This window comes from Euleptes europaea, chromosome 5 (assembly GCF_029931775.1).
Source record: "Euleptes europaea isolate rEulEur1 chromosome 5, rEulEur1.hap1, whole genome shotgun sequence".
In the NCBI taxonomy this organism is placed as follows: domain Eukaryota; kingdom Metazoa; phylum Chordata; class Lepidosauria; order Squamata; family Sphaerodactylidae; genus Euleptes; species Euleptes europaea.
This window is the reverse complement of record NC_079316.1, coordinates 70,478,499-70,692,445: the sequence shown is the minus strand read 5'-3', so window position 1 is coordinate 70,692,445 and position 213,947 is coordinate 70,478,499. Positions and strand designations below refer to the sequence as shown.

The 213,947-nt window shown below is 42.9% G+C and overlaps 2 protein-coding genes across 2 annotated transcripts; one reads left to right on the top strand and one right to left on the bottom strand.

Annotated features, from left to right (window-relative positions):
- Window positions 1-17,274: 17,274 nt before the first annotated feature.
- Window positions 17,275-180,465, bottom strand: LHPP (phospholysine phosphohistidine inorganic pyrophosphate phosphatase). The gene is made up of 7 exons (XM_056849907.1): window positions 180,332-180,465; window positions 158,718-158,905; window positions 155,535-155,688; window positions 147,485-147,548; window positions 146,534-146,626; window positions 129,295-129,386; window positions 17,275-17,411 (listed from the first exon to the last, which is right to left on the bottom strand). Exons 1-7 carry the CDS (start codon window positions 180,457-180,459, stop codon window positions 17,315-17,317), a joined length of 816 nt encoding a protein of 271 aa, XP_056705885.1. The 5' UTR covers window positions 180,460-180,465; the 3' UTR covers window positions 17,275-17,314.
- Window positions 180,466-190,956: 10,491 nt separating this feature from the next.
- On the top strand, window positions 190,957-195,162 carry NKX1-2 (NK1 homeobox 2). Its single transcript, XM_056850476.1, has 2 exons — window positions 190,957-191,308; window positions 194,438-195,162. The coding sequence occupies exons 1-2, from the start codon at window positions 190,957-190,959 to the stop codon at window positions 195,160-195,162; spliced, it is 1,077 nt and encodes a 358-aa protein (XP_056706454.1).
- Window positions 195,163-213,947: the final 18,785 nt, after the last annotated feature.

Sequence of the window (213,947 nt, the reverse complement as noted above, 5' to 3'; positions counted from 1 at the left end):
CCACAAATGGTTGTATTGGGCAGGAACATCACTGCATTCACTTTCAGGTCTCTTCAGCAGCAGAGAAACAAAATGGCAGTGTATATGCAACAGTGTTGGATGCCTGTAATGTGTAAGGCCTGGATACCTTGTGCATTACTACATAAACGACCCTTTCTTCCACCCCCATCCCCACCCCATGGAAGATATAGTGGAATGCTTTCCTGAGAACAAGACAGGTTTCTATTATCTGATTTCCTGTTGGAGTACTTATATATCCCTGTTCATTCTCTCAAAACTTGCCGAGCTCCTAGTTTCCAAACAATGGGGCTATATATGCTTTGCATGGACAAAACCCTTAGATTTTGCATCTGGTATAAATTAAGCATGTTTGCATATATTTTCTTTCTGGGATAATTTATTCCGCTTTCGATAATCATAGGGGGTAGAACATTACTGAAGTTCTACCCCTTAAATGATGGGAATTGTGTCCAGTCCATGTACTCCTAGGTTCTAATAAGTCACCTGGATTCTCAGGAGACTGCCCGTTACCAGTCTCAGAATGCGCATGGCCCTTTTGGCACAGAGCCTCTTCTATACACATGCTAGATGGTCCTGCTGTTGAACATTGTCCTGGCACCATTAAAAAAACTGTGGTCTCAGGTGATTATGGAAGATCTATAGTTATCATAAACAGATTCACATGTAAATGGTGACATATTCCACATAAGTAGAGAGAAGGCTGCTGATGAAATTTGAAAACGAATGCTCCAAATGCTGCATTTGGAGGAGTGGGAACCTTTGTGTGGAGACCCTGAACAGAGACGTGAGAAGACATCCCAGATACTAAGTCTGATACAAAATGCAGTTTGAGATAATGGTGATCAGGTAACAACACTCCAGAGTCTCACTGAAGGTGAAGAACAATAATTGTATACTTTTAGCACATATAAAGCAGTCAAATAAGCTGTTCACTTATCTACATGGAAACAAATGTTTTGTTTACCTGCAGAAGAAAAAAGAAAACAAGATGGTAGAAATGTAATGTTAACAGCATCCTATTATTTTTACTGCACTTTTTTTCCTGCAGTGGTATAGATGTTTTTGTCATCTAATACCACAGTAGATTCCATCCAAGCTGTAGCTTTACAAATGTCCAAACTGCACAATTTTTTTTATTTGTTTGTTGACTTCTGCTATTTCCTTCCTATCCAATGCTCGCATACCGTGCAAAGCCAAAAAATAATAATAACAGCAGCAACAAGTAGAGAGGAAAGGAAATGTTTAGTACTGAATTCCCTAGAGTGTACACATTTTGGTGCCAGAAACCAATCGATAGGTTTGACACTTTCTAAGAGGACATCTCTTCACATGCTCACCCAATTTGTTGAGACCATGCCAAGTTATATTTACTACTGGTTTTGAGGACAGGCAGAGCTGTCATTTTCCTAATATTGCCTGTTAAAGGTTACCAGGTCCTGATCTGGCTTCTTAGCCTTACGTGGAAGGGAACATGTTTGGCATGTTCAGCACATCAGAACAGGATGCTCTGCCTTCCTAATTAGTCTATGGAAGTGTTAAGGCAGTCTTAGAGCACAGGTGTTTTGCCATCCCAAGGAAACAGAGTCCCCTTTTAGAGAGAAGGGAAAGGTGTAGTACCGTGATGAACGACAGAGCAGTTGGAGGATATCATAAAATTGCCTCAGGATTGTGAGGAAAGGCGATGTGTGTGACATCCAAGCCCCTCATTGCCTTTACAGCATGACTGCGGCTGATACCGATGGGCTAATTCATACCACCCTCTTGAGGGTTTTGTTTTGACGCCGTCTGTGTTATACTTTTGCTCGTGAGGACGTGGTAACAACAAGGTAAAAATAACCGACACGTTCACGTTGAGCAGAAAGGCGCAACCTCATTCATGCTGGTGATCTGAGCTTAAAAGCCAGGTTAAAATAATTGCAGTGGGAAATCAAATGAGCCCATATCTAAATGGGCTGTGTGAATGGGCCCCAAATAACTAGTCTGAACACAGCATAGTCTTTAGGGTACATGGGTATGATTTAACATGTCAGGCTGGGTGGTTCAAGAATGTACAGTGGAATACACATGGTCTTACTATTTAAATTTAAGTATTGGTTGGATGCACAACATCTGTGCCACCTTGCATGGCTAATAACTTCTAAACGGCATAGCAAAAATTACCTGTTCAACAGAAGTTACATGCTTGAAATAATGGTAGATCAACCTATTCGGATAGGAGACCTTTTTGTCAGGTCCAGGAGAGGCAATGTACAGCATGGTGTTGGAGCAAGATTCTGATGGAATATTGCTTTAAAAAGACTCTCTACAGCAGTTTTGTTGGTCATCGCACGCGGAGTGTTAGAACCACATTTCTAGTCTTTTCTTAAAATCTTCCTGCACTATGGAGGTGATCATTGACTGTCTTCTTCCAGTTGCTTTCTTTTAGCCTCTGTGTACCTCTAAATCATCATTGCTGCCACTGAAACAGATGCAAACACTCCCTGTTTCTTTTCCATGTGTTGATTGTTCCAGAAGTGACGAGTCTTTCCCCCAACTTGGACTGAGAAGGACCTGTTCCTAAATCTCATCTCTGATCAAAGGAATAAACAGCCTTCTGGTGCGCATAAAAGTGACGCATGCGCCTTTTTCACTCTCTAACATAACCCCCTTACAGACAAAGTAACTATTCCTAATCATAGCATCTGAGTGTGGGCTTGCCAGTGTACAGTACATCTTGTCCCTTAGCATTGTGCTTCAGAAGAAAGCATATCAGTTCTTCAGACCAGCTTGATTTAGGGAAGTTCGGTTTTCCTTTAGTGGCATCAAGAAGGCATTTTCATATCGTGAACTTTAAACTCAAAGGGGCTTTTAAAAACAAGAAAAGGGAAACAAAGGGCTGCTACCTACAACAAGCTAAATACACATAGAGTAGGAAGGTGCCCCCAAAGGACCACTACCCAACTCTCCTAGCTGTAGCGTAGCGATTACATGGCAGCAAACCCTCTTTGCCTTAGTAAAGACGCTTCAGTGAATAATGGCCTTACATTTGGGCACATCACACTATACAGCCAAGGGAGCGTTTTGTTGGATTTGATTTTGTTTGGTTTTGTATGATTTGTGTACCGAAACTGAGTTTTAAAAGCCTTACTTTTTATTTTATTTTTAAATAGAAAATAAAACTTTGTGGATTTATGAATGAATATATCTATATATATATGTTTGAGTGTGTGTGTGTGTGTGTATGCACACATACCCGCGCAACCTGAAATATAGTACGTGCCTCATATTCAGGGGACATTCTGTTGATTGTAACATAGAAGGCGTATGCGTGTTCTCTATAAAACAACAGAAACTCAACAGGGTCACTGGTTGCCCACACCAGCTGAAGTCACCGGAGTCCTCTAGTAGGGATTTCTGGACTCCTACTGGATTTATCCAATACTATACAGATAACATTTGGACTCACTCAAACGGCAGACCCATGTGGATACAGCAACCTTTCACTGAAGTTCTCTGTGGACAATTTTTTTCCCCTTTGCTACACAGCAAAGTCAAAGCAGCAGGGAGACAGGCAATGGGTTCATTTGGAGCACGGATCTGTTTGGACTGTGGATGCTTCTTTGGCAACAGCAATAAATGTCAGCTTTCAAATCCCCCTTTTTCAATGTTCTAAATGCAACATTTTTTTTAATGCCTATTAGCACTGGTGAATATGCTTACAGGGAATTTGCCATGCATCTGTAGTCACTGCGTGTTGGTTTCATGAAATATTAAGATACATCTTCACACAGTGGAGAAAAAACAACATGTTCCTGGAGTTGATTGTAATTTTTCACAGAATAGCCAAGCCTCTGGCCAATAACATTGTGGTTCAAGTACACCGTCAGATAGTCTTTATTGAACAGGACAAGGGGACATTTGTAGGGTTTGTAGCAGTGTTTTGCAGCGTTTTATGTTTTTTAATGTTAAAGAATCAAAACATGATGATGGCCAAAAAGCCTTTGGGAAACCATGAACTCTGGTAGTGTTTGTGTGTGCGTGCATCTCTCTCTCTCTCTCTCTCTCTCTCTCTCTCTCTCTCTCTCTCTCTCTTTCTCCATGGTAATTGCACAGGCGCAAATATATTGATATGTATACGAAGTCAGCTCTGTAGTTGGTGTTACATTTGTTCTAACTCGGCTATTACTGAGGACTGTTCCTTGACCTGAAAATTAAGAAGACTGCTGATTTGTACTCTGTCAAAATGACTTTATTGCACTATAGAGCAGCTCAGTCTCAGGAATTTACTTGTTACTTTGACTGTGTAAATAAAGCTTTCTGATTCTGTAACCTGCTCCCCGGGTTCTTGCTGTTTGTTTATGCTTCTGTGTGTGTTTCCCTGACAGCCTGGTTGTTAAAAAAAGAAGGGGGAAAAAGCCTTGCTCAAAAAGCTGGAAGGTTTCCTTCCTGACTAACGAGATGAATGGGCCTTTTCATTTACTTGGCCTTGGGGGATAAGGCAACAGGTATTATTGAAACTCATCTATGCAATGGATATTACCTCAGAAGATTGCTACATCACACCACCCTTGGACATTTCGTACATGTGGGTGACTCCTGATCCTGATATATGATTTGAGCGCTAGAACAGGATTGTCAAAACGACCAGACAAAGCCTTATTCAAAATTGCCTTAGCAAACCTGTAGTATTCGCTAAGAGAGCCATCGTAGTGGTGTGGTTAAGAGCGGTGGTTAGGAGCGGTGGACTCTAATCTGGAGAAATGGGTTTGATTCCCCACTCCTCTGCATGAGTGGCGGACTCTAACCAGGTGAACCAGGTTGGTTTCCCCACTCCTACACATGAAGCCAGCCGGGTGACCTATGGCTAGTCACAGTTCTCTCGGAACTCTCTCAGCCCCACCTACCTCACGGGGTGTCTGTTGGGAGGGGAAGAGAAGGTGATTGTAAGCTGGTTTGATGCTGCCTTAAGTGGTAGAGAAAGTTGGCATATAAAAACCAACTTCCTCTTCCTCTTCTTCACTGAAAGTGTTCAAGTCTATATTTAATTACTTGAATACCTGCCATTGCTCTGAAGGATGGGACCAGGAGAATCCATGCAATCATGTAGTCAGCGCAAGACCTATTTAATTCACAATACACTTACCACCTGCAGGCAAGATGTCCAGCCTATGCTCATCATCAGGTAGTGAGGAGTGGGGCCAATATGGAGTCAACTTTAACTCCTACCTTATTAGTTACATTAGTTGCAGTAGCAACAGAGTCAGTGATGGGGCACAGGTGATCAAGATAGCAAAGAAGAGGTGGGAAAAGACTAGAAAACTGGCAGTAAAACCTGAATCTCAGAGTTATGCCCTTCTAAGTGTAACTCTTGCCTAGGAGGGCATAGTGGGCCAGTTCTGCCTGTTCCTTTTGCATTATCCTACCATGTCTATGGAAAACAGTGAACCAAGCAGTGATGTAACAAGGTTTTCACCTCATTTCACCTGGCCCCACAAATGGCCTTGTGTGCATGCACACTCTCAGCAATGCATCTCCTCTCAGATGCAGTAGCTAGTGGATGAGCCTCTCTGGGCAGGAATGACTGACCAGACCACTTCATCTGCCTCCAGAAAAAAAAAATACAAGGAACTCCAGGGAAAAAAGGGGGGATTTTTAAAACAACCAAAGAACACTTGATGTCAAAGAGATTGCCTGCACACTTTTTGTGGATTCTACTGCACAGGCCATGCTAGCAGGAGACAGATTCACAGGAAATTGGAAACTTAAATACCATGAATAACTAGGTGAATACTTTAAGAGGACAACTGATCCAAATAAAGATCATAATAGATGCAACATAGTATCTGGAACCGGATACTGAAAATCCTCCTCAGCAATAAAATAGCAGGCTCAAGCTTGTGTTTCCTGGCAGATTAAATCTGCTTGCTTAAATTGAAGTTATGTGTAAAAACTCAGAGACACTTGACTACTGCCCTTCCCATGACATTCGCGGTATCCCTAATCAAACTCCCATTGGGCAATGCATTTATAGAGCTTAGCATACCTTCTGAGGTTAGGGTGTGGTGTATGTCTGTCAGTTGTATCCAAGAAAACAAAAAGGAGACTAGAGGCATACAAACATTTGGAGAGGATCTCCAGGGTGTTAAAAGTGTATTTATACAGCAGCTGCCACAACCATGGAAAAATGGGCAGTTTATGCCTTCATCTGCAAAACGAATCTTCAAACACTGTTCTGAAACAGTACGCCCAATAAAGTCTGCTCAGGGAACACTTCCCTGTATGTGGCAATCTAGCAGTGCCTCTTAACCTCACTTTTCAGTCCTCATTCCCATTACAAAAGAAGAAGAGTTGGTTTTTATATGCCGACTTTCTCTACCAATTAAGGAAGAATCAAACCAGTTTACAATAGCCTTCCCTTCCCCTCCCCACAACAGACACCCTGTGAGGTTGGTGGGGCTGAGAGAGCTCTAAGAGAACTATGACTAGCCCAAGGTCACCGAGCTGGCTTCATGTGGAGGAGTGGGGAAACCAACCCAGTTCACCAGATTAGAGTCCGCTGCTCGTGTGGAGGAGTGGGGAATCAAACCTGGCTCTCCAGATCAGAGTCCATCGCTCCTAACCACTGCTCTTAACCACTACACCACTCTGGCTCTCCTATGAAACCTATGCACGTGTAACTTTAGTTGCTTACATACTTTTGCTCTCCCATTCCTATCCCTCTATGGCTCAGTTCTAACATGCTTAAGTGGTGGTAAATCTATTGCTGGACTGCACCATTTGAGATTGTAGGTGGGATTCACATGTCTGACTGATTATCTGTACAGTTAAAAAAAACACCTCACTCACAGAAAAACATTAAGTGAGAGGAAAGGGTTATAGCCCAAAGATTATGTGAGTCTTAAAACTCTCCTCGAAATGGATATATGATGGACCTCATTAGACTTTTCTATGTAACCACTGTGTGAAGTACCTAGATCTGAGTTTCTGAAACTGAGTTACCAGTTACCCTAATAGATACCCAAATCAGACTTTGAGAGAATAATTAATACAGGAGGGAGACCAAATAGCATCAGATCAACTCAAGTGAGGTATTCGTTTAGGATGTAGAACAGAAATAAATCTTCAGCAATCAAAATATGTGGAGGATATCAAGAAGAAAGGGGTGTGGGTGTTACGGTACAGAAAAACTCTAGCACAACTTATCCCAAGCAATTCCCCCTGCCTCACATCCTCCCCATAATGCAGCACTGTATGGACAGTTGAAAAGTTTGAATGTACCCTATATATACTAAGACCCAACTGTCAGTCTACAGCAAACATTGCAACCTCTAGAGCCCAGGGCTGTCATAACTCCAGTTTAAAATATGCATTTTTGAGAGCAGAGGTATGAGGTGTGATGGCGCCCAAGGCACAGCTGGTATTTTCTAGTGGGATTAAGAAATGTATCACCCTTGGCATCCGCATTTGTTGGCTTGAAGCTCACTCATCATGACTTGATTCTGCTTCCGTCCCCCCAATGCTCTGGCCTTTCTGGTGCCCTTAAATAATAGTGTGTCTTACTGTCTCCTATAATGCACCATGTGAGTGGTCACAGCCCTCTTGAGAGACCTGCAGGGCAGAAATTGTAATAATCTCCCTCAGATAGTGACAGATTTGGTGGGGCTGTAGTTTTTCAACCTTCTTCATGACTTTTATAAAGTGTTTATAAAGGGACTTTTAAACATATGCAGAGGCCCATGTCTCCATCTGATAAACACCAGCTATTCTATATATCTAGTACGTTTTTACCCCACCTTTTCTCCAGGTGGCTTAAGATGACATACATGGTTTTCCCCATTATTCTCTACACACTCAAGGACAGGAATAGCTTCCTAATGGGACATGAACCTCCAGATAAAGTTAAACCCCAGTATCTCAATTGTTGATAGGTAGTGATGTTAGTTTATTGGATCAGGCCATCTTAACTTGTAGCAGAGCTTTTTACAGGTTCATTTTGTGCTATGTAGAGCAAACACAAAATTGTTGAGGCAGAGATTTTCTTTCTGTATTGTGTAGCAGGATACCCTTTTCTTAAAAAACAACAACCAAATTATGAACCCACTGCTTTCCAACTTCACCTCTTTCTGTCTTCACTATCTCTAGATGAGAACTAACTGACAAAGAATCTATCATCACCACACACCCACTAGCCCAGTGATGGCGAACCTTTTAGAGACCGAGTGCCCAAACTGCAACCCAAAACCCACTTATTTATCGCAAAGTGCCAACACAGCAATTTAACCTGAATACAGTTGCTAACTCCAGGCAGGGAAATTCCTGGAGATCTGGGGGACAGTGGAGTTTGGGGAGGGATTTCAGCGGGGTATAATGCCATAGAGTCCACCCTCCAAAGCTGCCATTTTCTCCAGGGAAACTGATCTGTGTAGAGCGGCGGTCGGTTGTAATCCCGGGAGATTCCCAGGCCCCAACTTGAGGTTGGCAATCGTGTGTGTGTGTGTGTGTTAAGTGCCTATGAATCAAAGTCCTTCAAAAAGTCCTATCTTTGGCAATCGTACCAGTGGAGGAATCCCTGCAACGGAGGGAAAGCAAGGCGACGTCGCCGTGTTACCTCAGGATCGTCCACTTACTGCAGCCTCGGGGAAGTTGGCCAGGTCGCGCTAGCAGCAGCAGTTCTGGGTGAGAAGCGAGGGCGGAGGTTGCCCCCGCGGGACTCCTCCTCCGATGGCAGGGCCGGGGCCAGTGCAGGCAGCCGGAGCCATCTCCAGTCTCGCCGCTGTTTGCGCTGTGCGGGACAGACGCTGGAGGTGCAAAGCAGGAGCGGTGCGGCGGCTTCTGCTTGAGGAGAGTCCCGGTGCCTGGGGGGCAGCCGCAGCAAGGTCGCCCTGCACCGCAGAGGGGGAGAGAGAGGGAAGCTCACAGGTGCCCCGGCGATGGCGAGAGGACCTGGGGAGCTTAACTTTCTCCCCCCCACCCCTCCCCTCGTGGCTCCCAAAAGAAGGAGAGGAGAGAGGCTGCCCAGTGCAAGAGCCGGGGCTGCGGGCAGGGGTCGCCACCATGAGGCGGCTCGGGGGATCCCTCTCACCGTCTCTCATGCTGCTGGGGCTGCTTTTCTGTGCTGGGGCGACGGCGTGCGTGGCCACAGAGAAGGCTCTGAGTACCCCCTCTGGCACACGCGTGCCATAGGTTCGCCACCACTGAACTAGCCCATAAAAAAGCTATTGCAAGAATAAATCCTTGCTCCCACAAGTCCAACTTTGTTCCATGAAGGAGAAGTGCTTTGAAGGAAAGAAGAAAAATATCCTTGGCAAACAGAAAGATGGAAACCACATTTAAGAAAACTTAAAGCATTAAACATGCTTGTGTGCAAATAGCTCAAGGAACAGAAGAAAATGAGCAGATGTCTGAATGACCTTTCACACTGGGTAGAGGGTATGCCAAAAAAAAGGACCTGATAATGAGTGAAATAATCAGATCATCTTCTTTTCATTACTGGCTGTTAATACTGCGCTCAGATAAATCCTATTATTTACTCTCTCTCTCTGTGTGTGTGTGTGTGTGTGTGTGTGTGTGTGTAAAGTGCCGTCAAGTCGCAGCCGACTTATGGCGACCCCTTTTTGGGGGGGTTTCAAGGCAAGAGACTAACAGAGGTGGTTTGCCAGTGCCTTCCTCTGCACAACAACCCTGGTATTCCTTGGTGGTCTCTCATCCAAATACTAACCAGGACCGACCCTGCTTAGCTTCTGAGATCTGAGGAGATCAGGCTAGCCTGGGCCATCCAGGTCAGGGCATTTACTGTGTACCGTACTGGAAATAGAGGGCAATTTCATACAGAGGATCTTTCCATGAGCCTAGGCTGGCATCCTTTCTGATGGTACCAATCTACCTAGCAGAACACTGCCCTCAAGTTAAAAGTATCTTGCAAACTATTCCAAAGAAGTATGACTGGGAGAGGAAGCGATCGTAAGAGAAAAGTCTAGGCCCCATGCTTAACACAAAGCAGAGGCATGCCCAGCTGGTAAACTGGGGATTGATTTGCCTCAGTCCCTCTCTGAATAATACATGAAGCCAGATTGGCAGTAATTTGAATGCTGCCATTCGATAGGAATGCAGGAGGGAGAGACTATATTTTGCTGGCTTACCCTCATGGTGCAGCTTTTTTGCCGCCTGCTGCCAAGGTACTCAGGATCAAGGATTTTCAATGGAGATCGAGTCTCCTCATCTGCGGTTGAGATTGGTAGTAGATGTGGTGTGAGTAGGGTTGCTGGCTCCGGGTTGGGAAATACCTGGAGATTTTGGGGGCGGAGCCTGAGGAGGGTGGGGTTTGGGGGAGGGGAGGGACTTCAATGCCATAGAGTCCAATTGCCAAAGTGGCCATTTTCTCCAGGGGAACCGACCTCTATCGGCTGGAGATCAGTAGCAGGAGATCTCCAGCTAATACCTGGAGGTTGAACTCAAAAGTTGCACTGGTATTAAATAGACTAGCTGCAGAAAAAATAATACCAAGCTCAAAATTTTTAGTAAGAAATTTATATTCTATGTGAAAAGTGGATATAAATACAAATACAAATCAAAGGAAACTTAACCAACTAATGGAGATAACATACATGGAATGAATTTATACAAAGTAGCTGAATACAACCGCTACAACGTTTTGCAAGGCAACAAAGTCACAAGATAGTATGGTAAGTATAAATAGCAATGGCATAAAGTCAATGTCTCAATTTCTTTCTTTTAGATCAATGATTCCATACGTTCCATTGATCTAAAAGAAAGAAATTGAGACATTGACTTTATGCCATTGCTATTTATACTTACCACTTTTCACGTACACACTATAGAATATAAGTTTCTTACTAAAAGTTTTGATCTTGGTATTATTTTTTCTGCAAATGCCTGGAGGTTGGCAACCCTAGGCGTGAGGGGGAGAGTGAGCCTGTGTTAGGTGATTTCATTAGTGGCCGTTGGGTTTTATTTTCCTTTTTGTGAGCTTATTAGGAAAGACTGAGGAGAGGTTGAGTGATCGCATGTTTTCCCATCCCCTTTTCTTTTTTTCATTTGGGCACCTTTTCCTCCTTCTTTATTCGCTATCCCTCTCCCCCATCCTTAATGGTCCTACTTTAGATGTCTGTGCGGTCTGTATCAGAGAGGCCGCACTGGGGTATTCATTGGGCATTGGTGTTTTTTTTTAAATAACCAGAGAAAAGAGAAACCCGGTGCTGTTGAAGGGCGACCACACCTTCGTTAGGGGGGATTGAAGCTTGTTGCAGGGCTGGTGACTGGTGGCCATTATAGTTTTTGGCGGGAAACTTGAGGCAGCCATTCTGTTGAAAGTTGGTGGCAGCCATTTTGGGACAGCATTTGGTTGCAGGTTGCTTCTTGGTTGGGGGTGCATCGGGCTGTAAGGCTCAGTCACTCAGGGGCGATTGCATCCATTTACAACTGCCTGGGGTGTGTGGAAGCGCAAGCAATTATATTTAAAAAACCTGAAACAGAATAGAATAATAATAATAACAATTGAATAAATAACATTATCGATTGTAGTTACTTTGTTAGCAAACTAATTAATCTATAGTTACTTAGTACATTAGGGAGTAGGAGCCAGGATAACAGCTTGGCGAAGCCTGGTTAGTTGGATCAATTTGGTTCCTATTACGGCATTGCTGTTCACAGGTTCTCTTTGTGAGAAAGACAGAAGGGGCCTGACTAAGTGGCCGCCACCTCAGAGGCTGACTGAACAGGTCTCCTCGGATGAGGACATTCTTAGCATTTCAGAGTTATTAGCTAGGCTTGATGTCCCTTAATGCGCTGTGTGCCAGCCTCGAGTGTCTGTGGGCTGTGCACTTGGCGTGGCACCCTGCCCAGCAAAGGTTGTGAAGTGTGCTTCTAAACAACCCTCTTCTTCTTTGGCAGAAAGGGTTTGGCAGCCTGGGACACGGTTTTGTTGAGTGGCACGGTGGGGAGTGACAAGCCAGCTGCTGCAGAGGCCGAAGGAGCTGTCCATCAGGCATCTGGCAGAGGAGATGGGGCAATTACTGCAGGGCAGCTGAGCGGAAGACCTGCTGGAACCACAGCTCAAGAACAGAGCAGTTTGGCCACCGTGTATTCCCAACCAGACCAAGGTGCTGGAGGAGCTGGAATGAGGAATGCCAGTTGGAGCTCAACAGGAGCCGAATGGGTAGCAGGGCCGTGGGGCGGCACTGAGCTTGTTCCCCCTTGGGCACAGTCGGCCTGGCCTTTACAGCAGGGTCTGGCCCAGGACCTGCCGGAGGGTTTGGGGCCAAAGAGTGGAGCGCAAGATGCTTGGAGTAGAATGTTTCATGGGTTAGTTCCAGGGGCCTCGCAGCCAGGTCTGACAAGAAGTTGGTTTTTATATGCCAACTTTCTCTACCTTTTAAGGAGAATCAAACCAGCTTATAATCTCCTTCCCTTCCTCTCCCCACAACAGACACCTTGTGAGGTACGTGGGGCTGAGAGAGTTCAGAGAGAACTGTTGACTCAGCTGGCTTCGTGTGTAGGAGTGGGGAAACCATCCCTTCTCCAGATTAGAGGCCATCACTCACGTGGAGGAGTGGGGAATCAAACCCGGTTCTCCAGATTAGAGTCCACCTCTCCTAACCACTACACCACGCTGGCTCTCTTGAAGGGTTTGTTAGCTAATGTGGGTCAGCAATCAGTGACTCTCAAGCATTTTCCCTGTGGGGAAAGGTCATTGCCTTTGGGAGATCACAGGCTGCCAGAAACTGTTTTCAAGGACAGTTTTGCTTTGATAAAGCCCTTCCCATAGGGTGTTCTATTTCTTGTCCCAATTTTTTAGAGCTTTAGTACCATGCTACAGTGAGCTTTCTCGCTGAAAGCCACCTCTGACAAAGTTATCCACTATTTGGATTATTTTCTTTTTGTGAGTCCGGTAGGTACAGGTCCGTGTGATAGGCTATTGTTGATTTCCCAGGAATGAGCAGTGGAGTTAGGGGTGCCTTTAGTGGAAGAAAAACAGAGGGCCCAACCCAATGCCTGTCTTTTTTAGGCAGAGACATAGACATGATTAAGGAGGTTTGCAGGTTGCCTCTGGAGAAGTTGGTAAAGTGTAGGGAGCTACTATAGGGTTGTGTACTGCAAAGAAGGTGACTTTGAAGCAGATGCAAGGTATAGTAGGTAATTTGAATTTTGCATACTGTAACATTCTTGGCTAGGGCGGTTGGTTTGAAGGACAATACTGGGGGTTTTAGGATTTGGCAGATGTTGGAGGGATGGTCATGAGAGGAGCCAGGCACCGAGGATGCTCAGCGGCCTTTTACTCCACAAGTCATGTGAATTATGCTGGCGGAGAACAAGGCCAATTGGGTAGGTTTGCATGAGGCAAATATTTTTCAGGCAGTGGCATTGACAGCCTTTCCTCCATCAGGCCACAAGAGATGGCAGTAGTCCTGAGATCCTGGTGTTGCATTTGGGTGAGAATGACTTTAGTACAAATCTAAGAGTTTGTGCTTAGACACAAAATAATCAAGGATTTAAATAGGATAAAGGTTCTGTTTCCTGGCGGCATGATTGTTTGAACAGAGCTCTTGCAATAAAGTATTTGGAGGGGAGCTGTGTAGCCCTCCAAAATTGGCAGCGCTAGCTGCAAGGTGGACTTGACTACGCATAAGGCAGTTCTGGCAGGTGGTGGGGCCTACATCCCACACCAGGTAATTCAGTTTGATAGCTAGCCCCCTTGTTTGGCTGGGATAGGGTGGGTTGCTCATTGATAAGCAGGAATCAACCGCGAGCACCCTGAGCTATTGGGCGTGATGGAGGGCATGTTATGAACAGACCATCACTTGCTTTACAGTGGGGTGGGGCTTGTGAAGGAGCACCTTTGGTGTTGAGCAACATCTTCCCAAACTTGGTAGTGGCTTCACGGAGTATCAGGGAAGGGGGCTGGGGCTGAGCATCTCTCCACACGTTATGTGTGGGCAATGAGAAGCAAGGCTGGTGGTAGCTACTGGTCGAGTTAGGAGCCAGGGTGGATTTCCCAGAAATGGTAGCTATGGACAGGTTGATTTTAATAAACCGGTTAAACCCATGCTCTGGTCTCGTGTCTCTGTTGGGGCAAACATGGCCAACACTGGCTCTAAGATTGTCCTCAACCATCTATATTTACAATGGATTGCAAATATACCTCAAATCCACCATGAACATGTGTGCTTCTTAGTGGGCTGCCCACAGTTCACACTTGTGAAAACAAGGCATTGCCCTTGGTATGTCTCCATTGCTTTTTAAATTCTAGGGCTATTAATATTTGCTCCCGTCCCTAGGTTTTCCAGTGCTTTGTATGTGGATAACATAACAAATAATCTATGCGAAGCAATGGGACCTAATATGGAAATATACTCAAGAAAAGCTCCTGGTTACTTTAAGCTCATGCAGCTAGCACAGGTCAAGCATTAGTTCAGCAAGGGCAGGCATGAAGGGCAAAAGCGGGGACTGCAGAGACAACATTGGCCGGGAAAGTGGCAGGCCCTGCAAAGGAGCAGAGCCTGAGAGACACAGGGCATCAGCTCACTACAGGCTTAACAACAACAATGAACTGAAGTTTCCAAGTCCAGACAGACGATATCAGAGCCACGCACTCACTTTGTGACTGAAAACAGGGACCTGAACTTGGATAAATGTGGGGTTTGTATCACACATTCAGATGTACATGAATTGAGTATAGCACAATAATTACTCACTGCACATGTAAAAGAAGAGTTGGTTTTTATATGCCGACTTTCTCTACCACTTAATGGAGACTCAACCCGGCTTACAATCACCTTCCCCTCCCCACAACAGACACCCTGTGAGTAGGTGGGGCTGAGAGAGTGTGACTAGGCCAAGGTCACCCAGCTGGCTTCATGTGTAGGAGTGGCGAAACAAATCCAGTTCACCAGATTAGCCTCCGCCGCTCATGCGTAGGAGTGGGGAATCAAACCCGGTTCTCCAGATCATACTTTTTCGCTCCAAACCACAGCTCTTAACCACTACATCATGCTGGCTCTCGAATAAATAAATGATGATGATGATGATGATGAATAAAACATACACGGTACATGGGTTGTATATGCATTCACTGTAACTTGTGAACAGGGCTACAGGTGTACCACCTCAGGGCCAAACTATACCAGATGTTGGTGCTTCCGTGTATTTTTTCCCTTTTTTAAATAACAGATATGTGGGTCCCAATTTGAACTAGGACTGTTCAGTGTGTGTGTGTGTGAAGGAGCTGTTAGTCCTTTCTCCCTGTGTCATTTTCCTGACCTGAAATGGCCCACAGGGCTGCTATTTGCCTCATGAAACAAATATACAAGCAACATATACAGGGTGCCTGCATAGTTTCCACTATGACACAAACAGTATTTCCTCAAGACCATTTCAGGTCAGGAAAACAGAGGCTGGGAGAAAAATAAATTTCCCCCTTTCCCACATGACCCCCTAATCCGAATCAGGGCCCTGTTTGCCTTTTTTTTTTTTAAATGCATGGGAGCTCCAGGCCCAACCCTAACACCATGTGTAGTCTGGCTGATTCCTTGGATACTGTGTGCATGCGTCTAGAGCAGAATTCATACATCAGACTGTGATTTTTAGTAACGCGTTGATGGAGCTGATGCATGAGAGACAACAGGCAATGTTTAAATTTCTTGTAATGAGTTTCTGAATCACTTGGTGACTGTGCAGGAAGCTTGTTTCACAACTGCATTTCAATCTTTACCATGTCTGTAAGTGTGGTAGGACTACTTCAGAATTTCTGTTGATTTTTGCTTTAGATGCCATAATGCCAAGAACAGGGTGACATGGCAAAAATGACTGATTAAAATTGCAATACATTGTTAAGGTTTGCCAAACCATTTTATTAATTATTTATTGTTAATTAGAATCTTCCTAATACAGAACAACTTTGGAGCTGTGAGTACATAGTAGGGCACAGTTGTTTAATTCTGACATTGGGAAACCCAATGCCACCACTTTCAGGTTGGCTTCCAGCCACTATAAGATGGTTCTCAACATGCAAGGCTATTCTTAGAAAAGCAAAACAATGTGATTAGACAGCAGCAGCCCAGTCATGGAAGCCTGAATCTCCTCCCAGACAAAAAAAGGAAACACAAAGGTCTGCATTTCTCAAAATGAAGGTGAACAGAATTCATATCATTGACAGAATGGCATCTGTGCAAAAATATAGGGTTCCCTTCTTCAAACGTTTTCGGTGCTGACCTAAGCCTGGTTCCCTCATAGGGTAATGCCAGAGGCACGCCAAACGAAAATAGTCCCAGACTATTACCTGGACCAGCTCCAAAACCACCCATCCTGTTATCTGAGAACAAGTGTTACTTTTAGAATGAAGACTGACATGATAAAGAAGTGAATCTCTGGGATGTAAGGTGAGCCCAGCTTCTCAACGGAAAGGACAGATGTGCATACCAGTGACTACAGGTCTAGCTCAGCTGTCCATCTCATCCTGCGTCATACATCAGGCAGAATGTCATTTTTTAATTTTCAAAAGCTGTACATATATGTGTCCATTTATTTAATGCCTTTTTTAAAAACTAAAAACTAAACAAAAACAATTTCTGGGTTTGAGAGAGAGGGGATTTCTTGTGGAAGTTACAGAATGATCACTGCCAGTCATTCAGTACCAGACTTCTATAAACTTGCAAGCGCTTTTTTCCCTTCCTCAACCCTGGAGAAGGAAGGTACATTTGCAGTTAGGACAACGAGGCCATTTCGAAAGAGGCCCTGCTGCTTTACGAATGTTACATCTATCTTCACGCTTAGGATGCTGCTTTTCCTATCACAGGAAATCATAACAACAAAGGGCATAGTAAAATACAATCTCGCTATTCACATGCAAGGATCTAAGGACTGGCCTTGTTCTGCATTAATTCCTTTAACACAGTGACAACACCTCTCTGTTAACTTTCTTCCACGAAACGGGGGGTGGGGGGGAATCCAGCTCAGGAACTAGATCTCAGCTCAGTAACTGGTTCATGGCACGGATGTTTATGCACTGATAAGGGATGGTTTTATAAACCTCAAACAGACAATTAAGATTCAAAAGAGTCATAACTATGCACTAGACGTCATCTTTTTGTTTTGTTCCAGTTAATATTTCAATTCAGTTACTTGCAATTACAAGGGAAAAAAAGAATTCTGAGGCACATTGGCAGTTCCACTGGTTACTACATATGAATTGATACTGCATAAAACTGGGTAAAGATATTGAGGGGAACTGAATGGAGGCGGACACAGAAATGCCAAAGATGAGCCATCTCTCTGACTTCACTCATCTCCTGAGGTCCAGTTACTTGCACAGTTGCTTTAGAATAACATCCACAGCTTCCGCCAGGTTATCCACATAACCATCTGCCTTTACTTGGGAGTGTTGCTCATCACAAGGCCTACAAAGGAGACAAAAGGACAAAATCACTGGAAAGTGTCAGGAATGTCCTCCAACCAGGTGAACGGTGAGCAACAGCATCTCAGATCAAATTGAATCAAACTTATTAATATGGTCATTGACCAGCAAGAAAGATACAGAACATATAGTCTATACCTAAAATTACAAATATATAAATGGAATTTATATAGACATCATACAACTTGATATAACCCCATTAACATTTCAAAAGGGTGTGACATATTTTAATAGCTGCAGCACACAATTTGGCGGTCAGAAGTGTAAACTGTGGTTTTTCATCTGCCAGGAGCGTCTTGGCCAAAAACGCATCAGATTGGCAAGGGAAATTGTTAAACAGAGGCGAAATAAACTTTATGCAGACTTCCTGGAAGAACGAACAATGGAGCAGAACGCGTTCTGAAGTTACGATATCCCCTGACCCACAAGGGCAGAGCCTTTCTGCTATAGGGACCTTCTTATACCTTCCTTCTAATACTGCCAATGGTAAGACCTGGCACCTGGTGAAGGTGAAAGCTTTCCTGTGGTTAATAAGTTCCAAGTGGGAAAGGTAAGCTGCGGGGGAGACTATATATCTGGATTTGTCAGATGACAAGAAGGATGGTGATCTCCCAAGATCTACCTGACTTTCAGTGTCATTCACCCTTTGCTTCAAAAGGCATATTGCCTGGTCTTAACCCTGATCAAACAAGGAGAGTGGAGAGACATTTCCCAGCTATTCCATTTTATTGTAAGCCGCCTTAAGCCATAGAGACTGAAAGTTATCCTGCAAAATCAAAGGCCTTGAGGGTTAAGATTTAATTTGAGCCACAAGGTGATGGAAAGAAGGCAGACCCTTGCCTCCGCCTTCACCATTCCTGTCTCCAGTAGCGCAATTGCGTTGGACATGCAGCGGGGTAAGTGAAGGGCCGCTCCCAGAAATTTTGATTGGACCCGCTCAAGTGAAGCAAAACGTTATTTGCATGAGGTAACCAGAGTTTTTAGAGCTGATTCACACCATTTGGTTTCTGTTCCAACTTTCAGGCGTAGGCTTTCATAGACAACTTTATGATATGAACTGTGTAATCATAAATGCAACTAGCAGCAATTCCTATAATTATATCAATGATTTCACTTTCTAACTATTGGGATTTCATGTGTGGACAATGTATTCTATGAACCAGTCCCCAGTGCTCTCCGTTCATTGGATTGCATCTTATAAATGATGTACAGGGCAGATCTTCTCCATCCTTCAGTAGGTCCCTGTGATGCGCAAAAAGGTGATGTTGGGAATCAGAGAACCCTTATGGACAAACTGCCCCAAGGCAGACAGAACTGCAGCAGGGAAGAGGAACTGAACAAAATAGCCCACTGTTCCCTTTCCATCTGTGGAGGAAATCAGAAGAGAAAGCTCTCCACTTGTGGAAGACAGTGAGGTGATTTTGCCTCTTGGGTTCTTGGTCAATCAGGCCCCTCTGAACCTCGTTTGTCCCAGAAGATCAGAAGTACATTTTGGCTGGCAGCAAGAATATGTCAGCAGTCAAAGAGTTTTGAGGTTCTCAAAATGGGGATCTTCCCATAGAAAACCAGGGATCCCAGAATAGATGTGAAAACTGAGCTACTGTCGGTCTTCATTTCTTTTCCGACAGAGTAAAGGGCAAAACTATACTTACTGATGGGTATTTCCTTAACCTGTGAAGATACATTTCTCAGGATATATATGCTGTCTATAGTTGTCACTTGCAGGATCTAGTAAACACTTGTCTGAACAAGTCATCTGTTTCACTTCCTGAGGCTGGCTCCCAGTGGCTCCGTTTATTCTGATCATATTTCCAAAATCTTTTTTCTTAAGTGAATTAAAATCTTTACAAAGCCCCTGAGGAGGATCTGGGTAGTCCATATATTTTAAACAAAAATATTGACTACCAGAAGCTGAGATCTAGCTTTTGAAAGAGGCGAAGGAACACTATGCTGAGTTTTGTTTTGGGTGTGTGCCGATATCTTGTAACCATTGTAGTATAACACTCGAGCTAAAAAAAGCAGAACATTCTAGCATCTCTTCCTCTCTTGGCCTCAGGACTGATTAGCAGCCCACATGAGTGGTCTATTCACATAAGCAGTGCAACCACAGCAAAAACATCTGTGAGCAAAGATGTCATTCCCTATTCGCTGAAGTTATTGTTGCAATAGTGTCTGGTTCCTTCCTCACAAGTTACACAAGAAAATCACTTCTAAACTCATAGCTAAGCAACCGATCGAAAACATACATTGGCTCTAGGTCTCCTTACCTTCCTATTTTAAGGCGCTGTGATAATTACAGTAGTGCACAAGAAATTAAAGTACCCAGTGAGGCTACCACGCTGCAATTTACTTGGGAACAAAAAAAAAGTTGTAAGCCTAAACGTATCAACTAAGTAGTTAAACCCCACAGGTTCTGTCACCAAGTGAATTTCAAGCCTAAAGAGACATTGTTTTCCAAGAGATTATGGTAGTTTGAAAGAGAGGTCACAGCTTTTGAACACTCCACAACTTCTCCTCTTATAGAAAGATTTTTTCAGGGAGACTATGTAACACTATGTGAAAACAGCCTAGTGTTTACATGTAGTAAAATTCATATCAATATACAAGTACAAGCGGGGAATTTGCAAGATTTGTGAGTGCAGAGCTACCATCCCTTTTTAGACACCTGCTGTCACACTTGCTGGTAGGGTTGCCAACCTCCAGGTACTAGCTGGAGATCTCCTGCTATTACAACTGATTTCCAGCGGATAGAGATCAGTGCATCTGAAGAAGATGGCATTGAAGTCCCTCTTCTCCCCAAACCCCAACCATCCCCAGGCTCCGCCCCACAAACCTCCTGCCAGTGGCGAAGAGGGACCCGGCAACCCTACTTGCCGGCCACCCAGCAGCACTATTAACACCCCTGCTTTCTTGGCTCATGCTGGGAGAAAGCCGCTCCTGGCTCCCCTGCCTGCCTGCAGTGCCGCTGCCCCTACTGGCCTGGCTCATGAGGCAGCAGGGGGAGGCAGTTCTTCCACCCTCTCTTCCACTATCCCTCCCCTCCTCCACTATCTCCCACAGGTATTCATCCTGTCCAGGTGAGGCATGGCCCTGCATCAGCTGCTTCTGCCATGAGAACAGTAAAGGGATCAGTGCTGAGCCTTTGCCCCAGCAGGAGGCCTCAGTTCAGGGTCACCCCAGGGCTACCCAGTGTGGGGAGAGTCAGCCCCACACCTGTATGTTCATGATTGGGGAAAAATACTTTATTAATTTTATTAAACTTATATCTTGCCTTCCCCAGCAAAAAAGGCAGGCTCGGGGCGGCTCCCACAGCTAGTACAATGAAACACAGTGAAATCAGTAATGTGTGTGTGTAAAGTGCCTTCAAGTCGCAGCAGACTTATGGCGACCCCTTTTGGGGGGCTTTCATGGCAAGAGACTAACAGAGGTGGTTTGCCAGTGCCTACATGATTAAAAACCTGCCCCATAAATCAATAAATAAAGAAGTATATTATATAACAGATGGTGCATTTAATTTGTGATATATCCACCCCAGTAGGGCCTGCCATATTCCAACCCCCATAAGAACAATTTCGAGAAAGGGGGGTAGAGCAGGGTAGGGAGGCCAGCATGTGATAGAAAAGGAACTGTAGCTGGCCTCAACTGTAGGCCTGGTGGAATAGCTCTGTCTTGCAGGCCCTGCAGAAACCCGTAAGGTCCCGTAGGGCCCTGGTCTCATTAGAGAGACTATTCCACCAGGCATGGGCCAGGGCAGAGAAAGCCCTGGCCCTGCTTGAAGCCAGCTGGACACTCTTTAGGCTGGGGACCACCAACAAATTAGCATTTGACAATCTTAATGTTCTCTGGGAGCATACCAGGAGAGGCAGTCCTGCAGATACAAAGGTCCCAAATGGTGTAAGGCTTCATCACCAGCACCTTAAATCTGATCCTGTACTCCAGATGGAGTCAGTGCAGGTAGTAGAGCAGTTGGCTTATTATGCGCCAGCAGCGGGGTCTCTGTAAGGAGCCTCACCATGGTGTTCTACACTAGCTGGAGTTTCCGGATCAGTCTCAAGTGAAACCCTACACAAAAGGTAAACTACATTACCTGCATTTGCACAGACAACTCTTCTCCATTGTGTGTGTGTGTGTAAACCCTCCATTTTTTTTTTTAGAGGTTTGGGATATTTCTGCAAACCTGGGTTATTCCCCCAAGTTTGTAGAAAGATCTCCTTTCTCCATTGACCTCATTTGTGGGTTTAACGTTCTGTAACTACGGCCATGTTCAGAATTAGATATAGGATATGTCAGAGACATAGGGTTGCCAGGGAGGAAGAAGAAAAAGAAGAGGAGGAGGAGAAGGAGGAGGAGGAGGAAGAGTTGGTTTTTATATGCTGACTTTCTCTAACACTTAAGGAAGAATCAAACCGGCTTACAATTCCCTTCCCTTCCCCTCCCCACAACAGACACCCTGTGAAGTAGGTGAGGCTGAGAGAGTTCTAAGAGCTGTGACTAGCCCAAGGTCACTCAGCTGGCTTTGTGTGTAAGAGTGGGGAAACAAATCCAGTTCACCAGATTAGCGTCTGCCGCTCATGTGGAGGAGTGGGGAATCAAACCTGGTTCTCCAGATCAGAATCCACTGCTCCAAACCACCGCTCTTAACCACTGCACCGGCGGGAGGTTTTTGGGGCGGAGCCTGAGGAGGGCGGGGTTTGGGGAGGGGAGGGACTTAAATGCATAGAGTCCAACTGCCAAAACGGCCATTTTCTCCGGGTGAACTGATCAGTTGTAATAGCAGGAGATCTCCAGCTAGTACCTGGAGGTTGGCAACTACAGAGATAACCCTACAGAGACAACATAATACATAAAGAAAATTACAGAAACTGTCTGAAGGTTTCTAGTAATTGAATGCCTTGAGGTTTCAGGCACTCCAGTGCCCACATGGTGCTCCATGCACAGAAATGCACACATCCTCTCCACTAAAAGGAATGCCGAAGGGCATGCACAGAAGCTATGTGTTCTAGACTGGATGCACAGAGTTTAAGTTCAGGTGTGTCTCACAGTGTGGCTTCGGAGAAAGAAGACTAGCAAATACTCATATACTAACATCTTTTAACCTTGAGCTCAGACTGTTTCATTATTGTTGATATACAGGCCCATCTGGCAATCTGTTGTTTGTTCTGCAGTTTCCTTTGTAGAGCTCAAAAATAAAATCCAGCGTTCAAAGGAATGTGTTTTCTTTCCTTTTTACCCATCAGAGTTCAGTGATCTCCAGGAACCCCACAAGCTAATGGCAAGAATAATGGTTCCCATACCAGTAGTATTTTATTTTTTAATTCAGTGGGAAGTACACTTCTGTTGCCATATCAAAACATTTATGCTGTCTCACAGCAGGAAACAACATCCAAGACTTTAACAGTTCCCCCCCTCCCCAATTTCATACTCCATCAATAACATTTCTACCAAAGCAAATGTTTACACCATACACAAGCTACTCTCCTTGAGTCAGCTGGATGTGGCAAACTTTTTGAACAGCAGATTCACACAAAGTAAGGAAAGAAAATACATCACTCTCAAGTGGGATACTGACAAAATGGGGAGGGGCCTTGGCTCAGTGCTAGAACATCTACTTGGCATGCAGAAGGTCCCAGGTTCAATCCCTGGCATCTCCGGTTAAAGGGACTACGCAGGTAGGTGATGTGAAAGACCTCTGGCTGAGACCCTGGAGAGCCACTGCCAGTCAAAGTAAACAATACTGACTTTGATGGACCAAGGGTCTGATTCAGTATAAGGCAGCTTCATGTGTTAAAATAATCATCTTGGCCATTACCCTGCTATAAGAATAAACAACAAACCTTTTACAAGTTAATAAGGAAGAAGGGGTTTGGGGGAAATGATGAAACCCAGCATTCCCCATCCATAATAATGGCCCATTCTGAGAATGACAGTAAAGGCAATGCGTGACTGGGGCCTTGGGTGGGGCATGGGGCTTGCAAAGGCCGGCTGGCATGGCCCGGGGTTTCATCCTTCTCACTCAAAGATATCACTGGAGGCCTCACTTTGAAAAGGATGTGGACAGGATGGAGCGAGTGCAGAGGAGAGCGACGAGGATGATCAGGGGCCTGGAGACCAAGCCCTATGAGGAAAGGCTGGGGGAGCTGGGAATGTTCATTCTGGAGGAGGTTGAGGGGGGACATGATTGCTCTCTTTAAGCACCTGAAGGGCTGTCACTTGGAGGAGGGCAGGGAGTTGTTCCTGTTGGCAGCAGAAGATAGGACTCGCAATAAGGGGTTGAAATTGCAGGGGGAAAGGTACCAGCTGGATATTGGGGGGGAATTAGAGTTGTTGGACAGTGGAATCAGCTACCTTGGGAGGTGGTGAGCTCCCCCTCACTGGCAGTCTTTAAGCAGAGGCTGGACAAACACTTGTCAGGGATGCTCTAAGCTGATCCTGCATTGAGCAGGGGGTTGGACTAGCTGGCCTGTTTGGCCCCTTCCAACTCTGTGATTTCATGATTCTATCACTTACAGATGGCAGTGCAATCCAAGGTTTTCTTGCTAGCAGTCACAGATAATCTCTGTAATGGGTAATCTTCCAGGGTAGTTAGTGTCATTCTCTGTTACACGCTCCCTCGGTGCTCTCTGATGACCACGTCCGTGTCTCCTGCTCAGTTCAGAGATGCCGAGCTCTGAAGAACCTTTCCTTTAAGATCCCAGCATAATGACCGAGCCCATCACCTGAGCTTGTGGCTGGTGGCCCCACTACCACCTTATCCATAAAGGCATCCCCTCTCCATGTACTGCGGCCACGTACACCAGACACCCCTGCTCCATCTGCCTCCTCCCCTGGCCATTGTGTCCCATCACCTTCGCTCCACTCCTCGTCAGTGCTTCCTGCTCTCCCAGCAGTCCCAGGGCCCTCCATGCACCACAAAATATGTAGGGTTGCTTCACTACAGGCCCAAAAGCAGAATTTATACACCCTGGCTTTCTATCAGTAGGGGTGCCAGCTCCAGGTGGGCAAACAACTGGAGATTTTTGGGGCGGAGCCTGAGGAGGGCGGGGTTTGGGGGGGACTTCAATGCCATAGAGTCCAATTGCCAAAGTGGCCATTTTCTCCAGGTGAACTCATCTCTATCAGCTGGAGATCAGTTGTAATAGCAGGGGATCTCCAGCTACCACCTGGAAGTTGGCAACCCTATCTGTCAGTATCATCAGTAGGCACACGTATGGAGTCACCAAGGAGCCTCAACTATTTTGAGACATACAATTTAAATGGTGTTTGGAATACATTTATTAACAGGAGTCTGTCATCATGTGAACGCCATCTATGCTCACACATCACGTTAAGGAGCAAATCCCTCCCATTGACTTTTCGCTCCCTGTCCCTGCCTAAGTGAAAGAAAAATCCTCGCTACTAAATGAAAACATTTTCACAGGGTCTCATTTCTCACCAAGCAGGACCAATAATTTAATTCCATTTACAAGCACTGCATTCTTTCTGAAGCAACATAATTTAAACTGCAGGAAGGTGTGCCTCAGTGTTTTGGACAACAGCCAAAACCCATCTAACAAACAAGTCTGCAGAAAATATCTCTATATTTGCAATCCTATATAAGAAAAAGACAATCACATTCTTCATTCTTTGAGATAATTTACTGCACTTCGGATTTGCTCATAGTGTCATCATAATTAAATCCTAAGGCCAGTTTGGGTACTATTTTTTTCTGAATAATTTACACCTTAAATTCCAAACGCCCAGTTGCAGTGTCACTTTTGAATAATTAGTATGTTTTCTTAGGGGGAGAAAACATAGACGGTGAGTCTGTGGAACAGCAATTTCAGGAATTAAATGGTGGCTTTGGATGTGAATTATATGCAAAGATAAAAGCAGTCCATCTTCCCTGTGGGGAGAGCTGTGTGTTCTGTGCCCTCAAAGGGCACACATGCATCTCCCTGCTGTGGATATGTTCAGCCCCCCACTTTGGATGTTAATGATATGCGGGAATACAATGCTTCCTGTATTCACACAAACCATCAATGCTTAAAAGTGCTCTTGGAATTCAGAAATGACTGACATGACTATTAAGATTTGTATGCCAACACGGCCATAGTGATCCCCTGCCCACAAGGGCTTACCCTTTCATTTATTTTGTCTTTTGAGCCTTAATATTTTTTTTTGCAATAGATAACAATCTCATTATCTCAGGCAACTGTGCCTTTTGAGGATAAGGTATCGATGAAAAAGAAAAACAGCATATAATAATCTGAATTGATCAAAGTGGAACAAAAAAGTATTAATACACGCACGCTGCCTAATGTGTTCAAAGTTTGCTGTTGTATACACACTTTTCTTCTGGGTAGTGTGAAAAAAAAAATCATCGGGTAGGAATAACAACATATTCTATGCTATGGGAGGAAGACAAGATGTATACTGTATTAACATTAGGGTTGCCAACCTCCAGGTACTAGCTGGAGATCTCCCGCTATTATAACTGATCTCCAGCTGATAGAGATCAGTTCACCTAGAGAAAATGGCTGCTTTGGCAATTGGACTCTATGACATTGAAGTCCCTCCCCTCCCCAAACCCCGCCCTCCTCAGGCTCCGCTCCAAAAACCTCCCGCCGGTTGCAAAGAGGGACCTTGAAACCCCAATTAACAGCATTCAGCTACTGCTAATGATTGCTGACTTCTTTGCTTGTTTTGTTAATGAAGCCTAAAAGTATTGTCACTGAAGGCTTAAAATACAGATACCTCTCTGAGAGAAACAATACAAACTGGAGTTGGTTATGTAAAAAGGACCTGGACTTAGGTGTTCCTGTATGTGCTTTAAGTAGTATCTGTCCTGTTGCGGTAAAGCTATATTTGCTAGATTAAGATCACTTCTACTAGCCTACCATATATGTCCACACATCACATAAATGCGTTTTACAGTAGATGGACCAAGCAGCCGACAAGCAGGCTTCTTCCAGAGACAAACAAGCCATCAGAAAGCAAAATAATGGTTTCCTTCATAAAGAAATTGATAAATACAGTAAATGTCAGGAAATGCTAGTCTAGAGCTCACTTTTCCTGTTGCTGTTTTATCCCTGTACCAGTCAGTGTGCTATTCATATATACTCTACGTATGTAAACAAGAGAAGAGCTCATCAAAAAGCAGCAGGCTTTAAAGTATTTACAAATATTTGCATCCCACTTTCTAACAAAAACTACCAAGGTGCCCAACAACAATAAAAAACCCAGCTAAACTAAAAATTACCTACTGCGAAGTTATAGCAAACATCAAACTAAGCTACAACAGGCAGCTGTCTGTAACAGATATCTGAAGAGAAGAAGCATCAATTCAGATTGGACTTCTTAAAAAGTTATGCTTTTACTGTCCATTAAAAAAAACACCATGAAAGAGACAAGCGGATTTCCCTAGACAGGGAGTTTTGTAATTGTGGTGCTACCACTAAGAAGGCACTCTCACATGTTCCACTTGGTTGAACCACAAACGCAAGAAGCACAGATAGAGTTGTCAGTTCTGGGTTGGGAAATACCTGGAGATTTTGGGGGTGGGGCCTGAAGAGGGCAGGGTTTGAGAAGGGGAGGGACTTAAATGGGGTATAATGCCATAGAGTCCACCTTCCAAAGCGGCCATTTTCTCCAGGGGTACTGATTTCTATTGCCTGCAGAGCTGTTGTAATAGCAGGAGATCTTCAGCCACCGCCTGGAGGTTGGCAACCCTAAGCACAGAAGGCCCCCAGTAGTTCATCTGAGAGGCCAAGCAAGCACAAACTAGAAAGCCATGAATATGTTCTTTGGCCTATAAACTCTTAAGAGAGCTCATGCTTGTTTTTTCATTCTGGATATTGTGGCAGGAAACATTGGGAAATGTATGGGAATCCTTCGTGATGTACCAGAAGAGGTAGAGGATTCATTGCTAGTGCTTTGGACCATGGCGCTTGCAGCTGTGAACTAAGAACTCTGGAAAAGATTGGAATGAAGCTTAGTAGAAAATATATTGACTTACAACCATGCTTCAGTTCCTTTGTTGTGGCTTCTGGTTGACAGATGATGTTTAACCATACTGCTAGATCATTAGGCCACAGTTTTTACAAACATAAAAAGTTAATGCTGGTATAAAGATCATCAAGGGAAGATTTTTGCTCAACTACTTTCAACAAAAAATGTAAGTTCAGCCTGATTCCCCCCCCCCCCCAAAAGCCATTTTGTCATTCAGGAGCATGGCCAGTTTCCCGCAGCAACTGGGAACCTTCGTAACTCTCGAGCTATCCCATGTGTTCTAGAGTAAATACAAAAGATTTATTAGGAGGAGAGCAAGGTAAACAGTGAGCAATTTGGCCCTTATTCTGATGTCATATATTAGTGTCTTTATTACTACTGTTACAATCCTATGCATTCTTACTTGGGATGTATATTTGAGTATATTTGTGGATGTATATTTGAGTAAGTGTTCATGGGAGAGAGCTTTTTAACTTTTTTACTATATTATTTTTTACTATAATAGGCCTTTAATTTTTTTTTCCAATAATAAGTTTCTAATTTTCCTGTCTCTGCTATTACAACACACACCCAATAGTAAGACATAATATAAAGATTAACTTTATGTCTTTAAAACAGAGCAAGAGTGATGTAGTGTTTAGAGAGTTGGATTGTGACAAGAAAGACTTAGGGAACACCTAGACATTATGGTGTCTCTGGGCACAACCTGGGGACACCACCATCATTTTAAGAGCTAAATGTGGGCCATTTAAAAATGCCACAAGAGCCTGATCCTGATCGGGCCAGCACCAAAGTGAGACCAGCCCTCCTGTGGCTGTTCTGTAGGGTTTCCAGGTCCCTCTTCACTACCGGTGGGAGGTTTTTAGGGTGGAGGCTGAGGAGGGTGGGGCTTGGGGAGGGGAGGGACTTCAATGCCATAGAGTCCAATTGCCAAAGCGGCCATTTTCTCCAGGCGAACTGATCTCTATTGGCTGGAGATCAGTTGGAATAGAAGGAGACCTCCAGCTAGTACCTGGAGGCTGGCAACCCTACCGTTCTGGCACTTGATGAGGTGGGAGGGGAAGGTGCCGGTCCCACTGTCCGGCAGTCCCAGTCAAGATTGGGCCCTTGGGCATTTTTAAATGGTCTGCATTTGGCTCTCAAATGGCAGCAGAGTCCATGGGTCCACTGTAGCATCAAGTTGGTCCCCCAGGTTTTTCTGTGATGCTCCCTGTTATTCTGTCTGAGCCTAACCTACCTCCCAGGGTTTCAGTGACGAATAAATGGGGGAAGGGGGACTGTGTGTCATGTCCTGAGCTCCTTGTGGAAAGGGTGGAATAAAAATCTCACAAACAAATAAAAAATGTACGACCAGCAGAAATTTAGCTGGTAAAACTCTCTTCATTGCCTAATCAGTACCAGCTGAATTTGTGACTGCCATGCAGCCTTTTAAAAGCACAAGAACCCTACTAGGAAGGTATGTCAGCCCATGGCTAAGAAAACGTTAGCCCCACTTCACAAAAGAAATCAAAAAACGAATTATTTTACTTCATTATTATTCAAGCACTTACAGTATGTATCTCTGCCGAGTCATTCCAGTTGAAGTCCACTGATATCAATGGGCTTAGACTGGAGTTTCGTTGCACTGTCAGTCCCTGATCTGCCATACAAATATCTTTAGACATTAGAGTTACCAACTTCCAGGCAGTGGCTGGAGATCTCCCGCTATTACAACTGATCCCCAGGCAACAGAGATCAGTTCACCTGGAGAAAAGGGCTGGTTTGGAGGGTAGACTGTATGGTATCATACCCCATTGAAGTCCCTCCCCTCCCCAAATCCCACCCTCCTCAGGCTCCACCCCCAAAATCTCCAGGTATTTTCCAACCTGGAGCTGGCAACCCTATTCGACATGCTGTCTTGGAGGGCAGGTGCTTGATTGGCTGACATGTAACACATACTAATGAGGGAAGACTGAACAAATATTCATACTGCAGCATATCAGTGTGCAGAAGTGTAACCAATAGCAGGGGTTCATAAGAACCAAAAAGATGAGGAGAGGAGAACCAAAGAACCTGAAAAAGAAATGCCAAAGGCAGTAAGGCGATCAAAAAATCAAGATACCCTTATGCCCACACTGTAAGTCTAAAAAAATACAAAGCATAAGTATGACAATTGCAGTGTATAATATAATGTCACAGTTACACTAGTAAGCAATACAATTATACATTTATATATATATATATATATATACACACATATCAACTAAAGGAACTCTAGTAACTATATAATACATAAACTTAGCAGGAGATACTAAAGCAGAGAGTCAGAAAACGGGAAAGGAAGAAGTCCTAGTATAGAAACCTGAGAAACTCCTAATGAGGATATAAATCCTTTCTTCTTTCCTTTCGTGTAGGAGACTTCCAGAAGATAACATGAGTTCCAACTGGAGGCGCTGGTAAGTATAAACACAGTCTTGGTAGTAGGATTAATCTTTCCTTGTTTTCTTAACAGGAAAACTTCATGTGAGAAGGAAAAGACGGAGACGACCTGGCAGCCTCATTAAGTCGTTTTGCATCGCTCCACAGAGCTATCCTCTTTATGAAATGAGATAAAATAAAAATAACCAACCAGAATACCAGAGTCTTCCTAAATATTATTGATGATAAAATATGTGAATTATACCTACCAAAAATTATGCTTACCAAAAATTACAGTCTCATTCTTAATATATTCTTAAGGTGTCATGATTATTTGCTACTTCCTGATGTGTTTCACTGATCCTCATCAAAGCCATTTGCTCCACAGACATGTTACGTCTCCTCCTGCTAAAGGGCTGAGGCTCAGTGACAGAGCATCTGCTTGATATGCGGAAGGTCCCAGGTTCAATCCCCGGCATCTCCAGTTAAAGGAGCAAGGCAAGTAGGTGATGTGAAAGACCTCAGCCTGAGACCCTGGATAGGAGTACACTGTAATTGCTGAACTCCCTGGATGAAGAACAGCAGAAGAGCTGCCACTGCCTTCTTCCTTTGCCTTTGTTTTTATTTTTTTGCAAGAGCCAGAATGTCGTGTCAAATCTATTGTAACTGAAGATACGATAGCCGTTGTTTTCCTCCTAGGTTTCGTTTCCAGCTTTGCCACTACCAAATTACAGCCTGGTTCCAAATGAAACCATTGGTTATTATGTAATTCAGTCCACCACCATCTTAAGCAAACCAAAGTCTTCCCAGAAAGATGGTAACAATAACAATATATTTTTAGTAGATATTTTCAACATCGTCAGAGCATTTTAAATAAGTTCCCAAGGACCGTAAAAAAATGTATTAGGACAAAAAACGAAGATAAGTCCCTTGTTTAAAACAGGATAATAAATCCAATATGTATCATAGCTGAAATAAACATTGGTTAATGTTTTTTTGGGGGGCAAAGTAATTTGACAACCATTAGGAAACATATGTTTCTTACAGCAAAACTAAACTAGATGGGATTTTACAAAGAATATCTTTGTAAAAGACACACTAAGTATAGATAACATGGAGAAAAGCAGCAGTTATTATGTCCACAGAACTTTTTTAATATGAGGAAACCACATATTGTCATTTTGGGGGCCATGGTGTTGTGAATGTTCTGATGAACTATTTATTTATTTTATATTTAAATTCATTTATAAATTCTGACTCAGTTGAGTGTGGTCCAACTGGCTATTTGCAAAGTAGGCTTCCCACACTGCCTGCCATGGCAAACAATCTCCTGTTGCTGCTGTTTGCCCCAGCGGGAGCAAAAATGGGAGGCAGAAGCAATGTCCCAGCATCACTTCTGCTTGTACCTGGAAATGATGTCACAATACTCTAGGAATTCCCCACATCCCTATGGTTTTTACCACAGAGATCAGGGAATTCTAAGAGCATCATTTGTCATTTCCAGGTACAACTGGAACTGGCATGGCAATGTTGTGTGCAGTCTGTCCCTCCCCTCCCTGCATCTTATTCCCTCAGAAGTGAAGCCAGCTGGCAATCCTATTGCACAGTGATTTTAGGAACTGATAAGTTGCAAATCTAACATGTGCCACCGCACCCACGAGGTTTTATTTATTTATTTCCTGTATTTATACCCACCTTTCTCCCCAATGGGAACCTACACTGCTTACAACATTCTTCCCTGTTCCATTTTATCGTCACAACAACCCAGTGAGGTAGGCTAGGCTGACCGTGTGTGGCTGGCCTAAGGTTGCCCAGCAAGCTTTCATGGCAGAGTAGGGATCTGAGCCGAGGGCTCCCAGATCCTAGTCTGATACTCGAACCAGTGCATCACGCTGGCTCTCTCTTTTGTCTCCATGTCTAAAAGAATGGCAACTCACAACCACTTCACAACCACAAAGAGCTGATCTGTCACCACAAGCATTAAAAATTGTGTCATCTTCTTAACTACAACCCATCAGAAGTCTCCTCCTTCAGTCAGCCAGCTCTGGGTTGGGCAATACCTGGAGATTTTTTTTGTGGGGCAGGGGAGCCTGAGGAGAGCGAGGTTTGGGGAGTATAATGACACAGTCCACCTTCCAAAATGGCCATTTCCTCCAGGGGAATTGATTTCAGTTGCCTGGAGATCAGTTATAATCCCAGAAGACCTCCAGCCACCACCTGGAGGTTGGCAACCCTAGGCATGCCTCACAATTCTTAGAACCCACCATTTCTACAGACGCTAATAATTTTATTGCAATAATATTAAAAAAAACTGAATCCTATTTCTCTCAGAACTCAACATAAAAATTAGTAGCTATTTTACAGCAAAACTATTCCACTGTATATTAATATAAATTGTCATCAGTATGGTAAAATATTTTTATGAAGGTAAAACAACCTTTATACATATTCCACAATAATCCACACAGTACACATACAAAGATTGTCACTTCCATACAAGGCCATTAGCAGCTTCTCTGAAAGGGCATGAGTTGCTTTCCTAACATAGGGGTCATGCACTACAGGCTTCTAAAAGAAAATCTCATAGAATACAGGGACTACAATAAAGGCCTTTCCTTATGGTAGAGAAAAAACGAGCGACTGTATGTCTCCTTTGAAACTGGGCTTCATGTCCATGGGCAGGCCAACTCCTACACTGTCTCTAAGTAGGGTTGTCAACCTCCAGATGGTGGCTGGAGATCTCCTGCTATTATAACTGATCTCCAGCCAATAGAGATCAGTTTACCTGGAGAAAATGGCAATTGGACTCTATGGCATTGAAGACACTCCTCTCCCCAAACCCCACCCACCTCAGGCTCCACCCAAAAAACCTCTTGCTAATGGTGAAGAGGGACCTGGCAACCCTATCTCTAAGACATGCAGAACCAGACATGTAATGGCTTTATGAATAAAATGTAGCGCCACCATTCAAGAACAAACCAACATAATTTCTGGCAAAGCACGTGGTAACACTCCTAAGCAGAATGACACCCTTCTAAGTCCCCTGACTTCAAGGAACACAGGAGGGTGTACCTCTGCTTAGGACGGCACTGTGGCTCACACATGGTCGAAGCCTTATGACCATGCAGAGATCTGAAAAGACACGCTGCCCCCTTTGACCCCCAAATCCTGATGGTTGCATGGAGTGCATTTAGCGGTACGGCCTCAGTAACTGGAGACCTCGTGAACTGAATGGCTATTTGTGGGGAGTTTTTGCTCGGTTTCATGAGCAGCAGTCCTGGGCCTTCCGTGCTGGCACGCACATGTTATATATTGCTTATGACAGAACGAACCTGGCAGCATCCAAATTGCAGAGAAAAGCTGTTTTGTCTGCTCATCAGCGCTGACAGGAGAAGCGGCCGCCAGCTGCTTAGGCCAATGCTCTGAATGTGTGCTTCGGGGGGGGGGGGGGCTACCAGAAAGGCTGCTTGGCTGGAATGGAAAGTGAAAGCAGTATAGCCACCTAATGGTCTTTGTCCAGCCTTTGAGATGATCCTCGAAACTCGCCACGTCTTCTTTCTCGCGCTAAGGAGAACAACGCCGCACTTATTTGGGGGTTCTTTCCAACGCTCGCCTGCGGATTCACTTTAACTTTAAAGCCTTTCTTGTCATATTTCAGCAGCTCTGAATTTGGGGTGCAAATCTTTAAATCGTGGGTTCTCAACAAGGGGGGAATCTCCCCTGGGGGGTAATTGTAGGGTTCCGGGGGGGGGGGAATTGGGACCACTATTCAGCAGAGTGTGATGCCCTATAGATTATGCACAATCTATAAAATTGTAGTTTGTTTTTAATCTGCGACATTCAATAAAGTTTATGACTATCTTTGGAAGGGTGGATTTTATTCTGAACAATGGTGAAAGGGGGGGCTTGGAGCAAAAAAGGCTTTAAATCGATATATCATTAAATTGATAAATTATGATCTTGACACTAAGGGCAAAGAGGTGCTATAGATGTCAGTGGAAATAAAATTCCCACGCAGAACAGGCTGGGAGGACCGTGATCAGAGGACTCAATATGGATGCGCCGAGCATTGCTGTTCTTTGTGCGCAACACAGCTGTTTTCAATCAAACTGCATCTCCTCTCCTCTCCCCTCCCCACCCTCCAACAGCAAATGTTCGAGTGCTTTTCATCCTCTCCGCCAGTTTGCGGGGGGGGGGGGGAGAAATCAAGGAAAGAGCTTGGCACAATATTGTTAAAATCCAAGGTTATTATGCCACAGTCTGCTCCACTTAATTACTAACAAATTAGGTTATTTCTTTCCCCACGTGACCCTATTCATTGCTGTTAGAAACAATGCAAGATTACAACAGAGTACATTTTGCAGGAGCTAGACATTTATAGGTACTTTAAAGCTTCCAGGCATAAGTACAAACAAGCATCCACTTTAAATACACCTAGTGAATTAACAGGTAACAGATGGTGTACTTCTTAACTCATGACATTTTGAAAAGGTTAACATGCTGGCCTTTACCAAACTGCCTGGGGGACTGCAGTACTCAGTTCTTACTGTTGATTCCAACTATCACAGGCTACTCAAGCAAGGGGCTGAATCAGGGTTGCCAACCTCCCAGTGGGGCCTGCAAATCTCCCGGAATAAGAACTGTTCTCCAGGCGACTATCAGTTCCCCTAGAGAAAATGGCTGCTTTGGAGGGTGGACTCTATGGCATTATGCCACACTGAAGTCCCTCCCCTCCACAAACTTCTCCCTCCCCAGTATTTCCCAATTCAGAATTGGCAACCCTAGGCTGAAGGCATTTAAAACGTTTGGCGGGGGATCAATGGGATGGTTATGATGACTGTTTGTTGTAGGGGGTATCAGTGGTTTCTCTACAAGTCATGCCATCACTACAGAGAACGCAACACTCAACCCTGTTAAAATGTCAGTTGTCAAACCAGTGGGTTGTGTGTAGGGTTGCCAGGTCCCTCTTCGCCACCGGTGGGAGGCTTTGGGGATGGAGCCTAAGGAGGGCAGGGTTTGGGGAGGGTCTTCAATGCCATACACTCCAATTGCCAAAGCGGCCATTTTCTCCAGGAGAACTGATCTCTATCTGCTAGAGATTAGTTGAAATAGCAGGAGATCTCCAGCTAGTACTTGGAGGTTGGCAACCCTAGTTGTGTGACTTTTATTGGCATATAAAGGATGCCACTACCAACCTGACTGAATTTTAGAAATGTTTTAAGAGGGCTTTCCCCCCAAAATAATTTAAAGTTATTTCCTGTGCATTAGTCCCCCACTGTACAGCATGAGAACATCATTCAAACAACAACAAATTATGAAAAAAGACAAATCCAGGCCTCTGCCTACCGCCAAGATAGGGTTGCCACCTCCATGTTGTCAAATTCCCGGAGCTTTTGGGAGATGGAGCTTGGGGAGAGAGTAGGGTTGCCAGGTCCCTCTTCACCACTGGTGGGAGATTTTGGGGGCAGAGCCTGAGGAGGGCGGGGTTTGGGGAGGGGAGGGACTTCAATGCCATAGAGTTCAATTGCCAAAGCGGCCATTTTTCTCCAGGTGAACTGATCTCTATCGGCTGGAGATCAGTTGAATTAGCAGGAGATCTCCTGCTACTACCTGGCAGTTGGCAACCCTAAGAGGTAGGGATTTGAGGAGGGGAGGGACCTCAGCAGGGTATAATGCCAGATAGTCCATCCTTTAAAGCAGCCATTTCCTGCAGGAGAACTGACCTCTGTACCCTGGAGATCAATTGTAAATCCAGGAGGTTGTGTGCTTAACTGCAACTTCACCCAGTTTTTACAAGACAAATAAGAAGATGAAAAGGGAGCAAGAATCTTTTTGGGGCGGAGCCTGAGGGTGGGGTTTGGGGAGGGGAGGGACTTCAATGCCATAGACTCCAATGGCCAAAGCAGCCATTTTCTCCAGGTGAACTGATCTCGTCGGCTGGAGAACAGTTGTAATAGCAGGAGATCTCCAGCTAGTACATGGAGGTAGGCAACCCTAGGGAAAGGACAGAAAATTTAGGCAAGCAATAAGTATCACTCCACCCTTCTGGACATTCCCCAGCCAAGATATCCAGGGAGACATTCAGTTAGTGGATCTTGTTGGATACCAGAGTGCCAAAACCAGTCCTTTCCAGATGAAAAAATACTTCCTATCATTCTGTTCAGTAAAGCATGCGGCCTTACATTTTAAACAGAGGAAAGACTTTGAACATGCTGAAAAGTGCACAAGCCCACGGAACACACACACACACACACACACACACACACACACACACACACGCGCAACCTAAACATTCCACATGCATTGGAGAAAGATTAAAAAAAAAACAGGTCTTGGGCACATGGGCACATGGCATAGTGACAGCAATCATACAACTGCTTTAGTAGGGGTCAACTGAAATATCAGTGCATTCAAAGGATACAAACTTGCCCAAGTACTCCTGGAAGTTAAAACCACACCAGTGATCAGTGGAAGGCATGGAAGAGGGGCCGTGGCTCAGTGGTAGAGCATTTGCTTGGCATGCAGAAGGTCCCTGGTTCAGTCCCTGACATCTCCAGTTAAAAGGTCTAGGCAAGTAGGCGATGTGAAAGACCTCTGCCTGAGACCCTGGAGAGCTGCTGCCGGTCTGAGTAGACAATACTGACTTTGATGGACCAAGTAGAAGGCAGATTCAGTAGAAGGCAGCTTCTGAACTTTTGCCTACCCTCTGAGGATTGGAAGATATGCAGCTTTCCCTCCTCTTACGTGAATGGGGCAGTCTTTAAGATAATGGGGGGTTTCTGCACGTGTCCCTTTGTCCACAGGATGCTGATGTATCCCTCTAGTGAACTGAACAGAACAGTTTGCACTGATTCCACTGCTCTAGAGAAACCAAAATCAAAGGTGCGAGGCAACTTCTGGATTTATTATCCAACCTTTTGTTGCTTTAACCCTTTTTAGAATTGAGAGGTTTAAAGGAGTGCCATGTAAAATTAAATCTGATTCTGATACTGTGGCGGGTGGATCACACATTTCTGGCCAGCTAATTATGCAGCCACGTCAACACAGAGAAACTTTCCACTGGTAATGAGCAGAGATGACCGGGTAGCAAAATCCTCCCCGTTCCCCTCCTCTGCTGAATCTGTCTGACCTTTCCCCTTCCCCTTCCGGTCTTTCTAATTACAGGGCTGCATACCCAGGCTGTACGCAGCACTTATTTGAACTGACCCTGTTTTACACACTTACAATGTTACCGTAAAATTTTACTACCGAAGGTTTGCGGTTGCTGAGGAGAAGGAAACATGACGTCATTGCCCACCAGACAGGAAAACAGGTAGTCAAAAGGAAGGTCAAAAGGAAGAAAATTTCAAAGGCATCCAAGACGGAATGAAGAATCCAGCAGCCAATCAAATTAGTAGATCTCTAAAATCCCTTTTCCTGGGGTTCTAACACTTCAGGCCAAAGACCCTGGCTTGCAGGGGTTTCAGGTAAAAAATAGTAACAGAAAAAGTAATGCAAAAAAGATCCCTTAGTAGTAGCATTAAACATTCATGAAAGCAAACTGGTCTTTCTTTCTTTCTTTCTTTCTTTCTTTCTTTCTTTCTTTCTTTCTTTCTTTCTTTCTTTCTTTCTTTCTTTCTTTCTTTCTTTCTTTCTTTCTTTCTTTCTTTCTTTCTTTCCAATCCTTTCTGATGACTTGCAGGATAGGCTCAGTTAAGACAATGTTCAATATCCTAAGCATAAAAATGGGCAGTGTATTGGAGGCCCAACAGGCCAGCCCTCCATTTTACATGCACAGCAGCAGCTGTGAATTGCATTGAGAAATGCACGTGCCTGAATTTGATATATGGGCCGGATACTTTGGATTCCTCTGGTGTAAAGTGAGAGTATAGCCCTGGGCAAAGTCTACAAACTTGAGCTGACATTTCTACTACTGGTGTGTATACATGCACACATGAGTACACAGATGAGGACTGCCAGCTCCAGCTTGGGAAATTTCTGGAGGTTTGGGGGTGTTGCCTGTGGGAGAGGGGATTTGGAGAGGAATTTCACTTAAAATCTATGGCATACCATAGACTGTTCTCTGAAGTTCCCATTTTCTGCAGAGGAACTGATTGATGTAGTCTAGAGCAGGGCTTCTTAAACTTTTTCCACTTGCGACCACTTTTGGCCCGTTAAGTTTTTACGCGACCCCGGATATATAGGTATATAAAAGAGGTGTACAAATCAAACGCTTACTGAAACTAAATCATAAAGACATATATTTTAAAACAATTTAAAACAGAAACCTTTTACTGTTGCCAGATTTTTCACGATCCCCACATTCAGTTACGTGACCCCATATGGGGCCGCGACCCATACTTTAAGAATCTTTGATCAGTTGTAATTCCAGAAAAACTCCAGGCTGAGCATTGCCAGCTTTGGGTTGAGAAATTCCTGGTGATCTGGGGAGTGGAGCCTGAGGAAGACAGGTTTGGGGAGGAGACAGATCTCAGTGGGGTATAATGCAGCCATTTTCTCCAGGGGAACTGATCTCTAACCTGGTGACCTGTTGTGATTCCAGGAGATCTCAAGCCACCACCTGGAGACTGGCAACCCTATCCAGGTCCCACCCCACCCCTAACAAAGACAAGGGCACACATACAACAAGACTGCTTGGCGAGAGTCAGTAAAAAGGTCACATATTGTTCATGGTTCATTACTGAAATGCATTAATTCAGTATGGGAAAAAAACCCTTTAGGGAAATTATGGATTGAACAAGCAAGCTTAACATGCCACAGCAGAAGGTCTTGATTTTGATATTCATATATATCTAGGGGCATCCAAACAAATATAACATAGTTTTAGTTTACCAGCTCCAGTTCTATAGTTTAACATTTATTTTACTAAGGAGGAAAATCCTCATACTTTAGTACATAAGCTTAAATCAGGAAAATTTCATTGTTCCTTCCAACACTGGCCTTTTATGCATGGCTGTTTTCCTCGCGGTCACCCCTTTGATGACTTCGGGTCTTTATGTGGATTATGCATGCCATTTCCTACCATCAGAGGTTGCCTCACTCTCCCCCTAAGTTTTCATGCATTTTGCCCGCATTCTCAAATTTGAGATAAAACAGGCTACTTGAATGGTTATCTCCCGAGAGGATTCTGCTAAGAGAAGGGAAACTTTAGCTTCTTCCAATCTCCCAGGAAAGGATGACAATATGGGGAGAATGTACTGTAATCTTATGTTGTTGTAGAAGGGACATTGCAGCAGAACATGTTCTATTGTTTCCACTTTCTCTGTTTTGCACGGGCATAGTCGTTGATGAAAGGGAGTACGGAGATACCTGCCTTCCAGGAGAGCTGAAGGTAAAGCATTGAAATGGCTAACTGAAAACCTTTCCCCATAGATCTTTCCTCCTCTTCTTCAAATCACCCCTCCCAGAATCATCAGCTTTTATTATTTTATTTTATTATTTTAACTTAACTTTGATTTTTATTCAGAGCTGATATTGTATCGAAATAAAACTTGATTTGATTTGATTTGATACACAGGCCTCTGAAAACACGGGCAAAACATGGGGAAGTGCAGGGGGAGAGCGATGCGACCTCTGACGGTCGGAAACAGCATGCATAATCAAAACAAAGACCCAAAGTCGTTGGAGGGGTGACTGCAAGGGAAACAGCCAAGCATAAAAGGCCATAAGGAGCAGGATTTGCTTCTTCAAATGAATATCTAACCTGCTACTGAAATCATGTAAACTTTCCCTAACTGCACAGGCAGCTGCTCTTAGAGGAGACGGTGCGCAAGTTATGAACGTGAGACAACCCCTCTACTTTGACCCTGCAAAATGTCACATGGAGGCCCAAAGCCAGTGTGACTGCAATGTGCCCAGCTCGCCTTGAACTATTCTGGACTTTCCTTTTTCACTGGGGTGAGGAGCCATAGGGACACATAAGCAACCAAGAGAATGGACCGAGCCTATGCCCACCCAGAACTCCAAGCAAAGCAGAACTGATGACTTTTTAACCCTGCCTGATACGCCTGAGTTCAGTGTTCTGACCACTAAAAGGTTTTCTTCTGTGGACGTAGCCCCTGAAACAGATACACCTTTGGCTGATACTCCTCCTGATATCACTGCATCAGGACCAGTGAGTAGGCCAATCCCGGGGGGCTTTCCTCAGGCTTTCATGAGATGGAGAATGAAGGGACTGACATGGCTGCTGAACTTTCTTGTTTGAAAGCCAGGACAGTAGGGTTGTCAACCTCCAGGTGGTGCTTGGAGATCTCTTGCTATTACAACTGATCGCCAGCTGATAGAGATCAGTTCACCTCAAGAAAATGGCCACTTTGGCAATTGGACTCTATGGCATTGAAGTAGGCTTACCAGGTCCCTCTTCTTCTTCGGCGGGAGGTTTTTGGAGTGGAGGTGGGGGGGGGGGTCACGCGCTCCGGAAGTGCTGCATTGCAAAGGGCCGGATTCTGGGAGTTTGAGTGGTAAAGGCCTGTTGCGATACGGCACTTCCTGGTGTAAAACGCATCACAAGGGGCCATTTGAGTGGAAACCGGCCCTTGTGGTGCGTTTTACACCTGGAAGTGCCATATCACAACAGGCCTTTACCACTCAAACTGGGAGTTTGAGTGGAAACCGGCCCTTTGCAATGCAGCACTTCCAGATGTGAACCGGAAGTGACCTGTCCCTCCCTGCACAGATTGCCCACCGACCCTCAGCTGGTCAGCGGGCAGCCAGGTGGATTGGCGGGGGTTTGCCCGCTACCACCTGGCACTTGGCAACCCTACATTGAAGTCCCTCCCCTCCCTAAACCCTGCCCTCCTTAGGCTCCGCCCCCAATATCTCCATGTGTTTCCCAGCCCGGAGCTGGCAACCCTCCAGAACAGTGAGAATTATTTTTAGCCAGTTGTACTCCATCCTCACTAAGTTGGACCATCTTATTGATGTAGTGACTCAATTAGGAAAAACAATACAATAAAGAAAAACAGTAAAAAATGTACCACAATGCAACAACTGGATTATAAACATTACAAACAATGTGATACAAGCAAGATAATACGTAAACAAACAATGCAATCGTTACAATCATATTCTCTTTATGGAAGCGCCCACCTGAGCAATTCCACTTACCAAGACCCTTTTCCGTATATAAAATTGCCCTCTTGAGCAACTCTGTGCATTCCGCAAAATGACATATATCTAGAGCTTCAAGGCAACTGCTTCTTTAAATATTGGAGTGTTATAATCATAGCATGCACGTAATTGTTGTGATGATGACAAATGTCAAACTACAATCTGTGGACATCTAGCATTTAATTTTTATTTTTTTTACTACGAAATTAAAATGTGCACAGAAACATGTTAAAAAGGTAAAGGTCCCCTGTGCAAGCACCGGGTCATTCCTGGCCCATGGGGTGACGTCACATCCTGACGTTTCCTAGGCAGACTTTGTTTTACGGGGTGGTTTGCCAGTGCCTTCCCCAGCCATCTTCCCTTTACCCCCAGCAAGCTCGGTACTCATTTGACCGACCTCGGAAGGATGGAAGGCTGAGTCAACCTTGAGCCAGCTCCCTGAAACCAACTTCCGTCGGGATCGAACTCAGGTCGTGAGCAGAGCTTTTGACTGCAGTACTGCTGCTTACCACTCTGCGCCACGGGGCTCTGTCTTTATTGTGCTGTTTTAGGGCACAATAATCTCTGCATCCTACAGAAACATGTTAGCCTTTCAGAAATCTTCATCTGTGTCCACTGTCTACAGTAAGGCTCTAAAGATCCTGATTCAAAAGAGTTTAAAAAACACATTTCCAACTCCACTTTATTTTTCCAAATCTGCTCAGGGACTCCATGTTACAACTGGGATTAGAGGCTCGGCCATTCCTGGCTCTCCGTCTTGCATCCAGAACACTGAAAGGCTTCTGGAAGGAAATTAAGTGCCTGCCTTCCCTGGCCTGACTTGCAGCTTTCATCATGGTGATTAGTAACACACATGCCCGAATTATGGTCTGAACTGCGTATGCACAGCATGATGCAAAATAAACCAAACTAAATTACAGAGCGACATATAATGAGATTAGAGAGATGAGAAACTCCAAGCATACTGGGGATAATTAAAATGATAATCATTGCAACATAGACTAATCTTTAAGCAGTCTCTGTATACTATGTATCCACCACCCCTGAAGCAATGACACAGGAAAGAAAATGGTTGGGGGTGAGGAATCTTCCTTCTGAATTTTCCGAACACCTTTTCCAAATATTTTAATTGCCATTATCAACCATCTTGCTATGGGCTCTCTGTTCTGTCTGACAAAATGGTCTGTTCCATGCATTTCCAGAAATACACGTTTCTCAGCCGTAGTTACAACTCCTGCTCCTGAACTTTGCATTTTCTTTTCCTGCTTGGGTATTCTGCTCATTACTCTTGAAAGCAAGCAACAGAAGCAGAAGTAGTCCATGCAGAAGGGGTAGGGTTGCCAGCTCCAGGTTGGGAAATGCCCGGAGATTTTGGGGGCGGAACCTGAGGAGGGCGAGGATTGGGGAAGGAAGGAATTCAATCCCATAGAGTCCAATTGCCAAAGCGGCCATTTTCTCCAGGTGAACTGATCTCTATCGGCTGGATGTCAGTTGTAAGAGCCGGAGATCTCCAGCTAGTACCTGGAGGTTGGTAACCCTAAGAAGGTGAGGTACCTGTGCAAATAAATGCTTAATCCATTGGATAGTCCACGATGCCTGGGTGTGATGCTGGCTGTCCTGCTCTTTATTGCAATATAAATGAGAAAAACTCTTAAATCTAATACTTTTGAATCTAAGGATGTCACATTATGGCTGCAATCTGAAGCAGTGTTAATCCCAGAGGGCCCATTGAAGTCAATGGGACTCATGTATGTATAACCAATGAGAAGATGGTGCTAAAATTATTAGAAAGGATGTTACAAAGAGTAATATTACATATCCCACGGGATCCATACATTACTTATACAAACTGCCCACCTGTGTGAGCAGTTCCAGCATTAATCTGGTGGCAAGATGTCTTATAAGTGGGACACGCCTGTGGGATTTAGTCCCTGCTAGCTGACATGCTCCAAAGAACTCCAGATGCACAAGCTGAGAGACATGGAAACATCTAAAAAGGCAAAAGGAAGAGGACGAGAACAAAAGAGAACGTCAGGCACAGCATAACCAACTGCAGAGTAAATTGAAACACCCTGTCAGTTCAGTTGTAGGTCACATTGAACTGGTTTGGTTCAAAGGGAAGAATGTTCATAACAACCAACAAAGACATCTATAAGTTCTGCAGCTCCAGGAGTAACAGAAGGATGAACAGTTTAAAAACGTTGGATGCAAAAAGATTTGGCCTAAGACAACAGGCAGCCATTTTGAAAGGCGCTATTTAGGTATCACATAGACCCTACCTACGCAGCAGTTAAATGAATGAAATAATATGTTTCTTATATAGATTCTAAAGACTTTCTCATTCTAAATGACTCCTGGAGTCTTTCACATCCTCCGCTAAAGCATTTGTAAAGAATCTTTCATTCCCCAGCCCAAGAACTCTGAAGCATTTCAGCTCTCGGATTCCTTAGAAATTAGCATGTCAGAATGCCCTGCCTCATTTGTATGCATTCAACCCTGAAAGCTCTGCCGAGGACATAATCACGGGCACCTCCTAAGGAAGCCTGTGTCAAATCTAGTGAAGTTAGATGAAGCCTTATGTAAAGAGAAATACTGATCTCTTGGGACCAGTCTTGCTGTAAAACCTAACTCAATATTGTTTCAGCTTTTAAAAATACAGATGCTAAAACCAACACAACGCACAAACCTTTTTCCCTACACGTTCTGCAGCAGCAGCTACATGAGCTTCAACAATATCTCAGCTTATAGAAGCCCTTTGGAATCTGAAATGTTCCTGTAGCCAAAACTTCACATTACACAGAGCTGCAAGTAACTTTCCCCTCAGCCTTAAAAAAAAAGAAGTAAAAATAAAAATTGAACAGCAGCTGCAAAAGGCTGTAATCTTAAGTGAAGGACTGGCAAAACCCTTCCCAGTTTGTCACTGAGGACATGAGGGAATGGCAGATCCCTTCTCCCCACTACCTGCTTTTCTATGTGGTCACAATTCTTTATTTTTTTCTTAATGGTGTGAGGCCCCATTTTCAGCCTGAAGTGGAATTGCCTTCACTCAGTTTTACCACCTCAGCGAGAACTAAGCCAATAACTCACCGCTGTTGGAAACGGTAAAAAGAAGAAACCTCTAGTTTCACAACAGAGAACTTACATGAGTAAACAAGCCATAAATCGGGAGTAGTTGCCATTCAACCTTTACAATTAAGCAATGAGGTTGAAGTACGTGAAGAATATACTAGACTATGGAGAACCGTTTGACTTCCTGTGAAGCACTGAAAATGTTTCAGCTATTCAGCTTAAGAAAAAAGAGGTTCCAGCTTTCCATTTCAAGCACCACAGGATAGAAAGGATGGAAGTCATTGCCAACATTATCACCTCTGCAGATGCCATACCTATGTTCTCTTCCACATAACTTTGGGCAACTAAGATTGGTCTTTAGATGGCCAGTTGGGTTTGTAGTTGACTTACCTCATTGTTAGGGTTGCCAACCTCCAGGTACTAGCTGGAGATCTCCTGCTATTACAACTGATCTCCAGCCAATAGAGATCAGGTCACCTGGAGAAAATGGCTGCTTTGGCATCAAAGTCCCTCCCCTCCCCAAACCCCACCCTCCTCAGGCTCTGCCCCAAAAACCTCCATGGGGAAGGGCCGTGGCTCATTGGTAGAGCATCCGCTTGGCATGCAGAAGGTCCCAGGTTCAATCCCTGGCATCTCCAGTTAAAGGGTCTAGGCAAGTAGGTGATGAGAAAGGCCTCAGCCTGAGACCCTGGAGAGCTGCTGCCCGTCAGAGTAGACAGTACTGACTTTGATGGACCGAGGGTCTGATTCAGTATAAGGCAGCTTTGTGTGTTCATGTGTCCCACCGATGGGGAAGAGGGACCTGGCAACCCTACTCATTGTACTGACCTTCTGTTCTTCCATGGGCTGTGAGGGTTTATAGGTTAACCTGCTTTGGTAACAGCACAGCTGTCGTGAGGGCCAGGAATCCCTGCAGGGCACAGATCTGCCTAAGGCAAAACGCTTCTGAGATCTGAGTGGCTTTGACGGTATGGAATTTTTTTCCCCTCAGGAAACTCAGTACGCAAGGCCACCGACAAGCCTTCCTGCGTGAGGTGCCAAAATATCTCATGCCAACCTTGCACCAGTGGACGGAAATTCCAGGTGGACTAACCATCTAGCACTCTTTGCCTTTGACACAGCTGTCACAAAAGCCAGAGTGTTCATGGTTTTTATGGGTTATGTCAGCTAGCAAATAGAAAATGTGAATCACTGAGTAAAATCCAGTAAGTTAGCTGGAATAATAGTATCATGTAAACAGAAAGCAAGAGTAAGCTTGATAAGACTGGCTCCGGTTTCCTGAAACCATCGGTGCGAATCTGAATTAACACGCGGCATTCTGTTCCTCCAGTTCCTCTGCATTCTGCCAATGGATATAGATCTCAGAACTGTAATGTATATTGATGGGGTGTTTAGTGATAGATGCACTCTTCCTAAAATCTAATAGTTTATGGAGTACCTACCTCATAACTATGGGGGATGTGGTGGTGATTATACTGATTATACTGTAATACTCTTGCCATGTTTTAGCATCATAATTAGGAAGATATGTCTACAACATGAGGACAAAATGGAAGGGGGGATTAACTGTGTTCTCCACCCTGAGGAAGGATTTAAAAAATGGATGGATAGACAGAGATAAATGGACAAACAAATTAAGTGCTTAACTTTTGACTATAACTGTTTGGATTTATTCATGGAACATGGGGAAAAAATCCCAGGATTAAATCTACTTTTCCCCTGTCTTGGTTTGTGGGTGTTTCTCATATAGATAGGCAGCAAGTGCCATTTGTTTTCAATAAAAGGTGTCAGTTTTGGGGTGCATGCAGCCAAACTTGTGAAAAGCAAGACACCCTATAGGTGTAGGGTTGGAAAGCTCCACTGGAAAACCTAGGCAGATCCTAAGCAAGTCTGCAACAAGGTTAGGGTTGCCAACCTCCAGGTGGTGGCTGGAGATCTCCCGCTATTACAGCAGATCTCCAGGCGGCAAAAAACAGTTCCCCTGGAGAAAATGGCCACTTTGGCAATTGGATTCTATGGCAATGAAGTCCCTCCCCTCCCCAAATCCCACCCTCCCCAGGCTCCACCTCCAAAATCTCCAGGTATTTCCCAACCCCGAGCTGGTAACCCTAAACAAGGTAGCATACAGAATTAGCCTTGAGGCAAAAAGATTGTTGTGGGCCAGGTTCTAATCTGAGGAGTCTGATTCAATGGCGGCTGGAAGAGGGAAGTAGGGATGCAGCAGGCAAAAGGACAGGCAAGACAGAGAAGAAGGTGGGGAGACTCAAGGATAGACAGGCAGAGGTACTTAGAATAGGGATAAGGCCACAGTCTGATTTCTGACCACGCAAAGACATAGGCTTGACCCAGATACATTTACCTAGGGAAGGAGTGTTGCCATGCTCATGTCTAGGAGGACAACACTATCTTCCCCCCTGATATTTATTATAAATAACTCTACAGCATAGAGTTGGAGATTCCTGGCTTGCATCCTGACTGATCCTGAGAGTACTCCCCATTGCTTGTAACAAACAGCTCTGAATTTGTTAAATTAATTTCCACCAGCTAAGTGTCACTTGACAGCCAAGAGTACATGAGCAATTTTTATATTATTTCCTTTGACAAAAGCTACTTTCCAGACATAACAGTCCAGTCCTAATGTCACTCCTTCTTTGCTCTTAGCTGCCCCAACTCATTGTGACATCAGAGCAGTTAAGCCAATGGCCATCAGAGGCATCTCAGAACACAGCATGCAGGATCTGAAACAGCTGATAGATTCAACGATGAGTAGAAGTGTGCGGGACTAGTCAAAGGTATCTTGAAGGAGTTCAAAAACAATCTTTTTTGTGATTTGTGACTGTGCAAAAGTCACCTGAAACCTGCACAAATGGAACGGATAGGTCTTGGGCTGGGAAGCCGCAATTATGTTAATGATAATACTGGGATTTAGAACTTCTGCTGCACAGCCAAGGACACTTTCCCGCACTCCATAACTCAGCATAGGGCCAGGGAAGGCCTATCTCTGTAGAGGTAGCCTAGGGAGTTATTGAGCAAGGAAGCTATTCCTGCTATAAGGGACTTTTATAGAAAGTAGGGCAGAGCGAGATACTTGTGACCCACTTGCTAAGTATAGGATGCTATTATAGCTGCTGTGAAACAAATGTTTGCACAATAGCCACCAAAGCTGATCCACTGGTCAGGCTGCCAGATGGTAGATGTCCAGAAGGAGGTACATTGTACAAAGGACAAGTCCACACATCCAATTACCTCTCTAATGCCCTGGTCATTTTCATCAGTTATGTATAAATTAACCTTAGAGACAATGTTACTGATAAGGAATATGATCAAATGAGAAAGAACAGGTTTTTTTCCATAACTTCTTGCTCTACAAGAAGACAGTTATTAAATTTTAATTAATTTTATTTCTTTTGGATTCTTTACTCCATAAGCTCTTTAACTACTTAACTTACTTGTGAGCCTTTCAGGGAACAGAAGTATGTATTTTCTTGGGAAAACGGCATTTAACCTCCCATTAGCCTATACAATTGAATAGGCTATAAATGAAAATGATTACTGCTATGGTAAGATAGCCACAGTTTGCTTTTTAATTATTTCCATGAGACTTGGAGGAAAGAGTCCTTCAGATCCAGAGAACTGGGCCTCATAAAAAGCATCATAATCTCAGACCTGGGAGAAACATGGACTCTGCCTTACTCCCACTTGTTACTTAAAGTATAGGGGATGGGACATAAGAACCCAACTTCACTTCCCAGATTATGCCACTAACAAATTCCTAGAAAATATGTTTGAAAGAAAACTTGTGCACATGTCCAGTACCTCTTGAGATGTTTCAATAGCTCACTGATCAAGTCCTCCAAGGCCCAGATCACCCCCAGATTTCTTCACACAATGCATAGTTAAATTGTGGAACACCCTGCCCTAGGATGTGGTGATGGCTGCCAACTTGGAAGGCTTTAAGAGAGGAGTGGACATGTTCATGGAGGATAGGGGTATCCATGGCTACATGGAGGATAGGGCTATCCATGGTCAAAATGGATACTAGTCATGATGCATATCTATTCTCTACAGGGGAGTATGTCTATTATATTAGGTGCTCTGGAACACAGGCAGGACAATGCTGCTGCAGTCGTCTTGCTTGTGGGCTTCCTAGAGTCACCTGGTTGATCAATGGGTGAACAGACTGCTGGACTTGATGTGCCTTGGTCTGAGCCAGCATGGCTTTTTTTATGTTCTTATCCAAAAATGGGGAGCCACAAAGCCAAGAGCACAGATTGTGCAAAAAAGACCCAATATGATGGCATATTTCAGACACTGAAACAAATCACAGTTTGCCACTATCCATGAGCTTGCATGCGCCAAATTCTTTTTCCAACTCCTGTAATTTTGAAGCCACCTTGAGCCATAAGGGAAAGGCAGGGTATAATATTTTAATAACCAAATACAAATAAGCCCAAAGCTGACCAGTTGACATTGACTCACTTCTGATCTCTGGACTTAAACATTCTCAGTCCTGGCCACAGTGGTGTGCTGCCCAGAAGAAAGTTCTTAAGGACCTACAGCTCTGCTGCATCTCACATGCAAAGTCAGGGCAGGGTTGTTGGTTTTTGAAAGTAGATACCACTTTCCCCTTATTAACACTGAATTTTGTTTCCTTCTGTCTAAGAGCTGCGAGATCCTTTTGTAATTTTCCATTGCTTGCTTTGAAACTACCTTCTGTAATTTGCTATCTCTTGGCAAATGTTCATATGTCACTATTCTCTCTAATTTCTAGGTCAGTGGTGAATATTTCAAAAGCAGAATATCCCAGCATGGATCCTTAGAGAACCCCCTTATTTACTTCTTACCACTGTACAAACTGTCTGTTTATGCCTACCATCTGTTGCCTAATCTTTTAACCAGCTGCTAATCCACTAAATGGCATTCCCTTTGATGCCAGGGCTATTTTTCATTTGTTTTCCCAGTGAGTCTTTGATGAGAAGCTTTGTCAAAGACAAGGACAGTTCCATCCCTATTATCACATATTTGTGACACCCTTACAAAATTCTATGAGATCTGAACAGCTTGGTTTCCCCTTACAAGGTCTATGCTGACTCTGCTGCAACATATCATGTTTATCATGGGTCTTAAAATACAGTTTCCGCTTATTGACCAATACTGACTACTTTTAGAAAATAAACAGAAAACAGCATATCCCAAGTTAGATTTAAGTTTGTTGTCTATTTTTTCTTAACATCTTTTTTTTTTGCAAATTACTTTGAATAAAAGTAAGCTAATTATATTAACATCAGCAGCACTGCTCCCCAAGAGACAGAAATTAAGGCTCCCTAAACCTGGAAATTCAATAGAGGTAAAGCTGTACCTGTTGAGTTCCCGCCTGCTATGCAGCTGCTAAAGGTACAGAACATCTGTCAAGGGAAAAAGGGCTAAGCTTTCATTTGATTGTTTTACAAACCTTGACATTGTTGTGTGGAGTTATTGGTGATCTCATAAGGCATGCAGATGTATGCCTGGATTATTCTTAATTCGCAGTCACAGAGCCAGATATGTACATTCAGATGTTCAAAGCACCAATATTGTATTGTAATTGTGGCAGTGAAGTCTCTGACATTGACAGGCAATGCTGATGTGATGCTCACAAGGATGCTGTCAGAACGTTTTCAGTCCAGATTCTTGTGAGGCAAGAGCAAGATGTATATTTGGCTGGGACTAAAATCTCATATCCACTTTAAGAGCAAGATAATCTTTGTGGAAATAAGAAAAGGTTAGGAACTTAGAGCTGAAGGGGCAAGCAATCCAAATGCAAGATGGCCAAAGGAACATGCAAAGGAAGCAGCAGACTGAGAGAAGGCAACCTGGCAAAACAATTGTTGTCGGTGGAGTAAAAACTTGAGAGAAATGGCAGAGGAAACACAGAAAGGGGCTAATGAGAGAGGGAACTCTGAAGAAACCCCAAAATGTCACGAGTGATTGTTTTCTAAGGGGATGGAAGAGAGGTATACAAGGAAGATAAATCATGAATCACATCTGCTAAAGAAAATGAGACAATATAGATAGTGGGCAGGAAAGCAGAGACTGGATGGAATGGAGACCAGGAACTGAAGAACAAAGGAGCCAAGGAAAAGTCTCCAAGGGCAAATTATTATCAAAATGCCGAGATCATATGTACACATACCACATGTGACTTGTAGAACTTTTGCTCAACTCCATGCCAAGAGGGAACCACACTATATTCATTCTGATGGACAAAAATTTACATAATGATTCTCTAGATTTTCTAGAATTATCAAAAGGAAACATTCAAAGATACATTTGAATGGGAGGTTTTCTATATTTTTCCTCATTTGGAGCAGTTCCTTTTTAAGTGCAGGGATTTTATTAACATTGTAATTAAAAATAGTGTAAACAATTGTGAGATGTGAAGTTTTAATATGAACCCATACAAATATGGAATGGTTTTTGCAGGGTTGCCTTTTGTTGCGGAGACAACTTCCCATAAATCATGGCAGTGCTGTTTTTTTCTGAAGGCTCACGTATCTACAAATTCCTGGTATCTAAAAGCAAAACTCTGCACATGCCTTCTCATAAGAATGATGATACATGTACGTCGAGCAGCTCCTGGATTTTTAGCATACCAGTTTCAAAGTTGGTGTATCGACAAGCTCTTTCCAGAAGTTCTTTTGTAACTTAATAGTACCCCAGGAACCTCTTTTTTTACACTTGTGCACATGAGATTCTGATTGCCAGACAGGGCATGCTCTAGAGCAGAGGTTCCCAAACCGTTCTCCAAGGAGCACTTGACACTCCGCGAAACATCTCCTAATGCTCCATGAAGAGATTGGAAAGTAAGATACTACTGTCATTTGGTTTAGTATAGAGGTGCTAGGTGAAAATTAGTGCTCTGTGACAAATTTCTCTCCTGAAAAGTGCTCCACGACTCAAAAGGTTTGGGAACTGCTGCCCTAGAGGATGGTCAGTTGGCTGTTTAATATGTCCTGAAGATCACTGCAGTGCCTACTACCCATATTATTTCACAGTTTTCACTTTACCTCTAAGAAGTTCAGAAGCAATGAGAGGAATCATTGTTTTGCTTATACTGCTCTGATTATGGAGGACCATTTCAGGGTGCCTTGTTTGAGACCAGACAAAATCTGTTGTTTAGGGATAAAGCAGCAATGATCTAGAGACATGGAGGTAGGGGAATGGGTTGAACTAAAGTTGAGAAACTACTGTAAGAACAAAGACTGAAGAAATAATAGTAGCTATACAACCTCAGGCCCAGGTTCATAGGACCAAACCATTCTTGATAATGTTGTTTTTGTGCCCTGCAAGATAAAGCTCTAGGAGTCTGTTTTATATGTTTGTTTCTTGTAGTTTCTCTCATAAAACTCCCATTCATTTTAATTAGGTCTGACCAGGACATATTCCTTCTACGGTGTCACATCCCATGTGTTGGTTTGGAGAAAATACTGGTCTCCAGGTCGGTCATTTAGCTTTTTGAAAAGAGCTGAAGATGTCATTTTTAATTAAAATAATAATGAAGAAAAGACTGGTTGAATATATTGATTGCAATAAAAAGGAATTGTGTGGAATCTGCACTTGCCCTTCTGTTGTTTGGATTTCGGCTCAGACCACAGGTTGGTTAACTCACAAACATGAAAATTAGGGAATTTCAATGGAAATATTGACAAAACTCATACTTTTATGGCACAGTTAACACTCAAGGTCATTTTAAACTAAGGTCAATTTAGAAGAAAATAAAACTTTCAGGAGGCTAAACCCACACCAAAAGATTTTTGTCTGTTTGTTTAGGTCTTTGGTTTTTCATGAATACACTGCAGTTATCAGTAAGGGCTGTAAATAGATTTGGAGTTTGTATGGAAAATTCTTGGCAGTCACTTCCTTTTTTGAAACAGCAAATGACAGCACAATGCTCTAGAAATACCAAAATCATATCACAGAGAATTGTGAAATCTCTAGGGTGTCATTACTTCCCTTTCTGTTTCAAAACAGGGAATGCCACCATGACATTCTGGGAATTTCAATAGGCTCTGTGGTTTTACCATAGAGGTTTTGAGATGTATAGAGTGTCATTACATCACTTACTGTTTCAGGAATTGTTCTGAAACAGGAAGTGACTTCCATGTCACCTCTACCACTCCATTCAGCATGGGTGGGGGATAGGGAGCATCACTGGGAGTTCCCACAGCATTTCCAGGTAAGTGGCAACCCTAGATTTGGCGGACTTCTAAACATAATTTTAAGGGAAGGTATTTCATGGCTTCTCGTGAATTTCCAAATTATTCCCAAAACCTGTAAGAATGCAGATAACATTGCCATCATTCGGAGCATTGAGATATCTAGAGACACCTTATTAAGCCTCTTGCAAAGAGAACCCCAGTTTTATCTGGGCTAATCCAGATAACTAGCAGGACAGGATAGGAAGAGTCTGAAAGCTCTTACAAGACACAATACTATAATTGAAATAACTCCAGGAAATCAGAACTGATGTGACATTAAACAACAAAAAGGAGACTAGCAAAATATATATTTCCTACACTATCAGGAGGCTCCTCTCCTTTGACTGGTAGAAAAGAAACTTGTTCAAGAAGAACAGAACTCAAACTAAACAATATCAGAGTAGCCACGTTTTGAAACTTCTATGTATATGATGATAGTCTGACAATAGGGTTGCCAACCTCCAGGCACTAGCTGGAGATCCCCCGCTATTACAACTGATCTCCAGCTGATAGAGATCAGTTCACCTGGAGAAAAGGGCCATTTTCGCAATTGGACTCTATGGCATTGCCAGGTCCCTCCCCTCCCCAAACCCCGCCCTCCTCAGGCTCCAACCCAAAAACCTCCTGTCGGTGGTGAAGAGGGGCCTACCAACCCTATCTGACAATACTATTCCATGAGCCCTCTTGCTCCTGATAGGTGTCTCTCAAGCATCTGCTATTTATGCTGCAGGTTGATCATCTGTTGTGTGGAAAGGGAAGCCCTGCCCTCAAGCAACTCTACAACTAATTGCCAGCTTCCTTTTTGAATAGGTAAATCAAATTACCTACTCAGCCAAGGTGAGGCCTGTACAACTTGTGGCTCATCAGCCATGAACTGAGGCTCGCCAGTGGCCTTTCTGCCCTTGTAGACCCAAGGAGGCCGACAAGACTGGTTTATTGAACCCCAAGTGGGTAATTGTATGCGGCAGGCGGGCTACATTCAGTGTGGCAAAATCGTGTAGCCAGAGGAAGACTGACAACCACACTAATCAAACAGATGGAAAAACCTTTCAAGGGGACAGGAAACAGAAAGCTTTGTAGCTAAATACCCAAGAAGGGAGAGATCAAGAATTCACTGAAGTGTCTTTCTCCAAAGGCTTTAATCACATCATTGCTCTTCAATGGGTTAAAAGCTTTCGCAGGGTTCCTCATGCTACTTTCAAAGATGAAACCACTGACTGTTGCCCCTATTTTCCACGATTAAAATTAAAAAAAAATCTTTATTGAAAACACTTGGCCTTGGAACATGAAATCAAACAATTTGAGCTGGCTCCCAGACAACCTCAAACTGCTGATATTGTAAAGTAACCGTTGGCAAAGTACAGAATTGAAAGGCTGAGAATAATGAACTCATTCAGAATAGCTGAGTAGGTCAAGAAGAGTTAGAATGTGCAAGGGAACTACGGATCTCAGAGAGCAGAAGGAACACAAGATTCTGTAGGGCGTAAAGACGTAGTAACCCTGGGGAGGTATATGCGGTGGAACATTAGTACAACTGAGGAAAAAGAAACCAGAATCTAACCAAAGTATGAATTATAGGATTTGGAAAAAACACACTCTGGAGTAGAGCGAAGTAGTGGACATGGTTCCTATAATTAAAAGGGATTAATGGGAAAACAACTGCTTTTTATAGATGCAGGACAAACAAATAATTCCGTTATTAAAATGCTGGTGGAGATAGAAGATGCTGGGTAGCTAAAACTGCTGAATCCTGTCTCTCTGATCAGCAATTAAGCAGTTACAGAAAAGGCCACCCTCTGGGCAAAAATGACTTCACCGCTGATTCTTTTAAATCTTTCCCACATAAATTAACTGGCCCCCAGATTTCAATGCCTCAATGTGTACTTGACAAAGGGGTATTACTTGCAGGGATCTGAGTAGCAATTGACTGTAACTTTTTTTTTTATTTGAACATCAGGCACAGCGCCAAATGACTGTGAACTCACTAAAGCTACTCCATTACTAAACTATTCTCGATCATTGCTGTATAGAACGTACAGACTGGACAAGCCATTACATTTTTCATTTGGGAATGGGCTGTTCTCCTGAATACATGGACAAACTCCAAATGGCTTATGTAGCTTGAGGAACATATGCCAGGTAGATTCCTGTCTCACTGGTACACACAGCAGTGTGTATTCTGCACTTCTAAGTGTGGAATGTAGCATATGTGTGCACACTAATACAGAATATAATGTTTGGTACATAATTCTGTAGCCTGAAAATTTCAACTCTCATTTTAGGGGGAAATAGGTTTGCCAGCCTCCAGGTACTAAGTGAAAACCAGCACACAGCTCAATTCAAACAGTTAGCTCCGCCACCTCGTCTTTTAAATTTAAATATTTCTCCAATTGTGCGACTAGCAATGTCATTTACGTGATCACGTGTGGATGCTCTAAACTTTATGTGGGAAGCACAACTAGACCCGTAAGATTGAGGATAGGCAAACACCGGTCCCACATCAGGAATAAGGTCCTGGAAGCTCCACTTGTTTCTCACTTCCTCGAGAAAAAACATAGTGAGAACGACTTACATTTTTTTGTTATTTGGGTTTACAAAAATCATTGTTTCAATGCTTCCAATATCCCACAAGTTCTTCTAAGGCAGGAATGTAAATTTATACAATTGCTGAACACCTTAGCCCCCCACGGCTTAAACACCGAATTAGACCTTTCATGCTTTATTTAGATTACTTACCTTACAGGACCTTTGCATTAGAATTCGTGCTGACATTACAGCTAGCATAGCAAGAACACCTGTTACTATTACAAATAAATTATACTCTGTGCCTAGGGAGTCTTTAGTATAGTCAATGCACTTTTTGAGAGAAGATGAAGCATTATGAGTGCATAGAGAGATAATAGGCTCATATTCTCATGAACTCCTAAATTAATATAGTTAAAATGTATTATATTTTATGTATATTGAGAAATTTTGTATCCTTGCATGCTTATTGCTTTTTTAAAATGCTTAAAATGTTTATAATAATGTTCATAATAATTATATTATTAAAAGCTATTATACATAAAAATGTTAAAAAACTATAAAACCTTTAGGAAATAATGAACAAACATTATAGAGAATTATTTATGCATTTTTATTAGGCTGAAGAAGCAAATTAATTGCAAAAAACGTTGTAATTCCAGAAGGCGTTTTCCATCTTGTTATTCCTGCTGAACAGAGGGTGGTTCTCCCCTCTGCTTACAACTCTACCATCATTTCGCAATCGTATGAACTCTGGGGTTTGTACAGTCTTCCCCTCCAGCGAGTAACCCAGTGGAAGTCTATTTAGACTTGGCTCAAATTTGAAAAAAATTTGAGCTCTTGTTCTTTCCACTTCTTGTTGTTTTTCTCTGTGTCTGTTGTATTGTTATTGCACTTGCTTGTTTCGTTTCTGTACATTGATTACAATTTTGAAACTGTTTGAATTGAGCTGTGTGCTGGTTTTCACTATGTAACTACTTTACAGCGCTGGTGATTTTGTGAATTTGTTGTATCAACCTCCAGGTACTAGCTGGAGATCTCCTACTATTACAACTGATCCCCAGCCGATAGAGATCAGTTCACCTGGAGAAAATGGCCACTTTGGCAATTGGACTCTATGGCATTGAAGTCCCCCCCAAACCCCGCCCTCCTCAGGCTCCACCCCAAAAACCTCCTGCCAGTGGTGAAGACGGACCTGGCAACCCTAAGGGGAAAGGTGCCATTCTATAGCTTTATGAATGTGAAGAGATCTTGAGTATAGATAGATTCAACCTAGTAGTGAAACAGATGCCAGAGTAGGTAGACAAGGACTTCCAGAAGTGTACAGGGGAATGCCTTACACGTTTCCTTACTCACCAGCTATGGATTTCAGCCAGTATTCCATGTCGTTCCTACAAACCAAATGTTAATGATACAAGGAGCTGTCTGGTATGGAATCAGCCCATACCAATACCACCTGATATGGAGTCAGTCTATTCTAACAGGCAGAAGCTTCCAGGTTTTCAGGCAAAGGCCTTGCCAAGCCCTGCTACCTGAAAACCTATAACAGTATATCTCAGGGAGTCAACCTAATATGGAAAGGGACATTCTACCACTGAGCTGAGATCTTTTTCAATTGTCTTGATCGTTGTCATCAAAATCCGTTTTTTTAAAAACCCGAAACACAGAAGCAAGATGAAGTATGTAAAGTAATATAGTCATTGATGCATATGTTGCATCTTTAAATCCTGATAAGGGAAATAAGGTTTTTTGGCACAGAGTTCTGGCTGATTTCCGAAATTGTGTTCTTTTTGGCACAGTACACTGAGCCCTGGTTATAATATCCTAGAAGTTTTGAACCGATGTATTTAAGTCACAGTCATATTTATATTTATATCCAATTCTCAGAAGCATATAGATTATTTGCAACCATACTAAAGATAAGAACTACCATTTTAAATATAGATACCACCATGCTGGGTTTGTGGGAATATTCCAGAGTTATATGGATGCCACAGGCATTTCAGCTTATGAGAAATTCTTCATTTAGATTCAGTAAGGTAATTGGGAAAGCTGGTGAAAGGGAGAAAATGTTGGTATCTGTATGATATATATCTGGGTCAATTACATATTTTGTGATTTCCTGCCCCTAGGGTGGTCAGACTCCTGTGCAGTTCAGCTGGCTGGCGGGGGTCTTACCAGGCTTGAAATGAGACCTAGACCACAACATCGCTGGCGTGATAATGTCACTTCTGGAAGTGATGTCAGCTAGGGTTGTCAAGTCCCTCTTTGCCAATGGCGGGAGGTTTTTGGGGCAGAGCCTGAGGAGGGTGGGGTTTAGGAAGGGGAGGGACTTCAATGCCATAGAGTCCGATTGCCAAAGAGGCTATTTTCTGCAGGTGAACTGATCTCTGTCGGCTGGAGGTCAGTTGTAATAGCGGGAGATCTCCAGCTACTACCTGGAGGTTGGTAACCCTAATGTCAGCACATAGGCGACAATAGGGAAGATGCTGTGGTATTTGGGCAAAACTCAATGGTAAAAACAGTTTCTACCATAGAGTTTTTGCCCAAATACCAGAGCATCTCCCTCATCGTAATCAATGTGATGACGTCCCTTCGGGAAATGTCGACATCACGCAGGAGCCATCGATGCCTCGGCCTCGTTTTAAGCCTGGTAAGGTCCCCCACCCCCTCCCCTGATGATGGCCGGGGGGACCTGACAACCCTACCTGCCCCCAAACGACTATTTTTAGAAAACTGCAAGAGACCAAGTTGGTGGGTGGGCCCTCTGGAAGTAAAGTTGATGGATTTCAGTAAAGATCCCCTCTTTTCAAACACTGGAATCAGCACCAGTCTTGCATGACTATGGCATACCTCTCTTTGAATCATGCAGCCAATTGTACAATACTTTTGGGGGCGGCAGCCAGCCATATTAACCAATTTCAATATGGTAGGCCTCAGGAACTCAGGTTGCAACACAGTGGCAGATTGGTACCTATGCTTACAACTAGTTTTATTCCTTGCCCCCTTTCCATCTTTTTTTGCTTTTTAAAAGACATGTTGTGTTTGTTTTTTGCTTTAAAAAAAAACACGTTGTCAAATTGAGCTTAAGAGCTCCCAAACTCCACAATCCAGGGCTAGTTTTATGACAATATGAAGAAAGCAACAAAACATGACTTACAAGCCACTTTTCCTATGACACATCAGGCACTTTCACACATGCTGAAAAATGCACTTTCAATCCACTTTCAAAGTACTTTAATGATCGTTTGCAAGTGGATTTTGCCATTTCACACAGTAAAAACCGGCTGCAAAGCGCATTGAAAGGGGGTTGAAAGTGCATTATTCAGCATCTGTGAAAGCATCCATAGTCTTGCAAAAGATTTGGAAACCTTTGAACATACCTAACCAGTGTTTTCCCCCCTTGTTCCTTTCTAGGAAAAGCTGAGGTAGAAAAACATAGCTCCTAAGGGACTGCTGTTTTATCAGATCGCAATGATGAATACAACATGAAATCATTTAACAGTTCTCATTAAAGGCATTGCTGGAGGAAAAAAGACATGATTTATGAACAGTACACCATGGTTATAAATAAGCTTCACGTTTCTTGTAACACAGCTGGTCAAGAAAATTAATGTTTTGTTTTCCATAACCTTTGCACTCTCCCTCCCTCTGCTACTATGGCAAAGCTCAATGCATATTAAGTTGCTCACTCTCAGAGAGACAACACTGCCTCACCTAGTTTTTCAGATAACAAGAAAGCACTGGCTGGGTGCTTTCTTTTCTCTGAAAAGGTAGGCAAGATCGTGCGGCCTTTTCTGAGAACGATCAGAACTAGGAGCCATTTACTTCTGCCAAACCTAAAAGCCACATTCTCTGTACGCTAATGCACTTCCCCTTTTCAGAGATGAAACTGACTGCACAGATTTCTTTTTTGCTAGCACAGCACCTCCTGCAAAGTATCTCAGGAAAATATATTTAAAATATATTTAGCACTGAAACCACTCTGAAATATGTCCATCAGTAAGTTAAACATAGTAGTGTTGCTTCACCAATGGGGCTGAGACTTATTTTCAGCCTCGTCTTAAACACTTGCCCTACTTCTAGCACAAGGTGTGTACTTAGGGTTGCCAACCCCCAGGTACTAGCTGGAGATCTCCTGCTATTACAACTGATCTCCAGCCGATAAGAGATCCGTTCACCTGGAGAAAATGGCCGCTTTGGCAATTGGACTCTATGGCATCAAAGTCCCTCCCCTCCCCAAACCCCACCCTCCTCAGGCTTTGCCCCCCAAACCTCCCGCCATTGGCGAAGAGAGACCTGGCAACCCTATGTGTACTGTTCATGTGATCTACCAAGGTGAGGGGGGGGGACCTCCCCATGATGCCCTTGCAGCCAGAGGCATATCCATGTTGTCAAATATAAGTCAACATTCAAGAGATGCCGAGGTGGCCCTTTTTATTGATTAGCTCATTTTCAATCAGCAGTTTGTCTCTGATTACCACCACCTGCTTTCAACCAAGTTCTTAGGCCTGCTTCCCCTGCTAAGGTCCTTCACCTGGTCTTGGTAGCTCCTAGCTCTGCCCCCTTATTTTCTGGCAGGATTAATGCTGGCAGAAGTTAGGCCATCCAGTGGTCATTGGGACCTCTTGGCTAGGAATGCCACTTTCCCAGTCCTGGGGAGTCTCTACCCACTATAGAGAGCTCAGGCAAGGCTGGATACTCTCCTTCCCAGCCCTAGCAGGTCCCAGCCAGGTACTTTCCTTCTCCTACCTCCTTCATCCAGGTCCTGTTTACCCTTCTTCTACTGGACTCATCCAGTTGCTGTGGCCCTGTGCTTACTCTTGAGTAGGTCTTTTCTCTCAAGGAGACCTTTTCTCTCAAGCAGATCTTTTCTCCCACAGGAACTGGCCCTGGTTGTCCCTCTTCTGGTCGGCTCCTGCCGGGCCCTCACTGACCTCCAGGGTGCCTCCTTCTGCCCCCTTACAGTGCTGCTGGCATGCTTAGGGCAGTGCCCGTGTTCTACCCTTCTCCCCCACGGCTAGGTTGCCCAGGGACGTGACATGCCCACAACCATCTTTGCAATGTAGAAAGTTACAGTACATGCACTGTGTTTAGGTAACAGCTGGATTAAAAACAAAAAGCAAGGGCTCTTTTTGTTACAACTGGAATTCACTGTGCATTAAGTACTTTGGTCTTAGCGGATTAAACCTCAGTCAATTTTCAAACGGACCATTATTTCTAGAATAATTTTGTCAAACACTTCCTTATTTCAGTAAAACAGGCTAGCTGTACTATAATCCTAAACATATTTATTTGGGGATAGATACCCACTGATTTCCCATGAACATTCTTCCATACATCTTTCCACTTCCTTTCTTAGCATCATTGTTTTATCCACATGTGACAAAATCACATTTAGCCTCAGCAAATTTGTTAGCCTTTAAACTGCCACAAGAATCCATTTTGGTTTTTACTACAACAAGCTAACATGGCTACCCCACTAGAGGTTTACTCAAATAACTAGCAACACATCATCCATCAGGATGGTCAAAATGTGCGTGGAAAGAACTGGCATGGATTCCAGGGCCATATACTCAGACACATCAGTGGGGTGGGAGCTAAACCTGGTTTCTGTCTCTAGAATCCCTAGTGGACACAACAGCTGAGAATCTGCCCTGTTCCTACTTGCACAACGCCTTCTTGGATTCTTATTTTTTGGGGGGTATGCTGAAGTGTGACAGAATGTTGGAAACTGTGTGCGTTTTACAAATATTCATACAAAGATTTTTAATTTTTTTTAAAAATAGCCTCTGCAGGTATTTAACCACACGGCACTGATCCAAATCCACATCACTAGCTAAGCAGCTTGTGTTAAGTGAATCTGCATTGTTGTCATACAAAAGAAAATTGCGGCTGTTCAATAGTGTGGCAGTAGGTTGCAGCATGTTATTTCCATTATTTTGCCACCTGCGGAACTTCTTTTAAAAGAACAGTAAATGGTTTTTCAGGAATGCAGTTAGGGAGAGAACACAAAGGAGCTAAAACAAAAGGCAAGCCTTTGGACAGCGCAGAAAACGCACTTAAGCACAGGTACAGAAAATTGTGTTTGTAAAGTGTGCAGTTGAGAGGAATACTATCCTCACTTATCTGAAGAATAAAAATCTGATGGGTCTGCAGCCAGCTATTGTGTGATTCGTTTGTTGACTGGTTGCTTGATTCAGAGGTCAGCCGGGGGGGGGGGAAAAAGTCTTGCGGCAAAGGCGAAAAGCATGGAACGGCAAGGAAAAGGCAGAGATGAGGCACCATAGCACAAAAGATTCAGTGGCCCAGTGCGTCGGGGGATTGAACAAGAACGGAGATCTTAACAGTACAACAAAGTTTTAGTACAAGACTAATGAAATCTAATATCACTCTCACCATTGACGTTACGTCTCCAACAGAACATTTTAAAACTAACAACTACAGCAACAGAAAGAACAATATCTCAAAACAGAAGGAACCCACATTTTAATTTTGTAAAAAAAACACTAAAGTATTTGAATATTAATTTAAAAGAAGCTCATGTTGTGGTGGGGGGGGGGGGCTGAGAAAAAAAAAAGAACCCGATAAACTTAAAGCAATGGCATTGTTACTATCAGTAGTAATAGGAAAAATAGAAAATATTCTTTATATGGTATTTCAGGGAGGGGGGGAGGGGAGGACTAAAAATAAATCCTGTATCAGGAACTAGGGAAGAGAACAAATTTTGAAAGCTGCCTGGTACATTTGAATACCTTCGTTTCAAATTTGTTTCTCCCTTCTGAGAAATGAACCAGTGAGTCTTTATTTTCATACCGGTTTCTCTTCCCTCAGGCTGACTGTTTACTATTAAAATTAACACATTTTTCCCAATGTTATTTTTTGCATCAACTGCATATAATATTTATATAGCATAAAATGGGGTCCATAAGGCATGTAAGGGGCCTATCGGTGTTCTAAAAATGATGTAAAGGAAACAAACAAAAATACATAAATGATGGCAACAAAAGTGAGCACATTGAAACAGATGCTAACAACAACATATGAAATCAATATGAAAGGCTATGGTGGCTTATCATTTTCTGATACTTGCGTATCCTATGTTGGGGAACATGCCAACTGCCTCCCATCACACATTACATAGGTAGCATAAAAATAAGGGCCAAAAGTCAGTCCTGAATCCTCTGTCGCTGCTTGGTTATGATCTCTGAAACCGTCCAACCAGACTGTTGTGCCAAAAAACAACTGAGGATAAACGCTGTGCCCTTTTAAGATTGTCAGGGTGGATTATATATGGAGTCATGGAAAAGTCCCCAAACCCTTGTTAAGATTCCTTAGTTATCCTTCCATTTTCAACTTCCACTCCCTTCATCCAGAGAAATGAACGACAATTACAGCTTCCCATGATATAAATCAACATTGCAGTGTTGATTTACTAAGCTAGTGTCTGAAAGACGGAGTTTGGGCCAATGTTCAGCCATAACGCTTCGTGAAATGAGTAGTTAGGAAAGCTGCAGTCATAACTTGTTAATGACTAGGCTCAGAGTTTAATTATTTCAGTGGCTTCAAAATGCTTGGGTTCTGTGTTTCCCACAAGGCAACAATACTTACGATATTTATGCTCCATAAAGTAATAATGTTCTCCCTAAAATGAGATGCAGATGGCAGCTTTGCAGTCATACAGTCTTGATTAAAACCTATTAAAGCAGCTGTCAGAAAAGAAAGGCTAACAAATACACTATAATTTGGGGGAAATGTCTTAAATCACCGCTGAAGCACAGGGCCAGATCTATATTTTTGAGGGGGGCAAAATATCAAAATGACGCCCCTATGGTAGAAGCTGGTGAGAGCCAGAAGTGACATGATGCACCACCGATGACATGGGGTTTTAGGCCTCAGTTCTCCACTGGTAAGAGCCCCACTGGCCAGCTGTATAGCACCAGGGGTCCAAAGTGGGGGATTCCCCTGCCTCCAGCAGGGATATGACAACCCTATTCCCAGATCCTAGTCTGAAACCTAGTCTGAAACTACACCACACTGGCTTTTGTGGGGTGGCTGCTATTGAACAGTAGCAAGCAGCTGGGCCTGGATGTGCAAGTCTTATGGTAGCAAGTTGCTCCGGGGCTGGGCCCTGCTGAGTCCTCCTTCAGAGGCCAAAACAGCCCTGGAAAGGGCCTTCCCCCCTCCCCCAGCCTTTTACTGATAAAAGCAAAGGCTGGCAATACTGTTGTGCTGCTTCCATGATTTTGAGGGTTTTAACCATCTGGTGGTTTTTGTTTTTTTTTTTTTTTACATTTCAGGTTTTTCTGCAAGCCTGGGGCTTTTTGCAGGGTTGTGGAAAGATCTTGGTTTATCTGTCCATGGCTCCAATCTCCAGATTTAAGTATCATATATTTCAGCAGGAACACTCTCAACGGGAGTTGCCTTAGTTTAAAAATATTAAAATCAACAAAAAAAGGGAAAGGGCATGAGGAAATTTGTGCCTTTCTTCCTATTTTAGGCAGTAACCAGGTTGTATTGCCATGACAGCAGTATTAATGAGAAAAAACCTGTCCACTCTCTCCTAAAACCTAGTTAAATATTGTCACGATAGTTGGTTTTTTAAAAAAAAATATATATATATATATATATATATATATATATATAATTTGTCTAAGAACTGCTTTGGCATTGGTTTCATTTTTGTAGCAAATACTCCTTCCCTATTTTTGCACAAAATAATATTTGTATAATATTGTGGCCACTACAGATTAACAGGGACCATGAGAGAGTTATTTTGATATCTTACTAGAGAATAGAAGTCCTTCGGGTGTGTAACATATTGATCTAATGAACAAGAATAAATTCATCTTATATTTAGATGGACCAAAATATTATTTCAAGCCATTTGGGACAAACTTGTCTTCTACCACTGGCTCAAGACTCGTACTTCTGAAAGCAGGATTTGGCTGTGTGTGTATTTCATATATAAACAAACTGGAGCAAGGGGAAGGAAAAAACCTCTTAGATAATAATCACAAAACCGGTCTTGACCTTTTCAGCATGATTGCCAAGGAGAAAGCTGAACTAACCCTTTCTTCTAAAGCATTCTGGGTGTTTTGAGGCCGGGACTGGCCTATAAAGCTTTGTCAGGCCACCCAGACAAGGGTGTCAACTGTGAGCCTTCTTGTATGGCAGCTTCTGATGGATAAAAGGGGACCCAGCTAGTGGCTATATTTGTTTTGAGGTTTTAAAGATGTCTTGAGGATTTTTGTTAATAGCAAAAAAAAAAAAAAAACATTACAAGTAAAATACATCACTCAGTGCCTGTTAGGGTCGGACCAGAACCAATGGGTTGAAATTAAATCAGAAGAGTTTCCGTCTAGACATTAGGAAGAATTTTCTAACAGTTAGATCAGCTCCTCAGTGGAACAGGCTTCCTCAGGAGGTGGTGAGCTCTCCTTCCCTGGAGGTTTTTAAGAGGAGGTTAGATGGCCATCTGTCATCAATGCTGATTCTGTGACCTTAGGCAGATGATGAGGAAAAGGCATCTTGGCCATCTTCTGGTCACTGTGTGTGTGGTGGGAGGTAGTTGTGAGTTTCCTGCATTGTGCAGGGGGTTGGATTAGATGACCCTGGTGGTCCCTTCCAACTCTATGATTCTGTGATTCTAAGTAATTGTGAAAATGGTACAGAACGATTCTATACAGAAATTGGGATATGGGTCCTTTTATGATTTCTTTCAGATGTGTAGACAGTGAGTCGACGCTCCGTGGCCAGGAACGTGATCTATTAGAAAAGAAAGCAGCAACCAACCCTATAAAAAGCATTGTTCCCAAGAACAATCAACTAACAACAGACTGAGGATACAAAATATAGGCTTTAGGTCTGCTATCATATAGTGCCATCTTCAAAGAAACATTTAGCGAAAGGAAGGTTAGAGACAAAAAACAGATGCCCTTAAGCAGTTTACTCAAGGACAATGATGATGATACTGAATAATTGGAAACCATACAATGCATATTTCATGAGAGACTCTTTTATGTGCTTTGAAGGAACATCTGTGTAAATAATTTTGTTTGGGTTTGTGGGATTGTGACAAGGAAGCCACTACTCCCAGCAATCAAAGGTTTCCAGGTATCTGGGTTCATATATATAAACAAAAAGGAAGGAAGCAGAAAGTTATATTAAGTATGGCCTCTGGTTCGGCCATTTTGTAAGCACAGTTTCATCAGTTTAATACACTCTGTAACTCCAGTAGTCTACTCAATGAAAACCACTGAAGTCAGGCTACCGAGGAAGGTGATAAATTCTGCCCCTTTCCCACAGCCATTCTCGGGTCATCAAACCAGTCATCCTGGCCTAAGCTAAAATCAACTTTTGTGTATCTTATGCCACAGTATTGGGTAACTCTTACAAGTGAGTTTTTCTGCAGTGTCTAATAGTAACTGAAGTCAGAATAGTGACAGAAAAGTGATTTGTAACTTTTACCAATTGTGTTCAGTTAAGCGTGAAAGCTACAACAAGGTTGGCATGTGTGAGGAACATGTTCTTGGAACGTGGAGGCAAGTTACAATCTACAGTTCATGAAAATGTCATATGTATCATCCCTTATGTAACCTTTAAAAGGAGTAGAAGATTTGGACATAAGCATAAATGGAAGTAACACCATCTTGTATGTTGTGATATCTTATAATGCAACAAACATATGAATGTGGGTCCTAAATATACAACACAGTCCTCATTGGGAACTCTATTACCAGGCATTCAAGGCTACAGTGTACAGGGAGAAGGTGCTTATTCCTTCCTACCACTTCATCTTCCCAACCCAGGTGAGCACAATTTGCCCACTGGGGAAACCTTGAGTACATGGTGAGCTCCCAGCTCACACAGTACTCCCTGGGGCTGTTTCAGTTCATAAAAATGGCACCGGGGGGGGGGGGGCTGAAGCCCATTTTCATTGCACACTGCAGTCCCAAACCAAACTGGGCACCATGTGACAAAGAACTGAGGTTGCACCAGGGACGTGTAGATCATGAGGACCTGGGGAAAAATATTTTTAATTAAGCCCTTACTTTCAGGTGAAATACAATCAGAGGATTAGGAAGTCACACCACATCAGGAGATATTGAAACACAAGTTGGTGCAGCCAATTGCTTCACTGACCCAACAGTAAAATGCTATGTACCACAACAGCATACCTCCAACAACTTTCATGTGCTGTTTTGGGGCACACCGCTATGCATATGGTTACTTTATGATCATTGCCAGGAAAATGGTGGGCTTCTTTCTCCCCCAAAGGAGGAAGTTCCAGCTGACATGATAGCAAACATGTGATGAGACTCCCAGAGGTAAGCGCATGTAGGAAACATGCCCACTGTAGGCAGAGCTTCTTTAATTATAGCCTTCTCAATTTAGTGCAATATGGGCTTGACTGCTTAACTAATCCATGTGGAGTATGTTTGTGACTCTTATTCAGGGGGAATATAGGACTATTTGAGATTCAGCCAATTCAGTCAAACTGCCATGTTTCATTAAGAGCCCAGGATCTCTAACGTAGATCATATGTTCACTTAAAACAACAGAACACCTGAATTAGGAAGGCTGGAAAGGTGTATGACCTTCCTTTTTTCTTGCCTGGAAACTGCTTTGTGGAAGGCTTATTACCTTGAGAGTCAGAATGTGATAAAACAGGTGGGACTGGCACCTTAGTACGCTTGTACCTTTCCTCTGCCTTGTAAATATATGAGTCAAAGGCAGAATGGCGAGAAACATCAGCAACAAATGCCAAACAACCAGTGTTCTTAAACTTTAGCAAGATTGCCTGGCCTGATCCATGGTCTGTTGAAATCTGCAGGAGTGTTCTAGCAACACCAGAAGTACTGGAACGCATTGTGGTTTTTTTGCTCCTATATAAATATATTCCCATTAATATTCAGAGTAAGCACATTTGAAAATGCAAAGACTTTGGAAAACCTTTGCGCCAGTCTGAATGTTTTACGCACAGGATGCTGTAATTTGCATGGCTGAATAACACAACAGAAAGTGCAAAATCTTGCCTTCTAGTACAAAACATAATTTTAGGATTTTTTTTCTTAAAGGAAGCATCTAGTTTTTATAGCTGTAAAAAGAATTCTGAGGATGTAGTCTTCTGTGGGCAATGGTCTGCGAAAGGAAGAAGGAGGAGGAGGAATTGGTTTTTATATGTTGATTTTCTCTACCTTTTAAGGAGAATCAAACCAACTTACAATCTCCTTCCCTTCCTCTCCCCACAACAGACACCTTGTGAGGTAGATGAGGCTGAGATAGTTCAGAGAGAACTGTGACTAGCTCAAGGTCATCCAGCTGGCTTCATGTGGAAGAGTAGGGAATCAAACCCGGTTCTCCAGATTAGAGTCCACCGCTCTTAACCACTACACCACTACTGGCTGCATTTCTGAAGGGGAAAAAAGGGAAATGGGGGAAACGAAGGTATTTGGAATGGAGAGGAGATAGGACGAGTCCTGTCCATGCTAGAAACAGCCAAAGATCATAATTTTCCAAGATCCCAATGGGAGATCAAATTCTCTTACAGGGATAGCAACAAGAAAGGATTTGGGTGAAGTTTCTAGTGAACAGCTGGTAGTGCTCCTGTGCGTGAAATCTCTCAGTTATTCCACATCACCCCAAGTCCCTGATATTGCTCCACTATTAGTTATTCAGTTGGATGTTCTTTATCTAGTACTTTTGTGATGGGAGGGTGACATTCACTCTTATTCTTAAAACTGTGTTAACCAAGTTGATGTAATTGTTTTTTCTTAAAAGATTCAATCTTTTTTAAATAAATAAATAAAAAAGATAAATCAAATCCAAAACCTGAACAGAAAGAGGGCAAGAACTTAAGCAACCACATCTGGATTTTGAAAAACTTTATTTCCATTGCAGAAGTCTTTTGATCATAGAGAATTAGACAGCTGTGCCTTAAGGAGATGCTTCTTCACTTTCATCACTGCCAAACGTGAAAGAAACTTTGTCATTCCCTTGTAATGGTTTTCCACATGAACACGGACCTAAGAGACTACACTTTTACTGACCTGGTAAAGTCATCCATTAAGCCCAGTACGGTCTACTGCAACTGTAAGTCTCTAAGGTCTGAAGCAAAGATCATGGCTATCCTTGCCAACTGAGATCCTTTAACAGAAGATGCCAGTGACTGAATGTGGGACCTTTCCTCCATGCAAAACACATGTTCAGCCACTGAACTAGGGTCATTTCCTTCTGGAAATTGGTTCGGTTCCTGGAAACCGACTAAGGGCGCATTCCTTAGGAGCCGACGTGACCCTGTGCCAGTGTAATTGCCCATTTATCCCGTGATAATGGCCACTAATGCTGGCACAGGAGGCATTTCCGCTGGTGCCTGGGTGCCGTGGAGCTGAACTGGCCTCCTCCGCCTGTGCAGCTTCCTACCAGCATCCACCCAGCGTGTCCCCATGCCAGCATCCTAGGAGCCATTCCCAGGGCGTTCCCAGGGGAGGAGCTGCCTTTAGGTGGCTTCCTAGCCCCCTTTGCCCCAGGAATGCCCCCTCTTGCGGCAGTGTGGCCATGCCACCTTTTTAGGTGGCATAGCTCTGCTTTCCCCTACAGGGACTTTTTGCCATTATTTTGCTTTTTATGCCTCCTACAACATTTCTTTCCCTCCGCGTCAGCCAGGAATCCTATTGACTTCAATCGACTTACAAGGGTGTACCTTCTTAGGTAAGGTAAAGGTAAAGGTCCCCTGTGTACAAGCACCGGGTCATTCCTGACCCATGGGGTGACGTCACATCCCGACGTTTCCAAGGCAGACTTTGTTTGCGGGGTGGTTTGCCAGTGCCTTCCCCAGTCATCTTCCCTTTACCCCCAGCAAGCTGGGTACTCATTTTACCGACCTCGGAAGGATGGCAGGCTGAGTCAATCTTGAGCCGGCTACCTGAAACCAACTTCTGTTGGGATTGAACTCAGGTCTTGAGCAGAGCTTTTGACTGCAGTACTGCAGCTTAACACTCTGCGCCACGGGGCTCCTCACCTTCTTAGGACTGCACTGTAAATTACACGTCTTTGATCACCAGTCCCTAAATCAAGAATTTACCTATTATTTCTTCCATTCATGTATATATAGCAAAATCTTCAATATATGACAATTCTTAGATTAAGGACCACTTTAGTGTAGGTTTTAGTCTGGGAGTAAGTTTGAGTAATAAATAAAAAAAATTCCTACCTATAAATAGTTTTAACCTGTTTGAAATCAAACAGAGATTGGTTGCTTATACAGATGGAAAGGAGACAGCATCATTTCTTAGGTTTGTGGATTCACTTTGGCAGAAAGAGTCCATGAGCAGTTCATTCTGTCTGGAAATATGTATGAAATGACCAAATTTCCTTTTGGCAACAACTAATCTCATCAGAATGTTTGCAGACTGGTATGCATATTTGCTCTGTATATACTTTTAGAAAATAGTAGCTTATGATCCTCATCTTGGAGTATCTGAATTTACTTCAAGTAACTCCATGAACTGCTCAATTAAAATTGCAATCCTATGCACAGTCTCTTGCAAGTAAGTATTCCTGAGCGCAGAAGGCCATTTCTCAGTAAACATGCACAGAACTGGGCTGCACAACAAACTACACTTACCGTAATTGGATGTTAAGGTCCCCTTCCACTAAGTCAGGGATCTGTCAGTCACAGAAGGCTCTTCTCATGGAAAAGATTCCTCACTTTGTAGACGAGGATCTTAGGATCCAACACCCTGGGCACTTTCACACAGCCCAAATAATGCACTTTCAATCCCCTTTCAGTGCACCTTAACGATCGTTTGCAAGTGGATTTTGCCAGTTCACACAGTAAGATCCACCTTCAAAGTGGATTGAAAGTGGATTGAAAGTGCATTATTTGGGCTGTGTGAAAGTGCCCCCTGCCTTTACTGTTTCATTCAGAGACTACAGTAGCCCTTCAGTGCGCAAAAGTCAACCGAACCTCTGAGCCTTGTCATACTTAATGTGCAAATCAGTGATGAGCAGTAAATTGGAAACATAAAAGATCAATACTATGCAGGTGCCAATTTAATCAGGGAGTTAGGTGGTTGTGACATTACAGGAGTCCTTAGCATTTTTGGTTTTGTTTGTTTTGCTGCTATGTATTGCTGTATTTCTTTGATCCTGGTTTTAATCTTGCAGTTTGCATTGCGGCTGTCTAAGTGGTTTGAGACTGTTTTACACTGAGTGAGCTTTTACATGTTGTAATCTGCCTTGAAGCATAGGTGTGGCTGCTAAAGAGTGACACATGTAGAAACAATACTACTAGTGATTAGGGATGTGCACCATGAAAAAACCCCTGTATTTTTCAGATTTGGATATCAGGGAGCTGAAAAGTAGTGGAGTTCCTGGCTATTTGGGTCTCAAATACTGGTTTAGGTATTTAGATGTGGGATTTTGTGTGTGTGTGTAAATTAAAATATTATTCAGCTCCATTATTCTGTATGGGGAATCTTCACAGGGGGCTGGAGGAGCTGTTTTTTAAGCAAACTGCACCAAAATTGCAGTGGAGCTGGTGGTGCCTGTCCACTAAATAACCACCAAGTTTCAAATGAACTGGGTCAAGAGGTCCAATTCTATGGGCCCCTGAATAAGGTGTCACTAGTCATCCTCTATTGTTTTCTGGGAGGAGGAGGAATTCCATGCTTTCTCCAGGGCAAAGAAGAGCCAAACACAGAACATCAAACAAAGCAACCACCGGCCAAAAGCCTCCCAATACAAGCAGAACCAACAAGCCCAAAAAAACCAAGGAATCCCAGCAGAACCATGGGGACAATGTGGCAAGCCTAACACAACAATGTCAAAACTAAAGAATCCAGCCAATGTCAAACCAGAGAACCTATGCAAACCAACTTGAGCAAAAAAAGACAATATTGCAAGACCAACAGAACCAATTTCAAAGCACAGAATCCAAGCCAAACCAACCTGGCAAGCAGATACCAAGCCCTGGCAAGAAAATGACATACACACACAGTAAAAGAAAAACAGTCCTGGGAGCCTTAAAACACTGCCCCTCCCCCATATTACTGGTTACAAACAAAGATTTCTGGTAGTTTTTGGTACCCATTTACTGGTATCTCAGAAAATCCCGCATAACATCTGGAGACCAAATATATCTGGGGGGGAAATTAAGTATTTTTCAGGTATATAGTCAGACTGGAAATATCCAAATGTGCATCTCTACTAGTGATGTTGCTGGGGACATAAAGAGGAACAGGAGGAGTTCATGCCCATTGTACAATAAACAGATCAAGCGAAAGGGATGCTGGAGGCATAATGCTGGATGCCATAATGTTGGAGGCATAATGCTGGTTCTTCAAGGTACAGAGATCAGGTTCATCTAGCCCAACACTCCCTCTGGAAAGTCTATAAACAGTCCTTCCCACTGTATCTGGTACACAGAGATAAACTGCCTATGAACATAAAGGGTTCATGTAGTTAGCAAAGTTTGTACTGACTGATAGGTTTATCCTCCAGGAATTTGTCACATGGCTTTTCAAAGACATACAAACTAGTAGCTTTCACCACAACCTTCCATGAGTTGGACTGTGTTAAATATTGGGTTGGATCCAGCCAGCTTTTCCATTGGGGAAAAAACAAGAAGAAGAAGAGCTGGTTTTTATACCCCAATTTTCTTTACCTTTAAGGAGTCTCAAACCAGCTTACAATCGCCTTCCCTTCCTCTCCCCACAACAGACACCTTGCAAGGTAAATGGGGCTGAGAGAGTTCAGGGAGACTAGCCTAAGGTCACTGAGCTGGCTTCATGTGTAGGAGTGGGGAAACCAACCCGGTTCACCAGATCAGAGTCTGCCACTCATGTGGAGGAGTGGGGAATCAAACCTAGTTCTCCAGATTAGAGTCCACCGCTCTTAACCACTTCTCCATGCTGGCAGAAGTGGTGCCCTTTCAAAATCAAAAAGACTGTGATGGAGATCATGGGACCTGCATGGACAAATGCCATTTGTGATGGGGCCTGCGATAAGGAAGGAAATTGGGTGAGACTGAACACAGAAGTTGACTGGCTCCAACTCATTACTTCTTATTGTCTGCTCTTAACCTACTACTGATCATTATCATTGATGATCCTGAGTTTTATTATAAAGAATATCCTCTTTCTCCATTTGATTTATAATTTTAGAAAGCTCTCTGCCATCTTTTTTCCTAAACTAAGAAATCATGAAATCTTGTGAATGTTAGAATTTCGTTTGCCTCAATAAGCATCTTTTTGCAAGCACTGGCACTGATTTTTTTATTTGCCATGAAGCTGCTTTGTGTTGAATCAGACCATCAGTCCATCAAGGTCAGAATTGTCTACTCAAACTGGCAGCAGCTCTCCAGAGTCTCAGTGGGAGGTCTTTCACATAACCTGCTACTTGATCCTTTTAATTGAAGATGCCAGGGACTGAACCAGAGATCTTCTGCATACCAAGCAGACATTCTGCCACTGAGCCATGGCCCCTCTTCTAAACAAAATCTGGAGTGATCCTTCTGTAATTCTTGATCATTTGCTTTGAACCCAAAAGATGAAAAGTTGGCCATAGTCTGTCTGCCATCTCTGATGCCTAATCTCTTCTGGACTCTGCCAGCATGGTGTAGTGGTTAAGAGTGGTGGACCGGGAGAACCGGGCTTGGTACCCCACTCCTCTGCATGAGTGGCAGACTCTAATCTGGTGAACTGGGTTGGTTTCCCCACTCCTCCACATGAAGCCAGTTGGGTGACCTTGGGCTAGTCACAGTTCTATTTAAAGTCTCTCAGCTCCACCTACCTCACAAGGTGTCTGTTGCAGAGAGAGGACGGGAAGGAGATTGTAAGCCAGTTTGATTCTCCTTAAAAAGGTAAAGAAAGTAAGCATATAAAAACCAGCTCCTCCTTCTCCACCTCCATCTCCCCTTCCTTCCTTGAAATAACCTGTATGGTAACGTGCTAGATATGTTCAGTTAATAAGGACTTTGGCTTCATGTAGGGAGTGTTCCTAGAAGTGAATGTTTTTTTACCTGTCCAGGTGTATAGCTGATAAAGTATGTTCTTTAAGAGCCTGGGTCTGGGTGACTGTACCGAAGCACTGTTAGTTATACAGGCTTTTTATTATTTACAAGTATCCTAAATAAAACTTCATTACAAGAGGCTGAAGGAGCTAGTTGATTATGAGAAGGGCTCCAGAATTTGGCTGCAACAAGAAGATCCCATTTGATAATTGTCTGCTTGTGAACACTTAAGCCAATTTTCTGCTTCATTTATAACTTTCCCTCCCAATACAAAAGCCCCAGAACTTCCCTTGAAGGAAGAAATTAACAAAAGACAGAGCAGAATTTGACATTTCTTCCAGGCCCCTGCTGAAATTATATTTGGCAGGCAAACCCACGTTTGTGGAGAGTGCCTGAGAATGTGGACGGCAGGATCTTTTTCAGGTTTGATCTATTTTTGTTTTTTTAAAACATCTGCTCTCCTAGCTTGAGGGACAAACCCCTAAAAATGCCAAATAAAACCCTCATTTCATAAAGACGAACTCAGCTTTGAATTAATTACCAAAGAGTGGTTAATTAATTTTTTTAAACGTTAGATTGTATGTAAGCATAATCATATACACACTCACATACACGTATGTATTCAGCTCGAGGAGAAAGAAGACTTTAAACTTGCCTGGAACCAATATTTCAAGAGCAAAAGTACAAATACATAGATAAAAACAAATAAGTACAAATACACAAAACACAACTATGTAGGTATCATGTTAAGGATCCTTATGAATATAAGTACATTCCCATCTGAATACAGCACAGATTCTGCTGTGATTCTAGTATACATATGTGCAATGAGGTCACCACCCTCTCTGGAGGTATTTGTTCACAGCATGAAGAACCAAAGGTAGGTAGACAGAACCTCATCACAAAACTCAATCTAATTTTTACACTAGACTATCTTGCTGGGTGATACAAGTCATTATGCATCTGGCTGATCTTCTTTATTGCACCTCATTTCTTGCCTTAACGACAGGATCAGAAAAACAAGGCAGTTCCCATTTGTGTTGGGAAAGGAGGGATCGAGAAGGGCCTCAAAGCTGAAGCAGCTAGCTTCCATGTGACCAAGCACCACGTTTTTATGTGGAAGCCTGACATAATGGATGCCCACGTCTTCTTCAAAGAGCCTCAGGTATAGCCAAGGAAAACACTAACGAAGAGAGCAAAAGATGCAGCTAACATTCGTGAAAGAACTACTTCTAATAATAGCATGACAACAGATGATGGAACTATAGAAAACATGTACATTAACGCTGCCCCATTCAGGTTGAATTGTCCCATGGGTATCCAGAGTCTTTGAGGACTTCAGAAAATCAAATAACATGCCATTCTCATGGAACAGGAATTATTACAAGTTATTGTAAAATGGAAAGGAAGCCAGAGCACCTTTAGAAACAAAATATTCCATCCTGCATGCACTTTTTCATGAAAAAGTCAACATATTTCAGTTATATATGTTTAATTGTTGATTACTAGTGCTTCCACCCTGACCTGGATCTAGCCTGATCTTGTCAAATCTCAGAAGCTAAGCAGGGCAAGTATTTGGATGGGAGACCTCCAGGGAATACCAGAGTCATGGCGTAGAGGCAGGCAATGGCAAACCACCTCTTAAGGTCTCTTGCCTTGAAAACCCTATGCGGTTGCCATAAGTCAGCTGTGATTTGATGGCAAAAAAGTGCTTCCACAGCTGTTTTATGTATCTACATTTTCCCCTAATAAAAACAACATTAGCACTCTGTGAAACACTGCAATATCAAATAGTCTGTAGCCAAATTTACTGGTTATATTTCATACATTTTCCATGTAGCTTCTTGGCCTGGCTTCTGGCACAGGGCTGACAGAGCAACTGTCATACGATGATGCTTTAGCCCAGGTTAAGATCCAAACCCTCCTCTTAGACATGCATCTTAATGTGGTGAGGCTTTTTTTGTATGACAGCAAAGCTGGGAGCAATACTGTAAGGGGCCTAGATGCTGTCAAAAGGCTAAATGTCTAGCAGAGTCACTCAAGGTGGAATGGTCTCAGCTGAGACACCAGACAAAGATGCGCCCACCCCCTTCAGGGATCGAAGGCTACATCAGCAGAAAAGAACAGAGTTCCAGTGGTGACGGGGTTGAGGAATCCTTGAAGATAGCTACTAGGCAGCAGCAGCAATGGATGGTGACACTAGCAGAGGATCTTTTGTAGACCATGGCAGTGTCACTTCTGCTAACCCTGGTTAGTATTGAGCAGAAGAAGGCAGTGGTAAACCACTTCTGACCAACCCTTACCTCAAAAACCCTATGAAAAAAGATATAGTACTGGAAGATGGTACCTCCAGGGCAGATGGCACTCAATCAACTACTGGGGGAGGAGCAGAGGACAAGTAAGTGTAGCGCTATTCTTAACGACGCAACTGGACTAAAGCCAAAAGGACTTCAATTGTTGATGTGAATGCATGCAGGAAAGTCCAAAGCTGTTTGATGCATATAATGGGAACATGGAACGCCAGAAAGATGAATCAAGGTAAGCTCAAAATTGTAAAATAAGAAATGGAACATTCCCAAAGAGTTTAAAGATTATGTAAAGAACAGATTTGCATTACTAAGTTTAAGTGAATGGGAACCAGAACTATGGACTGAAACCAGAGATATTATCAAGGACGAATGTGTAAAGATTATTCCTGAAGCCAAAAGAAATGAAAAGCCTTGATGGATGACTGATGAAACTCTTAAGATTGCTAAAGCAGATAAGAAGCAAAAGTAAATGGTGACAGAAACAGAATCAAAAGTCTAAATGCAGTGTTCCAGTGACTGGCATGTAGAAATAAAGAGAACTATTATAATAACCAGTGTAAAGAAATAGAAGAGAAAAACAATAAAGGAAGAACAAGAGATCTGTTCCACACGATCCAAGAAATCAAAGGGAAATTTAAAGTACAGTTAGGTATGCTGAAAGATGAACCCAGAAATACATTAATTGAACAGGACAAAATAAAGAAAAGAACAATACCCTGAAGAACTATACAAAAGAGATGAAAGGATGACAGATTCCTTCCTGGAAGAACCTTTTGAAGAAGAACCAACAGTTGTCGAAAGTGAAGTGAAAGCTGCACTGAGAGAAATTGGGAGAAACAAATCACCAGGATATCAATAGAGGTATTCCAAGCCACAGGAATAGAGACCATCAAAATCTTGACAAGAATATGCCAACAAATATGGAAAACAAAACAATGGCCCACACACTGGAAATGCTCAGTTTATACCACATTACTGGCAGAAAGTGAAGAACTGAAATGACTACTGTTGAAGGTTAAAGCCAAAGTAGGATTACAGCTGAACATCAAGAAGAAAAGCAATGACTCACTGAGGGGAATTATACAACTTTAAGGTTGACAATGAAGAAATTGAAATTGTTCAAGATTATCTGTTCCTTGACTCCATCATTAACCACAAGGGAGACTGCAACCAAGAAATCAGAAGGAGGGTGAGACTGGGAAGGGCAGCCATGAGGGAGCTAGAAAAGATTCTTAAGTGTAAGGCTGTGTTGCTGGCGACCAAGATCAAGTTAATTCATGCCATAGTATTCCCTATTACTATGTAAGGGTGTGAAAGTTGGACAATGAAGAATGCTGACAGGAAGAAAATTTATTCATTTGAAATGTAGGGTTCGAGGTGAGTTTTATGAATACTGTGGACCTCCAAAAAGTCAAACAAGTAAGTTCTATATCAAATCATGTCTGAACTCTCCCTAGAAGCTAAAATGACTAAACTGAGGCTATCGTACTTTGATCATATTATGGGAAGATAAGAAGTCACTGGAAAAGACAACAATGCTAGGAAAAGTTGAAGGCAGCAGGAAAAGAGGAAGACCCAACATGAGAAAGGAATCCACAGCCCTCAGTTTGCAAGACTGGAGCAAGGCTGTTAACTAAAGTACGTTTTGGAGGACGTTAATTCATAGAGTCACCTTAAGTTAGAAACAACTTGACGGCACTTACACACACACTCAAGATCCAAACTACAATAAGCCATAATTTAGTATACCTTAACTAAGATAAGCCCTGTAAGGACATGCATTGGATGACACTAGCAGAGTCATTCTGAAACGATATGTGCCATCAGACTGTGATTCCCGCAAAGTGGTTCCTATGGATGCCATGGCGCCTGCCAATGATGCCCAATTGCTTTCTTCATTACAGCTCTTCTATAAAGCAAAGACCCAATCCTGGATTTTCTGCATGGTACCCTTGGTGCGGAACCATGTTTTGCAAATCTGCTTCAAATTTAGATTCACATTCAGATTTGTGCCCACTACACCCATAGTTTGGAAAACCAACTGTGGTTTAAGTGTTATGCTGCACAAGACCATTATCACTTTGTAGTTCTTTCTGAGACTAGCAATATTAATTAAAACAAACAAACACCTATTTAAAAAAACCCAGTCCCAAATGCTATCATGTATTAATCATGTCCTGATAAAGGAGGCTATGTGTTGATGTCTACTGATGTCTATTTTAACTACTTCTTCCTAACAACACATCTTAACTGGCTTTGAAATACTGGCATATAGAAACATCACTGGAAAGATAAAAATTATAAACAGGCACAAAAAGTTAAGCAGCACGGCTTCTACCAGTTCCCGATATGCTATGCAGACCACCTTAAAGAATACACAGGCAATAAAAAGTTTTGTGTACAAATGACTTAATTAACAGACTAAACTTTTGATTTCATTAGGTTCATAAGTGCAATTATCTTAACTGAAGTATGGATTACAGTCATTGTCTAATTAAACCAAAAACATGTTTATCTTACATATGAGCAGCAACACACCAATAATTTGTTAAACAATATTGTGCAGTATAAGATCAGCTTTTCATGGGTACTTGAGGAAAGCCTGGAATGGTATTTTGGAATACCTTAATTTACAAGTATTAACTGTGTTGTTTGCTCTAGCTCTGTAAGGAAAGGAAAGCATTTATATTGAAGAATGTTAATATAACCATATGACGAATATGAATGCATTTTCTCATGTCACTGACAACAGGGGATGAAAACTGGTTATCCACAGCTACAGTTTGATTATCTCCAAGTGCAAAGCTCCAACAGAGCTGTGGGAAAGAGGTATGTACTGAACTGCTATGTGTGTATCAAACACTACAGCCCTGATCAGAAGACTGAAGTACTGATGAAAAGGAGACAGACCTTGAATAGTAGGGATACTGCAGGTCAGGGTTAACTAGCATTAGCCAAGCAGAAAGAACAGAATGCAGCTGTGACTTTACACAGCCCGTGATTCAAGCCAGGGCTAACTCTCTTTACTCAGGACTCAAAGGAGATGACCTACTTTCTGCAAACTTTCAAGAAGCCAAACAAAAGAGTTAACTATCGGTGGACTAGAAGCCGGCTATCTGCAATGACAGATATCATTACTAGAAACAAAACATATCACACTCTAAAAAGCTGGTTGTGGAATCTGCACTTCAGTGTATCCTGCACTGATTATAGATTTACAATTGTGTCTGATTATATTTACATTTCTTCTAGTACTAATGGTCATGGGGACATACAGTAAAATGTAAGCCCATCTTTGTAATGCTCAAAAACCCAAGATGAATCCAACTTATTATGTCCCAAGACTTACGATACCCCCATTAGTACAGTCTGTTCATGCTTTCAGACTGTACTATTACATGAAGCCTGAAGCATTGGAAATGTTTTGGGAGAAGGTCTTTTCCCTTATGATACTCAGGTGTGGTAAGCACTATTAGATCAAGTTATTAGACCATTCAGATCCACTGGGCTGGAAGCCAAACTGCCTATACCAACAGATAGATACACCCTGGGCAATTTGGGGACCAGAAACAAAATTAGAGTGATGCGAGATGCTGATGAAGGACCACAAAAGTGGTAAGAGTTACTTCAGACAAAGTAACTCCAGATGTTTTTGTGGTCCTTCATCAACCCTAAACTGGAGGACTGGTGTGGAGGCAAAGTTGTAATTCTCTGTATTTCCCTTCTAAAGATTCCTGGTGAAAACTACTGCGGTTTGAGAACTGATGTTAGATACTCCAAGGCTGATTGTTCTGGGAGACTTCAATGTCCATTCGGTGGTTCCCAGCAGTTTAATCAGAGATACAGCATATACCGTGGCCGGATCATATCTGCTGAAGGCACAGACAGTTGTGACACCTGCTTCTGGCAGGAATGATAGACCAATTCAAATGGTGTCTTCCCCAACCTCAGAGGCTGATGGATCCACTTCAATTCAAACACGGTATGGGAGGGGCTGTGGCTCAATGGTAGAGCATCTGCTTGGCATGCAGAAGGTCTCACGTTCAATCCCCGGCATCTCCAATTAAAGGGACTAGGCAAGTAGGTGATGGGAAAGGCCTCTGCCTGAGACCATGGAGAGCCGCTGTAGACAATACTGACTTTGATGGACCAAGGGTCTGATTCAGTATAAGGCAGCTTCATGTGTTCATGTGGGACATATGGAGAGGCTGAACTGCAACTCGTTTTGGTAGAAACCAAGACTGCTATGCTTCTTAGACTAATAAACAAGGTTATGCCCTGGTACCCTCTTCCATCCTCATGCAGAAACTTGGAGCTGAGTGGACAGAAGGAGGGGGAAGATGTCTAGAGTACCACCAGCGGAAACCTCAGGCCAAATCCAAAGGAACATACTAAAGAGCATACTGAAAAGCCTGTCAGGTGATAGCAAAAAAGCAATATTATACAGGTTGAGTATCCCTTATCCAGACATCCGATATCCAGACTGATCTGAAAACTGGACCTTTTGTGCCGGCATGCAAGCATTACTCACAGGCCCTCAGCAGTGCCATTGATGGTCTGATGTACACAAAATTATTAGAAATATTATTTACAATTACATTCAGGCCATGTGTATAAAGTATCTATAAAACATGTATAAAACATAAATGGATTTCATGTTTAGACTTGGGTCCCATCCCCAAGATATCTCAATATGTATATGCAAAAATTCCAAAATATTCCACAATACGGAAAGATCCGAAATATGGACCACTTCTGGACCCAAGCAGTCCAGATAAGGGATACTCAACCTGTATTGTTAAAATTGTGTCAGCTGACTCACTAAATTATTTAGGGTGGTCAACACTCAATAATTCTTGAGTGCTGGCTCAAAGGCATCCAGTAAGCATCATGGCTGAGTAGAGATTTGAGTCCAAGCTCCCATGACACTCTAACCATTATACTGTCTCTTTTCATTTAAAAAAATAGATCCTCTTTGGACACAGGACAGTGATTATTGTACCCATATGTAAAATATTCATTACTTATTATTATTTATTAACCACCACAAAAGGTCTTCATCTTAATATCATGCAACCTATTTACTAACCATCTCTTTATCCAACGAAATTTGTGAATAAGGTCAGGGGTTCACACTGTCCTCCTCAGGTTGTTACTGTTGTTCCACGTTTCCTTTCATACGCAAGGACCTGCCTTGACAATGTATTTGTAGCAGGAATTCATCTGCAGTTTATTTAGCCTTTGGATAATCTCATTATAAATGCTCTTGGTATACTGGATAAAGATATCCTTTGTAAAGACAATCCCATTAACTGACTCTTTTTTGAAAACAGAACACTTCTTGACACCATTTTGTTATCAATCCTTTTCAGCTGCTGCTGAACTCTACACCACTGCCATGAGTAGAGGATAAAGCATCATTGGCACAACAATGAATTAAAAAAAATCTTGCTCCTGACTTAGAAATCTGTAAAAGAATAGCTGGAGCAGTTATTCAGCTTTAAACGGCAATTGTAAAATGGCTTCTTTCAAGCCTCCACCTAACACAGTGAGTAATACAACTTTCTCAATGTACAAATGATTTTCCAAAGCTTTGTCTGGGATCTGTTTACACTCAGTTTTAATCTGGTGCCGAGGTGGAGGTTATTTCTGACTGTGACAGCAAGCATTTGGGTTCCTAAATTACTCAGAAGGCTGGATCACCAACAATTGGTCTGAAAGCCCTGCTTCAAGGGCTTCTTCTTCTGATGGATTAACAATGTTCAGATAATATTTTGTCCACTGTTGGTATGGTTAGAACACACAATGATTACGTGAAAGGCAAGAAGAGAACATTTTTGAAAGCCAGCAGTTCAGATATAGATGGTGTTAAGATCTCACCGGACATAGGCACTGCTATTTTATTGTGTCCAAACCGTTTTGGGGAGGGGGCAAAACCGTCAGCCCTATGCACTTTCCCCTGTCATCCAAACAGCAAGGCCCCTTTTTCTTCCTAACTGGTATGATGCAACAGACTTTAAGTACCAAACCCCACCCTCCTCAGGCTCCACCCCCAAAATCTCCAGGCAATTCCCAACCCAGAGCTGGCAACCCTAGCCTGGAGGTTCTAGAGCTCTGCCAAGATGCAACTGCTGAACTTAGCTGCTTTTATTCTTTCTTTTTTTTAAAGACGTTGAATAAGCAATAACTTTCATGCTTGCTATTCATTCTCCCTCATGGCTAGGGTTGCCAGGTCCCTCTTCGCAACCTCAATGCCATAGAGTCCAATTGCCAAAGCGGCCATTTTTCTCCAGGTGATCTGATCTCTATCGGCTGGAGATCAGTTGAATTAGCAGGAGAGCTCCTGCTACTACCTGGCAGTTGGCAACCCTACTCATGGCTGCACTGGAAACAGCAGGCAAATTTCTAAGGTCAACCCAGGACCACACTGTAGGAGCCATTTTGGCCTCTTTGAAATGGGTTGAAATAAAAGGACTTTGGAATGTGTACTTCTGGGGCCCCACTTTATACTACCACCCAAGGGAAGCAGTATATAAAGATGCCTAAGTAATCCGTTTTGTTTGGTGTTTTAGGGACTTTTTGTTTTAATAAGAATTTTGTCTAAGGGTAACCCCATTGTATTCATATTTCACAAAAGGCTGCTTAGATTTCTTGGTGATATGCTTTATTGAAAAGGGCTTCATGGCCAGATTTGCAAGGGAAACTAACGAGTCTTGCCTGAAGAAGACAGAACAGTTGGAGGCCTTAAGCCATTCATCTCCATAGTTTGCATTTATTTTAGAGCATACTAGTTCCCTTTAATAACTTGGCGATGGCAGCTATTTCATTGCTAAGTAGGACTGTTTTAGTCCTTTCCAAATTCGCACAGGAATGTAAAGGCATTAAAAAAGTAAGTAAAATCTCCTGACATATCCTCATGTTATATTGGAATAAAAGGAGTTATAAAAATACAAATGAGAGCTAGACATTTGGTCAGTTTTAATTTATTTTAATAGGATCTCAGTTTGACATTGTCAGGGATGACTGCTCCCATAATAGAAAACGGCAGTCATGCTGTGAAAATATTACATATCCCGCCCCCTCCCCCCGTAGTTCCTCTAACATGTTGCATGAAGAAAAAATCATGATATAGGGAATTGCTAGCATGGCACAATAAATAAAGGTTCCTGCCAGCTCAAAGTATGCCCCCAGAGGAGGTTCCCTGTTGCAACTCTGCATGAACCACTGCTCTAGACTTGCCTCCTTCTAATCAAGAGGAAGGTCCAGATCAGTGATTTATGCAAAAACATAAGCAGTAGGTTCCTTGAGAGTATATAATTTTTACTCTCACATATCCTATGAGTAAAGCTTTGGGAGCTTGCAAGAGTGATTTTTTTTTTTTTTTTAGTCCAGAAAAGAAGACACATGCCCATGAGACTGTTTGGATCCACTTCAATTTGCTTTCTGACTTGGTTTGGTGACAGAAATAACTTTAGTCACCCAAGTGAACAGCTTGTACTGGGAAAATGGAAAAGGAAGCGTGACCCTCTCGATTCTCCCGGACCTCTCCCTGAAAACGACCACAGAAGCATGTTGACTTGATATAGTTATAAAAGGGATGTTGCAGATACTAACACCAATGTGCATTCATTTTCCCATGAAGCTGCCAAAAGCCTTGAAGGGCAGAAAATGCTATTTAATTGCATATACATATGCACGGGGGGGAAAACATGACACAGCCAGTTTGCACCGAGGAAGCTGGAACCTGGAGCCAAACGGATCTAGATAAAATGATCACGCCAAGACAAGCAGTCTGAGCAGAGGCATGCTGAAATGAAGGTGAGGTGCGCGTTATGTCTTAATCAGCTGGTTCAGGTATGTTCAGGAGTTAAAGTCTGTTGACTGAGAAAGAGGAGAGATGTAAAGCTAACCCAGGGTTAGCCAGAGGATCAAAGGACATAAAGGGGGGAAAGTTATTAATATTATATCCAAAGGACTAGAAACAGATATATGCATGAAACCAGAAACAATTTTATTAAATTATCTACCGATCATGCATAAGAAATATCTCGATATATTCCTCCACATGTTAACAATAGCAAGAGTAAATTTTGCTAGATGTTGGAAAGGAAAAAACCCCGCACCAGATTTAATTAGTTGGTTTAATAAAGCGAAAGAGACCCATGTCTTGATTAAATTGACTTATTACCAAAATGACAAAAACATAGAGGATTTAGAGGAAATATGGGGCCCTACAATTTCAAGAATGGAAAATATACTTAAAAGTCTAGAATCAGATGGCTGTGGTTCATAAAGCGATTGCTTGTTCGGAAATATTATGTTTTATGTGTTTTATACTTATATAGGTTTTGGTTAATGTTTGGATTGGATTGCTCCTTTTTTAAATTCTGTAATAAATTTTTTAAATAAATTTTTAAAAAGGACATAAGAGGATAGCTCAAGGAAGGACTATAATACTGCTGAGCATAACAGTGCCTTGTATATGGAGTAGCCATAGATGTGGAAGCCATAGATGTGGAAGGGTTGTACAGTATTAAGAGGACAATGTCGAAATCAGCATGGATACAGACTTGCCATGGAGTAGGGAATTGAGTAGCTTTTTCAAAGCTTCTCAGTTTTAATTGTTTTTTATGCTCTGGGGCGTATTTAATGGTTGTCCTGCACTGTTTTAGCCGTGGATTGCCTCAAGCAGTTTTCTGGAGAGGTGGCATCATAATTGTCTCAATGATAAATTAATCGACATTTTTTTAAAAACATAAAGCTTCTAGCCCTTATAGTGGAGTTAAACTAGGGGAAAGACTTGCCAGCAACATCTACTATGATCTCACAAGCCCGAGGTACTTGTATGTGTGGGATCTCAAACAGCCAAAATAAATGGAATGAAAAAGGTTAAGGAGGGGTCTACAAAATATTATTCCAGGATTTTTTTTTAAACCCACACATACTACACTTAGAGATCTGTCAACAGATTTTGCAAAACATTCTGCATTGCTGGCAGTAATGTCAAATAAAGACCCACCCAGAAGAAACGGCCGCAACCCATCTGCTACGTGAAGAAAATATTCTGAGGTATGTGTGTTCTGCAGATACACTTTCTTGACAGGCAGGGCCTGCTGCCAGTAAATTTTGCACCTGGCAGAAAGCAGATGAAAAAGGGAAGGGGGTCCACTCAATGGCAGTACCCGGATTGTAAGTCCTTAGGTTGCTTCTAGATGGCTCAGACTGCAGGGACTGGAGATGGTGTTTTAGAATAGATCTTTTAAGTCTGTAAGATGATCTCACTCCGACAGGTCTCGGCCACTGCTAGGTTCCCATAGTGAACAAGGGAGAAAAAAGGTGCATGCTACTTTCCCCCAGGTATTTTATCTCACTTGGTGAACCCAACGGTCATTGTGCATTGCTAACTTGATGCAAACTATGCAAGACCGTGGATGTTCCGTTTTTTAAATAAAATATGTGTAGTGCTGAGCAAAGAAAGTGGTATGAAGTGTGCACAAAGTACATTCACTATGCCAGGTATAGCAAAGGATAAAAGCTATGAACTGGAAATCTAATCTCAGATCCTTCTTGGGTCTGAGATTTTACCAGGCATTGCCTTTATCTTCCCCAAGACTACCTCCATAGTCTCAGGGAAAAGATCTCTGCCTCCTGTTTCTTGCATCGTGCTACTGTGGAAGCAATGCAGCCAGGTGGTACTCTGAGGTTGCCAGTTTTATATTAGCGGGGCTTCTTATACTGGACTATGCTACATGGAAATGCCTGAGAAGAGAATTTTCACATTTTAATAGTAAGAAATTTATTTCAGTTCTTCCAGGTGCCACATGAACACATGAAGCTGCCTTATACTGAATCAGACCCTTGGTCCATCAAAGTCAGTTCTGTCTACTCAGACCGGCAGCGGCTCTCCAAGGTCTCAGGCTGAGGTCTTTCACATCACCCACTTTCCTAGTCCCTTTAACTGGTAGGGATTGAACCTGGGACCTTCTGCATGCCAAGCAGATGCTCTACCACTGAGCCACAGCCCCTCACCCATCCTTTATATTTTCACATTTCACTTATACCGCCACAAAGCATGTTTTGAGTAGCACACAATGGGTGATGCATGTGGACTTTAACCCCCTGCTCCACTACAGAATTTGTCTGCCCAGTGTAAGGCTCACTGTCTGGCATGGAGTGGTTGAAGTGCTGGATTAGGAGCCAGGAGACCCAGGTCCAAATTCTCCACTGTGACATGGAAGCTTGCTGGGTGACCTTGGGTTTGTCAACCCGTCACACTAACCCACCTCACAGATATAGTTGCCAACTCTGGGTTGAGAAATTCCTGGAGGTTTGGGCGTGGAGCTGAGGGAGGTGGGCTTTGGAGAGGGACAGACCTCCATGAGTCACCTAGAGGCCCCTGGTTGGCCACTGTGTGAACAGACTGCTGGACTTGATGGGCCTTAGTCTGATCCAGCAGGGCCTTTCTTATGTTCTTATGTTTATAATGCCAAAGAATCTACCCTCCAAAGCAGCCGTTCTCTCCAGGGGAACTGATCTATGTAGCATGGAGATCAGTTGTAATGCCCTGAGATCTCCAGGCCCCATCTGGAGGTTGGCAACCTTACTCATGGGGTTGTTGTGAGGATAAAAACAGAACAAGGAGACAATGGTGTTGTAAGCTCGTTTTGGTTCCCACTGGGAAGAAAAGCAGAGTATAAATAAATAAAGATCCAGTTTGAAGAACCATGACCAAGTTAAGTCTTGGATGAAGTTCACGTAAGTTTCTCTTACATGCTGATGGATCTGCCATCCTTCTTTACACTTTTGTCACAGGCCCCTCATACCCAGATCTACTGTGCCACATCTTCAGCATTGTCCCCTTCTTAATTCCTACTACAGTGCTAGGTAGGGTTGCCAGCTCCGGGTTGGGAAATACCCAGAGATTTTTGGAGTGAAGCCTGAGGAGAGTGGGGTTTGGGAAGGGACTTCAATACCATAGAATCCAATTGCCAAAGCAGCCATTTTCTACAGGGGAACTGATCCCTATCGGCTGGAGATCAGCTGTAATAGCAGATCTCCAGCTAGTACCTGGAGCTTAGTAACCCTAGTTCTAAGTATAGCCGTTTTAGTCCATCCCTCACCTCATTTACACCTACTGACTTCTACTCTGTCACCTAAAATTTGGGAAGAATCTCCGAATATACAAGGATCTGTTGACAGCATCTGGCCCTGAAAACAAGAAAGCATATGGCAGATGTCTTAGCAGCAGAGCAGTGTAACTGTCTGAATACAAGTAATGTGGTTTAATGAGAAAATCATCTTAAATTATGTTTCTTTTAAATCCAGATTTTCATCAGGAGGGTTTAGCACAGTTAATCCTATTAGGAATAGGATTTACGCAGCAAGAGGAGGATAGCTTTAAGATAACACACATGGCACTTCATCTCTCCCAGCTAATTTTCATGCGGTTGTATTTTCAGATAAAGAGGCCCAGGTTCCATTTTCCTATGAGAACAATAATAAACGATAATCAGAGGAGCTCCAAACACTTATCTTTGTGGCTTATTTGCCCTGTAAAATATATCCATCTAAGACATAACAGTGAAGAGGAATGTGTATATGTGATGAATCCCCCTCTAAAATATGACTAAAATATGACTCAATTCCTCTGATGTTCCCAAGGTAGAAGGAAAATTATGAAATTAGTACAGGTTGCGTATCACTTATCTGGACTGCTTGGGACCAGAAGTGGTCCATATTTCAAGTCGTTCCGTATTTTGGAATATTTGCATATACATAATGAGATCTCTCAGGGATGGGACCCAAGTATAGACACAGAATTCATTTATGTTTTATATATGTTTTATATACACTTTATACACATAGCCTGAATTTAATTTTAAACAATATGTTTAATAATTTTGAGTACATTGAACCATCAGAAAGCAAATTAGTGTGCAGTTGAGGGCCTGTGAGTGATCCTGGCATGTCGGCTCAACAAGATTGGTTTTCGGGTCAATCCAGATATCGGTTACTCAACCTGTATTAGGGGTATGTGGACAGAGAAGTCTTAAATAAAGAAACGGGGCTACTGGTAATGGTTATGGTATGACTGGCCTTTGTTGCTAATGGACCACACTTAGCTCTGTTTAATTTGTTTCAAGACTTTTTTTAAACAGAGTTTTATATACACATTTATGGAAACACACAGCTGTGGTACATCTACAACATTTAATGTCTATATTGCATATTTAACTCATTACTGGAGCACGCATACCCTAAAACATTCTGTAATGAGTAAGATTCATGCCAACATACTGGTATGAGGATCACAGCCTAGGAGATTATTTACAGTTCGCTTCAACTCGTACAGTCGCACCGAATCTCCTGGGACTACCCCAGTGTAAGCAGCCTGTCAATGGAGCAGCCCATCAGAATGCAGTTATATCTTCTGGGCATATATACAGATCTGATAAGAAAATGAGTCTCTCTGTCACTGTTCTGTGGCAGGATGATTACCATAGAAATATGCGAGAGCTCAACTTGAAATGTATGCAAGTCCATAAAGCTTTAGGAAAAGAATGGCCTCCTTTTAGCATATGAATTGCAATTGCTCAGGGACCAAGTTTCCAATCACAAGTCAATTTAAGAGATTTTTTTTATCTCCCAGATGGCAGCCGCTCTAGGAAAAACTAACTAGAAGGGCTTGCTGCATTACTATAAATGGTGAATTGCACAGGCCAAGAAAGATTATTTATTTATTCATTCTTAAACGCACGAAGAGCCAAACCTAGCCTGTCTTACGAACATTTATTACAGTAGGATGGCTTGTGACAGCAAGGCAAGAAGGTTTTGTCCCAGAGGACACTGGGGGAAAAATATACCGTATATTTCCGCAGGCACTGCAAGAGTCTATGGTGTTACTGTGCAAATAAACATTCCGGAAACTGTTTCTAAATTAGAATGGAGGATTCTTACCAACACAGCAAATCTCATCAACTAACATCAGTTAAACCGACTACGTTTCATCCGTGAAAATAATGGCTTGCAGCAATTTTTTAGAAAATGTTTTGTACAACAATGGCTCAAAATGAAATTGAACAAATCTCGCACCACGGCTGTGCCACATTTCCCCATTCCAGCCTGTTTTCTTCTGTAGGCACACGTTGTTTCCTCTTTTGTTTCTTCCTTTTCTTACCAGTGCTAGAGCCACTATTGTGGGACCAGCTGTAGGAAATACTCACATCCTCATTCTTCAATTGCTACTTCTAGATGTCCTATAGGTTAAGTTCTCTATTCTCCCAAAGGAGAGTACAAGCAATGAAGAACAGGCAGAGGGATGAGGAACTTCACAGGGAGGAACTGGATAGGGAGATGTGTAGGTAAAAGGGAATCGTTAATCTCTAATAGTAAGTTAGAGGTCTGCTAGCCACTAGTTTAGATGATGGCTTCTCAAACAATGTCAGCAAATCTCTGTAAGTCTAGGGTTGCCAGGTCCTTCTCTGCCACCGACAAGAGGATTTTGGGGCAGAGCCTGAGGAGGGCAGGGTTTGGGGAGGGACTTCAATGCCATAGAGTTCAATGGCCAAAGCTGCCATTTTCTCTAGGAGAACTGATCTCCATTGGTTGGAGATCAGTTGTAATAGCAGGAGATCTCTGGCTAGTACCTGGAGGTTGGCAACCCTACTGTAAGTCAAGAATAACATAGGGTTGGATCTAGCCAACATTTCCACTCAATTTCAGGCAGTTCTCTGTCACACATGTCTTTTGTACATTGGAGGGCTCATGATCCCCATCTCTGACCTTTTTGGTGGACAGAGATGACCCCCTTCCTCCCTTTTTTCCACAAGTAGAAAACCTCGCTGGATCCAGCCCCTTCTATATGCCTCAGCATCAGAGCACTCTTCCCTGCTTTCCCCAGGCTGAACTAATCCAATATGAACTAAATACTCTGTAGCCTGAGACTACAACTGTTTACTCCAGTGACACTGAATTTAATGGATTTGCCCCCAAGCAAGCTTGCACAGGATTGTGGCTTTAAACATATTTCCAGCAGCCTTTCCTAGTATATTTCAACGAGTTACCTTATAATTATTAATTACTCAGAACCATTTTTATCTATCATAAACCCAACATTTTCATTTGTAGGAAAAATTGGGCCCTACTATTGTTACTTCTATTTATATGGCACTCGAAATCTGGGAAATTTAAGTAAGTCTCCTATCATAAATGGTACACATTGGTACATATCTTCTAAATTCTGTCTAGCTCTGTTTTCCATCTCTCTCTCCTGTCACAGCCAAACTGCTGTGGATTTCAGCAAAATGAAACTGAGTTATCTGCAACAACCTACCTCTACAAGATGGGTTCTGTTTTGTCCTCTGGATTTATCTTCCTTAAAGTACCCCCCAGCCATATTCGTAGCTCTTCAAATAAGGCTCTCTCAATATAAACTCCATGAACTTTATAGTTAACTAAACTTTTTGCAAACTTGCTTTTCCATCAGCAAGAAGCTGACAGGCAAGAACAGGATCTAGATACTTCTTTTAAAGCATTTCCAAGCACTCCTATCTGGGCCAGGTATCAGACTGACAACCTCCCAGGGTTTTCAAAGCGCCCGCAAGGTAATAAAACAACAACAACCAAGCTATCTGCATCCCCTTTTTATTAAAAAAAAATCAGTGTCACTGGACTCCAGTGACAACCCCCCCCCCAACCCAGCACTTTTTCACACGCATCTTTCTTGGTCTAAGCTTTTTCGTTCTAACATCTCGTCACCTTCATGATTTAATCTGGTTTTCAAATCTAAACTCTTAAACAAACTAATATCCTCATTAATTGCTTTTCATTTTAACTTTATCAATTCCACATCTTTAGTATTACAGACACGTAAATGCAAATAATCCCTTTTCCCCATCATCACACGCACATAAACACTGGCTCTGTGTCAAGCAAAGATATTAAAAATTCCCATCAAGATAGGTAGAATTGTTCATGATGTAACATTAGCAATGATATGTTTGTACTGCTTTTAAAAGGTGATGGATCTTTTTAAAAGACTGAAGGATTTTGTCTGTTTTCTTTGTTTTAGTATGTATATACAGTAAAAATGCTTTATGTTTTACACTTTGGGCATCAGTTTAAACATGATACGTACTGGTTTTTCTTCTCCATCATTTTGATAATATCTCCATAATCACTGGTTTATTCTATGTTAAATCCCAAATCCTCAAGCAGGCTTTGGATTCCAGCTCTAGGGGGTCTTATATTCTCTCCCCCCCCCATTTTCTTTTCCTGAAATGATGGTCAGTTTTTCCAAAGGACATGGTAGGCTACTTTAACAACATTTCACTTTAACAAAGAGAGAGAAAACATTTTCATACCTGTTTCTCAACTTTAAAAAAATCAAGGAAGACTACAATCAGGACAAAGTTGCAAACCTTCCCATTTATGGATATATGAATTTAAATAGGGTTGCCAACCTCCACATACTAGCTGGAGATCTCCTGCTATTACAAGTAATCTCCAGTTGATAGAGATCAGTTCACCTGGAGAAAATGGCCGCTTTGGCAACTGGACTCTATGGCATTGAAGTCCCTCCCCTCCACAAACCCCGTCCTCCTCAGGCTCTGCCCCAAAAACTTCTCGCCGGTGGCAAAGAGGGACCTGGCAAGCCTAAATTTAAATGATATATTCAGACAATATACAACTAAAGCAGCTGATACATGCTTCACTTACAGGGTTGACATAAAAAGAGGAGTCTTGTGGCACCTTATAGATTGATTATGGCGTATGTTTTTGTGAGCCTTCTTATGCCATAATAAATCTATTTGGCTGGATATTGAAATGGACTTGCAATGGGTATTTGTGGACTTTCTCGTGTGGACAACACAATCCAGAAGGTGAATGAGTGCTATGGACCAACAACAGTGCACTATCCAATGATGATGGGTGATGATGGCACTCTTTGAGGTCCTACAAGACTCTATATGACACCAAAAGAGAAGAAAAAAACGAACACAGCTGTTCTTCTGGAACACTGAGACTACAGCTCTCTGTCTTTTGCTGGCCTGGGAACCAAGAAGACCCCGCTCTTAAAGCAAAACATTCTTCAGCCATATATCACTATGTAAGACCAAAAGACCCAGCAGTTTCCTCATATATAGAAGATGAGAGATCCATGTGACTTATGGTTGCCAACCTCCAGGTACTAAAAATAGAAAAGTTAGCCTGCTGTAACAGGGGTTTGTAAACAAAAAACAGCAGTAAGGAAGAGAAATACCATATAGTAATGCAATGTTGCTATATTGCTATATGAAGCATAGGTAATTCACCAAGCACATGTGGTAAGTATATAGTCCATACAAAAACAAATACAAACAAACAAAGTAGTCCAATATTGTTGAAACACTCTGTTGCTTCACAGGTGTTTAAAGGTAGAGTATACTAAACAGTTCTTGTAGATGTCTCACTTAATTGATAAATGAGGAGCACAGGCAGCTTTCATGGTGCGTCGAGTATTGTAAATCACTGTTCACATCAGTGGCGTTGATAAGGAAAAGACGATAGATACAAGGGGCCAGTTAATTACCCTGTTTTGACCACAGGGGCCTTCATCAGCAGCCAACTTGGGCTGTTATGTAACTAGCTCCTATGTTGGGCAGGTACTGATGTCCATGTGACTTACGGTTGCCAACCTCCAGGTTCTAGCTGAAGATCTCCTGCTATTACAACTGATCTCTAGCCAATAAAGATCGGTTCACCTGGAGAAAATGGCCGCTTTGGCAATTGGACTCTATGGCATTTGGACTCTATGGCGTTGAAGTCCCTCCCCTCCCCAAACCTCTCCCTCCTCAGGCTCCGCCCCCAAAACCTCCCACTGGTGGCAAAGAGGGACCTGGTAACCCTATTGTGCCTGTAGAACTCCAGCCACAAGTTAGACATCCTGGCAATCCTAAGCTTGGGTGTGGCAGGGAGCAATCTTAAGCAGGTCTCCTCAACAGTAAGTCCCATTTTATTTGATGGGGCTCTCTCCTAGGAAACTGTTCTTCGGATTGTAGCCAATGTATCAGGTTGTAGAGGATCAGACTATTGACAGCTGGAAGCTACTGGGCTGCAGCACTTGATAGCTAAATGTTCTCTGTGGGTGGAGAAATCCTTAGACCTCAGTGAAAATTAATAGTGGGATGGTGTAGTTTAGTCTCCCTGCCCGCTTACTGTCATGTTCCTGTCAGCATAATTCTTAAAGGCCCCCTAGGTGTTTACAGTATTAACAGTTCTTTGTCACTTTGATTTTTTAGAAATAAACTGCCCTAGAAGCACAATTAAAATAACCCAGGATTTTGAAAGCTGACTAATGTACACAAAAGCTTCTTAACAAACCTGAGCAAACGTCTAAGTAGACAGTACTATATAAGCAATAAAACCATTTACTGACCTTTTCCCCTCTCAAAGCACTGGCATGAAAAAGGTCCTGAATAACCATTTGCAGAACATTGCTGCCTGCCTTCTTTGGGTATTCTGCAGAGCTCCTCTCCCATGATGTAATGCTCACACAAAAATCATGCAAAATATTCCGTGCCAACTGCACCACACTGGCTGCCATTCTGTTTACAGGCCCAATTCAAAGTACTGGTTTTAACCTTTAAATCCCTAAACAGTCTCATCCTGGGATACTCAAAGGACCAGTTGCTCACATACAAACTGCCAACATGCTTAGATCTTTCTCTGAGATTCTTTTTGGCATACCGTCACCATTACACACCACTGGACACCATGCCAACTCCAGGTGAGGATGGAGTCTGGGGAAAGTCCAGTTTGTGTGGGGGGTACTCAGCAGGGTATAATGCCACAGAATCTACCCTTCAAAGCAGCCATTTTCTTCAAGGGAATGGATCTCTGTCATCTGGAGATCAGCTGTAATTCCCGGAGATCTCCATACCCCACCTGGAGGCTGGACAACTCTATTTGTTGACTATAAACCAGAATAGGGAACAGGTTGTCAGCCTCCAGGTGAGCCCTGGAGATCTCCTGGAATTACAACTGATCTCTGGACAACAGAGAAAATGGCAGCTTCAAAGGGTGGATTTTATGGTATTATACCCCACTGAGGTCCCTTCCCTCCACAAATCCCACCCTTCCCTGACTCCACCCCCAAATCTCCAAGGAATTTGCCAACCCAGAGCTGGCAACTCAGTTCAGAATAAGGCTTTGACCCCCTCCCCGACATCTTAGCCTATTCACTGGTCTGAACTAAAATAAATCATGAGAACATAAAAGCAATATCTGGAGGAGCCAATGGAGAAGGTATATACAAGTTTGGGCTGTCCAACCCTTCTGGCCTATGCAAGGCTTGGAAAACAGCAGGCAGCCTGGAGGCTGTTTGCTTTAAGGCTGAAATGCACTGCAGCAGACTATGAAGTTACACATTGTGGAAGAAGAAGGAAAAGACCTCCTTTCCGTATTTTGTAGAGCACCTCCCCCTACTGTAGTGCTCAGCTAGTCTCTTGCTGTTAAAGTAAGGCTGCCAGGTTCCCCGAGGGAGCTTCATGGGGGTGGGGCTTGAGGCGGATATCTATGTGCACGGCGCGATGATGTCACTTCCGGGTTTATCCTGGAAGCTCCGGCATCGTGCCGGGATGCTCTAGCACTGTCCTCCAAAAACTCTATAGTTTCCATATAGTATTTGGAGAGAGTGCTACAGCATCCCTGTCGCGATGCCAGCACTTCTGGGGTAAACCCAGAAGTGACGTCATTGTGCCACTGGCGCAGATCGCTCTCCTCCTTCAGCTGGCTTGCTTCTGCCTGTCGACTAGCTGAGGGTTGGCGGGCAGTCCAGTTAATTGCCAGGCAATTGGAAACCCTACGTTAGAGTTGTTGCTGAAACGTTTTCTTTTTAACATTTGACCTCAAGGTCACAGTTTACTTAGTTAAAGCAATGAATTTCCTTACAGATGGGCTCCATCTGTGGCAGTTACGCCTGTAGTCTTCCAGCAGAGCACAGTGAAGCAGCTTTCCAGGCTCCAAGCTCTGAGGCAGGAGCTCCAACATACTAGAGGAGTGGCGTTCAACTTTCCTAACTACTCATTCTACATTTATTTGTCTTCCAAGGAGCTCTTGTAGGTCTGTAAATCACAGAGGCTTGGCCTACATTACTCTCTTGGTTCATGAGGCCTGTTGGTCTGAGGAAATAATCCATAATGAGCCCTAGACACCCCAACGTGGCATCCTCAAGTCCCTCTCATTTTCTGCAGAGCTAGGTGTTGACTATCAGATGGATCCTGCACATTGTCATGCAGCAGCAGACACACAGGAAAGGGCCAACAGAGCCCAGCACCAGTGCAAGGGGGCTCCTTGTTCCCTTGCTCCAGCACTGATATCTGTCACCCTGCTAAATCAGCAGCAGGCCCTGTGTAATAGATTTCTTAAAGGAATGGGACTAGACAGTGGAGCAATATTGCCTTCTGTTATAGTACTCAAGGGTCCATGGAAACTGGCCATTCATCTAATACCATCACAAACTTACACTAGCCAAACTGCAGAAAGAGAATGGGGGGAATTATTAGAGGTAGGAGAGGTTGTCGTACTATGGTCACATTATGAGAAGACAAGAGCCACTGGAAAAGACTATCATGCTAGGAAAAGTTGAAGGCTGCAGGAAAAGAGGAAGACCCAACAAGAGATGGACTGACTCTATAAAGGAAACAACAGCCCTCAATTTGCAAGATCTGAGCAAGGCTGTTTAGGACGTTTTGGAGGACACTGATCCATAGGGTTGCCATGATTCAGAAGTGACTTGACGGCACTTAACACACACAGAGGCAAAACGATAGATAGGGAAGATTCTATCAGTTCTGACACAAGTTTCTGCTTGTGCTACAGCAGCTACAACAAAGCATGCAAAAAAACCCAAAGCCTGTGCTTCTGTTTATTCCTTGGTACTGACTTTCTACTCCCCTAATGCTCTTGTAAAAAGTAAATTCATGAAATGAGATGCTGGCTACCTACTTCACTGGGAAGTCCCCAGTCCTTGGTAAACCATGCCTTGTGTATAATGCCACCTAATGGACATTGGGGCTTATAACAATGACACTTTGTAATAGAGGGGGGGTGTATATGCCACAATACTTGCTCAGCAGTTCTGGGATACCCTCCAATGAGGCACATAATAATGACACAGAAAAATGTACGGCTGTGTAACAATTATACTGCTTTGTACCTACTAAACAAGGCGTGGCAGGCTACAGGACCCATTCATAAATGTAGAACCGTTAAAATGTATTGAACATTTTAAATATCCAAATAATTTCATGATTAATTTGGTTTGCCCTCACAACCAAAACTAAGGCCCAGGGATGGCGACTTGCCCAAAAGCAACCCAATCAATCCCCATGCCTAAGCATGGATTTCAACTAAGGTTTCTCACATCCAAATTCAACATAATTTATTTATTTAATTCATTTATACTCTGTCTTTCTCCCCAATGGGGACCCAAAGTGCCTTACATTATTCTCCTCTCTTCCATTTTATTCTCACAACAACCCTGTGAGGTAGATTAGGCTGAGAGAGTGTGATCAGCCCAAGGTCACCCTTAGAGGTTTCATGGGACAAGTGGGGATTCGAAGCTGGGTCTTCCAGATGCTTGTCCGACACTCTTAACCACTACACCACATAAGAAATTGTAAGTTATGGACAAGTAACACCCAGTAATGTATAGTTTGACCACACATTAGGTAAATATACACATTCTCCTTGAGAATGCATTTGAAAATATGACATAGGAACACACCTGACATTTCTGATCAGATATGTCTGTCACAGAATATTCACACATGCTGCATGTTGCAAACTATTAAATTTTTAAAGTTTCTGCTTGCCAGCTATTCAAACCAGTGAGCAAACTAGAATACCTGTTCCAATTTCAGCTCACCGTATCCCATCAAAAGTCAAACAGTGATTTATTTTCAAAGTGATCCCTTGCATAAGTAGAAAGTAATGCTGAAATAGGTTACACATGAACTATTTTCAACCTGGCAGCAGGCTGAGATATGGGATGGACATAGTGATGGCAGAATTGGTTGATGATCTCCATCTGAATGTAGACAAAGGCCATGCCTCTTTGTTGCTTCTACTGGATTTATCTGCTACCGATGATACAGCATACCATAGTATCTTGTTGAAATGCTTGGAGGCAGAAGTAGGTATCAGGGGATGTGCTTTGGATTAGTTTAAATCGTGCCTTATGGACCAGACTCAACAGGTTGAATTGGAGACCAATTATCATCAGTGTGGGATTTGTCCTCTGGGGTTTCACAGGACACAGTATTATCCCCCACACCATTCAAACTCTGTGTAAAGTCCTTAGGAGAAAAAAAATTGTTGCTGATGACACCCAAGTCTATATCTCTCTATCCAAATCTTCTGGGGATGTGGTAGAATTCTTGAGCCACTGCTTGACTGCTGTGATTAAATGGGTGAGAATAAACAAATTGAAACTGAGCCCTGAAAAGACAGAGGTAATGCTGGTCAGGAAACCTGAGGTCTTGAAGGATATAATGCCCCCCATTTTTGATGGAGTTCAGCTGACCCTTGCTGACTTAGTCAAGAACCTAGGATTGATTCACATTCTAAGCTGTATCTGAAGAAGTGAGCTGTGGCTCACGAAAGCTCATACCCTACCAGAAAATATTTTTGTTAGTCTTTAAGGTGCTACTGGACTCTTGCCCTTTTCTACTACTGCAGACAGACTAACACGGCTACCCACTGTGAAGAACCTAGGAGTTATACTGGATCCAGGATTACTGCTGGAGAAGCAAATCAATGTAGCTACATAAAGGCTTTCCTCCAACTTAATTTAGCCTAGGCGATGGCCCCCTACCTTGGCTCAGCCAATCTGGCCACCTGGATCCACGCCTCAGTAACATCAAGACCAGGTTACTGTAATGCACTATATATAGGTCTCCCCTCAAAATCAACTCAGAAGCTCCAGTTGGTGCAGAATGACACGGCTGGGTTATTATCAAGAAATAGGTGGTGCATGCATATTACATTTATTCTGCAGTCACTCGCTGTCTGCCCATTAGTCACCAGGTTCAGTTCCAGGTACTGGCTATCACATAGGGCCTTGGCCCCTCGTATCTGCAGGACCACCTCTCATGTCCCACCAGAACAACTTTGCTGATCTGTACAGGTACTTGTACAGGTGCCACCCTGCTAATGGGCAAGAGCAACAAATGCCCATACACATGAATTCTCCAAAGTAGCCCCCACCAATGTGGAACAGCCTGCCTGAAGTGGCCAGGAGGGCCCCCACACTTCCGGCTTTCCACAAACTATGCAAAATGAACTGTCCAGGAGGGCATTTTTATAAAGGAAATAGGCCTGGATTATAATAGAATGATTCCAGAAGATGCTTCAGTAAAGGGAACGGGGCTTTGGACTATGCTACTAATATGTATTGTCTGTTGCTGCATGTTTTATGTTGATCTTGCTGCATTATATTTTTACTTATGTAATACTATTACTTGCATTGTTTAAAATGCCATGTTGAATACATGCTTTGTTTCAGATTTCTGAAACCCTAGTTCTATTACATCAGTTATTAGATGCTGAGTCTATTAATTATACTGCAATCTACCTTGAATTACAGTGAGAAAGGTAGACTATCAATTAAACAATCTATCAAAACATTTGACTGTTTACGAAATGGCTCCCAGTCAGCTAGGATCCATCTATAGGATATTCCCCAAAATGACTACATACAAAACAAATTTTGTATAGAACACTTCAAGGTACCTTTACAACCACCAATACATACAGAATCGATCAGACATATTGAATCCAGTATTGGACTTGGATCAGACAGACCTGATCCCCACTGAGCTATGAAATTCACTGTGTGGCTGAAAGGGGAGGGGCTTTGGCTCAGTGGTAGAGCATCTGCTTGGCATGCAGAAGGTCCCAGGTTCAATCTTCAGCATCTCCAGTTAAAGGGACTAGGCAGGTGACGTGAATGACCTCTGCCTGAGACCCTGGAGAGCTGCTGCTGGTCTGAGTAGACAATACTGATTTTGATGGACCAAGGGTCTGATTCAGTATACGGCAGCTTCACGTGTTCATGTGTTCAAGATGGTACAACGATCCTTGGACAGGCAGAATACAACGTGACTATTTCATGTTCTACCTAAAAGGAAGACAGGACATTTTTTCCAAGCTTGCTTTCTGTAAAACAATGTGGCCACCTTTAATTCACAGACAAGTTACCATTATGTACAGTAATAATACACTATTTAGAGGAATCGTCTTATATCCAGTATTGTCTTCCATTAGGGTAAACATGGTATTATTTCACTTATTTTTAAAACAGCTCTTGGCACACACACAAAACATACAAGTGCAAATTATGGGAGTACACTGAATAGTAGAGATTCTTTTGTTCGATTGCACAACAGAGGGTTCCTGCAAATTATGCAGGAACCCTCTGTTGTGCAATCGAACAAAAGAATCTCTACTATTCAGTGTACTCCCATAAAAAGAACACCCCCCCCCCGGGACACTGAAGATCTCTAGTCTCAAGAGGAAGGGTCTAGGGAGCACACCACCACAGCAACGGCCATTCTGAGCCATCTGAGGCAGAGCAGCATAACTGATATATTGGAACTGGGTGGGGGGATGACAATATTATCTTTTAAAAAATCTTATATGCTGCTTTCAGGACCATATGGTTAAAAAGTAGAAGAAAACGTCTTAACCAATGAGAGTAGATATTTTTTTGCACCAAGGTTTCCACTGCATTCTTGCAGCCAAAGAGAAAACGAAGCAAATGAGAAATCCATGCCACAGCCACTATCAAGAATCTCTGAACTAGAGACTGGAACTATAGAATAACTCATCCCTCAGTGAAAGAGAGATGCAAAGAGAATAAGCACAGGGAATATTTCCCCCCCCCCTGAAATCTGAACCCACAACCTCTTTTCCTGTCTTCCTAACTCACTTCTCACGTTCCCTTTTTCTCAGCTTTGAGACCAATAATATGGTCATAAAAGCCACGTAAAAAAATAATAATGCAAAGCATCTGTTCCTCTTTATATAAAAATAATGTTATACATTGAATAATCTGATTCTCGGTATCAAGAAAGAAACATGCGGTGCACCCTTCTGTTTTTTCTCATAGTTGGCCTGCTTATGTGCCATCATAATTGAATAGCAGATGACAGGTAGTGGTAGGATCGATTGAACATTTCAAGTCTCCATGGGTGCACTGACAATTTAATGTTATATTTCTGTCCCTCAGCTACTAATGACCCTTTCACTTTCCCAAAGGGCTTCTTAGGTACATCAACAATACAGTTTCATAGACTCTTCCTGGGGTAGTGTGAAGCCCAGATACCTTTTCCCCTGGAGATCCCCATCCTCATTTAAAGAACCTAGGCTTGATTTTCAGTCTCTCTCTCTCTCTGAGCGAAGTAAAGGCAATCTCTGTGCATGCACAGACAAGGCCTGCCAGGGTCAGCGATGGCAGGGCATGAAAGTCTACACGTTTTCTGACCAGAACTCTCTTCCATCAGCACCTGAAAGACCAATGCATGCCCAGAGTAATTCCCCGGTTCTTCTTTTAAGAACTCCCTCCAGCTCTCTTAGGTCTTGCTCTGAGCAAACCAGGGCTAATGTGGATGATGTGACTATTGAAGACCTTTCAGGGTACATGGAGTATTTCCTATATATCCCTAAGAAAATGTCTCACATGGCAGAAATGATGCACCCCTAACAACTGTGGAAAAGCCCCATGGCGCAGAGTGGTAAACTGCAGTACTTGCAGTCAAAAAGCTCTGCTCATGACCTGAGTTCAATCCCGACGGAAGTCAGTTTCAGGTAGCCGGCTCAAGGTTGACTCAGCCTTCCATCCTTCTGAGGTCAGTAAAATGAGTACCCAGCTTTCTGGGGGTAAAGGGAAGATGACTGGGGAAGGCACTGGCAAACCACCCCGTAAACAAAGTCTGCCTAGTAAACGCCGGGATGGGACATCACCGGGATGGGACGTCAGGAATGACCGGTGCTTGCACAGAGGACCTTTACCGTTTTTAAACAACTGTGGGCTAAAATGCAGAAAGAGCTTTGGTATCTGCCCATGGTCATATTCCATCTGAGAAGCATTTGCTCTCTCTGCTCCTAATAAAGACAACTCTGTATCACAAAAAAAAAAAAAAAAAAAGAACCTAGGCTTTACATCCCCCACCAATCTCCACCAACTGCTACACTGATGCACACTCATGCAAAGGGTACACTTCTGGACTGCAAGGAGAGACACTGCTCTCTAAACTAGAGCTCTCTGGAGGTGCTCCAGCCATCTCCATACTGCCTACTTGGTTATATGTCCAAATGTTTGCCTGACGCTGATGTTCCAAAACTTTCCATCCCTTATCAATAATGTTAAGCATAAACCAAGCTCCCATTTCATAATACCAATAAAACTTCTGAAGAAAGCCATGATCTGGATATAGTATTTTGCCTTCAGCTTATGGCCAATGCTAACTCCCGGACCATTAAGCTTATTAACAAAGTCAGTTTGAATGCACGGGCTGCTCTAGACTGTATTTGTATGAATTCTGTTTTAGCCTGCAGTTTTAAAGAGTGTTTTCATGGCTCTTGGTTGAACAGCCGAAGATTCGAGCAAATGCAGAGAACAATGTTATAATTGGAATAGCAGCATGTGGCATTGTAAGCTCGAGAATCCAGAACAGTAAAGCTGCTTAATTGAGTATCCATCAGGTCCAGTTGTTCAAATTAATCCAGGAAGCATCTGTCTGGCTGAATGTGTGCTCTGAATAGCTGAATATGGGCAAGAACTTAAATCATTTTGCACATAGCCTCCCACAACTTCCTCTCAATTGTCCTTTTATATAACAAGCTGTGCTCTGGCATCAGCAAATCCCTTGACAATCACCATATTAGCACACCAGTGCAGAGGGCCAAGAGAACCACATTTGGGCTAAATATTGCCTACTATTGGGTTAATGTTGGGCTAATATCACCCAGGACGCACACATCACCCCTCTTCAGTGGTATCCATTCCAGTATATTCTACTGCCAAAGAAATTTTAGAGAAATATTTCATTCATTCAGAGTAAGACAATGCTTTTTATACTGACATGTCAACATATGGTTGGACAAGGGAACAGATACTTGGGCTTAATGTACTGAGCTTTCTGGTAAGAAACCAATGAGGATAAGATGTGCTTTGCTTCTGCTGAATACAGAGCCAACACAGAGAATGGCCAGTGGTTCCTTCCTTTCAAATATGCTCTCCAAGTATTCATGACACCCTACGAGACACTCCTGCAAACCTCTGGATTTGCATAATAATCAGCAGCATTTTTTTAAAAAAAAACCACTAAGGAAAGCGATGAAAGAGATAATTCAGAGCAACTACAGGCTTTGCATGGACTACGCACAAGCGGTAGGTTTTACATTTTTTTTGAAGTAGATACAATATAATGGAAATAAAAGCAAAATCCCCAAACCATGCACCGTTTACCATAATGGGCTCATTCGTCTTCAACTAAAAGTGTAATAATGGCAGAGTGACTCTTTGCTCCAAATGTCTAAAGTTTTTTTTTTCATGGTGCATGACTGATATTCTTTTTATCCGAAGAAGTATGAACAGTTCCTTAGCTTGCTAAATTTACCTCCTTCCATTCAAAGAAATGCAAGACTCTACTGCCGAACAAGACTTTTAGTATTGTAACCCCCCCTTGATCAAGTGGCCATTGTCCCCAGCAGAGACCGCAACTGGCATTATAGCCAGTGGACAGAGAGAGATGGGACTGGCTGCTGCCCCTTACAGGAAAGCACAAAGGCCTTTTGCTTTCTCTCCCTTTTCTTACTAGATCTTTCAGGCAGAAGGGGAGGCTTCCACATATCCTGGAATGGTGATCAGAACTGGGCAAGAGGAAATTTGTGTCTTCTCAGCTATAGCTACATGTGCAAACACAAGAGATGGGTCCTACTCTTATACTCTCTGACCTAGTTGCACAGGGCAAGGCAGAAACTATTATTTATTTAGAAAATTTATATGCTACCTACCCAGAACTTGCCCAAGAAATCCATTTCAGATAATGTTTTTCCAAGGTCAGCTGGTAGGAGTATCATAGATAAATTCATCTCTGTCACCATCTCTCCAGGATCTGTGGGAGGGGCCGTGGCTCAGTGGTAGGGCATCTGCTTGGCATGCAGAAGGTCCCAGGTTCAATCGCCGGCATCTTCAATTAAAGGGACTAGGCAAGTAGGTGAAGTGAAAGACCTCTGCCTGAGACCCTGGGGAGCCGCAACCGGTCTGCGTAGACAATACTGACTTCGATGGACCAAGGGTCTGATTCATGTGTTCATGTTTGGGGGAAGGTGTAAATAAAATGTCTCCATACTTGTTTTTTTTCAATTAGTAGGGCAAGCAAGAATATCTGTTCCTCCCTGCTAATGATACATAGCTCCAGACTTTTTACCTTTTAAACAACAACAGAGGTTTCTATATCACCTCTCCTTTACAGAAGTTGGGGGAAGCTCAGGTGACTAGTAGTGGGTTATGGGGAGGCAAAATCTCAGACACTAACTCTAGCGCTGAGTCAAACAGTGCTGGATTGCCACCCTTTCGTACGAAGAGCTAGGAAAACACATAGTGCCCTTTACTGTTCCTTTGTATGAGATACATGGAAACACAGGTTAGTAGGAAACCCTTCATTTTTTCTGGAATTTGAAGTGACTCCTTCACCACTTCATGGTGAAGTTGGTACTGGTGACATTATCAACATGGTGTAGCCAGTTAAGAGCAGTGGAGTGGACTCTAATCTGGAGAACCGGGTTTGATTCCCCACTCCTCCACATGAGCGGAGGACTCTAATCTGGCAAACTGGGTTGGTTTCCCCACTCTTACACATGAAGCCAGCTGGGTGACCTTGGGCTAGTCACAGTTCTTTTAGAGCTCTCCCAGCCTCACCTACCTCACAAGGTGTCTGTTGTGGGGAGAGGAAGGGAAGGAGATTGTAAATTGGTTTGATTCTCCTTAAAAGGTAGAGAAAGTCGGCATGTAAAAATGAACTCTTCTTCCTCTTCTTCTTCATCCCTCCTCCTGTTATGGGCTTTGAGAATGGCAAGTGACAAGGCATATGCTTTCCCTGAACTGGAGAATCTGTCTGCAACCACAAAAGAATCCAAGATCCACTCACACACTTCACAGCATTTGTGCAAAAAGAGGAGAGGGTGAATCCTGCAAAGAGAAAATTGCAAGGTTATCTTCCTCCTGGTTCCCACTGCAAATCTCTGACTTGCAGCCTATTGACTGAAAGATTGGATATGTCTATTACCATTTGGTTTGCACTCATGCTGTGAATACATATGCAATAGGTACTCCAGTCTAAATCCACTGACTTCACCTCTGCATAGGATTACACTGTTATTTTCCTAACGATACACTTCCAATTCATTTCCCAAGGCCCCGGTGAAAACACCCAGAACATTCTACAGATTCTATGGATAAACCTGAAGAATTGAGGTTGTTCAAATCAACATGACTAGTCTTCAGACTGAATAAAACAAACAACTCCAGGGTTTAGAGATAAACAGACTGTAAATCTAGGTGAAAGGAATGAGATGGGGACTATATTTTTAATTTCCATTCCAAGATATCTAATAGTGATTATTAAAATAGGTGTATTGAACATGAATGGTATAGGGGTTGAAAACAGGGAGCTTGAGTCCTTTTGCTACCAAATACAAGCTATGCTCCGGATCAGCAAAGGCAGAAACAATTCGGTTTGTCATTTTTTTTTTTTTTTGCCATTTATATGATCTTAAATTTATGCTTCAGCACTGCAATTAATGGAGGAGCGGTTGGTACAGAATACTCAGCATATACTCAGTCTGTTCAATAGTTCATAACAATGACAAATGAAGCATTCTGCTTTCTCAGCGGCTTGCCTAACTATGATGTATACAATGTGCTCCAGATGGGAAACTGCCTTTTGCTCCAGATGCACTTGGTAGGATTTTGCCTTTCAGACCCAGCTAAGTCACAATATTTATTGTTACTTTAGACTCTGACTTCGTTCGCTATTATCCTTTAACTATTGACAAATGTTGTCCCTGTAGTAATGCACAAAATCCACTTCAGAAGACTAAGGGTGTTACCGCATTATGTATTCCCAGCGATGTATTAAGAGTTTGAAAATGTTATAAAAAATACTGTTTGCACTTTGTTTGGCCCCTTTAGCTGTGAAGACGTCTTCCAACCATTTTTTAGCCATGGCATCCAAAAACCCTTTTAAAGCGATGTTTTTTATAACATTTTCAAACTCTTAATACATCGCTGGGAATACATAATGCGGTAACCCCCTAAAAAGCCAGTGTCCAAAACCAAAGTATAGGAGAAAGGCATCACTTCTTAATTTACATGTGGTTATACTCTGCCTTTCAATATCTTCTCACAGGTAGTTAAATAGCAGGTTACCTCATTCTGAAAACCATTACTGTTAAATACAGCAATCAAATGTTGAATGGGAAAAAACCCTCTTAATTTATATCCCAAAAGTTGCTTCTCTGAGCTTCTGCTGTTAAGTTAGAAAACCAGTAATTGATGAGGAAAGGAATATAACTTCCGAGTGTCTTCTGGACATTGTCAGAAGGTAGGAGATAAATTTGGAAATAATATATGGTGTAGCATGGTTTCTTTAAGCAAAAGCAAAATCCCACCATCCGGGGAGTCTAACCATCAAGGAATGAAACAGGGATCTCAGGGAATAGGCTAGGTGGGTCAGAAAAAGATGATTCCTCATTCCCTCAAAAGGCGAAATTGAAAAGGCTTTTAAAGTTATGTGAATCAAGAAGCCAGGGAAATTGGATCTTCATTGGAACATACCCCTCCTCCCCGCTTTTTTTTATTTCAAAAAGCAAAACAGGAAAAATAATACTCTGTGACTCAGGAATACAGCTCATCTCATCTGCCGTAGAAATTTTATTCATTTCTGTCCCTTCTGCTAATGTGCCATGAAAGGGGAATCCTATAATAGTACAGCTGACCCACAGTGGAACTGCCATTTGCTGTTGTATTAAAAAGTCAATTTATTTCATCTGCAAAGGCTTACATCTACACCTTTCACACAATTGCTCATGCTATGATGACCTAATAAAAGTTAGTGAGCAATAAAAACTGAAATAAAGCCAGAAATCCCTTTTTCCTCTGCTGTAAAGATTCATGCGGTTTCTCCAACACAGAGAAATCTCACCCTAGGAATCAGATATGTCCCCAGCAATGAAAACAACGGAGCTTCATTTTGATGCAATTTTAATCTCTAGCCTATTTGGGATTGTTTAAAATGTCTGAGAACAGCTGCTGTGCTGAGTCATTGACCACAGCATAGTAAGAATAATTCAACCTGTTTCTCCTTGGCAGTGGTTTTCAAATTGGGTTCCTAGGAACTGTAAGTTGCCTTGAAATTTATGAAATAGTCCTGAGGGCCAATCTAGGTGTGATGCTGGCACAGCTGTGTTTCAAATTAGGTTCTATTCCTGCATCCCTATGGGGGTTAGGGCTAGCAAAATGGGCAGATGTGGGGGCATGCAAAACTGTGGTGAACACCCAAGGGCTTCTTCGGTAGCCAAGTCATTGTGGGAAGTGTCCCTTAAACGTAGAAAATCTGAACAAGCACCGCTCTGTGGTAACTGGATACCAGCCGTTATGACTGATTTATTCATGCCATCAAATTTTTCAGTAGCTATGGGTCGTGTGGACTGATGAAGAAATCGAAATAGGAACTATCAGCCAGCATTTCTGTTCTTGTATCAAATAATTTTTTGTTTGTATTGAGGAATTCTTTGTAATTTGGCTGTGTCGCTCTGCTTATATTTGTTAAGAATCATCACTCTGAATTCATTTCTTGATGTGTGACTTTGTAAATAGCTGTTACATTTTTTCACACATTAGGTACTGATGTACTGAGGAGCCGTCTGTCATACTGTGACACACATATAAATTATTTTTTGTATTTCACTTTTTATAAATTTTATACACATTATTTTGCAAAATTCTTTTTTTTTTATTCTTGTTGACCTTTGGTACTGTGTACCTTTGCTTTTCTATCAAACTGGCATTGGCATATGCAAGCATTCGCAAGAACCCTTGCAGTTCCAAGTTCTTTCTCAATTCAAGACACCCTAAGTCAAAAGAAAAGGTTTCACTATCAGCCCGTCAGCCTACTTAGTGACTTATGAAGTGAATCAATATTTGTTTACGTTTGGTTGAAGTGCTGGATGAGCTTTATAGTGTAATATATTTAACAGATGAACATGCACTGCTTGGTTTAGTCCAAAAGCAATAAAAATAATTGCCTGATGCGTTCATATCCTGCAGTTACAAAGAGGCCAAGGCCAGCTTTTCAACCACATGGCTGAGAGGGAGAAATCAGGGTGTCAAAGGTAAAGCAAAGCACGATGGAGAATTCACTGAAGTCTATTACAATAATCATGTTGAAGGATCTATCTTGAAATGCCTTGGTTAATATAGTATTAACACTGCACTTTTCTTTATATCAAATGCTTTATAAATTTCCAATTCCGTCTGCACCACTGGCTCGACTGAGTGACTTCAAAGATGAGCAGAGATTTGAAATTGGGCCTATAGCTTTCACACAAGATTCTCCATATAAAATACCCTATGCCCTAGTAACAGAACTCCTCCATTTGGGCCTTCAAGGAAAAAGGAGGAGAAGACAGGAGAAAGGCCAACCAGCACCAGTTTCCTATGGAGCAAAGACCTCTGGCATAAAGGCCTCCTTGAGAGAAAGGTCCTCCTCAGGAGTAGGAGCAGGGAAGCAGGAACTGGGAGTAGCCAGGGGAAATGGGATAAAAAAGCCCCAGCTAAAGTAGGCAACTGGCTGTCAGTTGGAAAGGAACAGTTAGGCTTGCAGCCTTCATAGGCTAGAGTACCTAGCTCCTGGGGACTTGGGAGGTATCATTCCTCGTCCAGAGGGAAGCCAGAAGGAGCTTTCCTCCCTGGATCCAGGTAGACTGGCTCCTCTCTAGTTTAATACTTCAGAAAGGGTGCAGTGGCCAGAACAGGATAGAGATCAGTTCACCTGGAGAAAATGGCCGCTTTGGCAATTGGACTCTATGGCATTGAAGTCCCTCCCCTCCCCAAACCCCGCCCTCCTCAGGCTCTGCCCCCAAAACCTCCCGCTGGTGGCAAAGAGGGACCTGGCAACCCTACACATAACCCTGCACAAAGCAAAATTCCTCAGTACACCTTTTGCATGACATAGCTGTCAAGCGATGGTCACCTGAAATTATGCACAAGTGGAGACAACTGCACAAAGTATGCACATTAGGGAGATTAATCCTGTGTCTCCAAGTCACTGCCAAGTACCAGGAGAAGTGCGTTGTAGTAACATGAACATAAACAACCTGATGGGACCAATCTGCATGGTGCATAAATATGTGAATAGAGCAGATACCTTATGGCTCATAAGTATGGATAGAAGAAAAGATACCCAAATCTTCTGTTTACATGTCTTACAAGAGTTTGCAAATGTATACCATGGGGGATGATGGAATGTAGCAACAAACTAATCAGGATCTGTGCATGTACCCTTTAATTAGTGTGAAGTCACATTGTTCCAATTCCCATGTTGGATTATTCACTTTAAGACCTAAGTTCTTTTCCCTGTAGTGGGTATGGGAAAATTTTCTATGGCTTTTTCAGCAGTGAAGTGCAGGAATGTGGCTGGAGAGCTCTTCACAGCACAAGAAAAAGAAGTTAGGGCTAGATCTTTTGTTATTGACCCTTTAAAGGTTCCATTGTTGTCTAAGGCTCTAATTCACATGTTGGAAGTTACCACTGCTGAAGCCTACTTATTTTCTTCAATCAGGAAAAGAATATTAAAGAAGTAGGCATGTTAAGCTACCCTTCAGCAGAAGAATATGGGACAGTCTATGGCTCTTTAGTTGACTGTTTAGGGAAACTTTATGATCTTTCACTACTGGCAGGATGCAAAGATACCATAACTGAATTGTCTTTCCATAATATTTAGTGAAAATTTCAGTTTGCTTACTTCTTCCTTTCCTGTCTTGCATTCCTGCACCTTCTTTATTTATGGCCACTGCAAATGCATGGTGTGATCATTAGCTGACATAACTAATAACTCACTTTGAAGAAAAGCATCGTTTTGAAAGGTTTTCCAACTTCCTTTCCAGATGATGTAATTTTCAGGCAGATGTCAAGCTTGGTTACAACTGCAAATTGTCCACTGCAGAGTTGGACAGGCGCTTTTAAACATTCTCCTATTTTTAGGCCTGAATTCGATTCCCCGCAGCCAATAGTTTAGCAGACGCTAATGTTATTCAACTGTAAAATGTCTTTCACAGTGTGAACAAAGCTTTACTTTGTAACAGGTTATAGAGGCCCGTGCAGCTGCTCAGCTTAGCTCTGTGCTCAGGCAGTTCACGTGATGATGAGAAGCCCTTGAAGGTTCTGCTGTCCATAAACTACATTTCACAGTATAAATGAGGGCTTGAATTCAGAAAGACGTGGAAGAGTTTTCAAATGGAGGCATTATACTCAGTGCCGTTCTCCAGGGTCACACAACACGAAATTCTTCACGTCATCTACCAGCTGGAAGCTGTCAACTTCTCACAAGTACCAGATTGCAGATGTCTCAGTGGCCAAAGTAGTATTTAGGTCTGTCTGAAGGGATGGAATGACTAAAATAATCGTGCAGAATACTGAATGCCACAAGGAGGAACACTTGTTCTATTTCACTGGCCACTGTAATAGTACAGCTATTTATTATCAACCAAGGTAGACAACTACATATGATAACAACCACTCCAGTAGGACCCAATGGATGGCCAATGAGGGTGCTGTTGGTCAATGACAGAACTGCTCAAGGACTCTTATTACTAACAAGATTTATATGCCGCTTTTCTGCCTAACGAACACATGAAGCTGCCTTATACTGAATCAGACGCTTGGTCCATCAAAGTCAGTATTGTCTACTCAGACCAGCAGTGGCTCTCCGGGGTCTCAGGCAGAGGTCTTTCACATCACCTACTTGCCTAGTCCCTTTAACTGGAGATGCCAGGGATTGAACCTGGCATGCCAAGCAGTTGCTCTGCCACTGAGCCACAACTCCTCCCCCAAATCAGGGCTGCCGAAATGGTTAACATAAAACGAAGCACTGAAAGAACACCTCATCAAAACAGTTAAAACCAAATGTAAAAGCACACAAAACAGTGATTAAAATATAGGACAGGGAGGAGGGATCACTGAGTGAAAGCCATGCAAAACAAAAAAAATCCTCACCTGTTGGTATAAGACAGCAACAGATGGGGATAGATGAACATCCCTAGGGAGAGAGCTCCACAGTTTTGGAATCAGAGTGTCCTCGAGAGGGTTGCACCACCTCTAGAGGAGGATGTCCGTAGGTTGGAGGTGTAGCTAGATCCTGGCCTATGGTTTAGAGGCTCAGGTCTCCTCCACAGCACATAGCACTTTCTGGGGCCTACAGCTGATAGGCAAGCTATGACCACTCCTCTAAAAGAATGATCTGGCCACAGTGATCCATGTTCTGATCACATCCAAGTTAGATCACTCTACGAAAATTGCCCAGAAACTTAAATTGTTCCAAAATGCTGCAGTCAGGTTATATTGTTAGGAGTTGGAAACAAGGACCATATCACCTTTGTACTGAAAGATCTGCACTGCTGCCTGTCTGTTTATCATCAGAATTAAAAATGCTGGTTCTTACTTTTAAGGCCTTAAATGGTTTGGGGCAATATGTTTAAATATGTTTAGCTCCCCCCCCCCTTACTGTCCACCCTGCCAGTTAAGCTTCTCTTCTCAAGTCCTGCTTTCTGTGGCCCAGCCTGCAGAGGTCAAATGTGTAGTGACCAGAGACAAGGGTTTATCAGTGGTAGCACCTCCCCTTTGCAATGCTTTGCTCTTCTAGCGTCTACCTCAGTTACCTTTAGGTGCCAGACTAAAGTATTTCTGTTTACCCATGATTTAACGAAGGTATTCACTCTTTTTAAGCTGTTTCTAGCCTGAGAACTGTTTATTAATATCTTTTTTTAGGCTGTTGTTTTATGCACTTCTATGTCCTGGATTTATTATTGATAACTTTTATGATTTTATTGTATTGTTTAACTTTGCGAACCATATTAAACAGGTCTCTGGAAAGGAGGTACATAAAATTTCAAAATAAATAATAAATAAGAGTCCACGTTCTTGAAAGCACTTAGGAGACGGGGGTTTAGGGAGGGGAGGGACTTCAATGCCATAGAGTCCAATTGCCAAAACGGCCATTTTCTCCAGGTGAACTGATTTCTGTCAGCTGGTGATCAGTTGTAATAGCAGGAGATCTCCAGCTAGTACCTGGCGGTTGGCAACCCTACCCTTACAGGTAGCTGTGTCTGTTTATGTTATTAAAATCTGCCTTTTTCTCTGAGACTCAAGACAGCAAGGGTGTCTTTTTCCTAATTACAATGCTCATTTACTTTCAAAATCATCTTGGTAGTTTTCTCCCCCTCTAGTTTTTATTAAGGTTGAGCCAATTATATTTCTGATTGTGTACAATCTTAGTTCAGATTTTACCATTTTCTTTTTCATGCTTAATTTAGATCTGCAGATATTATTTTTTTGGGGTACAGAAGGCGCAAGAGACAACTGCTTTTTTGCAAGCTTTCAAAAACATAATATACACATTAGAAGTTTACAGAAGTCCCCCATGGTCCAAATTCTGTCTTGAGGAATCCACTAGCTGACAACACTGCATGTATTCCTAATTTCCATGTTTCATTTTGCAGAAATGAACAGGGTCCCACATCTGTCATATTTACCAAAAAGTAACATTCTGATCAGCCCTAGCTTTTAATTTTTATTTTTTAAACAGCTTTGTAATTTTTACATAAGGAATGCAGGCAAAGTTTGACAAGACTCTTTGTCAAATAACGCATATAATAAAGTATGAACATTTCATACTGTCTAGCCAGATGGGATCTCAAGTTAACCATGAACTATGTTTACGTATTTTGTAGAAATGAATAGCCAGAGGTAGAGCAGTCATGATGGCTGTTTTCCAACATTAAAAAAAAATGTATATGTTTTTAGTTGTGAGATATTAAGGCCTTTTGAGCTGGAGTGCTATACCCAAGTCTAATAATAATTTTTTTTTTAAAAAAATTACAATTAAAATTTTTAAACAATAAACCAAATCTCTAGTTTAAAGTATTTTAGTAAAGTTTTAAACACTCAATAATCATTATTTTTTCTTCCTGTGCATCACGGCAGCAGAAATCTATAGTTTCCCCCATTTAATAAATTCTACCAAGTCTATTCATACCTCATATATTGTCAGAGGAGCATGTGATCTGACTTCAATTTATATTTCTAGTCAGTTTCCTGAGTGTGAGGCACCTTTTTCCAAATTACATTCATTTTGTCCAATTTCTGGGACATTAGAATCTAGAGCTTTCCCCCCCACAAGTTCACTCAAAGAGTTTATCAACCACATTTTATCCCTCTTTTCATCTATAAAAATCTTCATTCAGCTACAGTAGAATGACATCCCACCCACATTTAAATATATAAGTTTAATATGTGACTACAGGTTAAGTGAACAGCTAAAGACAAAGAAAAAAATCACAAAATGCTATAGCAGTTAATGGAATGTGACTGGACAGGAAGGGGTTCATCTTCTTCAGAACTTACATCACAGACTATCTCCAATATATGCTCCATTACACTTGCTCAACCACAATTCTTTTCAAAAGGTCTGGGGAATTTCCAGGTACAAAATAACTACTTTTGACTGTTCACACATTAGTTAGGCCTGCCATTTTTCATGGTTGGCCTGGTTTTACCTAGAACCTGTGTGTTCCACCTGGTGCCTGTCTGGTTCCACTACGTCTCTAGGTCTTTTAGATCCAGAGAGAAAAGGCAAAACATGGGGACATTTTTCTAATCTACACAATGCTAACAGATCTATTCTAGCCTATGAGGGAAGTTGCAGTTGCGACAGCCAGTTCTCAGAAGCTCAAAAGAATACATTGGCTTGGCTCCAGCAATGAACAAGCAGGAACAGAAATGGACAGCAAACTTCTGCTTGTGCAAGATCTCATGAAACACTTCGCACTTTTCTCCCTTCTAGCGCCCAGAAATTGCTTGTACAATGTCTTACACAAGTGAAAAAATGGTTCAGGATACACTGTTTAACTCAGCATAAGGAGATAGTGTGAGGGTCCCCCCCCTGCACATTTCTGCTTGCACAAGGACGCTAACACACATGAAAATCTTCCAGTCGATCCAAGCTGCTGTTTCTAAAGTCAGCTTAGCTGCAGTAACTGGCAGTTGTGGGTAAATCTGTATTTTCTAGGCTTAGGCTTTAATAGGCTTCTACATGTAGTAAAACAGAGTGTTTATAAATCCCTTCTCCAGATCTTCTCCAGGTTGAAAGCAGCAGAAAACAGTGGTTTTTACATCTTCAGATCTGGAAAATAATTTTAGATGGTGCAGTAAAAACTTAAAAAGAGATAAACTGGGTAACATTACCTAATGGGGGGGTACATAATCAATTGATTTCTACCCTCAGATTTTTTAAAGGAAAATTATAATCTTATAAATTTTAAGGTTAGATCTTATTTCAGGTATTAGTGGGAAACTGAAGGACACCAACCCCCTCTTTCATCTTCCTTCCATCCCCCCAATCTCACTCTGCCCTATGATTAGCTCCAACTCCACAGGAGACAAGGGGGAAGTCAAAGCAAGATCTACACAGATCCACATGATTTTTTTATAGGCTTCATGAAGTCCATGGACATGGATCAGATGAGAACACTGTTATAAGGGTAGATTAGGGAGAAATACTATGAAGGAATTCTGAGGAGATGGACCCTAGCTTGCTGTTTTTTTACTGATGGGAAGAACCCATCAGCCATGGAAAAAATCTTGAGGGTCCATGTACATCTCGTTGTGACTTTTACCCCAAACCCAAAGAACATTGTACAAGGATGGACAGACCTTTTATATGAAGCGGGTCAGTGCCTTTCGAGTGACTATGCTCTTAGCATTGACCCCTTCCTGAGAAGTGGTATGTTATCTTATTCAGTTAGTCACCTACTAAGCAGGACTAAGTAACTACTTTACTCACTTAAAAAGTAAGTCTTTTTATTTATGTGCTCCAATGTAATTTAATGTATATATGTGTATATGCAAGTAAAATTCAGTAACAATGTATACTATAAAGCAAGCAAGTTCTACATACTATTCAGTTTTAAAACCCAACACTTAAAATATAACAGTTAAAGAAGTCTTATTTAGTTCAAAGTATCTAATTCACATTCTAGAATAATATATTTGTAAAGCCATACATACCAATACCATCTTCTGAGCCTCCCTTAGAGGTCTTAAGTTCTAGCCCTTTCCCTGCCTGTATTTATACTGTTTAAGTCACCTTCAATGAGCTTGAACCTTAAGCTTGAGCAGGATACAGTTGTACTGCACGTGCTCTGTGGCTTCCCTTTAGATTACCATATTTGGACTTCCACTTCCAGGAGGCTAAGCATACTATTTCTTAAACAGTCAGTTTTGAGTTTTGTTATACTTTATATAATCAATTTTATCATCATTCTTATCTCCAGAAAAATACATTGAGATTGAACCTATTCATTAATTTCGAGCATCATGTCTTCATGTTTAAATCATAAAATACAATATATTGTTTACATTACATCATTAGTCAGCATAATATACCCTTGGAGTATAGAGGGTGGAGAGCATTTCTGCACTTGAAGTCATTGGAAAGGCCAGAAGTGCCTTTAAGCTACAATCTGCTCTGTAGCTTAAAAAATGTAGGAAGTGCTGTGAAGGCTTGCTCCCTAGCCATTGAAAAGGCTGGGAAAGGTCATAGAAAAAGGCAGAAAATGCGGCAAGCAAATCTGCACTGACACTGAAATCTTTGACAGAGTAATTCAGAAACATAAGCCTCTGGCAAAGAATATCCAGGCTTTCTTTCCTTTTAAAAGGAAATTTAAGTCTCTGCTATATAGTTTGTAGTTTGTATGTGTAGCTTGGTTTTACATTTATATTTATGCATATGTACAACACTAATTCCACAGTTCATGTGCTCTAATATGTCAAAGCCTGTAACATATACTCTTAAAATAGTTAATAACTACACAATTATTACATTTTTATCCCAACACAACTTGCGGTTAAATTAACTGGTTTAGGCTATGGATTGATAGAATAACCTTAGGTTTCTTATTTGTGCAAAGAAGACTCAAAACTGTGTTGCAGGGAGATGTTTGGGGTATTTACAGTTGCAATATTTTGCAGACTTGTTCGGTAGCTAGTTTCATTTAAACAGATAAGATTTGCTTTTGACTAAGATAGGATTAGAGTGGAAGGCTGTGGTCCTATTTGAATTGCTTTGACATTAAAATTCATGGAAATCAGTGGAATTCACTAGGAAATAAAAGTACACAGAAAAACAACCAACTCTTACTTCACTTGACTGTAACGACTTGCCGCTTCTACTAGCCAAGGCTAAATGCTACAAGCTGAAGAGTGTGTTTGGTATTTAACTGTCAGGGGTTCAAGACTTGTGAGAGTATCGGTTGCGAACCTTCTTACCCAGGAACTTTTGCTTACACAGATGCAGAGCCCTGTACAGCTGGAACCACAAAAGCAGAGACCAGAGGGACAGCGTCTCTTGATCAGCCTTGATCCTCTCTCAGGCAAGTTCTGCTGTTATCTCAGAAGAGATTTGGTATAATCCTGGCATGAAAAAGGGGTCACGTAAAGATACGTTTTCTATTATTTTTACTCAGATTTTCCCTGGTAATTAACAGGAGGAGATGCAAAGTAACTAGTAGATAACACAACAATTAATGTGGTTGACAGTATAATCCAAAACCAAGCTACACCCTTCTAAGCCCATTGACTTAAGTGGACTTAGAAGGGTGTAACTCTGCTTTCAGTTTGCACTACAAATGGGAATGGTTAGTTTTAGAGGGAGGGGAGTATTGTACAGAAATAGTCTGGAGGTTAAAGGGTAATCTAGCAGAATTGTTTAACTATGAAATATTCTGGCCCTGAGTAGGGCATTATAAAAGAGCTCGTCCAGGCCTAGAATTCTCTGATCAATTTATCCATTTAAGGATAGCAAACGTTTTGGATCTGAATGACAGTGACTGCTGTGGTCTATAAAATGCATTCTATTCACAATCAGATCTGAATAACCTAATGTTATGGGCTGGCAAGCCACCAGTTACAGAGGCTTATTCTTATTGGCAATGGATAATAGTTGCTAGGATTTATGACAGTAATAGCTCTGTCCAACTGAAACAGTGAGGAATTGTACAGACTGCCACTCCCAAGGTATCCTTGCACACATTCTAAGTTGTTTTTATCAAGTTTTTATTGTTTCTAAAATTGCTAGGAAAATGGGTGCTATTATAAAATAGCAGGAAAAGAGGAAGACCCAACAAGAGATGGACTGACTCAATAAAGGAAGCCACAGCCCTCATTGGTTTTTGTAGGTTATCCGGGCTGTGTGACCGTGGTCTTGGTATTTTCTTTCCTGACGTTTCACCGGCAGCTGTGGCAGGCCTTCGACAATATTTTACCATAGCCCACAATTTGCAAGATCTGAGTAAGGCTGTCAAAGAGAGGAAATTTTGGAGGACTGTCAAAGAGAGGACATTCATAGGGTCGCCATGAATCGGAAGCGACTTGACGGCACTTATCACACACACACACACACACACACACACACACACACACACAAAATAACTTATTTTATCTTCTCAAGCCTGCAAGACAATGCCTCAGAACTGCTGTAACCAGCCTAATGCGACACTTGCACAAAGTCGAGAGTTGCACCTTAGAGTCTTCTAGGGCCTGGCGAGAGTGTGAACCACCAAATCTGTATTCAGACCTGGGATGGACTTTGGCCAGTCAGTTTACTTGTTGCTGGATCTGGGAACTTGAGTTGAAACTGACGATCTGCGTACGGTAGACAGAAAACACTATTCTATTAATATGGCAAAGGGTTAAAAAAAGACCTGTTCCTGATATTATATTAAACCTGGCTGCTTCAGGTTTGGACTACAAGTTAATCACAGGAACTGATTCAATCCCCAGATACTGTCCTGTGCTCCCGAATATATATTGAAACAATTTATCGACATCTGAGTTTTCCTCTCAAACATAACCAAGTCAGTTAACAGAAAATGCTAGCCAATGTTGTTCAAAAGATTCTGGAATGGTCAATACTTTTCCTGCACTGCCTCCCATCCCAATCTGTATGAACATATTAAAGCAAATGCCCATCTATTACCATTTTCTAGGGCTAATCAGGTCAAACCTGTGAGGCTGGAACCTAAATTAGCGGGCAACCTAGGATTATATGTGCTCAGTTCTGAGAACTTTAGTTCTTTAGTCACAGGAGGAAATAGGGTTATGCAACCTCAAAGGGTCCTCGCTGTTGGCAGGCAGATATACGAAAGCTCTGGTTTGGCCAAGCCTGTTGTACATGTCACAAGTCTGGCATTCTGCTCTTTTCTGTTAAAAAGAACAGCACCTTCTCCAACTGCATCGGTCTCAGAGAACCTGGTTTGGAGAACCAAGTTTTCATTGGAGCACACAGATTTCTCATGGTCTGACTCAGACAATGCAAAAGCCACCCTGTAGGCAATGCAAGCCACAGACTCCAGGTGGATATCCAGTTAATCAAATCTTTGCTGGCATTTAACTCTACCTTCAACTGCAGCTGACTATGTGGTTGCAGCAGTGGCAGGGGACATTGTTTGGTGGTTGTGATGGCAATTATCTATGGAATGTGCAATGACTTGCTAATCAATGATAGAACAAAGGCCATTGACACCAAGCAACTGGTGGTGAAATCGTAACATTTATTCTTGATCACACCGTCACACGGTACAGAATTACTCTTGCATGGTAGCCTCTGGTTTACTTTTCAATATTGATTTATATTTCTTTGTCATCATCATCATCATGAGGGAGAGCCAGCGTGGTGTAGTGGTTAAGAGCGGTGGTTTGGAGCAGTGGATTCTGAACTGGAGAACCGGGTTTGATTCCCCACTCCTACACGTGAGCGGCGGAGGCTAATCTGGTGAACTGGATTTGTTTCCCCACTCCTACACACGAAGCCAGCTGGGTGACCTTGGGCAAGTCACAGCTCTCTTAGAGCTCTCTCAGCCCCACCTACCTCACAGGGTGTCTGTTGTGGGGAGGGGAAGGGAAGGTGATGGCAAGCCGGTTTGAGTCTCCCTTAAGTGGTAGAGAAAGTTGGCATATAAAAACTAACTCTTCTTCTTCACCATCATCATCATCATCAATTATTTTATTGCATTAGCTCAAAAGCAAATAATACAAATAATACAATTCCTACAAGAATAAAAATTAAATACAAATTATACCTAGATTATACATATTTCCGAATATCTAACAATATCAAATTAAAACCCAGCTAATAATATACTTCAGATTTAATTTTTTAAAAATCAATCCGATATCAACTAATTACAAATCCTGAATACCAAGTATCACTTATAAAATACTGAATGAGCTGGAGCGGTACCATTAATCTCATATTCAGCCATGTCTGGGCCAATTATTTCTTTGTCAAGATATAACATTTTTGCTTTGGTTTCCTCACAGTTTATCCCTTATCAAATTATGTCTGTTTCTCTACATGATATATTTGAAGAGACACTGCAAGATTTCCACATAGACCATGTAAACCTGAAGGACAAAACCTGAGACAAGAACCACACAGTGAAGGAAGGAAATCTCTAGTGAAACCACAATTGCACAGCTGTCTCCAACGTTAATGCTTCTTAAGCACATTTTGGCAACCCCTTCCCCCCAGGCATCTTAAAGAAGGCAATCTCCGTAGCTGTTTGCAATGATATTCAGCAGTGCAGCTAAATGATGAACTAGCAAATATTTGTCACACCGCAAGCCATGGGAGCAGACAAGCACACTGTAATGTTTGATTAACTACAGGGACTGTTCTGAGGTGGTTGTAAGGCTGGTGGCTCAGGACAGAGGAAATGGCTACCCCCAAAACAAGAGATCCTGCCCTGTTTTAAAATTTGTAACAAAAAGAATGGGATGAAAGAACGTTGGAATAAAAACCAGAGAGTTAGCGATGTGCCTTCAAAGTTGCAATAGGGTTGTTGTCGTCATCCCCCTCCCCAAGATTATATTGTGCTGAGGTACACAGCAATTCTATGAGGAACTTTGGAGACGCCTGCGCAGAATGCCTTTCTTTTCATGTATTCATTCTAGTTACCCTCATTGCTTCATGAATAATGCATTTGTAGGGAAAGGAGAAATATAAATTGGTTTGACAGGCAACCTGAATGAGCTAAAGAGCCTCTCAAATTTGTCTAGTCTACCAGGCCTACATAGAACCAAACAATAGAGAATGACACCAGCCAACTAAGCAGCTAGCTAGGGAAAAAAAAAAAAAAACCTTTTGGGCATAGATGGGAATGATAGGGTTCAACAACAAATAGGAAATAACAACGTGATTTATCAGAATCCCAAGTAGTGGTAAGCGTCCACATGCAATAATGCAATAGCTTTAATGAAGCCCAAATATTATATATTCCTGATGTTCTTGATAGGAGGCTGGTTTAAACACAGTTTTCATATTTTAAATCATGAGGATTATATTAACCGCTAGTAAAAATATGGCAACTTTCCCATGTCCTTCCATAAAATTGGGCTGGCTTTAGTTCCCCTCAACCACATTCTCCTTGTCATGTAGAAAACGGAGACATTCACTAGTTGTCTTATACAAGAACATAACAGCCATATGAATACATATTCATGGCTGCCCAGTATATGGCCTCTCTATTCACAATGACCTGAGCTCTGTTACTAAAGTTTAAATCTTTACAACATTTGAAATGTTATCTACTGAAGTAAGTCAGTTTCACTTCTTTCATAAATTACTGCTTGAGAATTGTACCATGTGCATATATGTTATTACGAACATTTCTGTATAAAGGCTGCTTTGCCATCCTATATTCACCATTTTTGGTATCTTATATTTTGTAATTTATATAGATTTTAAAACTTTTGGGGCAGGCTTGCCTCATTTTGTTATATATAAATATAGTAGGGTCTTGGAGCATGTTCTTCGAAAGTAGTTGTACAATATGTTAACAATAAATTCTGTCCATCACATGGTAATCCCCCTTGCATGTGTCTCTCTCACACTCATTATATCCCTCCCCAAGTTAATTGTATATTGTTAGGCACAGATAGGGTTGCCAAGTGCCTGGTGGTGGCAGGTAAAATCCTGCCAATCCACCGGGCTGCCTGCTGACCAGCTGAGGGCCGGTGGGAAGCATGTGCAACGCGCCTACATCGCTTCAGGGTTTACTCGGAAATGACATGGACGCTCTAGCAACTTCAGCCAAAACTCTGTGGTTTCCATAGAGTTTCGGCCGAGATCACTTCTGAGTAAACCCGGAAGTGACGTAGGCGCGTCGCGCAGGGCGTGCACCGCGCACTCCAGAAAACCTCCCGCCCATGGACCAACAGGACCTAGTAAGCCTAGGCATAAACAACAGTATGGATTTATCAAGAGTCAGGCCTTAACAAACTCAGCTAGTGAAAGCAACAGAATTTCTCTAATCTACCCTGTACCTCAGTGAATAATCTCACTTTTTGCAGGATCTCTCAGATCCCAAAACCATGTGGTCAGGTTATCCTGCACCTAGAAATCAACATGGTAACCTTAATTCTAGGTCTGGCCTTTCCATTTGGATCCTGAACTTCCTTGTCATCTCCATGCTACAAAATGCCTCCCCCACGGGCGGTCTTAGTGATGCTGATATCCTTGGCAAAAGCTCAGGATGGAGCCCCAGATACTCTGCCATTCCCTACCCCTACCCTCGCCCCAGGTGAGTAGGGTTGCCAACCTCCGAGTACTAGCTGGAGATCTCTTACTATTACAACTGATCTCCAGCTGATAGAGACAAGTGCACCTGGAGAAAATGGCCGCTTTGACAATTGGACTCTATGGCATTGAAGTCCCTCCCCTCCCCAAATCCCGCCCTCCTCAGGCTCCGACCCAAAAACCTCCCACCAGTGGCGAAGAGAGTCCTGGCAACCCTACATGTGAAGTGGGTAGGAGCTGGAAGGTGGATCCTGAGTCTCACATGGAGCAGGTAGAAGCAGCACCTACTGAGCACCGTCGCAAAGTACTATTGCTGCAAGTTGGCAGCTTGAGCCTTGGACAAGATGGGTGTGAGTGGCAGTGGTGGGAGCCTGTTCTTTTTTCCTCGCCCCCCCTCTCAGTCATAGGCAGGGCAGTGGGCAGTCTGGGACCCCAGCATAGGGCCCAGCACAACTGCCCCTGTTGCCCATTGGCTAAGATCGCCCCTGGTTTCCCCGTCTACTCTGCTTAGACAACGTAACTACCTAACTCTAGAAAATGATACCAGCTGAATCGTCTCCAAGCTTGATTAACACTCTTTGGACTCACACCTCAGCATGACCCTTACACACGGTTGTGAAGAGGGACCTGGCAACCCTAAGTTACCCCTTTCTAAGTCAATTGAAGTGAATGGGCTTAGAAGAGCAGAACTCTACTAAGGACTGTACTGTTATTGTCCCCCAGAAATCTGATTAGTCTACTGATATTATAGCTACTATTGGTTTAAAAAGAAAAAAAAATTCTTACTTCCAGGGGCTGCTGAATGATTGGCTCTATGTTTGCAAAACAAAAATAAATAATAAAAGCAATAGTTCAAATAGAAATGTAAGTTTTACCCCCTCCTTTGTACCATAAATGGGCTTATTTATCAATTGCACCTTGAAATGGAAGCCCAAAGTCCCTACAAATGGTGCTTCGTTGAACAAATGTTACAGAGCCTTCATTGACAGCAATAATGCATCCTTTAAAAAAAAAATCTACAAGGCACGGTCCCTAGGAAATTCTTAAATCAAGAGTGAGAATAACACAGGATACCACGCTTACTTCATTCCTCATCTACTGCACAGAACAGCTCTGTGTTGCAAGTCGAGAAAGCACACTACCACCTTCTGTCTGTAGTCACCTGGTATGTAGGAGAATGAATGCCAAGGGAAAACTTAAAGACTTCTGCCATGAAGATCTGGGCTTCAGTGACTGCGTTGGCCGGTTTCCTTTCTGATGCTGTTTGATGCAGCCCTCCAGAATATTTCATACTGTTGCAGTGCAAAACTCCGTGAATCTTCTCCCCACACCTGCCAAAGCAGCTAAACTTTATACAACTTCTTAATCTCTTGTAAAATCTCAATTGTTGGGCACAACTCAAGCAATCCTAATAATAAGACTCATCTCAAAGCAGGACATGCTGTTTATCCAGAAACAACTATAAATATAAAATCTGGAGACCCTTCAGCTTTGCCAAAAACCACCTGCACAATATGGTACATTTGACAGCCTTCCCAGATTTGATGGGGAGATAGTAGCAAGAACCTCTGGGTATGTTTTTTTTTTGTGTGTGTGTATGTTCCCTAATTTTGATCTGTACAGCTAAGTAGTGTAATAATAATACATATGCAGTATTGATCAGGAGGCTCTTGGTAACACTTCTGATAGGCAGGAGTTGCTTCAGAAGGAAACAGCCCAGAACATTTTTGGCAATCCAGCATCAAGTAGCATTGATTTTATCATTGTTTGCAGTACTCCTGCCTTTCTCTCTGCAACACCATTTTCTTGACTCATGGATACGTTTGCAATTCTATGTTCAATACCTTGAGTCTTAAACCAATGAGCCATTTCACCAGACATGTACTCGCCCCCAAAATCACTTTGGAACTTACAAATTTTATGCCCCAATTGCCTTTGAACATTGTTAGCCCACATCTTTATAGTGTCACACACCTCTGACTTCTTTGCTATGGGATACACCCATGTGAACCTTGTGGCATCATCTATCAAATTTTCAGGGAAAAAGGATACATGCTCTTCAATAAGCCAACACATTACAGCAGTATAGGAATTTATAGAAAGAGAATTTTATAAGTGCACTTTAAAACAAATGCTTAATGTTAAAAATGTCTCTTATGTTGCAGGCCAAACAGAATACTCAGAACTTCACCCATACTGAAGAACTTTATAACTGTGCGTGGTAGGGTTGCCAGGTCCCCCTTTGCCATCGACGGGAGCTTTGGTGGTGGGGCCCGAATTGAAAGTGTGCAGACAAAATAATTTCCCTTCTGGGGAAAACCCACAAGCAATGGGGACGCTTTAGCACTTCCCTAAAAAAACCCTATGGAAACCATAGTTTTTGGAGGAATGTGCTAGAGCGTCCCCATCAAACCTGGAAGTGATGGGGACGCTCTAGCATATTTTTTAGGGACGTGCTAGAGCATCCTTATTGCTTCCAGGTGTCTCTCAGAAGGGACATTATTGTGGTACACCATGCTGTGCATGCAAGGGGAATGTCTCCCCCCTTTAGCTGGCCTGTTTCCCCTGTCGGCCAGCTGAGGGGCAGCAGGCAGGCCTGTTAAGTAGCAGGCAATTGCCCACCATTAACAGGCACCTGGCAACCCTAGTGCATGGGTATAGTGACCAAAGAACATTTTTGTTTAAATTAAATCAGCTACTGATCACAACATAAGGCTCATTATGCTGGGGCCAGACTTCCCTAAAAATAAGTCATAATCCGTGATTTTTTTTTAAAAAAAGAAACCATGCTTCCTATTTTATTGTTCTGTAAAAGCCAACTGCGGCAACAGACCTATGCAGACACCACTTTGTGCAGGGATACTGTGAGGGGGCAATCTCATGGACATTCTGATAATGACACCTGAAATGAGCATTTTTCCAGATGATTTGAAGTTGAAGGAGGAAATATAGGAGGAGGGGGCCTTCTTTGAAATGCCCTAGACCCAGGCCATGTAAGACTGAGAGCCCAAACTAGCAGCTTGAATTTGACTCAGAAGCAAACTGGCAGGCAGCAGAGATCATAAAGAATTGGGATTAAATTATTAGCTCCCCAGATAGGGGCTGGGCTGCTGCATTCTGGGCTAGGTAAAGTTTCTGAACTTTCAGTCGCTCCAGTGCATACAGCACATCAAGTTACCAGGGCACGCATGACAGCAGCAAAGTCCTTAGGCCACCAGAAAGCAGTGCAGATGCTGAAAGAACGTTATTCTTCCCCCAGCTGTCACAAGCAGCAATCACACAGCTGGGACTTACCCGAGCCGCCAGTTGCAGCCGATGGGCCGCCAGTTGCAGCCAATGGGCAGCTCCAGAAATGGAGTGTGTTGGGCTGCGCAGCTTCCAGCTGCTTCTCCCAGCTGCTGGTGTGGCCAGGCGTTTTTCTACCTGCCTCTTCCCCTCCCTCCCAGCCTGCGATTGGCTCAGGGGAAAGCTTCCGGCGGCCAGATGATGCAAGTTGGGCAATGCATCATGTGGACGTTGCCCCACTCGTTAGGCCTAATTAAGGCCTCGTCACGCAGCCACGTGGCCTCGTTCCGGGTAGCAGCAGACCCTCCCTCCCTTTAATCAATGGTTGGTTGTATGACTTTTGTCACTGCTTAGGTGGTTTTTTGGCATTGGGCCAGATCCTATTTTGGGGGAAATGACCTGTGTGCCTACATCTCCCCCATAAGGGGTCTTGGGGTGGAGTCCTTCTGGATGCCCAGCTCAGGGGCTGTCGAGTGGCTCTACTCCAGGTGGCGAAAGAACCACTTAGAGATTTACATCCTAGTGGAACCAAGGGTTCGTCATTCCGGTTGCTCCCCAGCACTCGGGTTCGGGGATTGTTATATTGCCTGACAGGGTGGTCAGCTGATGCTGGGATCTGCCCCTATGCTTCGCCAATGCTCTATTCTGATGTAATCAATAAAGCTATGGCCTTTGTTCAACCCATTTTTCTATTTTTGTGGGTTTTCCCCTCATTTCCATCATGGAACCGCTCTTGCCCTTAGGATTGCAATGCTGAACCCAAAAGTGCTTCTTAGGCAAGATTGTGACCTCACCAAAAATAAGCACTTCTCATACGCAAATTAGCACGTCCACCAACCATCCACATCTCTATCTTCTATACACTGAGTGTAGTCACTCTCTTTCATGCCATTACACTAACATTTGGTAGCAATCCACAGACGAGCAAGCAGGGTATTCAAGCACACTAGGAACAGTCCAGACCCAATAAGGACCCCAATTAGTGGTTTCACACAGCTGTTATAAAGCAGTGGAGAAGAGGTAACCCAGCATGATAGGACCCAGCAGAATAATCACCCCTAAAACAGTTGTATCTCAGGGATGCACCAACCATAGGAAGTAGCTTTTCAACGTGTGATATTAATTTAATTGAAAAAATTCTGCCTCAGTGTTCAACCGCATGATCCCCAGAGTGGTTTACAACTCACAATGTCTATGTAAAGCAATCAAGACAATCAGAACTATAAAACTTATTAGATAGGGCACAGAAATAGCAGAGATAGTTTACTGAGATACCTTTCAAGAATCAGAATAAGGTGCCACGGAGCATAGCAGCAATGCATAATTTTCATTTATGTGCTACTGCGTAAAGAAATACAGATGATTGCAGTTCTCTGTGCAGCTCCCTCCTTTTATTCTTTATATCGAGAAAACCCAGCATTTTAGACCATAAGCCCTGCCCTTCCTAAAAAATACTAGAGCTCCCATACCCTGCATCTTTCTAGTCTCATTAGAAATAGCTGACTGACTCATACCCTCCTGTACACCCTACTTGTCTTTCCCTACTCCAATCTCAATATACTCTCTTCAAAACCACTTCACCTCCAGCCTAAGGTATGTGATGCCTTCAGTAACAAAAAAAGTCTCATAACCTCACTCTGCCCTTTTAGAAGTTCCAAAACGTCATGAGCCATGCTTTAGGATACCTTGAGCCTTGATTTATTTTTTTAAACATTACTATTAAGGCTTGTTTACACACATTTGTAATAAACTTAGTGGAAGTGCTGGAAATCTCACTTTCCTATGGGAACATTGTCTTACCCTCACTTTCCCACTAAATCTTGCTCTGCTCATTCACCAGTTTTTTGGCTTTAGATGGGAGAAAGCATTTCCAACAACTCTGGCACAGAGTTGTAAGATGGGTACCCAAAGGTTGGGTGGAAAAAGACTCAATTATGCAAATAAATATATTTATTTGGACTGTGGTTTTAGTTTATCAATCTGTATTATATTATTAATATAATTTTTTATGTTTTTAATATAGATAATAGCGCCTTAAAATAAATATATTTATTTACATAATTGAGTCTTTTCCCACCACCTGTGGGTACCCAGCTTTGGTCTAAGGTTGGGTCTTTCCTTCCCCCTTTGTTTTTTTGACAGAGTTGTGAGAAACAGACAGAAGGAAGTACACCTGCTTTTAGCAAGCGGAAAACTTTTGACCAGCAAAGTATCTGAAAAAGCTGACAGCTGATGTTCTGTGCAAGCCCCCTAATGAAGCAGTGAAGTTTTGCTGCGGCTCGGCAAATGCTGCCAGAGGCTCCGGGAAAGAACGTCAGTCAAGTGTTGCAGTAAGTGTACTAATGGCACCATCTAAGGGCATTCAGCTGTAGTACACATCTTTTCGGCAAAAGCAAATCCTGCGTACAGTTACTCCCTTAAAAAATGAACTGCAACACCAGAATATAGCAACTTGGCTTTCCAACAGGGCAAACTACGCAACGTTTATATTTTGCATCTTGTGGAATGGCCTGCCTGAGCAGGTCAGGAAGACTCTTAAGTTTCATTTACAAGCTATGTAAAACAGAATTGTTTAGGAGGACAGTTCTATAAAGGTAACAGGCCTATACTCTAACAGAATGGTTCAGGAAGGCACTTTATAAAGGGAAAGGGGACTGTGTGGACTATACCAAAGCTTCTTAAACTGTGGGTCGCGACCTCACAATTTGGCAACAGTAAAGGGTTTCTTTATGATTTATTATCAGTAAATGTTTGATTTGTATACCCATTTTATATACCTATAAGCCCAGGGTCACGTAAAAATTTCTCGGGCAAAAAGGGGTCGCAAGTGGGAAAAGTTTAAGAAGCCCTGGACTATACCACTGTGTACAGGACATACTACCTGCTTACTGTTTACTTGTAATACAATTTTTTCTGCACTGTATCTGCATTCTGTCATGTCTAATATCTGATGACTGATTCAGATTATGTACTCCTTGTTAGGTTCCAACCTACTGATTGCACCAATTTACACTGTATAATGCATCTTGAGTCTCAGTAAGAAAGGCAGACTATAAATACAGCAAATAAATAAATCCTATTTCGTTACTCTAAGCCCACTGAAGTCTATGGGCTTAGGGTGGGAGAAACTGCATAGAATAACACTGTTACTCATCTTTTCCTTCATTTCATATTCATTCTTACATCTGCCTTTTAGTATTGTATATATTTCGTAAGTCAGCACATCATGTGTCCTTTTACACCTTGGCTGTAAGTCCAGATATTTTGTTAAGTATGCAAAAGTGTTTCCGTATGCACGTTATGAACAAAAAGAGGGACACACAATTGCAACTCTTTGTGCTGCTCTGAGTTTCTGTCTGTTCAGAGTAGCCTACCTGCTTGAAATGACAGCTGTATTCAAAAGGGGAGGTCTCAAGAATTCCACTGTACGTGCAAAACTTGGGAATGTTTAGTCTGGAGAAGAAGAGGTTGAGAGGGGACATGATTGCTTTCTTTAAGTATTTGAAGGGCTGTCAATTAGAGGAGGGCAGGGAGCTGTTCCTGTTGGCAGCAGAGGATAGGACTCACAATAATGGGTTTAAATTGTGGGCAGAAAGGCACTGGCTGGATATTAGGAAAAAGTTTTTACAGTAAGGGTTGTTTGACAGTGGAATCAGCTACCTAGGGAGGTGGTGAGCTCCCCCTCACTGGCAGTCTTCAAGCAGAGGCTGGACAAACACTTGTCAGGGATGCTCTAGGCTGATCCTGCATTAAGCAGGGGGGTGAACTAGACGGCCTGTATGGCCCCTTCCAACTCTATGATTCTATAAAACTTCCCACAAAGGATGGTGGGGGTTGTGCACTCCTTCCCAGCCACCGATTCTCCCTAAGCACGTACTCTGCACAGTCACGTATATCAAATGCACCTGGAAGACATGAAGTCCTCACCCTAGCCCCCTCACCCATGTTCAGCAGCAACCCATGTACAAGGTGAAAGAATGGAGCTAGCACTCTCTTGTTCAGTTCCAGCCACAGGCCAACCCAAACAGTAGGCCAATACAGACAGCATGACCAACAAACACCTCCTACTGATGAGGTCACAACTCCAGATGGTGTCCTGCTTAGATAGCGAAGGGCTGGAGACGTGCATGCACAAAACGCCCACTCAGAAAGCAACAATTTCAATTCTACATATGACGATTTGGAACCACTGAATTCATAGCACAGAGGCTGCTTCTGCAAGCTTCCGGCAGTGCTCATATGCCTCAACACCATGCTGGTCACCCAAACAGGCAAGGCAAGAATCATGAAAGTCCAATTTGGTATCACAATTGAGATGTTTCTTGAAAAGTGCTTTCCTTGCCATGGAGCCAGGGCCAGTGCTACCATTAGGCGAACTAGGCGGTCGCCTAGAGCGCAGACCTCAGAGGGGCGCTAAACTGGCCCGACAGGCACAGTTTTAAACAGATTAGTTTCTTGAAAAAATGCAACTGACAATTTATATTTTTTATTTTAAGATAAGTACCACAACAGTGCTATGGAATATCATTAATTAGAACATCTTATAAAAAGTTTTATAGGAATGCATCAGGCTTTTTATCTTTTCTACAAGACATCTTTTTTGAAAATTGGTTAGCAATGGGGGGGGGCACAAGTAGCTAGCCTTGCCTAGGGTGCAAAAAAGACTGGCACCGGCCCTGCATGGAGCCAGCGGTTTGCATGTAAAGATAATGCAGGAAAAAATCACAGGGAATAGGACAAAACTTGACAGCAACAGCAAAAATAGGTGGATGGAACTTTCTAGTACAGAGGGATTCTCGCCTGCTCTTGCCCTCTGATTGGTCAAAATGAAACTTTGTAAGAAGATGTGGGCTTTGTCCACTTACTCCATGCAGGGGATGATCCTGCACAAGGCTGAGAAGGGCCAAAGTTTTTGATCTTTCTAAAAGTCCCTGACTGGGCAGCTGCATTCCCATAGATTGGAACGCACCGAAGTCACAAAGACTAATACGTTGCTGTTATTTTTCTCTATGAAAAACATGCTCCACCTCCTAACCCTTGTCTAAATGTTCGTGCCTTTATTTATTTGTTTGTTTATTATTTGCATTTATATCTCGCCCTCATTCCCGGCAAGCCGGGCTCAGAGCGGGTCACAACACAATTATAAAAACATCAGTTAAAACATACATTAAAACATACTTTAAAACTCACATTTCATATTACAATAAAAACAAGAGGGCATTTCATTCCAATCACAGCCACTGGACAGGCCTGGTCAGCAGTGGACCCCCAAACATAGATGGGGGAGGATGGGGAGGCCAGCAAATGATGATATGGGAAAGACCTGTGGCTGCCCTCAGGTATATACTTGCTTCAAATGGATGTTCCAGTACCTTTGCAATCAAGGCACTGTGGATGCAGAGATTATTGTGCCCCAAGACAGCACAATAAAGACGGAGCCCCATGGCGCAGAGTGGTAAGCTGCAGTACTGCAGTCCAAACTCTGCTCACGACCTGAGTTCGATCCCAAGGGAAATTGGCTTCAGGTAGCCGGCTCAAAGTTGACTCAGACTTCCACCCTTCCGAGGTCGGTAAAATGAGGACCCAGCTTGCTGGGGATAAAGGGAAGATGACTGGGGAAGGCACTGGCAAACCACCCCGTAAACAAAGTCTGCCTAGTAAACGTCGGGATGTGACGTCAGCCCATGGGCCAGGAATGACCCGGTGCTTCCACAGGGGACCTTTACCTTTAAGACGGCACATAGCTTGATGGCAAAAGTCAAGATGTGCCCTAACCTCAATATGCCCAGTTTGCAAAGCACTCTACAACTGCATTTCATCAAACATGTGAATCTCCTTTTCAGTGACAAATCCCTGTACTATACACCTACCAATGCCATCAGGAAGGGCAGAGAAAGCAAAATTACAGTTCACAATTGCATCCCGTTTTGCCGTGAATGTCCGTATTGGGTGTAAAGCAGATATAACGTGCACTGACCTGTACTTCCCCGTCCGTACTTGAAGAGCTCTCATGCCGCACTGCTGAGCGCCTCCTACATCATTCACAATATCGTCCCCAATCATGATGGCCTGCCACAGCAATGAAATACAGACAAAAGTGGTGTCAAGTGAATTTGATTCCTGTCATACTTCATCTTCCTCGACGTAATAAATGGCTTTATTTGATGCTTAATACAGCCATCATACAAATTAAACAAGATAATATTGTCACCGTATTGATTAAAAGTCAGACTACCTTGAATGTAATTCAACTTCCACCTAAGCAGGCGACACCGCCAAGAGGTAAATATTCAGTCAATGGTAAAACCATCAGAAGAATCAACACATTTTTGACACAATTCAAAGGTGTGCTGACATGTCAAGAAAGTCTCAGCACCCTTTTCAACGACTAAGAGGATTGATTTTCACCCTTTTATTTTATGCTACTATCTCTCTCCTTCCCTCCCTCCCTCCCTCTTCTATCAGCCTAGATCAATCTTTCATCAGGCTATCCATTATATCCCATTCCAGTGTTGTTGTGATCATTTCCTTTATTTGTAGTGAAAAATCTAATTAAAATATGAACAGAAAGGTATTCTACAGGTTGCAAGGCCAAATCAAAAGGTCTGTCAAACTTTTCTCTGATTACAGTATTTAAATTTTAGTAAGCTTTAGTCCCCAATCATTTATTTATTGCATTTCCCCCAAAGATCAGCTCCCAACACCTTTTATACAAATATACACAGAAATTCAAATATTATCATCAAAAAGATGCTCGAGGAGGGAATTCTCAACAAGGTCTTATTCCAGGCATAATGGGAAAGGTGTCTGGCTGCTTCCTCTTCTCCCTCTGACTTTATTAGTGGCAGTTGTTAACTGGGGGCTCTCCATTGGGGCTAGATTCAGGTGTAACAGAAGGGCACCTAGCTGTTCCTGCTTCTGCCTCCGGCCTCAGCAATAGCAGTTGATAATGGGGAAGAAGCTGGAGCTGATCTACCCAGAGTGGAGGTCTGGCTGCTACCTCTTTTCCCTCTGGCCTCAATGATACTGGTCAGTAGCTACAAGCAATACTGAAAGTTTCGCAGCAGTCCTGAAGACATGTAATGGGCTGGATGAGGGTGAAGCTTAAAATCCTGACAAAATGTAGGCCATTTATGCAGGGACGTTTCTCCCATGGTCCCCCCCCCCCGCCACCGCTGACTGCTTCGGGCCTTCCTTTTGATTATGCATGCCTTTCCTGACCATCAGAGGTCGTCTCGCTTTCCCCATGCGTTTTGCCCGTGTTTTGCAGATGCTGTTTTAGCCAAATCTGGAAAATGCGGGCAAAATGCATGGGAAGAGCGAGGCGACCTCTGATGGGCGGGAAAGGCGTGCATAATCAAAAGGAAGCCCTGAAGCAGTCAGCAGGGGTGACCGTGGGGAAACATCCCTACGTAAAAGGCCATAGGTGCTCTTTTTTAGTAGAAAGGGAGAGCAAGGACTTCAGATCTCCCCTGTCTTGGATGGGGTTACACTCCCCTTGAAAAGTCAGGTTTGCAGCTTGAGAGTGCTACTCGACACAGCAGTCACTTTAGAAAACCAGGTGGATGTTGTGGTTAGGAGTGCTTTGACCCAGCTTTGGCTGTTGCACCCATTTCTGGATCAGTCTGACCTAGCCACCATGATCCATGCTATAGTTAAATTTAGACTAGACTACTGCAATGTGCTCTACTTAGGACTACCCTTGGAGTGTTCAGAAGCTGCAGCTGGTGCAGAATGCTGAGGCCAGACTGCTGGATGGTGCCAGTTTTCAGGATCATGTGGCTCCAATATTACAGCAATTACATTGGCTTTTAATCCACTCCCGAGCCCAATTCAAGATGTTGGTTTTGACCTTCAAAGCCCTACATGGATTGGGAGTGGGGTATCACATATGCTCCTTCCTGGGTACAAAGATCATAGGGAGAGGCCCTCTTGACTGCCCCAACGACTAGAGAAGCTCATCTGCTGGGTACATGAGAAAGGACCTTTTCAGTGGCAGCCCCATGATTATGAAACAAACTCCCCAGGGAGGTGCACTCGGCCCCTCACTCTCGACCTTTAGGAAGCAGGATGGCATTCAACTAATTTTACTTCTGCCTACCAGCACTTTTAAATTATCAATTTTAAATTAGTGGTTTTATGTATATTATTGTGTTTTGGTGCCATTTATATTGTAAACCACCTTGAGTTCCTGTAGGGTGGCTAACAAATGTTCTAAATAAAAAAAAATGTATAGATATAGCGGAATATGGGCTACTGCCACTGCAACAGCCTGCATGAAAGAAACCAAGCACATATGTCCCACTATCACATGTACCATCGGATCTGGTGACAATACAAAGGTCTTTAGAACACTACATAGATGAACTGTCCCCAGTCCTGATCTCACGTCGCATCGCTCCCCAATGATTTTACGCACTACCCATTTAGTAGTGGCAGTGGCTGTTCCATGTGCTGTGGCATCGCTTGAAGCTGATGTGTCTTTCCAAGCATCTTTATAACCCCGTCGTACCGAAAATGGATTTGGGCAGTATAGCATCATAGCAGCAGGTATGGCTGATTAAGCACTAGTTTAATCAATGCATTGGCTCTTAGGAACATAAACGTTTTAACAGGGCTAGGAAAACATTTTGGATTTTTAGGGGGCAGGATCTAATTCAGAGGGATCTGGTCCTAAAGGAAGCTGCAGCAGCACCCCCACCCTCATCATCTGCATTTAAAATGTAATAAATGTCTCGACATGCATAAGATTTCTCAGTGGCTGCATTTTAATATTATAAAACGGGATTTGGGCACACCTCTATGGCTTTAGAATGCCCCATCGTAAGGAAACCGGAGAGGAGCTGCATCACTTGCCATTGTGAATTCAAGAACATTCAGGAGTGCATTTTTAATCACGTCATTGTACTCACTGATGAACTGAAACGGTGAATTTTACTGGGAGCTGCCCCAAGTGTGAATATGCATCTCTGCTGACTGATGCAGCCAACAAATTCAGTGGGGTTGGATGAGCATCCTAATGTAGATGTGCATCTGTAATCCCAATTCCACAAAAGGGACTTCCCTTGCATTCTTCTTCACTTACCACACATCCTTTTTTAATAACAGTTTCTCACTAAAGAGGCTCAGGGCAATGACGGGGTAATAGAAATTCAACAAGTAGGCAAGTAGCAAGAGGCAACCATAGTCAATACCCTTCACCACAGATGTTCCTGCAGTTTTATAGAAAGTTGTATAATTCAGCAGAAAACAGGAGATACCGTGTGAGTATTCTTATACTGTTGTTTCAACATGAGAATTCAAACAATGAAAACGGCAGGAGTCCTACTTGTGATCTACTTGAAAGCCAGTGTGGGGTAGTGGTTAAGAGCGGTGGTCTCTAATCTGGAGAGCCGGGTATGATTCCCCACTCCTCCACATGAGCGGCGGAGGCTAATCTGGTGAACTGGATTTGTTTCCCCACTCCTACACATGAAGCCAGCCAGGTGACCTTGGGCTAGTCACAGTTCTCTCAGCCCCACCTACCTCACAGGGAGTCTGGGGAAGGGAAGGTGATTGTAAGCCAGTTTGATTCCTCCTTAAGTGGTAGAGAAAGTTGGCATATAAAAACCAACTCTTCTTCTTCATCATCATCATCTACTGAACTGGGCAATCTACTCTTGCAGAATCAGCCCAGAACTTTCCACCAGATAAGAAGTCAACCATGTTATTCAGAAACATATTTTGTATTGAATGGATGTAGGGTTACCAGCTCCAGGTTGGGAAATACCTGGAGATTTCTGAGGCCAGCCTGAGGAGGGCAGGGTTTGGGGAGGGGACTTCAATGCCATAGAGTCAAATTGCCGAAGCGGCCATTTTCTCCAGGTGAATTGATCTCTATCGGCTGGAGATCAGTTGTAATAGCAGGAGATCTCCAGCTAGTACATGGAGGATGGCAACCCTAAATGGATGATTTATAAAACTCTAATGAAGTCCTCTGCAAAACGTGGAACTTAAAAGATGTCTTCCAAAGGTCCCGTTTCCTTTGTGCAATTAGCAAGGATGCTTGTTTCTACCAAAATACTGTACTCTGTCTATACCGAAGTTTTCATACAAGGAGGCCATCCACATTGAAAGTGCAGCCGCACATGAGCAGCAGTGCCTATCCAGGCCAGCTTGTAGCATACGCATACAAAAATGTACTCTGGCCCCCTGGGATTTCACAGATTTACTATCGGTGAAGGGCAATAATCACTAAAGGAGGAGCAATTATTCCCAAATCATTTAGGATTTAAAAAATCATTGGCAAGAAGATAGAGGTCAAGAGGTGCAGTGTCAAGGGAAATAAAAAACTCTACCTGTCAAACCTAGGTTTAACTTCCTCTCTGACTGCAATATAGTAAGAAAGGGGGGGGGAATAGAGGGAGAGAGAAAGATAAAACTGAAAGGTCACATACCCCGGTGAAGGCCAGAATTAAAAGATCTCCAGTTTGTATTCACATTTTTACACAGAAAGCACAGTTCCTGTTTTGTTCAATTAGTGTGGGGAAATAATTGGAAATAACCAAAATCCTTATTAAAGAGTCGGAATGTGCTGGGCAAACTATCAGCCACTCTCAACATTATCACGAAGACTGAAGAAAGAAGAGCCCTGACACATTTTAAACACATACACACACTCAGCTGGTTATTTTCCTGATAAAATTATTGCCACAAAATGGCAGTGTGCACAGTGGTGGTTTGTGATAACCAGTTTACCCCTCGTGTTTTCAAATAGGCTGGGCAGAGGATGGCGTACTGGCTAGAATGCCGGACTAGTTCATCCAGACCCAAGTTTGAATCCCCACGCTACCGAGATGACCATCTGACAGAGACTGTGTTAATGTGACACTCCCTTGGTGAAGGCTGCATTGCCCCTGCTCCTTCCCCTCAGTGGAGGACCTGGTGAGGGGCTGTGGCTCAGTGGTAGAGCATCTGCTTGGCATGCAGAAGGTCCCAGGTTCAATCCCCAGCATCTCCAGTTAAAGGGACTAGGTAGGTAGGTGATGTGAAAGACCTCTACCTGAGACCCTCGAGAGCTGCTGCTGGTCTGAGTAGACAATACTGACTTCGATGGACCAAGGGTCTGATTCACTATAAGGCAGCTGCATGTGTTCAAGCCCCCAGAATGGAGAGGGGCTTCCACCACCCTGTTCCCCCACCTTTCGGTATCTTCTGCTCTTCCACGCTGCCTGAGCAGGGGTACATCATCTTCCCTGACCTGCTGCCGACCCTCCTTAAATAGGCCACCCTTCCAGTTCCTCCCCGGCTTGCAGCTCTCCCCCTTCGCCCAACCAGAAGGGTCCTGAAGCCCTGCCTCAGCTGCAGCAGCTTCACACATTGCTCACTTTCCCAAGCAGGGGTTGAGGATGTTACTGGCTCTACCAGGCTGCCAAACTCCATTACTGAGCCTAGAGTCTGCAGCCCCACCCTGCCTGTTCTGGGCATGTCCTGGCCTGGCTGCCAATTGCCTTGCCAGGCAGTTAAGAAACAGTAATAAACAGAGAGCCAACGTGGTGTAGTGGTTAAGAGCGGTGGTTTGGAGCGGTGGATTCTGATCTGGAGAACCGGGTTTGATTCCCCACTCCTCCGCATGAGTGGCAGGTGCTAATCTATCTGATGCACTGGATTTGTTTCCCCGCTCCTGCACACGAAGCCAGCTGGGTGACCTTGGGCTAGTCACAGTTCTATTAAGAGCTCTCTCAGCCCTACCTATCTCACAGGGTGTCTGTTGTGGGGAGGGGAAGGGAAGGTGATTGTAAGCTGGTTTGATTCGGCCTTAAGTGGTAGAGAAAGTCGGCATATAACAACCAACTCTTCTTCTTCTCTTCTAATTTCATTGAGGCTTCCGAACTATGTTACCAGTTCAACCTATGACAGAGTCCAACACTCTTTCCTTCCCTTCCTAGTCACAATGTGGCAGTTCTTGTATTTTCTTACTTTTTAAAATATTAACTAACACCCTAAATTAGGGTTGCCAACCTCCAGGTGGTAACAAAAATTCACCAATACTGTAAATAGAAGTACTTGCAAAATAACAGTAACAGGCTCACACAACATATCAAAAATGCAATATAATGGTGAAATACAAAACAAATGCAAATGGTACTAGTGACAATGATACACAATGATACACAATGACAATATACAAGCAAGCATATATCAACAACAGCCTCACTATAACAACCTAACAATAGCTGATGCTAGGATCACGTTCTGATGATACAGAGAATTCTGCAGTCGCAAACTCCAGGATTAGCATAAACCGTAAAGTCCTTCACAGGTGAGAAAGAAGTACTTCACTCCGTAGCCTTAAATTTCGGCATGAATGGTCGCTCGAAGCGACCTAGAGAGGTATGCAGCCCTATATGGGAGCTTGAGAATTTCATATATCTACAGGAAGATTTATTTCTCGCATAAGTAATATCTGATTCTTATGAGGCTGACAAAGCTACTCTGGCGAAAGGGCAGAAAATATCCCGAAAAGCGTTTCCTCCTTATGTGCATTTTTGCATGTCTACTTTATGTGCATTTTTGCCTGTCAAGTCTACCCAGGAAGAGCCACCCTTCATGCCTGTTACTGTTACTTTGCAAGAACCTCCAGGTGGTGGCTGGAGATCTCCTGCTATTACAACTGATCTCCAGGCGCTAGAAATCAGTTCCCCTGGAGAAAATGGCCGCTTTGGCAATTGGACCCCATGGCATTGAAGCCCCTCCCCTCTCCAAACCCTGCCCTCCTCAGACTCCACCTCCAAAATATCCAGGTATTTCCCAACCTGGAGCTGGCAACCCTACCCTAAAATGCCTTCTAAGGTTCCCAGAGGTAGCAATGTTCTGGGCAACCATTATAAGAAATAAAGCAGGAAGCTGCACAACTCACTGAACAAGGGATTACAGTGCAGGGGCAGAGTGATATGTTCTTGCTCATCCTGGATAAATTAAACTTCCATGCTAGTAATCTGTGTCCAATGTTCTTGCGCACAGATACAGTTTCCATTGTTCATACTCCCAGGATTCAATAAGCTACAAACGTGTGGATTGTTTCTACAGAGGACTTTGACTAGGCAAATTACATTCTTATACCCTTCAGTGAAATACAATGACATTGGGAAAATTCCCCTTATGTATCCACCAGTGAAAGGAATGCATCCCTATGCCCCGTTCCACACATATATTGGGTACCATCAAAAGCAGGAATTTGCAACTACTGGTAGTTTATGCACTCTGGTGTGACCCATTGTAACTCCCATTAGAACAGGACAATTTGCTACAGATAGACCTTTTTATGATGGCATTAAACTACTGGAACCTTAACATTATTTAGGTTTTATCGTAATGCAGTAAAAATCACCCACTGTTACAACAGCTTTAAAACATATGAATTAGGCTATTTCAGTAACCTTTAGAGATGTGTTATTCTTTGTCATATTACTGAGTCATAAGAAGGGGCTGGTTACCTCTAAGAGGTTTAAATTTCCTATCTATTAAAGTAATACCAGCAATCTGTTTTTTCTCGGCTATTGGGGAAAGGTTAAAATGAAAATTGGACTTTAGGGAGTACCTTCTATTCCAAGAGCAGGTTGAAAACATCTCATCTGTAGCAGGCAAAGTCAGGTTCTCTTTACAAAGTGGTTATCAAGGGAAATGACTGGTGATAACTTTATTGATTAAAGCAAGTCCAAAAAATTTTTTTTTCAAACTTTAGCCACTGTCTAGCTCTACCACAGGGAAGCCATTTGAGACACCACAGTGGTAAAATGAAGGTACCAGAAAACGGCAGCGCGTTTTTATAAAGCACAGATGGTGATTTAGAGGGATTTAATGACGCTGTTAATTTTATGTTTAAGTGAAATGTGGAAATGAATCCAAACATTTTTATGAGACACACACTAGCCCTTATTTTACCATCCCAGGAAGAGACTGACATACTCAAGACTCTTCACTTAGATATAAATGGACAGCCACACATAGGAAATGAAACTGACAGCCATTTATCAAGACTGGCAGCGATGATGGCTGCAGACTGTCTACTTCTTGGGGACGCTTCACCAGCTAGGTTCTGTCTAGAAAAGCATACGTACAAAACATGTTTTATTCATAAGAACATAAGAAAAGCCCTGCTGGATCAGACCAAGGCCCATCAAGACCAGCAGTCTGTTCACACAGTGGTTAATCAGGTGCCTCTAGGAAGCCCACAAACAAGACGGGTGCAGCAGCACCATCCTGCCTGTGTTCCACAGCTCCTAATATATTCGGCATGCTCCTCTGATCCTCAATGTATTGACTTGTGATGATATATTTACTGCGTTAACAAACATAGTATAATTTTGTGCAAGTGTATGTTTTGCAGGAAGCAGTATATTACCACTGTACTCACTAGCCTGGCCACATGTCATGGTGAACACATAAACATCTTGTCTGTACATGCATATAACTGTTTTTAAGGAAGAGACAATGTGCTCTCACTTTACGAATGAAACCAGGAACCACTGCTTGGATAAATGTGGGGACTGTATCGCATGTTCACCTGAATATGTATTGATTGCAACGCGAGAAATACTCAATGCACAGACAAAGAACAATCAAGTATACAGTGTACACAAACTGTACATGTATCCACTGTAACTTGGGAACAGAGCTAGAATTCCCTCCAACACACACTGGTTTGGTTCAGAAAAAAAAAGTTTATGCCAATGTTCCCGCTGTGAAAGGAATAACTTCAATCACATTAAAAGATTAAAATATAATTCACACAAGGAGGGACTAGATGGGATAACAATTATGTTACATGAATTGTTTGTATCTGACGAGATGCACACCATTTTCAATAGCTTTATTCCCAATTTATGACATTTTTACCCCACTGTTCTTCTGATCAACCCAGGGCAGCAGAAATGGTTCTCCTTGCTCTTTTTCTCTGCCCAACAGCCCTGTATAGCTGGATAGGTTCCTAGGTGCCTGCCTGGAAATTTACATTAATCAGCATTTTGATGTCCACAAGCAGGTGGACCCTGTTCGATAGAGAGAGAGCCAGTAGTTTGGTGAACCCAAGGCTTAGCATAACACAGGGTGGATGAGTGCTTTCTTATATTTTTGGATTGCACTCTTTTACGTTTCTTTGTGATATGATTTTAGTTTTTGTAAGGTAGCTCAAGCTCTCTCTGAGAAGTGAGATGTAGGGGTGTTGCACAATAAAAAAGGGTAGGATATATGACAGGCTATTAAAACAACTTAAATAGGGTTGCCAACCTCCAGGTACTAGCAGGAGATCTCCTGATATTACAACTGATCTCCAGCCGATAGAAATCAGTTCACCTGGAGAAAATGGCCACTCTGGCAACTGGACTCTATGGCATTGAAGTCCCTTTCCACTCCAAACCCCGCCCTCCTCAGGCTCCACCCCCAAAACTTCCCACCAGTGGCCAAGAGGGACCTGGCAACCCTAACCACAGGACCAAGTTTTTTTGTTGGGTATGGGGGAAGGGAGGTAATCACTGGTTCCAGCAGTTGAAGGATCAAGAAAGGACTAGCATTTTCTTTCCCCTGGGGCACCAAAATGCAAGAACAGGAGCCTGTCTAAACTGCTAAAACACTCTGAATGTTGATGAAAAAGATGGTGTGCATGTACATGCATGTTAGAGAGGGTTACAAACATGATTATTAGCACAGGAAAATGATGATGAGGCATTTATTATTATTTATGAATTAATACTTTGTGTATTTGCCATCTCATTTCCTGGCCTGGGACTAAAGATGCATGAAATCCAGTGAGACCAATGGATACAAGATCTATTTGGCAGAACTGCTGTTCATCCAAGCAACCAGCAACTGCAGACATGGAAACATACATTGCCTAGCACTGAAGTATTATGAAATGGCTGGGAGCTGCAATTCAAGCAAAGCAAGGAAGAACCATCTCACCAAAACAGCAGCAGCAATGATTTCTCTCGTCTTACCTTTTATTTCAGCTCATGCTGGAATAAAAATTGTCAGCAAGGTGCCACTGGCCTTCTGTTTTATTCTACCTTTTAAGCGCTTACTGAGTCTAAATACTAGCTTTCCAAAGTAGCTCCTTTATTGTTTATTTTAGAAGCAATCAAGCTTAGAGTCCACTGAGCTCTTTGCTAAAAAAAACCCTACCCACTTTTTTGTCAAATGCATTTTTCTGAAATGGGTTTTTTGGTTCACCTAGCCCTTCAAGTTGGGATTAGTGGATTAGTACAAGTGGAATGGTGTGTTCAGTTCTGGCCATCTCATTACCAGAAAGATTGCAACAAATTGGAAGGAGCTTGAAGAAGAGCGGCAAAAACAGTTAAGAACGCTGAGGGATTGACTTGAGAAGAAAGATTACAAAAAGTGAAACATATAGCTTAGCTGTGAGATGATGAAAGATCAGGGTAATAGTCTACAAATTACTAACCGGGGCGGGGGGCGGGGACACATATTACAGAGTGAGTATTGAGTTTAGCAAAATTAGGAATAATGAGGTGAAAATTAAGAGAAGGTCAAACTGAACTCAATGCAAGAAACTCCTTTTTTGGTAACACAATATAGTCAGATTGTAAAAAATCCCGCAGAAAGTTTATTTTTTTTACAGTTTGGCCAATAATCACCTTTGTTGCCTTGCTTCTTATCACCTATATCTCTACTTGCAAAGGCAAAGACAGCTTTTGGTTAATCTTATGGCACATTATGGTCACAGAGAGATAAATGAGGTATCATAAGAAAAACAAAGAAAATGTTAATTTGCAAAAAGAGTGGCATTCTCCATTTGCCACTCTGAACCCCCCACCACCACCCCAGTCCAGATAAACTCAACAAATAAGAAAAACCTGAAGTAAATACAGGCTGCAATCTTTGAAACCTCCATTACTATCAATAGGCCTTTGGCTCCAATATATTGAAAGGAGCTCAGCACACTTGCAGAGGTATTATGCAATGTTTATGACCATTCCATCTACTCAGAACTGAAGAACACTGCCAGCTCCTAGGGCCTAGAGCAGGAGTGGGGAACATCAGGCCCAGGGGCTGTTTAAGGCCCGCAAAATCATTTGGTCTGGCCCTTCATGGGTCCTGGCAGATCTCTAGCTCAGAAGGATCTAAGACTAGTGATCTGCCCCCTCCTGTGGACAGGAATAGCCTCTATTCAAGGCAGATGTGAGTTTGTTTTGCCAAGAAAAGGAACCTTTTCCCCCCTTGCAGAAGAGTCATTAGCTATGGACCTGCTAGGACCACCCAAGAAACTGTGTTAACCCTTTCCCAACCGGGCCATGTAGAAACGTATTCCCTCTGTACTACAAGAGGGCTGGGGGCAGAAATGGTGACAATGGAGGGGTTAAAGGAGGCAGGGCCAGAATGCGCGCGTGTGCGGGGGGGGGGGGTTCTTAGCTAGTGGGTCCTCATTTCACCCCTGCAGGCAGAGGTAGCAGGAGCCGGCTGTAGAATCCGGCCCCGAACATGCGGAGCAGGAGCAACTCCGGCGTGCGGCTGGACGGCTACACCTGGCTGGTGAAACAGACCACCCTGTGCCACCAGGTGAGTGAGTGCGCCACTAGTTGGATGCCTGCCTGTTTGCACACGCCGGGGGGGGGTCATCTGGGGCAGCTGCCTGCTTGGGGCTTGGTTGGCTAATTTTTAAGTTGATAATTTTGTATGGCCCGTGAATGATGTTATAAATATCCAAATGGCCCTTGGAGGAAAAAAGGACCCCCACCCCTGGCCTAGAGGCAGATGAAGTTGTGTGTTGTTGATGGAAAAGGCTGTGGCAAAAGCAGGAAGCAGTATCCCAGTGATGGCCTGATGTAGGACTGGTTGTTTATGAAAGGTGTACATGTACAAGATTAGTATATGAATGGTTATTCAAGTAGTCTATATGCACATGAGTTATGTGCTATACATAGGTCTACACAGGATGGGAAATTATGAATGCATAGAAAATAGGCACAGAAGCTACTGCACATACACACAAACCCCACAGATTTGATGTGTCTCAATTTTTCATTATATCATCATCTATATATACTAATAGCCAAGTCAGCCAAATCTAACGATACTTAAATCGAGTGATTGGAGCTGTGAACGGGCAAGACAGATCTTTCTACAAACCTGAAAAATGCTCCAAGTTTGCAGAGAAATGGGAAATCTAAAAAACAATACATGGGTTTAAAAAACAACAACCCAATGATAAATAATAAATGTAGCTGAAGACAGGAGGAAGATAAAAGGAAGGTTGGTGAATGGCTGAGAGAATGAGGCAGGAAAGGGGGAGAGGATATGGGGGTTAACAAGAGGAGGGAAAAAGGAAATAGTGTGGGGAGGAGGATACAGGGGAAAGTGAAATGCCCCCCCCCAAAAAAAATCCTTGAGGGCTCCTTACCATGCAAGTGGGCCTTGGTCCAGATGCTGGCACCACACAACTGGGCAATAGTTTCTCTAGGCAGAAGCTACTGGCGGGAGAGTGGGAAACATGAAGACAAAGGAGCAGATAAATGTAGGTTGGCTATTGGGTGGAAAGGAGAGAAGGAGTAGGAACAGGGGAGAGGCTAGAGGGGCTTTCAGGAAAGGAAAAGAGGAAAAAGTAGGGAAGGGAAAATGAGATGCCTCCCGCAACTCCGGGCAGGTTCCCACCTGTATATTCTATAGCCAAGTTGGCCAAATTTGAGCACTCTCAAATCTGGTGACTGGAGCTGTAAACAGTCAAGACAGACCTGAAAAATGCCCCAGGTTTGTAGAAAAATATGCAATCTAAAAAAATACATTGAGGGGTTTAAAAAGACCCAAAATGATAAAAGGAGTGCTTGTAGCCTTCAGAAATGGATTCCCTCAGTAGCCATTGCTAGCCAACCACAGCATTCCAGGCTTGGTTTCTGTGAGTAAAATGCATGGGGCCACAGTCCTTTCCAGGGCTGATTTGGCCTTGCAGGGAGGACTCATCGGGGCCAGGCCTGCCTAGGGTTGCCAGCTCCAGGTTGGCAAATTCCTGAAGATTTTGTGGTGGAGTATGGAGAGGAGAGAGGCTTCATTGGGGTATAATGCCATAAAGTCCAGCCTTCAGAGCAGCCATTTTCTATGAGGGAAAGATCTCTGTCTTGCAATGCTAGAAGATCACCAGGTCCCACCCGGAGGTTGGTAACCATAGGGATGACAGCAACCACTGTGTGACTTGACACCACTCAACTTGCATGACTCAACTAGGCCTGGCTGCTTGCTACTGTTCAACCCTATGAAAACCAGTGTGGTGTAATGGTTAGGGCTTCACAGCAGGGTCGGTGGAACCCACGTTTTAATCCCCACTTTGCTGTGGAAGCTCATTAGGTGATTTGGGGCCAGTCACATACTTTCAGCCTAACCTAGTTCACAGGTGAGGGGAAAAAGGAGGAGAATAATGTAAGCTGATTTGGTCCCTACTGTGGAGAAACTGTGAAGTAAATTAAGTAAATAAATAATAAATATAGATGAAGATGGGAGCCAGATAAAAGGTAGGTTGGTGAATGGCTGAGAAGGAGAGAATGAGGTGGGGAAAGGGGAGAGGATATGGGAGTTGTCAAGAGGAGGGAAAGAGGAAATAGTACAGGTAGGACAATACAGGGGGAAATGAGGTGCCCCCCCCACAAGTCCTTGAGGGTAAGTAGGCCTGGCCCAGTGACTGACACCACACAACTGAGCGATAGTTTTCCTAGGCAGAGGGTGCTGTGGTAGGGTTGCCAAGTGCCAGGTGGTGGCGGGCAAACCCCTGCCAATCCACCTGGCTGCCTGTTGACCAACTGTGAGTCGGTGGGCAATGCGTGCACGCGCGCCTGCCCGAGGCAACACGACACTTACGGTTTACACCTGGAAGCTCCGCATCGCAAGGGGCTGTTTACCACTCAAACTCCCAGTTTGAGTGGTAAAGGCCTTGTTGCGACACAGCACTTCCGGGTGTAAACCAGAAGTGCCACAATTGCATCGGTGCGGCCGTGATCTCACTTCCACCCGAAAAACCTCCCGCCAGAGCAGAGGACCGACCTGGTAAGCCTATGCTGGGGGGGGGGAGGGAAAATTGAAGAAAGAGGGGCAGATAAAGGTAGGTTGGCTTTCAGAGAAGGGAAAGAGTGGGAGAGGGGAAATTGTACGCCTCCTTCAAGTCGTGGGTTCCTACTCATTATGATATAAAACTCTTGAGATTTTATACTTAGGTGAAAAAAATTACCTTTGATTTCAAATTCCAGAGTTCGATATAAGTAAAATGAGGATAAACCCTATACTTCTAATCTGTCTGAAGAGATCATCACCCACAAGCATCTGTGACTGCATGATTTACTAGGTCATCTTAGTGCCTGTATTCCATAATAAGGCAAACCAAACAAAGCATGAAATTTGGGGTCATTGCATCATTTCTAGGTTCCAAGACACAACATGCTGCTGCTGTTTTGCCTCCTAAACCACTGGACAGAATTATTACCTTGTAATTCATAACTCTTATATCTTCCAGGAGGAAATCTCTGTCAGAGGAATTAGGTCTTGCACTTAAGTAAATATAGCACTTCCTGTATTTCTAGCTTCTGTGTAACATGACAAAAGGTAGAGAATGTAAAAGGAAGGACTATGTAGTTGGCTAAGTCTTTGTACCGATGATCAAGAACTCAATTGTTTCTAGATCTGAAAAACACATTAAAGCTTAGAAGTGATGTAGATTAATGAAATATAGTGTATGTAGGCAACAAAATAATCAAGGAAACACATGTTTGTATTGTGTGAAGTCTTTTTATTGCTGATGAATACAACAATTCTAAGATTCAATCTTGAATCCATATTAATCAATATTTCCTTCTTAGTGCTGATGTAAGGCTTAGACCATGCTTTGGAGAAAAAGATTCCTTATCCCAACTTTGCACTGCTGACATCTATGAAACTGGAAATTATCAAGTTTTTAAGAGACCCATCTCCCATTTATTTAGTGACTCCCCTTCTGGGCAAGCTTTTCCCCTGTCCACATCAGTGCTTCTTACTGATGTTTGGTCAATGAATAGTTTTCTGGTTTATCCTGGATCACTCATTATTATAGGAACAGTAAACTACTGTTAATACTACTTCTTTTAGCTAGAAAGCTTGTGTTTTAAATGCTTATGATGAATTTTCATTTTTTACAGCCCATTCCTGAATTCTGAGGACAAAAGTCCTCAGGAGGCCAGGAAGGGGCTGCACCAATTTGCCCCCCCCCCCGGGCCAGTGCCCGGGTTACTTACGCCACCATGAGTGATCCCAACGTTGGTGGGGAGACCCAGACACTGGTCTCCCGGTGCTTCCGCGGCAGCGCCGCCCAGGGACCCCGGCTGGGCCTTCTGCTGGCGTCCCACCGGTGTAAAGGCCCACGCCAATGTTCCAGGGGGCGGTTCCAGGGCATGCCGGGGTGGTGGTGTCCCCTGTCAGCTCCGGGGTGTGTGTGTCCCCTTTCGGCCTTGGACACTGGCGCCAAGAATAGCAGTGCTGCAACTGCTATTTTGCAGGTACAGACTCACTATTCTCTATGGGACATTTTGCCCCATCTAAACTTTAATAAGCCAGCGAAAGGCTTTTTTAAGGCTTTCGGCGACAGGGAAACGGGTTAGGAGGTGCCGCAGCAGCACCTCATCCACACCGTCTCCTGCCGCCAAAAGCTTAGGAATGGGCGGTTAATGGATATTTTACAAATTTTACTTGACACTATGATTGCATTGTTTAATTTGTTTTTTGTTTTTGTTTTGCCATGGGTTTGAGCTAATGCAATAAAACTGTTAGAATTATTATTATGATCCATATCCAGTGATTCCCCTTTCTCTGGACAGGACACCACAGCAGGTGCAAGGCTGCTCTTTTCTCTCAAAGAGCACCTTTCCACAGAATCTACACATACCAGTTAGGAATGAAGGGCCCTTAACAGGATACTTATTTGTCATACTAAAATAAGCTGACCCCCAAATCCTAACTAAAAAGACCAAAAAAAAAAAAGCCTCCAGACACTCCAGAGCCACAAAATCCCTATCCAAAAGAAAAACGTTTTTCTCCAGCCTTCTTGGGTTGAGGCTGGTTCACCCCTTCCCATCCAATGGCGTTCCATTGGCTCTGCATGGCTGTCAACCACTTGGATTTGCACGAGGCCTAAATCAGAAGGATTGGTTCAGAGCCCTGGAGGAGAGGCAGGACTTTTGAGGCTGATTGCCACACTTGGTTATCCATGTACGTGAACAGCAGATCCTTGCAGAAAGCAGCAAAAAAAGAAAACGAACAAACAAACTAAAAATGGACTCATGGGTTGAAGTGTGCTTGTCAAAGTGAACCCTTTAGTGTCAAAACCCACTAAAGCTTCACTGACAACAAGAATTTGTTCATGTTTTTGCCCTATGCAAGTTCCAACAGTAACAGTCTATCCCATTTTCATCCCATCTTCTCCAAGGAACCTAATTATGCTGACATAAGTGGTTCTCCCCTCTTCCATTTTATTCCATCATCCCTGCAACATGGGTTATTGCTGAGAGAGAGTGACTGGTCCAGAGTCACCAAGCGAACTTCACAGCTCAATGGGAATGTCAGGAGCCAGTGTGGTGTAGTGGTTAAGAGGGGTGGTTTGGAGCTGTGGACTCTGATCTGGAGAACCGGGTTTGATTCCCCACTCCTCCCCATGAGCGGCGGAGGCTAATCTGGTGAACTGGGTTTGTTTCCCCACTCCTACACATGAAGCCAGCTGGGTGACCTTGGGCAAATTACAGCTCTGTTAGAGCTCTCTCAGCCCTGCCTACCTCACAGGGTGTCTGTTGTGGGGAGGGGAAGGTGATTGTAAGCCAGCTTGATTCTTCCTTAAGTGGTAGAGAAAGTCGTAATTTAAAAACCAACTCTTCTTCTTCTTCAACCTGTGTCCAACCCTCTAATTACTATAACACATAAGTTCTCTGAAACCAACATTTGCTAAAAAAATTGCTAAGAAGTGGTCAAATCATGTGAGCAGCTCAGTGAGGGAACATGAATTCACACAATGCTTCTTTTCACAAACGGATTAGTTGTGGTCTTGCAATAGCTTGTGGCTCTCATGATTCAGTTACCAGAGTACATTGCTTGCAGGAGCACTCCCTCCCACCCCCCACGCTGCTGAAGTTGGCTGCTGGGAATATTGCTGGAGTCATATACAGTTTTAAAAGAAATCTTACCTGGTATGAATTTCTCAACCTGGAGTTGGCAAATCTTACCTGGTGTGGTTCCACGCCCATTTCTCTTAATGCTGACTGGAAAAACATTTTGGCTGGCTTCCCCACCACTTCAGCTTGAATGTCACAGGCATACTAGGAGACAGGACAAAATTAAAAATTAAGATGCATGTGCTAAGGTAGCATAGAGTGCAGTTGTTTTCAGTCCTTTCTTTCCAGTACTGGGTGCATTTGCAATTTTTCTTATAGAAAAAGATATTTATACTTATAGCTAAAGATATGTATACTTTTAAGTTCCACAAATATGCCAAATAGTGCAATTGTATGCATTAACTAACCTATAAATGACGCATTTATTTTGCTAAAGCAGTAAAATAAGTTCAGGCTTGATAAAATTTCCCCCTAAATTTGTGGTGGGGGTTCCAAGACAAAAATGGGTTTTCCCCCTTTCAGTTTCTAAATTTCCAGAAATTTTACACCTCAAGGTATGCAATAGCAAAGGGCTCTTCCAACAGCCATAACACCTACCCAGAAGAAGTCATGAAACCTTCTCAGTTTTTATGATTAAAAGGTTTTCCCACCCCACAACTTCTTGCTCAATCCCAAGTTTTAAGTACATATTCTAAATGTTTAGGTTATTAGATTAAGATAATCAAAACCAGATTAAATTATACTACTTTTCACTATAGTTAGCTATAATCCTCTCCAAATTAAACATCAAACCACAAAACAAGGAAAAAAAACTTCACAAAAAAGAACACATGCAACTTCCCTTATAAATCCTGTAGCTACTTTTTTGCCTAACTAGCATGGATGTGTAAATCTGTACATCATGATTATGTAGAGAGAAAACAGATATTTCTACAAACTTTGGAGACCCACCAGGTTTGCAGAAAAATGTGAAAACAGTAAAATAAAAAAGGGGAGGGTAAATCGTGGGTCCCCTGTTTGTAATCATGAATTACTAACATTTCCCTCTGAATGATAAAATACCTCTAGTGCCTTCATATATACTCCAACATCGAGCGTCAAGCCATCAGTTTCTTTATAATAGCGCCTGGAAATGAAAAATTTCTCATTAGATTAAAAAGTATTAACTCTTCTTCCTTATTCTGTTTAAAACTTACAGTTCAAAGATAAGCAGACTTATGCTCACCGAAGTGCTCTACAGTCAATGGGCTTACAAGGATGTAACTGCTTAGGAAAACACTGTTAGTTGGTTTCCCCATGAGATTCTATTCACACTAAATAAGAACATACTTGTTTTGTTATGAAAAAGCAGTATAGTTGACAACACAATGCAGAGGTAGAAGCAGAATGCAAAACCCAAATAAGACTAGGCAGACAGAATAAAATGTCACCAACAGGTAGGGTTGCCAACTGCCAGGTAGTGTTAATGTTGCCAGGTCCCTCTTCGCAACTGGTGGGAGATTTGGGGGATGGAGCCTGAAGACAGCAGGGTTTGGGGAGGGAAGGGACTTCAATGCCATAAACTTCAGTTGCCAAAGCGGCCATTTTTCTCCAGGTGATCTGATCTCTATCAGCTGGAGATCAGTTGAATTAGCAGGAGATATCCTGCTACTACCTGACAGTTGGCAACCCTATCCCATGTGCTCAGTTATGGTTTTATTATCTTTGTTATACTGATACTTGTTGGAAGCTGCCCTGAGCCCGGCTTTGGCCGGGGATGAGGGCAGGATAAAATGAACAATAAAATTAACAATAACCATAATATTTTTTCACACAATGCATAGTTAAATTGTGGAACTCCCTGCCCCAGGATGTGGTGATGGTTGCCAACTTGGAAGGCTTTAAGAGGGGAGTGGACATATTCATGGAGGAAAGGGGTATTCATGGCTATTAGTTCAAATGGATACTAGGTGCGGTGGAACACAGGCAGGATGGTGCTGCTGCAGTCATCTTGTTTGTGGGCTTCCTAGAGGCACCTGGTTGGCCACTGTGTGAACAGACTGCTGGACTTGATGGGCCGTGGTCTGATCCAGTAGGGCCTTTCTTATGTTCTTAAAACAACAATAATTAACCGGGCTATCTGCCAACCCTCAGCTGGTTCATGGGAGGAAATAGGCCTGCTGAAGGGGGAGAAGCAATCCATGTGCACGGTGCGATGATGTCACTATCTGGGTTTACCCTGGTAGTGCCGGCATCACGACATGGGCACTCTAGCTTTATCCCCCCAAAACTCTATGCTTTCCATAGAGCTTTCCATAGAGTTTTTGGAGGACAGTGCTAGAGTGTCCCGCGCGATGCCGTCACTTCCAGGGTAAACCCAGATAGTGACATCATTGTGCTGCATGCGGGGATCGCGCCACCCCCAGTACCGCCTCCATGAAGCTCCCACTGGTGGCTAAGGGGGACCTGGCAACCCTAGTTGCAGCTCTGATAGTGGATCGCACCACTGAATCCAACCAAATATTGGTAAAGTGGTTTAAGGTTTGCCACAAAGCTGACAGACAATTCTAATCATGTTTCTTTGGAAGTTTTTATTTTAGGAGGGCCTAGGTCGAGACTACCATGCTTAGCAATACAGACTTATAAAAGGCCTTTTGTTAAAGAATGTTCGGTTTCTTCTTCAAGTTCAGGATATTATGCAGTACCCTTATCTCTTTTTAATAAAAACAGCAGCTACCTACTCCAAGTGTTTTCTTTAAAGTATGAATAAAAGTCCCCAGACAAAGATCCAGAGAACAAAAAAAATGTGTAGGATGAGCAGTCAGATAAGATTTTATGCTTTATCCTTCTGCCATTTTCGATTATTCAGCACAGCCTCTCTTTAAAATGACCACTTGACCTTTGCTAGAACAGCCATTAACCTTCTATAGTCTAGCGTAAACAGCTTAATTTTCTGACAGTGGCATGACAGAAGAAATTACAAAGCCAATTCCCACTCTCGGCCCAAAACAGATGCTAAATGTAAATCACTCCGTTTTCAGGAGGAGAGCATTCTGCTCCAATAACTCCAGTGCTCCAGATTTCTCGAGAGCAAATTAAAACTTTTAGCAGAAATTAATGTGACTTCTCTCAAAGTGAATTGGGAGACGTGAACACTAGTTACACATGCATGTGCACACTTTATATATAAATCTACACATGAGGAAGAGCAAAATGCATCTCAGTGGTACTGCTACTAAATGTTTTAACTAGGTTGCCAGGTCGCTCTTCGTCACTGATGGGAGGTTTTTGGGGCGGAGCCTGAGGAAAGCGGGGTTTGGGGAGGGGAGGGACTTCCATGCCATACAGTCCAATTGCCAAAGCAGCCATTTTCTCCAGGTGAACTGATCTCCCGGCTGGAGATCAGTTGTAATAGCAGGAGATCTCCAGCTAGTATCTGGAAGTTGGCAATCCTAGTTTTAATAGACGTTTGATTTAAATCAAGGCAAAAAATAATATCACTGTTGTTCACAGGGCAGCATAATGTAGACTTGTATATATCTTACAAACTTAGTATGCAGTCTGTATCTCCAATAGGCACTACCCAGGCCCCATTCCTTGTCCATTATAGCTCCCATTTTGCAGAACAGGCTTTCCAAGAAGGTAAGGAGATGATTATCTGGGGTTTTATTCTGTATGTTTTAAATTGGGATGTTTTTAATTTTATTTGTAGCCCACCTTGAGCCATGAGTAAAGTTGGGATATAAATATTTTAATAAAAAAACTAATTTCATTCAAGTAAGCTTTAGTCTGTTCCCTTCTTATATTAAATCTAGGCAATGTAAATTCACAGTAGCGCTCATTTACTGCCATTGAACTAACTCTATCTAAACTCAGACCTAGGTTTTCAGCTATAAGAAGAAGATGAAGATCACCTTCCCTTCCCCTCCCCACAACAGACATCCTGTGAGGTAGGTGGGGCTGAGAGAGTTCTAAGAGAGCTGTGACTAGTCCAAGGTCACCCAGCTGGCTTCATGTGTAGGAGTGGGGAAACCAACTGGTTCACCAGATTAGAGTCCACCGCTCATGAGGAGGAGTGGGGAATCAAGCCGGTTCTCCAGATTAGAGTCCACCGCTCCAAACCACCGCTCTTAACCACTACACCACGCTGGCTTTCTTGGCCAGCGTGGTGTAGCGCAGTAACTTGCAGTACCAAGAATAAAACAAAATCTAATACATAAGTGCATTTAAGGCTATAATCATTAACACATTCAATAGATCCACTGAATTCAACAGGTTTTACTTCCAAGTAAACATGGTTGGGCTCCATCTGAGAATGTGTTATATCCTACTGATCTGAATGTACCTTAGAGCCCAATTCGAAACATGCTTACTCACTGAGTCCAGTGGAGATAACTTCCTAAACGGTTACGCCTTAATGTGTAAGTAAATTAAGCAGTCATGGGATTAAGAGGACAGGTCCTTTTATGGATTAAAAATTGACTAAATGGAAGGAAGCAGAGAGTAGGAATAAATGGACAGTTTTTGCAATGGAGGGAGGTAAGCAGTAGGGTCCCACAAGAACTGATATTGGGGCTGGAGCTATTTAATTTGTTCATAAATGATCTGCAACTGGGGGGGGGAGTGTAGGGGCCATGTTTGCAGACGACACCAAATTATTTAGTATGGTGGAAACCAGGGCCAACTGCAAAGAGCTATAAGAGGAAATCTGGTGAGTGGGCAACAATTTCGCAAATGAAGTTCAATGTAGGGAAGTGTAAGGTGATGCAAACTGGAACAAAAAATCCCAACTTTAAGTACATGCTAATGGAGTCTGAACTTGCTGAGACAGATTGTCAGGGGAAAAGACCTTGAGATCACAGTGGATGACTCAATGAAAATGTCAACCCAGTGTGCTGCAGCAGTGAAAAAGGCAAACTCTGTGTTAAGAACATAAGAAAGGCCCTGCTGGATCAGACCAAGGCCAATCAAGTCCAGCAGTCTGTTCACACAGTGGCCAGCCAGGTGCCTCTAGGAAGCCACAAACAAGACGACTGCAGCAGCACCATCCTGCCTGTGTTCCACCGCACCCAATATAATAGGCATGCTCCTCTGATACTAGAGAGGATAGGTATGCAGCATGACTAGTATCCATTCTAACTAATAGCCATGAATACCCCCATGAATATGTCCACTCCCCTCTTAAAGCCCTCCAAGCTGGCAGTCATCACCACATCCTGGGGCAGGGAGTTCCACAATTTAACTATGCGTTGTGTGAAAAAATACTTCCTTTTATCTGTTTTGAATCTCTCTTCCTCCAGCTTCAGCAGATGATTCTGCGTTCTAGTATTATGGGAGAGGGAGAAAAACTTATCCCTGTCCACCCTCTCCAAACCATGCATAATTTTATAGACCTCTATCATGTCTCCCCTTAGCCGCCTTCTTTCCAAGCTAAACAACCCTAAGCGTCTTAACCGCTCCCCATAGGACAGTTGCTCTAGTCCCCTAATCATTTTGGTTGCTCTTTTCTGCACCTTCTCAAGCTCTGTAATATCCTTTTTTAGGTGTGGTGATCAGAACTGTACACAGTATTCCAAGTGTGGTCTCACCATAGATTTGTACAAGGGCAGTATGATATCAGCTTTTTTATTCTCTATTCCTCATCTAATTATGGTCAGCATGGTATTTGCCTTTTTTACAGCAGCCGCACACTGGGTTGACATCTTCATTGAGCTATTCACTACCACCCCAAGATCCCCTTCTTGGTCTGTCGCTGCCAGCACAGATCCCATCAATGTATATGTGAAGTTGGGGATGACTAGGAAAGGGATTGAAAATAAAACAGCCAATATTATAATGCCCCTGCATAGATCTACAGTGCAGCCTCATTTGGAATATGGTGAGCAGGTTTGATCAAAAAGGACATAGCAGAGCTGTCAAAAGTACAGAAGAGGGCAACCAAGACAATTAAGGGGCTGGAGCACCTTTCCCATGAGGAAAGGTTAAAGAGTCTGGGACTTTTCAGTTTAGAAAAGAGATGATTAAGAGGAGACATGATAGAGGTTTATAAAATGATGCATAAGGTTTAGAATGCAGACAGAGAGAACTTTTCCCTCCTCCCAAAATACTGTAACTTGAGAGCATCCAATGAAGTTGGTGAGCAAGCGATTCAGAATGGACAAAAAGATATCTTTCCTCAACAAGTGGTTAAAACGTGGAATTCCAGGTGTAGTGATGGTCACAGACATAGATAGCTTTAAAATGAGATTAGACAGATTCATGAAGGATAGGTCTATCAGCAGCCACTAGCCATGGTGACTAAAGGGAACCTCCACATTGAGATAATTCACAGTGGGTAGCCGTGTTAGTCTGTCTGCAGTAGTAGAAAAGAGCAAGAGTCCAGTAGCACCTTAAAGACTAACAAAAATATTTTCTGGCAGGGTATGAGCTTTCTGAAGAATCTGAAGAAGTGAGCTGTGGCTCACGAAAGCTCATACCCTGCCAGAAAATATTTTTGTTAGTCTTTAAGGTGCTACTGGACTCTTGCTCTTTTCCACATTCAGAGGCAGTAAACCTTTGAATACCATGACCAGGAGGCAACATAACAGGAAGGCTTCAGCCTCTATGTCCTTTTCGTGGCCCTCCAGAGTAACTGACTGGCCACTGTGTGAGACAGGATGCTGGGCTAGTTGGACCAGTGGTCTGATACAGCAGGGATCTTCTTGGGTTCTTATGTGTGCTGCAATGATCTCAGAATGTACTTGCTATCAGTAGAATCTATTATTAAGGGCCACTCAGGCCTATACAAATTGAAATTTGAGCTCTAAAAATCTAAAATATCTGTTCGTAGTATTAAATCTCTTTGTAGTACTTTAACCCCAATGATATCTACCAAGTATGTCACACACAGCCTGCTTCATAGTCCAGCACCTCACTAGTATCTAGGGTTGCCAACCTCCAGGTAGTAGCTGGAGATCTCCTGCTATTACAACTGATCTCCAGCCGACAGAGATCAATTCACCTGGAGAAAATGGCCACTTTGGCAATTGGATTCTATGGCATTGAAGTCCCTCCCCTCCCCAAATCCCACCCTCCTCAGGCTCTGCCCCAAAAATCTCCCACCAGTGGCAAAGAGGGACCTGGCAACCCTACTAGTATCCCTCAAACCTAAAAAGAAAACCCCCATTTTAGCCACTGTATCCCATATGCAAAGAAAGTACACAAAGGCTACAGTTTGACATCATGGTTAGGGTTGCCAACTGCCAGGGGGGTGGCTGGAGATCTCCAGCTATTAGAACTAATCTCCAGTCAACAGAGATCAATTCACTTGGAGAAAATGGCCACTTTGGAAGGTGTATAGCATTATATCCCATTGAAGTCCCTCCCCTCTCCAAACCCCACCCTCCCCAGGCTGCACCCCCCAAATCTCCCAAGTATTTCTCAACTGGGAGCTAGCAACCATAATCATTATAAATAATGGGTTGATTAAACCTAGGTGTGTTATGGCACAGCATCACTTTTTTCTATGGGGGAAAAGACCCCATTTACTTTGTTTGCTTTTTTAAAAAGGCTTTTTTAAGCTTTGCGGCGGCCAGGGAACCTCTTTGGAGGCGCTGTGGTGGTTATGATGTCTCCAGCTGCCGCAAGGCTCAGGAATGAGCTGACAGAAAGCTTTCATGGTAGAACCCTCTAATCCAAACCCCAAATCTGCCACATCCTAGTCTGAAACCCTAGCAACTACACCACACTGGCTCTTCTGTGTTTGATGCTAGTTTGCCTGTTTACCATTATTAGATATTAGCTTGCTTGGTAAAACTTGGATTAATGAAATTAGGACAGCGTTTGCATCTGATAAAAAGCTGCATCGTTCTAATGGACTTCTCCATGCTTCAAATGTTTGGGTGATTTGACAAGGGTGGCATCGCTGTGCTTCCTCAAAGTTAAAGTTTATTATTAAACTTACAGATTAAAATCATGGGGACATAGTGTTTATAAATTAAAACAGAGACTAGTGTAAAGATCAGAACCACAGTAAGGGCCTTTTGGGCTCCTAAAATAAGGTGTGGAGGCCCTTTTTGCCGTGAATTTCCCATAATTAATCAGGGCCTCATACTTTTCATTCCTACATACTATAAACCTGCCATTGCTTCTCTTGTTTCCTCCTAGGGTTGCCAACCTCCAAGTACTAGCTGAAGATCTCCTGCTATTACAACTGACCTCCAGCCGATAGAGATCAGTTCACCTGGAGAAAATATGGCTTTGGCAATTGGATTCTAGGGCATTGAAGTCCCTCCCCAAACCCCGCCCTCCTCAGGCTCCATCCCAAAAACCTCCTGCCAGTGGTGAAGAGGAACCTGGCAACCCTACTTCCTCCACAGATTCTCCACCCTGCCTCATGTTTTTAAAATTGTTACATATATATGATCACATATATGTGATTTAAAAACAGAAACAAAGCGCTACTCCAGTTAACAGAGTTTTATAAAATGACAGAGATAAAGAATAGAGTTCTCAGCAAGTCTTTATTTCAATAGGTGGCCAACCTGGCAAATGAATATGACAAATGAATAGTTTACTCTAAATCCTGATAGCTGGGATAGACAACATACAGCAGACCACAAAGTTGTTTCCGTAGTCTGTTGCACAGTACAACTACAGAGATTTTGTGCTTCCCAATAAAAGGGTGTTTTACATTGGGCGAAAACGCATGGTCGCTTTAGCCTCCTTTATTCCCTGTTTCAGCCAGGATTCAGCCAGGATCGAACGCATGTTCGGCGAAACGCATACGTTCGATCCTGGCTGAATCCCGGCTGGAACAGGAAATAAAGGAAGCTAAGCGACCATGCGTTTTCGCCCATTGTTTCTCCAATCCCTAGATATTGGAAAGATGTGTCGGGTACAATGATGGGTAAATATATTGTCAGGACTGATGGATCCATTCTGGCATCATTCCCCAAAGCCTAATTATTGCATATGCCCATACACTGGATCCCCCTTCTCTGACAAACAGCCTGGAGATTTTGAGCACCCACAAATACTAGAAAAGCAGCCAGAGTACATCAAGAGGGGGGGGGGGCAGAGAAGCAAGTTATACATGCCCCAGTAGAATGAAATCTTCTAGTGATATCCCTGTGTAATAGAATTAGTAACTTACCCCCTTCCCAGAGATATGAGAACCGGATTCTCCAGGCCAATGAGAACTCGAAAGGCTTCATTAAGATTTTTATAAGAGAAGTTGTCTGCCGCATCACCAACCACCACACAGTTGGGGTTTGTTTTATCAATATCAGAAAATTCAGGGATGACATCTGTGGAGGAAACAAACAAACAAAAATCCAATCCTTTCAAGGAACCGTGTTCCAAACGCACTTCCTATTATTGATAGGCAATAGGGTTGCCAACCTCCAGGTACTTTTTGTAGGTATCCCAGTGGAGAACCAGCCAACTATCCTAATGTAGGAAATGATAAGAATGAAATAATAATGCTGGAGATTTGAAAAACAGAGATGAGAATCACTTATTAAGAACTGATTTGGAAGTGGGACTGAAGAATTCGAAATGGCCGTATCCCCTTTAACTTCCAGCATGGAATTCCTCACGGTGGTACCAATCCTTGGGCCATGGTGAAGTTTGAAACTTGAAGACCTATTTTCAATATAAGAGGACATTTAGCCACTTTGGAACTGTATACAAGGATTCACTGTATTGTATATATTAGGATAAGGATAGTATTGTTATTTATGTTAGGATAAGGATAGTATTGTTATTTATGTAATAGAGATCTTATTGTTTATATGTTGTGTAGCACTTAATAGATTTTTGCACCTTGTCATAATTATTCGCTCCTGTGCTGATTTCCAAACCTACCAGGTATAGGCACAGAAGTGTCTCCTTTTCAGTAACCTCCAGGTACTAGCTGGAGATCTCCTGCTATTTCAACTGATCTCCAGCCGACAGAGATCAGTTCACCTGGAGAAAATGGCCGCTTTGGCAATTGGACTCTATGGCATTGAAGTTCCTCCCCTTCCCAAACCCCACCCTCCTCAGGCTATGCCCCAAAACCTCCTGCCAGTGGCGAAGAGGGACCTGGCAACCCTAATAAGCAAATACCAATTTATTATGCTAAGGTACCTCAATAATTATTACAGCTGTACATTCTGACTGGCAATCAAGCTCCACTGTATTTTGCAAGAGAAATCAAAAATACCATGGGGGAAAATGCCACATTGTTCTATGATAACTGTCCAGTCCTAAGGACAGTTAAGGAGAGGAGCATGCCTATAATATTAGGTGCTGTGGAACACAGGCAGGATGCTGCTCCACACATCTTGTTTGTGGGCTTCTTAGAGGTTGGCCACTGTGTGAACAGACTGCTGGACTTGATGGGCCTTGGTCTGATCCGGCATGGCTTTTTATGTTCTTATGTTCTTACACCCTTCTAAACCCATTGACTTTTAATGGACGAAGAAGGGTACAATTCTGTTTTGGACTGCACTATTAGCCTCTCATAAAAACATACTGGAATACCATGGAAAGGATTTTTTTTCTCCCACAAGTTCAAGGCAACCACCACAGTATCTCATAGCTCAATGTAAGCTTGCCACCCATATTATGTTGCCTTCTGAACTCTGCTGATTATCTTCTGTGTAATACACCACCCGATTTCTAAACGTTTTCTTTTGATATTATCTGCCAGTGAAGATAGCAAACATTTGCTGCAGTATTGGTATGATATTATGGTTTATTCCAGTATAGCTCTCAGGATACCTGTATGCTACATGCTCCTTTGTTCACACGGTAAACCAGGCCAAAAGCATCTCAAAATGGAGAGCCCTGATTGTCAGAGAACCTGTCCAATCTAGATATTGTCGCGAGAATTTTCAGTATTGATCATTAGTTTATATTAAAAAATATTAGTAATCTATATTAAAAGAGTTTGGGTTGAAATTGACCACATACATTATCACCTATAGACCTGACTTTTAGCTGACATCAGCTCTAATTAGGCTCTTGACCCTAAAGGGCACAGGAGCTAGTCAACCAAAGCACATTGTGTGCTCCAAATCAAGGCCGTTCAAGCAGGCGGCAAATTGTCTGCCCACTCTAGGAGGAGATTGTTTTGGGAACATGGATGGACAAGACAATCAGATATCAAAACTGACATTGAAAGAATTATTATGGAACAAGATATTTCTAAACAAGTAAGTCATGATTTTCAGAAAACTCATTTCCTAAGAATGTGACAGGGAGGGGTCATTTGGGACCCCCTCTCCTCTCTATAAAGGAACAACCCAAAACCCCAGTTCTTTGTCCTTCCACTGAGAGACCACAGACCCTTTGAATGGTTGCTATATCTGTCTCTCTCTCTGGAAGTGACCCAGGGGCCTCTGTATCTGTTGTCTGTCAATATGTACGTTTGTTAAGTACTGCCATATATGTTAAATATTGCTTTCTCCTTTGCTTCATATTCTTTTTGTAAGTTCAATAAAACTGAATGGTTTACTGCTCATATGGCTTGAATGATGATTAAGAATGACTGTGTAAGAATGTTTCTCTGTATGCAAGGTTCTTTTCTAGCCAGATCTCTCTGGGTTGCTTTTTGGTAAGTGAAGCAGGCAGAGAGGGCCATGCACAACGAACTAAAAGGGGGAGGGAATGTCAAATTCCCGCCACAGATATGAGATGCCAAACAGACAGCAGTAATTCAGAATGTTCCTCTTTTCAGTTATGTTTTGGGTTGAAGTGAAGAAGAAGAGTTGGTTTTTATATGCCAATTTTCTGTGACATGTCAAAGATTAGTGACACAAACACCAACTAACACCATCTATTTTTTATCCCCCCCTTCAATCAAAATCAATCAGATCTTTCATTTGCAGCTACATAACTTGAGGCAACCATCTATTAAGAGATCAACAGAAGCCCTCTTCACTCAACCATTACATATACCATGTCAAGTCTGAAAATGAGGGGTCCCATAATTTAACATAAATATAGCTAACATAAAAACTTGTATAAGAGCTAGCATTCATGCAGTATTATAACAGCTAGGTTGTAAAGCAGTTCTCATGCTTCAGCAAGAGATTTTGAAATTTCGTGCACAAGTCGAAGAACATCTATGAATTTAGGTTCTTTCTGTTGCAAGGTACTAAACAGCTTACCCAGGCAAGGAACAGCATCTTCAAATCAAGTTCAAAGAACTGAAGCTGATTCTAAATTATACTCAGTGGCACCAGAAATATTTTTGCTGAATGCAAGAGTGCAACAGCGCCTTATCTAATTTACCCACTCACACTATGCTTGACTGCAAATGAGTACATGGTATTAAAGATTCACCAACCATCATGTACAAGAAGGTATGGCCTCAAGTTACGTTCCTTAAGAATGCAGCATACTGCTGGTGCTGGAGCAGTGACTTCATTTACCGCAATGTCAAAGCCCAATCGTTGCAACTTCTCCACAAACTTCTCACGTGTCGCTTGAGTTTCATTGGTGCAAAACCGCAGCTTCAGACCAGATGCCTTGATCCTGTTAGAGTCCAATAGTGAGACATTAAATCAATCAGCTACAGAGTTCAGGATTTAAATGAATGATTCCTTTAAAGCCAATAAATATATGTAAAAGAAGAAAGGGGTATTCAGCACCCAGCCAGCATGTGCAAAATAGTCAAAGCTTCTGCCACAACAATATGAGGAACATATGAACCAAAACCCTATTTAGCTGAAAGCATTATTATTTTCTAACAAGATTCCTAGTGCAACACACTGTAGATCAGGCTGTAGATCAGACTGTAGATAGTCGATCAGAATCCCAATTCCAAAGCCTGGATATAGTTCATCTTTTTGTTTGGATTTTCTCTCTTACTCTGAGTTTCCTCAACTGAAAATGACACTTTTCTCGGTGCTCTTAGTTTTCTAGACATTGATGAACATTCTTATTTTTGTAGGACAATGACATATTGCAAATAAAGAAGCAGGCACTATCAAGGAGACACAACTGTATGGCTCATGTTTGTATGAACAGATGTATCACTGTATTTTTCCACTTTTGATAGCACTTTATCAAAGGAAGGTCCTGACAGTGTGTTGATCCAACCAAGTAATTCTGAGTTGGCAAATGCCTCAAACTGGTATCTACCATTTTCAATGTGAAAATATGATGTCAGTGATACAATCCCACCCCAAATAGTCAAAATCTACGGTGAGAAAGGGCCATGGCTAAATGGCTGAACAACTACTTGGCATGTAAAAGGTCTCAGGTTCAAGCCTGGTGCCTCCATTTAAAAGAATCAGGTAGTAGGTGACATGAAATATCTCAACCTGAGACCCTGGAGAGTTGCCAATAGTCAGAGAAGACAATACTGTCCTTGATGGATCAAAGGTCTGATTCAGTACAGATTGAGTATGCCTTAAATGGACATCCAAAAACCCGAAATGACTTGAAAACCGGACTTCTAAGGCAAAAATTGTTGTTATAGAGGAAGATGACTGGAGGAAACATTTTAAAAAGCCATCCAGCAGACCGCCTCCTCACCCCTAGAGGACCCAGTTCTTGGTCCCTCAACTGCTACTGATGTTTCTTCTCATCTAAAAAAATAAAATACAGTGTACACAGCATCGTAGGTGAAGACTGAAAGCCTGATGTTGTTAGTTTGTTTTTTGTTGCTCTTGTTTAACAGCTGATCTGGTGAGACAGTTACACCTTTGGTTTCTGATGGTTCAATGTACACAAAATTATAAAAAATATTGTTTAAAATTACATTCAGGCTATGTGTATAAAGTGTATATAAAACATATACAAAACATAAATGAATTTTATGTTTAGCCTTGGGTCCCATCCCCAAGATATCTCATTATGTATATGCAAATATTCCAAATTATCCCAAAATACGGAAAGATCTGAAATATGGAACACTTCTGGTCCCAAGCATTCTGGAGGGATACCCAACCTGTATAAGGCATTTCATGTGTGTTCAGAACTTCTAGTTTGAAGGAGACAGTGTCATCAAATAGATTCAAGCCAAATATGTCAATAGAAAGCAATTCTGAAGCTTGTGATTTTATTGGAAAGAACCAGCTTATCACCATTTTAAAAATGCCCAAAGATGTCATCACCTGTAACTCAGGAGAATTGTGATTTTTGCATTATTTGTCTTTCCTAATATTGGTATGTGAATTATCAATTACACTTAGTGGTTAATTGCCCTTCATAAAGATAGCTTTTCTATTTTAAATTAGGCAGTTAATATATTGTAACTAATAGCATCCACTTGTACATTACAAATATATCTTCATTGATTGGAGCAGCGAATGTGAGAATCGCTCATGAGCTAATGAAGCAATTGAGTAAAGAAGTGCAGCGTGTATCCAGGGAATAATTATTGTTAATGAATTACGATGTGACCTTCTCAGAACAATGAACAATGGGTGTGACAGTCAGGTGACACTACTTGACATCTGTTATTCCACATATGGTTTAAGCTGCAAACAGTAATATATTTTATATTCAGCAAACATTTTTAAAAAGAATTATCTGATTCAAACAATGTTATTAAAGCATTAATTATGTTCCAACTTATGCAATAGGATTGTTACAGGATATGACTGATCAGAAGGGATATTTGATCCCTTCTTTTAGATACTGTTTTTACTTTAAAAGGTATAGAAATCTGTAGCACATATTAAGGTACCCAGAACTGCAGTGCTTAATTCACTTCAAAAGTATACGCTCAGTTCCAGGTGGAAGACTGCGAAACGTCAGACATGTGGAATCAACATGGCTAACACTTGCAACTTGTTTGGGAGCCTTACCAATCCCTACACGAGTTGCTTCTAAACTAACAGAAATAGTGAGGAGGACACAGCATCCCTGGCACAGAACAACAAGGGCACCACCTAACCAGCACTCTCATGAATACTGCTTCTTTGGGGTACTTCCTGTTTGGGTGCCCCCAGTAGTTGCCATCTGGAAGGTCCCCAAGAGTTCTTGTTATTATCTGAGTCCTAGATAAGGAGACCAGACAAGTAGGTCTGTGGACAACATCTTCTGATGATCACCAACATTTCTGTCATTATAGAGGCTTTGAAACAGCAAAGTCACTCTTGTCTGGCAAAGACCAGGAGTCGCACACACAACCAACGAGAAAGGGGGCACAGTGTCACACATGTATATGGAACACCAATACAACTTAGTAGCTTGACTCCATCACTGTATCTGCCTGTTGCTATGAATCTGAAAGTTTAAGCCTGCAAGGCAGTGAATAGAGATGGTGGAGCAGGCATTCTGGAAACTGGGTTCTTGAAAAACGGGCTGGACTGACAAATAAGTGACTCACCCATAGGTCTGAAGCATAGAGTGCTTTCTTTCACAAGTTGCTGTGACACTGTACCTCGGTTTCAGCTATATGGTTTGGCTGTTTGTCTCTTGCTGCTTGAAATGGCAAACTGGGTCACTTACCCATGAACAGGCGCTACAACTCTTTGTTTCAAGCAACAGTCAGCAGCACGTAGCCTACCAATAAATCTACAACAAGTATATGTAAAAGCTGCACAGGACTGCCAGTACTAGCACAAGGAGACACAAACTGAACATAAATTCAATGTGGTGAAATGAGAGCCAGCGTGGTGTAGTGGTTAACAGCGGTGGTTTGGAACGGTGGACTTTAATCTGGAGGACCGGGTTTGATTCCCCACTCCTCCACATAAGCGGCAGACACTAATCTGGTGAACCAGGTTGGTTTCCCCAGTCCTACACACGAAGCCAGCTGGGTGACCTTGGGCAAGTCACAGTTCTCTTAGAGCTCTCTCAGCCCCACCTACCTCACAGGGCATCTGTTGTGGGGAGGGGAAGGGAAGGTGATTGTAAGCCAATGTGATTCTCCCTTAAGTTGTAGAAAAAATTGGCATATAAAAGCCAACTCTTCGCCTAAATAAAAAGGAGGGAAATGTACCAAGGAATCTGATGTAAATACAGCCTCAGATATCCAGATTTTCAGAACTCACCTCAACTGATGAAATTGAATGAGTCTCCATTGTAGATTCCCCCTCCCAAAAAAAAAGAACTACACAGCTAGTTCAGGAAGTAAGGACAGCTTTGACAGGACCCCTTGCTTTCTCTCCCCCTGCTGGTGTCATAACCTTTGTGTTATCTAAAAACAGGGAAGGGGAAAGAGGGTTTGTATTTTACATACCCATAGGCTAACCCCAAAACCACTGGCAAGGACAGTTGGTGAAGACGGTACAAGGTCACTCAGGATGTCCAATAATTGTCCTAACACTTTACCTGTTATGGCACAATAATGAGAGTTTTTTTCATTATTTTCGGGTGAATGAACCTGGCAGATGCTGACAGCCAGCAGATGTGTAAAGTTCGAGGTGATTTGTAAGGGACCAGCTCATCTGACGCACAGTAATTGCATTGTGGGACATTGTCACTCAGAGTCTTGTCCTGTTCTGTCAGAATGAGGTAAAGGTCAGTTCAAAGAACTGGCATAGCATAAGGGACAGCTCTTCACCGGATTTTTTTTTTTAAAAATATATATTTTCATACAACTTCTACTTACAAGCTAAGGAAAGTCAGAAATGTGCCCACCACTGTAAGGGGGCTTGGATAACTGGGGAATTCATGATTTTCTGTGTATTTAAATGGAAGTACAAATAGTTTTAAAGTCTCACGCAGAGATTGTTCCTCTATCAATTCAGCTCTTCTGACACAGAAATCCCCTTTTTTATTTCTTTGAGGTTTCATTAGCAACACATGCTTCATTCCAAAAGCTCAGAATAAGATTAGTGAGGTTCCCACACAGACTAGCTTTAAAAGATGTAATTGTATCAGGTACACTTCCTAGACCTAGACCACTTCCTAGGCCTAGTGAAGTCTCTCTACCCACTTAGAGTTGCTCATCCTGCCTATCATCTTCCTGTTCTACTGCAAACTCATACATTAGCATAGCCTGCAGTGCAACAAAAATATTCAGATAATTAGAACTTCAACTAAATAGAGGATTGGTATTTATGGCATGAGAATCTGTGGGGAAACTCACCAGGCGGTCTAACAGTGCAATCCTATGCAGAATTACTACGCTCTAAGCCCATTAAAATGAATAACCAAATATTTGGGATAGCTGCTACAGTTTGGTTGACAATGGGTTTCATCAAGTTGGCTTCGATTGGATCTGATTTGAAGCAACAGTTTCAACATTATGTATTTAGCATAGGGATTGTGCACTCAACAGTCTACATTAGCTTGAAGTTGATTTCAGAATTTTTGTGCTTTACAGAAATCATTTCTTAGGTGCAGGATCAGAATTCAGTTTTCTCATTTATTGTCATGTCATGGTGGACCTGCACTCAAAGTGCGCCTCTTGATCAGGAAAGTGCACCTCTAGATGCGGAAAGCACACTGGTTCATAGAAATTACAAAGATGGCAACACACCACAATTCCGGTATGAATGACAAAACACAGGATGTGAAACTGGAACATCCCACTGACTGCAAGAGGTGTTAGAAATAGTTTTAGACTGGGGATCATGACAACACAGGATTCTTCAGGCGACACATTCCCCTTGCTTCAGCAACAGAATGTCTTGATGCATAACAATTTACTCATCTCCATTATTTATACATTATACATTATTTATACATAATCCAAGTCTGGTTCTTGCCACTAACGGGCTGCATGGCTTCCAGAACTTTTAATAGCTGCCAGGAAAAATTCAATAGGGTCGGATTCTTCCATCACAAATAGCCATCCTTATCAAGATCAGCCAGTAGGGTGTAAAGGTAAGACTAGGATCTGGGAGATCCAGGTTCACATGAAGCTGCCTTATACTGACCCAGACCCTTGGTCCATCAAGGTCAGTATTGTCTACTCAGACAGCCAGTGGCTCTCCGGGGTCTCAGGCAGAGGTTTTCCACATCACCTACTACTTGGTTTTTCAACTGGAGATGCCGGGGATTGAACCTGGGACCTTTTGCATGCCTGGCAGATGCTCTACCACTGAGCCACAGCCCCTTGAATCCCCACTCTGCCATGGGAGCTTTCTGGGGGACCTTGGGCCAGTCACACACTCTCAGCCTCACGTAACTCACAGGACTGCTCTGAGAATGAAATGGAGGAAAACAATGAAAGCCACTCTGGGTCCCAACTAGAGAGAAAGGCAGGATATAAATGAAGTAAATACATAAATAAATCACAACCTTTCTAGCACCTGACATTCCAAAAATGGAGGATGTCACTGTTACACCAGCAGACATGCCGCCTTCGGCTGCATTCAGATGTCATGAATGCACCTTGTGGCCATGCTCGAGAGCTTCCAGCGTGGTGTTGTGGTTAAGAACAGTAGTTTGGAGTGGTGGACTCTGATCTGGAGAATCAGGTTTGATTCGCCATTCCCCCACATGAGCAGTGGGCACTAATCTGGTGAACTGGATTTGTTTCCCCACTCCTACGCATGAAGCCAGTTGGGTAACCTTGGGCTAGTTGCAGCTCTCTTGGAGCTCGCTCAGCCTCACCTACCTCACAGGGTGTCTGTTGTGGGGAGGGGAAGGGAAGGTGATTGCAAGCCGGCTTGATTCTTAAGTGGTAGAGAAAGGTGGCATATAAAAACCAACTCTTCTTCTTCTTTCCTCCCATTCCTTCTTCCTCTCATACACACAGCACGATTAAAGGATTCCTGGTTTCAGAAGTCTTGGGGTGGTGGGGAGGGAATCAAATGTACAACATCTGAATGCAGCCAGAAGGCAAATGAGTTTGATTCCTCTCCCTAACCCAGTTTAGAATTCTGGCTTCGGAGAGGAAACAAACTCCAGTTTGCCCAGGTGGCTGCATTCGACAATCACAACAAACAGGAGCCTGTTTGAAGGCTTCCTGGTTTCTCAATCACAATCTGTGTACAGGGGACAGAGGGAGGATTAAGGAGGAAGCAAGCACGGCACGAAACCAATTCATGCCCAACACAACCAGCATTTTGTTCATCATGTCTGAACGAAGCCATAGCACAAATAAGATCAGAAGTTGTCATTCTATTCCTAACACCCTACTCCTACATATAAGTTCTGCTATTTCCAAGTACTGAGCTGTACCACTCAGAATCTGGTTTATTTACGTTGATTTTAATAGCTCTTTTAAAAATTATTCTCTTGCAACTCCAACTTTCACAACTCTTTCCCTTCCTAAGTCATTCCTGGTAACCACAGCATTCTATTTCCCACTTGCAATCCTTCATCTTTGCGCCAAACCTTTAGCTATTAAGCTCTCTTTGCTTGTGTTCAGGGGCAATGCCCTTCTCCATAATTATCTACCCTGCGATTCTCCCTCCAGTTCCGTTTCATTTACCGACTTTATTATAGTAAGCAGAAGGCCAAAAGTCACAAAACAAAATGAAACTAGAAATCTAGTAGGTATATATACACAATGGAGACCTGCAGCAAAAAAAAAAAAAATGATTCATAGGGTCAAGCTCTTGAACTGCAGGAATTCAGGAGGCAAGTATTACTATGCAAGGCAGAAAACTGGGCCACCTCAGAGGATGCTTTTTAATGAGTACAGCTGTACCACAGAACAGTAAAAAGGACTCCAGTTAATAAAAGCATCATTGTAAGAGAGAAGCAAAAAGTTAGAAAGCAATATTTAGGTAGTTGCTTCCTATCACAGTGCTGGAGCACTTTCATGACACAGAAATGCCACACCAGGGTACTGAAAGCTAAAGAAGAAGATCCATCAACCACTATTGACCAAAAGGGCAACAGGCAGAATCGATGAAGGGGTAATATAGACAACCCGAAAGCATGATCCTGCCTGTGTTCCACAGCACCTAATATATTAAGCATGCTCCTCTGATCCTGGAGAGATTAGGTATGCATCATGAATAGAATCCATTTTTACTAGTAGGCATGAATACCCCTCTCCTCCATGAACATGTCCACTCCCCTCTTAAAGCTTAGAATTCCAGTTGATAATTCCCCATATGACCTTCAAATACAATAACATTCTAAATGACTTTCAAAAAATAATTTTAATTGGGTTGTCTTGCAGCCAGCGTGGTGTAGTGGTTAAGAATGGTGGTTTGGAGCGGTGGACTCTGATCTGGAGAACCGGGTTTGATTCCCCACTCCTCCACATGAGCGGTGGAGGCTAATTTGGTGAACTGGATTCGTTTCCCGACTCCTACAGCGGGGTGACCTTGGGCTAGTCACGCTCTCTCAGTCCCACCTACCTCACAGGGTGTCTGTGGTGGGGAGGGGAAAGGAAGGTGATTGTAAGCAAGTTTGATTCTTCCTGAAGTGGTGGAGGAAGTTGGCATATAAAAAACAACTCTTCTGCTTCTTCTAAAATCCTAATACATTTGTTACTGAATGTCCCATTTTGTTAATTATACCAGCTCACTATGTGTAATCTGCCTTGAGTTCCTGTGAGAAAGGTGGACTATGAATAATGTAAATAAATAAATAAAAGAGCACAGCTATTGTCTATTAGTATGACATTGAAAATTCCAGGATTGGTTCGCTTGTATGCTAAGCTTAGTGCTGTTCCACTGTGTTAGAGCTCAACACAAGCCTTCCTCAATGCTTGGTTAAATGGCTAAGAACACTGGGTCATTTAGAAGGCCCCATTATGGGTCTTTCCTCTCTCTGCTGCTACTTGGTTTATGGAATAGGAGGCCTAGATCCATCCATCCTACCTACCTACCTAGCAGGACCCTAAAAACACAGACTGCATCTTGTGTAGCCTACATTTGAATCTTTTGGGATGAAACTCCAATTTGTGTTTCCTTGTGTCTTTCCTGGTCCTACTGAGCTACCAAGTACCTCACAATGTTCTTGCTATATAGAGCTGTTATAATTGTGTTATGGGAAAGATGGCAAGCAGTGTTGTGACTGGCAGGTAGCAGCAGAGGGTTGAATCAAATGATCAATTCACACAAGGACTGTGAACATACAGAAGTGCCTGCTGGATCAAAGGAGTAATCCTTCTAATCCAGCACCCTGTATATTATTCTGATGACTAATGCTGAGTTAATACCTGCGGCCACAACTGTGTTGCAACACCCATGGAATCAAAGGATAGCCCTGAATTGGCCAATTGTAGATGGACTGACTCTATAAAGGAAGCCATGGCCCCTGATTTGCAAGATCTGAGCAAGGCTGTTAAGGAGATGACATTTTTGAGGACATTGATTCATAGGGTCGCCATGAGTCGGAAGCGACTTGACGCCACTTAACACACACACATTAGAACTCAATGTCATTGATTTTCATATACACAACACATAAGCAACCCTGGAATCTCCCAGCTAACAAGAAGCTACCCCCTCCACAATTACATCATTGGCTAGCATTCAAGTTTGTTATTCATGAGCAATAATTAATAATTCACAGGAGGGAAGGCAGCATGGTATAGCCCGATCTCGTCAGATCTCAGAAGCTAAGCAGGGTCATCCCTGGTTAGTATTTGGATGGGAGACCACCAAGAAATACCAGGGTTGCTCTGCAGAGGAAGGCACTGGCAAACCACCTCTGTTAGTCTCTTGCCTTGAAAATCCCATGAGGGGTCACCGTAAGTCAGCTGCGACTTGACGGCACTTTATACACACACACAAGTAATATCTCCCCAGCTACATTTTCCTGACTGCTGTCATGCGACTCAGATTTCAGTTCTAAATCACTTCTGCTGGCAGAAGCCTCAGAATGTAATGACAAAAAACCTCCTAAAACATAAGCAAAAGGTAGGTTTGTAATAGCCAGTAGTATAAGCACAAGGATTAAGTGGCTATACACAGGGCAACTGAGTATGTTTTGCAGCCCAGAGACACCCTTTAGCAGTTGAATCCACAGTGTTTGATATGGTGCTGCCACGAGGACCACACTAACCTGAATAAAATGCATCACCTGGAACAGAACATTGTTGTATGCAAGGAATAATTTCTGTCTGACACAGAATCAGATAATTGTCTATCTAGCCCCAAATTGGCTATGCTCACAGGCATCATCTTTCCTGTATCTCAGGCAGATGCCAGCTCTGCTACCTGCAAATATTTAACTGGAAGATGGAAGGAATCAAACCGGGGACCTTATGCATGCAAGGGATGTGCTCTGCTACTGAACTCCAGCCCCCTCCAATTGGGCAATGCAAACAGAACTGGGAAAGCACTAGTTGGTGCTCAAAAGGTGGGTGCTGATCGTTAAGAATTTGGACACATATCCATACTTACGCAACGCGGACACCTGAAAATTTGACATGAGCGCCTAGGACCCAGACTGAATGTTCTGCTCTGCATATATTCATTACAAGCACAGTGTGTATGGGTGTGTGTTAAAACAAGAACAACAACAACAAACAAACAAACAACAGCAAACTACAGAGAACAAGTAGATGAGTAGCCAAGCAGCATGGGTTAGGGTGTTAATGGGCCAGCAGAGCCTGGATTCAACCAATCACAACCTGAAGGGGCATTGTTTAGCTTTTACACCCAATATGGGCTCCCCAATCCTATTGTTTCAATTCAAGGCATTAAACTAGCAGCCTGGGGGTTTATCATCTATTAATGGCAACCAATTGATTAAAAGTTCACCAATTAGCCCTCTGATCTTTGAGCCCGATAGCACAGTAATTTCAAACTGATGGTCAGATAAAACTGCTTGAAAAAAGCTTCACTTTGCAGAATGATGCTTCCACTATTAGCATGTGTTTAGCCCAAAGACATTGATGAAGCTTTGGAGTCCAGCCATTATTTAATGCGTGCAAACAGCCCAAGAAATAAATTTATTTGCCATTACTACATCCTGAGCTGCCTTAATCACAAGGGTTTTTATGGGCAATATAATCTGGTAATAATATGACACTGGCCTTTGTTTCATACTGATGGATAGTTAACTGTTTTGCCTTTGAAGCCACTAATTATCATCTATAAAAGCCAATCAAGTCCAATACAACACTTCTACTGTGAAATCATTATTATACTTGGTATATAAAGAACATCTGTTGGTAAACAATTAACTGGAGACTAACAGAAAGGAAGCAGTTCTTTGCCTAATTTTAATAATTACTTCTCTAATACCCGGCAACAGGAAGTAAAGTGAATAATTAAGCTGGCAGTATTTCATTTAAAAGCTGAGGGATAACCAATGGTTAGTAAGATGCTATCAGCTCACTACAGACCTTATTCAGTGTGTATTTATGGAGGGGATAAGAATAATACAAGGATCATCTTCTAGGATGATTTTATGAATAGACCAGTGGGAGATGGAAATTCAAACTATTTGTTTATTTACTTTCTTATGTTTATACCCTGCCTATCACCCCATGGGTCAGGAATGACCCGGTGCTTGCACAGGGGACCTTTACCTTTTTTATCTCCCCAAAGGCCCTGACCTGGATGGCCCAGGCTAGACTGATCTCATCAAATCTCAGAAGCTAAGCAGGGTCAGCCCTGGTTAGTATTTGGATGGGAGACCACCAAGGAATACCAGGGTTGCTGTGCAGAGGAAGGCACTGGCAAACCACCTCTGTTAGTCTCTTGCCATGAAAACCCCAAAAGGGGACGCCATAAGTCGGCTGCGACTTGACGGCACTTAACACGCACATCTCCCCAAAGGAGACCCAAAGTGGCTTACATTGCTCACTTCTCCTCCATTTTATCCTCACAAACAGGTAGGTTAGGCCCAAAGTCCACCAATTGGGGATTTAAACCTGCATCTCCCAGATCCTCGTCTAACGCTTTTACAACTACACCACGCTGGCTACCATCACCAGGCAAAAATATTAGTATGGTTTATTAATTAGGGCTAATGAAGATAAATAATATATCTTCATGTGTGAATGGTATCAGTCAGCATTGGATTGCTTTTCACAGATATGACACAAGATGTGAAAAGAAGTACTGGCTGCAGAGTTACAACTACCCTTCAACAGTATTGTTAAGATTTTTGAACTATAGTGTTAGATTGGAACATCAGAAGCTGGAAGGCAACTTACTGATTTTTGTACCAATGACAGCAAAACATGGGAAGATTAACATTGCCCCAACTGTTAACAAGATTAACATTGCCCCTTTTAAAAGGAAAGGAGTCGTCTGATAAACACAAGTTATTGTTTTTATTGAATAGCCAGAATCCGGACTTAATCAATAAGGTTGCAGAAGTTTTACATTATGCAATAAGGATATAGAAGCTTGTCTTTTAAATATGAAAACTTTAAATCTAATGTTTACTGCTTGAAGGCTATTCTGACTATTTTCTTAAATGCCAATAAAGGTATTGAATTGAATTGAGTAACTCATTTTAAATGGCTGGGGGAGGATAGATCTTACACAACTCTTTCTGTATGCGGGGGGGAAGCTGTTCATAAGACTGTAGAACAGGATTAAACAGTAGGAGAATGTTAGGCAAGAAATTGTGCTTCGGATACGAAGAGTTCAGAAAAAAGGATACAACTATTCTGCTCTCTAGTTTCGTGATTATAAAGACTCCAATGTTTTATTTTTTTTTTTTAAATCCTGCCTTTCCAAACAAACCTTATAGTGGTTAACAAACAAGGCCTACAACTCACAACAGTGTAAGCGCACAACATCCACAACTCATACTGCAAACAACCAAATGCTGTTTTTTAATTCCAAGTCCAAGAATCCAATACTTATTTTCAACAAAACATTGTTTGCAATAGTCAAGTTTTTCATGTTTTCAAGAAGGCAAGAGAGAAGAAATTTGCCAAACAGATTTCAGAAGGCTGTTATATAATAATGGAGTAGCAACTTTAAAACCGATTTTTATTTGTTTACTTCTCTTATACCCTGCCTTTCTCCCCGTGGGGGTCTAAAGCAGCGTTCATCGTTCTCATCTCCATTTTATTCTCTCAAACACTCTGTGACGTAGGTTAGGCTGAGAGTGTGTGACTGGCCCAAGGTCACCCAGCAAGCTTCCATGTGATGATTCAAACCTAGGTCTCCCACATTCTAGCCCACTGGTTCCCAACCAGGGGTCCATGGACCCCCAGGGGTCTGCGAGAACTAAATTAAGGTCCGCAAAACAAAGTTATAAACCCATAATAAATTAATATTTTCAATTTAAAGTTCTTTATTATAAAAATATATACTCAAATATTATTCTAAGTTTAATGTTTAACTAACAGTTATGATTAAAGTTTATTTTCAAATTCTCAGAATTTTTATTTTGAACCTTGGGGTCCCTGCACCGAACAAAAAAGTCTTAGTGGTCCCTGGTCAAAAAAAGGTTGGGAACCACTGTTCTAGCCCAACACTCAAACAACTACACCGCACTCATTCGCCATTGACCCATTTCTGGTCAGGGAGGCCAGTCGTCTTACTGGAAATGGAGGGACAACTAAAAGAAACGGGCGACCAGATCTAACAGGGCCCACTGCTACCTACAAGGAGAGGCAGCATTCAGCTGTATGGTCCCTACATTGTTGGGGGCTTAAAGGTCAGGGTGAACACATGTATATCAGAGTGAACATTTTTGATAGGTGCTACTGAAGTCAGAAGATATAGTTGCAGTGCAATCCTAAGTAAGTCTGTTCAGAATCCTACTCAGTGGGGCTAACTCCCAGGAAAGTGTTGATAGTATTCTCCTGTTAATCTTATTGTTTCGCTTTCTTCATTACAGTTTGTGCATTGTATACAGGGTTGCCAGCCTCCAGGTACTAGCTGGAGATCTCCCGCTATTACAACTGATCTCCAGCTGATAGAGATCAGTTCCCTTGGAGAAAATGGCCGCTTTGGCAATCGGACTCTATGGCATTGAAGGCCCTCCCCTCCCCAATCCCTGCCCTCCTAAGGCTCCACCCTAAAACCTCCCACAGTAGCTAAGAGACCTGGCAACCCTAATGGTATAGTTAATCAGAAAAAAATACAAATTTATTAGAAAAAAATAATAGAAGCTTTTCAGGGTGAACCATGTTGATTCTACCACCTAGACACAAGCAATTGGGGTGACATTCAGATATTTTCCCAAGTACAAACATGAGGCAGCAATCTGGCAATGCAAGATGAAATTTCTCTAAAGACAAGCTGGGAGCCTGCAAAGAATCATGGGGGTGGGGGAGAAAGATGGATGAACAACCAGAAAATTCCTCCCAACCCAGGAGCAAAAACTGAAGGCTGCTGGTCAGATCCAGCATGTAGTGGTTAAGAGTGTCCAACTAGGAACTGGGGGACCCGGGTTCAAATCCCAACCCTGCCCTGTCAGCTAGCTGAGTGACCTTGGGCCAATCACACATTCTTAGCCTAACCTACCTCACAGGGTTGTTATGAGGACAAAATGGAGAAGAGAACGTTGTAAGTCACTTTGGGTCCTCATTGGGGGGAAAGGCAAGGTATAAATGAAGTAAAATAAAATGTAATTAAAAAAACAACTTTAGGATACAGCAACAGACAACTCAGCCGGTAGATTTACTAAACGAAAGCAGCTTCTTTAACATGACTATTTTTCTTGTTGCTGTTTAAATGCAGTCTGATTTGGGAACGTCAACCTCATTCATATAACTGATCAAATGCTATCCAAAATGTGCATTTGACATTTTAGTAGTGCCTCAAGTTGAGCGCTTGTCAAACAGCTTGCAGATTTATCTGACCCTGGGCACCGCCCCCAGCACTCTGAATTGTTTTACGATTCCAATTCTGCGAGTTTCTCTGGCAATCTGTGCCTTGTAAGACTCTGCAGGTATCTTATTCTAACACGACTGCCCAGCTGCTCCACCACCTCGTGATCCCCAAGATTTCCGTTGCTCTTTTAAAGAGCCCTGTTGAAAGTTGGGCTAACAGATGCCCTATAGGGGCCCAACAACAGGATGTCATAAATGTCCAACCGCTGCGTGCTTTTCATATGTATATGCTAATAGATACGCTATCAGCATACAGCTGTAAATGCAAATAACTGGTCTCAGGCAAGGCATGTTTTATGGCTCTTTAACCACCTTCGGTATTGTGAGTGGCCAACCTCCTTACTGGTTACAGCATGAAAAGCAAAGAGCTTACTACATGTCGATGTCGTATAAACCAATCAGGCAATAATGGCACAGAACAGAGGAGATGCTATGGTGGATTTGAGGAGAGGCTTTTAAAATCCTGACCTGTGTTCTTGCCTATTATAAACAATCAACTAGTCTGTGTCCCGTTGTTCCTAGCAAGGGTAAAAGATACGCACCATGGTCACCCTTCACATTAAGGCTAAAGGTAGACAAAGCAGAGGCCTACACGATCAACAGATGGTTTAAGAGACTGACTCTCTTAGAATGCAACAGGCTGTTCTATAAAGCATTTAGCCAAATAAGCTGATGACCAGCTATAAAAATTATGACATATTAACAGAAGCTAACAGTATGTTAACCTTTGGAGGCCGCATACAAATCAAGCCTTATTACAAAATGTGACCCAGCAATTGCACTGGAGTACTGCGCCCTACAAGAACTATGATTCCAACTACTCATGGAAGCATCCTGGCACCCACTATGCTAAAAACCAATTGCAGGTTCACAGATAAAAAAGATTATGAACCAAACTCTGCTCTTGGCTGATCCAATGAAAAGTGAAATGTCTTGTATATACATTTGATTTTCAGTTGTGATCCGATTCCCCCCCCCATGTTAATCCCTAAAATGTTAGGTGTGTGTCAAGTGCCATCGAGTCGCTTCCGACTCATGGCGACCCTATGAATCAATGTCCTCCAAAACGTCCTATCTTTAACAGCCTTGCTCAGGTCTTGCAACCTGAGTGCTGTGGCTTCCTTTATAGAGTCAATCCATCTCTTGTTGGGTCTTCCTCTTTTCCTGCTGCCTTCATGATTGTCTTTTCCAGTGACTCTTGTCTTCGCATAATGTGACCAAAGTACGATAGCCTCAGTCATTTTAGTTTCTAGGGTCAGTTCAGGCTTGATTTGATCTATAACCCATTTATTTATTTATTTTTGGCAGTCCACGGTATCCATGACACTCTCCTCCAACACCACATTTCAAAGGGATCTACTTTCTTCCTATCAGCTTTCTTCATTGTCCAGCTTTCACACACGTACATAGTAATAGGGAATACGATGGCATTTTATGTTATATCAACATAAAATCACAGAAAAAGGTATGTTTCCACTAGTCCAATCCTATGCAGTTACCTCAGTCTAAACACACTAAAACTAATGGGCTTCCCCTTGAGTAACTCCACACAGGATTGCACTGTTGGAATGCTACTCTCATTCTTATGCAGACCCATAAACTTAGAAGAGATTCAATTATTCCTCCACTAACATTTTTTATGCATGAGATTCAGCTACTGCTGAACAGTATGCCGGTTACAAATTTCTATCAGCAGTATGTTTTCTATATCACTCTCTAAACCTAATACTGAGTGAAGGGCATGGAAAAACCTTGTGAGTATGAACACATGCAGATCTTTACTCTGTTGTAATGCTATCCTAAACAGAGTTTCACCCTTTTGAAGCTTTTGACTTCAATTGACTTAGAAGGGTGTAACTCTGCTTAGGATTACACTGCAAGGCTACAGAGCAATGATTTGTCAGAGACATTGATAAATCAAGAATACTGGAACACCTATAGCCACACAGGAAGCCATAAATCCTGTGCTGAGTAGGTTAAGTGTAAAAACAATGGGTTCAACACAGAGAATGCTGAGGACTGAAAATATGCATCTCTGCAACTTGCAAACGATCAGATGAAATCAAAGATGAGCCTGGCAATATTCCTCCAAGCTGATATTCTTAACCAGTCACACAGAAACAATGAGGGTGCTGAACCTGGGCTGATCTCCTTCTCTGATGTGAAGAGCCATAGTCATGCAGAATATAATCACAAAACCAGTACACCTCCATACCTGGCTGTTCAGAAGTGCCCCATATTCGCTGGCAAGCCTCCCTCAAAAGCTTCATGCAGCGTTCCCCAAAACGGACTTTTAAACCATTTGCCCTACAAAAAGTTGAGAAAGAGGTCTACTTTTTCTACCTACTATTACACTCACGTTAAGAACACCCTTTTGTAACACACTTTAGATGCAAGTGACAGAATCACAAATGTACTCAACATGAGGACTCAAGTGAATACACCATTGTAGCTGCAAGCCAACTCCCATCTACAGGAGAGATGCAACCATTATTTAGACTCAGGGGCCTTGGAACGAATTTCACCCTTTCTATTACCACGACAGACCTAGCCCAAATGCATCTGACTGCTTTGACTAAACATCCTGGGGACCATTGTTAGTAAGCACGTCAAGACACACTTTGAAGATTCAATATGTTCTCCCTGCCTCCCTTGGGTCAAATAAGCGGAGAAGCCAAATTAACTGTTGAAACATACTGATCCCTAATGAACAGCTAGGACTCAGAGGTTTCCAGCATTTCAAACAAAGCTCAACATTTTGCATTCAGCCCCCAGGCTCAACTTTGGCTGTCATTTCCACTAACATATTTCTGATATTATACTAAGTTAAATTACAGCTTAAATTGTCTACATAGATTATAGTACCTTAACTGTTGTGCACAAAGTGACAAAACAACCCCCACCCACCCAAAGCTCACAAATACAGAGAAACAAGGCTCCAGAAACCCCCCAAACATGTTCTAAACGATTTACAATATTTAAGCACTGTACAATATTTTTCCTGTTTTGTCAGAGTTCCAAAAGAGAAGATTCGTATGTTCCCATTTTAATTACAGAAAGCAAAGAGAAACACATTCAACTACAAACGTTACATTAATTATTTTCTTCCAACAATGCAAGTATCAGAGCCACTGCTGAAATGCATAGCAGTCTAAACAGGTTTTCAATATCAGCAAAATAATACAAAATGGACTGCATTGGGCAATATAGCATAATGTTCCAACAGGTAAAGGTAAAGGTCCCCTGAGCAAGCACTGGGTCATTCCTAACCCATGGGGTGACATCACATCCCGACGTTTACTAGGCAGACTTTGTTTATAGGGTGGTTTGCCAGTGCCTTCCCCAGTCATCTTCTTTTTACCCCCAGCAAGCTGGGTACTCATTTTAAACTGACCTCGGAAGGATGGAAGGCTGAGTCAACCTTGAGCCAGCTACCTGAAACTGACTTCCGTTGTGATCGAACTCTGGTCGTGAGCAGAGCTTGGACTGCAGTACTGAAGCTTACCACTCTGCGCCACAGTGTTCCAACAGGACCTGCACAAAATAGACAATACTAGACCCTGATTCTGTCTACATTTATTTGGTTGTATAACTATAACTATGAAGTATTCTAGCTGAACTATACATCCTTCCAAAGTTTGGTTTTGGACTGCTGCTTTTCCATCCTTCTATCTTTTTAAAACTTTGTACCATCCATCCTGATGAAGAGTTCTGGTGAACCTGCAAGATTGCACAATGTTTTTCATCAATTTGGTTTGGCCTAATAAAAGGCATCACACAGAATTCAATCTTGGTTTTGGATTTTGAGTGGACCAATATGGCTGTACAACATTTCCAGTAATCTACATCAGGCTGTCTGTAGTGATTTTGGTGAACAGAAGTGCATAATTTAACCATGGGTGCATCAAACATTTTCAAGAGAATCTCTGCTTTCATCTAAAAAAGAAAAAAAAACACACCCTCAAGTTTCTAGGTTGTTACAGCTGCATAAATATGATTGAATGGGTTCACCAAATCTGGGGTAAAGAAAGTTCTTCTTTACATAAGATTGGTATTGAATGCAGGCTTATTTCTTTGAACCTTAGCCTGCAGTCTGAGGATTGGCTTGTTACTTGAGTAATCTCTAAGCAGTTTTCTGCAATGTATTTGATTGAAGCACTTAGCAAAATAGACCGAACAGATTAATCTACACAGATCTGATATATGCCTCATAGTGTGTCTGTGCGTGATGGGGGTGTAAGTGGACGACCTTTAGTTTCATTTTTGTGATTCTATTGTACACTTTCCTTCCGTGGTGGTTCTTTCCAGTATGCTAGCAGGACACTCTGACTGAGAAACTTTGACACAATTAAGAAGCGACATTACAATCATCCGCCTGAGGAAGTTCACCTCAAATGTTCAGCCTTTCATAATCGTATAACCGAGTTTGGCAGGAATTCTCCTCTGTAATTTAATTGATGCTACGATTCCAAACATATCTGAAGCTGAATGTAGAAATTAATTGCACTTACTTCCAGACAGATGTGTTTAGGATTGGGATAATACCATCAAAGCCAATACTGCTTTTTACAAGACACAGACTTTTCCCCTTAGCTGGAAAAAAAAATACTTTTTTTCCAGCTAAAAAACTACATGCATTTCAGCTTGCTTCTTTGCCCTTATCAATCTGCAATGTTGTCTTATTGTTCATTCTTTTAAATATTTATTTTGTTATTTATGCCCATCTTTCACCCAATGGAGACCCAACATAGCGTACATTATTTTCCCCTCCTCTATTTTATCCTTACAACAACTACCCTGTGTGGTAGTTTAGCTTTAAAAAGAGTGGACTAGCCCAGGGTTGCCCAATGAGCTTCCAGGACTGAATAGGGATTCGAACCTGGGTCTCCCAAATTCCAGTCTCACATGCTAACCATGTAGGTTTAACTGTACCGTTTTTAATTGCTTATGAAAAAATTCATTTAAAAGTGAGATGGTTTTGGAAATACTAGATGCACAGCATCTCATTTTTTTAAGTGTAGGAAAGAAACTATATGGATACATCCTAGAGTTACACTGTTGTTATTATGAGGTTTTACAGAAGACACAACAAAATGTTTGGTGGCTTACTTAAACATAACACACCTATCACACCTTTTATATACAATGACCTATTTTGTATTATTAGGACTAACAGCCCATTCCTGAGGTTGGGGGCAAAATGGACATAGGAGGTGGCATGACTCCTACGTCGGCATCTGGGCCACTTGAGCCATCTAAACTGGCACGGACGCCGGCATCCGGGCACTTACGGCCACCCCTCTGAACTGCAGCGGCAGCGCGGCCCTCAGACACCGGCTCAGCCTCTCACCGACGTCCTTCCAGTGCAGGTCCTCATAATGGCATCCTGGGAGGCATTCCTGGGGCATTCTGGGGGCAGAGCTGCCTTTCGGCAGCTTCCTAACCCCTTTCAGCCCAGGATCGCCCCCTAAAGCTACGGTGGTGCTACGCCACCTTTTTGTTGGTGCAGCATCGCTGTTCTCTATGGGTTCCCCCCTCATTTTCCATGTTTTTCTTTTTAAAAAAATAGCCCTTTCCCCTCCCAGAGCAGCTGCAAAACCTCGTTGGAGGTGTTGGGGTGCCGCCGCAGCCACACCATCCCCGCTGCAGCAGCTCTCAGGAATGGGCTGCTCGAGTCAGATTGGACAGTATGGCCCCATATACTTCATATACATGGCTTGTGGACCCTCCCCTGTGTGAGATGAGAAACAGGAGTGACAGCAAATGTATTTCTTACCTGGTATGTCCCATCTGGAGCTTCTGTCCCATGTCCAAGATTACCTGTTATCCATGTAGGGTTTTAATGTTCCAAGGGGGCCCCTAAACACCTACAAGCCAATGAGTATGGGCCCAATCTGTGAACTGATTTCAGATAAAATGCTGGAATTGACTGCATAAACAGAGCCCACACTAACTGGATTTTATATGCATGTGACAGCCAGGGGCATCAGCATCACAGGTGTGGTGGAGGGGCAAGAAGTTAATTCAGGCTTGAGCTTCTACTCCCATTCCCCATCATGCATAGGATAGTGATCAAAAGTCATAGGGGACAGTGTGGCAGCAGAACATGTGACTGTTGAAACAAAAATACCTCTGAGCATATACAGAATGCAACTCTCTACAATAAAATCACCTGTGCGTGAGTATAATGGTGTGGCGTTGTGTTGTGGCTAGAGTGTCATACGAGGATCCTGAAGACCCCTGGGTTCGAATTCCCACTTCTACCATGGAAGCCTGCCGGGTGACCTTGGGCCAGTCATCACAATCTCTCAGCCTAGCCTACCTCACATGGTTGTTGTTGTGAGAAACTGGAGGAGGAGAGAACAGTGTTCTAAGCTGCTTTGCGTCTGCATTGGGGGAAGAGTAGGACTTAAAAACATACATATATAAATGTATCACATACACGAATTCCTGTTCCTCGAACATTGGGTTGTGTTTTACTACTCATTCTTGTTTTATAGCTTTAATAGGGACTGTTTTTATTGTCTGCTGTGTAAGCTTGCTCGGAACAGTTGGATAAAAACAAATAAATACAAAGCTGGGGCAAGATCAGAAGGACCGTCTTTGGAAATCCTAGCACTTTCTCTTTTTTAGAAACCAGCCTCGGCTAGCAACATTGTTGCAGCACCCCACGAAAGGATATCAACGCTCCACTTGAAGATAATTCATAGCGGGTCGCCGTGTTAGTCTGTCTGCAGTAGTAGAAAAGAGCAGGAGTCCAGTAGCACCTTAAAGACTAACAAAAATATTTTCTGGCAGGGTATCTGAAGAAGTGAGCTGTGGCTCACGAAAGCTCATACCCTGCCAGAAAATATTTTTGTTAGTCTTTAAGGTGGCTACTGGACTCCTGCTTTTTTCTGCTAAGGCTCCACTTGTTCCAGATCCTTTTTCGCGAAAGCCAGGGCCATGATTCTGGCAAGGGATCCCAACAAGAGATTCAACCAAACTGAATCCCTTGCTGCCAAGGGGCTTGGAAAACCAGCTGCCTCTCTCTCCCCCTCCCCTCCCGTCAAAGCTCCAATAGGGACTTGCCTGGCACTGTAAACAGGGCGCGATCAGCCCATGGGCCATTTATTCACGGGAGGTTTTGCATTGGAGTTGTCACTCTCTCGATGCACATTTTCCCCATCTGAAGTCTCAAAACTCTGCATGGCGGCTTGTTGTTGAGTTTGGAGAAGATGGATGGGGGGAAAGTGCATCTAAAGAGTGGCAACTCCAAGGCAAACCCTTCCAGGGAGGAAGGGGGCTCAGGGCGAGGCGAGGAACTGGGAAAGCTGCCGCTCAATGGTCCCACTTACTTTTGTACAGCTTCTATGGATCCGGGAATGGGGACGCCGCCTCCTTCGCCTCCACTGTCATAAAGCACCCCGCTAATGTCTAACACCAATGCCGTGATGCCGGCTAAGCGCTGAGCCCACTCAGCCATGCCCGAGCTCGCCCTGCCTGCAGATCTCAGCAAGCCCCCCGCTGGGGTTCCAAAGAACCCACTGCCGGGTCTCCAGCCCTGCCTTCCCGCAGAGGCATCTGGGAAATGTAGTTGTCTGACGACTCGGGCGCAGAGCCAGTAAGTTGAGTTCATCGATGCGGTCTGCTTGTCCAGCCAAAAGCGGTGCGTCAAGTGGACCGACTTAATGCCTGTGTGTGTGAAGTGCCGTCAAGTCGCTTCCGACTCACGGCGACCCTATGAATGAAAGTCCTCCAAAGTGTCCTCTCTTGGACAGCCTTGCTCAGATCTTGCAAACTGAAGGCTGTGGCTTCCTTTATGGAGTCCATCCATCTCTTGTGGGGGTCTCCCTCTTTTCCTGACTCACAGCCTGACTTAATAAAACTGCAAAATTAATGCAAATTACAAAATTAGATAAAAGCCTAATGCTATTCAAATGCAAGGTTTTAACGCAACTCACACGGATCAACTTAGCATCTTAATATTTCTAAACATATAGCAAAATATGGCATTGAAGTCCCTCCCCTCCCCAAGCCCCGCCCTCCTCAGGCTCCACCCCAAAAACCTCCCGCCGATGGCGAAGAGGGACCTGGCTGGCAACCCTACCTAAGTATATAAAGTTGTAGTAGAAAACATCTGTAATTTTCCTGGAAGGACATTGTTTGTGTAATATTCAGGTTTGCCTGCCTCAGCAACCTTCTCTTGCTTTTCTTTGTATTTTGATTTGTTTGGCCCTCTGTGCTTCCCCTTTGCCAACTCTCCGATATACGTGCAACTGCCAAATGTATGTATGAAGTTTCTGATGAACAGGAACCCCATATGTATCTTACATACTCTTAAACATGTAAAATGGTAGAAATCTGGATTCGAAGCCAGAGTGTGTACATACATAAGTGCCAGCAAGTTGCAACCAACTTATGGCGACCCTAGCAAGGGATTTTCAAGCTGATTTGCCCATTGCCTTTCCCTGCAGAGCCTTCCTTGGTGGTCTCCCATCCAACTACTGACCCTGCTTAGCTTCTTAGATCTGATGAGATTGGGCTAGACCATGCCACCTTCCCTGCCTTAGAGTGCATATTTGTGTGTGTAGTACTGTCAAGTCACAGCCAATTTATGGCAAGCCAGTAAGGTTTTCAAGGCAAGAGATTAACAGGGGTAGTTTGCATTGCCTTCCTCTGCATAACAACCCTGTTATCCTTTGGTGGTCTCCCATCCAAGTACTAACCAGGGCTGACCCTGCTTAGCTTCTGAGATCTGACAAGATCAGGCTGGACTGGTCAGGGCTAGAATGCATATACTGAGATCTATAACCAAACAGTTGGCTGGCTATTTTCAATCAAAATTCTGGATTCCCACTAGCTTGGTCTGTTTCACCTTCTCTCTGCCTCCCCTACCTTGACTGTCTTCTTTCTTTCCCTTAAATTTACTTTTAAAATACTTTAATTTCTGACTCTTCCTGAGCCATTTTCTTACTCAGCATCTCAACCCTAACCCTCCCAGCTTCTCCAGTTTCTACTTCCTGCCAACAGCACTCAGCCCCTCCTGATCCTGTGTGACTTTTTATTATTTATTTATTAACAAATTCCTCTTGCTCTCAGTGAACCTCACAACATAAAATGTACTAAAATTCAGCAATTTAAAAGCAAGCAACTATTAAGCACCATTATCTACAAAAACAACACAACAGCCAGCCTTCGCTCACAGAACCAGACTATTCCTCAGCATGATGGCATGGAATCTTTTTCTTCAGCATGTAAAATGTTTATGAACGTTCCGGGCTATCACATCACACCCAGTCTCCTCCTGACTCTAACTGGTGGTGAGTTTTGTGTGGCGTTATGCTTTGCAAGTTTTTCAGCCATCAATCTAACTTCGCCAATAGGTGGAGCAGCCTTGAGCTGTCAGCTGCATATTTAGGGGGTCCTGAAAGACATGAAAGTCTGAATTCCAAAGTTAATTGGCAACTTTTATTTAATTTATTTATTTAAATGTATAACCTGCCCTCATTCCTGGTCGGGCTCAGGGCGAGTAACAACACTTTAAAACAACATAAAACCATAAAACTTCCCATTTAAAACAGCAACAATCATAATCAATCTACATATTAATATAGATGGATATAAAAATAAGCATACCAAGATGGCACTCAGTCAAGTAATGGTTATGGTAGTGGCCACTGAAAACCTGATCAAGCAGCCAAACCCCACAGTAAACAGAAGGTGGGGGGAGGGATGGGGAGGCCGTCACCGACGGACAACTTACAGCTGCCCTCAGTGGTAGGCCTGGTGGAATAGTTTCATCTTGCAAGCCCTGCGGAACTATTTAAATTAAATTAAACTCACTTACCTGTGTTCACATAGGCTTTCAAATGTCACACTGATGCAGATCAGTTTAGTGATTTGATGGAAACAGATGGAGTACACTACATTCTCTGCTTATGTAGATCATACATGGTGCATTGATCACAGAAGCAACAACAAATCCCAACACTATCAAATTTGTTTTAGTTGATACCATGTGGTACATAGGAAGTATAGTATTAACAGCTTGATCTACAGTCTAATAAAACTGGACAACTTGAGTTTCTATCAGATTTGTTCTATTGAATAATAGTAATATAACAAGCTTAGTCTCAGCTACATCACAGGATCACAGAATTAAAAACATTTACTTTAGATATTTATACCCCACTTTCCTCCCCAACAGGGACTCACTTACAACATCATTTCCCAACAACAACAACACCATTTCCTCAACAACAACAATCTCATGAGTTAGGTTAGGCTCAGAAAAAGTAGCTACATTCAAAGACGCCCAGCAAGCTTCCATTCCTGGGACTCATGGATCTTAGTCCAACACTTTAATCACTACACCACGTTGGAACAAAAAGCCATCCAATCCTCCCCCTGGATGCAAAGCAACACAAGCACATATGCACTCAGTCCATCACACAGATTTCACACGTAGCCTAATCTTATGCATGCTTATGAAGCAAATTCCATGGTGTTCACTGAAAGTTTTTCCTAAGGAGCCATGCATGAGGTTGCAGCCTTCACTGAGTTTCAGGTTGGATATATAAATACCTTAAAACCTCATTAGTTTGTCATGCAAAGAAGTGAACGGATACTTACTGTTTTACGACTATGTGAGAGATTTTATCTTATGGACAAACTCCTTGTTCTTGATACAAAGCAGATGCTTTTTTATTGTTAGCCCAATCACTGGCATGCCACATTCAAGAATATATGATAAACTCTGGTGGAATTATAGTCCACTTTAAAAAAACAAACTCACACACACCAAGAAGTCTTGAAACCATTGATCTGGCTCAGTGCTACAAGTCACTTCTTCTTAAAGATAATATCTAAACTGTAAAAATTCATTATATAGACCTAGAAATGGATCAGGTTATTTAAAACAACACCACTAATGGTACAATATCTCAGCTGTCCACACTGATCGAGAACATTGTCTTGGATAGTGTTATCAGTTCGGGACACCCGCTATAAATATTGATCCAGAGCTTGTAACAGCCATCACATGTCGTCAGGACAGGTCAGGGTTGAAACCCACCTAGCATCAAAGCAATTTAAAGACAGCACTCAGCCTGAATTTTAATGGCCGCCTGAGCCGAAACACAAACCTGATCCAGGCAGACTGTGTGGGCACATGGGTGGTTTGACAATATTTAAAGAAGCCCTTTCGCCCTAAAATTGATACTTTCTGGAGCTCTGTCTGTTTACCGGTAATCTTTTAAAACCCAGTCAGCTAGAACAATGATTATGGATAATTCAGAAGAACATATTCTGCTGTGGAATATCCCGTATATCAACTGGCGTATTTTTGTTTCTTTCAAAATAAGCACTCGTTGGACTGGAATCAAAGCAAATTGGGACTTGTGTGATTTTAAAATGTTCTTAATAGCAAGAATCCAGAATGAACTAGTCACAATAGTGTGATAACACTATGAAATGAAAAGATGGCTTGCATAAGCTAGCAGGTATAATCGTTAGACTTAAAATGGTAGGTTCGAATATCCACCCTACCATGATGCTTGCTTGGAGACCTTGGCTGACCCTCTTTCAGAATAACCTACCTGACTGGGTCATTGTGAAGTCAAAATGGAAGAATGGAAAAATCGATCTACACTACCCTGAACTGTTTGGAGGTAGAATGTGATAAACATATGTTAACTGATGATCATTTCTAGAGTTATCTATTGCACTACAATGCCTGAAGTCATATTTAACTATATTTTCATGCTTTATACAATGTTATAATAGATCCATAATTCAGTTTATATTTCTGTAATTCTTAGTGGGTGTAACGTGGACCCAGACTCTGTGCCTTACTTCCAGTGACTAGTACTGCAATATATATTTTATTGCTTTACATTTGATCGCAATAAAAGCACACAGACGGAAGCTCTGGCAATAACTCATTTCAATGGGACCAATTGCCATGTAAGGTGCTACTCAACATGAAAAATGGTGGTGGAAAACTACCCCAGGGAGAGGACTAATATATGGTGCCAGATAAATAATGGTTTGTGAAATTGTTCCCACAGACAATATTTATGTCACTTCCCAAAATCTCTCACTGGTGAATCACATTATTTTTTGCCTATTATCCAATGTGGTTGAGGAACAGAAGCAAGTCTTCATTCCACTGGCTCTTTTTGGTCCCTCTTTTCCTTTTCTGTGTACTTTCCTTTTATTTCTGTTTGGAAAAGCAGATGTGGGTCAAGTACCGTTTCCCATGTTTACACTCTTGCGCTCACTTATACAGCATTTCATAATTTTACATTCTGGTGATTCGAACAATGCAACTCCCCACATCAATTATGCAATTCTAAGCAGGGTTACACCCTTTTAAGACCACTGACTTCAATGAATTTAGAATAGTGTAACTCTGTCACTGGAAAAGACAGTCATGCTAGGAAAAGTTGAGGGCAGCAGAAAAAGAGGAAGACCCAACAAGAGATGGATTGACTCAATAAAGGAAGCCACAGCCTTCAATTTGCAGGATCTGAGCAAGGCTGTCAAAGATAGGACATTTTGGAGGACTTTCATTCATAGGGTCGCCATGAGTCGGAAGCAACTTGACGGCACTTAACACACACACACACAACTCTGCTTAGGATCGCACTGTAAATACACCACCATGAGTGATATTGACTATTTGTATAAAAGCAGAGCAGGCAGCTGGCATATTTTGACTCTCTTGCAGTACGGTTCCCTTCCCTATGGAGTGGAGCTTTGGGTGAGTGTTGAGCATTTGCTTCGCCTTAAGGAGGTCCGAGGTTCAACTCCAGTTAAAAGACCTCTTCCTAAAACCCTGGATAGCCGCTGTCCGTCAGAAGTAGACAATATTGACTTTGATAGGCCAACAGCCTCATAATCAGTTTAAGGCAGCTTCCTGTGTATTGATGTGTTCCTCTTGAACGGGATGAGGCATCTACCATCTCTCAGGTGGGGGGAAATCGAGCAACAGTTTCACTCCCTTCTCCAATATCAGCGCTGTCCCAGTGCAGGTCTAAATATGTGATCCCATGACTATGCACCTTACCCTACATAGGATGGAACTGTAAGAGAACATAGGTAGTTACAGAAATGAATCAGGAAGGAGAAACCGAAGAGGAAAAAGGGGGAAAGAGTGGTGACTAAGAAGAAGAAGGACAGTGGTTAGAAAATTTAATCAGAAATCCTGAACCCTGAACGCATTAACCCCTAGTACTCCAAGTTAATGGTGTAACTGTTTTGTATATTGCAACTTGCATGGAGACCAAGAAGTAAATCTTCTGATGCTAGAGTCTCCAGGCATTACATTCATGGTATTCTGTGTAGTTTGTGAAGACAGTTATAGTCTAATCTGACCATGGTTGCAACATACATGTTTAAAATGCTTATTTGAAGAAAAAAATTAAAATCAGTATAGCTTTTAAATTAGACCATAATTTTGCCACAAGACTTCCAAAAAGAAACATTTATAATGGTTAAGCAATTTGGAGTTTTTTTGGGGTATTTTTTAAAAATTGGAGTCTAGACAATTTAGTGATAACGGTAAGATGCTTCTCTTTGTATCAGCAACAAATAAATAGTTTGTTCTTCTGAGGCCTATTTGTTTGAGTTTCAGGTCTCTCACACTTCCAAGGAGCCCAGCACAAATATTTAGTGCCTAGTTCCTCAAATCTACCAGTTGGAATAGCAGGAGATGTACTAGGTCTCAGGGGGCTATAAAACAATACCACGCATGCTGCAAGACTAGGTACATCCATCTCAAGTCAAAGCCATGTGATTTCTACTGGATCCCACTTATTTAGATAACAGATGATCTGTTTGGGATCATGCTGGTTTCAGCTTGCATTCATTAGAAGAAGGAGAGTTGGTTTTTATATGCCGACTTTCTCTACCACTTAAGGAAGAATCAAACCAGCTTACAATCACCTTCCTTTCCACTCCCCACAACCGACACCCTGTGAGGTAGGTGGGGATGAGAGAGCTCTAAGAGAGCTGTGACTAGCCCAAGGTCACCCAGTTGGCCTTATGTATAGGAGTGGGGAAACCAACCCAGTTCACCAGACTAGCTTCCACCACTCATATGGAGGAGTGGGGAACCGAACCAGGTTCTCCAGATTTGAGTCCACCGTTCCAAACCACTGCTCTTAACCACTACACCATGCTTGCTCACATTTTTTAAATTTATTTACGTTATTCACAGTTGGCCTGTCTCACTAAGACTCAAGGTGGATTGCAAAGTAAGTTAATGCAATCAAGAGGATGAGACATCCAATAAGCAATATAATAGGATCAGGATTGCAGAAACCTGAAACCAAGCAGAAATCTGAAACAAAGCTGAAAAAGAAATGAGTATTAACATGCTACGTTAAACAATGCAGAAATTATATAATAGATAACTCATACAGCAACAGATCGTACCTACTATACATGGTAGTACAGTCCATAGTTGTTTTCTCTTCATTAAAGCATCTTCCTGAACTGTTTTGTTACAAGATAGCTCTATTAAAGGTAAAGGCAGTCCCCTGTGCAAGTGCTGGGTCATTACTGACCCATGAGGTGACATCACATCATGACATTTACTAGGCAGACTATGTTGACGGGGTGGTTTGCCAGTGCCTTCCCCAATCATCTTCTCTTTACCCCCAGCAAGCTGGGTACTCATTTCACCAACCTCGGAAGGATGGAAGGCTGAGTCAAGCTTGAGCCTGCTACCTGAAACCAACTTCTGTCAGGATTGAACTTTGATTCAGTTTTGATTCAGTTTTATGTAGTTTATGGAATACCCAGAACTTTCCTGACTTCATTGGGGAAGCCATTCTATAAGGTGGGGTCATAACAGAGAATATGCAGCATATGTACATTCTTCAAGTAAATGTGTACACTTGTTTGTAAGACAGAGCCAACACATTCACTTGACAAATTAAACAAGCGTCCAGGAAATGTGGATAAATGTGGAGTTTAAATAACAATGATCAGCTGTACATATATTGAATATAACAAGATAATTGCTCAACACAGATTGTAAATGTGCCCACTCTAACTTGTGAACCCGGCTGGCGATGCGTATTTTACAAGACCAAGGAACAATTAAGACGAAGGTAACGGTCCCAAGTTGCAGACAGTTTACGGCTCAGACCCATTGACTTCAGTTGACTTAGTAGGGTCTGACTCTGTTTAGAATTGCACTGGAAGGGGTTTCAGTGGGTAATTTGAAAAGTGCTTGGATTAACTGTGTGACTGCCAAAGGGAGACAAGGAGTTTTGGGATGTGAAACGCTGAAGGAATATGCTCCTTTACAAGAGTAATTTACAACGTCAGCTAAGGACAGGTCTAAATGCAATCAGTTGGTTTTCTCCTATTCACTTTATTGCCCCATCGTTCCATAGCAAAATAGAGAAGTGCAAGGTAATTGTTAGCCTTCCTGTGCCATTTTTGGGTGAAATTGATAGGTTTGTGCGTGTGTGTGCATGTGTGTAGACTCTACTTATTTGCCTTTTAAAAATGTCACAGCATGAGCTGCTTCTCCCATGTTATAGCCTGTCTTTTAACCCATGGGGGGGTGGGGCAGGGAGAAGGCATTTTGTTCCCAGATTTCCCCAGCAGATCACTGGGGAGCTTTGAAATTCCCTGGGCTTTCAAGATCCAGATGCCTCAGCCTACCTAGCCTTTCAAACTAGAATGCGCATTTGCAGTCAATGTATTTTACTACTGGGGTTTCTTGATGGCAATTTCAAAAATAGGCTCTCTCTTCTATTGCAAATTGGGTTTCAGTCAAGGGGCAGGCCTGTAACACCGTGGGGGACATTTGCTTCCCTGGAAACCCACACTATCAAAGGAAGACTACAGGTCTCTGCTTTCAGAACCCATGTGATACATATTCAGAATCAGTGAATATGGAAGTTTACATTTAGTGCATTTTAACACCTCCTTTTACAGAGCATCAGAATGACTGGATATTGACCCTCCCTATTTTTCACTGTTTATTTGTGGGTAGGAGAGATTTTTCTCCATATTAGGAATGCTGAGTATAGAAAGTGAGTTAGCAGTTACTCCAATGGGACCCTATGCGGCCTAAGGTAGAGTTAGTTCAACAAGTTCTTGAGAGAGCAGAGTTCACCAGTTTTGTTGGCACCAGCTATGCTTCTGTCTCGGCATGGTTTTCCATGGGAAAAACATGAACAAGAATGACCTTTTCACAGTACTGTTCTGTGGAAGTACCAGAGAAAGCACATCATGAAGCCCTTATGAATTAAAAATACTAGAATAATTCCAAATAATGTCATATATTCTTGTTAACATAGCTAGCCTGCTTTTCCCTCAGGTTTTTCTTTGAATATGTCATTCCTTTGAATTTTTTAAAATATTGAAATACCTGACAACAGTGGACTCATTAAAATTCACTTCTGTTTCCTGTATCAAAATGAAACATATGGGAGGGATGTAGAGAGGCCTTTCCTTGACCAGAAAGACAATGAAAAGTGTGCTTGTCATCTGCCCAAAGATTAGCCATCATATATCAATTGCTACAGACAGAACTCCTGTATTACCTTGCCTTTCAACTGCTACATTTCAACTGAAGCAGCTCTCATACAGTGCCGACCTAAGCAGTCCCACTCAAAATCCTACTTAAGTCTACTCAATGGGGCTTAGTCCCAGGAAAGAGTTTTTAGGTTTGCACTGATATTCACCTACAAGTGGTTCCAGTGGCTATATGTTTCCATATAGTTTCATAGAGTAGCTGTGTACTCTACTTGTGCCAGACAAAGGGAGTTTTGACTCTTCAAAATGTATACCCTGAAACTCTTGTTGGTCTCTAAGATGCTACTGGAGTTGAATCTAAGTGTTTCCATATGGCACCCTAGTGATCCCTTTGGGCCCAGATGGCATAGCAGTTACAGTATAGGACTAGGATCAGTATTTTATTTTTGTGCCATCAAGTCACAGCTAACCTATGGTGACCCCATAGGATTTTCAAGGCAAGAGTCATGCAGAGGTGGTTTGCCATTGCTTTCTTCCGTGTCATTCCCCTGGTATTCCTCAGAGGTCTCCCATTCAAATACTTGCCAGGGTCGAGGTTATCCAACATGTTTCCTTGGCAGATTGGGGATTCAATTCGGAGTTTCCCATATCCTAATCCGACACTTCAACCACTAGTTAAAATCTCCATTGTGGGGCTCAGCCCTGGAACCTATGGATAGTGGTGTATTTGGACTTGTTAAAGGCTGCAAACTGCCGGGAAACAAAAAAGTTCTGACATTTTAATGGAGAGTTACCTCCATGCTATGAAAACCTTCAGCTGTCCGTTTCCACACATTAAGCCTTTATATGTTTTTTTAAAATGATATTTTTCTCCAGGTCAGTTGGCAACCGAAGAGCATGTACGGGGTTCTTTTTAATTCACAACTGAGTAAGTCTCCACAGCTAAGCACAAGACATCCTTGGAGAGAGCAACAAGGACCTGACATCTTTTCTTTCTGATATGAAATTCTGTCTGCTCCAAGACTAGTAAAAATATCAGAATACCGAGTTGATGCCTGCACTTTAAAAAAACAAACGGCAGAATTCTCACTGTGAAGGGGTCATTAATAAAGTAACCCAAGGGAAGAAATATAACCCCCCATTCTTACCCCAATGGCTCATGTATTGTGGGAAACATGTTTCACTGCCAGTTCGTACCCTAAAGCTGGAGCCAGTCAAAAAGACTGCAATATCCATGGATTATAAGGATGTGCTCTTCTCCACGTGTTTGGGCAGGCTGGTGGATTTTTTTTTAAAAGGAAAGTGCCAATAGTATGTAGATAGCCCCCTCCTTTCAATCCCAACCCCTGCTTGTCATGCCTGGATCCTCCTCCTCCTCTCCCCCACCCCTCCACTGAAGCAGAGAATCCCCTTCCCTCTAAAAGAGCATCTCTGAAGTGCACGCCGGTTGCATCTGAGGAGGGGCCCCCTCCTGCCTCTTATGGACAGCCTCCCCCTGGGATCGAGCCAGGCATCTTCTCCGGAGCAAAGCTGGCTCTTCACCTGGCGGTGCATTTGCCGCAAGCCCTGGACCACCGCAGATCTCTCCGGAGCTCGAAGGGAGGGAATGCTGGACTGTCAGGACAGTGGGGCCAAGGGGGCCCCCGTCCACACTAAAATCTCCTTCTCCATCTTGGACATCCTGGATCCTCAGAAATTTACCAGTAAAAACAATCCAGCGGCAGGGAGGAGGGAGAGCATCCCCCACGCAGGACAGCAGGAGAAAAGTTTGGCAAGAGTTGCAGCAGAAAGACATCCCAGCCACCAGCGGAATAAGCTACAGGCGTATCATGGTAGGCGATGCGTTCAGTTTTATTTGATCTGTGCCTGGGATGTTTGTTGTTAGAAAATCCTCGAGTTGATTCATTCATGGCAAACCATAATGGATGAGTCAAATGTCGAGAATGATTGTCCTCGTAGATTAAAACTGAAAAGCAATTATTTTGTTAGGTTTTGCCATCCCAGCCAAGTAGAGTGACCCTACTTAAACTTAGGGTAGTATATGAGACAACTTCAGGATTTCAGTGACTACTCTGGCAGCTGCTGCAACTTGACTTGGTTTAGCACCCAGGATACACTAGACCCCATATAGCAATGTGGAGTTTGCAGCCCGCAATGGTATTTTAGAGTTTGGGGATGTGGGATGCAGCCAAAGTTGGCTTGAATTCAATTTGTTGGATTAGTATGAAGGAGAATGTTGTGGGGGGAGGACTTTTTAAAAGGGCCACAACTTTACCACCAAATAGTAGCAGGTGGACAAAACTTCAAATACTCTGAATCCCTTTCTGAACAAAGAGATGTGAAAGGCAGGGGAGTACTGGCCCTCCTCACTGCCTTAGCAAGGCTGCAGCCTCCACCGCCCTTCCGCTCTCGCAGGACCCCTTTAGCAATTGCACATTAGGCAGAAAGTCAGCAGGTGAAGCTTTTTTTTGCGGTGGGAAGAGACGGGCACCCCGACTTCACCCCCTGAATTTCTACCTTGCAGCCAGGGATAAGCACAGCAAACCATGTCAGGGGTGGGGGTGGAAATGAAAAAAGCGTCCCTTTTCATCACCTAGAAAATAACATCCCATTACTCCTCTATTAAGGGGGCAAGATATTTTTCCCGGTCCACTTGCCTGCACGTCCCAGAGCTAAGCCTTGGAATGCCAAAGTTTAGGGGGTTTAGGGGGACAAGCCTTTGAGCTGAAAGGAACTCCCCAATGGAGGGGACGCCTTCTGAACCAGAAGGGCCTGTCCTTTTGGGCCATGGGTTGTTGGAACTGTAGGGACCTCCGGCTTGGCATCTCCCCATCCCCACCCAGCCAGCCCCAGATCAAGCCCAGCGGCCAGGGTTACAGGCGATCAGACCCCGGCCGGAGTTCCCCTTGAAGATGTCACGCAGGAAAGGAAAGCGACCTGGCGGAGTCCTGCCTGAGCTCGCAGCGCCCCCAAGCTCTGGTGGGGAAGCGCAGACCCCGCCGCCCGCGATTGTTTTCAGCTCAGCCCGGTCTGATGGGGGCCTGATTGGCAGCGGGACGCGCCGGGCAAAGGACAAGCGAGATAATTGTTCCTGCGGCCTCCCCCCCACCTCCCCCCCCCCGAGGATGCCTTCGCTCCCCCTTGATCGATAACCTATTACCGGCTCCTGCGTATCTCCTTCCCGCAGCTTGCAGGTACCGACTTCAAACCCTCTTCCCTCCCCTGTCTGATCCTAATATTGTTCGATTAAAACTTACCTTTAATAGATGACATCTATCGATCCGCCCCTTCACAAATCTGAAACTCTATTAGCAGGGCAGGGGAAAGAAGATGGAAAAGGAGGGGGGAGGGGGGGAGAGGATTTACGGCTGTTAAAAAAAAAAACTTTAGTAACTTTTTTTTTCTTCCCTGATGCTCTCGCAAGAAATCCATTTCTGTTCCCACCTCCCCCCAAAACCTTTTAGTAGAAAGACCTGGAAATGTCATAAGACTTTCGATGGCTTGACACAGGCTTTGTAACAAGGAAAACGCTCGTTCGTTCATTCATTCATGCCTCCCGCAAGCCGTTGCGTGATTTCATTGGCTGCGACCCCGCTGTATGCCTACTCTGTAGCTAATCCACGTCCTTTTTTAATAGCGAGGGATTTTTTTTTAACAAGAAGTGTGTGAGATGCGGAGCAAGCCTAAGCTGGTCTACTCTAAAGTAAATCACATGTTATTCAAGTAGACTTACTCACAGGAAAGTGCCGTCAGGATTACAGCCTCCGTTATTTATTAAACTATCAGAAGCTCTTTACTGAAATGAGTTTAAGAGCGCCTCGGGGGTTCGTGCCCAACCATAGCTGGCTGCCTGGTAAGAAGCCTCGGGGGAAAGGCACTTTGCGTATGCTCGAATGCACTTATTGAACTTTGTTGTTTATGGTTAAATTTGTATTGGTGCATAATTGTGTTGATCACTCCAGATGTTCCATATAGAGATGCCTGACAACTAGGGCCATTTACGCGTGGGAGGTTTTGCCTTGGATTTGCTGATCTCTAGATGCACCTTTTCCTCGTCCAAATTCTCAAAACTCTGCATAGGGGCTTATTGTTGAGTTTTGAGAATTTGGATGGGAAAAACGTGCATCTAGAAAGCAGCAAACCCAAGGCAAAACTTCCCATGCATAAATGGCCAAGGTCTCCGTGTAAGCTCCTCTGAGCCCACATCTTACATCGGAAACGAGGGAGCGTCATGAGATTGAACCTAGCGCGAAATGCAAGGGGACAGCAGCTGCTAACGAAGCACACGTGTCTGTTTGTGCCCCAGTTGATGCAGATCCATGCGGAGAGGGCCCCCTTCCAGGGAGGAGAATAGGAATCACGCGGGTCAGTCTCGATCAGACGAGCACGCGTGTCTGGGAAAGCCCGCCGGTCTCATTCTGTCACCCTGATCTTCCCATTACTTAAGAGCTCCTATAACGCGACCTTTTGTGGTTGCTCCGCCGAAGCCGAGAAGAATCCCTTGAAGGAACCTTGCAAAACAATAGCGGCCCGTTAGCTATGCTTATGCTAATGGCTATGCAAACAGGGACGAAGCAGCAGGCAAGTTGGGGGGTGGGGGGTGGAATTTCTCCTTTTGCGCAGGGGCCGCGAATAGGCACTGTTAAAGCCGCCTTTTAAAAAAGGGAAAGAAACAGCAACAGCACAAATTATCAATGCAGTTATATATATTGGGTGATATCAGTGATAGTTACAACGTTTAGTACTTACCTTTATTAAGTGAATTTTTGTCTTTTATGTATTGTTTGTTATTTATGTAGTCACTGTGTGTGTGTGTGTGTGTGTATACATAATATATATATATGTATACACACACACACACACAGTGACTACATAAATAACAAACAATATATATTTGCACCCAACGTATATAACTGCATTGATAATTGGCGCTGTTTCTGTTTCTTTCCCACTTTATACAGCACAAGAGCCTTTTTCCCTTGAGCCTTTTAAAAAAGAGCTGGGAGTGGGCATCCAAACCGACCCTGCAAAAACGGCCTGTGGGTGTGTGTGTCTTGCAGATGCAGCCTGCGAAGCGGAGCCCCCGCAGGGATCGGAGCCGGAGGAGGAGGAGCCGCCGGGCCGAGCCGGCAGCCGCTCAGCCCCGCCGCCGGCGGCCGCCTTGGCCGCGCTGCACTCGCCCGACCTGGCCGCCTCCTCGGATGCGGACGAGGCCGGCTCCCCGGCCGCCTGCAAGCGGCGGCGGGCCGAGGCGGGCTGCGCCAAGCCGCGGCGGGCCAGGACGGCCTTCACCTACGAGCAGCTGGTGGCCCTGGAGAGCAAGTTCCGCGCCACGCGCTACCTGTCGGTGTGCGAGCGCCTCAACCTGGCGCTGGCGCTCAGCCTGAGCGAGACGCAGGTCAAGATCTGGTTCCAGAACCGCCGGACCAAGTGGAAGAAGCAGAACCCCGGGGCGGAGGGCGCGGGCAGCGCTCTGCCCCCTGCAGCGGGAGCGGGTGGGGGGGGGAGGCCCAGCCCGCCAGCCCCCAACCCCTTGGCCTACCAGACTTTCCCCTCCTACGCCCCTGCCAACGTCTTGTTCCCAGCAGGCGCTCCCCTCCCGCTGGCGGCCGCCTCTGCAGGGGGGGCCTTCCCTCCCTTCCTCAGCCCCACTTATTTGGCTCCCTTTTATACCCCTCACCTATAAAAGGGCTTTGCAGAGCCTCCAGACGTTCCCCCCCCTCCCCGGCCAGGGTGGGGAGCAACCGACTATTGTGTTGAGAAGAAAAGCAACGTGCGTGTTGCCATGCCTGCTCATGCGCTGAAGAAGTGAGCTGTGGCTCACAAAAGCTCATACCCTGCCAGAAAATATTTTTGTTAGTCTTGAAGGTGCTGCTGGACTCTTTGCCCTTTTCTACTACTGCAGACAGACTAACACGGCGACCCACTGGGAATTATGCTCATGCACCGTTTTACTAGGTCTTACTTAGGAGCGTGCCAACTCTTCGCCCCCCGCCCCCCGGCATCACCACAACCTAGGGGTTTTCAAACTAGGGTGGCCAACCTCCGGGTGGTGGCTGGAGATCTCCTGCTATTACAACTGATCTCCAGGCGTCGGGGATCAGTTCCCCTGGAGCAAATGGCTGCTTTGGCGATTGGACTCTATGGCATTGAAGTCGCTCCCCAAACCCCGCCCTCCTCAGGCTCCGCCCCCAAAATTTCCAGGTATTTCCCAACCTGGAGCTGGCAACCCTGTTTCAAACACACGCACATCTGTGTATGAAAAATGTGGGCAAAAAAGATCGACCTCGGATTTCTTTTTTCCCCCACAAGAGGCCACAAAACAGCAACAATTCACTGAAGTTTGGGAAACCCCTTGGCGACACAGTGACTTTCGATACAAGAACATGTATTTTTTAAAACCCCCAGATATACACTATTTGATATTTCTGTCATTGATGGTTGGCACACAGAGTATGGAAGAAGACGCGGATATTGTGGATTTAACAATGAGCAAGGGGCAGCAAAAGCCCATTCTCTTCCTCCTCGTCCCTGTTAACCTTTGGCCTGCCTGCAGTGTGCTGAACGATTCTCACCCCCCTCTTAGTTTTGCTAGATGCTGGCCGAGGCCGTCATCATCTGGGGACCTCTGCTGCATGACCCTGTTCTGATCATTGAATTCATTTCAGGATTGAAACACAGGAGGGGTGTGATTGTGGAATATGCAAAATGTAGATTGGAAACGAATACAGTATTTTAATAAAATGTGCATTGTACTATATACCATTTTTGTATCTTCAAGCAGCTGTTCCCAAGTGGTGGGTTGGGAACCACCAGAGGGCAGCATGGTCACCAAGGAAGGTTGGATTAAATAGATTTAATTGTGCCGCTGCATACGGCAGCTCTAGCACAGCGTGTTTGATAGAAAAGCAGAATATAGTTGAAGAAGAGTTGGTTTTTCTATGCTGACTTTCTCTACTACTTAAGGGAGACTCAAACCGGCTTACAATCACCTTCCTTTCCCCACAACAGACACCCTGTGAGGTTGGTGGGGCGGAGAGAGCTCTTAATAGAACTGTAACTTGCCCAAGGTCACCCAGCTGGCTTCGGGTGTAGGAGTGGGGAAACAAATCCAGTTCACCAGATAAGCCTCTGCTGCTCATGTGGAGGCGTGGGGAATCAAACCCGGTTCTCCAGATCAGACTCCACGCTCTTAACCACTACACCACACTGGCTACACTACACCACACTGGTTCTCTGTATTCAAGGCCATGTTTCTGCCCAAGGTGTAAACATGTATCAATTCATACAACTAATACATAAAACTCTTGTTATTGATGTTGAATTGAGTGTCTGCAGCCTGAAAAACTGTGTTGCGGATCTTTTATGTAACTCCTCCTTGACTCCTGTTACTATGTCCCGCGGTCTAATTTTCAGCATGCTGCTGACCATCCCATAAGGCCGAGGTTAAATGAAAGAGCATATGACATATTCTGAATCCCAGTATGTCTTTGACCCTCTTCTCTATGCCATTAAAGGTTTATGGAATGGAATGGAATGTCTTTGACCCTTAGTAAAAAAAAAACAAAAGGGGGAAGGAAAGACCCAACCTAAAACCAAAGCTGGGTACCCAAAGATTGGGTGGGAAAATACTCAATTATGTATATAAATTTATTTATTTTAAGGAGCTGATATCTATATTGAAAACATTTTAAAAATTATATTAAAAGAAAGATATCTGGTTGATACTGGTATGCACATCTTGTATGAAAGGTTAACACAGCCCAGAAAAGAACAAGCAGAAAGTATTCCACCGCAGTGACTTTTTTAATTTTATAAATTTTAGAGAATATATTGGGCACAGAGTCAAATACATCCCTACAGACATACCTGGGTTGTTATAATTCTGCTATAATACTGTTATACATGTTGTATTATGTATTGGTGTGCATTATAAGTGATGTTATTAGACCACTGATGAAGGCCAGGGGGGCAAAACGCGTTTGGAATGTGGTTTTAGTTTATCAACCTGTATTAGTTGCCATTTGTGCTTTCTTTTAATATAACTTTTAAATGTTTTTTAATATAGATATCAGCGCCTTAAAATTAATATATTTCTATACATAATTGAGGCTTTTCGCACCCAACCTTTGACCCTTAATATCCACTCACCTGGACATACAGCCAAGCCATGCCCAGAATACCTTGAAGGGTGAGTGGCTGTGGGATGTTCAGAATATAGACCCTGCAGGATGTCATCATAAGAGCTGCTTTATTTTGGAACCCTTTGATCCTAAACAAAAGCAGTTTTTCTAATTGGGTGTTCTGGGAGTCACTGACTCCAAACTTTTGCCTATGGAGACCTATCTACAGAATTTAACGTTGTTTAGTCTCCAACTATTGCTGACCTGAAAATTATACCTCCTTAGTTCTCGGCTACGCAGTTCTAGTGTTTGTTCAAGTGTGTTTTAACCGATACATTTATATATTCTTCCTGTTCATTCTTTTGTTTAGATGTAACGGTTTTAATAGCATAGACCGGATGTTAATTTTTTCTCCATAGTTCCAGTTTTGGACTGGAGCCTTGTGCCCCCTTAAATACTAACAGATCTATTGTGGCATAAGCCTAATCAGACTCATTAGAAGTTATTCTGAAATATACTCCCAGGAATGAAACGTCTAAGCGGTTATTCTGAGATGGTGGATATGCGTAGAGAGGGATAAATAGTTGGGCCAAAAGGTCATGGAATGCAAAGTTCAAATGTATATAAGTGAGAACAGTAAGCTTTCACATCACTGACCTGTTCAGTAACAGTTAGAGATCTTACCTTGAATACATTTGAGCTTCACATAGAAATGTAATGGGTTTTGGTTCCAGCGTGGCATAGTGGTTAAGAGCGGCGAACTCTAATCTGGAAAATGGGGTTTGATTCCCTACTCCTCCACATGAATGGCGGACTCTGATCTGGTGAACCGGGTTTGTTTCCCCACTCCTCCATATGAAACCTGCTGGGTGACCTTGGGCTATTCACAGTTCTCTTAGAGCTCTCTCAGCCCCACCTACCTCACAGGGTGTCTGTTGTGGGGAGGGGAAGGCTATTGTAAGACACTTTGAGTCTCCTTAAAAGTAGAGAAAAGCAAGGTATAATAACCAACTCTTCTTCTTCTCTTCTTACTGTTTATGATTTGATTTTTCTCTGTACCCATATCTATATATCTTAGGCCTGTTTTCAGGCCTGGAGAACAATGTCTTGTCTCTAATAGCATGAAAATAAATAACATCACCTAGAAAATAACATCCCATTAATCCTCTATTAAGGGGGCAAGATATTTTTTTCCGGGTAGTTGGCATCTCTCTCTTTAAACCAAAGACAACATTTCATACATCTGATGAAATGGAATCTAATTCATAAAAATGTATTCAATTATGATTCTTATTAATTTTTAAAATGCTGTAAGACTTTATTTCGCTCCATCAGATAAAGAAATCTATCCCCCCCTAGAAAAACTGGAATTTTAACCCTTACTCCCGGAACAATTTTTTAAAATAACCCTTTTGCCCCCTAGTGGACAGTCCCATGACTGCACATAATGCACGCTCCAGTTCTTTCCTCAGTTCTATCAGGAGTGTGTGATGTAGGTTAGGATAAGAGATTATGTTTTCCCCAAGGCTTTATAGAAAGCTTTGGCTGCGATTCTAAGGAGCCTTCCCTGAAAGTAAGCCCCATTAAACAGCATGGGGTTTACCTTTGAGCAGACTTGGTTCAGCCATATGCATGCAATGGACTCTTTCCCCTTATATCAGGATGCTTCAGATTGTAAAAGAAAGTGAAGAAACCCAAAGGGGATTCTAACCATCAAACTAAAACTATGTCTGGTTAGGAAGCAAACCTTGCAAGTTTCTCCAGTACTGCAACACAAAGCAACGTGAAAGGAAAGGCTCTTTGAGGAATGGCGGTAAGTGTGGAAAAACGAGAAGTATGGGGATATATCATCATTTCTCTTAAGGTTTCCACTGTTAAGAATATACTTCTTTATACAGAGTTATCTAACCCTTATTACATGAGCATATATCACAGCTGCATATTTGCTACTATCATTCAGCATTGTTATTTATCTTTCATTATTATTTGCTGCCATCATTCATCACTGTTATTTACTTCTTTTATAGACTGCCTTTCTTGCTGAGCCTGGAAGTAGAATACAACACACACACACACACAATATCTCTCAACTAGACCGTACAAAACCACCAAAGAACAATGCAGAAGGACTAGATTACAGAACTGGAAAACAATGCATACAAAAAAACCTGTCTAAAGCATGCTATACTATAACGCAGAAAGTAGGTTACAAAGGTACAAGGCGATGCACTAAAAGGAAGATGATGCATACAACAAACACTGCAATAGACTACAACCCTATTACCTTATAAAAACAAAGTCTGCAGCTGTTCCATTATATGGCTGTTCTAATTTCTTTATAAAAATGCCCTCCTGCAGAATGACAAGTGGGGGTGGGGGCGCTTCCTGAATTCCTCAGGCAGCCTGTTCCACAAGGTGGCAGCTGCCACCAGGAATGCATGTGAACAGGCAGTCGCTGGTCTCACATATTTGCAGGACGGCACCTTCAGAAGGTTTCGTTCAAGTGAGTGAATCTGTCATGGTGGAACATAACCGGAAGGCAGTCCTGAATTCCTTTCTCTAGAAAAACCAGTATTAGGCTGGCCTGAAGGCAGTGTCACATGAATATCAAGATTGTTAAACTGCAAGACAATCCAATTAAAATTATTTTTTAAAAGTCATTTAGAATGCTATTGTATTTGAAGGTCATATGGGGAATTACCTACTGGGATTCTAATCGCACTAAAACAAAAACCTGGTTTACTTTTGTGTAAATGCGTTTAAGATCATTTTGTCAGTCTAATCTAATAAAGCTAGACTTCCTGGTAAGTATTTTAGGATTGCAGCTTTTATTTCCTCCATCTTTGTGGTGCTTTCACACCTGTATTGTGTATATCAGATACAATTTCAGATCTAATTGTCACTGGAGTGGGAAAACTGGACTGTACTATTTCAGGCTGTAGGTGGCAATTGCATAATTAAATCTCCTTCCATACAAAAAAGAATTTCCTGCAACGAATTCTCTCTTGCAGAATAGAGGAATCATTCACCTTTAGACAATGCGGGAGGGGGAGAACAACAGGGTCATTACGCTGTAGGCAAGCACGTAGAACTCATTAAATAATTATTCATCATTTAATCAATCATAAAACCAAGGGGAGGTAATTAGTCTGGTTCACTGAATCCCTGTAAGTGCCCCTGAGTTGGAAAAAGGCACATGTATAAGGATAGTGAAGCCCGATTAGTTGCTTTAAAAAACATTTAAAAACATAGGCCTTTTATACACAGATTGTTTCCGCTGGATATGCTGCACTCTGGCACAGTATTTGCAGTCGAATTCTCAAATCACTCTGCACAGGGGTCTGAAACTGACCAACACTTGCTGTGAAACTGACCAAATAAACAGCCTCATAAGTCCTTTGTGATTATTTCAGTATTCTTGCTACTGGCAAACAAAAAAACCTGTTCAGGCTGAGATCTGAAACTGACCAACACTCACTGTGAAGCTGACCAAATAAGCAGCCTCATAGTATTCCAGCTTCAAGGGGAGTGGTTGGATGAAGGGGAAAGATAAGTGGGAGGGAGCAGTGAGAATGGGTGTGGGGACAAAACCTCGAATTGACAAGTATGCACAGGGCCAGCTTTCGATTTGGGATCAAGGCAGACATTAAACTCAGGGTAAAACAGCATCCACAAAATGTGGGGAAAACGAGGGGAGAGCGAGGCAACTTGTAAAGGTTGGAAAATGTATGCATAATGAAAAACAAAGTCCCAAAGTACTCGGGGGTTGATGGCAACAAAAACAACCCATGCAGAAAAGGCCTATGTGTTATTAAAGCTGTTATTGATCATGGGAAAATGCAAAGGGAAGGAATTTCATTGTGTATGTTTGGTTCTTGGAGAATGTCTGGAACTTCCCGCATGGAGTGTATGTATACAATTTGTTTTTCCATGGCCGGAAGCAAAATGTGTTCAGCCATCCCTGTCTTAGTAGTTGCCCTGAATGAATTAGCTATTCACCACTGCAAAATAATCTCAGTTTTAAGGCCAAACTAGAAGAAATGCAGGAGATTATGGTTGAACTACCTGACATTCCTATATGTTTGTTTTTTAAACCAGCCATGGATTGAGTTTGCAGCACGGGGTGGGGGGAGACCCTTTTTCCTGCTGCAGCCTTCATCAGTTTAAAATCCCTGCTGGGGAAAGCTGAGGTTTTTTTTTTAATTTACCAATTATTTCCTTATCTACTCTACTTTGTGCCAGGCTTTAGGTAAATTTACGCTGCTTGTAGTTAATTGAAAAGTTAATTGAATGTTAACTGATCCACACCCCCGTAAGTTTAGAGAGAGTCTGGTTAACAGGGTGCAAATTAGGGCCAGTCTACCCATGACCTCTCTCCTAAGGGGGAATCTGGAAAAGCCCTCCTCCTTGCGTGATTTCCTCATGCTGCGTTGTAGAGCTAATAACATGTTTCTTCCACCTGGCGCAAGCACTGATCTCTGCCAGCATGTTAATTCATGGAAAGAAGCACTATCAGCATGTCTGAATCAAGTAATAGGATAAGCATGGAGAAGGCATCATGCACAAAATGTTTGCATTGTTTCCTCTGTGATGCAGTAGTAAACTGACCCTTAACTTGCTCTTTTTTTTTTCTTGTTCCCTCTCCTTCAGATGTTTGCTCCTGTTTTTTTGCGGGGGCGGGGGAACAAACACATTTCCCCAGTGCATGATCTCAAGGATGGTAAAAGATGAATGTTGATTTAAGTTAAACAAGCACCTTGGTTTATAGCATCCAACATATTTTAGACTATGTGTAGCTCTTGCAGATTCAGTATGTCTTGTGTGCACTTAAACCAATGGATAAGATAGCGTACTTAACAACAAGCCAAAGGTCTAGATAATATCAGGACTGGTCATGTAGAAGAAGCAGCCTCCCAGAAGCAGTCAACCTGAGCCTGTCTGGGCAAAGATTTCCAAATTTAAAGCTTTCCTGCGTGCATGGCTGCTGGAGCTGAAACGTTAAAAAAGTACAGTTTCTTATAAGTGGTAAAATGTTGCAGAAAGGTCCCTTTGAGCTCCTGTATGTCAAGTGATGTATGAATCATATTTTTTGGGTTTACTTTGGTAGCATTTACACACAGAAGAGGTGCATAAAGAGAGCCGCACATACAAAACCTCTCTCAGACCTGGCCAAAGCATCTTTGGCAACAGTATTTTCCTTCCTTCGGCCAGGCTACTAATATTCTAAGTTTTCTCTATGGGTAGAATCATAGCCATCTCTATAATTCTCATCTCCGGGAGTAGAATCATGGTTTTGTGCTGATGGGTGATCTGCTCCTATGGACCTTTCCAGATTATTAGTTTTGAATTCAGAAAATGCATAGCTATTACTCATTTGTTAAGAGGGTCCAAATGTCTTCCCTCAAAGCAATGCAGTTGTAACTCCAAAAGGTTCCAGATATCTTTCCTTATGTTGGTGCTGTTGCTAGGGGGAAGGTCCCCAGCACTAAAACAATAATCTTTTGTTGTCAGTAGAATGTAGCTTTCTTCCCAGCTAGCAGTTCTGTTACAACAGTGAATATTTTGTTGTTGAATCTAGGCTGTGGTTGCTGGGAATGCCATGGGCACCTATTGGACAGTGTCTGCAACGTTGCTGGTAATGAATGCCCCAACTTTTCCCCCATGGTCACACTGTTTTAAATACCTTCCACAGATAATGAAGGTAATATGTCTAAAGGCTATTACCTTACCATACTATCTAGGGTTGCCAACCTCCAGGTGGTGGCTGAAGATCTCCCACTATTACAACTGATCAGTTCCCCTGGAGAAAATGGCCGCTTTGGCCATTGGACTCTATGCCATTGACTACTCTTTGAGCACGGTTCTCCAACCAGTGCCCTATCCACCTAACTATCCTAGAGGCCAGTCCACTGTCCTCTACTTTACCCATTAGAACATCATGGAGAATCCTGTCAAAAGCCTTACTTAAGTCTAGGTAAACAATATCAACCGCATTCCCTTGATCCAGTAAGCTTGACACTCGATCAAAGAAGGAAATAGTCTTACTTAATAAAAGGCAGCTTCATAATAATAGTTGGTTTTTATATGCCCACTTCCTCTACCACTTAAGGGAGACTCAAACCGGCTTACAATTACCTTCTCTTCCCCTCCCCACAACAGACACCCTGTGAGGTGGCTGAGAGAGTGTGACCAGCCCAAGGTCACCCAGCTGGCTTCATGTGTAGGAGTGGGGAAACAAATCCATTTCACCAGATTAGCCTCCGCCGCTCATGTGGAGGAGTGGGGAATCAAACCCGGTTCTCCAGATCAGACTCCACCGCTCCCTAACTAATATAACAATGAATAATTAAACTATATATGGTATTTGTACCTCAGTGATTTAATTCACAGTAAAATTGTGCAAATTCGTGATCATGCTAATTGCCCTGTTGCCTAAGAATTGCTTTCTTGTTAAAAACAAGTAAGCCACAAAAAGAAATGCTAAGCTTTGTTGTGGAAATCCGGAGGACTTGATGAACCAGTGGAATTACTCAAATTGCATGACTCCCTAAAATTAGACTTTAAACATCTTGAGTTTAAAGCTCTTTATTTTAGCTACCAGGAAAACTTAGTATGAAAAGAATGAAACTAGATTCATCAAGAAACTTTTTCATTATTGCATAGGGGCCTCCAGTCTACAAGCTCTGTAAATTCACTTGCATTGTACAGAAGTTTGTATTGGTACCTGTGCATTTAGCTGTACTTAGGTTTGCCAACTATCTGGAGAAAAAGAGGCTCAATGGGATATTTATCTCTATGCCAATGAAAAGATTCAGCTGCCCATTTTCACACTTGAAGCCACTATTAAAGAAGCAGGACATTATTTGCCAGGACTGTTGGCAACTCTGTTTATATTTTGTGTTCTTTGGATTCCTTTTGCAGGGATAAGAGAAATATTAGACCCTTTCTGAACATTAGCTGTGATCTTAAGCATGCTTACTTGGAGATAAATCCCATTGGAATGCTAGACTGTTGTATCTAATAAATGTTTTTCAGAGGTAGGATTTGTTTCACAAATCATTTTAATCCCACCCAGATTTCTTAAATATCATTGTCATACAGCCAAATTAAAAACAAACGTTTAAAGCTACTATCCTATTTATGCACACTTACTTGGGAGTATGCTCCACTGAAGTCAGAGGCCCTACTTCTGAGTAAATACAGGATTTGGCTGCAGGTTTCGTTGATATCAATAGTGGAGTTAAGTACATAATACATTTCCCAACATTACTTGAATATATTCAAGTTACCAATGGAAGTTGTTGGGTATAGGAAGCGAGTTTCGTCTCTGTCAGGAAAGCTAAGAGTTAACTTTGTTTATGTTGATGTTTAGATAGACTCAAGAATATGATGCAATTTCATTGCAATCTTAAGCAAATGGTCAGTAGATCACCATTGACTACCTCACTTAGGCTCAATGTGTTAATTGCTCTCCTTTGTTTAAGACAGGAAGAGAAGCTGCCCCAGGCAGTCAGTCACACACCTTTGGATTCTACAGAAACAGTATGGATCGTCTCTGCTCTCCCAGGAGCAGAGAGGGTCGCCATTAAGCTTTTAGATTCCTGCTCAAGAAATCTAGCAAGTTTATAGGAAACTAGATTTGGTAGTAAGGATTGTATTTGTTTTATCCCAGTTTACCCTTTCCTTTTAGATAAAGTTTTGATTCTAAAAGAAGGAAAGACTCTGTCTGTTTATTTGTGTGCACTGAATGACTGTAACCTGACCATAATCACACGATCTATGGGCCTTAATATCCAACAGAAGTTAACAATGCAATCTTGCCCTTTTTTTAAGCCCGTTGACTTCTGTGGAATTAGAAGGGTGTAACTCTGTTTAGGATTGCACAGTAAATCTCCGTAACTTGGGTAGGGCTGTGATCCCCCCACCCACCCAGTACAACAAGCTCATACCCTACCAGAAAATATTTTTGTTAGTCTTTAAGGTGCTACTGGACTCTTGCCCTTTTTGACCAGTACAACAGTGATACAGTTGTTAGGAATATCATTTACCATTTTGGGGGTGGGTGGGACAAGAGATTATAATAGAAAAGGTAAGATTTATAGCAAGAATCAAAAGGTTCCACTTGGCTACTGAAGTTTAATACAGAACACTTAAATGCATTTGTTGCAATTCAAGGAAGGTTGCCAACAGGACTGGAGAAAAACGTCCTGCTTCTTTAATATAAGTTTAATTAGCTGAAATGGGACTGTTGAAGCTTTTCATGGCATGGACATAAGGCCATGACCTGGTAAAAACAACAACATTATGTCTCTATTAAGGGGCAGCAGATTTTTTCTCCAGGCAGTTATAATATTCAGGAGAATGTTGTGCAACCTGATCCTTCATGTGTTTTCTTTCAGTAGCTCCCTCTGAATTCAATGGGACATACTCCCAAGTGAAACTCGCAGATAGGATTGCAGCTAGGGTTGCCAACTTCCAGGTACTAAGAATGCACAGTACACGCTCAATTATAGAAATTTCTTCTCTTTTTAAACAAAGTGAAGTGCAGTGCAAAAACTACATTATAAACCTGAAAGTGAATTTCTACAAGCCTAAACATACATACACATACAGCTATATACAAATATACCCTTCTCAAGAGGGGAATTTTACAACGAAAGCGATGCTTCAAAAGTTACTGAAAGGGACATTCCAAAGAGTCTTAGAAAATCTTGAAAGTAGCTGTGAAGCTTCGATACTCCAAGTTGCTCTTGAGAAGGGTATATTTGTATATATGTGTATGTATGTTTAGGTTTGTAAAAACTCACGTTCACGTTTGTAATATAGTTTTTGCACTGCACTTCACTTTGTTTAAAAAGAGAAGAAATTTCTATAATTGAGCATGTACTGTACATTCTTAGCAACTTGTTTACAGTACTGGTGACTCTTTCCTACTACAACCTCCAGGTACTAGCTGGAGATCTCCTGCTATTACAACTGAGCTCCAGCCAATAGAGATCAGTTCACCTGGAGAAAATGGCCGCTTTGGCAATTGGACTCTATGGCATTGAAGTCCTTCCCCTCCCAAACCCCACCCCCCAGGCTCCGCCCCAAAAACCTCCTGCTGGTCGCGAAGAGGGACCTGGCAACCCTAATTGCAGCATTGAAGAAAGATGGAGAACAGCAGCAAAACTCCCCTTTCCTCTTCAGAACTATCTTGCCATTTTACAAACTGATTGCTTTGTTTTCAAATGTCAACTCTTTGAATGCCATGCACTTTCCTTTTCCAGTGCTACAGCCACAACTCCTCTGATTTTCAGAATAAGCATGAAAACCATGCTATGCACAGCCATTTCCCACAGCACAGTGACCATTATCCAATATTAGGGGGTTTGTGCTGTTGTTATGCGTGTACAGACAGGTACTTAGCCTGCTATTAGAAGTAATCAGATATGTGCATTTTGCACTCTGAGGCCACCTGGTCATAAGATTGGAAGATGCCACCGCACTTATTTTGATTCGTAGCATATTGAGTAGATCCAGACAGTGAATTCAGTGTGAGTCTTGAATCAGAAGGAGTGGACTTGCCCTTAGAGAGAAAGTGGTGTAGTTTTCTAAAGAGTTCCTAACTTCTAAAATCTGGGTGCTGTAAGGCCTTGCAGAGCACAAATTTAAGCAGGTCTACTCAGAATCCTATTCAGTCTATTCAATGGAATTTATTCTCAGGAAAGTGTTTTTTTATGATTGTACTGGTAGTCTTGGGACCTGTTTATATTATCTAGAGAAGGTTAACTGGGGATTCTTAATACATCACATGGACTTCCAGATGGACTTTTATTGGGTGCCTGGGTGTGTGAAGAAAGAGCAGGAGAGATTATCAACAGAGCCCAAGTGTGCCATTTCTCAGCCAAGAAACATTGCAAGGTTGGCAAAAACAAAGAACAAGGTCCCAGAAAGCCAAGTAAAAACAGGGTCTGGAAGAAAGGGCACAAAGGTATGACTGTGAAATGAAAAACACAGACAACAAAAAAGCAGAAAGTATATACAAAGATAAAGTTAAAGGAAATGATGGCAAGGAGAAGAGAGATTAAACAAAAGAACATTAAATTAGAAGATTGAAGATGAGGGTTAAAAACTTCTTTTACTGTTTTTCTATTTACATTTACTTGTAAACTTGCTGATACATAGCTTTCCAGGTTCACTTGATTGCTAAATGAAACATCACGTTGAGATACGTATTTCAGTTTCTAGCATGTCCAATTGTAAAGGTTCAGGGCATTCATCAGTTGCAAAACAACTGTGTATGTGTGATCAAGTCATTTATTGGGACCCCAGGTTTTCAAGGCAAGAGATATTCAGAGGTGGCAGCAGGCTTTATGTGGAGGAGTGGGAGATCAAATAGACAACAAGCTTGGGAGGCATTAGGAATCATGGGAGGGGGAGAAAAACCAAGAGAAAACAACTTGAATTCCCTTCGCAAAAGAAAGATGTCCTCTCTTCAGGATTCTATGAAGTTGTCATGCGACAACTTAAAGAAGTGGAGCAAAAAGGAAACCACATCCCAAACCAGTCCCTTCTCTTTCTCAGCTATGTCTATTGGTGTGCCAGGTGCAGGTAGGGTTGCCAATCTCCAGGGGGGATAGGGTTGCCAGGTCCCTCTTCGCCACCGGTGGGAGATTTTTGGGGCGGAGCCTGAGGGGGTGGGGTTCGGGGAGGGATTTCAATGCCATAGAGTCCAATTGCCAAAGCAGCCATTTTCTCCAGGTGAACTGATCTCCATCGTCTGGAGATTAGTTGTAATTTTAGTACCTGGAGGTTTAGTACCTGGAGGTTGGCAACCCTTAGGTGGAGCCTGGAATTCTCCCAGAAAAACAAACAACCCTGTATCTGGGAAAATTTGGATCGAAAGGAGGTGACCATAAACCCCATCAAACATAGTAGGGTTTATCTCCAGTTAATAAATACCTTCGGTTAATAAATAGGTTCGGTTAATAAATTACACAACTTTAAGGTTGACAATGAGGAAATTGAAATTGTTGAAGACTTTCTATTCCTTGTCTCCATCATCAACCAAAAGGGAGACTGCAGCCAAGAAATCAGAAGGAGATTGAGACTGGGAAGGGCAGCCATGAAGGAGCTAGAAAAGATTCTGAAGTGTAAGGATGTGTCACTGGCCACCAAGATCAGGTTAATTCATGCCATCGTATTCCCTATTACTATGTATGGGTGTGAGAGCTGGACAATGAAGAAAGCTGATAGGAAGAAAGTAGACTCCTTTGAAATGTGGTGTAGGAGGAGACCGTTACGGATACCATGGACTGCCAAAAAAAAAAACAAATCAGTGGGTTCTAGAGCAAATCAAGCCTGAACTGACCCTAGAAGCTAAAATGACTAAGCTGAGGCTGTCGTATTTTGGTCACGTCATGAGACGACAGGAGTCAGTGGAAAGGTTGAGGGCAGCAGGAAAAGAGGAAGACCCAACAAGAGATGGATGGACTCAATAAAGGAAGCCACAGCCCTCAGTTTGCAAGACTTGAGCAAGGCTGTCAAAGATAGGACATTTTGGAGGACTTTCATTCATAGGGTCGCCATGAGCCGGAAGCCACTTGATGGCACTTAACACACACACAATAGGACCAGACTGCATGTATTGGCTTAGTAGTCATTCTTTCTCCCTGGTAAAACTTGGGAATTTCAATTATATGAAGGATACTGGGGAACTTTATCAGGGAATCAGCATCCTTATCAAACTACAATTCCCAGGAGTCGTTTGGGGGGCAACGCTGATAGTTTAAAAGGCATAAAACCATACAAGATTGTAGTTCTGCACCTTTTTTAAAGTTTAAAAAAAATATTTTTTAGTTTCTTTTTTTCCACTCTTAAGCACAGTGGAGAAAGAATTAGAGACAAGAAACGGAGCTGAAAGGGAAAACAGAGAAGCCTCCAGATAAGGTTTTCCACGGGGACGCTCTGATTGGTCGGACAAACCGGAGCAAGGACGGCCCAAAGAAAGGTCCGTGACTGGCGTGGCAGGAACAGAGGCCGACCAATGGCAAGCGGGCGTCGCCTGGGAGGAGGGACCGCTGCGTAGTGATTGGCCGAGGACCGGCGGCGAGGCCAATGGGGTACCCGGACAGCGGCGGCGAGGCTTTCCTTGCGGACTTGTGACGTGAGTCGGCCTTTTGAGCTGTGACAGCCGTTGAAGGCAGTTGGCGCGGCCTTTCTCCCCTCCTCTCTTTCGCGGTGCGTTCGGCGGAGGGATCAGCGGAGTCGGCTCTTGGAGGTATGGTGGAACGCCGCGTCGGATGAATATGTCGGCGCCGCTTTGCCCTGTGGGCCTTCTTTATTCACCGGGAGATGCCCGGCCAAGGCTGGCTCATAATGGGGGCGGGGGGGATTTGTTAAGGCTGGGCCTTTGGGCGGCGTTTCGGCTCTTAAAAGCGCAGAGTTTAATTCCCTCACGTCCTTTGGCCCTTCAGCGCTTTGCTGCGTTGCCCCCCCCTTCCCCCTGACTCAATTTGGTTTAGAGCTGAGCCCCGGATCCTTTCCTTCCTGCTGGGATCTGTCACGGGATAGTCTCTCTGAACCCCGTGCAAGGCGTTTATTGGGGCTTTACCTGGCTTGAAGCCGCCAATAAATGAATAAATAGGCATTCCTCGCCCCAGGAGGCGAAGGAGTCCAGGCACATCCGTTCAGTGAGAGCAAAGCTGCCAGGAAACAAATGCTCTACACGTGTGTGTATATATAGATCAGTGGTTCCCAAACTTTTCGGGCCACCGCCCCCTTAGTCCCACAAACTCAACCCCAGGGCCCCCTGCCCTATACAACAGCACAGTGGAAGGGGCCCACCTCTAGCGCCCCCCTGCTGCCAACCCTTGCCTCTTAAGTGCCCCCCTAGGTAATCCCACTGTCCCCCCCCCCCGGGTGGTACTGCCCACTTTGGCAACCACTGATATAGATACACACATGTGCAGAGCGTTTGAGTGTATGTATCGATATAGATATATATATGCACATATGGAGAAAGAATGCTATATATATATATATATATATATATATATATATATATATATATATACACACACACACACACACACGCACACATGTACGTGCAGAGCGTTTGTTTCCTGTCCGCTTTGCTCTCATTGAATGAATGTGCCTAGAATTCTCCACCTCCTGGGGCGAGGAAGGAGGATTTCTAGGGAGACAAGCAAGTCTCGCCTTTAGGAGTTATGCGCTGCATCTTTCCGCTTGTTATAAGGTGAAAAACTTTTTTTGTCATTCGCTTTCTGTTATCTCCCCATCGAGCTTTGATCGCTCTTTTTCCCTTTAGCCGTAGAGCCCCCCCCCTCTCTCTCTCGATACTTTGCTAATCCAGTACCTAGCAGCATAACATTTTTGAGGAAAAACAGTGATGCTGGATTTCTCCCTAGGATAGACAGGGGACCACTTTGTAGGGTTCATTAAGTGGGTCCTCGCCAGGGGAGGGTGTGTGAGTTAATCTAGAGAATAAATTCTTTAAACGTCAGCGTCACACCTGCCCGTGCTATCCTAAAGAGAGTTACATCATTCTAAGCCCATTCATTTCAGTGAGCTTAGACTGGAGTAACTCTGCATAGGATTGCTTGTTTTTACAGAAATGTTGCTCTTCGTGGAAGATACTTCCTTACTTCAAATATATATGTCTGCATATGTATTTGATGAAGGTACTCTAGTCCTTGAAAGTTTATGCTTGGGTTATGTGTTTGCTCTTGAATTACTGACTTTGCCCAATTTCCTCAGAAGCAAAGGCAATAATCTATTTGGGTACTCTTTTCCTGCCCAACCCTATTTATACTATGCTGTCAATATGTAACTATGAGCGATGATTAGGGCTATAGAGAGACAGTTTTAAAGAGTAAAAAGTGGTTTGGGAGAGGTGTACATGCATTTTTTTGTCCCATGTTGACTAGTGGTCAAACTGGTTGTTGCAGTAAAAAACAACAACCACGCAGAACAAAGCTTGTGAAACCATCAGAGTGGAAAATGAGATGAATGCATGTACCTCATGTACTGACTCTCCTCCATTCTTCCTTCCACTGTGAAAAAACGATCATCTTTTTTCCAGCCTGACACCTCTCCATTCTGCTCAATGCTCTCCTTTCCCTGATAATATTATGGGTCTTCCACCCCCTGGACCTTGCAATAGGATGTGTTTGCTAAATCAGGTAGTAAAGGCAAATGGTTGTTATTATTATTTTGCCATTAAGTCACAGCTGATTTATGGCAACCCCATGGTGTTTTCAAGGCAAGAGATGTTCAGAGGTGGTTTGCCATTGCCTGCCTCTGCGCCATGACCTTGGACTTCCTTGGTGGCCTCCCATACAAATACTAACCAGGATGGACCCTGCTTAGCTTCTGAGATCTGATGAGATTGGGCTATCCAGGTCAGGGCATTGACAGGGTAATTAATGTCATGTGTGGATAAATTCAACATTGGTGCACTTTAGTGGCCATTCGGACCAAGAAGCTTTTGCTCCAATTATGGGAATCGGCTCTGTAATAATTTGAATCTGTGTTATGAGCTGCTAGTGTCAAATCTGGCTTTTTAAAAAGTTGGTGCTGTATCTGGAAGATGCTTTATTTTCTTATCCCACACTCTTGCTACTAAAGGCAACAAGAAATAACTCTGTTCTGTTACCCAGCTGTGATGGTAGACTTCATGACAGCTATTTCGCAGTATTGGGACTATCTCTTTTAAAAGCCAGGAAATAACCTTTATTAAAGCAGCATTGAGCAAGCTAGTTTCTTTACTGTGAGGGGCTGTGTGCAGCTAGACCTATCACAGTGGGTAGTTCAAACTGATGTAACTGAGTGATGCAATTTGAAATCTGGGCTTCATCAAAAGGGGGGAATATTCTACATCTTATTTGAACTCTGTTAACATTTAGTGTTAATAACAGAAGTTAACTCTTCATCCTCTGAAAGAGGTAGCAAAATTGTGTCAGCTCTTAATACGCGTGTGAACAGTGGGATGCTAATAGTGCAATCCTGGCCAGAGTTACTCCATTAATTTTAATGGATTAGACTGTACGCAGAATTGCACAGTAAATGATCTTAGGAGAGTGCACCAGCGTTGACTTTGCTGTAAATTCTGTTCTACTGAACTATTTTAAGATGATGATTGCCTCTGGAGACACAAATGGGAAAGGTGAATGAAGTCAATTTAAAGTATAACCAGTGTGGTGTAGTAGTTAAGAGCGGCAAACTCTAATCTGGAGAACCAGGTTTTATTCCCCACTCCTGCTGGGTGACTTTGGGCTAGTTACAGTTCTCTCAGAACTCTCTTAGCCCCACCTACCTCACAGGTTGCCTGTTGTGTGTGTGGGGGGAGGCAATTGTAAGCCGCTTTGAGACTCCTTACTGTAGAGGAAAGCGGGGTACCAAAACCAACTCTTCTTCTTCATATAAATGGATATCCTTCTTTTACTTGTTAGGCTGGCCTTGCTTAATGCTGTGGGAAAAATGTTATGCGTACTTCTAATGGGTCAATGATGTTTTGCAAGCATGTTGAGATAGCTAACCTTGCAGTTAACAAAGAAGAAGAGTTGGTTTTTATATGCCGACTTTCTCTACCACTTAAGGCTGAAAAAAGTCCTGGCCCTGGTTGAGGACAGCTGGACACTTCTCAGGTCGGGGGCCACCAGCAAGTTGGTGTTTGCTGAGCGCAGCACTCTCTGGTGGGCGTACTGGCAGAGATGGTTCTGCAGATACGATGGTCCCCGACTGTTTAGGGCAGGGGTGTTGAACGCTTTTGTTACGAGGGCCGGATGTGACATACGGTAAATGTCACTTGGTCGGGCCAGGGCAGGCCTCACCAGCCCAGATTGAAACTGGAGGGAGTGGCTGGCTCATGGGCCGGATAAGAGCTCTCAAGAGGCGGATCTGGCCCGTGGGCCTTATGTTTGACATCCCTGGTTTAGGCCTTTAAAGGTTAAAGCCAGCACCTTGAACCTGACCCAGCACTTTACCTGGAGCCAGTGCCGTTGATGGAGCGCTGGCTGGATGTGTGCTCTCAGCGGGGTCCCCCATAAGGGCCCTCGCTGCTGCATTGTGAAGCAGCTGGATTTGCCAGATCAGTCTCGGGGGCAGCCCTATGAAGTGGTGGATGATTTAGCTGGTAGTTCCTGGTTCCGAGTGGTAAAGCAGACTTTATTTTTTTGAGGGTTAGTCTGTGTCTGCTGTTGGTGTTGCAAAGGCCTGGAAGCAGTGGCTGTATTATTAAATGTAACTCTTTGGATTTTTTAAAAAAGTAAATCATATGTGCCCTAACCTGGATGGCCCAGGCTAGCCTGATCTCGTCAGATCTCAGAAGCTAAGCAGGGTCAGC

Bases quoted from the DNA above. Each gene is read 5' to 3' on its own strand.
- LHPP (XM_056849907.1), bottom strand. From the start codon at position 180,459: ATGGCTGAGTGGGCTCAGCGCTTAGCCGGCATCACGGCATTGGTGTTA. The intron at 158,906-180,331 runs GTAAGTGGGACC...GGACTCTAACAG, and splicing joins TCCATAGAAGCTGTACAAAA to GATCAAGGCATCTGGTCTGA. The intron at 129,387-146,533 runs GTAAGATTTGCC...TTGCTGTGGCAG, and splicing joins TGGGCGTGGAACCACACCAG to GCCATCATGATTGGGGACGA.
- NKX1-2 (XM_056850476.1), top strand. From the start codon at position 190,957: ATGGACAGCCTCCCCCTGGGATCGAGCCAGGCATCTTCTCCGGAGCAA. The intron at 191,309-194,437 runs GTAGGCGATGCG...CACTTTATACAG, and splicing joins TAAGCTACAGGCGTATCATG to CACAAGAGCCTTTTTCCCTT.